This window comes from Astyanax mexicanus, chromosome 15 (assembly GCF_023375975.1).
Source record: "Astyanax mexicanus isolate ESR-SI-001 chromosome 15, AstMex3_surface, whole genome shotgun sequence".
NCBI classification, from domain to species: Eukaryota; Metazoa; Chordata; class Actinopteri; order Characiformes; family Acestrorhamphidae; genus Astyanax; species Astyanax mexicanus.
The window spans coordinates 38,348,206-38,636,563 of record NC_064422.1 but is presented as its reverse complement, the minus strand read 5'-3'; the positions used below and the strand labels follow the sequence as shown (position 1 = coordinate 38,636,563).

General features: G+C 36.7%; 9 protein-coding genes across 16 annotated transcripts; 6 read left to right on the top strand and 3 right to left on the bottom strand.

The window, feature by feature from the left end:
* Positions 1 to 34,503: 34,503 nt before the first annotated feature.
* Positions 34,504 to 48,275, bottom strand: asb3 (ankyrin repeat and SOCS box containing 3). Of its 3 annotated transcripts, none has more exons than XM_022670348.2 (10): positions 48,132 to 48,275; positions 45,723 to 45,994; positions 44,212 to 44,370; positions 41,259 to 41,371; positions 41,011 to 41,143; positions 39,818 to 39,995; positions 37,163 to 37,369; positions 35,620 to 35,889; positions 34,958 to 35,091; positions 34,504 to 34,765 (listed from the first exon to the last, which is right to left on the bottom strand). In XM_022670348.2, the coding sequence occupies exons 2-10, from the start codon at positions 45,919 to 45,921 to the stop codon at positions 34,596 to 34,598; spliced, it is 1,563 nt and encodes a 520-aa protein (XP_022526069.2). In that variant the 5' UTR covers positions 45,922 to 45,994; positions 48,132 to 48,275; the 3' UTR covers positions 34,504 to 34,595. The 3 variants fall into 3 exon arrangements, with proteins under 3 accessions (XP_022526069.2, XP_022526071.2, XP_022526070.2); XM_022670350.2 differs by having other exon boundaries at positions 48,128 to 48,235; XM_022670349.2 differs by lacking the exon at positions 48,132 to 48,275 and adding an exon at positions 47,148 to 48,063.
* A 3,547-nt stretch (positions 48,276 to 51,822) lies between these two features.
* Positions 51,823 to 116,827, top strand: myo15b (myosin XVB). Its single transcript, XM_022670899.2, has 66 exons — positions 51,823 to 52,071; positions 52,621 to 55,389; positions 56,627 to 56,691; positions 57,588 to 57,651; positions 57,845 to 57,954; positions 59,175 to 59,249; positions 59,346 to 59,439; positions 59,529 to 59,632; positions 59,736 to 59,799; positions 60,899 to 61,012; positions 61,150 to 61,311; positions 63,063 to 63,176; positions 63,284 to 63,342; positions 63,436 to 63,559; positions 64,505 to 64,600; positions 65,287 to 65,418; positions 65,724 to 65,849; positions 66,688 to 66,765; positions 66,885 to 67,033; positions 68,218 to 68,263; positions 71,657 to 71,781; positions 71,938 to 72,052; positions 72,151 to 72,326; positions 75,440 to 75,530; positions 79,716 to 79,781; positions 80,511 to 80,568; positions 80,663 to 80,787; positions 82,365 to 82,460; positions 83,307 to 83,542; positions 84,822 to 84,991; positions 86,107 to 86,179; positions 88,176 to 88,349; positions 89,046 to 89,164; positions 89,848 to 89,918; positions 90,036 to 90,114; positions 90,270 to 90,302; positions 91,745 to 91,846; positions 91,949 to 92,067; positions 94,212 to 94,448; positions 94,551 to 94,629; positions 95,667 to 95,768; positions 97,323 to 97,488; positions 97,647 to 97,737; positions 98,358 to 98,589; positions 99,405 to 99,520; positions 100,269 to 100,328; positions 100,564 to 100,639; positions 100,737 to 100,855; positions 101,140 to 101,258; positions 101,407 to 101,548; positions 102,579 to 102,690; positions 102,939 to 103,257; positions 104,354 to 104,417; positions 104,526 to 104,598; positions 104,708 to 104,784; positions 107,026 to 107,102; positions 107,200 to 107,330; positions 109,141 to 109,235; positions 109,392 to 109,469; positions 109,603 to 109,699; positions 111,905 to 112,053; positions 113,514 to 113,635; positions 113,765 to 113,892; positions 115,295 to 115,428; positions 115,522 to 115,659; positions 116,295 to 116,827. The coding sequence occupies exons 2-66, from the start codon at positions 52,693 to 52,695 to the stop codon at positions 116,379 to 116,381; spliced, it is 9,921 nt and encodes a 3,306-aa protein (XP_022526620.2). The 5' UTR covers positions 51,823 to 52,071; positions 52,621 to 52,692; the 3' UTR covers positions 116,382 to 116,827.
* Positions 116,828 to 118,584: 1,757 nt separating this feature from the next.
* On the top strand, positions 118,585 to 157,181 carry tmem94 (transmembrane protein 94). Of its 2 annotated transcripts, XM_022670351.2 has the most exons (32): positions 118,585 to 118,709; positions 122,358 to 122,679; positions 127,762 to 127,881; positions 127,989 to 128,116; positions 129,202 to 129,338; positions 129,765 to 129,973; positions 130,098 to 130,249; positions 130,578 to 130,680; positions 130,771 to 130,857; positions 132,149 to 132,265; positions 133,489 to 133,545; positions 135,515 to 135,619; positions 136,775 to 136,948; positions 138,152 to 138,370; positions 138,569 to 138,878; positions 139,933 to 140,106; positions 140,200 to 140,302; positions 140,396 to 140,604; positions 141,642 to 141,823; positions 142,302 to 142,437; positions 142,527 to 142,639; positions 143,406 to 143,505; positions 144,199 to 144,307; positions 144,406 to 144,595; positions 145,240 to 145,317; positions 147,712 to 147,797; positions 148,186 to 148,267; positions 148,458 to 148,594; positions 148,693 to 148,793; positions 150,531 to 150,624; positions 150,848 to 151,018; positions 152,304 to 157,181. In XM_022670351.2, the coding sequence occupies exons 2-32, from the start codon at positions 122,656 to 122,658 to the stop codon at positions 152,374 to 152,376; spliced, it is 4,080 nt and encodes a 1,359-aa protein (XP_022526072.2). In that variant the 5' UTR covers positions 118,585 to 118,709; positions 122,358 to 122,655; the 3' UTR covers positions 152,377 to 157,181. The 2 variants fall into 2 exon arrangements, with proteins under 2 accessions (XP_022526072.2, XP_022526073.2); XM_022670352.2 differs by lacking the exon at positions 133,489 to 133,545.
* A 2,110-nt stretch (positions 157,182 to 159,291) lies between these two features.
* Positions 159,292 to 173,604, top strand: tdrkh (tudor and KH domain containing). 3 transcript variants are annotated; one of them, XM_007250115.4, is made up of 16 exons: positions 159,292 to 159,455; positions 161,003 to 161,098; positions 161,655 to 161,812; positions 163,096 to 163,187; positions 164,022 to 164,214; positions 164,319 to 164,458; positions 164,884 to 165,196; positions 166,326 to 166,492; positions 166,607 to 166,782; positions 166,872 to 166,936; positions 167,047 to 167,198; positions 167,875 to 167,985; positions 168,522 to 168,576; positions 170,059 to 171,135; positions 172,348 to 172,436; positions 173,095 to 173,604. In XM_007250115.4, the coding sequence occupies exons 2-15, from the start codon at positions 161,031 to 161,033 to the stop codon at positions 172,401 to 172,403; spliced, it is 2,823 nt and encodes a 940-aa protein (XP_007250177.3). In that variant the 5' UTR covers positions 159,292 to 159,455; positions 161,003 to 161,030; the 3' UTR covers positions 172,404 to 172,436; positions 173,095 to 173,604. The 3 variants fall into 3 exon arrangements, with proteins under 3 accessions (XP_007250177.3, XP_007250178.3, XP_022526075.2); XM_007250116.4 differs by lacking the exon at positions 161,003 to 161,098; XM_022670354.2 differs by lacking the exon at positions 170,059 to 171,135 and having other exon boundaries at positions 159,295 to 159,455.
* A 1,319-nt stretch (positions 173,605 to 174,923) lies between these two features.
* mbtd1 (mbt domain containing 1) lies at positions 174,924 to 193,655 on the top strand. Of its 3 annotated transcripts, none has more exons than XM_007250112.4 (17): positions 174,924 to 175,088; positions 177,869 to 178,067; positions 179,087 to 179,220; positions 179,338 to 179,452; positions 180,328 to 180,410; positions 180,541 to 180,658; positions 181,736 to 181,870; positions 181,985 to 182,073; positions 183,480 to 183,714; positions 184,482 to 184,537; positions 184,660 to 184,764; positions 184,875 to 185,022; positions 185,145 to 185,227; positions 186,181 to 186,415; positions 187,572 to 187,643; positions 188,053 to 188,220; positions 190,005 to 193,655. In XM_007250112.4, the coding sequence occupies exons 1-17, from the start codon at positions 175,068 to 175,070 to the stop codon at positions 190,121 to 190,123; spliced, it is 2,115 nt and encodes a 704-aa protein (XP_007250174.2). In that variant the 5' UTR covers positions 174,924 to 175,067; the 3' UTR covers positions 190,124 to 193,655. The 3 variants fall into 3 exon arrangements, with proteins under 3 accessions (XP_007250174.2, XP_007250175.1, XP_015461511.2); XM_015606025.3 differs by lacking the exon at positions 174,924 to 175,088 and adding an exon at positions 176,479 to 176,690; XM_007250113.4 differs by lacking the exon at positions 188,053 to 188,220 and having other exon boundaries at positions 174,925 to 175,088.
* A 1,279-nt stretch (positions 193,656 to 194,934) lies between these two features.
* On the bottom strand, positions 194,935 to 241,636 carry slc9a3r1a (SLC9A3 regulator 1a). Its single transcript, XM_007250120.4, has 6 exons — positions 240,905 to 241,636; positions 215,092 to 215,262; positions 210,649 to 210,802; positions 203,298 to 203,344; positions 198,375 to 198,497; positions 194,935 to 196,482 (listed from the first exon to the last, which is right to left on the bottom strand). The coding sequence occupies exons 1-6, from the start codon at positions 241,379 to 241,381 to the stop codon at positions 196,321 to 196,323; spliced, it is 1,134 nt and encodes a 377-aa protein (XP_007250182.3). The 5' UTR covers positions 241,382 to 241,636; the 3' UTR covers positions 194,935 to 196,320.
* Positions 241,637 to 244,836: 3,200 nt separating this feature from the next.
* narf (nuclear prelamin A recognition factor) lies at positions 244,837 to 256,902 on the bottom strand. Its single transcript, XM_007250121.4, has 12 exons — positions 256,484 to 256,902; positions 255,080 to 255,150; positions 254,854 to 254,919; positions 254,246 to 254,383; positions 253,609 to 253,741; positions 253,207 to 253,341; positions 251,010 to 251,128; positions 249,714 to 249,843; positions 248,309 to 248,381; positions 247,483 to 247,620; positions 246,681 to 246,838; positions 244,837 to 245,595 (listed from the first exon to the last, which is right to left on the bottom strand). The coding sequence occupies exons 2-12, from the start codon at positions 255,134 to 255,136 to the stop codon at positions 245,345 to 245,347; spliced, it is 1,398 nt and encodes a 465-aa protein (XP_007250183.3). The 5' UTR covers positions 255,137 to 255,150; positions 256,484 to 256,902; the 3' UTR covers positions 244,837 to 245,344.
* Positions 256,903 to 258,009: 1,107 nt separating this feature from the next.
* LOC103021303 (cytochrome b-245 chaperone 1 homolog) lies at positions 258,010 to 266,244 on the top strand. Its single transcript, XM_049465015.1, has 8 exons — positions 258,010 to 258,152; positions 258,938 to 259,025; positions 259,961 to 260,002; positions 260,104 to 260,177; positions 260,269 to 260,365; positions 260,500 to 260,644; positions 264,135 to 265,694; positions 265,762 to 266,244. Exons 2-7 carry the CDS (start codon positions 258,938 to 258,940, stop codon positions 264,319 to 264,321), a joined length of 633 nt encoding a protein of 210 aa, XP_049320972.1. The 5' UTR covers positions 258,010 to 258,152; the 3' UTR covers positions 264,322 to 265,694; positions 265,762 to 266,244.
* A 988-nt stretch (positions 266,245 to 267,232) lies between these two features.
* dnajb12b (DnaJ heat shock protein family (Hsp40) member B12b) lies at positions 267,233 to 287,669 on the top strand. The gene is made up of 9 exons (XM_007250123.4): positions 267,233 to 267,452; positions 268,882 to 269,047; positions 270,288 to 270,433; positions 270,902 to 271,075; positions 271,366 to 271,442; positions 274,908 to 275,017; positions 279,396 to 279,568; positions 281,860 to 282,004; positions 286,263 to 287,669. The coding sequence occupies exons 1-8, from the start codon at positions 267,320 to 267,322 to the stop codon at positions 281,982 to 281,984; spliced, it is 1,104 nt and encodes a 367-aa protein (XP_007250185.3). The 5' UTR covers positions 267,233 to 267,319; the 3' UTR covers positions 281,985 to 282,004; positions 286,263 to 287,669.
* Positions 287,670 to 288,358: the final 689 nt, after the last annotated feature.

The following is a 288,358-nucleotide window of genomic DNA, read 5'->3' as shown; positions in this document are numbered from 1 at the left end:
TCTCTATTAATTGTTTCAGTGTTTTTTTGTTTTAATTGCCACAACAATAGATCGCTTAAAAAGTGCAGTTCTTCTGATCATGTCCTTTTATCACATTCTGTTCCTAAGAGAAAAATCAACTGCAAATCAAACCACAAATTAAAAGTTACAACAGTAAATAGTAACAAAACAGGCAGTAGTCTGATTAAATAATAAAAATAATAATGGTCAAGTAAATATTGGAATGATCCCTAATATCTCCCCAGCTAACACAGAACATTATAAGAATATTAAGAAACATTTTGAAAAGGTTCCTTAAACACTTTATTGTGCTTTGTTTGTGTGATTGCTTTGCTTTTTAAATTTCATGAGTGATGGCTCAAAAAAGAAGAACAAAAATACAGTACCAGTCAAAAGTTTGGACACACCTTCTCATTTAACGTTTTTATTTTTTCCCTACATTGTAAATTAATACTGTTGTCCAGACTATGAAGGAACACAAAAGGAATAATGTAGTAACTTAAAAGTGTTAAACAAACCAATTAATGCTTAATGTGAAGCATTTAGGTGCTCTTATCTCAGAAGCTGCTAATTTCTGGTTTCTGAGGCTGGTAACTCAGATTAACTTATCCTGTGCAACAAAGGGAACTCTTGTTCTTCCTTTACTGCAGCGGTCCTGATGAGAGCCAGTTTCATCATAACATTTTTACAACTGTATGTGAGGATACTTTTAAAGTCTTTTTTCTTTACTTAGTTGAGTAGTTCTTGCCATAATATGGAATATTCACTATTCACTGTATACCTGTAACTCTACCTCTTCACAACTTTACAACTGATGCTCTCAAACACATTAAGAGACCAGAAATTCAAGTAATTAACTCTTGAGGAGTTCAGCACAGCTGTTAACTGAAAGCTCACATTCCAGGTGACTCTACCTCATAAAGCTGACTGAGAAAATCCAGCCAAGATATGCAAAGCTGTCTCTGTCTAAGCAAGAGGTGCTACTTGAAAAAAGTAAAATATAAAAAATATTCTGGTTTGTTCAGATTTTTTGTTCACTAAATAATTCCTTTTTTTCCCCTCATAGTTTGGAATTACTGTAGTAGTAATGGGCAGTACACTATAGGCTTCTGTAGCCTGGCAGCATCTGTGATGTATATAATCACACACTGATGCTGCCAGGCTATAGTGTTCTGCCTTTTGTGCTCAGCTTGAATGCAGCAAACAGACAGCATCTCTCTGCAATGAACACCAGACACTGACAGATCTTGTTTATACTGTATATCTCTTAGCGCGCTCTTCATTTCCCTAAAAAAATACAAAAAAAATGTATAGGAGACAGTCAAACATGCCAGATGTTATTTTGAGGCTATCGTAGGTTACTCAAATATCTTTTAATTTAAGATGCAAAAATTAGCAGAATTTAGATATTCAACAATACTGTGATCAAAAGTTTACTTAGTAAAGTCCACATAAAATAAACTGGTCCTTTATTATTTGCTAGTATATGTTTTGTCATTAATAAGACCATGCCTTATGATTCATGACTCATTCATTACTGTAGTATAAAACCTACAATAGCAGATTAGCCACAATGCTCGTTTTCTGCTATTAACTGTTATTCTGAGCTAAATTAATCCTGGCTCAATGCAAGCTTTGGGTGGGTTCTGAGTGATTCTGAAATATTGAAAATGTGTTTTAAAAAATCCTATAATTGTTACTGAAATATTTCCATTTGTGATACATATGAATATCAAATTATTGTCCAGCAATTATTATCCAATATGGGGATAACTCAACAGTTCAGAAGGGTGATCGCCATGGGAAAGAAGCTATTTTTGTGTCGAGTTGTTTTTGTTTGCAGGGATCTGTAGTTCCTGCCAGAGGGGAGAAGGTTAAAGAGAGTGTATGCATAATATTCTTCTTTTTTTCTGCCCATAACTACAAGAAAAAAATGATGAGACTCATTAAGTTAAAATAGTAAAAAAAAGTGTTTAAATTCAGTTTTGGGTTAAGAAAAAAAAATCATTTCTGTTAATCAGCTGAATTTGTGTAGATTTTACTTTATATACAGTAAAACAGCGCTTCTTTTTACATTATCCTCAGGCCTTTGGAACTGGGCAGGCATTGATTTGTATTGGTTATGCTCCAGAGATGGATTCCTTGTAGCCCAACAGTGAGTTTTTATTGTTTTTTAGTGAGAAGCCACTGGGGCATAGTGCCCACACACACTTGATTGAACAGGCATTTGACCAGGTCATTTAGAGTGGCCGGTGGGCTGAGAGACAGATCGAAGGTAGAGCCAAGCTGCGAACAAAGGAAGGCTAATGATTGCTAAGAACACAGCGGCCCTGCTAAAAAAAAAAAAAAAAAAAACGCAAATGGCTAATCATCCCTTCGCACACATTAATGCTCTTAAAATACACGGCGTGATGGATGCTTCAGTCGTCAGGCGTGCGGAGCTTTAGCGCACCTCCTCGGCAGCAGAGCCTGGCTGATGAGCTCTATCACATAAACCTTCCACGCATATCTGACAGCTCAAACAGAGGAGAAGAGTGCACCTTTGCTTTCCACTCTTATTCTGAGGTGCTGTTGCCTGGCAACTGCCTCCTAATATCCTGCGGTGAGGTTCCCACGCCAGCCTCTCCCAGCACCCATAATCAAAGGCACATATTTGTTCAGTCAAATCCCAGCTCGGGTCCGATGACCACACCAGTGATGCTCCCAGTTGGTCACCGAGAGCGTCCCGGTCAGGGCCGGCGGAGAGACGCGCTAGTTTTTTCAAAGATCACCGCTTTAAACTGTCTTCACTCTTTCAGCTTTATATAAATCTATCCCTTGCCCATCCAGCCGTTCTGTAAAGATCAGTGATGACACACTATGACTCGATAGGTCACGGCATTCACTTTCACATTTGCATATTTTCAGGGGAGCTATGAAGACATCAAATGTCAGATAAATGTCAAAATGCAATAAAATATTCAGCCTTTAAATCATTCATTTGAAGATGAATGAGGAGCTGCAGCACTGCTGGCTCAACTCCTGTAGAGTAATAGCATTACTTATAAAGCATTCATGACTGTTTCTAACAATTGCAACACACACTCAAAAAAAAAAAAAAAAAAATTATATATATATATATATATATATCATATATAAAAATAAAAACAGACAAGCGTATTATTGGAAAAAACACAATACCCAAAGCTGTATAAGCTCTGAGACATGTCTATTACTGTATATACACAGTATAATACCATATAATATATATAATGTCTAACGTAATATCTTTATATATCTTTTGGATTATAATCAATTCTTACCCACTGAGCAAAAACATCATTTTAAATGTACATAACGCACATTCCAAGGTTGTCCAAAGAGAACGTCAATTGAGACGTCCATTATTACATCGAAAAAAATCATTCCAGATTCTCTGTGGACATCTTTTAAATGTTTGACACAGACATCAAAATGGCATCTTTTTAAAACTAAAAATCTTTCAAATATTCACTATAGATGTCTCAGAGTTCTTTGTTTTACAGGGTTCAAAATGAGTAGACACGTCCAACAGATGTCATTTTTACATACGTGTTGAACATTGCAAGGTTGTCCACAGATAACCTATAACGAATGTCAACGTCAACATCCAGTTTTGGAACAGTCCAGGATTTGAAATTATAATTCTGATGATTGTGGATGATTCACATCGTTAGAATGAGAAAATGAGAAATGAGAATGAGAAATGGCTGAAATAACAAAAAAGATGCAGTTTTCAGACCTCAAAAAATGCGAAGAAAACAAGTTCAAATTCATAAAGATTTAAGAGTTCAAAAATCAATATTTGGTGGAATAACCCTGGTTTTTAATCACAGTTCTCTTCCACCAGTCTTACACACTGCTTTTGGACAACTGTATGCCACTCCTGGTGCAAAAAGTAAAGCAGTTCAGCTTGGTTTGATGGCTTTGATTGCTTTGCTATATCACATTATTTCATGTCTAACAAAAAATCTTTTGGATTCATGATCAAATTCTTAATTGTAATTAAATCATTGCATAGAAAAATGATTGAATAGAAAAAAAAACAAGCTTTTAAAGACTATTTGCTGTGTGTGAGTTTGTTTGTTTTTGGTTATAGAGATCATACACACAAAGTCAATAGCTGAAAGCCAAAGATTTTCTAAACTATCACTGTTTTAAGTTTATCACACACACACTACCTTAGATCTTCCCATCCTGTAGTGTTCATTGCTACCTGTGGTGTGATTTCCATGCCGGTGTGTGTGCACTCGGTAGGGGACCAGCTCTACTGTAGAGCAGAGCAAAGCATTTTGGTCCTTTCTATCACATCACCCCCCAGAGAGGAATTCAGAGGCTTCTCTGTAGGAAGCTTGAATAGACATTTATAACTGATGATAAAAGGCATCCTTGGTGGTAATGCTATTGTCTTCTGCTAGCTTAATTCCTTTATTCTGGCCTTACCTATTGCCTCCATAACACGGAAGAAGAACAACAAAGTATAAGGTTCAAACAGTTTCACTCAGAAACTAGACTCAGCGCCTGCCAACATGCACTAATGCCAAGCATACACTACACAGCACTCAAGGCTGACAAGCATACATTAGCGGTTATCGCAATATTTCAGGCTTTTTATGTCATTCAGCCTGAATGCCTCAGGAAAAAGTGTATGATGTATAGCTGTATAATGCTAATGCAGCTTTCTTTCTTTTGTAAAACCTTCATTTGCAGCATTATTGCAATTTTGCAGCAATATTATACACTCTAAAAAACAGAGGTACGATATGAGTACTTTTTTTTTGTACTCAAAGGTACACTCTTCATAATTGTACATAAAGGTATAATATTGGTCTTTACAGGGTCAGATTTGTTCCCTCTGAATTACAAAGTAGTTTCTAACAGCAATAAGTACAGATTTGTACCATTTAACCAGCCAAAGGGTACATTCAGTATTCTGTATCACTGTACTAATAAACAATATATATTTTAATTGCACATTTTTTTATTTGAAAGGCAGACAATTTTGGATTATTAAGTTTTTGAGCCATATTTAGTTGATGATAATGTTTATAATCTTTATAATCTTTACTGGCACAAAAACCATGGGTACAAAAAAGGACTTTCACTGAAAGGTACTTTTTTGTACCTCAATATAAGGTACAGCCCCAGAGACAAGATTTGTACCCTTTTAAGTACAAATCAGTACTTACTTTTCTTAGTGTGTATATTATAAACATCAAAATGTTTTTGTTTTTGGTACCACTTTATTTTAAGGAACACAAATTTGGTGCTTATTCATGTCTTATTATTTGCTTAATAAAGCCTTAATTTGACATTTGTAAATTATTTATTAGGCTTTCAGTTTCAGGCTTTCAATTAGGGGTGTCACGATTTCGATATTTAATCGAAATCGATTGAAATTATGTCATGGTCTCGAGCATCGAAGTCAAAAAGAGGATCGACGACCCCTCGCGCAAATAGCGCAGCACACTGTAGCCGACGCCGCTGCTCAAAGAGTACAAGAGTACCACTTTCTCCAGAGAATGTGGACATTCTCATCTTCTTAAAGAAAAACTTGAAAATATAAAAATAACAGTTGTTTTGTCTAGCCTCAAATATGTTAATAGTTTCGGTACCTTAAGGAGCATCTTTCTCTCAGATGAAGTTAATAATATATCTTTATTAAAGAAAAAAACTTTTCATTCTCAGGGAGGAAGCTGTCTGAAAGGGATGTTCGGGTGCTAACCCAGATTGTATCCAAAAAAAAAAAAAACATGGCTGCCCAAATCACGGCAGAATTCAATGTGCTCCTCAACTCTCCTGTTTCCACCAGGACTGTCCGTCACCACAAAAAATTATTGTGGTCTAAAACCAGGTGTTTCACTTTCTTTGTCCAACCCCTGTACCAAAATACTATAAAACAAATGCTGGACTACCATTTCAGAAACATATTTTAAATTTGAACCTTTGAACATGTTACAATGTCTGACTTATGCACATAAAACTCAATATTTTTTTGGCTGGTTATGACTGCTGCACCTGCGCACATCTCCACTCATGATGATGGCTTCCCCAGCAGTTCAGACTGCATTCCTTGTAACTATGATAATAACCAATATGATATGCAATGAGAAGAAATTCTAACACAAATGGCAAAAGAAACAAACTAGTGAAAGCTGTAGAAAGTAGGAATAGGATGCATAGCAGCCGCACAAGAGGCTAAGGTCTTCTTGCCAATGCTAAATATCACATTTGAGTCACACTCCAGTGGTGACATGTTGACTAATTCACAACTTGACTTGTACTTAAACTTAAATGACTCACATAAAGACTTATGACTCACAAAACTCCAGAAAAACTGACTGAATACGAGTTACAGAAAATCTTGCTGTAAATAAATAAAATATTGTTAATGTTTTGGTGTGGTCATGTACAAAGTTGGAAACAGTGTTTTAGCTTTAGTCTTAGCCTTTTGAATAAATGTATAGTCTTTAGATTATTAGACTAAACTAGTTGTAGTCTAGATTTAATAGAAAAAAACATTTTAGTCTAGTTTTAGTCTAACGAATTTTAGTCATATAAAAATGATGTATTTTGTATGTTTTAATGTTTTTCTATTTTAGATTTATGTTGTTATTTTAAGATTACTTACTGCTTATGTTTATTAAAATAACAGCCTTTAAGTTTTGTAGCATTTAAATTATGCTAACATTAAAATGTTTTAAAGCAAGTAACCTGTAAAAGTGGTGCAACAAATAAAGTTAAGTTTCTAAAATGATACACTTCTACTGCAGTAAATATTTATACTAACATTACCGGCTTTCAGTAGACTAGACTTACATTACTTACAACACATGTATTTAAAACTTGTCCGGTCTAGGAACAGCATAACATATCGGACTAGCTAACTAGCTAACAAAGCTGCGTTACCTACGTTACCTGCCTTCAGAAATCTGAACAAGCTTACCTTTCTATATGTCTTGGTGACGAGACACATGCCACATATTTCGAGTTTAGTTTTCCATGGTAGGGCAGCTGAACTTATCCTATATATGATGTTTGAATCTGTGTGAATCTGTGTGCGCCGAATTCAGCACCACAGCCAGAAAAAGCACCGCGCACACCGCCTTCTTGGCTTTAACCTTACTTAAAAAACGAAAATACCTGAGACATTGTTCTAAGCTACGCTGACTCGTAAAAAATAATGAAAAATAATCATCATGTTATCTGCAGCCTCTCCTGAGAGGGGGTGCTTTTCCTGGTGGGGTTCTGAATTCAGCACAACACCGGTCATAAGGACACTGTGTGGAGCAGCCGTGTTCCGATCACAGCTCAATAATATAATATATTACAAATTATTTCACCATTCGTCAGTCTTGGACATTTTTGTTTAGTTTTTTTGTTGATAAAAAGTGTAAAACATTTGGGCATAGTTTTTGTTTTAAAGTATTCATTTATATTTAGTTTTTGTCATGGAAAATAGGTCATCAACAAAGATTTTTCTTCATAGTTTTTGTTTACGAAAATCACACTGGTTGGAAAAATATAGGATTAAGGGCTTTGCATTGTGGGTACTGTAGTAAACTTATCTTTACTACCTTGGCACCTACAGTCGGTGCTGTTATTCATGTAGAGCTGAATTAGTCCCTGCATATGCACTCCACCTATTACTATCAATGTCAACAGGAGGGTGAAGACTAGCACATGCCTCATTTCCAACTGCAGCTGATGCGGCATCACTGGGCATCACCAGCTAACAGATGCCTGTGCCAACTAACGTCACATTAGGAGTGATGTTGGGAAAGAGCGCCATCTACCCATCCAGAGAGAGCACGATCAATTGTAAGCAGCTTGATCTGGGATTCAAACAGACAGATCATAAAAGCGCCTTAGTGCCTCCTAGTAATACGTTTTTGAAGGGAAACTAAGTAAACACGCTCAGTGGAGAAAGTATTAACTGAACTCTTTAACAGTAATAACTATTTGAGAAAAGTCTATTTTTACACAAGGTTACTTCAGTTACAGGTTTTGAATGTCAGTTTTGATTATTTTTGTATTAATTGCACATGGTAGCCTTTTATAGACCTTTATAATGTACAGTTCCAGTCAAAGTTTGGACACATCCCTTCTCATTTAATGTTCTTTTCTTTCTTTTCATTATTTTCTACATTGTAGAAGTGTTAAACAAGCCAAAATATGTTTTAGACTCTAGATTCTTCAAAGTTGCACCTTTTTACATTCTTGGCATTATTCTCTCCTGCAATGGTTTCCATGCAATGGTTCTCCAACTGTCTTAAAGGAGTTCTAGAGGTGCTGAGCTCTTGTTATTAAACTGCTTTTCCTCTACTCTTCGCTCCACCTCGTCCTAAACCACCTGGGCTTGGGTTTTAGCTTCATATCAGGTGTTTGTGAAGGTCAAACTCTGTTTTTATTTTTTGTCTACTATCTAAATGCTCCTTCATAGTTTAAATCTTTAATACTAATGTACAATGTAATAAATAATACAAATAAATAACACATATTAATGAGAATGTGTCCAAACATTAATTGGTACTGAACTGTACATAATATAACATATATTGTACCATATCTGCCATAAACACATAGTATCTGCAAACAGCTTCATAGGAAGAACCAAAAGTAAAGAACCTACAGAATGTGTTCATTTTAATGACAGCTACACTTTTATAAAAAGCTGCGTTAACTTAAAACTGGGTACACTGGGTACAATCTCAGCCCCTTTCAGAGCTTTCCATGGGCATGATAGTAGGCACTTCAACTGCAGCTATGATTTAGTGAGGAGCTGCATAAAGCCTGCTTCTATGGCCTGTTAACCCGATCTTCAGCGCGCAATTTAACTGAAGATTTGCTTATTCCATAATCAAGCTGCCCTTGTGTGTCACCTTTCATCTCCTGTCTTTCACTTTAATGTGCCATGTCAGTCCAGCGACACCATATTTCATGCAAATTTCCCTCGATTTTTTTTGCCCTATTCTCTTCAATGTGCTGGAATGTAATTATAACTCTGGCCTGATCACTGACAGGCGTTCAGGAAGATGAGTGAAAGCGCGGCCGGGAGAGTGCAGAATGGGCAGAAGCATCAAATCTTGGCACAGAGAAAAGCCATAATTTAATGGAGGGAGACGGCTGATTGTGTGTGGCCCCACTGAACGACAGGTGAGGTGATTTTAATGAGTGCTGATTACAGGGCCGGCGTTCCTCTCCTCACGTCTCCTCACCTGCCCTGCTGAGCCTGTCTTTCTGAAGCACATGGCCTCTGGCATACGCTCTGTAGTAGCCTTTATTACCACCCTGAAACAAGCTCTAAGCATGGACACATCCTATATTTGGCACAGAGGAGGTTTTTTTCCCCGTGTAAGGGATTAGATTGCAGCTTCAGGCGTCTTTTTTATCCTTTTTTTTTTAATATCCATGCCCTTGGAAGCTCCTGGCTACTCATGAGAGAGGGCATAAGTGACCACGTTACCCACAATACAAAGCATCAAAGATGGGCAAAAAGGGTCATAGTTCAAAACACCCCACTCCGCTCCTCCGGGATGAAAGCCGCTGCTTCAAAGCCATTTGTATGGAGGGGCTGAGCTTATTTCTGGAGGGGGAAAAAGGAAAGGAATGGAAAGCAACAGCGTCGCCATGGCAACTAGCCCAAGACGATGACATTTGGAAATGGTGATGAAACATTGAACAAGGAATTCAGCAAATACAATTATCAAGATAGTGCGGATCACAATAGAGGCGGACGGAGGCATTTTTTCCCGTTGTAAAATAGAAGCATTGGCACAGTCACGACGCATTTCACACGGCTCGGCTTAACGCTCCTTCAAAGAGAGAGTCCCGCTTTCACCAGAGCCCTGCTCTAAAAGTGCGTAAGGCATGAGGCAAGTGAAGTTGATTTTCTGCCTTTGCCTTTTAGAGGACCTTGAGAAGGCAGCAGTCACACTTTAGCGGAGGGTTCCCTCCTGAGGCCGCTCTCAATCAGGCAGAGCTCAGCGCAGTCCCCTGGAACAGCACTGTGAATTACCATGCAGCTTCCTACAGGAACAGCAGCAACAGAACTCCACAGGCTCCACACTAACCACAGACAAAAGGGACGCGAGATTACTCGCACAATGCGCTCTCACGTCACATCGCATCCTCTGTGAATCCCTAAAGTGTTTAGAAATAGTGTCCATGAATAAAAATAAAAAAAAGGCTCAATTCACCAAAGGAAAGATAGAATTTTCCATAAGTCTAACCATGCATTCAAACTAGCACTAGTGAGAGAACAACAAGTGGCCAGTCATTTCCTATAAGAGGACACAAATTGTAGCTGTGATTTACCAAAAAGCGACACAGTGACACTATGGCGAGCAACAAATCGAGTTCAGACTTTCTTTCAACTTAACTTTACGAATTGTGAATGAATTATGGTGTGGTGAAGCAGCATTCTAAACCGATCGGATCCATAAAAAAATTCTGACCAATCATAAGTATTTTTTTACACTTCCAGTATCAAATAAGTCAGCTTAAGTCAACTTAAGCGTTTATCACATTTTAAGCACCTTCACTTCAGTCCTATCAAAGTGTGCTTTCTTAGAATATACTGATGGAATATAAGGAAAGTAATGTAATAAGTAGAACCAATCATACAACCCTACCCACAGCAAAGGGAGCAGATAGCTTCCACACCTGCAGCAGACCACCTGCACTAAAATGTCCATAGATATGGTAATGCCACATCTCCAGCTTCTACTTTCAGAACTTTGATTCCTACCACAATTATTTTTTCTTCTAACAGTGTGGTTCATTCTGAATACAGAAAAAAGCCTCAGAACTACTTGCCATCAGCAGCCAGAGTCTGAGAAAGAGAGAGAGATAGAGAGTACAACTGGCCTTGCTCTCTCTGGGTGGGTAGATGGCGCTCTCTAATATTAATGTAATATTAATTAGAACAGGCTTCTGTTCGCTGATGTTTTAGAGCTGGGTTTCTTCGCTTTCCTCTAAGTGTACTGGCGACCCAGTGATGCTGCATCAGCAGCAGCTGAAAAAGCGGTGGAGTCTAGCTGTACACAAGTGTTGGGGGCATTACTAGTGGGGTAACTGGTCTTCAAGATTAGGGAGATAATGGGATAAAATCATTGTTAGCATTGTTTCCGGTTAGCCATTATATGATATTTTGCTCATCCAGACACCATACAAAATGTCCACAGTCAGAAGTTGGGCAGTACTGTGTGCACTACTGATTTATTAAGACACAAATAGACAGAAGATCCAATAAAGTGACCAATAAACTGTATAATAAACTGTTTAATACTGCTGCTTTTACTAATGTTGACGTGTAGTGCAGCCATCTTGGATTCTGAACTTGGTGTTGTTAAGGCTCTCCCTACTTTTGGAAGTTGGTTTGATCAGACACTAGCTCGTCAAGTTACAAAACTGAAAATAGAGCCCCATTCCTGTCAAACCAAAAAAATATATATTTGGATGATTTGTCACTAAGCCTCTAATGTCCCCACAGCACACATTACTATGAACTGTTCCCTAAATATCTCTAAAAGTTTAATGGGAACTAGTTTATACAGTCTGATGCAACACAAATAGAGCATTCCTGCAATAAAAGTCAGAGTTGGCGTAGTGTAAAACGAGTTAAAGTTATGTAGAAAAGAATCTTATCCCCACTGTGGATAGTGTGGGGGTGGAATTGTGAATCTGAGTGTTGGTTTTTCTCCTAAAAAGGCCCAGGGAATCTTTTTTTTTTTTTTTTAAAGATACAGGACATCATGGACTCCATCAAATACCAGGAGACTTTAGATCAAAGCCTGGCTGTCTCTGCCAGCAGGGTAAGATAGGGTCATGGTTGGACAATGATCCAAAGCATGGCTCTAAATTCAAACAAAAAATGGTTCACTGACCACAGAATCCATTTTTTTCTCTGCTTTTCTTTGCGATGGCCACCCCAGTTTCTCGGCTTAAAGCCCTTTGAAAATGTGAGTAAAGTGAAAAGATGATTCCACATGAGAAGCTAAAGAAGGATCAGGATTTACACACAAGTCTGTGTATGAAGAAATGGTCTCACCTGTGTTTGCATGTACTATAAAAGAAGATTTTTATTTTATGTTATGCTGATAGAAGGGCTGTGTGTTACCAAGCCATTATACCATTGTGATGTGATACATATCAACATATAGGGGTTACGATTCAATATATCACAATATATAATAATATTGTAAGCAGGGCAATACATTGCAATTTAGAAAAAATATATTTATAAAATCTGAATTAAATATAAGTATACATTTTATAAAACACTGCTATATAGTTGGTGGGGTTTAAACACCAAACACTAAATGAACCACTGTCTGACATCAATCTTTATATATAAACTAATAATAAAAATACAATAATGCGTTTCTAAAAACTAATACAGTATTGCAAAACAAAATATCACAACACTTCAATATAATCAATATTTTTAACACCCCTAATTGATAGAAGAATGCTGGGTGCATTTTTTTTTTTATTATTCAAAAAATATCCATACCCTAATAATAAAAGCAGTCTATTGATTCAGTTTTATTTGTTTTGCTATTTACAGTGAAGCTTTAAGGGTATTTTTTGTATATTTTTTTATGTTTGAAGTGTACATAAATGCACTAAATATTCTGCACTGTACTTTTGCTGTTACATTCATTATTTTGCTACATTATTATTTGTTAATCCAAGTTTAGTTTTTGTTCTGAATAAAATTAGTTTGAAACTGTGATACTCGAATAAATAAATTAAATTATTAAAATCTTAAGATTTATTAAGTTGCAGTAGTATTTTTTTTTTATTGTTTTGTCATATTGCCAAGAATATTGCCCTAACATATCTGGTAAACTTTTAATGTAATTCTTTATAATTATTCTTTTTTTATTAAGAGTGCCAGTAATCCTAAAGGGCATTGGAGGTTTGACTGGTGCACTGCACCTGAACGCATCTATTCTGATCTAACAACACATTTCACAATAGCATGTACTTTAATTGGATTCCAGACAGTATGAACTTGAGATATATCATGTTTTATCTTCTCAACTTCACCTCATTTATTAATATACATCCATTCCTGCATTTCAGGCCTGCAACACATTCCACAAAAAAATGTGTTTCGGGTGTTATTTTGTCCTATAGTTCCTGCAAACACACCTTAAGGTGTGCAATAGCATGGGGTCATCATTATCTCATTTCTGTCTTAAAGTTTTCCCACACAGTTTCTATTCCACACAGTCCATATCCATGCCTTTATAATGTATGTAGCATGTGGTTTTCTCCCTAGAAAAGACCTGATCATGAAAGCAGCATACAGCATGTTGCTCTAAGGTTTCAGTGTACTTTTCTGCATTAATTAAGTGTACTGACAAAACCTCATATCATGACAGACTCTGGCTTTTGGACTTTCTGCTGATCAGAACAATCTGGATGATAATTTTCGTCATTGGTCTGGCGACCACAACGTCTAATTCTTTCATGAAAGATCTTAAAAACTATTTAATCTGACCACAATACATGTTTCCTCTGTGTGAAATGATCTATCCCAGATGACTCAGAGACCAGAGAAGTTGACGTCCGTTCTGGACATGGTTAACATAGGCTCTCTGTTTTGCACCCCCAAACCACCCCTGAGGTAATACTTCATTATCAATTTAAATACTTTATTTATATAAAATTTACAAGCTTACTATGTTCGTGAGGAAAATATTCAGCTTCATCTTTATGTCAATACCAATACTCTTAACAAAGCTGCCTTTACAAAGCATTGTATTTTTACATTACTTTTAACCCCTTGTTAATTGCACTTATGTTAAATATTATATAACATTATATAATATTATTATATAATGCTATTATATTATATAATATTATATAACACAATAGCTTATATTAGTTTATAATGTATAATGTGTATTGCTGTACAAGTAAAGTGACAGATGTCCATCGTAGGAATATACAGTATTAATAATGACAGATATATGATAATTTAACCCAATTATGTAATATATTACCAGCACAGCTTATGATGCATTATAATCACAATTAATAATGCATAATAAACATGGCTATAATGTGTTATACATATTTATAAGTATGCATAACCATGTTTAAAATGTCTTATGAATGCATTATAATAAGGTTCATACTGTCTGCAATCAAATAAAATTAGAAGAAAACATGGTAACACTTTCTATGAATTCCATGTCTATTAGACTCAACAAACATACTCATAATATGTTATTAAGCATTTATTATGCAATACACCATAAACACTGGTATAAATATGTATGAAAATGTATAAAATATTATAGCTATGTTTATTTTGCATTATGAATTGTGACCATAATGCATCAGCTGTGTTTATGAGATGCTATATGTCAATACCAATAAACTCAACAAAAGATGCCTTAACAAAGCATATTATATTTACAGTACTTTTAATCCCTCATGAATTATACATGAGCTATAACTTATATTAGTTTATAATATATTATAACATGACATTGTATAATAGTAACTGACAGTAAACTGACAGGTGTCCATCATGGGAATATACAGTATTAATAATGACAGATTTATGACAATTTAACCCAGATATGGAATATATTACAAGAACAGTTTAAGATGCATTATACTATGTTATGCATTGTAATAAATATGTATAATGATGTTTATAATGCCTTATGAGTAAATTTATAGAATTTAATAGACATGACATCCATAGAAAGTGTTGCCGAAAACATTTTTAATTTATTGTTATTTATTTTCTATACTCTCCAAAACCTTTCCCTGATTTTGGGTCGTATTTTCATATTGCAGCTCTGCCATGGCTTTAGCACAATGTGCCCAAAGGCCATGAAGAGGCCCATTAACTCGATTGCTTTATTGCTGTGTAGTAAATAATATGAAGAACACTCAAGTAGCAAATACTCAAACATTATGTCACAATAATTAGGCAGGTCAGTGTTGTGCATTTAATCATCTGGAATTAAGATAACAGCAGGTAAATTGACCGAAACCCAAATGCTTATTAAAACTGCACTCAACTAAACTCATTAAAATATGGAAAAAAAAAGTGCACTCAGAGACTTTACTGTTCCAGTGATTAATTTTGAAATATGATCTGAAATTTAATCTGGCCTGCCTTTTGCAGAAGCATATGAATGATCTAAAATATGCTGAGATTTTGAGATATATGAGATATACCCTTATATAACACTATATGAACTAAATGTATGTATCAGTCCTGACGCTGTCAGTATGCATGCTCTGGACTCCGGTTCCTGTTCGCCCAGCTACTGATTGCTCACCTGATCTTTTGAGTATAAATACCTCTCAGTTTCAGCTAGTATTTGCTAAGTAATGAATCTAGGTTTCCTTAGCTCTTCTACAACGCGACACAGTCAAAGAGCAGTAAATTGACGTGAGCGAAGCTGTTGGAGCGTCCGACGGAAAGACTAGCTTGTTAGAATTTTTTGTATTTTATGGCCTAGTTTGACATGCTGCTCCGCGACGTGCTCCTGCTGTTCGCTGGACCAGAGAAACAGAGGAATAATCTAATAATCATCTATTAATCTACTTCATCCATGAGATATTCTGTTTATAGACACTGAAACATAAGAAAAGAAAGAAACTAAGAAACTCTAGACTATTGCACAGTCTAGAGCACTGCCCTTATGATTGGGAGATCGCTGGTTCGAATCCCAGTCATGCAGCTTGCCATCAGCTGCCAGAGTCCTGAGAGAGCACAATTGGCCTTGCTCTCTCTCTGGGTGGGTACAGCAGATGGCGCTCTTTCCCCTCATCACTCCTAGGGTGATGTCAATCAGCACAAGGCTGGGTCTGTGAGCTGATGTATCGGAACCGAGTCACTGCGCTTTCCTCCGAGCGTTAGCACTCTCTGGAGTACAAAAAGCATGTAATGTCCATTTGGGTAACCCAGGATTTTTTTTTTTTTTTTTTTTTAGCACAAAAGCGATACCATCACGCAAGGGATTTTCATTAATCACAGCCAATACAATACTCTAATACAGTCTAAGCTTTAATTTACAAAAGGGAAATGAATGGAAATTCAAGGTGAAGCTCAGTGTTTGTTCTCCAGCAGAGCCCTGGATAGAAATTCTCTAATAACATTGTGATGCTGTATGTAAATGTATCCCCACCGTGTAAAAAAACGAGGCAGTTCTGAGAGGCCGGCATGCTTAGCATTATGTACTGTAAATCTTGATGGATTTATAATTCTTAATTTATTCTTAAAAGATAATACTAGTAATTGTACTATTAATCGTAACAACATTGCAAAGTAAATTAATGTAAAGTATCTTGACTATTGGAAAACGTATGTTGGGTCTCCTGCATTACATGCGGACGTGATTTCTGCCAGAGTCTGTTCTCTGTTCGCATGGACAATTCTAGCCAGATCCCGCCGGTCCCAATCATTACTACTCACCACTGCACTGTCCACTGTGGATGGTAATTTAACTTTCTATGACGTGTTCCCGGTACACACCTGACATATGTGGATCAAGAAATGCACAAAGCGACGTGGACAGTGTTTAGCCTCACTCACAAGATAGCACCTCACAACTTATACATGTATAGTTGCTCCCAAACCACCCCAATCAATTTAAATACTTTTATTTACATTAAATTTACTACCTTACATATGAAGCTCTTGAAAAAAAAGTAAGAGACTAATGATAGTGTTTATCCTTCATTGAACCAAACTGAAAAGCTCTGGAATATAATCAAGAGTAAGATGGATGATCACAAGCCATCAAACCAAACTGAACTTCTTGAATTTTTGCACCAGGAGTAAAGGCATAAAGTTATCCAAAAGCAGTGTGTAGGACTGGTGGAGGAGAACATGATGCCAAGATGTATGAAAACTGTGATTAAAAAACAGGGTTATTCCACCAAATATTGATTTCTGACCTCTTTATAATTATAAACTTTTTCATATTCAGACTTTTGGCATGTCAGTAGGAAAATCCTCAGCTTTATCTTTCTATATGCTAAGTTTTAGAATTTTAGTAACTAATTCTCTTTCCTGCTGTGGTTGACAACATCTGGGCAGCTTTGCTGTTTCTCGCACCTCTCACTTTGTGAGCATGCATGAATACATTACAGAATAAATCTCAATAATTTAAACCAATTCGAATTAAAATATTGCTTTTAATTAGTTTACAAACCACCAGAATAAGTATAGAGATAATTTCATGTCTTTGGGAACATGGCAAAAACAATATTTGGGACCTAGCCCTCATTGGGCCCTGTGTTACAACCTGTGCAAGGTTTGTCGCAATGATCATTGCTATCTAACCCCCACCCCACCAACAGTCTATTTTCTCATACCCTGCACCAGAGTTGTTTAAATAGCAACGGCGGTTTTAAATATATCTACATCGATGGATATGAAGGTCTGGAAGTGAGGTGTGTTTAAAGGAAATTCTGGCCTATTGCTATCTTGGCAACAGAAAACACAGGTGCGCCACTGACTGAAATTAGCCTAGACAACAGTTAATTGTCAGAAATTCACTGTAATCTTGGCAACACGGACACGAAGCAGTGAACAATGAACAAAATACAAAAAAAAAACATTGCAGTTTCCGAAACTGACCTGCACATCACCTTCACAGCAAGAACGCTCAGCTTAATTTCCTTTGCTTACATTATTGCAGTATATTACAATATACTGAATCCTAACCCTGTATTGTAATATATACTGTATTGCTAAGTTCTTGCCAAAACACAGTTTTATATTGTATGGTAGCGATTCTCAACTGGTGGATCGGGACCTGCAGATACAATCTGGGCGGGTCACGGACAGCTTGCAAAAAATAAATACATAAAAAAAACGTCTTAAATAAATAATGCTCATCTGATTTTGTACTCATCCTTTATATTGGGAAAAAAGAGACAGAGTTTCTTACTAGACGAGGAGACGGACGCAAGGGCAGGTAGGGCGAAATGAATCATTTAATAAATAAATATAAATAAACAAAGAAACGAGAAACAAGTAAACACTTAAACATAAAACAGGGAGATATATATAAGGAACTGGGGAATTAACTAAATAACTGAAAATAGATAAACATATAACCAAAAACCAAAACAAACGAGAGAAACTAAAGAACAAACTAAACCAACTTGAGATAATAATGAGAAACAAACTAAACAGGGCAGGGAAATATATACAAGAAATAAACTAAGAAATAAACAAGGATATAAACTAAATATATAAACAAGGCAAAAACAGAGAAAAACACAGAGCAAGGAACTAGGGAATGAGGAAAATAAACAAGAGTAACGAGGAGCGACAAAACAACAGAAGTTAGTGCAAAGACCGACGAGGGACAAGTGACAGAAGAGGGCTATTTATAGTAACATGAAACACACTAGAAGTGGAAACACCTGGGGAAGGGGTGGAGCTACAAATGAGACACGTGGTGGAAAAGTACTGAGACAGGGGACACAGAGGAGCAGGAGTCACATGGGAACAACACACAAGCACGAGAACAGACAAAACAGGGTGAGGACATGACAGAACTACTATTGTATAGTAAATTATAGAAAAGTATACTATAGTATAGTATAGTATAGTGTAGTATAATATAGTAAAAAGTGTGAGGCCTGTTGCTGGTTGAAAGGAATCTAAACCTAAATTATGCTTTAAGCTAGTCCAAACTAAAACTATTAAGTAAGTATTAATTAGGTATTAATCAATGCTTAATAAGCATTTAGCCATTTAGCCATTTAGCATTTAGAGTTAATTAAACTTAGATGAACCAGTGAGCAGAATGTGAGAAGCTTTTCTTACTCCCACTGAGGTTTTAATGTTTTTTTCCCTTTTCTGGCTACGTTTACTTCACTTAATCTGATGTTTAACTAAAACAACAGTACTTTCACTATTTATTTTATATGTACAATTAATAATTAATAAATACTACTACATTATTGTATATGCTCTATTACTTGTTCCCTTCTGTAGTGTGACTATAAAAACTACCCCTCCTTTACATTTAATCCCTATTGGAACCTTAATAGCTGGTGGTGTGGGTTATCTTGTGATGGACGGCAACAAGAGCAGTGATTAAATATGGTCAATTACACTGTGAAATGCAGTGACAGGGGGGGATTGATGGTCTGTCAAAACACTGATCTTGCGGATATAACACATACATGTGAAAGGATAGGATCATCCGCCTGGCAGGTTATGTATTATATGTCTCATACTATAAATACTACCTTTAGGTACACCATGCTGTACTAAAAGTGCTCCTGAATCCTGTATCTGAGGTTCAGGTTCCATAGCTCTTCAATATGGAGTAGAGAGTAGTTCAAAATAATAGATGTTATAATTATTAAATTTGGGCTATACATTCAAAAAGAATTATATTAGAAACCCTGCATTAATACTGTATTTGGCCTTAAGACTACATTTCAGATTGTAGTCAATGTTAACAGGATTGAGTCACAGTATTTCAGTAGAATGGTTATCTGAGTTACTGTAGCATTTCTGTCAGCTCTAACCAATGACTGTTAAAAAGCATTAACAGAGCAATGACTCTCAACAGTGAAGAAGAAAGGACAGGTCTAGTGCCTCTGCTGGCTGGTTGCAGTATGTATATTTCTGCTCATCTCCATATGTTTCAATGGCTGAACAGCCCTAACCATTATCTCAGTTTTATTTCCAGTGTCAGCTAATTTCATCAGATAGTGATAGTACTTGTATTTATTTCTGGTTCCCAGAAATCAAATTGAAAACATTATTCTGATATGTCTTAAGAAGAAAGGGTTACACTATAGAATGAAGTGATTGTCAGCCTTGGCAGTAACTGATTATTTGCACTACATTTTAGTTCATTACATGGAGAAGCTAAAAAGTTGTAGCCAAGATATCAGACAACCACAGACATTCTGTACAATGTTCTTTGTAGTATTAGCATAAAATGGCTAACATAATACAAATGTATAACGTAAAAGGGGGAAGTCTATGAAAACTATTTCAGACGTCTACTTAATGATGAAACTCTTGCATCCGGACTGAAAAAAAAAAAAAAAACAGGAGGACCTGTGAGTTTTTTTGGCTTTCTAGGTCACATGACATCAGATTCAGTAGTTCCTCCATTTCCACTCGCTGTTGTGTTTACGTGGATCTCCGTGGAAACGAGTCCGGATAGAGCTTCAGATCCACTATCCACAGATTTATACTAGCGATTTCAATTACTTACTAAGATAATTGCATTAACTAAAATAATAGCCTGTGATTTATCACAATTAAAACTGTGCCTAAAAATATTATTGCTGGTAAATCTACATAATCTAATTAGTTGTTAGCCATTAAGCTAATATTAGTGGAGTTTGATGTGTTGGAGGATGTAATATTTATACTTAGGTTCACCCAGTGCTCTCATTAAATTTATATTTAAGTTTAGATGCATGCTAACTCTCTTGCAGCAGTTCGGGGTTGGAACTGGACGATGGTAGCTTCGTTATATCTCAGCAACAAACACAGCAAGAAGAGCTGAGCTGTGCTTTTATAATTTAATGGAAATATAAATCCTTTTGTAATAAAATTCTGCAATTTTAGTGTTTAAATATTACACTTACTGGAGAGAAACTGGGTATCCAGTAGAAAAACCTGCTTTGCTTCTGGTCCTGCGCTGCGTTGTAAACTCAATGAAGGCAGTCTGAGACAGTAAGCTTGGTCTTTGAGAAGGGAGTACGTATATTAAAGGAGTAGGCTGGTCTAAATCTGCCTCCTGTCTGTACTGACTTGTCTGAAAGGGAATGAAAACACAGCATCAATGTCCATATTTATAGTCATTGCCTTCAATCAAGAAACCTGAATATTCACGGTTAACTTCTCTCATTGATAAGCTAGTTTCAGTACTAGGCAGAAACGAAAGCTCTAGCAATAATTCAACCAGGAGACTCCAATGCTCTGTCACCTAATTTCCTGACTAATCACCAGCTTCCACTTGGCTTAAAAAAGCCCCTCCTTCCTTGCTTCTGCCTCCAGGGTTGTTCTATTTGTTGCCCAGGAAGTAGGCTTCACCCCTGCCATCCATGTAGGCAGGATCTGTGTCAGTCCAGATGTGACAACATCTGTGCTAGCGGCAGGGTCTTCGCCAAAGACTATAGAATATAAGGTTCCTTTATAGGCAGATAGAACTGGTGATTGGTTGGGTTGGGAAATGAAGTGATGCAGCATTTGAGTCTCCTGGTAGAGCTTTAAAAATTGCTTTAATCCTAAAACACTAACGTGAAAATTAGTAACACCATCAATAACGTTGGGTATACACTGTAAATTTTGGAACCCTTCTTTAATTTTACAACATACAACATCACATAAAATAAAAAAAAGGTACCATACATGACCCTATAAAAAAGCAGAAAAATATTGGAAAATCAGGTAATCCTTAACAGGTAATGTCCTAACAAAAAAAAATAATGCTGCTGGAAACTTGGTGTTACATATGAGAAGGGTGGACGTAAGTGCAGATATATAATATTTCAACTTAATTAATAAACAAGATAAATGAAAAAACAGAAAACAAACACGGGTAGGGCAAAAAACTAAGAACTAAGAAAACTAAGAACAAAACTAAGCTTAACTAAAAAAACAAGAAACAGAAAAACTAGAATAACACTAAGAATACAAAATTAACAAACTTGGCACACTTACTTAACAAAACAGACCTGGACTGAAGAAACAGATTCAAGGAACACAAACTACAAAAGTGGTACACGCAAATACGGATGAAACAGATACAAAAGACTCAACACTGCACATTCAAACAGAGGGGCTTAAATACACGAGGAGAGTGAGAAACACCTGGGCTTGGATGACGAGGGGGCAGGGTTACAGACAAGACACAGGTGACAACACTAATGGCTAGGGTGGGGCTAGGGCGGAGAAAGGGACAAAAACACAACAGTAGCACATGGCTGGGAAACACATGACAGGTAAACAGAGCAGGAGCACAAGGGACCAAATGAGGGAGAAACACAAGACAGATATGGGCTAAGGTTTGACACTTGGTCTTTGGTCCACCTATTCCTGAGACATGTGAGCGTCTGATTTAAATACATCAACACTAACATTAGGTAAATTACACCCATAAAATATGTTACTCTCTAACTATTAATGTCGGATGAAAATCACCCGAATGCATGCCTCTTCAAAAAAACATAGATGGGATGAGGGAATCAACCATAACATTAATGACATCAAGAAGCCCTGAAGCTACAAACCCAAAATCAACACAATGAAAATCACATTAAAATTTGTGTGGGTTAAAAACACTCAGCGTTAGCGTTGTAGGGTTAATTTATGTAGATGGTAACAACTTGTTAAATCCTTAGGTTAACCTAGATTAACTTACATTAAACTATTTATTTTTGTCTTCTTGTCTCTGGAGTCTTACTAGTAGAGCTGCCTCTTTTTTGTTTATTGCACCATTCTAAGTACAATTTGTGCATGAAAAACCCAGGAGATCTGCAGTTCTAGACAAACTCGAACTTGTCCATCTGGCACCAACATTCATGCCACGCTTGAAATCACTGAGGTCACATTTTCCCCTCATTCTGATGGTTGATGTGAACATTACCTGCCTGAAGCTACTGTCCTGCATCTGCATGATTTTATGCAGAGCACTTCTGCCAAATCATGTTTTTTTTTGGTTGTTTGGTTCAGGCAAGACAGGGTTAAATGTCATCTTTAGTCTGACATGATTTTCACCTGATGTGCTGCCAGGACACGCCAGAAGAATTAATTCTGCGGTAGAATTTACACATCAGACGGACTGACACTGGGATATTTGTCACTGTCTCAGCTCAACCACACAGGTAAACAACAGCGGGACGGTAATTATTCCATTCCTGTTTCAGGTTGATTCATATAGATGATCAATAATCACATTAAAGCATACGGTGGCTGTATGACTTCTACAGTACCAGTGGCAGCTCAGTGCGACACAAATATATAAATAGATAAATAAGTCTTTTATAAAAGATATCTAAGAAAGTCTTCCCTGCTAGACGTGGTGGCACTTCTCTTCAGAAATCAGTTACCTGCTCTTCCTCTGTTTTAACTATTTTTCTCTTTTTGACCATTAAAGAGAAATATTTCTATTTATCCTCTTTTTCATGGAAAGGAAGTGAATCAGTGTATTCCTATGGGAGGAATATTTCAATTGATGTTTTTTGTAAACCCTCCAAATGACGTATATGAAAGGAAGCACAGAGGAGTGTGAGTGGGCACTCTGCCTGCGGCTTTCTGGGAACTTCTGCACCATTCTTGAGAAAATACTAGCAGCATCTCGTTAAAATATGAGTAGCAGTTGGCAAATTGACAATTGGCATTTTGCATGACACTCCTATTGTGCACACTATTGTGTGAAGACTAGTGCTGTAAATGGATAAAAAAATAAATCTGATTAATCACAACAATAGTCTACAATTGATCACAATTTATCACACTTTTTCTTCTTCTTAAGATGTTATTAGGTGATATTTAAATGTAAATAAAAATATCAATGTTAGATTGGCAAAATTAAGTTACATTTAAAACGTCTCAGGCTCTTCTGCTGCATTCCAAAAGCTGCAGAAACTCCAACAGCAGCAGCTCCAGGGCGTGTCCTCAGTGATTTCCTGAGTGCCCATTGGTCAGTTTCACACAAAACACACATAAAAATTGTGTCCCTAGTGTCTCAGGCCTCAGCAGATAATATTAATAAGTTTCATATGAAATTAAACACCCTACTTGGTTGTCTAGAGGCTTAAAAAATAATATAACTAGTTAAAAGAATAAAAAAATTTAGGGCCAAAAGGCAAAGTATTTTAATAATGATCCTGAAGCCCCTTAAACATTAACACTTAAGGAAGCAACACTAAGAAAAATGAAAGAAACCACGACTCAACAGGAAAACCCCTCCTCCTCTATTGCAATGTATGAATAAATATATAAATATACAATATCCCACCGACAGGGATGCCTATAGCATAAACATGTGACGCCTATGGAAGGCACTGAAGCACCTGATTGGAAACAGGCAGGATGCAAACACTGATGCGCATTATGTTGATCGAAATGGTGAGGCATGCTAAATTTCTCTGGAGAATAATTTTGCTCCCTTCACTGCTCAAAAAAGGACATCAACTCCCAAAGGAACATTCCTCCTCAAGATGTTATTTTTGTTCCAATCTCAAAGGCTTGCAGTTAAAGTTTATGAGGGATTGAAAATGGATAATTAGCATTTAAATGATCTGACACTTCTCTTTTTTTCTCCACTGCGGCTGTCACTGTAACCTTCTCTTTGATGCTCTTTCATCAGATAGCACTAGCCTGGGTTTGAAGCCGGGTGAGTGAGGGAGAGAGTTAGGTCTTGTAATGCTGGGGGAGGGGGAGACGGGGGGCATCGGGTCATCTTTATGGACTTAGCAGGGATGGCATGCAGTAGTGGGGGAATAAACTTGATAGGGAACTGAAGCTGTTCAAACACTGGGTTCAAATATGAGGTTAAAGCAGCTATTGAGCCTGGGGAGAAACAGTGGCAGAGTAACATTTCATCAGGGTCAATGTCGGAGTTGAACCAAGCTGGGCAGAAACTCTCAAATGTAAACACAGAGAAAAATGTGTTCATGCGATCATTTAGGTTTGTGGATGGTGGAGTGGGTAGATAGTGTGTTCTCCATAAATCCAGTCGAAACTAATTCTATTTTTTTTGCCTTCCTCTGAGTTTTTGGCTGCCAACCTTTCTAGTATGATTCCAATGGATGTTCAACCCTCAGGTCTTCCTGTTACCCACCACAGTTTATGCCACCTACCTCAGACTAGTTGCTCAATCTCCATTACCAATTATATCAAAGTTTATATGAACTCTATCTAGAAATTTTCCAACTGCTTCCACAGCAGGTGTAGCTCTTTATCTGAATACATTAGACATATCTGGATGTATAATGACTTTTTACCATTCATTTATAAGTTGTCTGACCAGAGGATAGGTCCCCCTCTTACATTAGCCTTGAAAGTACATGTGAGCCTTCCCATGGTTCCTTCCTCCTCCAGGGAGATTTTCTTAGCCTCCCTGGTTCACTGGAGGTTTTGGGTTGTATGTTCAAATGTTTTGTCCTACAACCACATTCCTATTTCTATAAGCACTGTATTAATAAATTTGACTTAATAAAAAAAACACCTGGATGTGCAAACAAGGTGTATTTTTAGAAATATGCACACTATTAACTGAAAACTATAAAGTTTATATATTAAGTGGCGGCACGGTGTCTTAGTAGTTAGCATGTTCACCTCCCAGCGCTGGGGTCTTTGGTTCAAGCCCCTATCTGGGTGGAGTTTCCATGTTCTCCCCATGTCTGCATGGGTTTCCTTTCATACTCCAAAAACACGCAGATCAGGTAAATTGGATATTCTAAATTAGCCAGAAAATTAGATACTCTGGTGTGTAAATGTGAGTGACCCAGATATGGATTGGCACTGTCTATTGGGTCAACTCCTCAGTGCCCGATGCAGTCCTCCAGGTGGACGGTCGTTCCGGTTGAGAGTGCGCTGTGTGCGATTGGCTGCTGCTTCTCACTGATATGTGTTGATTGTGTGTAAAATGTAATAGTAAGCGTCCTTGTGTGGCTATGTAACTGGAATTGTAAGTATTTCCAAAGCAAATTAAATGTTTTACTACTATGAATATAGTCATACCATCTCCAAACATTTCCACAGTAAAGTGAAATTATCTAGTTTTAAAGCAATACATCTTATTTCTTGCTCTGATAAGAATTTTTAGTCTTACTAAGCATTGTAAGACTATTTTACATATTTTAGAAATAATTATCTTATTCAGTCTTACTTAGAATTTTAACCTTATTTTATTTCATTTGAACTCAAATTAAACACAAAAAGTCACCAGTCAAGTTATTCTGATACTTGTGTAGAAATTTAAGATAGAAAATAAAATATTTTTGCTTGATTTGAGTCTCACTTCACTCATTTTGAGGCTATGTCATTGCTTATTTTAAGAATACTTTATAAGAAAATTTTGCTTATCCCATTTTTTTTTTTAATCTATTTTTTGCCAATGGATTTTTTTGCAGTATACGGTATTTCCGGGGAAGGGATTTGTCTAAGATGCACAAGTCCTGTGTGTAGCTTCACATTCTGGGTTATTCTGGGTTTAAACTGAGAAATTAACAAATACAAAGATCAGTTTGTTTTTACAGACTAAGTAAACACTGCACACTTGTTTAAATCACAAAACTGATGGTAAAAACTGATTGAGTGTCTGAGTGCAGCCTTAGTTAGCTAGATAATGTAAGCTAACATAACACCAAAGCCATGTTTCCAGCTAAATGAGACTCAGATCACATAGTAAGGACACACAGTCGGGTGAAAGATTTTGGAAGTGTTTAGAGACTCACCTTGTAGACTAAACCTATGTAGAGGTTTAGTGGCTTTGTCTTTTCTTCTCTTCTTATTCTTCTGCTTCTTTCTCCCTATTTCCAGATCACTGTTACAAATTAAGACAATACCAATGGACTGACTGACAATCCTGAACCTCAACATCACTGAATGTGTTTGAGATTACATTAATGTTGAAAAGCAGACATATATTTACCCTACTGCCTCTTTCATCTTTTCCCTACAGTATTACAACCTCCTACACTGTCGCCATGTTGGATATGGTGAAAGATTTTGGGGGTGTTTTGAAGCTCACCTTGCACCTTGCAGACTCCTATGTTCAGGTTAAGTGGCTTTGCCTTCTCTTCTTATTCTTCTGCTTAGTTCTCTACATTTCCAGATCGCTGTTAAAAATTAAGACTATCTTCAGTTTTGTCACTCACTAACAATTCATGACATCTTTTCACACTGCTTTATGTAATCAAATTGTACACATGTAAATTTACTTTTGCACATTCTGCATTTAATACATGACACGTTCACTCCATACCCCTTGTAATCTAGTTAATATAACATAAGTACTAAATAAATTTGGAATCACTTAGCTGAGCTGAATAGCCGAGATTTGTAAATGCTATGATAATTCCACTATTTATTTACTGTCTGTCAAGTTGGGCACAGACAAGCAAATCTATAATACAGCCACTTGAAATCTTATATAAACACTCTTACAGCTTTAGATCAGAAACCTAATCGTTTTCACAGTTGTCAATTTTTTTTTGTATGTTTGTTTTGTTTTTTGTTTGTTTGTTTGTTTGTTTGTTTTTCTCAATCTTTTCTTTTTTCTGTGTTTCTCTTATAATTTCCTTGGAGGGAAAGTACTTTTTTACTTTTCCTGCACAGTTATTGTGTTTGTTTGTTTGTTTATTTGATGTCACATTCTATCTGTGCAAATAATTAAAAAAAAAAAAAATAAAATAAAAAAAAGTACAAACTCTTCAGATGGGACAATTTGGTTAAACATGACAAACTATGTCTCGTTTTTAAAATACTACACCACACTGCCCACTATTCCACTTAGGATTTTTATTACACAAAGAACAAGTGTTCAGGTTACTAGAGGTACCATTAGAGGAGACTGCAAAATTCCCATTCGAAAAAGTACTTTTAGTCAGTCAGCGTTCTCTGTAGCAGCCTCTAAAGAATGGAATTTTTTACCAGTCCATATTAGAGTGATTAATACGTATCATGCTTTTACTAATCAGCTCAAATTGTGGCTTATTAATAATCAAATATGTGAACATTAGAGCATGAACCGCCGCCTACTGAATACTGAACATTGTTCTATATTGTAAGGGATGTTGTGTCGTATTGCTTGTATTGTGTATGATGGATTTTCATTTTTGTGTTATTTGTACGTAATTTATTGTTTTTATTTTAGGTTGCCATAGTAAGAGCTGGCCAGGGACTACAGCTTTTTACGGCTAACTCTAGCTTATTTACAGTTGTTTTTTTTACAGTTGATTAATGAGCATTGTCCCTGGCAACTAAATAAAAAAGAAGATACAAACACAGTTTATTTGTTTAAGATCAACCCTTTTTCCATTTTTTTGAGTTAAAGTTGAGCTATAGCGTCTGAGTGATTTGAGTTGTTGGGATTTAGGGTCTTGCTTTTGTTTGTGCAGTGCAACCTTTCCCTTTTCCTGGCACCATCATTTACATAGAGGGTGTGCCTTTCCTCCATTGCTCACAATCAGGGTGTAATTATTTCCCCTTTCCTCCTGTGTTCTGCCATCTTCTACACTGTGGTATATCAGTTAATGTTGAATTAAAGCTCAATTACAAGGAGACACAAATGGGACAGCAGCGATATTAGGTGGGCTGTGCTAATGTTAAGCTTGTTTCTGTATGTCTTATTCTATGGTTCAATGGCATTGCTTAAATAACCTACTGTAGTATCTTTATTTTTTAGGAATGAATGATATAGATTTTTTTCAGGATGGATTCCAAAGAAATATCTTTGCAATTGTCAAACTTCCTACAGTGTTTTATATGTTTAAATGTGATTTAAATTTAAAACCACACTGTACTGTTTAAGATCTCTCTTTGTCTGCCATGTGTTCTTCAATTTCCTTTGGTTTCCTACTGAGACGACTAAAGCCAACACAAAAAAGGAGGCTCACATAAACACAAAAAGGCTGGACCAAAAAAATACCTTTCATGGCTAGTCTGTAATTGCAGCCACTGCTCTCCCCCCACCTCTCTGCAGCAATCTCCTCCATCTCCTCTCTTGTCTGGCTCTGTGCTGCACTGATTAACACAACGTCCGGGTGATTGACTGCAGTCATTATTTAAAGGGACGGCTACCTCACCGGGGTGTTACAGATTTCTCTCAATCAGCAACTTCTTCACACATTCAGCAACTAGACCGCACCTGGAACCCCCATGTGAGGCGAGCATCAACCCAAACCAATTATTCCTCCTAATCTTCTCCTGTAAGTAATGAAGAACATGGGCACTCAGCTAAGTTGGTAGCACTTCAACACAATATTCAGTCCCTGAAGCTCTGCTTGAGAACGTTTTTTTTTTTTTTTGCCCCTCGCTGCCACTGCATCCACACCACACTGCACGCTCCACAAAGCAACCGCTCCATTAAAAGGGGTCATTTCCTCGGGTTACTTCAACTGCAATCTGCACACACAAATAAGCACACAATGACCTGTTCAGAGATACCACAGAGCAAAGTCAATGATTCAGGAAACTTGAAACATGTGACACGACATAACAGTAACTTACTAAAAGTATATAAGCAAAGCACTCAATGTGAGCCAACAAATCAAAAAGAAAAAAGTCTATACTTCTATTTCCCTGCACTCCCACTCTATGGTGCAGTGCAAATGTCAGGGGACACGTTTGAGTTCTTTAATTTACAGTAAAAGCACAATAAAGGTTAATATTAGATATATAATATAATTCAAAAGGGGAAAAGATATCAAAATATTAAAGGATACATGAACTAAGCTGCTGAAGGTGTGGATTTCTTTAATGGGGAGAATCAGGCGTCCTTTTACTTCACTGTCTTTTTTTAAAGTATCCCAACCTCCCACACTGTCGACATGTTTGTTATGGTCAAAAACATTCTCTAAACTACTACTCTGTTAAGTAATTTCTAATGAACCACAGGCCCATCATCAGGGGGAGGTAGTAGCCCTTAGCATGTTGGTAACAGCCCTTTAAATCATTTAATAGAATAGGAGAACAAAAAAAATCAAGAGTTCAATCATGTTCAAACTACACACATTATATAAACATCAACAGAAACACACAACTTAAAAAACAGTAATAATTCAAGGCAAATAAAACATCATTAGTTTGAGACAATGTAGCTGTGGGCATCTGATTCACACAATTAGCTACCAGAGATGGAGAAGTCACTGTAGTTTAAGAATGATGACACTTTCTCAGAAAAACAAACAAACCAAAAAACATTTGTTAATAAAGTTAATGCCTTCTTGTGATAAATAGGTGGTATGTGAGGTGGGAAAAGTTGAGAAAATTTGTGGCAAAATAGAACCCATAAAGAGTGAAAAATCGTCCTGAGCTCAGCTGATGTATGGAAGCACTAGCTTAGACTGAGACTGAGACAGAATTTGGCCAAATGTTGCTCATAATCAGCAACTAGAAAGCTGGCATGGAGTGATTCCTATATTATACTTGCCAAAATGGTGGTGTTGGTACAAGCAGTGTTGGCCAACTGCCATACCATACCCTCAGCAGCCAAGGTGTTGGTACATGTGGCATGTGAGTGTTGTATTATAATTGGTAGCCGGGGTGTGGGTACATGCAGCTCGGTCCGATTGTCATATTATACTCTGCAACCAGGGTGTTTGTACATGTGGCTTGGGCTGATTGTCATATAATACTTGACAACCAGTGTTTTATGTACATGTGGTTACATGTGGTTACATGTGGCTCACGCCAATTCCCATTATTATACACAGAAACCAGGGTGTTAGTACGTAAAGCTTGGGCCGATTTCTATATTATACTTGGCAACCGGGATGTTGGTACATTAGGGCTGCAACTAATGATTATTTTGGTAGTCGACTAATCTGGCGATTCATTTTCCGATTAGTCGATTAGTCAACTATTAATTCGCCATGCCCTCCAACTCCAACTGCTTGTTCTGGTTATGGTTTCTGTTTCTAGTTTTTAAATTTTTTTTTAAAGCTTCAAAAAAGATAGAAACTGCTAAACATGGGATTTTAATACGCGGGAAATGTCCAAACTATTGCCCTTAGAAAACGTGTGGAAAGTGTTGATATTTAGTGGAAAAATATGTAAAATGTTGTGTTTGGACACGTTTGGAGACGTAGGCCGAGCTGATTGTGAACTGTACTTTGTGTGGTGCCACAAATTAACGATTAGTCGACACTGAATATTTGGAGTCGACATTTTTTATAATTGACATTGTCGATTATATCGATTAATCATTGCAGTCCTATGGTACATGCAGCACTTGGACCGGATATGAGCTGGCACCAGAATTGGGCCTAGATTGAAACACAGAGGTAGAAACGGCCCAATGCGAGCGCTGATATTTGAAACTGAGAAAACCATGCTTTGTATAAATAAGCCTTAAGACCTAACTCTCCGAAGAGCAAGAGACGCTGTAATAAAGGTAACAGTCTTTATTACATCTGCCTTTAATCTGTCAACACATCCAGGCACTGGGGTAAATAAGTAAACCTGTGAGGGATTTGGAGTTCTCTGAAATGTTGGCAAACAGTTCGCCTCTTCAGGCAAATCATTTAGCGGATGTTTCCCATCAGCGGGTCGCCAGGCAACGGTGTCCTAGTGATCCAAATCCACGGTGAGAACGGGATAATGAGCTGATAAGGGCATCGGGTGCAGAGGCCACATTTCACAATGAAACCAATCCCAGCTACACACTGTAGAGAAGAAAACACCTACACAAAGATGCTGGAGAGCAAAGGGAACAGAACCGAGTCATAACCTTCACATTCACATTTTTTACAGTCTTTACCCATATAGAGATTGTGGAGGCACAAGGAAGAATTCTAGGTGCCAATATGGCTTCAAAACTACATTAAATAGTCCCAGCTGTGTTGTAAATCAGCGTGAGCTGGCTGAGTTAATTCAGCAGGCAGGGATGAGGAAGGTGCACATGCGCTTTTTGTTACTGCGAGCATTTTTTTATGGAACAAAGCATCAAGGAAACAGTGGAAACTGGCTGCTTACCACACTGTGTGAGGATACTGCCTGGGAGCCTGACTCTCTGTACCTCAAAGATTCTTCTAGCATGCAGGGTTCAGTGTCCTGCTGCATTCCCCTGGAATCAATGTACTTCACAGCGTGAGGGGGTGTAGAGCATTACACAAAGCAGGCGGCGGAGTCAAATATAGTGAACTGCCTCTGAGGCCTGGTGTCAGAGTGGCTTTTCAGAAAACTCTGGCACTACATTCTAACGACGGATACGTTTTACATTATGCATCTTTTTAGACATCAATTATGTAGACTACATAACCTATTCTAGGCATCCCTTCTATGAATCAGGGTCACATTTCAGGCAGAAGCCCCTGCCGCAGAGATAGAGCCAGTGACTGTAGAAGAACATGGACAGTGCAACATCTGTCAAAAGTGAAGCCACCACTAGTCTAGTGCTTTATCTGTCGGGCTGCAGTGCGAAATACTTCGCCATTACTACATGTTTTACAAGGACAAAATGGAAAATATTGCTCTTAAGTTTCTTCTTTAAGCTGTTTCCATCTCTATTATCTAATTTTAACAGTTAGTGCTATTAGTCATGTGCTAATATTGGTACATTTTATTTTCCCCCAGATATTAGTTTTAAAAAACCTTATTCTGCTACATTGTAAAAAGGTGGTGTCATAAAGTCATTAAAACTCTGTATGAAGTAATTTCTTATTAGTTGTTAGCCAGCCAGCTAACATAAGTGTAGTTAAGACATGCTGGATTCAGTAAGTGGTTTGGACAGTGGTTTGGACATATTTTCCAACTTTTAATCTCAATTGTGTGTTCTGACTCTATAGCAGCAGTTTAAGGATTTAACTGGATGGGAGTAGCTGAGATCCAGGATTGTATAACTCAAATGTAATGTAAACTGTTTCACAACAAGATACATTAACAGCACTTTTACTATTGAAACATTTCAATTACAGAAAAAACTTGGTATTCATTGGAAAATCCATTTTGTTTCTGGGTTTAAGATGTTTGTCTGAAAAAAGGAGGTGGGTCTGCCAAATGATGTAGATGTGAAGGAATGCTTATTTCTACCTTTGGTCTCAACTGCACAGACTTTTTGCAACTTTAGCAATATGGCTGATGATTTGGCTTCATTTCTATAGAATGGAAAGAAATGAAAGCACAGAGGCAATGTTTTTTTATAGTCATAGGCTAGATCTATGTGTATTTTGGGGTCTTATCAATGAATATTAAGCATCCTATGAAGGGATTAAGTCTAGTCCTGGAGACTGAAAAAATGCAGTCCAGGACTAGACTTAATCCTTGTCTAGGAAACAGACCTTAATGGTCCTACACTAAATTTTCTTTTCTAATGGAAATCTCAATTCAAAATGCTGAGTAATTCCAAGGCTAAGATTAATCCCTGCCTGGGAAAATTCCCCAATAATATATGTTTTCATATGACTATCAACTACTAGTGCTATAAACTGGGGAATTTCAGAGGGCAACATATTTCCGTTACCTTTACAATGACCTCTAAAGCAAGGTAACTTTCATTTAATACAAAGTCTGTGAGTTAGAGACACTGAAAGAGAGAGAGAGAATGAGAAACAGAGAAAAAGAGAAAGAGAGAGACAGACAGAGAGACCTTCAACTGCATCTCAAAAGCCTGATTGCAAATCAGTGCCTTAACTGTTGGACCAAAGCTTACCTGCACTACAAGGGGACTTTAATGCCCGTGATTGCTGATGCCTTGCATTCAGGGGATCTCCCACAGAGAGGCGGCCTGATTGTCCTCCGTGTTCCTCAGCCTTCACTTTACTCAGAATTCAGAAAAGCAGGATGTGGGAGTTGACATGGCTCCCATGTTCAGAGTGCTCTAAACTGCCTCTCGCTGCAAAATCAAGGCTGAGGCATGTTCTCCCCCTGCTGTTGGCTGCGGGAATTTTTCTTGGATCTACCTTCAATGAATTTCCCTTCTCTTCTCAAAAGAAATACAGACTGTGCTCTGCCTTTGAAACAGCTGAGCACTGATCAAACAAGGATCCCAATTGATTCCAATTACATTTATCAATGTACCAGTGCACATCTTGCCACTTCACATATGTTGTAGGGGGAGAAGAAAAAAAAACAAGAGCCGTGATTGAGGACATCATTTTAGCATAAAGAGTGAGCATATGTCCCTCAAGCACGCCATATGCATTAAACATACATCACGGTGCATGTTGAGCTTAAAATATGCAAAGGCACAGAGCTTGGATGTATGAATTAGTCAAAGAAAACTGCGCTTTTGAGCAGATGTGAAACTGGATGTTGATCAAATGCTTTAAATTCTGTGCAACAGCCAGCCCGTGGACAAGGGGCTACGGGGCTACAGACGTAACATAACAGCAGCCTTGTGGCACGAAATAAATGATGCTGCTAGCTTTTAGCAGCACGTACTGCACTTCCACGGAAAAATACTGTAAAAGAAGGAGAAGGAACAAAAAGATGACAAAGAACAGATACGTCCCTGGCCGAATGGTCGTGCCTCAGTCCATAATTAGCATTGGAACAGAGTATGCGTCTTGTGCTTGTGTGACCTTGGAGGCAGATAGAGAGGGGAGCTGCTGAGAAGAGGAGAGGAGATAACGAGGCAGACCAAAGACATGAAGCAGAGGTGAATTTCAACTCCAGCTCTGTCTGAGGGCCAGCTGTGTGAAAGGGGGGGTGAACTCTATAAAAAAGATAGATAGAAAGAAAGAAGTGATATATAAAATGAAGGAACTCATCCTTTTCCCCCTCATCTCACCACATCTTCTGACTTCAGCGTATCCAATGAAGTGAGAACCACAGTCCAATTTCACAAGATGGCTATTAAAGTTTTATTAAAGCTATGTACAAAATACTGCAGTGGAACCAGCGAGATAACTTAATTAGCACAAACTGTCAGTCAGGCGGCCGTGTAGGTGTAGGCACTGGAGATATCGCTGAACTGGAGGTAGTCCTGCAGCAGCGTCGGAACAGGCAGCTGCTGAACAAAGGAGGATTTAGACAGAGCATCGCTGCCCACTGCAGCTCGCACTGCCAGTCTACACAGATGAGTCAGAGCAGGAACACTCTCTGGAACATAGAGAAAAGCCATTACTCTACCATGGCAACAGAACCATATAATGTATGGAGCTCTTTTACTGCATATACGTGTGTGAGAACCCCTTATTTAAGTGCAAAGGTAACATGATCTTATGAAGAAAGGACAAGGAAGATTGAGTGTTTTGAGTTTTGAGGTTTTTCGTTTGTTAAAACAGTGTTTACCGAAATGCTTCTGTGGGGTCCAAGTTCCCTCGGCTCGACGGCGAGCGAGAATCTGAAGCATCGTGGAGGGCAGAGTCTTCCAATTAATAAACTCCAGCAAGAAATTAAGCACCCTGGTCTCTGCCTCTTCAAGCCTGCATACAATTAAAACACCACAGGGGAAAACACTACACATGAGGAGGAGGGGTAGAACAAAATTGCCTCTTAATTTATTTCACTGTAAAAGCAAACAGCACTTCTCCTGCGCCCCCTCAAACTTATATAACACGATGTAAATAAGATCAGTGAGGATTAACATAAATCTAAGATGTGAAAAAATACTCAAAATCATGTAGAGATGGGTAATATGACGATATTTCATTGTAGTATGATGAATTTTCTTACTGTATCAACAACACACATATAAAGAACATCATCAGTGCAAAAAAAAAAAACACTGACATTTGTACAACAGCTGTACATTATCTTACAGTGAGCAGCATAATAAATGCAGTCTCATTATATGAATTGTGGTATATTTTGAAAAATAAAAGTCACTGTACTTTATGGGAAAGCATTTGAACAGATTTTGTGAAATATTGTGTGAAAATATTGTGATAAAATAGTTTTTCTCTATATTGCCCAGCCCTAAGGTCATGCTCGAACTCCCTCCCGTTTCTTACATTTTATGCTGAAGAAGCAGAGTAGGGTCCAGGCCTGCTTTGAGCAGCAACGGGAGCCAAAAGGGGGCACTCTGCATTTCTTTCAGTGCTGTCTGGACCAGCTCTTTCAGATGGTCCTCCTTAGGGAGGCCGGCATGCTCCAGGATCATTGGCAGATGTTCAGGTACATTTCCCTGAAGTGCAAATACATATGTGGGCATCATGACGTGCGCCCCAGCAGCGAGCAGCATCTGAGTGATCTCTCGACTCTGGTGGCGTTCACTGTCAGAACTAAGAAACAGAGAAAATAAGACATAACGAGATGAGAAAACCTTGGTGTAAGACTGATACTGTGTTCCATTTAAGTCAGAAGTCAGATGTTGACATTGTACATTGTAATTTCAGCATAGTGATAAGCTTCACAAGTACTAACATACTTGGATTTCCAATACTTTTTCAACTGCAATTCATGAATGATCATATAGTAGACTCTATGTATCTTTAGGTAAAACCATTAATATTTATTTATCTAATTATTTGTTTGTTTTATGCCTTATAACTGTCATTTTTAAGCATAATTATGTTTATTATCTGCTGTTTTTACTGACCTAACATTGTTAGCATTATCCCAGGTTAGCAATGTTAGCAATACCAAAGTCTTCATTGGCAACTCAGCTCACTCGGTTGCCACCGGGCAGTTATATTCCCACATACAAGACCAGCCTCCTATCTTTTTGAGTGTGGAAAGACCAAAATACTTTAAATGAAGGTCTAATTACAATTTCAGCAACATATTTCATATTACTGATCAAATTTGAAAAAAAAAAAAGTTTGGCTACATAAAGCACAAAAACAGAACTTTTTTTTCTCTCTCTGAATAGTATGGCTACTGTGCTTGTGCAAATATCCTCAACAAGGCAGGGGTGGGCTTCCCCCACATGTCCAAAACTTTGTCCTTTAAATGTAGAAAGTGCTGATATTTAGTGAGGAAATGTGTAATCTGTTGTGTTTGGGCACTTTTGGAGACACATGATAAGTTGAGTGTCCGCTGTACTTTGTTTAGTGCTGGAAATTAACTCTCTGAGGTTTTATTTAAAACAGGTGGAAGCACAGATCCACCAATTACAGATGAGAGGCAGACGCTGAAGACACAATTCCACCAGTAAGACAAGGCGGGAGGCAGAAGATGAATTCTCTGTGCTGCATCACTGCAAAGATATTAACACAAGCATAGGGATACATCAAATTTGACATGCTGGCGAGTTAGTTGACCGCAGAGGGTTAACGATTAGTCGACAATGAACATTAGTAGTTGACAAAATTTTATAATCAACACTGTTGATTATACTGCAGCCCTAACAGACAGAAGAGCTAATTAAATGTACAATACTACTACTTTCACTACTTTTGGGCTTTCTTAGTAGGAAATCCAACCAATAGGAGCATTCCAGTTAAAATTGCCTACTTGGAACTAGGAAATTCTGAAATACTAGCTCAAATGGAACGTAGCATGAATAACATCACAAAGAAATGATAAAAAAAATATTGTGTACTGTGTCCATACTTCCAAGAGTTGCACCACAGTGTCATTTCTAGAGGACAGCAGTAGTCAAACTGCCTGCAGTTCTGGGCGTCCGGGCTGTAGCCTGCTCTGAGCAGCGGCCGAAGACTGTCCGCTTGACCACTGAGCACTGCCAGATAGACAGGGCTGACCTTTTCTTTACCCTGATCGCATTCTCTGCTCGTCACAGGGATCAATTTCTCCAGGATTCTGTAGGAAGTAAGAAATAACAGCGAATAAAGGAATAAAGAGGATGAAGATAAAAACAACAATAAGAAAAACAATTAACATCCTTTTTTCCCCTACAAAGACTCCAGTAGGATTCTTGGACTCATCACTGCAGTTGTATTGCAGGCTTTCAAGTCCCTTCAGCTACATACAAATACAAGTGTAAGAGTCTTTTAGCAAAGATCTGAGTTTGCCAGGAGACCACAGAATAACTCTTGGCCAGGGGAAGACATGTCCCACTGCTCAGTGCCCCTGACTACAACACTTCACATTTTATCCATTAAAAATGCAGGGCCTGTGGCCCAAGTGCTCTTTTGCCTTGGATAGTTCTTGAACATGTACATTGTCTTATCAAATAAAATATCCAACCAACTGATATTTTAATATTTTTCAATAATTGTCAGGGTTCCTGCTTTTTTTACTCTGATTAAAACATTTAAAAAATGTTTTAATTAGATAAAATAAGAATCATTTATTAGTCCTGCCTTGGGAAAAGTTACATAGAAATAGAAATAGAAAGATCAAACTACGTATAACGATATAAAAATTGCTGAATATTCTTAGATCTCCTTATAACTGCACATGAAAAACATGTATTGCACATTGGTATGGTATGTTTAAATAAATTAAAAATATTAATATATTATAGTATGTGTAGAGCTATTAGGATTAGCCTTTTCTTATTTGCCTTGTTACAATCTGTGTATCAGTGTTTATTATGTTTTTTATGTTTTCAACTGACAGTTTTATTTTTATTCTGTATGTTATTCATTTTATTGTACAGTACCTTTTTTTTTTTTCTTCAAAATTTGCATTTCAAAACGTATCAGGTCTTCAGCTCAACTATGTGTGTATGTACAGTACAGAGCTGTTTTACACAATAAAAATGATTCATTATAGATAACCTTTGACCCGTTCACATGAGATGCTGAGCCTAATTGGCTGGCACAGAATTTATAGCATAAAGTAAAATTTTGTCTGAATTCACCAACAATAATGTAATGGCTAAGTAGGCCTTCTTATTCTTTTGATAAATTCTATCTACACTTGCAGAAGTGCACAGTAAATTTAGTTTTGACTCATAGCCATTTTGTTCCTCTTGCACTGAAAGCTGGCAATAAAATTTCACTGACGGACTGCAGGATTGTCGTGTTTAATATTTTATTTGAAGTCTTTAACTCCATCTAAAGCAATCCTTAGATGCACAGCAGCATTTGGCATTTTAAGAAGTAACCAGACATCTATATTATTTTACAAAAGGCTGATGGTCCAAAGCTTATTGGTTTTAGTTACGTGCCCTTCTTCAATTCTTTATTCTGCCTTTTTAAATCAACTGCAAATCTAATGCTGCCATGTTTGCATGCAATTAATGCGTCCAAGACAATTCACATAAAGGAAAATAATACGAACAATTTAGAAACAAAAAATAATAATATAAATTAAACTTAACTTACATTACGCTCTTACAAGTAGTGTTTAGAGAGATCAGCACAAAAGCTTATGTGACAGTAATTGGCAGCTTGTTTCATGAATTTAGGACATATTTTCTATCCTGTCAAGCAGACTGAGTTTTTACAATATAGATTTACAGTCACTAACAGTGCTGAAAAAAAATTGGATAACACTGATGAGAATAAAACTTTTTTAAAAAAGTTCTGAGTCGGTTGGATGAAAGGGAAAATTTGTACTGCTGGAGTTTGAGCAGAATGTGGTATCCTGTTGAGCATGTCGTCAATTTCTTGACTGACAGACAGACACAAGTTCATTCCTTACAAGGAGTAACTTGTTTGGAAGATGTTTCCGAAACACAGCAGCAGCTTTCAATGACTGTCAGCAATTCCAAAAACAAACCTACAGATCGAAACAAAAAATGGCCGTCCATGCTAAAAACTGGAGTGGATGTGGGAGATCAGACATAATTTACGGCATCTGTGTTTAATGAAGAGGATAAAATACTCCTAAATAAGTAAATACCAGGAATTATGGATTTATTGGTGTCAGTTCCACAGAATTTAATCACCAATATTCTTCACTGCAGGTTTACTCTATTTATTAGATTAGTGCCACAGCGTGAAGTAATGAAGTCAAATTAGGGAAATTAGAGCACCTATTTCTCAATAAAATATGCATATTTCAAGCCATGTATTGACAATGTACTGCAATCAAAACCGATACAATATATTGCAATAATCAATATTTTATCCCACCTCTTACCTTGAGGTTTTTCGGCATTGTGAGCCTTTAATCTCACTTATTCAGGGATGCAACATCTTTCACCTCTTCCTGTCAATAAGTTCATTATAAATAAAAGCAAAACCCCTTAATCTTAAATCAGTATTTCTATTCAGAGAAGCTTTATAAAAATGAGCCCCAGTAAAAGTGGTCACAGACTTGTTTCTGCTGCATGCAATTCACTTCACTTTATCTTACCTGGGGTGGCAAAACTGGGCTGCAGCATGAATAGGAAGCTGCCACTGATCTTCGTTGCAGTAGATGTTTGGATCAGCCTTATGAGACAGAAGTAGATCCACACAGGATAAATGTCCCTCTTGGGCAGCAATAAGGAGAGGGGTGGCCAGATCCTTCGCCTGGCAATTTACATTTGCTCCTACAGCAAATAAAGGTGAGTATCAGTCAAGCTTAAAAACATAGTGAGGTGAAGGGAAAAGCTCTTCCTAAGCCTCTCTACTGCTTCTGCAATTAACTCAGCTATACAGTAGAGGTGTGCGATATGGCCCTAATACAAGAACACAGTATTTCAGAGCACAACTGGGCAATATGAAAATAATTTATTGTATTGTGATATATTTTTAATATGATTTTTGATACACATTTGAATATATTTTGGATTTTATCAGGGCTGTCCACACTAGCCAACTGCAGATTTCATTACAGACAGTGTAATTAGTCCCGTTTAGTTAGATGAAGTGCAGCACATTTTAAATAAAAAAAAAATTGCCGTTTAAATAAATGGTAGTATTTAGTAGTATTTCATTACCATTTAAGAATCTGCCAATACTAATGCATTCTATCTGCACGTCTTTTAACAGATCACCCAACCATTTTTCAAAGTATTTTTACAAAATCAGTATTCTTGACAATTTAGTAAAAACATAAATAAAGAAAGAAAGAAAGAAAGAAAGAAAATATATATATATATATATTTTTAATAATGAAACAAAAATTATGTAATAAAATAGTGTAAAAAAAATGCAGTATATTTATTGCATGCAAAGCATAAAAATATATAAAAATACCCATAAAGCTTCACAGTAAATATCAATATAACTTAAAAATATACTGGTTTCAATAAAGAATATCACTATTATCAGTTTCTAAAATGATGTTATTTTACAGTAAGTACTTAGATTTGGCACACTCCTATTATACAGCAACATACATAGTAGAAAAACTTGACATCAAGCCATGTAGTACTTGAATTTGTAAAAGCAGCATTGTACATTAAAGCAGAGAAAGGAGATCTAAACGCATTGACACACCCTAATAAGCTCTCTCCATGCGCTAAGGGAACATGCTGTCACTTCATATTGACCAGAGTAAGCACTGTGAGAAAATGTATGTAGACCTGCATGTTAAGTTAATGATTAAAAAGGGAACCTCACCAGCATTTGCGAGGACCTGTAGACACTCATGACGTCCATACTGTGCAGCAACAAACAGCGGCGTGATCCCATAGTCATCCACAGCCTCTAGCGAACACACGCCCACCAGGAACTTCACAATCTCTGTGTGACCCTGGGAAAGTGTCAGGAATGACTTTCATTCAGCTTCTGCTTTCTAGGTCTAATAATTCAGTTGTTTACTATGTGACAAAAGACTTTAACAGTTCTAGGAGGTCTTCGGTCAGCACCTTGTAAACTGCCTGGTGGAGACACGACCAGTCAGAGGTGGAATGAGTTCCATTGACCTCAGCTCCTTTACTGACCAGCAGCTTCACCACTTCCATATGGCCACCATCCACAGCTTGCAACAAAGCAGAAAATATATAATATACAGGATATATATAGAAACATGAAATGATACATGACTAAGATGATAATTGTGCATCCTTTATTGGAAAAACAGCCACAATAGTTTTACAATCTACGGACATGATCTTAACAATGTTTTCTGGCCTTAATACTCCCCATTAACATTATTAAGTCAATAATTTTGTTTAAAAAAACTGCTGTTTAATTGTATTTTAATTATTTAGGATCTTATATTCCCTTTCCAGTACCAATAATTGGGTGATTCTCACGAAAAACAGATTTAAAAGAGTTCACACTTGAAAAATTTCAAAAGGCATTTGAATATAAAATTTCTTTTTGTTATGCAAGATTAGGGTCTGAACTTCTTAGAAATAATTTCTTTTTTATTTTATTAATTTTTTCTGTATATTTTGCACCATTTTAGTCAGTCAGAGCACACACATTCTCAGTACCGCAACATGATAACACAGAAAAGATATGGTTTAAAAGTTACACATTTGTTACTTTTTAAATAGATATTATTAACAGTTGTGCTCATATGTGTATATAACCCAGAAAATATTATATTTATAAGTTTCCCATTTTTTTTTATTTTATGATTTGTCTCATTACCGCAACAGATTTCATGATTCATGTCCTGTCTTTTCAGGATATTTAACTGAAAAATTACATGTATAATTACTTATTTAGTACAGATGACCTATGAAGAAATACAATTTATCCAAATACCATTATGAGAGTCAATGTTTCGGTAATGAGAGTCATTACAAGGATTCCTACTTAATTAACAATAACACTTTACACAACAAACACAGAGTGTGAATGCTGTGAATAAATAACAAATGTACTTCTTGAGTTTTGTATGTAGTAATATTGAACAAAATGTGGCATTTGCTGTTAAAAATTATTCTCAGTAAGACTCAAGCTGTGAAAATATCCTATTTTGAACTGTGTATTTTAATAAAACAAATTTCAACATACCTCATTAGACATAAATTCCCTAAAACTTTAAACATCACTGTATAACTAAATTGAAATGGAATGTTTAAATACAAAATAAGTAATTCAACATCTCATAAAACAACTTTTTTATTAAGTATTAATTTCATGACAGATATAAACATCAACGTACAACTGAATTGAAATTAAATATTTAAGTATGAAACAAGCAATTCAACATCTCATCAAACATCTTTGTATGAAGCATTAATCTCATGAAAAATGAAAACATCAATGTGCAACTAAATTAAAATTAAACAAGCAATTCAATATACATCCAATTTGTAATACAATACGCCTCAGGTGCGCTGTTTGTGTTTAGCCCAAATATCAGGCAAAACACAGAAATGCCTAGCAGAGGAGGTGACCGGCAGAGTGACCTTTTCCCCAGAAAACTTTATAGATGGAACATAGAAGCGGTTTTCCCCGGCACAGTTCATGGTGTCCACCTCATATTGGTCATCTGCAATCTGTATTTTAGACAAAGAATTTTAAGAGTGCGCCATCGACTTGCCTCTCCAGCACTCTTTTGAAACTGGGTCTATACAAGCCTGACACTGCAGTTTCCATTGAAAGTAGTGACTTGAAATAAATTTTACCTGTGTAACTACACCGGGGAACAGATTATTGTCATATAATATATAAATTTCAACAACTTTTATTGTTATAAACTGTTAATAAAGGTTGTTTCATGAAATTTATATATATATATATATATATATATATATATTTTTTTTTTTTTTATCTTATTCGGAAGTTACATGGGTGTCACTGCCCTGCTACATAAATCTGTTTAGTATCTGAAATTGCATCATGTATTGTTTTATATATTGTTTTTTATAAGTAAATAAAGGCTTTTTTATGAAACATATATATATATATATATATATATATATATATATATATATATATATATATATAAATATATATAAAAGTTCATGTCACTTAAAACATTAATTTCTCATTACTGCAACAGTGAATCTCTCTACCGCAACAGGCCTAAAATTTTCATTTTTTTAAACATTAAAAACTAGCTGTTTCAGTAATGAGAAACAAAAAGTTGTGTATGCTCGCTGACAACCAAGTTTTTAACATTTATCTGGATAGGTATAAAATTAGGTGCTTACCTGGTAGCCATCTTGGGTGTCGTAGTAAAAGGTGTCCCCCCTTTCAAAATGGCTGTTTTTTTTCTGTTCCTTGTGGTCTTAAATGGTGCTTGAAAATTGTTGCGGAGGCTGAGAACATTGGTTCTGACCAAAGTTATTTTTCTAAATATTTTCTTTTCTTTTACCAATGAATTCCAAGTAATACATTTTATTGACTGTAACAATTTACTTTATAAGATACATTTAAGTTTTTTGTTATTTATTTATTTTAAATATTAAAATTGTATAATTGAAGAGCCGAGATTCAGCAATGGACGCGTTGCGGTACTGAGAATTTCACACTAAATTATAAAAAATACATCATTTAAAATATCACAATGTCTTCTTTTAATCACTTCCAATATAGCCTATGATGAGATGTTTATAAACCAGTGTTTCCCAAATTGATAGCATTTACCTGTTCATCACACTCCTTAATGCCACCTCATTAGTCTGATTTCGTGAGAATCACCCAATTACCCAAGAGCTACGTATTATTACCATTTTCTACCTTTTAAAGGGTGTAACTGCAATATAAAGATATCATTTTCCCAGTAAATCAATGGAATAAAACTTTTATTTTTTCAAAATGACAATAAGATCCTTTATCACAATAATTTGTGGGACAATATTTCATCCACAAAAAACAGTTATTGTGACAGGCCTAGTTAAAAATTTCTGATCTTACCTGCAAAAAGAGGGCAGGAGAGGTCGTTGGACATCTTATTAATATCTGCACCTCGCTTTAGTAGTCGGTTGACTACTTGGACGTGTCCATTTTTTGCAGCGAAATAGAGAGGTGTTTCAGAGTTGTGTGTCAAGGAGTTGACATAGTTTTCACAGCTGGCTATTAAGAGAGAAAAAACAAATGTCAAAAATAGTTTATATATATATTTTTTTTCCAATCATTATATGAGCCACCTACACATTATACCTACTAGAGCTGCAACTGAATTGGAAGGTAAAAAGTGGAATCAGTTTGGTCTATACATGTATTGTCTTTAGCATAGTCATCGCAATGTGAGCATGTGCAACAGTCACAGGATCCAATAAAAGGGATGCACCAAATACTTGTCATTCAAAAATATTTGGTCAAAAATCGAAAATATGTTTAAGTTATTTCATATACACTACCGTTCAAAAGTTTGGGGTCACACTGAAACGTCCTTATTTTTTAAGGAAAAGCACTGTACTTTTCAATGAAGATAACTTTAAACTAGTCCTAACTTTAAACAAAACACCAGTGTCAACATCTACAGTGAAGAGGCAGCTGCGGGATTTTGGGCTTCAGGGCAGAGTGGCAAAGAAAAAGCCATATCTGAGACTGGCTAATAAAAAAAAAGATTAAGATGGGCAAAAGAACACAGACATTGGACAGAGGAAGACTGGAAAAAAGTGTTGTGGACGGATGAATCCAAGTTTGAGGTGTTTGGATCACAAAGAAAAACGTTTGTGAGACGCAGAACAAATGAAAAGATGCTGGAAGAATGCCTGACGCCATCTGTTAAGCATGGTGGAGGTAATGTGATGGTCTGGGGTTGCTTTGGTGCTGGTAAGGTGGGAGATTTGTACAGGGTAAAAGGGATTCTGAATAAGGAAGGCTATCACTCCATTTTGCAACGCCATGCCATACCCAGTGGACAGCGCCTGATTGTCCTACAACAGGACAATGACCCTAAACACACCTCCAAATTGTGCAAGAACTATTTACAGCAGAAGCAGGCAGCTGGTATTCTATTGGTAATGTGGCCATTTATTTACTAATTTTATGAAACTTGCAAAAACAATGTTCGGTGTGTGTATTTCTTCAATTTTGGAATATTAAGGAATGAGGAAATTTCACGACTGGACTTATCAAACCACAGTACCACGCTAAATTTAACAGAGTTCCTGAGAGCAATCCATTCTTTCACTTTTTGTAGAAGCTGTCTGCAGGCCTAGGTGATTGGTCTTTTACACCTGTGGCCATGGAAGTGATTGGATCCTGAGTTCAATGATTTGGATTGGTGAGCAGGCAATATAGTGTATATATGAAAAAAGAAAATCAGTGCCTCTTTAGTTAGTATGGGAAAACTCATCATTACACCCCTGCAGTGTTACTGCTGAAGTAAAACTGACAGGAACAGGTTTAATGACATTGTGAATAACCATTCTATTTAGTCAAGATAGAAACTAATAATACAGGTTGGTGTGTCTCACCAGCAGCAGTGAGGAGAAGGCGAACACACTGCGAAGATCCTGCAGCTGCAGCTTCGTGTAAAGCGTTCCAACCCCGGTTATCCTTTACATCCACAGAGTAACCTCTCCTCAGGAGCCTCTGGATCTGCCTGCAGTCTCCATGTCTGGCCGCAACGGCTATTGTGGAGCAGGTATCCTCATAACGCTCAGTAAAATCCATTTATAACGTTAGTTAAGCATTGATTTAAGACAATAAAAGACACAAAAATGTGCCTTAAACACACAGTAGTGTCCTAGAAAGGAAGAGAGATAAGAGGACAACATAAGTTACTTATTCCTTTAGATCTAAGTTACGGCATTTAAGGTTACGATATGAGAGTTAATGGTCATAATACGCTAAGTATGTGACGCTAAGTAAATATGACTAGTATGAAGTTTGACAGCTGACTATAACTATACAGATAGGTAGCTAGTTAATTGAGTTGGAAGTTAAGTTAAGCACGATAGCCAGTTAGCTCGCTACCCTACGTAGCTTAGCTAGGTCAGCAAGGTAGCAAAATATGTTTTTAGTTAATAGTCATAAAATACACTAAATATGAACTAGGGTTAAATATGCCTAGTATGAAGCAAGTTTGACAGCTAGATAATCTATACAGCTAGCTAGCTAATTGAGTTGGAAGCTAAGGTTATGTAGCATTAGCTAGCTAGAAAGGTGGCAAAAACATTTTGTTATAAAATTGAGTCATAATATGCTAAATATGGGGAAATATGTCTAGAATATAGCAGGCTTGACAGTTAGAGTTAGAAGTTGTGGATATGGATATGGAGTTAAGTCATAATATGCTAGCGTTTTATATGTATGAAAATATATGACTAGCAAGTTTGACAGCTAATTACACAGCTAGCTAGCGAGCTAATTGAGTTGGAAGCTAAGGTACGGTAGAGCTAGCTAGCTAACGTAGGTTACGTAGCATTAGCTAGCTAGAAAGGTAGCAAACAAATGTGTTATAAAATTGAGTGAGCTGAGGTAAGCTCGCTAGCTAGTTAGCTAGGTTAGCTAATTTGCTATCTAGTTAGCAAGATAGCAAAATATGGAGTTAACAGTCATAATATGGTAAATATGAACTAAATATTACTATAGTATGAAGCAGGTTTGACCGCTAACTACACAGCTAGCAAGCTAGCTAATTAAAGCTGAGGTAAACTCAATAGTAAGTTAGCTAACAGTTACATAGTTAGGTAACATTAGCTAGCTAACTCACAATTCAATCTTTTTGTCACATCACAAAGTAGAGATGTACATATGAGTGAGAAACTTTGGTGCAGGTTCCCACTAGTATGCAGAGAACAGTATTTACAACAGAGTAGAATAATAAAATAAAATAGAAATATACAGTTAACTTTATACAATATAGTTACACAATAACATTACACATAATAACTTACACTATAGACATATAGACAAAAGGCATTGCACGGGCATACGTTGAATATGACTGAATGTATAAATGTGCAGATATCCAAAGTATAAAGGTGCAGGTAAAGTTACACATTGAGTTGTGTAACTAGAAAGGTAGTTAGCAAAACATAACGTTAACAGTCATAATATGCTAAATATTAACTTTACTGAATATGACTAGTATGAAGCAAGTTTGAAACCTCACGCTAACTACTAACTTAGCTAGCTAATAGAGTTGGAAGCTGAGGTAAATTAACTAGCTAGCTAGCTTACCTAGCCTACGTAGCTTAGGTAGCTTATTATATAATGTCAGGAGTTATAAAATACGTTTAACATAAACTAAATATGACTAGAATAAAGTACGTTTGACAGCTAGCTACGCAGCTAGCTTGGCCAGCTAGCGTTAACTATCCTAGCGTTAGCTATAAAGTGACAACTAGCCAGCTTTAGCTGAGGTTAGCTCACTAGAAAAATATGCGTTTTAAACATCACAATATTCTAATAACTTAGATATTTAGCAAAAATTACTAGTATGAACCAAGTGTTCCAGCTAACATTAGCTTGCTTAGCCAGCTAATGGCTGAGTTCTGAGTTCCCCTTGACAGCTTGCTTGCTAACTACTAAAGCTAGCTAGAAAACACAGAACACTAATATACGCCGCCTAGGTAACCGAACTAAACACAGTACCGGTTAGCTAACTAGCTAGATATACTAGCTAGCTGGCTAAATATTAACATACATAGCTTGTTAGCTAGTTAACCTAGCCTATGTATTTCTAGCTGCCCACAAACTGTATTACCTAGCTAACGCTAGCTAGCTAGCTTGTTTACTAATTCAGCTGCCTGTCAGCATACACAGCGCTGATATTTACTGAATAAAAGAGCCCCAGGAAGGTTAAAGTATGAGCTGAACTGGGACCAGCTGTATCTGCACCTCTATAAAGCCTCATTCACAGTAAAGCACGTACTCACAACTGCTCTGTGATCAGAACTGCAGCCACAGGTTAAACCAAAACAGTAAAACCCGCCGTCAAAACAAGCGTCTTCTTCTGCTATCGGGATGAGTCGAGCACATCGCCACCTAGGTACACAGCGATCCCATCTGCGTGGATTACCCCAAAATACTAAAATCTGAATCAGTTTCTCTGATTTTGCTATTTTATATGTAAAATGAACATTGCTGTTTTATTCTATAAACTACGGACAACTTTTCTCCCAAATTACAAATAAAAATATGGTCATTTAGAGCATTTATTTGCAGAAAATGAGAAATGGCTCAAATAATGCAAAAAAAAAAAAAGTTCATATTCATAAAGTTTTAAGAGTTCAGAAATCAATATTTGGTGGAATAACCCTGTTTTTATAATCACAGTTTTCATGCATCTTGGCATGTTCTCCTCCACTAGTCTTACACATTACTTTTGGATAACTTTATGCCTTTACTCCTGGGGTCAAAATTCAAGCAGTTCAGCTTGGTTCGATGGCTTGTGATCATCCATCTTCCTCTTGATTATATTCCAGATATATATTTATATTAATCGACACGTTATTAAAAAAACATTTCGTCAGATAAAACAAGCAGATTAGTGGTGATCAAACCAAAAGACACAGCCCACATGGGGAGTAAAAATACACATAATACATGCATAATATCTCTGGTAGTACTTATACTTATACTTAATAGCTTATTCATAGCTTATATGGCACTAGCTTACGTCTATAGTATAAATATACTGTATGTAAAAAAAATAAAACATTATCTGTCAATGGCTTTTATTACTACTGAAACGTTACATATTTAAGTCAAATAAAGCAAGGTTTTTGCCTAATGGAAAGAAATCTCTGTCAAAAAATCAAGTTTAAGACCATCTTTTGCTGGTAGCTGGTTTTAAATTGTCAAAGGTGGTCTTTGTTGGCCACGGTTTACATAATTAAAATACTTTTAACATTTCCATAATAAGCTTGGTGATGCTAGTGATACTGGTCATGATGGTCAACCAGCTTATAATATGGACAAAATCAGTAATAAATAACTTGTAAAATGTAACCTTGTCATGTTAAACCAACAATACAATACAAAAAAATGTATAAAGAAATTTCCCAAGATCCCATTTTGCCCAAGTTCATTTTGTCTGGTATTTAAAAATAGTCTCATATAAATTAAAAGTTCCGTAAAGAACAGGGACAGTTTCAGGACCCCCTTTGGGGACCTCAAACTTCAGGTTAAGAATTCTTGTACTCTGTATTATTCTTATTTATCACAAAGCATTAAAAGTTCTACAGTACCTTTCTTCACTGAGGACATTTGATGCATGGTCATCATGACTCTTTTATATCTATTTTTTTATAACGTTTTAAGGCCTAATGCATTCTGCCTCCACTTCCTTTCTGCTCTGAAATTACAGAGCCTGCACAGTAGTTATCCTGGGGTTGGCTAGCAGAACTGTTTTAAAGAGAAAAACATGTAATAAGTTTTCCTTTTTGCTGTATTATGAACCATTATCTGTGACTGTAATAGAGTGCCTGAGTCTGTGAGCAAATAGCATAAAATATCTTATTTAGTAAAATATGACAGTGTAGAATGGTCTGTGGAGAAAATAAATAGGAACATATAATAATCCAGCCTGTATGCAGTGAACCGTGCAAGTTGTGTGACCTTCATGACATGCAAGAAACTGACCTTTAAGAGTAATACAAATTGTATTGTGGGACTGTAAAATTGTAGGCCATGAATTATGACTGGGAAACGTATAATGGAGTTAAGCTGTTGAATGCCCTGGGTTGCAATTACCGTGGTTTAGCAGTGTTAGCACAATGGGTTGCGTTTATTTTGCAGTATTGGTGAAGCAGGAGATTGCCAGGGAGGTTTAGCTCTAGAAAATGTCCATGTATAAAGAAGTGGCTCTGGGTAGGATCAGATATCATACATGCACAGCCAAGAGTTTGATAATCTATTATTAAAAGTCACTTTGTTCTATCACTGACGTAACTCAATCACTGAAACTGCTGAAATCTGACTCCAAAAAAGCTTTTTTTTAATTAAAAACAAAAACAGAGAAATAAGAACCAACCTAAATCAGAAATACTAATATTACAATGGTGCAGTTATGAAATATCTCTTAATGCTGTTGTTTAAACAAATGCACTCCACTAGTGACGTTTTAAGTCAGTTGCGTAACTAGACAATAGCCTATACATTATTGATTAAGAGTCTTCTGGGTAGAGGCCAGTTATTATGACAAAGTTTCAGGTTTAATATTCAGCAAAAGGTACTTTTAGTCATTATTCAGATGTAATTTGTATATATTGAAAGGCCTTTACAGAGGAGTGAAAACGTATTTGCCCCTTTACAGATTTTTTTTGTCATACTTACATTTTTCAGATGATCAAACAAACTTTAATATCAGACACATATAACCAGCGTAAATATAAAAAGCACCTTTTAACTGATGATTTTATTTATAAAGAGAAAGATCTATCCAAACCAATAAATTAACCCCCCATAATTTAACACGTTTTGGAAAGCTGAGTTTCTGTTTAAACTTTGTAACCTTTTCTCAGTCTGAAAAAGGTTACAAATTAATTTCTACTACTTTGCGACACCACCAGACCACAATCAGAGCCATTTTTTCACAAATTGAGAAAACATGGAATACTTTAAATTATTCCAAAAGGGCATGGACAACTCATCCAGGAGGTCACAAAACCCAGAACATTTAAATAAATACATTTGAAATCATTACCTATTAAATTAACAGATTAAACTGAAAAAAAAGAGACAGTGGACTTACAATCAGCTTAATTTTGTAATTCCTTCATAGAGAGGATATACAAATAGAAAGCCAATTAAAGTGTCATTTTAATTTTTTTTTGTGTTGTTGATTTTACTTTTTTATTAAATGTGTTTGCATTTGTTCTTTTTATAATTTATAAAATTTTATAAAATTTAAATCATATATTTCATAGTCGTCTAATTTTTTTGCAGTTAAAAAAACGTGTTATTTACCTCAAAATATGGCACTCACCCTTTTGACATCACTGTGGGGACAAGCACTTCTGTGGTGCTTGGAATACTATATAATTGATTATAAAACAAATATTGGTGAATGTATAGCTTGCGAAGGTTGAATTGTTAAAATACCTTCCTAAAATAACTTGTTTAATTCTAAAATGTAAAATTCTTTTTTCAAGTTTAATATATCTGTACAGGTTAATGAAACAAATTTCACTTGGGTGATGAGCACAACTGTGGTGTCTAGAATTCTATGTAACTGTAATAAAAAAAACTATTGCTAAATTGAGGGCTCAAGATTGTTTAATTGTTAAAATAACATTTTGTTTTATTTTAAAATATGTTTTTCAAGTGTAACATATCTATACAGTGTAGGGACCCAAAAATGCAATTGAAATGTAAGTAATTTTAATCTTTATCTGTAAAGAGAAAAGTCACGATTGTGGCCCAAAATTAAGTAGTTTATATATATATATATATATATATATATATATATATATATATATTTTTTTTTTTTTTTTTTTTTTTTTTTTATCTCCACAGATGCACTAATGGAATTTTGTCTCGGTGTGCCTCTCCCTCCTCCTGTCTCCCTCTCTCATGTGTCACCAGCTTTTGTCACTCCTTCAGCGCTGCCTCTCACCTTTCCAGAGTCTGTTCACCAGCTGCCGATATGAATGGCTGTATAACTGTATGGGCTGCCTTGCAAACATGAATTATTCACAGGACCCCTTCAGAGTGTGTGCTTGTGCACATGCATCTGTTTTGGAAAGCCCACATAGGTGTTTGTGTACTAAAGCGAGGTCAATCCTTGAAGTGTGTCAGCGATACCAGCAGCTCGGGAGAGGCAGAAAGGCTCGGCAGACCCCCACCATGCCTCCGGTGCACCTAAGAAGACAAGTAAGTCATTGATTTGAGGATTAGGACCCAATGTGTATGTATATATGTAGACCAGTTGTATAAAGAAAAATAAAAAACTATATTTATGACTATGTTTCAGATCAGCAAAGATTAAGACAATATACCATACAGATATAAAACATTGGCATGTAAATTATGTCCTTATTTTTGTTTTAACCTTGAGTATTAAAGTTAAAGTATGTTTTTTTTTCCAGGTATGTTACTGGATTAAGAACCATTCGCTGATAAATTAGGTTAAGTTAGGTGTTTTTCCCAAGCAGTATTGCATGCAAGATCATGAGCTAAATGACTGAAACCCAGTCCTAATGGTGACTAGGTCAGGCACACCTTTCACTTTAGCTGACAGACATGACACACGATCTTATCCACCTCCTAGAATGGTTCTGTTTACTGCTTCACTTCACTATCTCGACAAAAATAATCTGAAAGAAAGTTTACAGCTAGTTTACAACAAACGATAGCGATGATATACTGATAATACCCCCCATTAACAATTCTGATGTCTCACAAATGTGTATAAATCTGCAGGTGACACAGGAAATGTCCTGACATCTGGAAAACCAAAGACGAGGACAAATCATGCAAGTTTAATTCTACGTAATGGCTCCTGCCAAATCACCAAGAAAGGCAAGAGGGGGTAAACAGAAAGTGGAGAAAAACAAGAAGGAAAATGAAGAACCCGTTCAAATTAAAAGAGGACGAAAGACAGGATCTAGAATTTCCGAAGATGCTACTGAGGATGACACAGGAAAAAGAAAGGATGGAAAGAAAGAGATGGATGCTAAAGAGCAAGCCAAAAATGCAGATATAGTCAGTAAAAGGAAGGCCAAAAAAGACGAGAACAAAAATGAAAGGATAGAGCAAGATGAAGATTCACAAAATGAAGAAGAACTTCCAAAAAGAACCAAAAGAGGGAGGCAACAAAATGGCAAAGCAGTACCTTCTGAGCAGACAAGAAACAGAGTTCCAGACAAAGCTGGCAAAGATAAGGTTGACAATAAGGTAGACAAATCAACAAAATCTAATTCAAAAACTCCTCCAGCCAAAACAACCAAGAAAACGCCTGCAAAGCATGCTAAAAGACGAGGAGCAAAGATAGCGGACTCAGAGGAGGAGGAGGAGGAATCTGACCCTGAGAAAGAAGAGAAGTCTGAACAACAGAGTGAGGAGGATAGTGATGAAGAGAAAGAAAAGGAGGAGGAGGAGGAGTCAAAGAAGGACGTAGAGGAGACTGTTGCTGCTGAGACAGAAGCAAGTAAAGCGAGCAGTGAGGAAGAAGCATCCGACACAGAGATCAAACCCGTGGAAGAGGTGAACGAAGAAGAAAAAGAGGAAGATGTAAAAGAATCTTCAGAAAGTGAAGTTGAAGAGAAGGACAAGCCAATCAGTAGTGGGGAAGCGGAGGAGGAGGAGGAGGAGGAGGAGGAATCACAAGAGGTGATCAGCGATACTGAAGCGGATTCTGCCGAAGAAGACAAGAAGACAGAACCTGCTCTTCCATCCAAGAAGAAAAAAGTTCTCGACCTTACTTCACACATCCAGAGCCATTCCAAAACAATGCTGAAATCTAAGATACTACGCAAGAAGCAGCTTCCTCCGGCAGAAAGCAGCCCTAACAATGAAGACCCTAAGCCTTCAGAAACCCCAGAAGTCCCAATAAAAAGAATGACTCTCAATAAAGGTGATGCAGTAAAGGGGAAGTCTAAGATTCTAAAACTGGCAGGCAAAACAAAGGTAATGAATAAAAAGAAAGATGAAATGATCCAGAAGGAAGAAGAAGAAAAATTAGTGGCTCCAATCAAAGGTCTTAAAGATTCCAAAGTTTCCAAAGGTTTGCTCAACAAACAGTCACGGGTGTTATTTACGATGAAAAAGAAAGGCAAGAACGATGGAGATAAGACCAAGGTGTCCAAAGAAGAAGAGAAAGCAGAAGAAACTAATGAAAAAGAAGAAGAAGAAGAAGAAGTAGAAGAAAAAAAAGAAGAAGCAAGTGTACAAAAACAAAAGCCAAACCTTCAGTCGGAGAACGTAAAACTAGCCTTGGGCAAGGTAAAGATTCAGAAAAAGAAGAAAGACAATGAAGAGCCAACAACAGCTGAAGCAACAGCAGAAACAGCTGAGACTGAAGAAGCCATGTCATCAAAAGCAACAGAGCGTCTTCTAGCACGAAAGAGAGGAATGAATACCTTGCGCCGTGTTTCTGGCTGGATACAAAAGAAGATGCCTACAGGTGTTGGCGTTCGACGAAAGCTTTCAGCAGTCACACAAGCAATAGGTATTTCTAAATGGCTGCCAGCTCTTGTTCTGAAAAAGACGAGTTCCAGAGCGAGGTCTAAGAGTCTGCTTCGCCACAGGATGGCCATGAAGATGGCTGGCAGTGTTGCGAAGTCTAGTAAGGGAGCACCAGAAGACGTTAAAACAGAGCAGAGATCAGATACTCAGCATGATCCTGATGACCCTTGTTCATCTCCACACGATTCAGAAGAAAAGGCCAACCCAGGTGATGCCAAATATGCCATTGTCTTCCCCAGAATGAACAAAGTCAGTAAGGCCAAAGACACTGTTGTTGCTCCTGCTAGCACCAGCACTAGCACTGGCACAGGTGGTGATGTCTCTCCAGAGCGTAAACCACCAAAACCTGGTGCTCGCCTGGTGCTCCCAGTGAAGCCAGACTTTAGTCTGCTCAAGTCTGTGAAAAAGACTAGTGCTGCCAGCCAACCAGAAAGAAATGACAGCTCTGAAGAACAAGTGTTAGAGGGTAGAAAAGAGGCCAAAGCCGACAAGAAAGCCCCCATGTTTGACAGCAAAGATGGTGCCAGTGCCCTGCTAGCAGCTAAGGGAAAGCTTGGGGGTCCACAGATCAATCTTACTAAACTAACCATGTCTAAACATCAGCTGGGAGGTGGTGGAGGCATTCTGCAAAGCAGGGATGTGGAACAGAATGGTAGGAATCAGGCAATTCCATCTGCAGATGCTGGACCACAAATAGAAGGCCTGGGGCCATCTCTTTATGAAGAGGAAGCAGATAGAGAAGTAGAAGAACTGATGGGTGATGGTCTTTTCCCTTCAAATATGGAGCTCCACTGGGCCCAGTATCAGCAAATGTCAGGCGATCCTCAGGACTGGCTTAGAAATGAAAATCTGCTGCCACATCAAACCGTAGAGAAGCTTACGAAGTGGACCGTGTACCAAGATGATGACCATGCTTATACTGTGCCCAACCACAATGGCAGGGGTCCATGGGAGTCGGAGGATCCAACTCAGAATATGTTGGAGGACAGACTCATCAGCACTCAGGTATAAAACATGCAGTTTAGTCTTCCAGCTAGGGGTGGGCGATATGGCCCTATATCACCATATATCACGATATTTTAGGGTATCTTTGTAATTGCAATATTCTTGGCGACAAAACTGTCTGTTTAAAGGGCAGCTTTGAACATTTAGTAGAAACAAAAAAAACTTTCGTCAATTTTATAAGTAACAGTAACTTTCTAAGACTTTGTATGATTTTGTATGAAATGGTAACAATGTCACATAAATAAATAATATGATGCTATGTAAAATAGGAATAATGCAACAAATATAACACAATATTTCTACTCAAGCATTACATAAAAAGCTTTCATGTTTGATTAGGAACATTACTGAAAATTATAATTGTAATTGTAATAGAAAATATAAAAAAATATTAAATTTAATCTGCTAATGTCAAAATATAATTAATAAAATCATAAAGTGGCTCTTTCATTTTAAAATCAGTATTTTCCTGAATACAAATTAAACAGTTCATGCCCTCCAAACTTTTAGTTTCAGGTTATGTTTAGTTTCAGGTTCTAGTTTTTACATCTGTTTTCAAACATTCAGAATTTGGGTTGATTCCTGTTACTGATCTGTAATTATGAGTTCTCCAAGTGTCCTGTAGGTGATTTTAAAGCGTGAATAAGTAGATTTTTCTGCAGAAAAATGGGTTTTGTGTCACTGTGTACAGGACAAGGCATGTTAAGAGGTGAAAGTACAGAAAATATGCATACAGTACATTTAAAGAGAAAATAAAAAATACCTTTTAAGCTTTACAGTAAATATAAAATATAAAAAACTAATGTAAAATAGACTGCTGTCAAGACGAAATATTGTTTAAAAAATGATGCAAATAATATTGTGAAGGGATGCAATCTCAGATATAAATTGTAGTTGATTAAAATGGTAATTGATTAAGATAATTCTTGGTTTATCTTAACGTTTGTTAATTGGTTTAGTGTTCGAATCTGTGATGTTATCACAGTGGCTTATGTTGCATTCATGGAAGTTAGAGTGTTCCTCTGAGTACAGCATGCTGATACAGTGCACTGCTGATACTGTACTCTGCTCAGCAGTATGTGTGTGTGTGTGTGTTTGTGTGTTTGTGTGTGTGTATACTGTACCTGCTGTGTTAGTTGGGTTTTGATTGGTTGGTGCTGCAGGGTCACTGATGACTGTGAGCTGTTATTATCCTGGTGTCTCACAGAAATCTACTGCTCAATACTCTCTACCCCAGGTGCTCATGCCAGGAAGCAGCCAGGCTGTGGAGGTGGATGAAGTGGAGGACTTGTCACAACTGGAGTGAGTTACAGTATCTACTGTGTCACCTGAATTATCCTCTCTCACCCACAGGGAGGTTCTACTATAGCCAGGTTTACATCTGTATAAATAGATCACCAAACATGTATTTTTGTACATTTTGGACTGTTAGTAAGGTTTTTAACAAATCTACACTGAAAGACTGAGACTAACTTAATTCATTGGAGAAAACTGATTGCCTTAACATTAATGTTTTAGTGAACTGAAGTTAATTAAATTTAAAAAATTGAAAATTAATTCAAATTTCCGTATCTAAATTAAATTAAATTGTAAGTTAATTGAATTGTAGTTTTTTTTTTTTTGGTATATCAGTTGCTTTGCACAATTCTACCTCAAATGTTATTACCAGGTGAATAAAAGTGCTAGTTTTTAGTCTTCTTTTTTTATTTATTTAACAAATACCGGTAAATCTAAAATCTAATACATAAAGTTAGCAGCTCAGATTGGGTTTACAGCATACAGCAACATCAAGTTAATCATAATATACAAGCTATAATTTACCTAAGGTACCATGGGGGAGGGGGGGAGTGACTACACACTGATGGCTGACTGAATTATTAAGTTGATTTAACTCAAATATGCCATTTAAAAGTAGTTAAGTAATGTTCAGACAAATTGTGTTGGGTTTACAGTGTAAGGAATTTAGATTATATTATTAGATTATATTATTATATTATTTTTAGATTCTCTAAAAATATTCATACATTTATAAACATTTACAATTTATAAACATTTTTAGTAGTATTTAGTTATGCAATAAAACTGATTTAATTATATATACAATCCTGTCTAACAGTGTATAATAATGATGCTTATAAAAATTAATTATTTATGCACTGCTCTCTATGCTAAAGCTAAATTTGTGTGTTTTCGTGCAGAGAAGTGTGTGAGAGCTCAGTGCTGCTGAATCTGAAGAAGCGATTTCACCGGGATTCCATTTATGTAAGTGTTCGATTTCCTAAACAATAAGCAATATGACCTCTCGCAGGTGTAGTCTTTCCATGTTCAACCAATTCAATAGCCTCAATTTTTCCAAAACACAGTCTGTTCTACAGCGCTAAACAATGCTGAACCTTATTTGTTTACCTGTCTTGTATTTTTACTTTGCTCCTTTTTGTTTTACTGATTTCTACAGACGTATATTGGCGATATGCTGCTGTCAGTCAACCCCTTTCAGCCTGTGAATATCTTCACAGAGGAAATAAGACATCAGTATCAGGGCAAGGAGAAGCACAATAACCCACCGTAAGTAGTCAGAGCATGTTCCTTTGTTATCCACTTTACTGAGACTATTATATACTGACATGTCAAAAGTCATGGGAATACGGGAACTTGTAATGTCTTCCATGACTTTTTTAATGCACTATGGAAGCTAAAGAGAGCTGCACTGACCTGTGGAATATGTGTGTGGGGACTCCAGATTTATTTGTCTGTTAGCACAGATTGTTAAATGTGGCCTCAGATAATTTACTTTGCCCTGCCATGAGCATGCTCAGCAATGTTTAGCCTCATTCTCTTCATCACTTATCACTTATATAGCACTCACAAGATCTTATACAGGTGTAGGTGTTACCAAGTCACACACTGGAGTAGCACTTCATTACACTTAGGCCCAATCCCATTTCACCCCTTAGCCCTACCACTTACCCCTACCCCTTGTTTTCAAGTGTAACCCTTCCTATTGGAACAGAGATACAAGGGGAAGGGGTGAAATTCTGCCCCTAAGAATTGGGACAACCTTTCAAGCACCCGATACGTCATCAGGAATGCTAAAGTTCAGTAACCTAGCTGCTGCTGCTTAACTAGTTAACTTTAGGGCATTGTATGTCTTCAGAAACAATTAATCATTATTGTCCATTAATTAATTTCTTAATTTCTCTGTGAAGGGTAACTGAAATTAGCTTTGATTAGTTTCTATTTTATTTTATTTTATTTTATTTTTACGCCTTAAATGCTACAGCCCCTGCCATTTGTTGCACCATTTAAGGTGGAACGGAAAAGTTAGCTAGCTAGCTAGCTACTAAGACAAACTACTAGCAATCTTTTTATGCTTGTTATGAAGAATTCGGCCATAAAACATTCAAACAACACATTAAACTATGGTAATAAAGTGCTAATCGTCACTTTTAACAAGGAAAATATTTATATTTCTGGATTTCTTACCAGTGATTCTCATACCCCTTGGTTTGAAGTGTGCATCTGAAAAATCTCTGTATGAAGGGCTAACAAGCTCTATCCCTTCCCCTAACCTACCCCTCCAGCCTAACGAAAATCGGGACACCCCTACCCCTCGGCGTGCATACGCAAAACAGAAGGGTAGGGTTAAGGGGTAAGGCAAGTGGTAAAATCGGATTGGGCCTATCCATGCTATCACGTTTGGCATGTCAGTATAATGGATGTAGAATGCCTATAATCTCATATACCTCTGATGCTGTTGGTTGACTTTTGTTGAATGATCTCTTCAGCCATGTTTATGCCATTGCGGATGCTGCATTTTCCCTGTCCCAAAACACTACACAAGAGCAATGCATAGTCATAAGGTGAGATATTCTGTTTTTAAATCTGTTATTTACATCTAAAATTAAATTATGTTTTATTGCGCTTTTATTAAGTTTAAATATACTCTCTATAAACAGTGGTCAGAGTGGCTCTGGGAAAACTGAAGCAGCCAAACTTATTGTCCATTACCTGAGCTCCATGTATCAGGGTAGAAACGACAATCTCCGTCAGGTATTCTACATAATCAGTCAAAACACACATTTCTACATGATTTTCATTTTTTAAATTGGAAACTAATCTTGATTATTTTGTTTTTATAGCCTATGGATGTTCTGCCTATATTAGAGAGCTTTGGAAATGCCAAGACTATACTCAACAACAACTCTAGCCGTTTCGGCAAATACCTACACATTCACATACGGCAGTAAATGTGATCTTTTATTATAACAATTATGACAATTATGACAATTAAAATAATAGAAGAGCTGATTGATTTATATCTTGTAACTCTTTTTTTTTTTTTTTAGTGGAACTGTTGTCGGGACTTCTTTGTCAAAGTATCTCCTTGAGAAATCACGTGTTGTTTTCCAGGCATGTATGGACTACTTTTGATGTTAAATTCATATTTTAACCCTTGTGTGGTGTTCATATTTTTGTTACTCGTTTACTTTGTTACTTGTATTTAATTCAGCAAAATTAAGCAATTTTACATGCTTTACACATGCTTGCTTCACCTAAATTGCAAGCAATATAAACAGCTTACATGGTTAATATTTGCCCTTTACCTTTCTTATGTTACATTTCTTTTAAAAAGTGCTACTCTTTTTTTATTAGTTTTTTAATAAAATGTAAAATAAAATTATTAAGAATTAAACTCAAGATATGAGTAGAAAATTTGGCCAATGCCAATGAGTTTGAGTTAGAAAAAATATTTTTTTTGTATAATTTGATGAAAAATGAAAACGGGTCCCACAGACCCAAACACCACACAAGGGTTAAACGAATGGATTATATTTTGTATGGATTTTCAGTGTGAACTATTTAACACACTCTTAACACAATATTTAGCTTAAGTTTTCACATTGAACGTGGTGTATGCTTGCAGGCTGGGCATAAAAGTGGGATGTAGGTTATCTGTAATTGGCCGCTGAGTCCAAAAAACTAATTTTATTTGACCCTGCACATCTGTTGAGCCAGAAATTCTGTCTGCATTGCGTATCCCATTGAAAACAATATGTTTGAAAGAGCTGCTTTAACAAACTCAGCAGCCGGAGTCCGAGAGAGAGAGCACAGTTGGCCATACTCACGGGCATCTGTTGGCTGAGATATCACAGTTGTGGATCTGGCTTTTTCCTCCAACTGCTTTGGCTGCCTAGTGATGCTGTAATGATGGCAGTTTAAAAAAAGACAGTGACTGAATTAGTACGTGTATCAGAGGAGGCATGTATTATCCTCGCCCTCCTAGTGTCAGAAGCATTGCTACTAATGGAGAGTCTTAGTAAGGTGGTGGGTTAACTGGCTCAGCTAAATTGGGAAGAAAATTAGGTTAAAAATATATATATTTATATATTTAACACACTTGCTTTAGGAGTCAAATCATTATCATATCTAATGTATTAAATAATGTAAAGTAATGCTATTTTGAGATGAATTTGCATCTCAACATTACAAGTTTCTTTTTCTTGTTTAGGCCAGTGAAGAAAGAAACTATCATGTGTTTTATGAGCTCCTGGCTGGGATGAATCAGTGGGACCAGCAGACTCTATATCTGCAAGGAGCCGAGACTTACTACTATCTCAACCAGGTTTGAAAGTGGATTTAAAAAATGACGAGTGTAAAACATGATACTCTACAAAATATGTCTGCATACTTGTGTCCTAAAACATACCGCACATTGTAGTCTAATAATTTGTAATAACGTTTTTTAAATGTACAATAAAGGGCGGCGCCTGTGAGCTGCAAGGAAAGCATGACAAGCAAGACTTCCTGCTTCTTGTGCACTGCTTGGAGACCATTGGCTTACATGCGGATCAGATAGCCACCATATGGGCCATCCTGTCATCTATTCTACAGCTGGGCAACATCTGCTTCAGCTCATATGAGGTCTGTTCAGTCAAGTGCATTTGATTTTAGTGCGTGAATGCTCTCGTATATTTTCCACTTTCTGATATAATGTAAATCTGCCAGTTTTGATCCTGATAAAGGTGCAAATATAAATGCTTCAAATTGATTTGGTATTTAATATTTTCACATTGACCTTTATTAAAAATACCAAGGTTTTCCCATCTTTTGGTATCTGTAACCCTAGTTTTAAAATGCAAGGTTTTAGCATGATAACAGTAATATAATGATAACATATGCCAATGCTTATATAGTGCACAATAACACTGGCCTCATAATTAATAATTTCCAGAGAATCAAACTATATTATATTACATAGAGTAAGAGTGTTGTCACACATGCCCTTTTAAATCCAGTTAAATCAGACTTTAATTCATTTCACTCTTGGAGTGGTTGATTTGAGCATATCTGAATACAGTAATGGCACTTGGATGCCATCCAAAATCTCAAATGCACTCTGTTTGTTTGGTGTGAGAATGTGATCTGGCCTTAGTCCAACCCAGCTATCAAGTGTACACTGCAAGTTTGAGCTAAACAGCTCTTCTAGCCAGGTGTAAGCATGAAAATTAGGCCAGAGCTCTGATGATGTATGGCAGCATCTGCTGAGAATTGGCATTGGCCATGCAGGATTAGCTTGAATGTGGTTTATACCCTGCAACCAGATAGTTGGTACATGCGACATGGGTTGATTACCATATTATACTCAGTAACTGGGGTGTTGGGACATGCAGCACATGACAATTGGCATATTAAACTTAGCAAATGGGGCTGTTGGCACATACAGCACTTCCCCTGGATGTAAGACGAGCAGTTGGTTCACAATCGTGGCAAGATTGGAACCGGAGTCGGACTGGAAGTTGCCAGATTGATTTTTGCTATCTGGGTTAAGTGTCAAACTAGTATATTATATATTATGTTATATCCCTTTACTGCAGAAGCGCCCTATATAATGCAGTGTTATTTCTCAGTGCTTTCATATAACGTTTTAAAATTTTGTAATTTGTTTGTCAAGACCCTAATGAATCAGGAAACGTAGAGAATGATTGGCTATTCATCACCAACATCCATACACACACTATAAACTCCAAATATAACAGGCACTTTTTTTTTTTTTTACATTTTCCTCTGCATTTGATGTTCTAAAATATAACCTAAATAATGAAAATTCCCTCTTGCAAGTGAATTACTGTTTTGTCCCAAGTGTCTACTTCAGTTTAAGCCCTGAATGGTCATTGTGCTATATGTAAAACTTAAGATATCCAGTGTGATAGCATAGTAGTGCAAATCGCATGAAAATTAGCAAAAAAATCGATCAGCAGTAAAGGGATATTACTACAACTATGAAACAATACCATCCATGCTGTTGTTCATGTTAAACTGCACAGATATATGCACTAGTCCAGAACACATGATCTTCTTCCTGTATTTACTGTAATGCTCCGCCCCAGACTGGTCTGACCAATCAGAAGAGAGAACATTCTATCGTGGTTTGTTGTGATAAATTTTGATATGCTTGTATTTTTCCCTATTTAAAACCAAATGGAAACAAATGGAAAACCATTGCAAGCTTACAAACTCGTTAATTAATTAGTTAATTAATTCAGACTACAGCAAATTAACTGTAGCTAAGACACAGTGATCTAAATCAGTGATCAGTACTAGCATTCATGTTCACCTTAAAGTTAGTATATAACATGTTTGTGTGTTTTAATTTGCATTTTTAATGTTTCCAGAGTGAGTCTTTTGAGGTGGCAAGGATTTTTAGTGAGGCTGAAGCTCGCAGAGTGGGTAACCTGTTACAGGTGTCAGCCGAAGCCCTGCAGACTGTTATTACACACAGAGTCACTGTGAGTAAGCTTCACATCCTCACCTCAAAACATTCTTAAACATTCACTTTAAGTAGAAGAAATGACACAAAATTGATTCTCAATATCTTACTTTCTTCTTATTTTAGGAAACTACTTACGACAGGATCTACTGCCCTCTTTCTGTGGAAAGTGCCATTGAATCCAGGTAGAGCACTAATATTGCATTAATATTGACTTACAAACCACTGTTCTTTCATTTTAACACCATTTATAATATGAATAATCTTTCGTGGCTTAGGGATGCCATTGCCAAGGCCCTTTACTCTGTGCTCTTTGATTGGCTGCTTGAACAAATCAATGAGTGGTTGATCCCCACAGAGATGGACAGCACTGTAGGCATCGTGGACATTTATGGGTTTGAGGTTGGGCATTATGTTTTTGTGTGATGAAGTGAATATTCCTGCTCCTGAAGATTCTCTATGATTCTGTTAGAATTTGGGGAAGGTTGGGATGCACCAAATATAATGAAAAACAAATGTTTTATAGTGAACAATGACTAGTTTATTTTAAACGTATTATATTAGTACTGTGCTGGTTAATATGCCAGTATTCTGAACTTCATAACTACATAACATTATACCCTTATAATATTCAATAGACGTGTACCATAGTTAATTAGCAAAGTTGTATCTGCATGTCATGTGAGTAATCCAGCTCAGAACAACAATTTTTAAGCTTTTTTTATAGAAATGAGAGCCAAAGAAACGACTGAATCACTCAAAATGAGTGATGATAAGTCAATTTAGAGGCTGTTCTGAGGCTGTTCATAGTCTCAAAGTGTCTAAACACAACAGATTAAATCATCTGATATATTTTGAATAATAATGCAAAGTTTTATAAATGTATTTTAAGTCGTATTGTGCTTTAAAGGTATGTCAGCTGGGTTAAAATAAATGTTAAATATGTAAAAGTTATATTTTTTCTTTGAAAGGCAAGACAAAACAAAAGCTATTTAATTGATAGAATGGTGATAAAAGTGGCAAAATCTCTGCCAAAAAAAAACTTATTTAGACTTAAATATTATAGTTCAGTTTTGGTTGCTACCAAAAATTATTTTGGTGCATCTCAACTATAAATGTATCATCTATAAAGATTTAATATAAATCATACAGTGGTACACATGGTCCAGCTGAAACTACATTATTATTTAGAGAGAGTGTTGTCCAGGAGCAGAGCTGTGCATGTGCATGTGACTTATCTCAAGCATATTTCACTGAATCATCATTCTCCTCAATAAAGATAAAGATTCTCCTGAGATAAGCTACATGTTTAAATGACATTTCATTCCATTTGATCTTTTATTACAGGACCTGGGTGTGAACAGTTTCGAGCAGCTGTGCATTAATTTTGCAAATGAGCAACTCCAGCAATTTGTGAATAAAGCAGTAGTGACACAGGAACAGGTCAGCATGTGTGCAGTGCTTGTTTTCTTACTGTCTGTCTAATACACGGGTCACCAGCTTCCATGGTGGATAGGAGTGGAGATGCCACAAGTCATGGGACATTAGTTAGTATTGTGTTCCATGACTTTTCCAATGTGCAATGGAGGATAAAAAAATGCTGCTCTGACCTGTGGGATATGCATGTGGAAATTCCTACATTAAATGTGGATATGATTTGTCAATGATTGTCAATACTGCATATCGTTGCTGTCCAATGAAAAACGTGTATCTCCATTTTTGTAGATTTTTAGTTTACTACATAATTTGAACAGTCAAACTGTTCCTTACACTGTGCCAAATTTTCTTGATGAACAGACCAATAGAAATATTCCAAAATTACCTGAAATAAACTCTTATTACATTGACTTCCATTAAAAGCTTTTTTTCTTTGCATTGCATGAGGTCTGAAAGCTCTCTCTTGTTATTTCAGCCATTTCTCATTTTTTTCTGCAAATAAATGCTCTTAATGACAATATTTTGGTTTGAAATTTGGGAGAAATGTTGTCTGTAGTTTATAGAAAAAACAGCAATGTTCATTTTACTCAAACATAAACCTATAAATAGCAAAATCAGAGAAACTAATTCAGAAGCTGAAGTGATCTCTTTATTTTTTACAGAGCTGTGTATATATACGTTTTGTGTTTCAGGAGGAATATAACTCAGAGCAGATTCAGTGGTATCCTGTGACCCTGCAGAGCTTCCACCCCTGTCTGGAACTCATTTCTGCTCGTCCATACGGCATCCTCCGCATCCTCGATGACCAAACCTGCCTCCCACAGGTACTCACACAGTTCAGACTTCATCCCCATCACTTTTTCATGAAGCTCGAAGGTGCATCCTGTTAGAGCTTGTTAGATCATTCCTGGAAGTCAGGTTTGTCACAGCGACTGTCCTAGATATTTAAACATACACACACACACACACACTGCTTAAACTAAAGGAACAACTCTGACTTAAACAAAAGTCTTATACTGATGTGAGACACGTTCAAATTCGTATTGAGTTGCTCTGGATATGTGACTTGTCTTTTTGTATGCCTTGCTCTTTTTCATCTCCCGTTTCCCCTTTTTTCTCTCTTTCTCAGGCTACAGATCACACATTCCTGCAGAAATGTCATTATCATCATGCCAGCAACCCGTACTACGCCAAGCCCAAGATTCCTCTGCCTGTCTTTACTGTGTATCACTATGCAGGAGCTGTAACCTATCAGGCAAGTGACTAAGCCTCAGTGCAAAACTGAATATCTCAGTCTACATAAATCCATTTGTTTGTTTAGTTTATCATTGGTTTACATATCTATCAGGCTGAGCAATGGAAATGATTAAATATAATTGGGATCAATGAAGTATATATCTATCTGAGCAGAATTTTGGGACACCTGCTTATTTAGTGTTTCTGAATGTGTTTGTATCAGTGTTAGAATCCCTCTGAGATCAATAAAGTATCTATCTGTCTGTCTGTCTGTCTGTCTGTCGGTCTGTCTGTCAATCTATCTATCTATCTATCTGATACCTGTTCATTCATTGTTCCTTAAGCTACTATAAAAGACTTTATACTGTTCTGAAGTTCTGGAGTCCAAGAGAGCACAATTGGACATGCTTTCACTGGGAGGATAAATTGCACTCTAGAAGTACATAGAACAGTGATAAGATGATTAAATGATTATAAAAAAAGAGTTTATCCTTTCTCTACAAAATTTCGGAGCATTCCTCTGAGGATTTGATTGCATTATGAGGTGAAACCATTAGAGAGGTCAGGAATTTGGATGATCACCAACCCACCTCTTCCACAGCTTCCAACTCATCCCAAAAGTACTAGATGGAGCACCATCTTTCCAGAACATACAGTTCTACTGCTCCACAGCTCAGTGAGAACGGGATCTAGCTTACACCTGTCATTAGGCATGGTTTCAATATATTCATGTTTATCTGCTCTAAATAGTCTTATTTTATTAGTAATACTTCTCTGCAAGGACTTAGGGTGAGGATTTTCTAGGATTTTATTGATGTAGAAAAAACACAGAGAAAATTTTACATTTCTCCTTATAGGTTCACAACTTTCTCAACAAAAACCATGACCTGTTTCGAGCAGAGGTATTAGAGCTCTTCGCCCGCAGCAGATCACAGGTAAAATCAATTCAGCTGTCCCTGTTTCTCAACTCTTCATACTAAATAAGGTCTATATCTGTATTGTTTGAATAGAATTGTGACATTAGATCTAAGTCAGTGTTGTTTCTGGTGTGCAGATGGTGTCAGGTGTGTTCCGTAAGGTGCAGGAACGCTACCTGCAGCAGAGAGAGCTGGGCTTCAGAGGGAAAAGCCACCGACACCAAGCCTCTACTGTAGCAGCACACTTTCAGCAATCACTCACCGAGCTCATCACACGGCTGGAGAGGTCTGCACAGAATTAGCTTTCTTACAGTTTATTATTTAGAGTGGGGTCACTATTACAATTATGTTGTTTTTTTCTGCCCTAAGACTTAAAAAAGACTGTTTAGGATATAAATATTCATCATAAATATAAGATTTAAATTAAGGATAAGGGTTAAGTAGCTTGTTATTGTTTAAATAGCTCAAATACATTGTTAACATTATTTAAATAAATCATTAAAATATTATGAGAAAAAAAAAAAAATATATATATATATATATATATGTGTGTGTGTGTGTTGTTTAAATGTACTTTTTTCTTGTTAGCTCCTTAGAAAACTGCGTTCTATGCCCTGCCTTGGTTTATGCCTCTTTTTATTTCCAAATAATGGAGATAAAATGACTGATATATGTTTACTCCTTGGAAATATACCACTCAAAAGTTTAGACAAACCTTCTCATTCAGTGTTTTTTCTTTATTTCTTAATTTAATGTATTTTCTACATTGTAGATTAACATTAAAGACATGAAAGCAATTAAGGTACATGCAGTTCAGTCCTTAAATATACTGCAAATGTGCTACTACTAGAAGAATTTAAAGTATAAAACATATTCTGGTTTGTTTAACACTTTTTTAGTAATTTTATTTAATTTTTTTACCATTTTCTCCCCAATTTACATGGCCAATTACGCAACCCCCCCAACCCCCCATGACTCCCCCATCACTAGTAAAGCCCCAACACACCAGGAGGGTGAAGACTAACACATGCCTCCTCCGATACATGCGAAGCCAGACACCACTTCTTTTCGAGCTGCTGCTGATGCAGCATTGCTGAGCAGCCAGCGCGCTTAGAGGAAAGCGCAGCGACTCAGTTCTGATACATCAGCTCACAGACGCCCTGTGCTGCAGACATCACCATAGGAGTGATGTGGGGAGAGAGCGCCATCTTGTTTTATACATCTAGTGTTAAATAGGAGAGCTAGTAGGGTTTGTTGGCTGGATGTATATAATTTCTGGGATTTAGATATGGAGCTATTTTTACATTCTGTTTTGGTTATGCAGTTTTCATTTTAAATTAAAATTGCTCCAGATTCAATGTAAGTCAGTTCCAGTTACCGAACACTCATCACTCAGCCATGCCAAGGTTAAGGTATTTGTCCGTTCTGCGGCACTTAAATGAAAGTAATCTGTCCTTTTTTTTCTTTCAGGTGTAAGACTACATTTATCCGATGTTTTAAGCCAAACTATGTCAAGGTAAGCTTTGAATACAGAGGAATGTTGTCACTTTTCTAAAAGAGAAGATTCATTTTGAACAAGTTCTCTTGGTCTATTCGTAATATTCATGATTTATGTTGATATAGTGTAAAGCAGAGCTAGCACTTCAAATGGTGTAATCAAACAAAAATCAAAAGATTTTTGTATGGTAGCAAAAATATGCTGTGTCATTATGGTATGCAGTGCATTTATGTAGTTATGTAGTGCTTTTTACTACACTGTTAACCTAGAAGTTGTTTGAAATCGAAAGATTTAAGTCTATTTTACATAAAATTGGATATTTCTAAACAATACTCAACTATTTTGAGTTAGTTGAACATTTATGGGCACATATACTGTACTATTCAAACTGAGATATTTGAGTTGAACCAAACTGAACTGAAACTGAGTTTAGTCTGTTGCCATTAACAGCTTATTTTCCATTGGCTTCTGTCACAATTTATTTGCATACTGGGTGTGTCCAACAGTTTCTGACTAACACTCACCATCAGTGTGTAGTGATTCCCCCTGGGCTACCTTACAAATAAATCAACTTCCCCTTTAGTTGTAATAAACTGATGTTATAATTTATGCTAACTCAAGTTTTCATTCTCCATTATTTAAAAAACTGAGCAAACCGGCTGCCTTAAAAAAAAAATTAATTAAACTCAACTTATCCGGTCTTACAGTATAACAAAAATTTAAAAAGTTAAATCAACTTCCCCTTTAGTTGTAATTACTTGATGTTTCCTCCTGGAAAAGCCCCTTGGTCAGATTGTTTGGCAAAACATTCTCCAACAAGAAACTCCAACATGTTTCTTATTGAAAATGACCGAAACAGCAATGAAACAACAGATTATAAGTTTAAATGAATGACTTAATAGATAACCATCAAAATGACCAAATTACCAATTGTTTGTAAAGATGTAAAGATCAATATGGGGCCAAAAGTTGTATTGTTATTTCCATTGCATTGTATTGCATTTTATTGCATTGAGGCCCAATTTCATGCTGCACACCATCAGCAGCATCAGAGTCTGAGAGAAAGCATAATTGGCAATGCTTCTCTGGGTGGGTAGATGGTGTTCTCTCCGCATCTCTTAGCTGATGTATCAGACCCAGTGATGCTGCATCAGCAGCAGTTGGAAAAGAGGTGGAGCCTATCTATCTATCTATCTATCTATCTATCTATCTATCTATCTATCTATCTATCTATCTATCTATCTATTTGCTGCCATTTTCACCCAGTTTTCATGGCACTGATTTTCTGTTTTCCTCATTTGATACATTCTTAAAATCACTTCCAATGCTGGCTGAAGTTCTCGCTGTATATGAAGGATGAAACGTTTTATAACATGCAGAAAAATGCAGCCCACTCAGAATGCAGCCTTGAATGCAGCCTTGAAATGCAGCTGTTTGGCTTTTGCCCACTAACTTTAATTCAGAATTTGCTATGTGAGATTTAAACACGATTAAGCCAATCACGTGTATGTGTATGTGACTTGTGTTGATGCATGTTAATAAAGAGGCAATCCACTTGTGTTTTAATTAGAGCTGTCAACTTACTGTGTTAATTTCAGTTATTTGAAGCACAAACAAATAAAGCTTTATAAAATGAAATGAAAGCTTTGACCTGGTGCTACAGTTCCAGTCACCATAATGCAGGCAAACAAAGCAGATCTGCTTTGCCCATTCCAGTGTTCTGACCTTCATAACTGAAGAGCAGAAAAACGTATGGACATCATACATATATCATATCAAACAGCAAAACCTACCATATCTACCATAAACAGCAAATTGTGATTAATTCAGCTTGGAAATCAGTTAACAGTGCCAGTTAGCTGTTAGCCATTATGGCCAATCCGCCATTTTGGGCTTCATAATAAATGCCCCCAGGCCAGATCGTATAAATGAAAAGATGTACGCTTAAAACTATTTTTTTACTATTTTATTTTATATGGCCAAATATCTATTTAAGCATTTTAAGCAGAGCTGGTATTATTGTTATATTATTATGTTATTATTACTTAGAAAAATATTTCAGCTTTTAATGTAAAAAGGAATGTAGTTACTCCTTAAGACATATTTAAGTAGTCTAGAATCTCCTAAAGATAACGTTTGGCTGCTTAAACATTATTATTGGGTTTTAATAGATATACAGTATTTACAGCATCTGTTACTGACTGTTGTTTATTAGAGGGAGCTCTTAATTATTCATTCATTGAATAAATGGCATTCTTAGCTAAAAATGATGAATGTGATTAATTTTAATAATTAAATCACAAAGCATATAATTCATTAGATTAATTTTAATCACTGGACAGCACTAGTTTTCAATGCTACTTCATAAACTAAGTAATGTTTCCCTATATAGCACAATACTACACTAAAAAATAAATCTGAGCGTTAGTAAATGTAACGTAATTAAATCTGTGATATTAACAACAAAAAATATGTTTCTACCTTTACATGAATATATCTAGTTTTTAATTACTCCACATTTGTTCAAAATACAAGACATTGTTTTTTTTTTCTTAATATAATTTATTTATGTAATCCCAACAAATCTTTTTAGGTACACAACAAACCTGCACAACAAACAAAAGTCTTGTTATATTTACTAGGGTTTTAGTCACTACCTGTGGTACCATATATTTGCATATTGGGTGTGGCCTCTCCCTTACTTACCATCTTTGTGTTGTCTGTTTCTCAAAGCTACCTTATCCTGGGCGTGCAGTAATTATAATATACATGTTGATTGGCAGGTCTCAGTGTTGTAGAGCTGTAAGAGCACTTTAACTTTATTCTCTGTTTCTAGCGATCACAGTATGCTGACTTTGAGCTACAGAGTTCACTCTTTACTGAGTTTACTCCTGTATTGCTCCAGTATTATACTGTCAGTATTGGCAGAAAAATAATAATATACTAAATATGTTGAGAATACCCATGGTTAACTTAAAATGATAAGTTATGTGAATATTACTAAAGTTTTATTAACTAGAAAGTGTGTGTTAAAATAAAGATGAATTGTTAGTTTATTTGACTTAACAGATCATAAAAAAGACAAATTAAACACTTAAGTTGATTTAACTCAGCTTTTTAGGAAGTTGGCAATACTTACATTTCTCATGTAGTGTCAATGGACTCTTTTAAGTTGACACTACCTGAAAAAGTATGTTAGCCCTACTTGAGAAAATTAAGTAGACTTAATTAAGTAGACTTAATTTTTGACTACTCTTGCTTTATCTACCTAATTATCTGATGCAAACAGTTGACATGATTTTTTTTCGGGATAATAGGGATCCAGTGACTTCCCCTAACCTTGATGTGACTTGCATAGCCTTCACTGTGTATGTTGTTTTAAGTTTTCTTTCCCATCTACTGTTGTTTTAGCTCCCTGGATTATTTGACGTGGACTACATCACTACACAGCTGAGACATGGAGGAATCCTGGAGACTATTCATATCAGAAAGGAGGGATTTCCTATCCGCATCCCTTTCAAGTACTTCGTAGAAAGGTGCTAAGTTCAATGCATAATGAGGAGCTAATTAAAACACGAAAGTTGAATATGAAAATGTTCTTTTAATTTTCTGTACAGTTCTCTACAGTTATTTATACTTCTGTAATGGAGTTCCTCACACTGTTGTAACTGAGTTTCTCACTCTGGTGTTAGATATGGGGTGTTGTTAGCACAGAAGCCTGCACACCTCTCTGATAAAGAGCTCGTTGTTTCCCTGCTGGAAGTCATTGGCACTGAAGATGGTCAGTTCCAATTAGGAAGGACTAAGGTACGGAATAATGAAAGGTTTCTGCTGTGATCGCTCATCTGTTCAACACCGTGTGACCCTCATATTCTGCACTGTAATGAAAACTCTCTCTCTCTCAGGTGTTTATGAAGGAGTCTCTGTACCAGCGGGTGGAGGAGAAGTGGAGCAGCACCCAGACCTGGGCAGCCATCACCATCCAGAGGAACATCCGCGGGTTTATCTGCAGACGCAACTTTCGCTTCTTCAAACAGAAAGCTATCGTCATCCAGTCCCACATCAGGGGGCACCAGGCCAGGTATGAGGGAACAGGTGGGTGGGGGCGGTGCTGTAGAAATTGGTTGAAGCATATAAGCTTCAAACAATATGCTGTAAGCATATGTCATTTTTTTTACTTTTAGGGTTTTCTTTTATAGTAATAAAACTTTTAACGTTTAAAAACTGTGGTACCACTTTAAAATAAGGCTACCTTTATAATGGGTTTATAAATGGTTTACAATTACTTTATTAATGGTTAATAATTAGTTATAACACACACGTAGAAAGGGCAATAATGACCTGTTGTTTGCCAAATAGTGAACCCACAGCCATCTAAACTGTTGCCCTTTCTACGTATGTGTTATAACTGATCATTATTGTAAACCATTTATAAACCCTTTATAAAGGTAGTCTTATTTTAAAGTGGTACCAAAACTGTTAAGGCAAAATGATTCCTTGTCCTAGTTGTGACTGTTGTCTGCTCATGAAGTATTACATATTAATCAAAATTTCAGACCAAATCAAATTATATTAAATAAATCTATATATAATTGACTGAGATTGGTAACAATTGTAAGTTGCTAATCAAAGCTACTGTGAGTGTTTAAATATTTGTTTCTATTTAGGTGTGACTCTCAGAGTATGTCTTCAGTAACTGTAGTTAGAAATCATAAATATACCAAGTTCCACTGACCACCAAAATATATTTTGACTCCAGACTTTTTTTACCTATATATTACAATATGAAATATTAAACTGAATGTAGGACTATTTTAAAGGACTATTTTACAGCATTTCCCAAAAACAGACATTGACATACATATACTATGTATAATATGCGCAATACATTAATTACAGCAGAGATAGTATAGTATATAACATTTTACACACTAATGTTTATACGTGCATTCTTAAAGTACATGACTCTGGTCATGTGAACAGTTACATCAAAAATAAAAATAAACAATATACTGCATGCCATTGTGAATCTATTTTACATGCTTAATTCTTAAGAAACAAATAAAAAAAATAGACTATGGTTGCTGTTTGAATCCCGGTCATGCAGCTTGCCATCAGCTACCAGAGCCCTGAAAGAGCACAACTGGCCTTGCTCTCTCTGGGTGGATAGATGGCGCTCTTTCCCCTCATTACTCCTAAGGTGATGAGGATCAGGATGAGTTGTTGTTTTATATACTGTAAAAAATATTGCACTTTCTGGAGAAAATAAGTTTATATGATAGCATTGCACATTCTGGGGAAGGGGGAATTGTGTGTTACAACTTTATCATTATCTGGCATAGAAAATAAATATTTAGTTCACATTTTATGTTTTTGTTTGCCATCAATCTGACTGTAGATGGAAAAAAAACTGTTAAAAAAATGTGTTTTGTGAGTGATAATACTATCTGCTTTGCATGGGATGGGAAAAAGAATTACATATATTTATAAAAAAATTAATTTAAATCATAGATTTAATCTGCATTATATAGTCCAATAAATAGATTGCATAATTTATTGGTGCAGTCAAATTACAATTTTCTGGACACAGTTGTAAAAAGTACAAATTAATGAAAACAAACATTGCACAGCAAATTTACCAATTTCAGGGTTATTTTGAAACTAAATGGCAATTTGACCACACTGGCATAATTGCTCTGTAGGATTTAATGTGTTATTTGAGTATTGTACTCCACTAGATAATACAGTACAATATATTATTGGTGCCCAAAAATATGAGCCAGTTTTCCAGAGAGACATTAAGCCTAGTTCTAGACGGTACATAACATTTTGAATAGCATTTTCAACTGAAAGAAAAGTATAGTGTGAAACATGGCTCAATGTATGTCTTAGAAATCAACTTTCTCTGTATGCGTTTATTTTCCAAGTCTGGTAGCTTTATGTCTGCTATCTTTGTGCTCCTAATGAAGATGTTTTTAGCATCTCTCTGTAAAGAGCCTTGAGCCTTTTTCTCAAATTTCATCAAACTCAAAGAGCTCTACGTTTAGTTTGACTTTTTTCCCGGCTGAGTCATACTGCAGAGCTGTGGTCCGCAACCAGCGGACCTCGGTCCAGATACGGACCCATATGCCATCCCATCCGGACCCGAAATAAATATTTTTAAAATTATTTTATTAAAATATTATTTTAATTTTGACGGTAGAATTAATTTTAAACCGGAGCGTTTATTTTTTCCCTATCTGACTCAAGTGCTTTTACCAGCACTGCACTGAGCAAGGATTGGAAGCTACAAACCAATCGCGTGCAAGTCATACTAACCACGTGGTTCAACTAGCGAATCAAATCGCCAGCTTGAACTCAGAGCGAGTTGTATGAGCAAACCGAAGCCGAGGTTTGTAGCGAGGCACAGACATCCACGCAGTGTGATATAAGGAAGAGAAGGTGAAAGGCGAGCGAAAAGCGATTAAAGCGAGAAACGCAGGGAGATGATACAGATGACAGGACGTGAATTACAGTCAGAAGAGGTGCAAACACTATGGCGCTTTCAAAAAAGAGAAAAGTAGACGCCGAAAACCGAGCGTTCAACACGGAATGGACTGATGCACACATGTTCATTCTTCCACCCGTGAGCACGAAACCGAAGAACCAAATGTTGACAGGGCAAGCCAAAGCTCAATTCTCACACTGAGCAGGGGAAATTGGGGGAAGGCAGATGTAAGAGAAATCTGTAAGAGAAATAGTTCAGGTGTTTTGAGAGTTGTTTTGTTGAGGAGAAATATTGAGATTGTTCAATCAAAAGGAAACTGAAGCTGCTATTTTTCCTTAAGCACTTTTTGTTTTTGAATACATAATTTAGTTTTTTTTTTTACTGCAGCCACACAATGTTATCCTGTGTTTCAGTGCTAATAAACTTCTTTCAAATGATTTTAACCTGTATAATTATTTTATAACACAATTTATTCAGATATCGTCATACTGCAAATAGACGATGTTGTGGACTTTTGCTTGAGGAAATTTATTTGAACTGGACCTCCTCACAGTTTTCTTGAATACCCCTGCTGTAGAGTCTACAGTCTAGGAATGTACAAACGTGGGTGATAAAAAAGCGCGACAGTGTAAAATGTGGAGAAATAAAAGTGAAAATAATACGTAGAGATGAATAAAAGGAGTTCTGTTGCCCTCTCTCGTCTGCAGGAAGTATTTTAAAAGACTGAAGAACTCCTTCACCCAGTTCTGGGCGACCATGATGATTACCAGGAATACTGTCAAGAGACGGCACTGGAGGGTAGGATCATGACAGACTATCTCTTCCTTTCCTTCACTCTCTTTCTCTCCCCTGTCACATAATCCATATGTCACAGAGATGATTCTTATTGGATGTTGTCTCACACTCACAGACCTCTGTATTACCTGGTATTACTCATTGCCAGGCAACCAGCGCCGGTTTATTGCTCAGATAATGTTATAAATTCCAACCTCACCCTTCCGTCACTCCTGATCTGAGCTTGGTTTTTATAGCTCACAGTCGGTTCCTGGAGGCGTCCACTGCTTCCAGATCAAGCGCAGATAGTCTGTAGCTGTAGTTACGTGTAGGGTCGAAGTATGAACTTACATCACTGGAAAAAGATTTTAAAAATGTCACAGTGTAGACATAGTCGTAATTAGTTCTTTTTTTAACATTTTACAACAATGTATACTTTTGTCTCCAAAAATTCTGCCCTAAAGAGGAGTTGTTGGAATTGACAAAAAAATGTTATATGTGTAAATGTAATGAAGATGAATAAAGTGATAATAAACTTATATTAAATATTAAAGCGAAAGTATTAGTTTATTGTGGAAAACTGTACAATTCAAAAGAGCTCCAGTACCCTTATATAAGATGATATTCAGTTGGGAGGCGTGGCGGCTTACAGGTTCCGTATAGGATCCTGCACCACATTTGTCCACAAATGTTGCAGCTGGGAATGTAGATCCTGTTCTACACTCATAGGTAGCTGAAGCTGGCGTCCCATCTGGTTTCAAAAATGATTGATTAACAATAAATCTGATGACCGGGCATAATAAGGAAGTGTTGTAATGTAGTAAATAAATTCATAGAAAACCCTGTGTTGTGTAAGTGAGCATTTCCTGCTAAAAAAAAATCCAGTTGGAAGCTCTGCCGTGAGATGCAATACATGTGGCTACAAGATCATATCACTATCAGGCTCATATCACTGTGCTGTGCCTGTATCACTACTAGGGGTGACTGACTGTCATATGCGATGGCTTCCCAGAACATCAAACCAGAACGTTATTGGACCCTCAAAAAAACTTAAATTTGTCCATTTTTTGTGAATATATTTTTATTTTTATAGACGAAAACATTGAGGCACTATAATAAGGTATTCAACGAGGTGTAAATAAAATACAGATATTAATTAAATAAAATACAAATGCAATATGACAATATGACAATTAAGTAAGCAGAATAGTTAGTATAAAAATAATATAGTATAGTATATTACATTAATATAGTAATAGTGGCTTACTAATGGACAGCCTAAATGGCGATGATGTTAAAAGAAAAAATCCTTTGAGTGCATCAGTGGCATGTCTATCAGTCAGCAATCTTTCACCAAGCTACACTACCCAAAATTAGCCTCTTAGAGTTTTTTTATAGCATTTTTACCACATCTTGTGGCAAGACCCAGTGTCTAATCAGATCACCCCTGTAATCATTTACATATCTGCCAGAGACATATCTCTATGCACAGTTTTGCAGCATTCAGTAGCACATTTTTATCAATTAATTTACATATTAAGTCTTATAATATTAAGTTCAGTGTGATACACTATCATTATAATCCACAATTTAATTACTTTAAGTTGCAGGCTTTATATACAAATCAATTACACACACCCTGTAATTTTAACATGTTTTTTTTTTTTTTGTTTAATAAAATGTCTTAAATCAGTATTCTGGTGAATGCAGACAAATTGCCTCACTTAAAGTGAATGCACATAAAACGCACTGTGTATTATTTGTAATATTAAATACCTCTTGGGGGCCCTTTTTCTTTCCTCCTATATTCTGGAAACTGCATAATTAAACACAATACTCTCTAAAGCTGTTCCTCCGCTCAGCAAGTCCAAATGATTACAGCTGAGGTAAATCCTGCTTGCCCATCTGCCCTTTCATCTTTGATCTCTCTCTCTCTCTCTCTCTCTCTCTCTCTCTCTCACTTTGTCACACTCTCCCTCACTCTAAGCACACACCTTGTAGCACACCTGTCCTCCTCTGTGGACTTCAAACTCTCACTTTTAATGAGGAATTACACATCTTTGCCTGCATCTGTCAGGAGCTCCTTTCTGTGGACTTCTACTCTTCCATTGAATTGCTTTAGGTATGTTCACTTTCATTACTTTGACAGCTTATATATATTTTATATATTAATAACCAGCTGTTTAACAAAAAAAATAGTATAAAAAATTGAAATAGCAATAAAGAGAGTGTGTGGCAAAATACTGAAACTATGAATAGCCATTCTTTTAACCTGTACACCCACCTTTACACTTTTTTTAAGTGCTGACTTATTTGGATCACTTCCCTATTTCTTGTCATTGTTTAATTTGGTGTAAGTTGGACTATGTCCTTCTCCGTCTTCTAATGCTGTTAAACTGGAATATATGCAAAGGACAATAGATATTTTGCATTGGTCTTTTCTTTATATTGAGTTTTTTATAGAGATTTTTCTCAGAGAAGTAAGTTCAGCTATTTTTTTTTTTTCGTGGATAAAAAGTTTATATTTTTAAAGCCTGCTTTAAAAAAAGGCTGAAGGCTCTCAAAGGCTGATATGTGCAGGAAAGGCACTTGATGAGAATTTAACACTCCAGTGCCTCTGAATTTGCTCTGTAAGTATAATATTATTGAATGGAAGAGGATCATAGAAAAAAGTATGGCATATTGTTCCTTACTATTCACAAACAATGGTGGACAAAGTACACAAACCATAGACAGGAACTTGAGTTAAAGTGAATATGCTGTACATATGGTAAAAACACTCTTGAGCTCCACTTGAGTATAAGAAGAGAATTGTTTGCTCTTAAAAGAAGAGAAAAGCATTGAAAGGTAAAGATTCGTGATTTATTATGCCTCTATTGCCTCTATTATCATTTTTTGTAACAAAGATGCTGGTTTAGACAGCTCATCTTAGGTGGAAAGATCTTGCTAAACCATTTTTAAAACAGAAAATATAGTATAACTACACACTAAGAAAAGTAAGTACAGATTTGTACCTAAAAGGGTACAAAGCTTGTCGCTGGGGCTGTACCTTATATTGAGGTACAAAAAAGTACCTTTCAGTGAAAGTTCTTTTTTGTACCCATGGTTTTCGTGCCAGTAAAGATTATAAAAATGATAAACATTATCATCAACTAAATATGGCTCAAAAAACTTGATGACCCAAAATTGTCTGCCTTTCAAATAAAAAATATGCAATTAAAATATATATTGTTTATTAGTACAGTGATACAGAATACTGAATGTACCCTTTGGCTGCAAGTTAAATGGTACAAATCTGTACTTTTTGCTGTTAGAAATTACTTTGTACTTCAGAGGGAACAAATCTGACCCTGTATAGACCAATATTGTACCTTTGAGAGTACAATTATGAAGAGTGTACCTTTGAGTACAAAAAAGTACTCATATCGTACCTCTGTTTTTTAGAGTGTAGTAAACTGTGGTCAGCAGTGTTTTTTTCTGTTTATCATCATTTTACAAGTTTATACTATACAGTATTCTTAAATTACAATTTCTTGGCATTTATTAAAATATCATTTAGAAAACACAGTTTTTACCATGAACAATCTGGCCATTAATCCACTCAGGTGCAAAACATGATGAAAATACTGTTCAGTACCACAAAAAGCTTACGTCATCATCATCAAAAACAATCTATAGGGAAATACTGTGATTAAAGCATTGTTAAAACACTGTACAGTAGTATTTTGCTTTTGTAATCTGATGTTTTTACAGTGTGTAGTAAAAAGTAAGATATTTCAGTTATTTATCAGATATTTCAGTTAAACTAAAAACCAAGTAAAGCTAACATTTACTTTTTGTTTCTGTCCAACCATAGTAAACAAAACAAGCAATCAAAAAACAGTAGTTCCAGTCAGTAATAATGTAAGATAGGAGTGGTTTAATGAGGTTTGCCGTATGTGTAGGGTGGGGCGAGGTGGGAGTGGGAGGGTTACTGGGATATAAAAGAAGCTCTGCTGCTAAGAATAGTCCTGTTCAGTCTTTACTGTACAGTGAGGCTCACAGGTAGAAGGACAGGTTGTTACACAAGCTTTACAGCAGCAGAGCATAAACCTCAATAGATTCCAGATGAATTCACGAGTATAAAAGCATATTGTCCTCATAACAAAGGCTGTGATTGTGTGATTGTTAATTGCGGAGTATAATACAGGCGTTGCTTTGATGTTACAGGAACACGAGGAGAGAACCAGAGTGAAACACACGGCCAAACACACACGTTCTACCTATTCAGGGATGGTATGATTTCACTCTCTCACTCTTTTCTTATCTCTAACCTTAGTTTTGAAGTTCTTAGTTTGACTGCTTAAATGGCTAACATACATACAGCTCTGGAAAAAAAATAAGAGACCACTTGAAAATTATGAGTTTCTTTGAGACTGGTGCAGGAGATCATGCCAAGATGCATAAAAACTGTGATGAAAAAACTAAACTTTATAAACTTGTAAATGTTTTCTGATATTTGATAGTTGATATTTCCGTCATTTCTTATTTTCTGCAAATAAATGCTCTAAATGACAATATTTTTATTTGGAATTTGGAAGAAATTTTGTCTGTAGTTTATATAATAAAACAACATGGTTAATTTTACTCAAACATAAACCTATAAATAGCAAAATCAGAGAAACTGATTCAGAAACTGAAGTGGTCGCTTATGTTTTTTTGTGTTAAATAACAAGAAAACATTGGAAAATCAGCTCTTTCATTGTTTTTACTGAGATCAAGGGTATTAAAAGATAATTAATTCTGCATTTTTAAAATAATTGTCTCTAATGTCCAGAAAAGGCTTTATTCTTTATACTTTTTTGAAACACTGCTGTGAGAATTTAATTGCATTATTTGTCGAAAGCATTAGTGATGTTAAGTAATTAGTAATATTAATAACTAAATATATAAGCCTACAGGTTCAGGGTGAAAGTTAATGCTGTGAGGTAATGGTGGTTTGTCATTGGTCTATCTCTGTTTTAGGATGTGGGAATGTTGGAGATTCCGGCTGAACTTTCAGCCAGGTTACGGAGTGCAGCAGGTAACATGGAGTTATTTTTAATGTGATTTTAAACATTGATCTTTAAATGTTTCTATATTTATTAATGTATGATATAATCTATGGTCCCAAACAGGTCGTCCACAGGGCTCAGGGGTCACAGAAGTTGCCCCACCACAGGTCAAAGCAGAGCACAAGCTCTCCTTACCCCACAATATTGACAGCTACCCGTTCTCACGATATGCCAACACAGTTCTAAAGGTACGGTATTCTGATCTGTTGCCCTCATCTGCGTGCTGTCTGTGTTTTATTGAGTGATTTTGATGAAGGCATTACAGTTTTCAGGACATATATCTTGCCCTGATGTTTTTGAGATGTCAACTGCATCAAAACTCTCGACAGTTTGAGTTGAATTGATTGAGTTATTTAGGCTTGTTTTGCTCAAACACAGTTTCCCCATAGCAACAGATAATTGTGGAGTCATTTCCTGTTGTAATAAATGAGGTGGAAAGGTTTTGGCACCCTTCAAATAAAGCGATGATACAAATGCAATCTTAGCACCAAGCAATCAGCATGGGGTACCGCCACAAGCACTTGGCAACACCTGAGCAACCACCTAAGACACCAAAAGCTACCAGCTGCAATACCTTAGCAATTGTCTAGCAGAACTATATATATTTAACTTCATGTCAACTGCTTGAAATACCTTTTAAATAAGAATCACTTTGCCAGGCCATAGCAACCACTTGGCAACACAATAGCAACCACCTGGCCTTGCGTTCCCAAACATTTAGCAATACCACAGGAATTCCATAGCAGAACTATAGAAAACATCTGGCCATCACTTCTAGCAACACCATAGCAACCACCTAGCAATACCAAATCAACCATTTGGCTACCACTTAGCAACATAAATGTATTTGGATGATATTTAAACCTTTTACATAATATTAAAACATTTATTTTTAAATATAATAACAATTTAAGCTGATGTCCATAAGTTTTGGGATTTGGGGGATTTAGGGCCCTCTCTGGTGAGAATGGGTAGTTGCACCGAGCATGCGGATAAATCATTTTAAACTGGGCGGGTGTTATGCGGTCTCCTTTCAGAATGGATGAATCCGATTCCAGGTTATTTTCAGTCAGAGAGAGAGAGAGAGAGAGAGAGAGAAAGAGACAGAGAGAGAGAGAGAGAGAGAGAGAGTGCGCTCAGTCAGAAACTTCACTTTGACTACACACTTTGGTTTTACTATGAGTGAATGAGCTACTGAGGTCTGAGTTTCCTCTTCTGAAGTCTCCAATGCTCCACCAGCCGCTCACGTTCAGTAAAACTGAGCTGGATCCTCTTTTAGAAGCTGTACGTGTAATGTAAGTACGAAAGACGCATGACGTGGCCAGAAATTCTCCCGCGAAACGCGACCAACACCCCAGTTTATAGAATTAATATATTAGGCCATTAAACACAATATTTTATCCCTTCTTCACTCAGAAATGCTTCTGCTTTCTGCTTCCAGCTTAGAAAAAAAAATAATACAGACTGCCGCTTTACTTATAATATTAAAAAATAGAAGACATTGTGAAGGGTCACATATTTTCTTTCCTAGCATGTAGCTTTCTGCAGTCATGGACTAATTGGAATAATTATATGTGTAGTTTTACATATTTTTTCTTTAGGAAGCTTTCTTTCTACAGTTTTAAATTAATAAAGTCCTAAATGATCCTCAAGGAACTTATACTTTTAACAGTGTAGCACATCTTCTGAAGGTGTTCAGATGTGGATTTATATTTTTTTAATCAGATTGTAAATATCTGTTAATTTTAATTATACTCTGTTACAGGATGGATGGTGCCAGGCTCAAAGTCAGTCCCTCCAGAGACCACTCACATCTCTGGAGCCAGAGGATGCTCGCACAGCTCTGGAGATATTCAAACTGGTAAATGGAAAAAAGAATATGGCCTTCTTACACTACATGCTGAGACCAGTTATCATTTCAGATGCATTTTATCTAGTTTTGTCAATTCTGACACATGGTTAATCTGGAAATTTTTATGCATGTTACGACCGACTTGTGTAAATCACTTTTTGTTCAGCCTAGTGATATATTAGTGGTTTTATTTAATGAAAATGTCGAATTTACTGTCACTACTGCTTGAAAGGTAGTTTAAAAGGTAGATTGCTTTTTATTTACGTATATTGAAATATGGAAAAAATCTCATAACTAACTGTCACTACACCTCCACTGCCTTCTTGCTTTCTCTCCTTCACACACACACACACACACACAGACAAATGTTGTTGCTTCTATTATTGCTGCTTCTGTAAAACATACATGTGCCATGTTTCCTTTGCTACTTCCCATCCCATTTATCTGTTGTTTTTAACACTAGAATTTTACATTTTGAGCTGAATTTCTCCATTAAAGCTTCTACCACTATGATATCATATTATAATATTAATATAATATAAGATCTGTGTAAGTATGCAGTTCATTACTGCATTTGTACAGTTGTGTTCATCTTACACTGATTCTTTTATTTTACATTCAATTATCCATTACTCTATTAGTAAATCAGTATCAGTGTTAAGGAGGGGAAATGAGATAATTGACAGTAATCACAGCTGATTATGTGATTAACTCATTAATCAATTGCTTTTTATCGACCGATAGCCTCAATTTTAACATTGGGGACTTTAATTTAATTTCATAATTTCTTATTTCCTAATCTAACTCAGCTTTTTCAGTTTAATTCACTGGATCATGTCCACTCCTGTCTTTCAGATCCTGCGTTTCTGTGGAGACTCAGAGCTGACTGGCTGGCAGGAGCAGATGTTGGGGAGCTACATTGTGGAGAAGGGCCAGACGAGACCTTCACTCAGGGATGAGATTCTGGCCCAGCTAGTTTACCACACCTGGGGCCGGGAGGGCGAGGAGGGCTCCCTGAGGGGCTGGCTGCTCCTGGCCTGCTGCCTCAGTGCCTTCACCCCTTCCCCTACCCTGGACAAACCGCTGCTGAAGTACGTCCTCAGAGATAGGAGGGAAACGGGGTATTGTAAGATGTGGTGAAAAGTAATGCTGCTGATTCATAGTTTAAGTGTGCTGAGCTATGACTTTAAGTTTTGGGATATCTTATGCAATACACCAGCAATACAGACCGAGAGCAGCTTCCTTTAAAGCTGCCTGTGGGGACTTCATGACACATGCAGAGTGCAGCGTTGAATAAGTATTTGAAAAGCAGCGCTTTAATATTAATAGACTGCTTATGTCAGTATTTACAACAAGTCTCAGTCTGACTTAAGATGGGAAGGATATTGTATAAAAAGGGTATTATGGGGTTGTTAAAGGGGCACATACTTGTTATAAAGTACTATCAGCATGTATTACAGCTTATAAGACTTACATTATCTCATATATGTGAGATATATAAAGAGATGTACAACATATTACGAGAACCAGACTTGAGGAGAAGTTGAATTGTTCTTTAAGCTCCACAATTAAGTAGAACTACTAAAGTAAAAATATGTAGTGAAATAACTGTACAAACAAGTAATACTTAAGTACAGTAGTAAAGTAAAAATAATACTCCATTAGATACAGATACAGCATTTTAGTACTAAAGTACAGTAGTGACATAGTTGACAATAATACTCCAGTAGATACAGATGCAGCATTTTTGGTACTTAAGTACAGTAGTGAAGTAGTTAAGAATAATACTCCATTAGATACAGATACAGCATTTTAGTACTTAAGTACAGTAGTGAAGTAAAAATAATACTCGAGTAGATACAGATACAGCATTTTAGTACTTAAGTACAGTAGTGAAGTAGTTAAGAATAATACTCCAGTAGATACAGATACAGCATTTTAGTACTTAAGCATTGTAGTAAAGTAAAAATGATACTCCAGTGAATACAGATACAGTATTTTAGTACTTAAGTCCAGTAGTGAAGTAAAAATAATACTCTTGTAGATACAGATACAACATTTTAGTACTTAAGTATAGTAATATTCCAGTAGATACAGATACCCTAATAGAAAACGCCAAAATGACTTTGAGTTTTTTTTTACACTGACTTTTCATGTAATGTTTTCCTATTCCCTGATATGTTTCATTTAGGAGATACAAGAGACTTTTTAACAGTGATGAAATGAGTGGTGATTAAAATAACAACTCAGAAAGTCAACTAACATAATATAGAAATTAAGGCACGTTGCAGCAGCCCAGTTTAATTCTCTGCTGATTATATCAGTATTATTCATGATTGTGTTATCTGACGTGGCTCCTGTATTTGTCAGGTATGTGTCAGACCAGGGTCCAGGAGAATACCGATCTCTGTGTCAGCATAAGCTGCTCACGTCTCTCCAGCTGCCCACGCCTGCCTGCAGACATCAACCACCCACTCAGCTAGAGTGGACTGCCAATCAGAGGAAAGGGAAGATGGTTGTGGATGTCAACACCTTTAATGGTTAGAACAGGCTGAGTTGATTTTGGAAAGTGAATCACGTAAAGCAGGGCTGTCCAAAGTCCGGCTTTAATAATAAATATTATTAAAGCCAGTGTTTATTAGTTTTCTGGGTACAATGTTTTGAATAATTTATGAATAATAGTTTTAGAATAGTTTTCGAAAGGGAGATTGGCCTTAATGCATTTTAATATGGTCCAATCTGGCCCCTGTTTAAAAAGTTCGGACACCTCTGATGTAAAGTAATGGCGCAAGGGAGACACTGAATATGTATTTACTGATTTTTTTGCTTTGTTTTTTATATGTAATGTTATTTATTTTCTTTTTATATAAATATACAGCTCTGGAAAAAAAATAAGAGACCACTTCAGTTTCTGAATCAGTTTCTCTGATTTTGCTATTTATAGGTATATATTTGAGTAAAATGAACATTGTTGTTTTATTCTATAAACTACAGACAACATTTGTCCCAAATTCCAAATAAAAATATTGTCATTTACAGCTTTTATTTGCAGAAAATGAGAAATGGCTGACATAACAAAAAGATGCAGAGCTTTCAGACCTCAAATAATGCAAAGAAAACAAGTTCATATACATAAAGTTTTCAGGTTTTTAATCACAGTTTTCATGCATTTTGGCATGTTCTCCTCCACCAGTCTTACACGCTGCTTTTGGATAACTTTATGCCACTCCATGCAGTTCAGCTTGGTTTGATGGCTTGTGTTCATCCATCTTTCTCTTGATAATATTCCAGAGGTCGTAAAGTGGTCTCTTATTTTTTCCAGAGCTTATATATATATATATATATATATATATATATATATATATATATATATATATATATATATATATATATATATATAAACTGTATAAACATATATGTTTTAGTATATATTTTTACTAACCCCAGAAACATATAGCAGTGACTTCAAAAGCAGATAATGGATTTCAAAATAAGACAATAAACAAGTATTAGTTAATAGAATTAGAGTATTGTATCATACTTTACCCTTTGTCCTCTACAATGCTATCTAAGACCTTTTATTTCTTAAGAGTTCACATTATGAACAGATAATTATTTTAATATTATCACTGATATCTGATTTTTTTTTTTTCAGAGGAGATGCTGACAGCAGAGGTGGAGTCCTGGACCACAGGAGAACAGCTGGCCTCCTGGCTACTGAGCTTTAGGTAAGTAAAGCTATAATTGTGTAACACATTACTTCTTCTAATTGTCTGAATGATTTAAGAATGATTTTTAATAACCTATTGTGATTTTACATTTAAATTAATCTAAATCAAACATTCAAACTATTTAAAAACATTTTTTAAACTAGTCCTGTCCCCAGCTGACTTTTCGATCTGTCTCTCTGTAATATCCTCTTTTATCCTCTCACTCTGAAGTCTGAGCTGTTTGCGATCTGCTGGCTAGACGGCTTTTTCTTCCTTTATGAAAGCAATCCACTCCTCCCTCACTGTCTTAAGAATGCCATTTATTTCCTATGTTTAGAGAAAATCAATCCTACCTTTAATGCCCAGACACAAAGCCATAAACAATGCCAATCCCCCCTCCAAATGAATTTATGTCTTTCTGTTCTTCCTCTGTCTTCTGTGGTATTTTTATGGGTTTTTTTTTACTGTAATTTACTTTAGTTTTACTTTGTTTGTGTATTCGATGGGATGACTAATATTTCTATTTATTACAAATACTAAAAAAAACTCAAATAATATAAGGTGGTAGAAACTGTATTAGTTAAAAAAATGACCCAGATGCAGTCAGTCAGCAATCAGTAGACAGTCAGGGAGAGGCTCGGCTAACAGTGCTAACAAACTATAAATTAAGACTGTCCCCGATTTAATTTCAGTACGTACAAGATTAAAAATGTCTCTCAATCCACTTAAAACACACCCAGATATTTATTTGTTTGTTGGTTTCAGTTAAAATGGGTTTATTACTGATGATAATGTACTGTCGTTCCAATTTTAGCTTAACTGTTTGAGTAAGATCTATTATTCTGTTGTATTAAGCCACTTTGAATGTAACTGTTCAATAGAGTTTAAATACTCTGCATGCAGTTCTGGAGTACAACTATTTTTGTTCACAATATTAAACACAATAGCAAAACAAATGCACTCTTTTCTTGTCCTGTGCACAAGCGTGAATGCCCAAAATTCTGTTTGTCAGCTTAAGCCACTTACTGTGTGTTTGTTTCACCATGCTAAGCTAGAGCTGAAAGCAAATAAATTAAGATTTTTGCATTTATTTACCAGGAAAACTTTCATAATTCCAGAAAATCCAGTATTTATTAGCAAAATTAGCTTCAAATTGTAAAGTAATTAAGTAAGTGAAAGTCTGTGAAATTCTATGATTTGGTTTATTATAAAATATTACAAATAATGTACAAAGCAAAAGGTAATTTACTGCCTGTTTTTGTGCAAAGGTATTTCTCAATGCAGAAGTCTAAATATGAATTGCGAGATGTTAGTAAATTTCTTCTCCATAAAGCTAGAAAAGAGAATAAAAGAAGATGTATATCTTTTGTTAGAGTTAAATTTTCAAATGATGCTAATATGGATTTACGAATGTGCAGTTCATTTTCTATTTAAAAAAAATGGTATGTAGGGCAATTTTTGAAGGTTACAAGTGTTAATTGTTTTTTTTTCTTTTTCTTTTTTTCTTTTTCTTTATTGTTATTATATATATATATATATATATATATATATATATATATATATATATATATATATATATATATTATGTATGAATTCTGAAGGGTAGATTCATTTGTTATGTTGGACAGGTATAATTTTAAGCATAATGCTTATGCCTGTGCCTTTTCAGTCACTATTTTGCTGTCAATGTTTGTTGTGTTTTTGTATTATGTGGTTACAAACAGGCTGAATAAAAATTATCATCATCATCATCATCATCATCATCATCAAAGTCTTGATTTTAAGTACATCTGGGTGAAATCTGCCTATTTACTCTTTCTGCCCCAATAAAATACGTAAATATGTTTAATCCTGTATAACACCAGAGACGTTATTGATAAGAATACCTTAGAACAGTGAATGACTCTTTGAATACAGCGTTTCTACTTCCTGGAGCAGTGATACTGAGCTGGCTTTAAGAATGATTTAGATAAAAGGTAAAACATCATGCTGATAAGTTGTGTGTGATGCTTAGGGGTGTTCCTGAGGCCCTTCAGGGCTGGTCTGTGTCTCTGCTGGCTGGAGAAGGCTGGACTGACCTGAACGGCTCTGATTATGTGATGGATCTGTTGGCTGGAGTGGAGGCTGATTTTGCTATGGGTCAATCATCTGACCACCCTGATTATCTCTTCAGTGACTTTGGGGACAGGTATGTTGAGTACACATAATAAAAAGAGTTAATTATGTACATACTTAAATTTAATATATCTTTATTATGTAATGGCCATGTTATTCTTGATTAATAATGTTGTATTGTATATTGTATGTACAGTACAGGCCAAAAGTTTGCACACACCTTCATGACTATTTACATTGTAGATTCTCACTGAAGGCATCAAAACTATGAATGAACACATGTGGAGTTTTATGTACTTAACAAAAAAAGGTGAAATAACTAAAAAAAATGTATTCTGTTCTCTTCAAAATAGCCACCCTTTGCTCTGATTACTACTTTGCACACACTTGGCATCATTTTCTCAATGAGCTTCAAGAGGTGGCCACCTGAAATGGTTTTCCAACAGTCTTGAAGGAGTTCCCAGAGGTGTCTAGCACTTGTTGTTCCTTTGCCTTCTTCACTCTGTGCTCCAGCTCACCCCAAACCTCAAATCTGGATTGGGTTCAGGTCCGGTGACTGTGGAGGACAGCTCATTTTTTGTTAAGTACATAAAACTCCACATGTGTTCATTCATAGTTTTGATGCCTTCAGTGAGAATCAACAATGTAAACAGTCATGAAAATAAAGAAAGCGCATTGAATGAGAAGGTGTGTCCAAACTTTTGGCCTGTACTGTATGTACTTTTTTCAAAATGTTCAGTTTTCACATTTTTCTATTGCATTAATTCAGCAGGATGTCACCAGATATTGATGACTTCATCCCTCCTGCTCCACCCATGCAAGCACCTGGCCTCCCTCCTGTAGACAGAGCAGAGTGGGAAAGCTTTGGTGCACCTAGAAGATCTCAGGGTTGGTACAAGTATTAATAACGTTGTTAAATAAAATTGTGTCTATAAAGTTAATACAAAAATAATCAAATCCCAGAATTTTTTTTGTGATGCTCATATACTGTACAGGAGGGGTCAGCAATAAGCGGCCCAAGCATGAAACATCTGGCCTGTGAGGTTGTTTAAACTATAATGAACAATAATGAAAAAAAGAATAATAATAAAATGCTTTTCTAGCGAGCTTTTGTTTACATTCCTCCCATGTCTCTCTGTTGCGCTCGGAGTGACTTTAGTTTTCACTTGTTCTCGTTTTTCCGCCTGTTATTGGGCTCCCAATCTCCTTATAAGGGCGTTCAATCCTGCATGAGGAGCGGTGTGTTTATATATTCTTTTTTCCTTTCTTCTTGGGTTTACCTGCTTTGAGATCAACTGTTCTGCAATTGGGTTCAACAACCCTCTGGGCTGGAGAGCTACTAGTCTCTAGCACTGCATCCCGTTACACTTAGTTTTCCAAACTAATTTTTGTTTGTGGCCCGCATCGTAAAAGCTTGTTAGATATCTTGCCCTGACACTTTTTTTTACTGTTTATTCCATATGTGTCCCTTATTTTTTATGTTTTTAATATTAGAAATAGAAAGAAAGAAAGCAAAACATTGAATAAGAATGTGTGTCCAAACTTTTAATGCTACTCTGTGTTCTCGTTAGGATCCCGAGGTCCTCAGATGGACTCCTATGTGGATGACCTGTTCGACCCTGTGCTAGATCAGGGCCCTCCGGTCAGTGCAGTTCAGTTCATTTGTGCAGCTCACAGTTAGTGTTGTTTTATTCCATCTTTGTAAGCAGTTTGTTTCTATAGTTGACATTACATTGACTGTGTTTCTCTATGGCTTTAGGACTTTGAACGCATGGCCATGCTGAACCGCAGAATGAGAGGAGGAGGAGGGATGCAGCCCAGCATGTTTACTGGAGCAGGTAGACTTACTAAAAGTCTTCCTATCTTAGCCATTAAAATACATTTATACATGTTCATATATTAACATCTTTTGTCTCAGTGCTGTAAAATATATGGAACATAAATCAGGGATACATTTATGACTCTCAGTAAATCTGCACTTTGTTTTACAAAGGTGTTCCAATGACAGTTCCTGGTTATTCTATGGGTGAGTGGATTGAACACCACACACATACTAGATTGGGTGTTGGGTGCAGTTTCCCACTGGTGTGCAGAGAACAATATTTACAACACAGAATAATAAAATAAAATAGAAATATACAGATAACTTTACAACATACACATTATGCACAATACACACAATAAATTACACTATGACATATTGAAATATGGCATTGCACGGAAATACTGAATAAAGACTGAATATATGTTATATATATGTGCAGATATCTAAAGTATGTGTGTGAAAGTAAGGAAATAGTCCAATAGGTAACAGGGTATCCATTACAGTACTCAAATATAAAATGTACAAAAAAATAGTATATAAAGTATTAAAAATATATATAAATAACAGTAACACACAAATAAACCTTCTGTCAGATACAGTAAAAATGGTAAAATTGCACATTGCCCTTGTATACAACAAAATAAAATATTGCAAAGGTTGAAATATTAAAATATTGCACAGTCCAATTTTTGTATAAAATAGAATAAAAAGTAGATTACTTTAGATTAGATTATATTAGATTAGATTATATTAGATTAAAATAGATTAAAAAAACACTCTCATAACATGCTATATCAATATATGGGTTCTATTTCTGGTATTATGAAGGCATTTGATTTGCTGACATATTAAAATATTGCACAGTCCCATGTTGTAAAAAACAGATAAAAATAGATTACATTAGATTACATTAATATTGATTAAAAACTTTGCTTGATTTCTTTGCCATCAGCTGCCGGCGCTCAGAGGGAGCACAATTGGCCCTCCGGGTGGGTAGATGGCGCTCTCTCCCCACATCACTCCTAGGGTGATGTCCACTACACAGGGCGTCTGTAAGCTGATGTATCAGAACCAAGCCGCTGCGCTGCAGCTCGAAAAAAGCGGTGGCTGACTTCACATGTATCGGAGGAAGCATGTGCTAGTCATCACCCTCCTGGTGTGATGGGGCATTACTAGTGATAGGGGGAGTCCTAATGAGTGGGTTGGGTAATTGGCCGTGTAAATTGGGGAGAAAATTGGAAAAATTTAAAATAAAATTATAAAAAATAAAAAAAAATAAAAACTTTGCTCGATTTGTACAGGGAATCCATCATGTAAGACATTACCACACACAGTGGACAGTGCAGTCCATTGTGTACAGTATAGTGAGTGGTAGTGATTGTGACCGGCAGTATCTGGCTAGAATTGTCCATACGAAATGATAAGCGACTCTGGCAGAAGTCATATCATATTAATTTAATGCAGGATCATTTAATACACATATCCCACAGATCAGTGTAGTGCATTTTAGCTTCCATTAACCATGACAAAAGTCATGAGACATGATACTAGTTCCTGTCCCATGACTTCTGGCATGTCAGTGTACTCACCAATTAAAAAACAACAACAATTCCAATAACAAAAATGTAATTTGTATTCATCAGGAATGCCAGCCATGAATCCAGCCATGGCAGGCTATGGTGCAATGATGCCAAACATGATGCCCATGGCTTCTTCGATGCCCATGATGCAGCCCATGATGCCAGGTAGTCTTTTTTTAACCATATTTCACAAGTGTTCTTGTAGCATAGTGACCCACAGCTTTCCCCAAGCTCATTTTTCCCCACCACCATTTCTTTTTTCTCTAGGTATGATGATGCCAGGTGCCATGCCCCAAACTCCTGTGCTTGCCACCCCACCAGCTGTCACCCCCCAGCAGCTGGCTGAACAACAGCAAACCTTCATTAACCAGCAAGCTTTGCTCATGGTGAGAATACTGAGGACAGGATGCACTTTACTGCAGCAGCCATTCAACATATGGAAACGTTCACATTTGTGTCACTAGCCTTTACGGATACAGTATATTACACTTAAAAATCATATCAGGGTTACAAGCTACTTCAATTTAGCAATGTTTTGTTTTTAGCATTCAAGCACCACATAATTACTCATCCCCAAAGTGATCTGTGAAATATGAGTGCCATATATTGGATATGTTAAGGTAAATTGTTTTTCTACTATTTAACTGTAATACTCATGAAAAGAAAATAATGTCATAAACATGATATATGGGATAAAATTATGACATTTTATACAAATATATATAAAAAAAAGTTGTGGCCTCCATGAGTCACTGTCTCTTTGGTGTTACCACACAGCAAAAAAATGTCTCATTTTATTAAATTAAAACAACACGGATGGCAGTAGTTTACTTCTATTTATCTATTATCTTAATATCTGTAAGATTAAACACATTCTGAGTTCACTGTTTCTCTTTTCCTTTACATCATGCTTTGATATGAAGCTATTAATTTATATCACAGGTGATACCTAGATTATTCTTTAAGGATTAAGAAAATAAAATATAACTGGATTAAAGATCACATTTTCTATCATATATATGTTATGATTGACAGGAGGAGGCATTTTTCACAAGAAATGTCTCTAATAATACTGTGACTATAAAAATAAACTTTCTTTGATAACCACTATATTTAAATAAATCCACGAAACATATCCACATGTAAACATATTGAAGATGTCATTAATGCGTTTCATACAGCCAATATCTTACGTAAGTTAAAATGTTATTGTCACGTGGTCCCTGTCTGTTCTCGTGTTTCTGTGTTTATTTACCTTTTTCTGTGCCTGTCTCTTTCCTGTCTGGCCCTGACAAGATACTCGGCCGTAATGACAGAGACTGCGGATACAGAGTCTATTAAGTCTGGTTTGGCTAACCAGGGTCGGCTTTTAGGTCAGCACCAGCAAACGCTCGCTGGTGTGACCCAAGCTGTTGACGAGCTAGCACGCCACCAGGTTAACCAACAGCAGCAGCTAGCCGAGATTATAAGTCATCTCCGGGGTTTATCCACCCAGAACCCTAGCCCAGTGGTTAGTCCTGTAGCCAGCCCTAACGAAACCACTACTCCCTTTTTCGCTGTGTGTAAACCCGAAGTCTATGACGGTAACACTGAGAAGTGTAATGGGTTTCTGCTCCAGTGCTCCGTGTTTTTTAGCAACTCACCTCCTGCTTCTGATAAAGCTAAAATCGGGTTTATAATTTCTCGGTTGTCTGGCAAGGCTTTGGACTGGGCTACAGCTATTTGGGAGAACATTTCTGAATCCAGCTACGACACTTTTTTGTCTATTTTTCGCAGCGTTTTTGATCATACACGCTATGGGCAATCTAGTGGAGAGCTTCTGATTACCTTGAAGCAAGGTAAACTATCTGTGGCAGCCTTTGCTCTGGAGTTCCGTACGTTAGCCGCTAGCAGCGGTTGGAACGATCCTGCTCTCATCTCCATGTTTCGACACGGACTTAACCCCGAGATTCAAAGAGAACTTGCATGCAAGGACGACTCACTCACCCTGGATCAGCTGATCGCTCTGTCAGGGTGCGTGAAGGAGGGACGAGGAGAGCGGATGCAAATGCGAGTGTATTTATTATACAGATAACAAAAGACAAAAATAAACAAATAAACGGAAACTAAACTGAAAACAAGAAACATGAGACACAGAGACGCAACCACAACAGGCTAACAAAGCACAAGAACCGACACGAGGGAAAGGGAGCACGGACTATAAATAGTGTAACACACACGGGAAACAGAGAACACCTGGGGCTAAGGGGCGGAGTTACAAATGATACACAGGTGAGGGCAAGAAACACTGAGGAGCACGGATCACGTGGGAGACACACTCACAGGCACAAGCAGAGACAGGCACAGAAAAAGGTAAATAAACACAGAAACACGAGAACAGACAGGGACCACGTGACAGTTATAAAAAAAAAAAGAAATGCAATTTAGGACATGTTGCTGTTCCAAAAGTGGACAATTCTGTGGAATGACCCGTAATCTGTTTTTTAAAGATTTGCGTATATAAACAGAATGTGCACTTTGTTTCCTGCAGGCCCAGCAGATGACAATGCAGGCTATGACACTGTCCCAGCAGCAGCAGATGGAGCAGCTGCAGAAACAGCGCCAGCAGCCCCAGCCTCAGCAGCAGCAGCCTCAGCAGCAGCAGCCACAGCAGCGGCCTGAGCCGACACGTCTGCAGCCTCCTCCCCCTCCTGCAGCAAAACCATCTTTAAACCGTCCCCCAACACAACAAGATACTAGGCCACCTATGCAGCCAGTCAGTCCCGAGGTAATGCAAGCATATGATCCTGTGTGCAAATAATAATTTTTTGCACATGCATGTTTGTTAAGCAGCCTTTGATTTGAATGCTTTACCACCTCGTTTGTACAGCCTGTAGGCCAAGGTGATCCATCCAACTATAGTCAGCCAGAATCCTTCAATGAGAAAAGGGCCTTTTTCCAGAGCATTGGTGAGACATTTTTTTATTAATTTTCTTCATCAAAGAAATAATTTTTGGGTTTTCTTGTTTGTTTAGGGCAGGGGTGTCCAAACTTTTTTGTTGGGGGCCAGAAGGAGAAATATATTTGAAGTCACGGGCCACAGACTTCAAATAATGAAATAGACCACTTTAAATAATACATTTTCCTGATTAGTTTCATCCATTTTACTTGACTTACTATCTTTATCTTTGACAGTGTTGTGTAAACTAAGATTTTTCAAATTGATGTTTTATTTTATGATGTCTCTTAATATTAAACTCCTTAATTACGTCAACTTTTAGACTCTTTGGCCTGTTTTTCTGCTCTGCAACTGCGCACCCTCTCCGCTTTTAGACTCTTTTGCCCCGTTTTTCTGCTCTGCAACTGCGCACCCTCTCAGCTTTTAGACTCTTTGGCCCGTTTTTCTGCGCTATAACTGCGCACCCTCTCCGCTTTTAGACTCTTTGGCCCGTTTTTCTGCTCTATAACTGCGCACTCTCTCCGCCTTTAAAGTCTGTGGCCCGTTTCTGACACCTAGCGTTCAAACCTTGAATCTCACACAATAAAAACCTGCTTAACAGCGGGCCAACTTTCATTCTATTACTAAAATACCTCGCGGGCCGCTCCAAAAAAGGAAATGGCCCACGGGCCGTAGTTTGGACACCCCTGGTTTTATTATTTACAATTATACAATAATTATACAGTAAATTCTTTGAAATATAGACTTTTATAAAAATGTGTGAGATAACACATACTAAATTAATTACACTAACGGCATATCCAAAATTATATTAATAAATAGGGAGTGTATTGAAGTGTTGATTTAGCCTAAAGGCAATTAAATCCTTACACTGGACAGCAGAGAGTTATTTTAACAGTTCATGTTAACATAAACAGACCTGAGAGATCAATCAAAATAATTATATTTGTATTAATTTAATGACATTAAGTACATTGTTGTTATTTTTATGTCATGGTTTTGTTTAATGCTATAAAAGGTATGGAAATATGATTTTTTTAAACACAGGAAATCCGGAAGCTCGGCCGAAACCTGCTCCAAAAGTTGCTAAGCCACTGATCTACGCGCCCCCACCGCAGACACAGCCCACCTCCCCTGTGAAACCAGAAGGTTAGGATCCAACTATTTAACTATTTAACCACAGCATTGGATTTGCCAGTGCTGAGTGTAAATTACTGTGCTTAGAATATGATTGTAAAGCACCAGCATCCTTTGGTGTCTAAAAAAAGGCGCTATACAATCATCATACATGAACCAGCTAGCAACCACCTGGGATACTTTTGCAACTATGTAGCAAAAGTCTGTTCAAAGTTGGAATAATTTAATCTACAAATCTATTCTGTATTTTCTTCAGGAAACTATTATCAACCAACTTTTATTTTCAATAGGGAATACATTAAGAGTGACCTCTTTTAAATGCAGCCGTTTAGAGTTAAGCCATTTACAGTTTAAAAGGGATTGAAACATTTAATAAGAAATAATAAGGAACAAAATAGTAAAAAATACAAATACAAATCGACATTTAAAAAAAATTAAAAAAACTAGGAAATTCTAAAAAAAAAAAAACATAAAAGAATTTACACATGAAAAGTAAATAATTTATAAAGTATAAAATGAAGAAAGAAAATAGTAGTAAATGTAAAATAAAATTATAAGAATGATAAGAAATTGTAAAATTAATTATAATGAACTAAAAACATAGGAATCAGAATTAAAATATAAGTAAAAAATAAAAAAGATAAACAAATTTAAAAACACATTTAAAACAATCACAGGCTTTCTGATGGTGCCTAGAAACAAAAAAAATAATATGATTCTTCTTTTAGTCTTGGCTGTACACGCAAATATGCAATAATACATTAAAATTGTGTTATACTGTCAGTTAATTACCCAAAATAAAGTTGTTTTGCTCTTATCTCTCCAAACAACTGTTTATCCAAACAAGACTGGGAAATTTTCTTTGCTGTTCTCAGTCATTAGAGGACCAGAGTTCACATGCATGTTGGCTAGAGAGTAAAAACTGTCCTTTAAAAAGCTGGCATCACTCATTATATCTACAGTCTTTATGTGCACAGCTCTATCATGCTGCTTTTGTTGGCTCCCAATTATTTCTCCAGACATTTGAACAATTTTAGCTAACTGCTTCTTTACTATGTGCCAACAGTTTTCTCAGTTCCTTTCATTTCCTTGAATACATATAACTATTGGTTAAGTTTTCTTCACTAATCTCAGCAATAGTTTAAAAGCCTTAAAATCAACTAGTGTTCCTGTATACTTGAAGCAGTCGATGGTTTATGTTAAATGCAAAAACATAATGAAGCAGATGAATCACTGTTAATAAAATGTGCCTTGTTTTTTCACATTAATTAACACCTTAATACTGTATACAAATGAAAGCACTTCAGTTTCTGAATCAGTTTCTCTGATTTTGCTATTTATATATATTATTAATATATTAATATTAATTTTAATGATCGTGACTGGCAGCTTCTGGCTAGAAGCAACTCTGACAGCAGTCACATCCACATTCAGTGAAGGAGACCTCATATACATATCCCACAGGTCACAAATCTCTAGCAATTCTTTAGCTAGTATGGGACAGGACAAAAGTCATGGGACACAATACTAGACTTTTCAAACTGTCTTCTCTATTATCTTCTATAGCAAAGCCACTTCCTGAACCACCTAGAAGATCAGAGTCACCCAAACCCGGGAGGGTGTCTCCTCAAGCTTCTCCCACCAAACCAGAGCCCAGTAGCAACATCAGAGAAATTATCAAACAGTACCAGAGCCGACCAACTCCTCAGCCCAAGGCCTTTGAGCCTGTCAGGTATGGGCAGTCATTAACCATCCCATTCCCTGCTATACTGTGTAGTTAATTACCCAGGACAAGGTTGTATTGCTCTTATCTCTTGGCAAAGCTCCCAGATTGGAACGAGGTTACTCAGTGTTGGGTTATGTTAATGATGTGGACTTTGAACTTTTCAGGGTTCCTTCCAAACAGTTCAGGAAAAAGAATGACCCTAAAGAGGAAGCGCTGGCCCTCCTGAGAGGTAAAGGACCGGTCCCTCAGCAGAAGGTAACATGCCCAGCCTAAACCTCATGCTTAGTAGTCTTAGTAGCAACATACAGTACAAAGTATCGAGATTAAAGCAGCAGTCCTTAAGATTTGGTATAATTAAAAACATTGAAAGTTGTATTCCTGAGGTGGAAGGGGGCAAAATATTCCAATTAATGGCATTAGTGGCATGACCATCCCTGCAACAACATGTAATATATATAACATTCATTGGAATACCTGCCCCCTTACAATACTACTTTCATATATATATATATATATATATATATATATTCATTCTAAAAACAAAGTGGTCTGGTAGGTTTGTTGGCTGTATTTGCCCCCAAAACTTATGGACTGACGCTTTAAATCAAATTAAATCAGATTTATTGTCACATCACAAGAGTACAGGTATACAGGTGAGTGAAAAACTTGGGTTTAAGTTCCCACTAATATGCAGAGAACAATATTTACAACATAGAGTAGGAAGTTATCCAATATAATGTTATCTAGACTCTTATGCACTGTTTAAAAGATACATTTTTCATTTGTTCAAAAAGGAATAGTTGCCCAAATAGTCGCTGTCCCAAATAGTCACTGTCCCAAATAGACAGGTGTTCTTTTGTCCTCATTTGAAACAGAAACAGTGGGTCTCTCCTCCAGAACCCAAAAAACAGTTTCCTCCTGCTCCCCCACCCCCTGAAAAACCTGCTCCTCGCTCCATCTCCAACAATATGAGACAGAAGCAGCTCTCTCTAGCTGACCTCTTCGGCTCCCAGCGCTCTCAGGCTCCACCCCCACCTCCTCCAGACTCTGCCCCACCTCTGCCCGATGACATCCCTGAACCGCCCCCAATGGCTGCACCTGGACTCGGTGAGTTACACTGCATGTATTTTGCTGTTTTGTGAACTGGTGGAAGTGCAAAAGAAGTTTTGAACTTTTTTTTATAAATGGTATGCAGCTTAATGTGTTTCATATAAATCAAACCTAAGAATTTAACCATGATTTTAAACATGCTTAACCATGCCTTATGTGTAGATAACATGTGACCTTTTTTTGCAATAAAATGAGTTATATACATTTTGAGAAGGTTTGGGGACTTTGAAGGTCATATTAGGCAATTCTCCTCTCTCAGACTCCGGCTGCTGATGGCAAGCAGCATGATCCAGGATCCTCAGATTCACTTGACCACCCGGAGCCACACATATATTCTGTTACTATTTTGAAAGTTTTTCAGTATAGCATTACTTCATGAATCATAAAAATGGTTAATGTAATGCCTGAGTGGAATTTGTGTTTAAATGTCCGGACAAACGGGGTTAAAACTGGAATCACAGAAAACACCATTGGCCCTCCCTCTTTCTTCGACCACTATAATGCAAGCATAACAGAAGTAATGCAATAGGTCAACCATCGAATTTAACCATGTCACTCCCTTGCTGCATACCCTTTACCGGCTTCCACTAACAGTCTGCATCTGGAATAAAAGCCTGATGCCTGATGCTGACCTATAAAACAAATTTCCTCCCTACTCATCATGTAAAAAAGAGGAGTTTTAGTTACTAAGCGGCATTGGAAATTACTAAAATTTAGAGAAAATGTAATAAACTGATTTAAAAATACATTCATCATAAGATAACTAAAAGCCAGAACAATAATGAATAAATAAAGCTATTTTTTTATTTTAGATGATGTGAAGAGAATGGCCGACGAGGAGAGTGTTCGCTCTCAGCTACACAAGTTTTCTGCCAGTGTTTACTTCTCCTACTCTCAGATGCCTGGCAAACTTTTCCTGCGCAAAGAGGTAAGTGGAGCAACTCCTCATAGGATGGATGGCAGCGCAAAAAAACCTAAAAAAAAAAAATGGCTCTTCTTTATAAGAATTACACTTTCAATTATGGATATTTGGCAAAATGAAACTATATTTCTACGAGTGGTGTCAATCTCTTAAAAATATATTGCGTTATATGTATTTTAAAAGGGAAACAAAATGTATTGTGCAGTGTGGTTTGCCTGGCAAACAGTCTTGAGTGTTTTTTAGTTTGTTAGAATATTTCCTGGTAGTTTTGGTGCTTTTAAAAAAAAAATAATCTTTTAAGGGCAGAGTTGCAGGAATACACAGGCTCGATACAGGAACTGCAACTGCGTATGCATGTGTGTGTGTGAGTGTGTGCGTATATGTGTTGGGGGAAGGGGTGGTAAGAGTAAGTTTTGAAATTCAATCCATATTTCAGGTCAAATGAAAATTAATCTAGATACTTTTTTTTAATGAATGGTAGCAACACAGTGTTTACATTGCTAAATAAACCCCTCAACAGGCTTTATTAAAGATTCCAGATTAATTGCTTGCATTAACCTGGTAAAAAACTAAAATATACTTCATTTAAATTGATTTTTCTTCATGCATGAAGGCACTTAAAATAAAACAATTTACAAAAGTAAAGAAAGAATTGATGGAACTGATTTAGAAGCATTTAGAAATTGTCGATATGGATGTTTGTTGAAGGGGCTTGTTTGATTTTTGAATTTGAATTATATTTTCTTCTGTTCAGTTGTTCTACCCCAGAGAGAAATTCAACCATCCTTACGTCCTTAATTTACTGTGTGAGCAGGTGAGTAATGGCAGCAATTGCATCAGTTGCTTGAATCTTTATATTTTAATAGTGTGTGACAATATAATTAAAATTGAAATACAGTGTATTCATAGCAGTGCTCTACTTGTGGCATTTGGGCATATTGAGGTATATTTATCAAAGATCAACTCCAGCAGGGAAAGTATATTAACACTTTTTTTTCTCAGGATTCCTCTGAAGGGAAATGTTCTAATTAGCTTTTTATGAACTGTAGATTATGAGAGACACCTACTCAGATTCCTGCGTGAGAATTTCACGCGAAGAGCGGCGCAAAATGAAGGATCTGCTGGGTAGGAATTTTATTAAGCTGCTGTTGAGGCGCATTTTTTGCTATAATCGTCTGAGCCTTATTCTCTAGTTGATTGCTTTTTTTCTGGTCGTCAACAGCGAGCTTTCACATTGGAACGAGCATCAGCGCTGTGCCGGATGATGCTATGAAGAAGAGGGTTGTCATGGCAGCGAGAGACAATTGGGAAAATTATTTCACACGTCTCTACCCTGTGAAAGTAAATAACTCCCCTTCCACAAATGGGTGCAAGTCATATGTGCACATGCAGACTTATGCACACACGCACGCACACACAAAAATTATAGGTTTGCTTCCATGTAATATCCTTTGTGCCATATGGAATCCATATAGTGTGGCATATATAATAGCGTACTGAATATAGTGTATATTACAATACGTTCTATTCAGATTTTGAAATATGTCAGCAGCACAGTGAAATGTATTCTGAAATGCCTTTACAAGAACGTGTGGCCATGCATATATGTATGTCTGCTGTCTCAGGGAGGAAACGGAGGTGATGCTCAGCTTCTTGGTGTTTCTCATCGAGGCATCAGACTGCTGAAAGTGGCCCAAGCATCAGGCATCAACCCGAGACACCTAAAACTGCTGCGTAGCTACAGGTAGGACTGCATAATTCACACACTAAGTGCTTCATTGCTTTAAAAATAGCTCCACTTTTTCCATTTTTTCAAACACTGTTTCATACTGTTTGCATATTCTGATGGCTTGCATTGTCCCAAGCTGTGCCGTCTCTCATTGTTTGTGCAGTTATGCAGAGCTGTTGTCTGTGGAGCAGCAGGGTGTTGGGACAGTTCTATTCTGTCTGAAAAGTGAGGAGCTGAAGATACACTCTCCCCAAGCTCCTCAGATCAGCGCAGTAGTGAGCCTCTTCCTCACCACACTCACTAAGGTGCTTATATTTTAAAACCATTTATTGTATTTGTGTCATAGCACAGCATAGCTCACTGCTCACAGGACCTTGAAGACGTTCAAATCAGTGCTTTTTGGTTTAATGTACTGAAGCATTCAGGTCCATAGACTGATTTTATTTGTATAAATCCCTTTTATTATTGTGCAAAAAAGACAGAACATTTTGCAGGGAATCACTGTGTCCATTGTATGTATATATTACAGTATAAGTTTCAGTTTTACAGGAGAATTAAACAAACAAAAAAAATCAATCAATCAACCTTTATTTCCACTCAGTAATACATTGAGGGTAACCCTCATTTTAAATGCAGCCGAACATTTACAAAGTTAAAGGGACTAAAAACAAGTTTAAATTATAAAAACAAGCAAACAGTGTACAGTAAGATTTGATTAAGAAGAAATAAAATAATTTAGAATAAAATGATATGCAGACAGGCTAAAATGTAAAGCAATAAAACAAAGAGATTAATAATTAGAATAATAAAATATAAACACAAAAAAAGAAAATAAAGGACTAAAATAACACCACAATTATAAAAAAGGTAAATGATATAACTAAAATAAAGTTAAAAAAAAAATAATAATAATAATAGTGAAATAAAAAGGAAAAAAAGGCCTATCGTAAAACAAGCCATGAAATAAATAAAAGGATGAAATGAATAAAATAAATAAAAAGGCTAAAAGGCATGGATGATGTTTTCGTGTACTTTGGTACGCAGACACATCACAATATGCAGATTATATGTGATGTCCAATCATCTAAGTCTTATTGCTATCAGAGGCACACTGCTGCTGCTGCAGCTCAGCCAATCAGCTCTCCCTCCTGCCCTCCCTCTAAACCCATACATCACCCAGTTCCCCCTTCAAATTATCCCTTCCATTTTTAGCCTTTTTTAAATTTAAGCTGAGCGTGGAGTCAGCTAAAATCAGGGGGTTTAGTGCCGCTTTAAAGCAGAACGTTTTAGAGTGAATGACATTGTGGTTTATGTTTTCTTAACCGTTTTCCTCAGGGCTCAGAATATGTGGTTGCGCTGAAGAGCTACGTGACAGATGACAAGAGCCTGCTCAGTCTCCAGAGAGGCGACGTCATCAAACTGCTGCACATGGATGGGCTTCAGGAAGGTGCGCTGCTATTGTTCGCTGTTCTTCAGAAGACAAAAAAATGCTGTTGATCTCTTTTTGATCTCTTTTAATACCCCCGGCAACTTTATATCAGGCTAATTGATAAAGATACTGGAATATCAAAACAGTCATTAAAGCCTTTGTTGACAAATAGCACATGAATGGATTATTGCACCTGATTGTATTTTGGTGAATTATACTGAATTGCATAAGTCATGCTGCGTTTAATTGGAGCGTTTTCTCTGCAGGGTGGAGGTTCGGCTCTGCAGGGGGTCGCTCTGGTCTCTTCCCGCTCGACGTCACTCAGCCTTCTGCACCACCAGACTATCACAGCACCAACATGGAGCGCCAGCTTGAGAGGAGAAAAAGCATGAGGGCCTCTGGAAGCTCCTCAGTGCCCTCCAGTGGTCGTTCAGCTGAGCCCAGTAGGCCTGTGGGCTCGGCATCCAGTGAGCCCACTGTGGAGCGAGGCGTGGAAGAGGGGTCGATCCAGGGCTCGGAGTTAGACCTCCAGCAGTACCACATGACTGAGTTTGCCATGAAGTTCTTCCGAGAAGCCATTCTGAGGTTAATACCTTCAAATGCTTCTTCATGCACCCTCTGAGTGATGAGTTTTTAATGCATGTTCAAATGTCTGTGCATTAATAATTCCAGTACTTTAACTGTGAATACTGATCTAACAAAAAAAAACAAAAGTTTGTCAGTATTATTATATAACACATCTTTTTTTGTGTGTTTGCAGCATAATTACGAACAATTTTAATTGCATACAACCACTGTGTAACACAATAATAATGCACACAAATTATATTACAAATATTACTAATTTAAAGTAATTTATTTAATTTTATAATTTTATCGTTTTTTGATGTGGTTGATGTGGGCTTTTGCTATGCCAACAGTGCTGCCTGATTAAATTACTGGTGCATCTAAAAAATCTATATATATTTATATATATATATATATATATATTTAAGTGTTTATTTCTTTTATTGTTGATGATTATGGCTTACAGCCAATGTAAACCCAAAAATCAGTGTCTCAGAACATTAGAATCTTATATAAGAACAACTGCTACTTTTAGCAGTGTGGGCAGTGTGCCAAGTCCTGCTGGAAAATGAAATCTGTATCTCTATAAAAGTTAAAGTCAGCAGAGGGAAGCATGAAGTGCTGTAAGATTTTGTATGAAAATACTGCACTGACTTTAGACTTGATAATAAAACACAGTGGATCAACACCAGCAGATGACATGTCTCTCCAAACCATCACTGATTGGTGGAAACTTCACACTAGACCTCAAGCAGTTTGGACTGTGTGTCTCTCCACTCTCCACTCTTCCTCCAGACTCTGCTCCCTTGATTTACAAGTGAAATATAACATTTACTGATGATCAGTGATGGTTTGGAGAGACATGACATCTGCTGGTGTTGATCCACTGTGTTTTATCAAGTCCAAAGTTAGTGCAGTGTTCCTGGTGGACATATCAAGTTATTAAGCTCAACATGTGTAGTTCTGTGTGTCTGGAGTCTTTTAAATATGATAAATAGTCAAAAGAATGAAAAATTAGGAAAATTCAAGACTTCTTTTGTAAGTGTTCAGGGCCAAAAGGCACAGTGTTCTGATTCTGACCCGCATGCATTCTCTGTGTGCCCTGCTTCTCTAGGGCCAATGAGAGAGGTCAGCCCAGTGATGTAAAGAGCCTTGAGGAGATGGTCCAGCATACTGCAGTATGTTAAACTTTCATAAACATATTCCTGTGAAAAACTATATAAAATTATAATGGTGTTTAGGTCCTTGGGTTATTTTGTTTACTGTGATTCGATTCTGCCTCTCAGGAGCCCATCAAGGAGTCTCTCATCCTCTATTCAGACAATGAACTCAATGTTCTGGGGGCCCAGTGCTTCAAAAGTGAGTGAATATGTTTACGTAAACGTATTCATTTATATAGGTTTTGAAAATAGCCTACATCTCCCTTACTACTTTCTGTGTGTGTATATGTGTGTGTGTTTCTCTGCAGATGTAATGCAGTTTATGAATGATCGACCCATGAAGAAGGACCAGACGGAGGAAATGTGTGTGAACTCCATTCTACAGGTGATGCCTAATCACAAACACTAAGGGTCCTTACACCTTGCACAACGTGCGGAGTGATGCTCATTGCATCTTACACCCCGCCAATAGTCTTTAGGCATAGTTTTTATGCCTTGTGCCTGCACTGTGTAAATAACATCAGTGCTTGTGTATATATCTACGCTGATGGGCGTGGTGGTCTGGAAGTGAGGTGTGTGTTCAAGTAAATTTCTTGCATATTGCTATTTTGGCAATAGACACACGGCTGTGCCGCTGACTGAATAGAACCAAGACAACAGTAAACCCTCAAACGTTCATTGCTACCTTGGTAACAACGGTGTGCCCCATGTGCTCAATGCATCCACACATGTACTCTTTACACACACACAGAAGAATGCATAGCAGCAAACCCAACATTACATCAATAATAAACAGAATACTAAATAAAATAGCATTGCGTCACCGGTTCGAAATCTGTTCATGTAGCTTGCCAACGGTGCCGGAGCCCTAAGGGAGCACAACTGGCCTTGCTCTCTCTGGGTAGATAGATGGCACTCTCTCTCCCCTTATCACTCCAAAGGCGATGTTGATCAGCACAAGGCTGCGTCTGTGAGCTGATGTATCAGAACCAAGTCGCTGCGCTTTCCTCCGAGTAGCTGTGATGCTACTTGGCAATGCTGCATCAGCAGCAGCTTTTAAAAAGTCTGAGTATTACATCACATGTGTCGGAGGAGGCATGTGCTAGTCTTCACCCCCCTGGCGTTGGGGCATCACTAGTGATAGGGGGGAGACCTAATGAGTGGGTTGGGTAATTTGTTGTGTAAATTGGGAGAAAATGTCAGAAAAATAAGAAATAAAATTATTTTAAAAAATATAACATTGCCTTTCCTGTAAATGACACGAATGATATGTTAATATATCCACTGTCTCCTAAATTTGTGCAGTTGTGTATTATAGTTATATAATCTTAGTTCATGTTATTTGTCATATGTCTAAAGCACACTGTGTAATGACTATAAAGGTGTCTTATCTTACCCTATCTTATGTTATCTAAATGTGTGGTGAGGATAAGGTGCAGAGATCTGTAACATGCCATCACGTACAGTATATGTCATATATGATCACAGCAGTTGCTGAGGTAGAGAATATAGAGTAGTTAGTGCTATATAGAATTAGCAGCAAATATCGCAGATAGGGATAGAGACATATATTCTTGTACAAATTGGACATGAACTATAATTCTGATACCCAAGATGCATGGTGTGACCAGCTGTCTAGGTTTTTCCTGCCTATATTCTGAGAAAATGAAATTTGTAAAAGTACTAATTACTGTTACTTGTTACTTATTATTATTATTATTATTATTATTATTATTATTATTACCTGTTACTTGTCATAATCTTAAAGTAGACACTTCAAAGATTAAGAAAAACCCCAAGATGTTTTTATTTAATGCACAAGATTTTAGTGTAATATGGAAACATACAGGCAAATTTACACTTTTTGCAATTTTTTAATATTTTTGTCCCAAAATTAAGTCAAAATGTGTAAAAAACTTAAAAATAGCCATTCCGTTAAATTCCTTGGCCCAGAATTGTATGGAAAAGTGTGCTCATTTGTCTGTATATGTTGTTAACTCAAGGAGCTATGCCATTTTCTTCATATTTTTTTTCCGGTTCGGAATTAGCATAGATGCATTAAAGGGTTAAAAATAAATGTCATGGGACATTATTTCATCCTGTTACCTGTCAGAATCTTAAAATAGACACTTCAAAGATTAAGAAAAAACAGGTGGCGAAAAAAAATCCACTATGTGCTCGTGGACCCCTGTTTCCATCTAGACTATAATAATCAGTCCTTGTTGAACAATAATTAGTTTGTATTTCACAGAGCAGAAGACCTGAGAACCAGACAAATCCTTCTATATTCAACACAAGCTCTTATTTACTGGTCCGTGTGCCTCGTCCACAGTGACCACAAACCTAGCTCATGGCCCTTGGGCAATGTTTAATACTAACCAGATCCAAAAACCATTAACCAACCGTTAACCATTTTACACCAGGAGCACCAACTTTCATAAGCCTCATTGGCTAACTTATACACACAACCCATCGCCACTTATGAAAGCAGTGAATCTACCTTATAAACACACTTGTTTTTAGACTGGCCAGAATAAATTAAATAGAATTGAACTGCAAGAGCACAATATTGAGAATATTAAGAAACTGAACTGTTTTTCTCTGTTTGTGAAATATTCTCATGCAGCTTGGAAAAGAGAAGGAGTTCCTCAGAGATGAGATATACTGCCAGACCATCAAACAGACAACAAACAATCCAGTCAGGTGAGTAAAGTGTGTTTATGGTAACTTTTAATAACAGCTTTCTGACTTTTGTAGATGTGTGAATCAGGGTAAACACTGTTGTGCTGGGTCTGTGCAGAGAGAGCTGTACACGAGGCTGGCGCCTGATGAACCTGCTCACAGGCTTCTTCCCATCTTCCAACACTTTACTGCCCTACCTTATGCATCATCTACAGAGGTGCGGTCAGGATCCTAACCACCCCTACCAAGGTACAGCACTTCTTCTCACCACACAACCTCACACAAGAGTTTTTTTGTCCTATTTATTATTGCATATCTGGTTTAAGCTGGATTTATCAAGTAATCTAGCTGTAGTTTCCACATTCAAGGTTATTAAAATGACACAGCTTTATATAATAGCAAGTTTTTTGCTATCAAACATGCCTTGCCATATTCATACTCAAGGCTAACAAAAGGAGCTGTATTATTTAAACGAGTTATGACTCATCATCAAGAAAAATTGTTGCACACAGAAGGCATTGACTGACATGAACGAAATTTTGTGGGTAATGCGAGTGCGTCGTGCTGCTCACTAGCCTTGAACCTCAAAGTTTCTGTATCAAAAATAAGAGGTGTTGAATTTAAAACGTTTCTTTGTTTTTTTATCTTTACTGTGATCATATTAAAATACAAAACAAAAGATGAATTCCTAAGTAAATAAAGTAAAATTACTGTTACATGGCGAGTTGAATGACTGTGATGCTCCTGGTTTAAAGCCTCTGCTGTTATCTTTGCATCATCATGCTTTTATACCAATCAGATTGCATCACAATCTGACATTTTCTGTTAAATAGTATAACAAAAGTATTAAATACACATCTTCAATATACAAGTCTAACCAAAACAAAGAAATGGCTCTTACAGGTAGGTTTGAAACTGTGAGACGTGCCAATTATTTAAGTTTCTTGCTCAGCCATGAATTTGATATAAGCAAAGATGGGTCTTATCACTGTACCTGAGTGACTATACAAAGTCATCCAGTAGTGCTTGTTTTCTGTTCTGACTGTTCTTGTACTGCTATTTTAGTAGCATCTTTTGCAAGCAAAGTATGCCTAGTTTGTTGTTGGGGGCAGTGAATAGAAGAGGTCACAAACCACAGAGAGGGAAAACCAACAAATTGTTCTTTTGTGTGTGTGTGTGTGTGTGTGTGTGTGTGTAACCTCTGCACACAAGGCCATGCAGCAGAATTAAAAATAGAATACGCTGTTTTCATAAATTACCTGCTCGCGCACCTTCACAGTGTGAACACGGAGGTCAGATTTCTAAGATCGCTATACTGCACCCTTAAAATAGCAATCTGCCAAAGTCAGAGCACACCTGGCTCTTAAAGGGAATGTCAATTGACACACTGATTCGTTTATTTTACATTACGCCTAAACCACACCCATGATTAATTTATTCTGGGTGCACCTACTTTTGTGAAGATGATTGTGTATACATTCAGTTGTTGTTTCTAAATGGCTAGAATCACATATCATACATCAGTTGCATTAGTGTGTGTGTATGGAAAAAAAATCTTTGATTTTACCAAATTGAAAACCTCTGGAATATAATCAAGAGGAAGATGGATGATCACAAGCCATCAAACCAAGCTGAACTGCTTGAATTTCTGCACCAGGAGTAAAGCCATAACGTTATCCAAAAGCAGTGTGTAAGACTGGTGGAGGAGAACATGCCAAGATAAATGAAAACTGTGATTATAAAAACAGGGTTATTCCACCAAATATTGATTTCTGAACTCTTAAAGCGGTATGAATATGAACTTGTTTTCTTTGAATTATTTGAGGTCTGAAAGCTCTGCGTCTTTTTTTGTTATTTCATCCATTTCTCATTTTCTGCAAATAAATGCTCTAAATGACAAAATTTTTATTTGGAATTTGGGAGAAATGTTGTTGTAGTTTATAGAATAAAACAACAATGTTCATTTTACTCACACATACCTATAAATAGCAAAATCAGAGAAACTGATTCAGAAACTGAAGTGGTCTCTTAATGTTTGACTTGTGTTTGGTGATTTTAGAGCTGTCTCATGTGTGTGAAGATAATCTAAAACGCTCACTGGCCTACGGAGGACGCAGACATATTCCTTCCCACACAGAGATACAAGTACTTTTGGTAAGTTCGAATGTTTTTGAACTTAAACTAAAGAACAAATATGAATTAATAAAGTATTTATTTAACTACAGTATTTAACTAAAACAGTAAGTAATGCAGAACAAAATTCTTTTGTAAAAGTAAGCATATTAATTATTTCTCTCTTTTTCTGTTCAGGCTGGGCGTAACAGTCGTCGTCTACCTATTGTGCTCCCAGGTGGAGTGGACTTCCCATGTAAAGTCCGCAGCTTCAGTGTAAGCGCACATCAGAAAAAGCTCAGAATATCTCTTTATATCTCCAGTAATCATCTATCACAGCAGAGATGATGCATGGGTGAATCCAGTTCATGTGTTTTATATGTGTGTGGGTGTGTGCATGCTTATTCAGGTGGCGCAGGAGGTGGTGTCAGACATTTGCTCAGAGATGGGTGTGATTAATCCAGCGGAGGTGCAAGAATTTTCCATCTATGCCACACAGAGAAAGAGTAAGCAGACCTTATTCCCAAATGTTCTTAGTTTTCTCTTCATCTGTTCTTCTGGATTACTTCGCATAACTGTAGAGCTGCTAATTTATTATCAATATACAGTACCAGTCTAAAGTTTGGACATACCTTCTTATTCAATGTTTAGATTTATTTCTTTATATTTAATTTATTTTCTTCATTGTAGATTGATATTAAATACATGAAAACAATTATAGGACACATATGGAATTACATAGTAAACAGTAAAAAAAAGGTTTGTTCTCCACATTAATCCCCTGATCTAAACCTGATGATCTGAGATGGTTATTTGAGCTGAAGCTTTACAGCATGAAGGAAAAGCAGCAACTATTGTTCAGCACCTCCAGGAACTCCTTCCTTCAAGATGCTGAGATTAAAATACCAAGAATGTGCAGATCTGTCATCAAAGCTAAATGTAAAGAATTATAAGAATTATAAGAAGTATAAAACATATACTGGTTTGTTTAACACTTTTTATTTAAATATTAATTCTGCATCTGTGCTCCTGTAGAGCTTTAATGTAGTCTTCAATATTAAATTTACAATGTAAAAATCATAAAAAGAAAGAAAACACATTGAATCAGAAGAGGTGTGCTCAAACTTTTGACCGGTACTGTATTTCGCAATAGAAAATGATAAGATTTTTTCCATTGTTTCAGTTCACATTGTTTAAAGCTGCTGTCACTGACTGATGTTTAATACAGGTCACATTATGTAAATTGTAAATTGCATTTTTTTCAGTTTGTAGGTACAGACATCTATCATGGTTTTGCTTTGCAATATACTGTATTTAGTGACTTTTTTATTCAGCTCAACTCAACTTTATTTATAAATATAAATATATAAATATATAAAACAACAGCCGAAGTGCTGAAGTGCTGTACATAGATAATTCTAAAACATAAAAACAAACATTAAAACAATAAGACAAAATAGAAATAAAACTGTAAAAGATAATTAGACAATAATAAAACTGTGAAAACCTACCAAAACAAGAACAAAATCTCATTTTGAGTTAAAAGCCAAAAAATATATATTTTTTTATTGTTCACATCAATATTGAATAAATATTGTATGGACTGAAGTTAGGAAATATATTGAGATATACATTTTGGCCATATTGTCCTGCTCTAGCCAGAAGTATGTAATTGGATTATCGTTTCTTTCCAATGAAAAACATGCATCTCCATTTTTATGTTTTTTTTTTTTTTTTTTTTTTTTTAGTTTACTACATAATTTGAACAGACAAACTGTCCTTCACACTGTGCCAAATTTACATATTGAAATGAATAGACTAATAGAAATACTTCAAAATGACCTGAAATAAATTTTTACATTGACTTGCATTGAAATTTAGAAGGTTTTTCTCTTTCCTGTTTTGGAGATACTTATTTTTCATTGGACAGCGATATTATGAAGTATGGCCATGTGAATTATGGAATTATGAACCAGGTCTGATAGACTGGTAGTTTGATAGATGGATCATATGACATTCCATTTCTAAAGATGGGCAGACATCTAACATTCCTCAAGCCACAGTGTCATTTTGTACTGAGAATACACCATAGAAGGCATTACCACCCACAGTGGACAGTAGAGACAGTGGGTGGTGATGATCTGGCTTGAATTGTTCAACACACACACATCAACTGCAGGTCAAGGCAGCTTTAATGTAGCTTTCATGAGACATGACAATATTAGTGCAGTGTTAGTCCCATGACTTTTGGCATTTTAGCCAAGTGGAAAGTGTTGCTGTCCTCTCAGCATCATCGGCACAGTGGGCAGTTAGCTGGCTGAAGAGATTGGAATGTGGATTAGCATTTAGCACGGTGCAGATACCACAAATATGATTGAGGTCATCAAATATGATTGAGGTCACGTCCATTTATTGTAGGATAAGTGGGTAATGTAATTATCATGACAGGCCTATTCACAGCATGCCACTTGCATGTACCGGAGTCTCATTGTTCCAGTCTACCAAGAAAAATATTGTTTTGTATTATATGAGCCCTTTTGTTACAATAATTAAATAATCATTATTTTATTGTTCTCGATGTGGGATGTGATGCTAAGTAAACCACACGCTTTCTGACGTCACTCTCTGTTCTTAATGACCATACAGCAGTCAGAAATACAGACAATCTGAAAAAAATAATCATCATGAATACCTCTGCTCCTCTTTCTTAGGTGGAGAAGTGCGTCCCATCCACCCTAATGAGTATCTGTTTGACTTCCTGCTTGACGATGGCTCAATCATCCTCTCTTTCCATCGACTCGTCTGGCAGCACCCCCTGCACTTTGACAATGACCTCTATGTGGAGTTTCATTACCAGCTGGTACTGTTTGCTGTTTTTTTAAAGAATGTGTTTTTGTAGCATTTTAGACCTTCTATCACACCTACTGTACCTTGTTTGGTCCGGTTCAGACCAAAGATCCAAAACTTGGTCCAACTATTAAAAAGGAGATGGCCGTGGCCCAGCTCCTTATTTATTTAACCCTTTATTTAACCAGGAAATTCCATTGAGATCAAAATCTCTTTTTTTCGAGGGAGATCTGGCCAAGACGGCACACCATGTCCAGTCACAGAGAATTACAACAAAGTGTTTACACAAACGCAATTAAAATAAACATAAATCAACATAAAAGAACAAAACAGAGGGAGAATAAATTTACGAGTAGCATTTGCATGTTTCCATCAGAGAACTCTTTACCAAGGTTTTAATCTCACTTAAAGCTCCACTAGGTAGGATTGAGATTTTGTGCTTGTGAGCTTCCCCTACAGTTGTAGAGTGTAGTAAATGTTTCAGGCGGATTAGTTTCTCTTTCTCATTTTCTGTCTTTCACAGACATATTCGGTCTCTTTCCAGCTTCTGCCAGAGTGTCTGTATGTTAGTTTGTAAAGATTGAACCAATAGTCCATGTAGAACTGTTAGAACTAAAGGTCGGAAAGCAGGTCGCAGTTCTCGCGAGCGTTGGTCGCGGCCGCCTCGAAAAACTTACAGAGTCTGGTTTAAGCTCAGAGGAGCTCCGGCACAGACACGAGAGCACCGCTATTCCTCCTATTACACCTCAATGCAGCGCTGCAGTGAGTTTCAAGCTGTAATTTTACTTCTTTAAAAAGATCAAAAATCAAGGAAATCCTACCTAGTGCTGCTTTAAGGAAACCAACTCATTAAGCTGTAATTTGCTTTGAAGTTTATTCCAAGACCATGGTGCAAAATATGAACAGGATTTTTTTTTGCCCATACCATGGTGCAGTTTTTTTGCAGAGTGAAAACTTTGTGCGTCTCAGCAGAGGAATACTAACCTGCACGTTCACGCTGTGAAGATACACCAGCAGCTCATTTAAGGGAACAGTAATGTTATTTTATTTGTTATTCTGTGTATTATTCTGAGTTAAAAGTCAGGTTTGCGCCCTGTAGGAATGAACTCTGACGACTGACTGTTGTCTAAATTTATTTCAGTCAGTGGAGCTCCTGTGTTTTTTATCACCACCACCACTCACTTCCAGACCACCACACCCATCAGTGTAGATTTATTCCTAAACTCTGATGATATTTTAACAATGCAGGCACAAAGTGTGAAAATAGAGTGTTGACTGGGTGTAAGATAGCAAAGAGCATCTTGGCTCATGTCAAATATATAATTTAACAAACACATAAACCTCGGTTTGAACTCTGGCCTAGACTTTCAAGTGTGAAAACACCCTAAAATATTTTTTAGTCCATCTTCACCAAACTCTAATTCTTCTCAGTGTACAGTCAGAATGGACTCTGAGCTTGTGTATGTCCTTCAGGCTCTGGCTGACTATCTGGATGGAAAGCTCCTGCCTAGCAACAGTTCCGCAGCTCAGCAGAGGGTGGCAGAGTTGGCTGCACTTCAGCACATTGCTCTGGGCTTGACTCAGCAACCCACTATGTAATATTTATTTCAAGGATTTTTACATATCAATAAGTTTCAAACTCGTTCAGTTTCTTAAACTTGTCAGTATTGTGTCTGAAAGTAATTTTGTGACCATTTTCTCTCATGATGTTTTGATCTATTTAGGCAAGGGATGAAGGAGTATGTTCCCAGTCTGAATGGACTGACTCTTAATGAACTGCACAGTGCTACACTGAGACAGCTGTCCGTCACTCCAGCTCTCAGCTCTTTGGAAGCCAAAGTTCAATTTCTCAGTGAGTAACAGACTGCAGTGAAACAGCTTGGCCTGGGATAGCCATAATATAGCATAAAATATATATATAATATATAATATAATGATAATATACTTGATTCAACACAATGGGTAATATTGAGGTCAACTCTGAAAAAAAAAAATAGACCACTTAAAATGATGAGTTTCTTTGATTATACCAAACTGAAAGCCTCTGGAATATAATCGAGAGGAAGTTGGATGATCTCAATATTTTTAAATTTTTATATTTTGCACCAGGAGTGGCATAAAGTTATCCAAAAGCAGTGTGTAAGACTGGTGGAGGAGAACATGCCAAGATGCATGAAAACTGTGATTAAAAACCAGGGTTATTCCCCCACATATTGATTTCTGAATGTGAACTTTTTTTTTATTTTTTATTTTTCATTATTTGAGGTCTGAAAGCTCTGTATTAACAATGTTAATTTTACTCAAACATACTCAAACTCAAACCTATGAATAGCAAAATCAGAGAAACTGATTCAGAAAGAAACAACCATCATATTCACATGGTGGTCATATTGTTGTGGTACTTTAAATTTAAAGGTTCATAAATGTTTATTGGCTTGCATGGAAAAATAAGTATTAAAATAGATTTTAAAAATGTATTACTAATGCTGAAATCTTCCACTTAGGGTCACCTACAGTAAGTTGTGTAAGCCTTTTTCAAGGTTCTTTAAAAGTTATTTTAAAATATTTTGAAGTATGTATATATACATTTTAAGCCTGTACAAGGGGTTTTGCATTATAAAAAAAATATCTATTTGATCAGGAGAAGACCCTAGGGGTGTACAATATAACATTTATAATAAATTAAACATTTCATGCTTTTTTGCTGCTTAAATTTTATTAAAAGAAAACATGTACTGTTCACGATATTTTTTAATATTATTTATTTTATGATTTATTTTACCTCAAATATCAATATTCATGAAGAGCATTGTTGCTGATATATTTAACTGATTATTAAAAATTGAGAGCCTTGTGATTTTTCCAATACAGATAATTAAGGCTTAAAATTTTAATAATGTCTGATATAAAGACAAAAATTATAAACTGAATAGTTTATAATGAAGTTTTTGCTTTGCTTTGTTGAAAGATATTAGGTATCTCTGGTTAAAGGCAGGTTAGTTAGCATGAGTAAAATAAGTGTATAAAAGTATGAAATCGGTGTGTAAATCTTTTTATAAAATTAATGTTTAAAATCAAGTAATAAATAGATTTGGTTAGGTGTTTTAGTTTGACTCAGTGTGGGTCTAATTTTTATTCAGTTAAAGCACTTTTAATTAATAGAAATGTAAGCAGAATTTGAATGAATTACTTTTTTTTCAATGTTGCTTTTATTTGTTATTTACGTCTGGTATTAAACTTTTTTTTTATTTCAGAGAATATAAGTTCACTGCCCCTGTTTGGCTCCAGCATATTCACGGCTCAGAAAGTCAGTCATCCCAGTTGCCCATCTCCCTGCTTGGTGGTCGTAAACTTCCAGACTATCAGCATCGTTCACCCAAATACCCAGGTACAACACTCATAATCTGATATAAAAAATGTTTTATGATTATAGAGCTGACATACAGAACCATCACTCATCACTGTGCATGTTAATCTGCAGGCGGCATCATTAACAATCCCAGTAGAGGAGGTGCAGACCCTGCGCTCTGTCCATCCCAAGAAGGAGAAAGTGCCAGCAGTGGAGATCAACGTCGGTGATCCGTCTCGACCCAAAATCATCACCATTTATCTGAAACAGGTACGACATCTGTAGAACAGGGGTGGGGAAGCTGATTTAACTGCTCAAACACACCTAGGTTACATTTACATAGCAGGTAAATGTGACTCATTAGGAGCTCTGGGTAGTCCAGAGCGCTGCCTCTATAATCAGGAAATCGCTGGTTCTCATCCCAATCATGCAGCTTGCCATCAGCTGCCAGAGCTCCGAGAGAGCACAGTTTGCCTTGCTCTCTCTGGGTGGGCAGATGGCACTCTTTCACCTCATCACTCCTAGGGTGATGTAGATCAGCACAAGGCGTCTGTGAGCTGATGTATCAAAACCAAGTCGCAGCGCTTTCCTGCGAGTGCACTGTGATACTACTCGCTAATGCTGAGAGGAGATGTGCTTCGACCATTCAAAACCTTTAAATGAACGTTGATTCAATATCATTGGGCATTATGTTGATTTATGTTAAATAAAAGTGGTTTAAAAGATTTAAATGTTTTTCCTTCATCAACAATAAAAGATGTAATACAACCAAAACCTGTATAGGAAGCCAGTACTCCAGAGTACATCTCTTGCTGCTTTTATATAATCCTAAAACTTTGGATAATATTGTGAGAAAATAAAATCAATTTCATTTGTGTTAAGATTTTGTTTTCTGCCCCCTCCAGGCAAAAGAGCTGTGCCACGTCATTGCTGTATTCATGGAAGTGCTGGCCGGCGCACCCGCACCCAGCCGGACAGGAACCCCCCAGTAACCCCACAGTAGCCCAACACCTGTGTAATCCCAGTTCTGTACTTTACCACACTGCCTTATCTAATATTCACTTACTGACAGATCAGTAGTTATTATATTATACTGATATTCGTTATAAGATTAGTGATTAGACATAAATAAAAAAACTATTTATGAAGGTAGCCGTTCAAAATCAACCAGTCTTTCTCTGCTTAGTAATCAGACCTTCCTTTATATAATAATTAAATTATTTTAGAACTGAGATGCTGAGATTGTATTGTATCAGATTTATTTTAATATATATGTGTTTGTTCTTTATTATTTGCATATTGCATATTATTTTAATTACAGAAAATCAATAATTTGTGTACAGTCAAAGAAATCTTTCAGAAATGTTAAAAAATTATTTTAAGTATGTCTCTGAAAACCATCAAGATGTATTTTCAATAAAATGATTTTCCAGCTGCAGACTGAGTGCTGTAGTGTTCAGTGTTTGACTTGGGTTCCTGTTAACTTGTGTAAACCTGTGCAAAATATTTATTATACATTTTTGTGCTTGAATTAATCGCAAAAAGGCTATAAAGCAATGACTGAGTTAACAGACATATTTTTTATATTTTATATCATTTGTGTAATAGATGAAAACGAATTTCTTCTATACTATACCAAATTGTAAGAATTAAAAAATAAACATGTTTTACCCTCAATTTTCTGTTTTCAAATTTAGCCTTAATATGGCAGACAATTAAATTGATAAGCGTTACACTGACTAGGTAAATTCATGAGCTCAATTTTAAAATAGAAAAATCAGTGTAAAATTTCAATATTCAACCCTCCATTTTTCTATTTTAAAATTGAGCTGATAAATGTTACATAGACCTTACCCACCCTGTCAATGTAAAATATCACTTTCATTACAGTAAATCAAAATGTAAATTTTGTAATTTTGGGGATTTTTTGAAGGCCATAGATCTGTAAAGTGCTGTAGATCATGTGGATCCACATGCTAGGCAGAGTCTGTGATCTATAGCTCAGTATTACACTGTTGTGAAGCAGCCCGTACACCAGTGACCCTCAACTGCACCTGAGCCCAGCTAAATACCCGCCGCCCTCATATGGACCAATCACGTGAGAGAACACCCTTCAGAACCCGCCCCTCCAAAGATCCTGCACCAATAGCGTTCCTGTAACAGCTCACCGGCAAAACAAGCCACGCCCTTTACGAATCTTCAAGAAAGCGACGAGTGCTTAGATTCAATCTGATGAACCGACTCTTTGTTTGGATCGTCTGATTCTGAGATTATGACTTTATCATACAATATACAGATAAATTTAGCAATTTGGGCAAATATATCGCACCAAACATGCAAAACTGAACATATATACTCGTAAAATTTGCAAGTAACTATAAAGCTGCTGAGCTGTTGAAATTAAATATATGTATGATAAGATGAATTCAGATTATAATACTTTATGATTTGCTGACTCTGGCTGATATACACGCCTTTTATTTGCATAGTTGCCCTGGCTACAGTAAAATACAATATACAATACAATACAAGTTATATTTTCAATGACTAACCAGGTAACAAACATTAGCACATTAAAACAATTTTGAATGAACTGATTCAGTGTGATATTGTTTAAATTCTATTCTTTTAGAATAAATCATTATTATTATTTTGAGGTGAGGATATTTCTCCTAAAAACATTTATCCAAAAAACATTCAACATTAATCGAAATACATAAAGGTGTTTAAGGTCTGATTTTTCATTATTTGCATTAAAAGATGTAACACAACCAAAAAAAAAAAAAAACCCGATTTAATTAATTATTTATTTTATTTTTTTTGGTTTGCTTTATTTGCTATTAGCGCATTTTTAGAAGATGTTGTTTAGATACAGTTGGGCTGCTTTTTTCACTATTATTATTATTATTATGATTATTATTAATAAAGCTAGTAGTAGTATCTATTTGTTCGTTCTCTTTTTCTTTAACTCCAAAATATATGGGCTATAAATTCAATAAAAAACGGTGCCAAATACAAGTTTTGTACTTTTTCTGCACTTTTTGTTTATTTTTTGGATCCATATACTCTCTATGTTATTTTATTGTGCGTAAAAAAAAATAAACAAATGAAAATTGTGAATCGGTTCAGCTAGTTCACGAAAAAGAACCGTTCAAATGAACCGATTCGCAAGAGATTCGTTCACTACTACTAGCTAACATGGCCGTCAGCAGGGAGTGAATCCAGAGGTTGTGCAGAAGGAAATCTGGCGGTAGTTTAGCGGGGACGCCGCTGCTGACAGATGACGGGAGTGTTCATAAATGATGATCTGAGTCCTTTCCGTAAGTTAACCTGCGCGTTATTTGGATTTGTGGCTTTAACCGGTTGTTATTGGTGGATAATCGTGAGGAGGCAGTGCGGCGTCAGTTCAGCCCTGTAGCTGAGCAGCAGCTAAAAGCTAATAGCTTAGCTTAGCTGGGAACGACAAAACCGCCCAGCGACAAGTGACACGATCACTGTGCGGGTTAGTTAACGTTACCTTTAAGCCAGGGGAGTGTACAGTATAAACACAGCTTTATTTACGAGCTGTTTAACTGTTTAACTGTTTAACAGCCTTTGCTGTGAGTCACCTACAGGGCTGGGAATCTCTAGGCACCTTACGATTCGATTTGGAGGTCTGTGATTCGATTATGAGACGATTATCGATGCAGCTTCATGCATCTTTTTTATTCTATAATTTACAGAATTTATTTTTCCTCATTGCACCACTACTCGTAACTTAAATTAAATGTAAGTAAATTATCTGTATAAATTCTGCTATACAGGATTTCTTTTTCCTGATTGTACGACTACTTGTTACTTAAATTAAAGTAAAGTAAATTGTCTGTAATAAATTCTGCCTTACAGGATTTCTTTTTTCTAATTGCATGACTAGTTACTAGTAGGGGTGGGCAATATTATATCCTGTACAATATATCGTGACCCAGAAATATCGTGATATTAAAAATCCATATCGTGATAATAGAGATGTTCTGTCTTAAAAGTAGTCTATTATTTACTATGCAGCTTTAAGTGTATTTATTGTATAATAGTTTTAGTTTGCAGTTTATATGCATGCACTAAATATTCTGCAATATTTTTTTGCTTTATATTATTTTATGCTATATTATTTATTTTACCACATTATGATTATACTGTTATACTATTATACTATATTCCTGAAATTAATGAATTATTTTAGTTTTCCTATATCGCCAAGTTTATCGTTATCGCAAAAATACCCTGAAATATCGTGATATTATTTTAGAGCCATATCATCCACCCCTAGTTACTAGTTGCTAAAATTAAATCAAATTAAATTATCCATAATAAATTATGCTAAACAGAATTTATTTTCCTCATTGCATGACTACTTGTTACTTAAATTAAATATAAGTAAATTACCCGTAAAAATTCTGCTATAGAGGATTTCTTTTTCCTCATTGCACGATTACTTCTTACTAAAATTAAATTAAAGTAAATTATCCATAATAAATTCTGCTATACAGGATTTCTTTTTTCTAAATGCATGACCAGTTTCTAGTTACTAAAATTTAATTAAAGTAAATTATCCATAATAAAGTCTGCTATACATGATTTCTTTTTCCTCGTTGCATGACTACTTGTTACTTAAATTAAAGTTAATTATCCGTAATAAATTCTGCTACTTAATAAGCTCTTTAACACTATTTACGTTCAACTGAAAAAAAGCATAGTCAAATTGTTATTACTAAAATATAGGATTAGGATTTGGATACTGAAATACTAAAAACTGAAATCAAGGTTTTGATAATTTGATAAGTCTTAAAAAAATTGACAGATTTCCCTTGAAGTTATATTAATAAACTTCAACTTTTACTTACATTGTTTACATGCTGCATTGTTACCCGTTACAATTATAAAAATATTAGGAATCATTCCAAACCCACATTATCACTAAAGCCAGAGCTTTCTGTAATAACTAAACAACACAGTACTGTACTTCTACTTGAGCTGTACTACTTGCAATACTTAAGTACAGAAAATGTTGAATACTTTAGTACTTGTGGTAAGTGTGGAGCTCAAAGAATTCTTCAACTTTTACTCAGGTCACTTTTTTTAAGGAGCACTTAAAGTACTTTTCAAATCTGAGTCTCTGGTATTTTATATATGTCTGCTACCTATAGTCAGAAAGTCAGCTCAGTGTAGTAGTAGTAGACATGCTGTAACTTGCAGTCTTGCTGGCTACAGTCTGTCTGAGCCACCTGGACTGTTGTCAAGTCCTGACAGGTTAATCGTGAGACTCTAAGAGATTAAACTTTCTCTGGCTGATGTTGCACAAGGCTGGTGAATCTGCAGAGACTGTATTTAATCCAAAGGATTAGAAACGGTGATTCTTTCCACAGAGAGTAGGTTATGAATACAGCATTATTAGCTGGACTTCTGTATGAGCAGGAATCGTATAATGATAGGGGCAGGGGAAATTATCAGATATTTTTTCTTATATTTATTTATAGTAAAAACTTATTTAGATAAAAACTGACCATTGTCTGTTTCTTTTGCACTCAGTGACTTTAAGAATAATATTGTGATGTCTACAGCAGACTAAACAAACATGACAAGGGACATTTCTGCTGGCTGTTTTGATTCTGTTCTTCTGTTCTTGTGATTTAATGCTGTTGTCATGTTTAGTTTTGGAATAAGACATTGGAGACCTTTGTACTATGCTGGATTGGGTTGTTTCAGCATTAGGGGTGTGCCATATCGTATCGTACACGATAGTATCGTCAATTTTTATAAATATCGTGAACAATATTATATCCTAAAATATCGTGCCATATCACCCATCCCATTTCCCATTATATATCTACTAGAGATTATATCTGTCCAGTATCATTTATTTTACTATAATCCTGTATATATAGAGATATTTGGTGTGCATTACTTTTAGCATCATGACATTCTGGATCATTGACTTCTGTTACAAGTCTGATAAAATTCTTGTATTTTTTAATACCTTACTTAGGGGTGTGCAGTATTAAATTGTACGTAATAATACAATTTTTATTTTTATTTTCTTGCAGTGTATAGTGTATTTTTTTTTTTTAAGTGTTTTGTCATATCGCCAAGAATATCGTTATCGCGAAAATACCATAAGAAATTGTGATATTATTTTAGGGCCATATCGCCCACCTCTATTCGGCATTGTTGTTTAATCTTCCAAATAGACAGAAGGTGGTTGCTAGATGAGTATAAGTGCAGTGCTTGCTTGTAAAGTACCAGCAATAATTAACATTGCTGCTTTTTTCTCAATTTTTGTCTATTTTTAGATTCCTACATTATTTCCTCATACTGTGTTAAAATTTCATGATGTATGGACCAATAGAATTTCTCCAAAAGTACCTGAAATAAACTGTTTATACAGTTTATTGACTTCCAATGAAAATGTATCTCTCTCTCGTAAGTTTGCTGTTTTGAGATACTTGTTTTTCATAGAACAGTGAGGATATTAAGTGTTTCATGGCCTGTCACGGTAATCCCCCCCCCCCCTCCTTTTTTTAAACAGTATATTGTCCCAGAAATAATTGCAATAAACAGTTATCTTATCATTTTAGAACTATTCATACCACTGATACATTAATATAATACAATATAATTGCATAATAATGCAGGTACACCTGAAATTTGGAGAGCAGTAAACTTTAATAATGAATATTTAGACATTAAAATTGGAATATAAACAACTTTACATTTTATTGGCATAGTCTTTTATGCATGTAATGGGTTCTGTTCACTAAGTAAAAATAATAGGCAATATTGTGTATCACAGTCCTTATTTGACTTAATTTTGCCTCTTTATATTGGAGATTGGCTCTGTATTTAGATTATGAGGTGTAAAGTTTGTCTAATTCACGTAAACTAATCAATTGTCATTCTGTTTTTTTTTTCTTTTCTTTTTTTTTCTTTTACAGATTAATAATATTGTCCTATAAAAGTCAGACCCAGACTGATCATCCATCAGGAACAGAAGTGGAATCAGCCTGTTTGCAGTGACTGAAACCGTGAGCAGCTCTTGCTACATGCTAACTATCGCTCAGAGTCTGGGTGCTGAGGCTCGTCTCACACTGGCAGTACTCGCAGGATTGGCGTCTGGGGGCCGGGGGACGCGCTCGCTATCCTCTGCCACCAGGGCCCGCGTCAGCACGGGAGTCTCCAGTGACAACCAGCGCTGCGCCTCCGCTCAGAGCATGGTGAGGGGCAGGTGCTGCCATGGAACTGCAAGATAAAAAGCAGGTGAGTTGCTTAGTGTTTTCTAGATGCTTAAAGATAATAAGAATTTTTTTGAGGTTTTGAGGTCAAGCTCAAAATATTTTTGCATTAATTGCACAGAGCTTTAATAGGCCATTTTCATATTTCTGTATATCTTCTGGTGCTGGTGGCTTTGGAGGACTGTTTTGCCACACACCCCCAACTGATATCTGTTGGTATGTTTATGTAGTTTTGGCTAATTAGCTGTTAGCAGGCTATATTTTTCAGCATCCCCAGGTACACAGTCAAGCTTCATTTCATGCACTGTAAAAAGTATGTGAGGTAGGGCTGCACAAGACTGGAAGAAAAAGACTTCTGCTTTATATATTGCAATATTAAAAATAGGAAATAGGAAGTAAAATATGTATTGTACAGCAAACATTACCAGCCTCTGGTATATAAATAATCGAAAATGAGGCACATTTAAATTTTCCTTTTTGTATCTATCAGGAAGATGGAATTAATTTATTTGGCACATTACGTAAATTGACATGATATTGCATTTGCGTGATGGTTGTGGCTATTGCACATATATACATTGTGAGAAAGATGCTCAAACAATTAATTGTGCAGCCATAGTTATATAAATGCCAAATAACCCTTTAATGGGAATGTTTGTACCCATCATCCCATGGATTCTTTTTATTTTTTCATGTTCTTGTAAAAAGACCCGATATTTTACCTAGGTTACTTTTCCCAGCCATTTGACTATATGGTGTTCATAGCTGAAGTCCCTTCCCCTATGGTCTCATTTACTCTGGTAGAATGGTCACAGATGGCTGGTTATGATCATTCAAATGAAATATCAAATTATAGAAACCTTAGAAGACACAGAGGGGCATATCAATGACAAAGTTATAAGTTTAGATACAATTATTCATTCATACCATATGACCTTTAATATGCTGTCTGTATACATAGATTACTTAAGTGTCCTGTCCAACACAGCACTTCTGCTTTTACATTGACTTGTTATTTTGTAGTTCTTGTTGGATTTATTAACATTAGTTTGGTAAATAAGATGCAGTATACTTATATACTTACTTACAGATGAATACTGGTGAGGAATAAATACTGTTGAATACTTTGAGGAATGAATACTGTTGAGGAATGAATACTGTTGAGGAATATATTGAGGAATTAATACTGTTAAGGAATACTGTTGAGGAATGAATACTGTTCAGGAATATATTGAGGAATGAATACTTTTGAGGAATACTGTTGAGGAATGAATACTGTTCAGGAATATATTGAGGAATGAATACTTTTGAGGAATACTGTTGAGGAATGAATACTTTTGAGGAATACTGTTGAGGAATGGATACTGTTGAGAAATACCTTGAGGAATACTGTTGACAAATGTCAGCAGTGCTGCTGAAGTTTTTAAACACCTCAGTGAGACTTTCCATTAACTAGAAAACCCCAGCAGCACTGCTGCATTTGATCCACTTGTACCAGCACAACACACACTAACACCTTATACACCACCACCATACCAATGTTGATCAGTACAGTGCTAAGAATGCCTCACCTCCCAATTAATAATAATAATAATAATAATAGATGGTCTGAAAGGAGGATAGTAAAGTATGCAGAGAAACAGGACAATAATCTGCGTGTAGAAGCAAAGAGGTGGTCATAATGTTCTGATATGGCTTCACTGGGTGTGTTGACTGCTGCTGAGGTTCTAAAGGTCTGTCGGACCTTTTGGTTGAAGCGGAGGCTCATATTTCATAACTGGGTCAAGATGTGAAAGTTTGAGTGAGAGGAGGCAGATTCTCCACAGAGCTCTGAGCTAACATTTTCTCCTGTTTATGGTTCTATCTGTTTTGTCTGTGTGCTTAAATAATTAACACTTCACATGGATTCAGAGGGATTGCCTATTTGTGTCTGAAGGTGGAAGTCGTAGAGGTTAAGTAAACTTTGCACTTTGTTGAACAGTATAGTTTCTGTTGCATATAAGCCTGCAGTATAAAAATCAATTGTGGAAATGACCTTTTATTTAGACATTTAAAGTATATTTGTATCAGTAATGTGTTCTTTTCTTCTTCTTTTTTTAATAAAAAAATGTGATGTGATTTGGCCATTGCTGCTGCAGCGTGAGCAGTTCAGGTTGTATAATTGTGTGTGTAGCTCATTGCTGTTGTGACTTTGTCCTTGAGATCCTGATACAGTTGTGTGTGTCTCAGCTCGTTACTGAAGTCCTCTGCAGGTCACTCCTCCATGCTGCTATCGATTTCTGTGCTGTGAGAGTGGATGGAGCAGAGCCCTGGTGCTACTGGCAGCTGTAGGCTCAGTGTCTGGGGCAGGAGGGTCACTGAGGATGCTTTCTATCAATCTCTCTCTTTCCAGCCCCCATCGCTGCCGCTGAAATTGAAAAGTGCTGTGTTTGCTGGAATACATGAATGCCTGCTAAATGGAGGGGTTGGGGCAGGCTTTGCTGGCCTGTCTGAGCTTTACTTTTGCCCTTTCTCCCTCTTGCAGTCCATCTGTGCCAGCCTCTTTTAACACAGTAATTATTCTTGTTTAAAAGCATCGCATCAAGATATGATACCTGAGACTTTACCAAAGATTTTTATTGGTGTATAGAGGTGTGTTTTCCTGGTTCACAAATAGAACCCTAGTCTTCCACAGATAGGATGGTGTTAATTATTTGCTGTTTCTTTACTTTCTGACTGTTGGTTAAATGTGGATTGCACTATTTGCTGGTTTGTGCTCTAGAGAGTGGTATCTGGTTAGTGATGTTCAGTGTCTTTACTTTGTTTCTTCCACACGATGCCTTAGTTTTACACATTCTTCAGTCCAGTCCTTAACTTGATTACTTTCTCTTTGGTCTCTTTACAGCCGCTGCCATAATTCTTCAGTAGTTGAAGAATTGAACCAGCCTTTTCTGTATTTACTTCTCTAATGGCCAGTATGTGTAGTCCTTGTAGTACTGTTAGAACTACATTGTTCTGTCGAGCATTGATTGCAAATGCTACACAGAAGTTTCAGGCATGAGAGGGATGCTATTCTACCCATTCTGAATAATAAAGAAGATCATACCCAGTTTCCCTTTAAAATACAAAATATTTTTTAATTTTTCAATGTTACATCAGGTATTTATCCTTGAAATATGTATGGTAAGTCATGCTTGTTCTTAATCACAATAAGAAAAAAAAAGGCTTGAATGAGCTTTTCCAATTAATTAAACTGATTTTAAGTTTGGTATCACTGTTCAGATTGGCTCTTATGGGTTAAAGGGACCTTCTAATGAAACATGGAATAAAAAAATAAAAATACCCTTTTTGTTAACAGTTTGTTATATTTAATGTTCTCATTAATATGTTAATATTTTTAGACATAAAAATAAATCTGAGCTGTAGATCCAGGCCTTTCGATAGAAATGAACTATTCCTTTTTTTAAATGTAAAAGAGGGGCTTCCACAGTCTGTCTGTGATAAGTAGCATGCAGTGCATTTGGCATGCAGTGCATTTCTCTGGCAAGCAGCACTAGAGCGGAGAGGCTGAATGCGCTGGGGTAAAGCCATGGTGGCCGGACTGACCGGCTGGATGCTGAAACAGCAGCATACATTATCCAGCAGCCCCCACTTTGTCCACCACCCTGTTCTGACCCACCCGCCCACAGACACACTGAACACACACTCTGTGCCTTACTAACAAGCCTCTGTGTGGAACACAAGGACCCGAACATGATCCCGAAAGATGGAACCTGGTTCTGGAAGGCTGGCGTGAGTAGAGTGTGTGTGTATGCTAATGGCCAATGGAATGGTTTTATATGAAGTACTGTAGTTTCTGTAGTTTCCCTTAACTCTGTGGAGTTTTGGCATTCCTGCTTCATGGTTTGGTGTGTAAATCAGTGCCCGTGGATGCTGTTAGACCCTCCCTCAGCGTGCAGTCTCTCTGGGGATTTAGCATAGTCTTCCTCTGTCTCTGGCTGTGGGAAACTGTTGGGTTTATTTATAGCTCTGCTGCTTTCCTCTGCTGCTTGGTGGCTCCAGTGTGCGATTGGCTACCACACAACTGGGAGTCAGATGGAGATAGTGCCGGAGTAGGAGGATAGTGTGGGAATAGGCTCTCCTCTTTTTGGCCTTTTCAGGAATTTCTAAATAGTGGAGTTACCAGTGGAGGACAGTGACCTGCTGGTCTAACCCTTCCAGTAAATGATCCAAACATGTATGTAGCCATGTGCCAAAGTTTGAAATGTCTTTAACTGTGTTTCAAAGTCTAGACTGCAGTCGAGATGAGCTTTTTTTTTTTCTTCTGACTAATTTATTGGGTAGGGCTATATATTGGCAACATAATACATATCACAAATAGGGGTTGCGATTTAATACCTCAATACACCTCTAAAAAAAAAAAAGAGACCACTTCAGTTTCTGAATCAGTTTCTCTGATTTTGTTATTTATAGGTTTATGTTTGAGTGAAATGAACATTGGTGTTTTATTCTATAAACTACGGACAACATTTCTCCCAAATTCCAAATAAAATATTGTAATTTTGAGCATTTATTTGCAGAAAATGAGAAATGGCTGAAGTAACTCAGAAGATCCAGAGCTTTCAGATCTCAAATAATGCAAAGAAAACAAGTTCATATTCATAAAGAAATCATCCATCTTCCTCTTGATTATATACCAGAGGTTTTCAATTTAGTAAAATCAAAGAAGTTATTTTTCCAGAGCTGTATATTGTGATACTGTAAGCAAGGTGATATATTGCAATTGTTTTAAAACAAATTTGTAGAAAACAATAAATGGTCACAATATTAAACATCCTATTATATTGTTATATTATATACATGTTAATAAAAAAATCAATCCTGTGTTTTTTAAAAACTGTATTGCACAGAAATGTGATATATCACTGTGGACCTCTACCTCACTCGACCTCACATTCTGCCTTGCTCTACTTCAGTCTTCCCAGCTCTACCATTTCTACCAAACTCTGCCTCGCTCTGCCTCCAGCCTTGGTCACTAATTAGACTGTTCTATGTATTTGTGACCAAGAGGTTACTGAGAAGAAGTCTACATTGTCTGATAGTGTGACTGTTCTCACTCTTCGTTTAGGAGGAAGGAGCAACTCCTCTGGGTCTCTCCACCTCCCAGGCTCTGGGAACCCTCCGGGACCAGCTCTCCAGCCTGCTGGAGCAGCACCAGAAGCTCGGCCAGCGCAGATCCACCATACAGGTCGGTCTTTGCCATCCTGGGATGCTTCTCATCTTTAACTATGATGCTAGTGTTAACTGTGTAGAGATGTTAATGCCGCTGAATTTTTAATGGGGAATTGTTTTTAGGAACTATGGACCAACAGTTTCCTTCACCACGGGGACCGTCACTCATGCTTCCACTGGCCCGGAGCCGCCCTCACGCTGCTCGTAGTGGTTGGCTTGCTGTGTTGTCATGGCAGCCAGCCAGAAGGAAGGTGAGTTGAGGCTGAGATTGTGGCTGTGTCTTAATTCACATAGTGAATTAACCTACTGTCTTTTAAACAGAAGGGAGTTACCTGAGTGTAAGTGAAGTGTGTTTACAGAAACACAACACTCAGCTTTCTTGGAAGAGTCCTAACGTCACACCTACACAAATTACAGGCTCTTTGTTTTTGTTGTTGGTTGATTTGTCTTGCTGTGCAATTTGAAATACCTGTTTATCCTTCATTCGCAGGTGTTTTATATCAGATGTTTTGTTAGGAATAGTCCATCTTCTCAACTCCACTAACTATATATGAGCACTTTGTAGTTCTATAATTGCAGACTGTAGTTCTGTATCTGTTTTACTGCATACTTTATTATTGTCCTCCTTTCACCCTGTTCTTCAATGATAAGGACCCACAGGAGAGAAAACCACCACAGAGCAGCAGCTATTTGGGTGGTGGTGGTGTATAAGGTATTGGTGTGTGTTGTGCTGGTATGAGTGAATCAGATGCAGCTGTGCTGCTGGAGTTATTAAACATTGTTTACTCACTCAGAGTAAATCAGAAACAGAAGCTTTGAATCTGTTGCTGCACAGTTTGTGTTGGTCATTCTCTAGTCCTTTATCAGTGACCATGGGTGTTTAAAAACTCCAGCAGCACTGCTGTATCTGATCGAATCATACAAGAGCAACACATACTTACACATCACCACCATGCCAGAATTACTGCAGTAATGAGAATAATGACTCACCAGCCAAAAATCAGCTGCTCTGTGATGGTGTATTCTGTGGGTCCTGACCATTAAAGAACAAAGTGAAAGGAAGATAATAAAGTATGTAGTGAAAAAGATAGAGGAAAAAAAAACTTTTAGTTTTTGAACGTAACACCCAACTTCTGTTTACACCAGAAAAAAACAGTGACTATATAGCTAGCAATGGGTGAAATGTATAGTAGCTAAATGGTCAGGTTGATCTGGTTTGAAATGTTGCGTGTATTAGTAACAAACAATATTAAACTGACAAACTGCAGTATCAAGAAACATATATTTGCTTTTGCTTGATTTATTTTACACAACTCTCTTGTTCTCATTTGTTCAGTCAAGGCATAGAGCTGGTGAATGCAGGTGCACTCTTCCTGCTGCTGCTGCTCAACCTCCTCCTGATTGGGCGCCAGCAGAAACTGAAGAGGAGTGAAATGGTGCGGCGACTGAAGTCCATAATTACAGAGCTGAACGGTAAGGGAGAGTCATTTAGATTTGGCACTTCCACTATAAGATAAGTTTGTTGAATTTGAGGACAGCAGCGCGTTTCTGTGATTCTGAGCTATTATGATAAACTGGTCTGTTTTTTTTTTTTTTTTTCATTTTGTTCTACTTCACTGTAGTAACATTTCTCTTTAGTGTTAGTCCAGGCATGTTCAATATGTAGATATGAAACTATCAGATATCGGCTCCAACCTGGAATTCCCATATCCATGCATTCTTGCCTCAGTGACCATAATAGTTAAATTGTGTAAACTACTACTTTCCAGTCTGAAAATTAAGAAATTTAGTCAACAATTATTTTATAATCTACGTTATCCATTATGTCAACTAATCGTTGCAGCCCTGCTGATCAAGAATCGATTCTTTTGACCTTAAATCTTTCTTTATCCTCATCAGCACATTTGGAAGGCTGTAGAGGCCAGCCAATCAGATGGGCTCCCTCTCGATACCCTGACCTGTACATGCCTTCCTCTCCATCCTGGTCTCTGCACTGGACTTACCGTGACGAGCAGCTGGTTAATCTACCCGTCAGCCTGCTGGTGGAGGGGGATATCATCGCTCTGAGGCCGGGCCAGGAGGCGTTTGTGTCTCTCAGGGGCATTAAAGTTAGTTTATGCCTATTATACTGTTCTTTCAGAGTTTCACTCTACAGGCAAAATGATCTTTAGGATTTCCTGTGGTTCAGGACTCTCACTGTGTGTTGAACACTCTTAACATCCCTGTGTCCAGGATGATGAACATATTGTGCTGGAGCCCGGAGACCTGTTTCCACCCTTCTCACCTCCCCCTTCCCCTCGAGGAAATGACAGGAGGGGACCTCACAGCCCCCAGCAGTTCCGCCTGTTCAGGGTGGTCCGTACCCCTATACTTGAGAATGTCAGGTAGTGTATAACAATATGTAGCAATGCTTTTTTTTTTCTCTCTCTCTCTTTTCTCTTTTCTCCACGTAGCTGTAGTAAGCCATTCATTTTAATTTTAAGCTTGTATGCTACTTTACTATCTCTCTCAGTGTCTGGGATTAAAATAGTATTAAGATGAGAATAATATAGTTTATCATCAACAAAACAGTTATTTATTGTGACAGACCTAAGCTGTAGTGTTGTGCAGTTTATACCGGCACTTTTTTTTTTTTTTTTTTTGTATGAAACCAGTTTTGTACAGTGGCTCATTGCGATATGATAACATGATGCAACCTTTTTTGTCCAATAGGAACAGTCTTGACCTCGCCCTATCTCGACCAATCACAGCACTCGATAATGAACGGTTCACGGTGCAGTCAATCATTGCTAAATTCGCTTGCCCAGCAGTGCTGGTACGTCAGAGCAACGCACATGCAGCTTGTTAATTGTTTATAAATGTCCGTGCATTAAAAAATGTCATTATGGATTACATTTTTTTCTAGGTGGCCTTTTTAACTGTGAATACAATTCGCTACTTTTTTCTCGTTCCCAACCTCACTCCACCCCTGTTCAACTTCTTCCAGTTGCAGGTAAGATCTTTTCAGGGTGTCTTTTTTTTTTTTTTTTTTTTTTTTGGGCTGACACTTAAGATAAAGCATTCAGAGGAGCATAACTGTTAACAGAAAGCTTAATTATACCTCTATTTTTAATAGTCTCTCTCTCAGGCTCGTTACATTTCCGTTAGATAACAGATTTAGATGTGCATATTGAAAAGCAAAGAATGCTTTGCAAAGAGCACATTTTGTGCTTGTACCATACATATGATATAAAGAAACAAAACCCTACTAAACATAACATATATTAAAGAATTCAGTTTAAGAATTGAATTAGTCATTTTGTTCTAGTATTCTGTTACCTTCCTGTGAATTAAAAATACAATTGGTTGAAACCAAGACTTAAAAATATACAAATAAATGAATGTACTAAATTGTTAGCTTAGAAAATGACATGAAACAGAAGCATTGTGGTAGCAGAATTTAACCTCTTGAGACCCTGCGTCCTCATTTGGGGACATTACATTTCTGCTTCTCTGCACCGTGATACTTGTTTTAAAACATTAACCCTATGGCCTCAAATGGAGACACTGCCTGTACCATCTAGTGGTAAAATGACATTACACTTAATTGATTAAAAATGAGAGGGGAAGAATCCAAGTCAAAAGTTTCTACTGTCAGTTCAGACAGAAACATGGACCAGGTGAACATTCTCATCCAATTTTAATGTTTGACACTAGTTTAGAAACTTCTCTAGCTTTATATGGCATGCATTTCTGCTACACATTTCTGCTACTGTCCCCATATGAGGACATTGTTTTCGCAAAGACAGCTGTAAAATGACAAAATTTAGTGTTTTATACTTGTTAGGTCCTACTAATCCCAAATCGCTAAGAGAAATTAAAATGGTTTATTATATTATTTAATTGTTAAGGTTTATTATAATGTAATTTTTTTTTATGGCAGAAAAATGATTTACTTGTTTTTTTTGACAGTTTTAGGTTGCAACAGGTTATTCTTGATGAGAACACAAAGAATTAGTATTAGTCCTGTGGAAGAGAGGTTGGAGTATTTAAATACTACTAAATATAAAACAGATGTTCGACGCAAAAACAAAGATAAATGTAAAGATTGTATTATCTTGTGCTTAAATGCTTCTGTGCTTGCGTCACAAAATGATAACACATGTTGATTAAATTATTTTGAATGTTATTGGCTGATCGGGAGTAATAATTGTCCAGTTTGAACTTTGTTGTGGTAGTTTGCCTGAGATGTAGGTCTTGTCCTGACAGTTGTTGTGTTTCTCGTCCTTCCTCGTTTCGTCCAGCTGATGGGTGTGCTGCCCATCCTACCTCTACTGTTCCCAGTCATGTGGGTCCTGGTCATCGCTTATGGAGAGGCACGTGTGTTGGCCGAATCCTGCCGTAACTCTCCAACAGGCTTGGTGAGCTTTTTTAATACAGTAATTCTCCTGCGTCGTTTGATTGATTGATTGATTGATATAAACAACTTCAAAAAAATATCTTCTATATACATTTAGCAAAAACACGTAATAAAACATTTATTACAAAGCCCACATTGCTCATGTTCTCAGTATGTTTTCAGTATTTTCATACTCCTGCTAATCAATAATAACTTAACACGTTTGCATTTCATGTTGCTTCTTTCTGTGCTGAGTGTGAGCGTCTATGTTGAGCTTTAAGGAAGCGCTAGGCAGGCGAAGTTAGGGGTGCTGAAAAAAATAGATTCTTTAAAGAATCGTGTACTGTGTACTGCATTGTGTGTCCACATGGCCACCGTATAAGAAAGCCATCTAGGCCACCGTACCACAAGCTAGTTAGTTAGCCATATCCATTAATCTGAAAGGAGTCTGCTAGCATGGAGCAAGAGAAGAAGCAGCAGCGTGAATCTGAGGTACTTCAAAAATATGACCGTCACCCTGAGCTAAGAGAAGCTGAAAATCGTCCAAAAGCAGCAACAGACCAGCGAACTCTGGAGCAATGCAAAAAAACTTCCCGCTGTGATGATTTCCCACTCCATCGCTGCTATATTGCAAAGCATTAACCACCATACAGCTCAGTCGAAGGCAGGAGTTTAAGTTAATATGGTTATTGGTTAATACGCTGGATCCAAGTATGTTTTACCTACACATTTTTTTAAGAGATAAAGCATTGCTACATCTCTGCAGTGAAACAAAGGATAAAGTGGAAGAATTAATTCTCTGATTAATGCCGATAAACTAGCGTTTACTAGTGACTCCTGGACCCAGTCGTATGTTTAATATTTAAGGTTCTGTTTGTTTAATATTTAAGGTTAAGTTGATGTAGCCACGATGCAGTATGGTTAAAAAGACTGTGACGTCTGTGTTTTTTTTTTTTTTTTGCAAAAAGATTTTATACAGTAAGGAAACTAAAATTATTGTTTTAAATAAATGTTCTATTTGTTTAAATTGTCTTTTCATCTTCTCAATCACATAATTGAAATAAAATGTATAGATCATTTGAATCGAAAAATTTTTACAGAATAGAAAATCGTTTCTGAATCTAATCGTGACCCCGGTATCGAATCAAATCGCCAGACACTGAGAGATTCGCTCCCCTAGGTGTAGTGTAGTGTGTTCCTAGGAAGCAGATAAGGGGTTTTAATCCACCTCTTCTCTCATCCCAGCTGGCTAAGTTCTCTGAGGACACACTAAGCAGCTACACGGAAGTGGTGTCCTCCAAGGTACATCATCTGTATTCATCTTTTTCCCTCTGTCCCCTCGTTTTTCACTAGCTGTACATGACCCCTCTCTCCTACTCTGGATTGCAACACCACCATTTATTCATTATGCATATTTCTTTTACTTAGACATCGCTTTGCTGAGATGAACTGCTGCTTGGTTTTACACACTGGCACTTTTGATCTCTTATCTCTTTATTTTTTAAGCTGTGTAGTTTGCTCTTTATTTTATCTTGCTTGATTTATGCAGCAGAATTAAGGTTTAGAATTCCTATCAGGTTTTTTGGCATTAACGCTTATTTAATTTTTAGTTATGGCTTCCTATTTTTTGTATTGGCTTCTCTTGTTTTGCACCAGCCATGCACTACCCCAGCTTCCAGCCTGTACCTGCCTGCTTTCCTTGTTTGTTTACAGCCTGCATGATAGTGCACTGCTCTTGCTATTAGCCTGTGCTTCCTGGAATGAACAGTTATAACAGTATTTCACCTAATGAAAGTGCTACATGTTCATGTTAAGCTAAGCTCTGTCCAAAAAAGAAAGCAAACTTGCCATATTTTTCAGATTATAAGGCGTACTATCAATGAACATCTATTTTCATACATAAAGCGCACCGGATTATTAAGCACAGCACTAGTAAGGATGCCTAAAGTTAACAGCTAGGGAAGCGCCTAAGTAAACAAAACTGTAATTCGTAAAAAACAAAAAAAAAATTCTCTCCTGAAAACTGTTTATTTGGGTGAATAAAAACCTTCCATTTATTTACAGTAATCTTGGATTTCCAATACTTTGTCTAAGGGTGAGTTTTTAGTGAAGTTTGTCCAGCACTAAGGCTGGGTGTAGCAGCATTAGCGTTTGCAGCTAACCTCAGCGCTAGTGGAAAGTAAATGCTGCCCGATAACGCTAGACTGAGGAACCCTAAGTGTTTCATTAACCCAGGGGGCTATCAGTTAGCGGTTCGTCCCATGTAACTTGTTTTAACACGGTAAACACACAGACTAAAGTCTGATATACTCTTCTCTTCTGAACAGCGAAAGAGTTAGCGCTGTGGTTAGCGGCTAATGCTAATGTTATGCTGCTGCACCCAGCCTTAGTGCTGGAGAAACTTCACTGTAAACTCGCCTTGTAACGCTGTACTTCAGCAGAGTGGCTTTACTGCTCCTTAATACCTAACTAGTAGAATTCATACATAAGGTGCACTGGATTATAAGGTGCACTGTTGATTTTTTGGAAATGTAAGAATTTTAGGTGCGCCTTATATTGCAAAAAATACAGTACTTTGATTTAAGATGCCCTAATATCAGCCCAAATGCTTGATGATATGGCTGAGGTTATTAATATCATTTAAAATACTAATATCAGCCTAATATCGCAAGTCTCTTTTGTTTCACTAAAACTTCTCAAAAAAATATCACCAGTATCAACTTTTTCGGCATGTTTTTCAGTATTGGTTTTGTGTTGAACTGGAGGTAATTGTCTTAAAGGAGAAATCCAATATGAAATAGATTTTAGTGTAGTAAAACATAACAAGGGTACAAACTTTCGTCCAGTAACCCACCTCCATTCTCCCCCAGCATTGTAAAATCTGCATCAGTAAGCCTTGCGTTTTCATTGAACCGATCACCTTTTCAATGGTGGTACTGTTTTTGGAGCACTTTTGGTAGGCATTGATCTCATTCAAATATCTTAAATATGAAACCTTATAATAAAGCCCTTTATTAGGGTCACTATATATTTACATTGGGTATGCATGAATTTCACAAGTTGGTGGAGATTCTGACCCATGTTGACATTATGGCTTTACACAGAATTAGAAATTGCATATAACTTAACCATCTGCCCTGAGACATCACCTCCTGAACAGCAGAGATTCGGGTTCTACCCTGTAGGTTTTACAGAGCATCCAGAAAACTTATGGAAGAGAAGACACAGCTCTGCTTGACTGTGCATGTGTGGTGTGTCCATCTGTCTATAGGAGATGCTGCGCTGTGTGTGGAGGCACCTGGTTAGTGTCCTGAAGGGCGAGTCTCAAACGCTGTGCCACACCTCCAGTCTATTGCAAAACCTGGGCTCAGTGACTGTGAGTGCCACACACACACACACACACACACACACACATATATTCCAGTAGAAATGCAGTACATGTCAAAAGTTTGGACACACTTTCTCTTTTTCAATGCATTTTCTTTATTTTCATGACTATTTACATTGTAGATTCTCACTGAAGGCATCAAAACTATGAATGAACCCATGTGAAGTTTTATGTACTTAACAAAATAAGGTGAAAGAACTTAAAAAAAAGGAATATTCTAGTTTCTTCAAAATAGCCACCCTTTGCTCTGATTACTGCTTTGCACACTCTTGGCATTATTCTCTCAGTGAGCTTCAAGAGGTGGTCACCTGAAATGGTTTTCCAACAGTCTTGAAGGAAGGAGTTCCCAGAGGTGTTTATTAGCACTTATTGCCCCTTTGCCTTCTTCACTCTGTGCTCCAGCTCACCCCAAACCATCTGGATTGGGTTCAGGTCCGGTGACTGTGGAGGTTCAGATCATTTTTTGTTAAGTACATAAAACTCCACATGTGTTCATTCATAGTTTTGATGCCTTCAGTGAGAATCTACAATGTAAATAGTCATGAAAATAAAGAAAACGCATTGAATGAGAAAGTGTGTCCAAACTTTTGGCCTGTACTGTAGACAAAATGGAAATAGACAAATCACAGATCGCCATCTACCCACCCGGAAAGAGAGCAAGGTCAATTGTGCTCTCTCGTGGCTATGGCAGCTGATGGCAAGCTGCATGACCGGGATTTGAACCAACAATTTCCCAATCATAGTCATCATGATGGTAGATCCACTTCCACTTCTTAAAATTTATTAATTTATATCAATTTGCGTGCCCACTTCACTAGAGTTACATACTTCTGTTTCTGCAGGTTTTATTATTTTTTTTATACATCTTTAATGCTGCAGCTGCAATCTGTAGCTGTGTTTGGCCAAGTCATTAGAAACACTGCATGGCTGCTACACAAGCCTTACATTTTTGTTCCTTAATTTTATTTCAAAATTTCTCCCAGATTTTTCTGTTTATTGGAGGTCACTTTACCCTCTTCTTGCTATCTTTTCTCTTCTATTTGATGTAAAAGTTGCGTTCACACAAGATGTAACCTGTTGTAAAACAGGGCATAACACACATTACTCCAGGTCTTTCTGACAGCCTTTCTGTTGCCACCACAGGTATTGTGCTGTGTGGATAAGCAGGGAGTGCTGTCTTGGCCCAATCCCAGCCCAGAGACTGTGCTTTTCTTCAGTGGGCGTGTCGAGCCACCCCACGACAGCCAGGACGACCTGAGAGATGACCTGTCCATCAACTCTTTCTGTCGTCTGGAAGGAGAGGAGGATCGAGATGAGGTGAGACCGAAAAGAAGCGTGTAGCCACAGTCAGTCACTGCAGAAGAATTACAGCTATACTAGAACTTTTTTCCAGTATATATTTATAAGAAAAACCTTTTTTCTTTACTTAGAGTAAATTCATAAAGTAGGAACATTGCTGGCTTATGTCAACACAGATACAGGTGGAGGTGGTTATGTTGGCAGGTGTAGTATACAAAGTGAGTGAGCAAATATATGAAAGGCGTCAGGTAAGGGGATGGTTGTTTTTCTGGAAAATTAGTCAGAATCTGAACATATAAAAATGTAATTAATAAAATAAGAAAATTAGAAGTTGCTATTTGTACGTTCATGTAATGGAGAATAAATGTATTGCTCTTAAATTCTGAATGGTGTATACTGATACTGTTGGCTACGTTCACATTACCAGGCTGAAGTGAATCTGGTTTGGTTCAGTTTTTTAATGGCTGTGTGAACGTGCCAAATCCGTTTTTTTTTTTTTTTTAATCAGATTTGAGTCACTTTTATATGTGGTCTTAAATCAAATACGTATCCGATCCATAGACATGCGACATGAATGTCTTCTTGCTTTTACGCATGCACTGCGTGCTTCTCTCTCGTACCCACACTGCAAAAAAAACAGCAAAAGCAAACCGCCTGGCCTTTTTTCACCTCCTGGACCTGAGCATGAACTTCAGACCAGCTGTTTAATGTTTCTCCACTCCAGCAAAAGATGCTCCACATATGAGCTGCTAACAAACACATCCATTTCCCTTTATAAAGCTACGAGTCATCTCTCAAATATGAGTTTTTTTGTTGTTTGTGAAGAAGGCAATGTTTAAACAGGTATCAATGTGCACATGTGAGGCGTTTTACGGATAGATTTATTCACATTACACACAGATCAGTATACTGATCACACTTACATTTGTGAATGTGAATCATCAAAATAGCCAAATCCGATCTGAGTGTAATGTAAACGTAGCCACTATATACAAATAACCAGCAATGACCGGAAGTTTTTGATTTGACCTATGTTTCTAACCTATGTTTCATTATTTATTGATTGAACTGTAGAAGAACAAAGTGTTTAAATTCAAAATAAATTCAACGTTTGTAAACCTCTACTATGTATGACCACATTTTATTTTGAATACTAATTCAAATAGATATATTTGAGTCCAGTTTAATATTGATGCATTTCATTTTTTTAATCCTCTGTAGGCTCAGGAAGGTGAGGCTCTCCTAAGTGTGTCTGCCTTTGAAGCCTCACATCATCTAACCAATGAGCCTGAACCTTGTGAGGTGCTAAATGATGCTATACGGTCCAGCGACATGCATCGTACACGCCGGGGTCCTCAGAACACACGTTCCAAACACCCGTCCGGCTCCAACGTGAGCTTCAGCCATGATACAGAGGGAGGAGAGGAGGAGAGTGGTCAGGTACCGCATTGTACATATTGCGTATACACCGTCCACTACACACTATTAAGCTTAACATTTATGACCAGCAGTGTTTCTGAGGTGTTTAAAAACTCCTGCAGCACTGCCGTGTCTGATCCACTTATGCTCAGTGAAGCTGAAATAAGTACAGTGAACAAAATGTTGAATTCACGATGTACATTTTGTGTGTGTTTCCAGTTGTGTGGTATTGATGATCTGTGTGAGGCGGACGATTTTGTTTGTGACTATCACCTGGAGATGCTGAGCCTGTCCCAGGACCAGCAGAACCCTGTCAGCATCCAGTTTGACGACTCGGGCTGGCAGGGCCACTTGTCCTCTCTGAAGCCGCTGGGCCTCAACATCATGCTGAACCTATGCAACGCTACAGTCACCCAGCAGCTGTGCCGCTTCTCAGACCACCTGTCCAACCTGGCCCTGCAGGAAACCCATGGTGCTGTGCTTCCTGTGCATGTGCCCTGGGGCCTCTGTGAACTCTCCAGGCTTATTGGTAAGCTCAAGTACCCTGTGCAAATACCAGAGATGCACTGAAATGTAAACTTATGGCTGAAAGCCTATTACTATTTTCATAAAAGGTTCCACTTTTTAAATATAGTTTATAGCCTAAATGTATTTTTGTCGTAAAATTTTAATATCCCAGCAGAAAAACTAAGCATGACACACTTCAGTAGTGCCAATTCAAACATAAATATACAGCTCTGGAAAAAAAAATAAGAGACCACTTAAAATGATGAATTTCTTTGATTTTACCAAATTGAAACCTCTGGAATAAAATCAAGAGGAAGATGGATGATCACAAGCCATCAAACCAAGCAGAACTGCTTGGATTTTTCCACCAGGAGTGGCATAAAGTTATCCAAAAGCAGTGTATAAGACTGGTGGGGGAGAACATGTCAAGCTGCATGAAAACTATGATTAAAAACCAGAGTTATTCCAAAAAAATTGATTTCTGCACTCTTAAAAATTTATGAATATTCATTTTATTAAGGCTTTCTTTGCATTATTTGAGGTCTGAAAGCTCTGCAATTTATCTTTTATCTTATTTCAGCCATTTCTCATTTTCTGCAAATAAATGCTCTAAATGACTATTTTTATTTGGAATTTGGGAGAAATGTTGTCTAGTTCATAGAATAAAACAACATGTTCATTTTACTCAAAAATATACCTATAAATAGCAAAATCAAAGAAACTGTTTCAGAAACTGAAGTGGTCTCTTTATTTTTTTCCAGAGATGTAATCTATCTTGTGAACTCAACAGCAACAACGGCGTGTTTTATTGGCAAATGAAATCGCAAATTCTGTCAAAAGGCTCTGGTAAAAAAATAAATAAATAAAATCAAGCAGTAATATTAATTTAATATTTATAAAATGTACATATCAAAGGTGAAAAAACTTAAATGTTGACTGCGTAATGTTTTCGATCGCCAAACATTCTGTGCATTCCTTGCAAATGCATGTACTCATTTGTTTAGACACATTTGTTCGCTACATACAAAGATGTCCCACCTGACACACTGCCCTCATGCCCTGGTGCCCTTGTTAAGGTTTTACTTCAGGAGCGAGAGAGCTGTTCAAGCAGGAGAATCACCTGGCCCTGTATCAGCTCCCATGTGGAGAGAAGGCCAGAGAGTCTGCACCACGCCGCCTGCACCACTTCATCAAACGCCAGCCAACCATCAGCCACCTGATCAGCCTGCTGGTCCGAGACAGCACCACCAGTGAGCACCCCTCAGCCCGTCTCTGCCTGTTTCCTGTTTATGCTTGGTGCTCTTTGCTGTCAATGACCTTTTCATCTCTTCATCTCTTCTCAGACAACGTGCAGATGCTCTCCCACGGCTCGGCTGACCTCATCCTGGAGGCCTGCACTGACTTTTGGGATGGCACAGATATCTACCCGCTCTCTGGCTCTGACAGGTCAGAAACACAGACGAACACACTCAGCCAGGTAGTGGAATGTTTTTGACTTTGTTGTCAGATAATGATGAGTTTTGCCTGCCCTCTCCACAGGAAGAAGATCCTGGATTTCTATCAGCGTGCCTGTCTGGCAGGCTACTGCTCTGCCTTTGCCTATAAGCCCATGCAGGTTGCTCTGTCCAACCAGCTGAATGGGAAGTGTGTGGAGCTGGCTCCAGGCCCCACTCTCTTCTCCGGGGTGGATCTGCCTAGCACTACACCCATCAAACACAATAGCCGGCGCAATAGCTGGAGTTCAGATGGTGAGAGATGAAAATATTTCAGTTTTGTGCCTTTGCAAACTGTCTATTCTCAAAGCATTACAGTTGCTAATATTAGAAATGCATTAAATCTGCCACTTTTCCATAATTAGTAATAATTAGTTAAATTGCCCAATTACAAAAATATTTACTGAACCACTATACATTTACCTCAGCAATATTATTCTAGTCATGAATTTATGGAGCATTGCTCATTTAGACACACACATTTTAGGGAGCAGTCTACCACAGTAGTGCTGTTCTAATCAAAAATGTACTTCAGGAGTGCTACTCTAATAACATGTGAGTGAAATTCACACACAGAAAGGCAGCAAGACTTAACAAACAAATGCTGAGACATAGTTATCTCAGCAAACCTATCCTTTGGTATTCTAGCCATGTACAGCTCATATCCTTTAGCTAGAAAACTACCTTTGTTTGTGAAAAGGTATTAAACTGGTACCAAGCCATATACGCGATGCAGAATGTTTTATTTAATATCATTTTTGTGAGTAGAACATGAAAATGAACTTAAACCTGCCGTTTGTAGCCTCTCCCTGTCTGCTCCCCCCATTGCTCCAGCCTTGTACATAGCACCGCTCTGATACACAGGGCCTGCAATTGCTGCTTTAAATAATCCTTTAGATTATACTAATAAAACATTATAGAAAACGCTCTAGTATGACTTAAAATCAATGTTTGGTTGTCAGGTATTCAGTGTAGACCCAACTAATATGCTTTGATTACCCATTTTGGAAGGATTGCATGATTTGATTGAGAACACTACGGGATTAGAGGTAAAATAGATACAAAAGAAAGATGTGTGTGTGTGATGAATCTCTTTTTAAACTATTTTACTTTATTTTAGTTATATTACTTTCATTATGAATTAATTTGCTGATTTCTTATTGAACCAATTACCACATTAGCATCTAAACTTTATAGTTATAGTTTAAAAACAACTCTAATCTTTTATGAAATGGCTGAATTAAAACTATTTATCATCTCTGTTGTCTGTTGCATGTCTACATATATTCCAGAGGGCATTGGAGAGGTTCTGGAAAAGGAAGACTGCGTTCAGGCCCTGAGTGGGCAGATCTTCATGGGCATGGTGTCGTCACAGTTCCAGGCCCGCTTGGACACAGTGCGGCTCATTGAGAACTTAGTGGGAGCATGCATACGCTTTGTCTACTTCTCCAGAGAGGACGAGCTACGTAGTAAGGTAGCTGTAGCTGTGGTACAATGACTTGCTGTTTCAGTGCAATGCTTTGTGGACTAGGGTTAAAGCAGTACAATAACGTTTGCAAGAAAATCACAGTTGTATGGTAACACGGTATAAGGCTGCTTATTATATTTTTTAATACGTTTACAAAATTAAATAAGGGTATTTTTTTATTTGAACAAAAGCATTACTATGGTTAAAACTAGAATCTTGTGTAAAATGTCTCCTTTTTGAAAATGTGAGATGTAGCTCTTTTAGATTATTTTTGCTAATATATCACTTTTATTATGAACGAATCTGTTGATTTCTTTGTGATCTATTGGACTGATTAGCTTTTAAACATTTATAGTTCAAAGATAACTATGAATGTATATACCATGGTATGATAAACATTGCTATATTCCAATCCTAATGTAGACTGGGGAATATTCACTAAATAAAACATAATCATTTGTGTGTGTGTGTGTGTGTGTTTTAGGTATTTGCAGAGAAGATGGGTTTGGAAACAGGCTGGAACTGTCATATCTCTCTAACCCCTAATGGTGATGGCCATGGTGATGGAGCTCCGTCCAGTCCCAGCCAGGCAGGCTCTGTACATGATGATCTGCTGCAGGGTAAGTTGTGTGTCGACACAGTTATACAATCTTCTTTGAATCCTGTATCGTTATCAACTGAGAGTAAGTTAATCTGTCTGTCTGCACAGATTCTCGGGATGATGCTGAGGGCCCGTTACTTCCTGAAGATGGCCAGTCGGATCTTGCCAGCTTTCAGCCCACAGACAGTGATGTGCCCAGCTTTCTGGAGGACTGTAACAGAGTAAGTAGTCTGTTCTTCTATTTTATATTTTCTGTTTAAAGTGGCAGTCTGGCATATTATTTTGTTTCTAAACTGTGTTTCAATATTATCAGTGTGCTGGAACAACCATCCCTGCTAAGCCTGATAATATATTCATTCTAAAAACTGTAGTGTCGGGTCGCTTTTCACAGGAGTTCTTTTGGCCATGTCACACGTCTTTACGTACTTTCGTCACACGTACAACCTCTAAAAGAGGATCCGGCTCAGTTTTACTGAACTCCAGCGGCTGGTGGAGCAATGGAGACTTCAGAAGGGGAAACTAAGAGCTCAGTGTCTCATTCACTCATAGTAAAACCAAAGAATAAAGGAGTAAAGTTTCTGCTGAACGCACTCTCTCTCTGTCTTTGTGACTGAACATAACCTGGAATCGGATTCATCCGCTCTGAAAGGAGCCTGCATCACACCCGCCCAGTTTAAAATGATTCTTCCGCATGCTTAGTGCAATTACCCATTCTCACCAGAGAGGGCCCTAAATCCCCTAAATGCCTAAACTTACAGACATCAGCTTTTAACTCTACTTATTTTACTTTATGTTGTAAATATTGTTCTCTGCCTACTAGTGGGAATTTGCATCTGGAAGTTTTTCACTCACCTTTACACCTGTACTCTGTGATGTGACAATAAATCAGATTTGATTTGATTTGACTTGATTTCTGGCTGTGTTTACCATAATAATTAAATTCCATTGGAGAGTGAGCCAAACTGTTGTATTTCTGTGTGTTTGTAGGCCAAGCTGCCTCGCGGTATTCACCAGGTTCGCCCTCACCTGAAGAACATTGATAATGTGCCTCTGCTGGTGCCCCTTTTCACAGACTGCACACCTGAAAGTGAGTCTCTCTGGTTTGTCGATTAATTATAGAAATATGAATCTCCTGCCATAGACAACAGATCCTTTTTTTTCTAACTACTTGTTACTTTTATTTATATCTGTACCTATTGTTCTCCCCAATTGTCTCCCCAGTTCATTTAAACTCTCACTATTACTAGCAAGGCTTCCTGTTGAGGGCATAACTAGTGATAGGACGAGGCCTAATTAAGTGGTTGGGCATTTGGCCTTGCAAATTGGGGAGAAAATGGGATAAAATATAAAATATAAAAACATTTTTTTTTAAAAAGCACTCAGAATGGTCCGGCAGTCTAAAGCGCTGCCACTAAAATCGGGAGATTGCTGGGTCAAATCCCGATTGTGTAATTTACCATCAGCTGCCGGAGCCCTGAGAGAGCAGAATTGACCTTGCTCTCTTTGGGTGGGTAGATAGCACTCTTTCCTCTCATCACTCCTAGAATGATGTTGATCAGCACAAGGCTGCGTCTGTGAGCTGATGTATCAGAACCGAGTCGCTGTGATGCTTCAGCAGCAGTTCAAAAAGAGGTGTATCGGAGGAGGCATGTGCTAGTAATCACCCTCCTTGTGTTGTGGCATCACTGGATCCCTGCATCACTAGACAGTTGGTCTAGCTAAATTGGGAGAAAATGGGGGGGGGAAAAAATTAATAAACGTTTGTGTGTTTGCATTGCAGCTATGTGTGAGATGATGAAAATTATGCAGGAGAACAGGGAGGTGACCTGCTGTTTGGGGAGCTCAGCTAACTTCCGCAATAGCTGTCTGTTCCTGCAGAGTGACCTCAGGTAGGACAAATGACAAAGACCTCTGCTGCTCTATACTTGTGAATGATGTGTGGTATGCTGAAGTAGACTATGTTAACTGTATTTGTGTTTGGATGTAGCATCTCTCTGGACCCCCTGTATCCATCACGCTGCTCGTGGGAGACGTTCGGGTATGCTGCTGGCTGTGGGATTGGTGAGGAACGAGAAGAGCTAACCCCACTGAACCTCAGCGCTCGCCTCAACAGCCTGGGCTGCTCTGTGTCTTTCCACCATGGCGAGAGCGTCAGCATCGTCAAACTCATAGAGCAGGTATTGATCGCAGTGATGCTCTTACACTTAACTGGAAATACATTCACAGATTGTACCTTTCAGAGGAAATCCATGATCAAACTTCCAGGATTCCTGGATCACTATACAACAGGGTTTGTACGGTCATAAAAAACCTAGAAATATCATGGAATTTGAAAATAGCAATTTCCAGGCCTGGATGAGTTTTGGAAAAATAAAATTACTCAAAGTTTTGGAAAAATTACGGAAATTTGGTCTACAAATCTTTGTGTTTCAGTTTATCGATGGAGAAAATCTATTTTGAGTTAATTCAGTAATTTAACCCTACATAATGGAGCTCTCAGGATCTGACACACATTTTATTATTAAATATTGTGTGTCAACATTTTATCTGATTCATTTAGACCTACTATAATCAATTTAAATTTTATAGTTTTAGTTTTTTTTTTTTTATTGTCCATGTCTACACTGATGTTTTAAAAATTGTATAGTCATGAAAATTTGACTTATAAATGCATGGAGAAGTCATGAAAAAATCATGGAAATGTATTGGTTATGTATGAATCCTGATACACTGCTGCTGTCATTGAATTATTAAATTAAATCAACATAATCAGCTTAAATTTTAAATCAGGGTTGTTTGATCTCTCATGTTTTGTTTGTAGGCCAGACACACCACTTCTGGGATTCGCAAGTGCTTCCTTTTCCTGCTGCAGTGCCAGCTCACCTTGGTCATCATTCAGGTGAGAACAACAGCATATCTGACCCTGATTAAGTATTCTGAATTAAATATGGTTTGCTGTGGAGCTGCAACAGTTACAGTCAACATAATTGACAATATTGATTATAAAATGTGTGAAATAATTGTTAATAATTCATAACTGCAGTGCATGACACAAAGTACTGAGGGGAGAAATGCAAGAAATGTGAGGGGGAGTAAGACATGCTCACTCATTTAGTTCGAACATTTAGCCTGGTCACCAAAAATAACAGACACAGATGTATCCTAACTAAATGTCAAAATAGTTCACATTTAAAATGTCAATTAAAATGGGCAATTAAAGGGCAATAAAAGGGCACACCTCCAAATTCCCAGTGTTCCTAGTGTTTTGAAACAAGAGAGAAAGCTAGAAAAATTAGTCGTACCTATATGTAGCAGAAATTGAGGGCATGGCAGAATTAATTGTTGACTAAATGACTAATCTGAAAAATATTCGACAGATTCAATTCAATTCAATTTTATTTATTTAGCGCTTTTTACAACAAAGGTTGTCACAAAGCCGCTTTACAGGAAAAACAGGTTTTATGGTGACACAGCGGCAAGGAAAAACTCCCTTTAAGAGGAAGAAACCTTGGAAGGAACCAAAACTCAGTTCGAGGAACCCATCCTACTCGGGTTGACCCGCTCAGTACAAACAAACAACAAACAAATAACAGAACAAAAAGAGTACAGAGAATTAATGTGAACTATGGCTAATATAACAGGTACTAATTTATGAATATAAGAATGTGATGGGCACAAACTATAGAGCTATGGCTAATACAGAAACAGATACTGAGTGTGTTAATGGTAATCAGTGCAGGGTTGCAGAGCCGGAGAACAACACAGCAGGCAGTGGAGAGCCAGGCTGGGAACATCAGGAACAGGGCATCTCCATACATGTAAAAGAGATAGATAGAGAAAACAGAAAGGAAAGGAAGAGAAAAAAAAGCAGGAGTTAGAAGGGTTGTGAAATAATTCTGATGAGGCTGATTCCTGAAAGCTGGAACCACAGACGGACACATCCAGGAAGACCGGCCGGCCAGGCGTCTCAGCACATGTGAGAAAGATAGAGAGAGAGAACAGAGAGGGGAGGGAAGAAAAAGGGGTTAGAATGGTTTTATAAAACTCTGCTGTAGTGGGATGGGCACTGGTAGCAGCAGCTCAGGACATGGGGAGAGAAAGAGAAAGCAGATGATTAGGACAGGGTTTATATTTGCTGGATAAGCTGTAAGAGGAAGAAAATTGTAATGAGGCATTACTCAAAAGCTTGAGCAAATAGAAATGTTTTGAGTCTAGATTTAAAGATTGGGAGTGTGTCTGAGTCCCGTATATTAATAGGGAGGCTATTCCAAAGTTGGGGAGCTTTATAAAAGAACGCTCTTCCTCCTGCATAGTTTTTTCTAATACGCGGGTCTAATAACAGGCCAGCGTCTTGGGAGCGGAGTGAACGCGGCGGATTGTAAGGAGTAAGGAGTTCCTGTAGATAATGCGGGGCCAGACCATTGAGGGATTTATACGTCAGGAGAAGTATTTTATAATCTATACGAAAACAGGTAGCCAGTGTAGGGATGAAAGAATAGGTGTAATGTGATCGAACTTTCTGAACTAACCTGGCCGGTATGACTGGTTAGAGCCAGTCAGTCCCGGCGTAGCAGATACGTAGACTACCAAAATAATTATTAGTTGCAGCCCCAGTGGTGTTATTTTTTTTTTTTTTTTTTTTTTTTTTTTTTTTTTTTTTTTTACACTGGCTATTTTAAACTGACATTAGATTGTATGAAAAAGCTGCATTGAAGTCTGTACTAATAATATTGGATAACAATTACATTGTAATATTTATTGTTCTGCAGTACTTAAAAACAAAGGAATTTTTAATTAAAAAAGTGTGTGTCTTTGTCTCTGTGTGTGTGTGTCTTTGAGTGTGTGTCTTTGAGTGTGTGTCTTTGAGTGTGTGTCTTTGAGTGTGTGTCTTTGAGTGTGTGTCTTTGAGTGTGTGTCTTTGAGTGTGTGTCTTTGAGTGTGTGTCTTTGAGTGTGTGTGTGTGTCTTGGTGTGTGTGTCTTTGAGTGTGTGTCTTTGAGTGTGTGTGTGTGTGTGTGTGTGTGTCTTGGTGTGTGTGTGTGTGTGTGTGTTCCTTTGTGTGTGAGTGTGTCTTGGTGTGTGTGTGTGTTCCCTTGTGTGTGCGTGTGTCTTGGTGTGTGTGTGTGTGTGTTCCTTTGTGTGTGAGTGTGTCTTGGTGTGTGTGTGTGTTCCCTTGTGTGTGAGTGTGTCTTGGTGTGTGTGTGTGTCTTGGTGGTGTTTGTTTTTCATAATTTTATCACTTAACACATTTTCACCACTTAATAACGTTTAATGTTCTTTTATTTCTCTGATAGTTTTTGGCCTGTCTTACCCAGCTCCCCCCTCCAATGAACATAACCGACATTCTGTGGCTTTCCTGTTTCTGTTACCCACTGCTGAGGTAGAGAGAAAATAAAGTATTACACACTCACTCACACTCAATCACACTCTTAGATGTTATAATACTGGATAACATTTCGCAATGGGGGTACATTAATTCACAGTACTTAATTAACATTTCATTCATAATCATTACTATTTTTAACTAATATATTTATTCAATATTATTTACAGTAATACAGTACTATAAAAATATAGAAATCTGTAATCATAATGTCTAGAGTTTTTATTAATAATTCATTCATAAATAATAATTAATCATATGTAATTAGTTATTATTAATTGGTTAAGACATTTCTTAGTCATTTGACAGTGTTTGTTAGTGTTATTTATGATCCTTGTTTTAAATTATCATGTCTCATAAATATGTTTTCAAATGTTTCCTGTAGTGTGTCCTTATTGGGGAAGGCTCCAGACAGCACTGTGATGACAGTTGCCACTGGAAAGAATCTGGATGCCATACCTCGAAAGGTTAGTTGGTTACGGCTCATGACAAAGGGCATGACCACAGTATCAAATTTCACATTCTGTTCTCTCTCAATATCTGTAGGCACAGAGTTTTGAAGGTGTGAACAGGAATGACCTTGCAATGCAGATGCAAATCCAGATCTACAATAGGAATGTAAAAATATGTATCTCATCTTCTGTTCTCTTCCTGCAGACTCAGCAGTACTTCCTGGGCTGTTTCTTGCTCAAGTTTGGTCTGACTGTGTGTGCCTACCTGCTGGGTTTCGGCTTCTCTCTGCAGGAAGTGTGTGCGACAGCTGCAAACCACACCTGTGACTTCATCATTTCTGGGTATAGGCTCTATACACGTAATAGGCCTTTTTATATACTTACTAATACTATACTGTATAATTAAGTGCTATATAATTAACCACCTGTGTGTACTCCAGTTACAGCTCACCTGAAGATGCTCCACAGTGGTTTGGGGAGTTATCTAATGGCCTGCTACTCATCCAAAAAGTCATGGCAGGCTTCCTAGCTTTGCATACTGGTAAGATCTGCTTAGAAATTAGGTATTCAGTGTGTTGTTTGAAATGTGCATTTTAAACATGTTTAAATATGTGTAAACCTTTCTGATCAGATTAGATATAAGAAAACCAACTGACATAAGGAAAGAAACAGTCTAAAGAAAATGAAATCAAAATGTTCAAATATAAAACCTGAAAGACGACCACTGAAAACTATAAAAAGCCTTGGATAATCAAAAATGCCCAACAGCAAATCAAGCCTTCATATTTTAAAGGAATATTCTGGCTCCATTTTACTGTATTTTTCACACTGTAGGGCGCATCAGATTATAAGGCACACTATCAATAAATGTCTATTTTTATATATAAGGCACACTGGATTGTAAGGCACATTATGCGACACTAGTAAGGAACAGGGGTGTCACCATGTTTTCCTTCTAATTCAGCTTAGCTAACTAAGCTAAGTAAACAAAAACATTTTTTTTAAGTACAACAGTCACTGGATGTTAATCTAGTCAGATTTCTCTCCTGAAAACTGTTTATTTGGGTGATTAAATCACTTCTGTTTATTTTCAGATATTTTGTAGATAAGGTAAACCAGGGCAATATTAGCTAACGGTTTGTCCCACGTAGCTTGTTTTAACATAGAAAACACGCAGACTACAGTCCGATATACGGATAATGCTAATGCTGCTCCAGCAGTGCTAGCCGGTGTTAGCAGCAGACTACAGGCCGATAATTCTCACCTCTGAACGGTGAAGAGCCTCGTGCTTAGTGGAGTTAGCAGCTAATGCTAATACTGCTCCCATTTCGAGTCCCTGTACTGGAGAACTAAACTGAAACTCCTGTATAACGCTGCACTTCAGTGGAGTGGCTTTATTTCTCCTTACAACCTGACTGTTAAAATTTATACATAAGGCACACCTGATTTTAAGGCACACTGACGATTTGGGGGGAAAATAAGAAATTTTGAATGTCCCTTATAGTGTGAAAAATATGGTAAGCAAAACTGTAAACTTAAATGTGAACTAACTGTGAACTAATCAACTAAACTAAAGAATGAGAAGCTGGTGAAGGTCATACTAAAACCATCAACAAATAAAAAAAGAAGTCCATTTGAGTACCGGTATTTGCTGAAGTTGCTAATGTTGTGAGATCAGTAGACTAAGCACGAGGGGTGTGACGAGATCTCGTGGCACAAGATCTAACGAGATTAAAACGAACGATATTTCTCGTCAAGCTTAAACCTGTCTCGCGAGAAGAAAAAACAGTTTAGTGTGGACTTTTAAGAGGGATCTGGCAACACAGTAGCTATACAGCGAGTGTGGTCGCTGAGCAGAGAGCAGAGAGCTGGCTGCATTTTGCCTAAATTTCCTTCGGGATGAATAAAGTGTCTGTCTGTCTGTCTGTCTAACTATCTAACTAACTAACTATGGTTATACATAGTTAAATTACAAGAGATTTAGGAGAAAAAACACCAACCATAGGCTTAATATGACTGGTTGTAGTTTGCACTTATTGTTTGCACTATATAAGACCTAGAAAAGTTTTATTTTTATTTTTATTTCATTTTTGACATTTTCTTTAAAATTAAAAAAAAAAAACAGTATTGTTTCTCGTCTCGTCTCGTGATATTGGTGTCTCGTCACAAGCCTACTAAGCACCAGTGCAGACCATATTATCATAGAAAATATGTTTGCGATCTTCTTAGATGGTAAGAAGTAGAGAATAATTCTATTGCTTTGCTTTCTCCCCCCCAGTGATGATATCTCTCAGCTATGTGCATCGTTCTCAGCCACTGTGGAGGAAGAACCCCTTCAGCAACATATGGTGGTGTCTCACAGTGCCTGTTGTGTAAGTGATTGTTTCCCCATTATATTGCCTGAAAAAACAATCTTCTGTGTTTTTTTTTAAATGAATGATCAAACAAAAGACAACTACCGTCTTAAATACAATGTCACTTCAGTCAATGAAACATCATTTTGAATCAGCTGAATAAAATGTAAAACATCGTGCATATGAATATCCAAATCTATCCAAGTCTTTTTATTCTCTCTCTCTCTCTTGTTTCTCTCAGGCTGTTGGGTCAGGTGGTGCAGGCTACAATAGATTATCAGTTATGGCAGGACAGGAGTGGTGGGCTGGTGTTTACATTAAAAGATGTGCCCATGCTGGTCTGGCTGATGATGTCGCTGTCCGTTGTTGCAGTGGTGCTGATCAATGAGGCTGTTAAGCTACATGAGATCAGGTAAGTAATATAATACAGGAAATTGCAAATCCTGCACCTAACAGCTGGGGTTATGCATAGGGCTTAGCCAGGATCTACTACTCACTCAACTAACAACAATAGCCAAAATCACCACAATCTGATACTGACTCGACAAGGATCCAGAAGCACAGCCTAACACTATGTTCATGGTCCATTGCCTCAACTGCCAAGTATCCAGACCTACCGAAAAATAACCAATGAACAAACAGAATTCCTCCTTAATCTATGCTCACCTCCTTTAACTATGGCAACAACACACTAACCACGGTACCCTACCTAAGCACAATCACACAGTCAAAGATTACAGTCAAAAAACTGAGTTACAAGTGTAAGTGTTTAAAATCCACACGCTAAGAAATGTGACAATCGTTCAGACAATATGTCATCCTCAGCTACTAACAGTGCTCTGTAGGAGACCCTGCCAGTCTGTTCTGATGAGGGTAAAGTTGTACAAAATCGCTGCTCAGCTTTAGTTACATTTAGGGCATTATATCTACTCAAAAGAGGCCTGTCTAACGATTTAAGCAATGTTTAAGGTGGCCTGTGACAGTTAGCTAACTGGCCAGCTATCCAAGCTCCTTGAAGGAGCAATTAAGTTTGGCCGCTGGCCAGATATTTTCCTAGCCATTACGTGGCGGGCCACAAAAAAAAATCTGTTTTGGAAAATGAAGTGTAATTGGGATGGAGTGCAACAGACTAGTAGCTCTCCAGCCCAGATGGTTGTTGAACCCAACTGCATGTCATTTAATAAATAAATCAATAAATTGATCCCGGTAATAAATAAACATGCCGCTCCTCGCGCAGGATTGAACCCGTGTCGTCAGGATTGCGTCCAATACACTATCGCTGCCCCAGCTAGTGAATTGGGACACGGCCGGGGAAAAAAGGCACAAATAATGAAGTTCCTCAAAGAACTTTAATAGTTAGCTAGCTAGCTAATTTTCCTAGTCCACCTTAAGCAGTGCTTAAATGGTTAGATGGTCCCCTTTTTAAATATAATGCATTTAACAGTATACTAGTAATGTTTGTGTTTGTTAGTATATGGGCCAATAATACATTGAAACTACATTAAATTAAGTTAATGCAATGGATCTCATACCGTGTAACCCTCTGTCATACCTACCCCTCTATCCCAACAAAAATTGTGACTCCTACCCCTAAGTGTGAAGGCACAAAACAAGGGGTAGGCCATAAGGTTGTCAATAAATGGTACTAATTGAATGTATTAATTCTTCTATTCATTATCATCACACTGTTGTTTCAGGGTACGTGTGCGCTACCAGAAACGTCAGAAGCTCCAGTTTGAGACTAAGCTGGGAATGAACTCTCCTTTCTGAGCTGCTAAAGCTGCTAGAACACAGGACTGTCGTGATTTATAAGCTCACGGTTTCCATTGATGACCAGCAGTGGAGTGAGGGAGTCGCTCTCCTCCACAGTCTTCAGAAGAGTGCTCAGTGCCTGACTCAAACACTGACCCCCCACCTCTCCCCTCCCCTCTTCAAATCCACCAAAACATGGAGGAAAGCATCTGTCCTTTCTTCATGATATTATTCTAGAGCTTTCAGTTTAAGTTCAGATTATCTTTATTTTGCCTCCTGTTTTAGCTGCATTTTAACAGTCACAACTGTAACGAAGAAAGGTTTTTTTTGTGTGGAAATGGTGAGGGTTTTACAGTTTATAAGAGTTTTAAACTCTGCTGAAAACTGTAAAATAATTAGGAAGGATAGTCCCCAGACCCCTGTGGTCATAAACCCTTCTTCTAGTTTCTTTATCTGTTAATTACCTTTGTGGTAGGTCGGACTGAACCCTGAATATTGATAATCTTGTATATAGAACAGTCTTTCAGCTTGTTTTGCTTTCACATGCTGGATTGTTTCTGGGTTAATGTTGCTCAACACTGAAAATCTGTTGAACACCCGGTCGGTCAGGTGGTTACTTCTGGTTGGTTTCTCCCTAATTGTCTATCTTGCATCACTAAACACTGAGGAGCCTTTTTCATCTTACATCTAGTAGATGAGACTGAATGTGAAGATCTCTTTGTATGTTCTTTGAAATACCTCAAAGCCAGTGTTTTTGCAGGGGGGGACATTTTTTGCACTTACTGAAAGTCAAGATGTTCTGTTAAAGATGTCCTGATGAGAGAAGCATTTGAGAATTAATTTATTGGAGTTGAAAGAACCCTCAGAACAACAAAGTCAGTCACATGTTATGGTCTGATAGCATAGGGATCTGTAGGTACTGGAGGTATGTGTTTGTTCCAGCAGCATGTGGTGTGATTTGAGTGCGTTTACATGCATGTTCATAATCCGGTTACTGCAGTTGTCTTCTTATTCAGGTAGTCATGTGAAGAGCATACTCTAATTTCTTAGATGGGAGTAGTATCTGAAAGTCATATTAGGAAATTTGATAAAGAGAGCTGGATTTTAAGAGTGCAGGGATACTCTTAAACCCTATCCGGACAGGATTAGTTTCTCAGGGGGACGTATGTGAAAAACATTTCACACTTCTACTCAGTGATAAAACTCTTGCATCCAGACTGCAGTTGAAAAAACAGGAGGACCAGTGTTTGTTTTTTTTTTTTGTTCTCGGTCACATGACATCACGTTCAGTAGCTCCTCCATTTCCACTCGCTGTTGTGTTTACGTAGATCTATGTGGAAACCCGCCCCCAGAGTGTAATTACGGTGCGTGGCAGTGGACAAATAGCTATTTTATTAAACACGAGGTGACAAAACTCAGAGATGTGCGTTCAGACAGTACTAAAACTACCGGAGGAACAGTATCTAATTCAGCCTGTAATTTTCTTAGAGGATGTCTGAGAGAAAAACACATACATGATTGTACCGGACAGGAATAAATTCACAGAAGACCCCCATAAAAGAGAAAATTACCCCAGGACCCTCTGAAAAACTAATCCCATGTGAAAAGGGCTTTAACCTGAGTACCGTATTCTCAGATGTCTGCACATGAGTGAAAACAGGATGTGTTTCCAGAAATAAGTAAGCAGCGTTTAACACAGCACCCCAAGATGGAGCTAAAACACAGAAGGATTTAATAACTTAACTTATTGGATAGTAAATCATACGTTCACAGAAAATTCAGTGTATGGCTGCCTTTATTCTGTGATTTTATTGGCTGGTTATAAAGCAAAAATTTGATTACTGCCCGACTCATTATCTGATTACCAGCACTCAAGTTCATTTTGTTCTGCAGTAATTATTAAATGCATGTAAACGCACTCACTTGTGTGTTCTCTGGTCTTGGGGCAACACTAAAGGGAACCTGATGATGAGATGCTGTAGAGCATAGATGGATGATGTACCAAGTTGACGGCCTAAATACTAAACTAGTTATCAGCTAGACAGTTGCTTTTCATTATAACATTTTCATATTACATTATAACATTAACATTTCATTATTTCTTCTTCTTCTTACACAGGGAGAAATGGTCAGATCTCTGTTCGTAAGCTCAGCTGTGAAAGTAGAAGTGTACGAGTAATAATTAGAAGACAGGAAACTGGTTTATTTTTATATTCTGTAAACAGGTGCCGTTTAATACAACTAAAGAGGGCTTGTTCCAATAGAAGAACACTTGATCGTCATCTGGCTCCACCCTGAACCTTTTTAACATGGTCTAAATTTGACTTATGCTGTTTACATATGTGAATGTCAGCCAGAACGGACTGAATATTTTGCATACACACACACATGCATGCATGAACTGATAAGACAGTAATGCTTGCCTGCATTTGCATCACACAGCTGGGGCTGGATCACTTAATATCTGCAATTCTGAACTGTAAAAAACAGATTAGCTTTAAACAAATTTTGTTAAGTTTAGATTATGTGTATGATACATAGTCCCCTTTTTCCAGAGAGAGTCTTTAGTCTTAACTGGGTAAAGGGGCAGTTGGAGCGCATTGCTATTCTACCTCTTGTTGATGGCCTCAATTTAATTCAGTCACTGTTTTAATCTTAATATTATACAAGGGGCTTCTGCTGATTTGTTTGATTATGATCTTTCTGCTCTTCCTGCAAGCATTTCCCCTTTCCAAGAACACTGCAATGTCTGTTCTGAGTGGTCTACGATTAGAGAGGATTACTGGTTTGAATCCTGGGTTGCTGCTTGCATCAGCAACCGGAGTCCGAGAGAGCACAGTTGGTCGTGCTCTCTCTTTCCCCACATAACTCTTAGTGTGATGTTCAGCACAGGCGTCTGGGGATCTGGCGCTTTTCTTCAAGCGCACTGTGATGCTGCAGCAGAGTCTGACTTTACATGTATCAGAGGAGGCATGTGCTGGTCTTCGCTGTCTTAGAGTAGGAAGCATCACTAGTGATAAGCGGAGTTCATATGAAGGGGGATTGTGTTATTTGCCATGCAAACTGGGAAGAAATCGGGTAAAGTTAGAAAGGATGCAGGTTTTCATTCTAAAAATGCAGCAGTGTGTCTTTTTGCACTTGTTAAAAGCTGTTGGTCAGTCTTTAAACATTCAACAAACTGATCAAATGAGCTTCTGCTTGTCTGAAATGAAGACCTGCAGCCATACCAGCCATTGCAGATATGATTAGAGGCTTGAGAACACTCTAGAAAGAAGAGACGGTGCTTCATGTGGTCGTTATCTATGCCATTATTGTGAAAACCTTGTTTAACCTTTTGAAATAAAAGCTATTTACAGATTAATTTATCGTTCTACAAACATAGATATTTATCTCTGTTAAAAACATGCTTTTTTATGGATCCAAATTTAGTTATTTTGTGTTTTGTTGCTTAAAGGACCATTTAATGAAGCACCTTTATGTTTTTAAGAGTGTCCTTTACTTTAATACATAAAGCCCATCGAATAATTACTGTTTCTCTCAGTCTAATCCATTTATCCTTTTCTAATGGATTTCTAATCAAATCATTGTTCTTCTCTTTGGATCCTTATTGGAAAGGGGTACTTTAAATTTCTGAGGGATGATTTTAGTTCTCTTTTCATGACCTATAAGCAACTTTTACTGTAGATACTGTAGTATTGTAAGTACTTATTCCTGTTGGTTATACCTGATTCAATCATACCAGTCTTAACCCGTCTTCAAACTAGTCTTTGCATTTGATTATTTATTTATTTCACGCCATCTTTTGGATCTCTATGAATCATATATATTTAAACGGGACTTCACACAAATGCAGTGTGAATGTGTTCTGCCTGAGGAGAATGTGTTTGCCATATATGTGCAAAATATCATAGCTTTACATTGTTGCATAGTTGTGCATATTTCTATATTCCATGCGTTGATTACTTATCAGCCTGTAGTTTCACTAATCTGATTTTTCAAAGGAACTGCTTACAGTGTGTACATACATACATACACACACACACACACACACACAGAATGTTCTGAGGCCCTGATGCCACAGTGCTTTTTTAGCATTGTGCTACATGTTCACCTCAGGGCAGTTTAGGGCATATGTTGCACATGCACCCACTCATGAATCCGGCGTGGCACGGTGGGGCAGGGAAACCCAGTGGGCATTGACAATAGTGTAGTGAGAAGTTTTAGACTGGTGCTTTAGTGCTGGAATAATAAGGCGTAATGCAAAAGGTGACATATCTTAAGTAAAAAGAGGGGAGGAGTTTGTTGAAAAAGCACTGATGTTCTGTATGTACATACATATGTACTATATAATCACCTTAAAACATATAACTATTGTTTTGTTTTTACTATCCCTGTTCATTTTGAGATTTTATTGAATATATATTTTATTTTTCGCTGAGATTTCTGCATGATAATGACATTACGAATGCAATGACGTTGCAACCTTACAGTTTTTGTCCTCTTTTTAAGTTTGGTAACTCCATCTTGCATGAACTGCAGGGGTTGCTGGTGCTTCCAACGTTTATATCAGCCTCACCCTGCCGTAACAGCCAGGCTCAGCTTCTCTACTCTACACATGTGTGTGCAAATAAATGATCAGAACAAAACCTGTACTGGTTTACGCCAACTATTATGAGTAATTTTGCTATTTATGAATGTTCACCAAATGTATAAATGTTGTACATTTTGTATTTTTTTAAGATGTCTTTAAATTGTTTTTTTGTTGTTTTTTTTCCAAAATGATTTGTGAGCCAGTTTGTAAATAAATATGAAAATTTAAAACATTTATGAATGGTGTGTATTAATTCAAATAACTAGACTTGGGGTCCACCATTAAACAGCTGCTTTTATTGTGTGGTCCTCTCTGATCTTCAGAGTTTATTTTAAGGAAAAATAGTTTTTTGTCAGTCCATGTGTTTCTTATATGGCTGCAAAAATGGCACATTTTTGAATTTGAATTTAATCCAAATCTTCAGACCAGTGGACTCCAGTCTATGGTATGTTCTCAATAGCATCACATTTTATTTTAATGCATATTTGCTGCAAGTGTATAGAAAGATAAGATTGTTGATATTGCCATAACATTCTGCACATTTGCAAACAATGTGGCAGTTTTACATACAAGCTGTCCTAAATGTGAATAATATCTTTAATTTGATTAAAACTAAGTAAAAACTCATACTTTATTATTTTAAGTTTAAAATGATTCCTCAGGATAACAGGAATCTTTTAGTCCTATGTTTTTTTTATTATTATTATTATTATAAAGCGCATTCGGTTTTATAAATTAAGCCATACAAAGAACTGGACAGCATGGAAATAATCCTTTGTAGCAGATTTAAAATGTAAAATTAGGAGATTTTTTTATGTCTCTCAGTGCAGAGGATGATAATAATACTGACCTGATGTGTTGTCCCCCTGCAGGGGGCGCTTCCGGGCTATTGCCAGTATCTCGGGTTGTGATTGGCTGTCGTGGTGGCAGGTTCGAATCATTTTCCAGAACCGAGTCAACGATTCGTCGAATCACAAAGACAGCTTGCTGATTATTAGATAAGAATTAATTAGAAATGTATGATGTTCCTAATATGTTACATTGTTTTCTTTATTTCCAACTTTACATTTACAATAACTAAATTCCACATAGTGAGAAGTGAAAGAGGCCAATATTATAATAGTGAAATAGTATAATTTAATTTAATATAATAATTAATTGTATAAAAGAATAGTCTATTTAAATTAAATCTATCTAAGACAAACGTCTATTAAAGTGTATGTTGTAAAAATTTAAACGTGGATTTATTTCTGGATTTTTATTTGAGAGAAGTAAAAATTGGCAAAACCTCTGTGCCTTTATTTGTTTGTTTTTTTTGGAACATTGTATTATTTGGTATTTTGAAAAATGACATAAATGCACACATAATAAATTGTATATGTTTGATGACTACGTTTTTATTACATACTTTGTACACTTTAACAGAGATTGAACATTCTAGCAAACTAATACTGCACTCTTTAAAAGAAAAAGGTATGAAAATGTTAAAACACATATTTTAAACCGTGTGTGTTTTTAACCGTCTATGGCATAAATTATATTTTTGGGGAGGTAAAAAAAAATACTTTCTCTATTGTGAGATTTCTACACGTAATTAATTGGAAAAAGAAGTCGGTTCAGTGAGTGAGTTGCTCAGTTGCCAACGTATTAATGCTATTACGGGTCTCCTCACTGAATGTTGTAACTGCAGTAATTCAGTCACATTATAAATATTTTTCTTTTTTTTCTTTCTTCTCTCTCCTCTCATCGCTTTCTTTCTCTTATAATGTTCTCTATTGTATGTGTGTGTTGAATGTTTTTCAAGAGGCTGTGCCTCTTGCCAGGCTGCCATTGTAAATAAGAAGTTGTTCTTAATGATTTGCCTGGTAAAATAATAAAAAAAATATATAAAAAGTATTAATTTAAAACAAGTAAATTTGACATAATGAGAAGAGAAAGAGGCCATTATTCTAATAATGAACCATTATAGTTAAATGTATTATAATATAATGATTAATAGTATAAAAGAATAATAGTCTATTTGAATTTAATCGGTCTGAGACTAAAGTCTAGTATAGTATATGTTATATAAAAAAAAAAAAACATTGGATTTGGAAAATGTCTAAAAATATTGTGTTGATTTTACTGTATAGACATGTATAAGCAAATGCTGTGATTTATAATAAATAATATACAATTATTTCTGATTATTTCCGGATTTTTATTTGGGAGAATTGTTGAGAATTATTGTGTAAAACCATAAAGGTTTAACATATGTTAACATATGAGTCAGTTGTTCACATATGAGTCAGTTCAAACGACTCGACACAAAATGAACAGTGAAGAGGAGTCGGTTCAGTGAGTGAATCGCTCAGTTGGACACCGCCAGTGCACTGATAGATAGCGGGTAACAGACACGCTGGTCTGATTCGCTGCTGGTTGGATGGTGAACCGTGTTGGTGGTGTTTGCTGAAGATCGGAGGGGAGGACTCGCCCAGCAGCGTCTTTCTTCAGCCGGGTTTAGGAGGTGAGGTGCTGGGGGAGTGTGTGAGCGAGTCTGGAGCTTTAAAATTTTTAAGCGAGTTACAGGCTTTAAATGAGTGTGGATGCAGCTGCAGCTGTTGCTGGACTATACTGTGACCTTCCTGAGGCGAGAACACACATACACACACCCTCTGTGCTGTGGTTCTGGTTCTGGTTCTGGTCGCCCTGAAGCCCAGTAGTAGTTGGCTAGGCTAGCTCTGGACTGCCTAGATTATGAGAAGCCAGTAGCTAAAAGCTAGCTAAGCTAACAAGCTATCCTGATTTTATATCATGTCAACACCGTTAACGTTAGCTAGACGTTTATTTTGTGTAGTTGTAACGTTTTTAAAGACATACCTATTAGGTACAGAGGATGTGTTGATGTGTTGTTTTATAGAAAGCAGCTAACCCAACTCTTTGCAGTTTATATGGGACATTGTATTTAGCTAAGGTTTGCTAAAGCTAACCCTGCAGGGAATGAACCTCTGGGTTATGAAGATTTACCCTTTTAAATTGAGCTTTAATCTAACATAGCTATTATTGCTGAGCTGGGAGAGGGCAAATTATAAAAGAATTGTGGTATCCAATCTACTAAGTAACTTTATTTCAGTAATTCAGTTCAAAAATGTATGTGAAATGTATTAAATAGATGTATTATTCAGACCTGCTGGAAAATGAAATCTGCATCTCCATAATAGTTGTCAGCAGAGGGAAGCATGAAGTGCTGTAAGATTTTCCGGGAAAACAAACTGCACTGACTTTAGACTTGATAATAAAACACAGTGGATCAACACCAGCAGATGACATGTCTCTCCAAACCATCACTGATCATCAGTAAATTTTACGTTTCATTTGGAAATTAATGGAGCAGAGTCTGGAGGAAGAGTGGAGAGACACACAGTCCAAGCTGCTTGAGGTCTAATGTGAAGTTTCCACCAATCAGTGAATGTGTGGAGGAGCCATATCATCTGCTGGTGTTGGTCCACTATGTCAGCCAATCTTGTTTACCAGTGACCTCTTGGAATACAGAGTGAACGTCTTCTAGAAAGACTTGGTTATGATCAAATGTGTATTTTACATTAGAACCAGAGCTTCTGATGTCTATGAAAGTTTATTCACATTTGGTTATTCAAATTTGAAGGAATATTTAGTATTTTAGTTTCTCTTTACCTCTATACCTTTTTTAAATATGATTTTTAAAAAGTTGTAAGCAGATATCTTTTGAAATGTTTAGAAGCATAAATCATCTGATGCCTGGTTCATATTATAATCACTGTGAGCCTTTCTGAATTGAACAGAGCCTATACATATAATCACATATTATTTCACATTCTAATAATTGAATTATTCATTCAAATATTAACTTGATAGCATATATGAGGTTTCTGTCCTTTATTGCAGCATGTTACACAGCTGTCTCATTCTGTAACACTATGTTAGTATCTTATACCTATTTATTCAGTTTATATTGACAATAGTGACTTTTGCTCCATGTACCCTATGAATTTATGTCTTTTTAATGTTTTTACATTTGCATTCATGCTGCTTAAGGAAGCGAGATCAGGTTAAGAGAGTCAAGATGAACAGTGGTGGTGTTTCTAAGTCCCATGTGATTCTCAGCTACAGTCCTACAGCCCTCCTCTCACAGTGAGAACCATTCTGCATGGTGTGAATTTTTAAGTGTGTAAAGTGTGTGAGAGCTCCATAACCCCATATTATCTTTATTATACCATGGGGAGTGGGACAGCAAAGCCCATTAAAGCACTTTGCTGTGTGCTTCTTATTTTAAGTAGCTAAACATGAATCACAAAGTCTCTCTTGTATAGTGAATGTTCTGTGTGTGCACTTTAAGAGAAGGCTGATGTTTGAGCTTGTGCGGAGTTAAAGTATGCGTTTTAAGTACTTGTATCCGCATGAATAGAAGTTTCTTTGTTTGTTCTGTGGTTGTTTTTGATGTTATAGGGTGTTTTTATAGCATATATTTCATTTATTTTATTAACTTTGAAAGACACAGCTGCCATTTAGGCTGAAATTGTACAGCGTAAATGGCAGTTATTAAACAAATTAAAGTGTTTTCATGCTTTGGTTCATGCTGCATGGCACAGTTTAGCAAGCCAGTGCTGCACATTTCTTGGCATAGACTGAAAAGAATGTTTCACAATACACAGACTATTAATACTGTCTGCAATCTTCTTCTTTCCAGGTGGGGTCAGGCCCTCGGCTCAGCGCAGCTGATGTCAGCAGTACGGGATGGTCCGTGGAAAGGCCTGAGCTCAGCAAAGAAGGTGGCCCTGGCTGCAGGCCTTTCTGTGGGAGCCACAGTGGGCTACATAGTTTACAGGCACATTAGGAGCTGCAGTGGTAAGAGACCACAATAACTGCTTTTACATGAATACAGTCACTTGACTAAGGCCAAGTCCCATTTCTCGTTTGGTCCCACTACTACTTGTTTTTAAGTGTCACCCTTCCCCCTGGAACTTTGTATTTTACAGCACACCATGTTATAAGGCGCAACATCAATAAACATCTATTTTGTGGTCCGTTTTCATACACAAGGTGCCCCGGATTATAAGGTGCATATTTAAAACTGTTTAGCAGCAATAGCCGCGGTTAGCAACGCTTAGCACTAGTAAATGCAGTCTGATAGCATTACACTGAGAAACCCTGAGTAACCCAGGGTACTATCACCTAGCAGTTTGTCCCACGTAGCTTGTTTTAACAAGGTAAACGTAGGCTACAGTCATATATTTGCACCTCTGAACAATGAAAGAGCTAGCGCTGCAGTTAGCTGCAAATTCTAATACTGCTCCAGCCTCAGTGCTGGAGAAACTTTACTGAAACTGTACTTCAGCCAAGTGGCGTTACTGCTCCTTACAACCTGACTGGTAGAACTGAAACCTACGGAGCCCCAAATTATAAGGCGCATTGTCAATTTGGTAATTGGTAAAATTTAAGAATTTTAATAGTGCAAAAAATATGGTATGTTAGAAAGGGAAGTGGTTAAAATCACCCGTCTAAGAAATGGTACAACTGATATGTTGCTATGATACATACATAAACAAATAAAAAACAACACTGCTTCATAAGCTGCTATTAGCAATGCTTTGCAGGAAGTGCATCAAGTCTCTTATGATAGTAAAAGAGCGGTATAAATTCAAGGAATTTTAGGCGCCTCATGTGACGGTTGTTTAGGTGGAATGAGATGTTTAGTTAGCTGCAGAGATGTACTACTAGAGTTTTTTAATTTTTATGCTTGTTATGAAGAAAAGGGCTACATGATACGTTGAAACTACACTGAACTAAGATAAAACAATAGTTTTTTTTTTATTTCATTTTTAACGAAGAAAATTCAATACTTGTAGTTTTCTTTGGTTGCTTGCTCCTCTATCTTGCAGGTGATTTTTTTCTTTTCCCCCATCTTAACAAGAACTATTACCCCTATGCCTGAACATGCAAAACAGTGGGTTAGGCTAAATAATAGGGCCTATGGGCAAAATGGAAAAATGGCCTAGGCTAAAGGCCATTTCTGGCAAAGTGTATTGTGTATCTAAGTGTATTGTGTGAATACCCAAATTAACCTTAATGTTGACTTTTGATAATACTGTTAATAATATATTTAGATGTTTTTTTTTCTCTCTCTGTAGCAGAGTGCCACAAAACAGAGGAGTCCAGGCTTTCAGTGCCCCTTGATGTATACAGATCTATTTCAAGACACCAGAGCACATTTCTGGATCTGGTGAGTGTCAGTTTTCTTCATCTTGGTGACTGGCTGCTTTTCATCCATGTGACTAGGCGTTCTTACCAGATTGCAGATTCTTGGTCCCCCAAGAATAGTGTTAGAGAATTTTTTTTTTTCTCTTTATCAGTCCTTGATTTGCTAATCAGTTGGCCCCTGAACTCTGCAGTGGTTTCCAGCCCTGACTGTGGAGATTTTGATGGACTCCTGGTCTAAACCCTGTTTAACACCAAATGATGTCTTGGAACCATTCTATGACCCTTGATGTTTTACACCAGATACTACCTACACAAAGCAATAGGCTTTTTTATGTATAAAACCAGGCAAATAGTTTTATTATTATTATTATTATTATTATTATTATTATTATTTAAATAGGCTATATACTTTTTTGGTTTCAGTTTACCAGATAGTTAATTTTTTGTAGTTGCTTTTTTTACAGTTCACTTTGTGTATCATAAAGCAGTAGTTCTGCTTGCACAGTGTCAGGCTATGCTGCTGCTGCTGCTACAGTTTAAAATAAAGCAGTTTGGTTATATGCTTTTTTTTTTTGCATATTGACCTATAGATTTTACTTTTAGCAAGAGTACTGTTTTTTTTTTCCACATAGAACATGCTAGAATGCTGTGCGTGTCGTATCACAATTAGCTTCAACATGTGTTTTTGCACATTTTTTAAAAATCCGCTTTAGATAGTGTGAAAAGCTGTATTGATTTGATATTTGAGTGTATGGCACGTGAGACAGCAGGGCACGACACATCACGGCACATGATTGGCATGGTTGCTGTGGTTAGTGTCAAATAAGCTTAATACACCACCTTCTTTTTTACCTAGGTGAATCAGCAGTCTGGTGCTCAGGTAAATGTACTGTCTGATTTGGAGAAGCCGAGCTCCGTCTGCTTCCTGCTCCAGGGCACAGCTGAGCAGATCCTCCTGGCGAAGTGTACTCTGGAAAAACTTGCTACCGACTGTGAGGTGATCAGTGATGTGATCGAGGTGCCACAGACGGCGTTTGGGAGGATCATAGGTATTTCATTGGTTGTTGGTTGTAAATTTTTATTACTGAGATTTTTTTTATGAATAATTACAGGTACATGTTTAGCAAATGATTCTATCATTGTGGTGTAACAGGTCGTGGTGGTGAAACCCTGAAATTAATTAGTCGAACATCTGGAGCTCGGGTAAATTGTCAACGGGATCGTGGCCAAAGCATGGAAGAGAAGGGCAAGGTCACAATTTCGGGAACGCGTCAAGAAGTACGCCGTGCCAAAGTGAGTTGAGTTTTTATTCATTTGAAAATGTAAAAACATGGACAATATCTAAAAAGAACTACAATCTCATATCAGTGAGAGTTTGTTTGAATTTAGCAATCAGAATATTTAAAAGACCAAGATGTTGATCACCACACCATCCCCAAAATATAATCATTTCAGAGAACACTGTTCCACAGCTCAACTATAGAGGTTTTATCTGCTTTAGAAAAATGTGTATTCTACATTTCTGCATTTGTGCATTTGTGTCAGGCATCAATAGGTACAACTTTATAATAGCTAAAAGAATTAATTAAAAGGGGTTTCACAAACTTTGGACTTTTGAGTGTGCACTGGTACACTGTATTTTGGTTTAATTAACTGTTCAATATGTGCAAATCTCATTGAATTAGATTGGGGGATTGATACTGTTTTTGTTAATTTAGGATTTGATCATGGAGAAGGTGCAGGAGAACGAGACGGTACGAAAGCGGATAAGCCAGTCTTCAGCTCTACGCCAGAAAAGGAAACCCCCAGAACTGGAGCTCATCCACAAGCTTCAGGGCCCAGACACAGACCTTACTCAGACCATCAACAGCGAGGACCTGCTGTCCCCAGCTACTGACTCCAGATTTCTTCAGACCAGTGTCTCCAATGGGTTTCCCAGCAGTGGTGACCAAACTGCTGAAAACTCCTTTAAATCAGATGAGGAGGAGATTCTGTCACCAGCTTCACCATTAGAAGTCTCTAAGTTTGAAAGTAAGTTCATGTAATTCAGATCTCAGCATTTTTTACAATTTGTTTTCAGCAGCAGTGGCAGCTATATAGTAGTAATAGTATGCATTTAGGGAAAGCCAAAAAACGTCAGGATGGAGTTAATTTTATGCTCTGTTGAGTCTGTTCACATAAATTTTAAATGGAATCAAATGTTCAGCATAAATCATCATGCTCACAACCTCTTCAAAAACTGCTGTACAGGACTAGGATAATGATATTTAGTACCATTGTGACGTGCTGAGGTATCATAACAGTGCTCAGAGTAATGAAGTGCCTGCATGCACCTGCCTCCATCTTAATCGATGGGTCTTATGTTACATTATAAATCTTCTTTTTAACTATTAAAGCTATCAAATCATAGTTAGCTAGATAATCTACCTTAATACCTTATATCTTCTTTCCATGTCTTTCTTACATCTCCACTTTCTGAATCCACTTTCTGAAAGTTTTTAATTGCATAATTGAATCAATAGTGGCAATAAATTGTGCAGTGCCAGGGGACTTTGTGTGGTGCAGCGCTGCCAATATGATTAGGAGATGGTTCGAATCCTGTTCATGTAGCTTGCCATCAGCTACCGGAGCCCTGCTCTCTTTGGGTGGGTAGATGCTCTATCTCCCCTTATCACTTGAAAGGGTGATGTCGATCAGCACATGGCATCTGTGAGCTGATGTATCGGAAACCGAATCGCTGCACTTTCCTCCAAGCGCATTGTGATGCTACTCGATAATGCTGCATCAGCAGAAGTTGGAAAAGAGGCAATGGCTGACTTCACATGTGTCGTAGGAGGCATGTGCTAGTCTTTACCCTCCTGGTGTTGGGGCATCACTAGTGATGGGGGGGAGTCCTAATGAGTGGGTTGAGTATGTGGCCTCACAAATTGGGGAGAAAATGGGAAAACAATTAGAAATAAAATTGTAAAAAAATATATTTAAAAATTGTGCAATGGCTGCTTTTTAAAATGTGCAGAGCTGGACCTTAGGGATTTTCCTCAGCAGTGCCCCACGACAGTAACACTTTGGTTTTCAGTGAAAGTAGCACACCCAGTAAGGTAAAATGCTGGAGATTTTTATACCTGACCTGAATTTAAATAACTCTGCTATCTCTCTCCAGTTCCCAGTCCAGACCTGAGCTTCCAGCCTGGTGAACATTTAGAAGTGTACGTGTCTGCATCAGAGAACCCCCAGCACTTTTGGATCCAGATTGTAGGAGTTCGATCTCTTCAACTAGACAAACTGACGGCTGAGATGAGCCGTTTCTACAGTGCCGACACTTTACAGGTGCATATTAATTATTTATCCTTATGTAAGTGTTTGTATAAATCAGTTTTACAGTTTTAACTGAGAAAACCCAGATACTTAAACAACTGTATAATGCAACTCTATAATGCACAGGAGCACAGAGTGGAGGCCATAGTTGTTGGGGACATTGTGGCTGCTCCTTATCGGGACCACGGCACGTGGAACCGGGCACGAGTGTTAGGAATTCTAAGCTCTGGTCTGGTTGACCTGTACTACGTGGACTTTGGGGACAATGGAGAGCTGCCACGAGATCAGCTATGCAGCATGAGGTCAGAGAGTGAAGATAGACAATATAAATGTGCAGTTTTTACTCCGTTCTACTGAGACGGCAATAAAAGATTTTACTCTACTCTTTCAGGAGTGATTTCCTGAGCTTGCCCTTCCAAGCTATCGAGTGTAGTCTGGCAGGGGTGTGTCCATTAGGTGAGCTCTTGTTTTAACATTTGTGGAAACAAAAAAAGTAATTCTTTAAAGCTAAATATTAATTTTCTGTTTTAAATATTTAAACTCTTATTACTGGGCTTTTGTTGCAGGAGAGGTCTGGACAGAGGAGGCTCTGGATGATTTTGATCGAATGACGTTCTGTGCACAGTGGAAGCCTCTACTGGCCAAACTGTGCAGTTACTCTCACTCAGAGATGTCCTCCTGGCCCAATGTGAAGCTGTATGATAACCGGCAAGGAAAGGTCAGAACATTTTTTGCCATTATGATACATTAAAAAGTGGTTTAAAGTGCATTAGTGTGCCCTGAACATGCATCTAAATCTTTATAGAGACTAATTTAAAATTATACATAACGATTTTTACAATGCTGTGAGAATAGTTTAGTGTGTTTGTGGTAACTCCCTTAAGTTTATTAGTCACTTCCTGTGTTAGTTAATATCGTTAGCTCCAACTAAACAGAACTGTATGCACAGCTCTGGGAAAAAATAACAGACCCCTTAAAATGATTAGTTTCTTTGATTTTACCAAATTGAAAGTCTCTGTAATATAATCAAGAGCTGAACTGCTTAAATGTTTGCACCAGGAATAAAGGCATAAAGTTATCCAAAAGCAGTGTGTAAGACTGGTGGAGGAGAACATACCTGGATGCATGGAAACTTGTAAATAAAAAAAACTTATCCCACCATTTCTGAACTCTCAAAACTTTATGAATATGAATTTGTTTTCTTTGCATTATTTGAGGTCTGAAAGCTCTGCATCTTTTTTGTTATTTTAGCCATTTCTCATTTTCTGCAAATAAATGCTCTAAAAATGTTTTTATTTTAAATTTGTTTAATTTAAGGATGTAGTGCGCTGTAGATATTGTAATCTAGCTGATTGATATAAAAATGTTTTCCTGTCTCGTTTCCTGTGCTTTAGATTGTAGACCTGGGTGAGGAGTTGATCAGGTTGGGCCATGCAGTGAGCCATCAAGATGAGGGCAGTGAGCTGAGAGATGGAGATGAGCCCAGATCTCTGCAGAAGATGTTGGTAAGACGGTATACTTATACTCTTCATCAGACAAAAATAGGACAATATATCTCTTAAAACTCCACAACAGCAATTGACTCCCTCACTTCTCAGACATTTACAGAGGGAACGCTACACAGTCGTAGACATTTTTGGGATGTGTTGCTGTCATCAAATTTTAAATGTTGTTCATGAATTGGTCTATTAGATTTGCAAATTAATTTTAATAACATTTATTTTGTACAGTTCAGCTCAACTCATTTTTAATTGGGGTTGTAAATTCTGAAGCTTTGTGGATCTCTATACTTAAAAAAAAGGATAACTTATACAAAACTAGTAAATACATTTGTTAACATGTTATTTTGCTCAACATTGATTTTCTGATTATTTTTATAGAATGTATAGTCTATATAGTCTAGTCTGTATAGTCTTAATAGACATTGTTTGGTTTGGAACAAATTACAGGGATGCTTTGTTCTATTACTGTGCCAGCAATCCTCTCAAAGTGGTGCTTCTTTAAAGAGTGAAACTAACACTGGTCTATTTGATGTTTTAAGGATGACATGACCGGGGCAACATCAGAATTAAGTATGTCCTGCATCAGCTTGTCAGGTAGGTTTAAGTTGACCACTTTAGAACTCTGTATCTAAATCTGTTTATATACATGCAAACTTGCATTGGTGTGAAATTCTGCATTTTAAATAATGATTATCGCATTCATGTGAAACATGTAGATTTGATGTTTTTGATTTTGGGAAGTTTGGATACCTTGTATATTGTAATTTACAACCTCCAAGTTAAAAACAATCAACTGGAATGCCACTTATTAATTTTATTAATTAATTTTAAGCATTTACTACTGCAACAAAATAAACATATATATGTTTTATTTAGTTTAACTGTTTTAAACATTCAGTAGAAAGCAAAATAAATCTATTAACTTTTTTACTATTTATCTGTGTAAACAACAGCAACTTCTGAACTTGTATAAAATAATAGTAATTCAACAAAATAAATAATGTAGCATAAAATAATTTTAGTGTTGCAAAAAAAACTAATCTTCACAATTCTAAAATGTAAAATGTTTAGTGCATGCATGTGAAAATCCCCTTAAACCTCCACAGTGAATAATAAACTGTTTTCAAAACAGAATAGTTATAATCGCATAATTGCATTTTTTTTTAAATCACGGTATATATTGATTTTGTTCATTTATGGTGGATGGATGTGCCGAAACTGCATAATCCGTTGCTATCATTTCTAACAAAATATAACAATGTTAACCTAGGAAAACTGTTTTGGTTTAAAATAAGGTTACATTTTCCACATTTTTAACTAGAATGCAATCTACTTGGGTGGATTCAGCATTAGAGTAGATATATATATATATATATATTTGCTGTTAACTGTGCATTTATGTACACATGATAGCTGCCTTGTGTACCCTTTGTCTGTTTGGACCATTCCTCAGAAATGAACATAACACTATAGGATGCTGCCACTGTGATCTGAGGATCACTGGTTTGAATCCCAGATCATGATGCTTGCCAGCAGCAGTGTTTGCTAAAAGCTGAGAGAGCCCAGTGTGATGCAGGCAGGCACAGGTGTCTATTAGCTGATGTATTAAAACTAAGGATCTGGCACTTACCTCTGAGTGTGCTGGCTACCCAGTGAAGCTGCATAAGCCCTGTAGAGTTAGTGGAATTAGTCCTAAAAAGTGGGTGGGGTAATTAACCTTCAAACTTGGGGAGAAAATAAAATAAAATTATACATTCTTATTTTTGTTTTAAATAAAAATAACATGTACTAAATTCTCCTTGCTTCTATAGCAAGTGTAGACCTCTAGTGGAAGCCTCCAGTTACACATGTAGCACATATATCAGCATGTCAATTGTTACTTTCATGATACAGCCTGTTGTCTATGTAAACACATGGCCAAATATCTCTAGCCTAAGTCTCAGAAAACACCATAATTATCATGTTATAATCCAACCAGTGTAACAAATGGTTCTTTATAGGAATTAGGGAATACAATTACTAGATTACCTGTACTTGTTGTATTAAATACCAACCATTTAGATTACTTGTGTTAAGGTTCTACACCTACATGGGTGAGACAGCATCAGACGTGGTCTTCTGCAGCCAGCCTGAGCTCTGTGGAAGTAGAGCGAGCCGATGTGGACCAGATTCCCTCAGTTCCTGACAGATTTGTGCCGTCTACCTCCTCCCTTATCCAGTCCACTCCATCTCAGAGCCTGGGTGAGCTGGTCAGCCAAGTCATAGGGCTGTCCAGCTCTGCTTTGAGTCCAGTGGACCCTGATCCGCCAGGCACTGGCACTAAGCCTGTTCAGAATCCATTAATCTACTCAGACATCTCATCAGCATCAGCATCCACATCCACAGCTTCCTCTTCATCCCCTGTAAATGCAGTAGCATCAGCACTAGGTTCTGTCACCCTCTGTGATGATGTGTTTCTTGAGACATGTGACCACAGACGTGTAACGGCTTCTTCTTCAGAGCCGATGGGCCTGGAGTCTTCTCTGAGCACTTGCAGTGAGAGTGTGTGTTACAGCACTGATGGCGGCAGCAGCAGCAGCACTAGTAACTCTAGTGATGGAGTACGAGGTGTTTGGTACTACCTCATGTCCTCTAAGGGTTCTTCTATGGACTCCTCACTCAACACTACCATGCCTGCATCGTCCATCACCAGTTCGTCATCCTCCTATCCATCCTTCTCGTCCTCCTCTGCGACCGACTGCGAAGACACGACCTCTGTGACCTCCCCCTCTGTAGTCTGTCTCAGCTCGGACTTCTCAGAGACTACCGACGATGCTGAGATGCTGTTGGCAGATGCACCTGAAGCGACTGAATCTGACCAATCGCTTCAGAAGAAGTATGATTGCAGTGTTGTCTGTCTGTCTGACTCCAGTATTTGCAGCAGTACTGGAAGTGATGTACTGTTTGTTGGCTCACACAAGTCAACATCTAAGGCTTTCGCTGAAGGTAACAGTAAGGATTCTCAGGCAGTTGATAAAAAAAATGAACTGGGCCATGCTGAAAACGCGAGTGAAGGGACGAAGGAGATTTGTGAACAAGCTGGAGTGGAAGAAAGGAGAAGAACAGAAGATGAAAGCAAATTGGGGAAAAAAAGTGGAGATCAACCCATAAAAGGTGCTGCTGCTTAAGTACTGTAGCAGTTTCTGTTAATACGGCTGTGCACTGGAGCACTGTGGGGGAGTAAATGAGTAGCACAAGTTAGCATATTGTGGCTGGTGTGAGAGGTGGTTAAGATGGTTAAAGGTGGTGGTGTTCACTCCTCACAAAAGCATGACAAAACTGAAGCTCTTAAATCTCACATTTACATTTACAGTATTTAAGGCCTATATAGAATGTATTCCTATATCTGTGTCCTATATATTAGTGCTGCAACAGTTAGTCAATTGGTTCACATGCGCTAGATGGACAAATATTGGAATACTGTTCCTAAACATTCAATTCAGATGTTTCATATAGTGCCACAGTCCAAAGGCGTAGGAGTGGGTTTGAAATTGAGGGGGACACGTTTGCTAAAATAAATCACAGCTGTGACAGGTGTATAAAATCCTACACCTAGCCATGCAGTCTGCCTTTACAATTGCATACTAACTACTAATACTAAGATGTATGTTATATGCTAATATTAATAGTGCAGGTTGTTACACAAAATACTAAATAAAATGTAAATAACTAATTAAAAATATGTTCTAGCATATTATGTGCTAAGACATAAAACATTACTAAACTATGCAAACATGCATCACTGCAGGTTCTTCATGTGTGAGACTTGTAGGTCCTCCCTTTTCTTTTTTCATTGTATTGTGTATTATTAATATGAGATAATAGTGTCCATATATTTTCCATATTTGAGTACACTCCATTGTGAAACATGCTGTTCACCTGGTAAAGTGTTTTTCCTCCTAAATACCTGTTGCTGTAAATGGTGTTAATATTAACAAGTGAAATTTCAGCTCCACATGCAGACAAAACAGACTTTGTCAAGTTACAGAGTGGGGTGTTTGAGTGCTAAGGAGCTAAGTGCAGAAATGTATCCAACACTCTGCTAATCAATAACTGCAGAGCTCCACACCTGCTTTTAGAGCTGGTGTGCAAAAGGGGACCGACTCCACACTAATGCCTCTGGATTTAGAATGGTATGTTATAAAAACTTGTGTAGGTCCCCCAGTACATTTGCCTGTACAGTATAGTGTGTGTGTTGACACTGGGGAGGCATGCAGGTGCATATGGTGTGTTAATTTTTTTTAAATCACTTCACCGTAATGTTTAGTGAGTATGCGTGGTCTTCTGTTGGTCCAGCTTTGAGGGTTTTTTTTCTTTCTTTCACAGAAGTTGCTTCAATATCTGGAAGTGTGGACGATGTCCTCGAAGAAGAATTTGCCTGATAAGAGACCAAAGACATGTATGCCTTCATTTTGGTAAGTAAAGTTTGGTCTTGTGTCTAACAAAACATATCAGGTTTTGTTCAGACTTTCAGCCCAAATCTGATTTTTGGCATGTCTAGATTGTATCCTGATTGACTTTGATAGTATGAACAGCCAGAAACCACATAAAAATTTGATTTTTTTTAAACCATTTAAAGATGGCTGAAATGGTACTCTAATTTAATTTCATTACTTTCTCCTACATCATCCTTTTTTCCTTTTCTCGTTGTTTCTGTTTTTTATGTTTTTGTGTGTGTGTCCATACACACATAGATGTATGTTTATTTAAAAAATACAGGTATTTTGTATTTCTTTTGTGACTGGATGTATTGTCTGGTATTTTTCAATGCAATCTAATAAATTACACATTTAAAGCCAAATCTGTGTGGTTTTAGGAACCTCATTTTTAAATTAATTTTATTTATTTATTTATTTATTTATTTATTTATACTTATTTGTGTAATAATTATCTCATTTATTTGTTAAATCAAATTCACCTACCTCTACTCCTATAGAACACTATTCACCTAAGGGGGGGGGGGCATTATTCACAGTGTACACTCAAACATTTTCCTTATAATGAACTGCTCAGCTAAACACAGTGTCAAATTAGTGTGAATTAATATGAGCTTTTTATTTTCTTTCCCTCCAGAGACCACCTGTGACCATGATGCTGACACGAAGTTAATGTTTCCCACTATGCAGCTGGGAGTCTCTGACTGTGCTATATGTTGTTGTTTGTTTGTTTGTTTGCTTTTTTGTCTGTTATAATGCACACAGGGGTGCTGATTTCTCATCATGAAGTTTACCTCCTCCCTAATCTAAAATGTCTGTAGTGGTAGATCTCCAGGAGCAGGGATGAGCACCCCTGCTATAAGAGTTAATATTTGCCCAGCCCGTCTTTGTTTTGCATCGAGCTGCTTGAGAACAGTTAACTGATGTCCAGATGAGGAGCAGAGCTCAGGGAATGTGGAATGTGTACTCGACAGGAAGAAACCTCAGTATTTCCATAGTTTGCACTTAGATTTTGGGTTTTTGTTTGGTACTGTCTGAACTTTTACTGTAACACTGTTATTTATGTTGTGCATTTCACAGTTTGTTTGTGTTCATTAAGAGATGTACCGCAAATAAAATTAAATAAAGATTATTATTCTATTCAGTATTTTTAAGTTTCATTGTTAGTTTGTCTTGTGTATACCTCTTTCTTCCTTTTGAAGACCATAACTTAACTGAGATTTTAGGGTGGATGGATGGATTGATGCTCATACAAGAATGCATAATCATATCTTATACAGAGACTATAAACCCTGGCATAATTAGGAGTAATGAATGTAACAGCTAAAATGTAAGGCATTTAAATTTCAACCAATTGTAGGCAAACAATAAAATGAAAGGTCTCTTCTGAGAAATTTATTTTCCTATTTTTTGGTTTCACATTTATGTAGCTACACAGTTGGCCGAGTTAATGCATGCAGCAATTATCAGCCAATAATTGCTATTTTAAAATAATCAGCTGGGGGTGCACAATGATATTCCATAATATTGTGCATCCTTAAACTGTTTTGAAGGTCAATTAATTATTTATATTAATTAAATACATAAATTATTTATAATTATCATAATATATTATTTTCAGTATAGATTGATATATAACTAGATAGATAGATTAATGTATAGATATATAACTAGTCAGATGGATATATAGCTGATGGTTGGATGGATGGATGGATATATATAGCCAATCAGGGTTTCACATACATTCAAGGGTGCTCAAAATGAATGGGTTCTAATGGAGCAAATCAGAGAATTATAGAATAAATGGATAAGTCGATATGGATGGATGAGCCATACAGCACCCAGTGCCCCTCCCAAACTACCCCTTCCATTTTTTAGCATTATTCAAATTTGAGCTCAGGGTGGAGTCAGCAAAAAAATCAGGGTTTCACATACATTCATGGGCACTCGAAATAAATGGGTTCTTATGGAGCAAATAAGAACATTTTAGAATGGATGGATGGATATAGAGTTAGATGGATGGATGGATGGATGGATGGATGGATGGACATATAGCCAATCAGGGTTTCACCTACATTCGAGGGCACTCGAAATGAATAAGATTCTTACGGAGAAAATGAGAAAATTACAGAATGAATGGATGGATGGATATTTAGCTAGACAGATGGATATATAGTTGGATAGATGAATGACATATAGTCATTTAGCCAATCAGCCCTCCCTCCTGCCATGCCTCTAAACCCATACATCACCCAGTGCCCCCCTCCCCCCCACACACACGATTTTTAGCTAAATTCAGGGGGTTTAGAGCCTCTTTAAAGGTTATGAGGGGTTAAGATGAGCCGAGTCTGGACTCGGTTCAGTTCGGCTTCTTTCGGATCACTCGGCCTAGTTTTGTATTATCCGTCGGTGACGACATCGCTTCCGCACCAATAGTAAACAGGCACGGGGGCGCATGCGCAGTGGTTCAATAACAATTGTTGATGATCAGCTGGAGTTGAATGTTGTATTTTGTGTTATTTTCTCGGAGCTCCGGGGAAACAGCGCGCAGCGGGCCGGGCGCGGGGCGGAGGGCCGGTGTGAGGGGGGTCTGAGCTGGATGACGGGCTGATGGAGGACGCGGGGGATCTGGTGAGAGGCTGGAGTGGGGGGGTGGTCTGTGTTCTTCCTTGTTTCGGTTGTGGAGCTGCAGCTGCAGCGGGTTAGCCTGCTCAGCGCAGCCGCTCGCTCTTTGTTATGGTTGTCAGTTTTACAGCTAAGCTAACGCTAGCCTCCTCACTGAACCTGCAGGCTGAGCGCTGTAAAATCAGCCCTTGGGGTTTAATAATACTCAGGCGGGTCTGTGATGGGTTTTACCGCTCTCTACTGATCTTTATTCAGCCTTCTGTAATACCCCAGGCCCTTTACACTGCTCGCTAAGCTGCAGCTAGCATTAGCACCAATGCTAACTGGCTAAACCACAGAATGTGTAGAGCGGAGAGTGTGTACTCCAGAGCGTGTTCCGCGTTTCACACAGAGTACAGAGAGCGCTCAGAATGAATGGGTTCTTATGGAGCAAATGAGAAAATTACAGAATAGATGGATATATGGCTAGAAAGATGATAGATAAATAGATGGATAGATAAATAGATGTATAGATGGATAGATGATATCGAGATGAATTGATAAATGAATAGATGATAGATAGTTAAATAAATAGATATATAGATGGATATATAGGTAGATGAATAGATAAATGATACATAGATTAATTGATGGATAGATAGATAATTAGATATAGATGGATGGATGGATGGATGAATAGATAGATAGATAGATAGATAGATAGATAGATAATAGATGGATGAATATAAAGCTAGATTGATGAATAGATTGATGGATGGATATATAGATGGATGATTGATTGATGGATGGATAAATAGATGGATGATAGATTGATGGATGGATAAATAGATGGATGATAGATTGGTGGAAGGATGGATGGATGGATGAATAGATAGATGGTTGAATGGATATATAGCTAGATAAATGAATGAATAGATTGATGGATGGATATATAGGATAAATAGATGATGATAGATAGATTGATGGATAGATGGATTGGTTAGCTAGATAGATGGATAAATAAAAGGATGGATGAATGATGGATAGATAGATAGATAGATAGATAGATAGATAGATAGATAGATAGATAGATAGATAGATAGATAGATAGATAGATAGAATAAGATAAACACTGTCAAACCATGCTTACTCCAATCATAGTTTTTTTTTTAGATATATGTTCTTCAATGTTGTTACGTGATCTTGTATTTATTGGATGACACTATATAGATTTAATCTGACACTTCTGTTCTTCTGCACTCCTGTAATGTGGCAAAATACGTATTTGCTGTAGGAAATTTATATATGTGTAGCTAGGTTTTCTTTGCTTTTTGAGCAAAATACTTAATTCTACTTTCCGAAATTAAAATAAATATTCCACAAGTAGATATGATATTTTTATTTTGTGTTTTTAGTCGTTTTGCTCCATTCACCCCATTCATTCAGCTCTCATTCGCGTGTTCCCTCTAGCGGTTAGCCGTAGTTTTCTGAGATAACTGGGGTTATATAAAGTGGGCAGGCTCGCTGTATACGAGCTCTGGCTCTACTCCAGTAATGTTCTCAGAAAAACAGAGCTACGGCTGACCTGTTGGACAAATTACAGATTTGCTGTGCTGCGGATTATTACAGGTTCACAAATAAATCTTCATATTTCAGCTAATTTAAGGGATTTAAGCAGCGCTGTGGTTCATATTCTATCTGTAGAGAAGTGCTGTAAAGGGAAGTAGCAACAGCTTGTTGCTAATCCGTATATCCAGACCCTGAGAGCCAGCAAAAACACTGAATACACATTAGCTAATGTTTTGGTTGTATTAAAATGCATATTTTAATGTTGATGGGGCACAATCGGTTAATGTTGAAATTCTGACATTGAATCAACGTTTATTTAAAGGTTTGAATGGTTTGGGCTCTGAAACTACACTCACAATAATGCTTATAGGAGAAAAATTCTCCCCTTTAATACTACTACTACTACTTTATCTGATTTTGCTATTTATAGCTATGTATGTGTTTGAGTAAAATGAACATTGTTGTTTTGTTATCTAAATTATAGACAACATTTCTCCCAAAGTCCAAATAAAAACATAGTCATTTAGAACATTTATTTGCTGAAAATGAGAAATACCTCAATTTATTAAATTGCTACTTCAGTTTAATTATTTTTAACAAAACTTTAAATCTTTTTATTTAAAGTTTAGATGTTTATTTTAATAGCATTGCTGTTTTTTGTCACTATATAGTTCTTTTTTGTCTTAAATGTATTTTTTTCTTTTCTTGTTTTAATGTGTTTATCGCTTAGCAAATCTTTTATTTAAATCTTACTTTTTAATGTTTTTATTGTTTTTGTATATGACGATAAAATGTTTATTTTAATTTTTCTTCTATTTATCATCTGCTGTAAATGCTCAGCAGCATTAAAAATAAGGGTCAACCTCAATGTACCTATGATAGAATAAAAATGAAAAATTGATTGGTTAGTTAATTGATCAATGGAGAGAATTATTTATGTCTCAGTATTATTTTTCTACCTTGATAATTCAGGGTCTCTGTAGAAAAGGAAAAATTGACAATTTTAGATGCTTCAAATATTTTCTGTGCATATTCAAGCTTAGTCGTATTTAAAAAAAGACATAGTGTCTTATTTGCTGATGCTTAAAGTTGGTTTTGTGGTTATTTGGGAACAATTCTTTATAATGCTCAGGTTTTTAGTATTTTTTTGGCCTTTTATGTTAAACGTTTTTATGTTCTGGGTTTTGTTTGTTATTAATGTGTATAACTAACCCCATTATTAATATGTCTGTGTGCAGACGGAGCGCAGTTCGCGCCCGGAGCGTAAGAGGAGAGACTCGTTCGGGATGTTTGATGGCTACGAGAGCAGCGAGGAGTCGAGCAGCAGCTCCAGCTCGGAGGACAGTGAGGATGAAGTGCGCAGCATCCCCGCCAGCCTGCCCATTATCAAGAACAATGGACAGGTGTACACCTACCCAGATGGAAAGGCTGGGATGGGTCAGTGTTTTGTTTATTTACTACATACTGCAATACTTCATTTCACCTCATGCCTCAGAGCAGGATATCAGATTCCAGACCTGCAGGACCGGAGTCGAGTTATTGTACATTTCACAGATGCACACAATGGCTTCGGCAGCCACCTGATTCAGAATTAATGAGTGTGTGTGTGTGTGTATAAAATTTACAGCGGCTGGTGATGCATTAGAGGTTTTATTTAGTGATATAACACAGCATCAATGTGGAATATGGAGCTAGACTACTGTTAATTTCCTCCATTAAAGCTCCATGATGAATGTGTGTGTTTTAAATAAACATATTAGTATGTATTTTATAGTTCCCATCATATCAGCAGCTGGTTTGGTAAGTCAGATCTTAATGTTGTGTAGTCAGATGAGCTGCCGATGGAATTGAACAGATCCACTTGGGTGCTGGCTCAGGGCTACCAGAATAAATATGTAACTAAATAATGTTCTTCAGATAAGCTTAAAGTATATGAACTACTTTTTTACAATCAAAAACTATTGTAAAAGCTTTATTGTGTTAATGTTTATTTGTTTTTTAGGCACAATTGCTGAGATATGTTTTTGAGTAATCTGCTTAGGTGCCTAAAAAAAATGATCATATGAAAATATTTAGTTTTATTGAACTGTTGTTTTATTTTATAGTAATTGCAGTTTTTTTGGTCAATATAACACTTGTATGTTTAGCTTGGTATTCTTAGTTTTGTGATTTTTTTTTCTGCTTGAACACACCACCAAACCTTATACTGGTAATTACATGCTGTGCTGAGCATTACAGTGCATATTGTGCTTTAAACAGTGAATTTTCCTCTATGATTCATGTGTTCTTGCTTCTGTTTTGATTAAACACGCTGACTCTGGCTCTGCTGAATAGGGGCTGGACACCCCTGCTTAAGGGATTGACATGCACTAATTGCACTGGGTTGTTCATAAGGGCGTTCATGTACAGTATATGTGGTAATCACTGTTTTTATCTCTTTTCTTTCTCTCTTAAAGCAACGTGTGAGATGTGTGGGATGGTTGGAGTACGAGATGCTTTCTACTCAAAAACCAAGAGGTTCTGTAGTGTGTCCTGCTCCAGAAGCTACTCCTCCAATTCTAAAAAAGCCAGCATACTGGCAAGACTTCAGGTGACCTCTCTATTCATGCCTTCTGTTTGTTTATACAACAAGCATTTTGACATCCAAGTGAGTCCTTCTGCTGTTCAGCATGATCTGATGATGTGTTCGTTCTGTTTCTAATTTTAGGGTAAACCTCCAACGAAAAAGGCAAAAGTCTTACAGAAACAGCCTTTAATGGCAAAGTTGGCAGCTTATGCACAGTATCAAGCAAATCAGCAGAGCCAGTCTAAATCAAAATCAGGTAACACTGCTGTTCTACCAGACAGAAGAAGATTTTTTTACTTTTTCTGATGGTGTAATATAATGTCAATATAATGTAATAATATTAATCATATAAAGATTATTATTTGACTACACTTTGTAGTGTTATGCAGCTGCACCTTATTGTTTTGCTAGAAGCTTTCATTTATAAAAAATGACCTAGTTATCTACAATCGAATAAGAATATGTATTGAGTTGGATTCAGATCATTCACATGCCCAACGTTTTACCCATGTGATTAATCTGGAATCTTTTAACGTTTTCATTTTTACTTTTGTGCAATTTAATCATGTGACCACAACTGTAGAGAACCTGGTGATGCATTAAAGGTTTTATTTAATATTATAACACAGCATCACTTACCATCAAGTTCAGATTACTTTTTATTTATGACGGGATTTATGCATTTTCTCCCACATACACACACAAAGCTGATGGCACGTTTCCTCTGTGTGGAGTTGAGTGTGGAATATGGAGCAAAACTAGTGTTTATTTAATCTATTAAAACTTTATGTTAAGCTCTCCTAGTAAAATATGCAACAGAACAACTGTAAGATATAATAATAAAGTTAAAAAGGCTCGAATCTGCCAGACATCTACCGTTCTCCTTCCCAAAATACCAGAAAACCCCAGCATGTGAATAATACAATTTTTAAGTGATTGATGCCACTAATATTAATAAAATGAAAATTGAAAGAATCCTCACTATTACATAGTTGTGGGTGGCATTCTTTGAACACTTAACACTTTTGCTGGTTGCAGTGGCAAATTTTTGAGCAGAGAAGCTTCTGATTGGCTTCATTCTCCCTTAGCCCCCTAAACCTAGTCTTTATATATATTTTTTCTATTTCACAGTGGTTCCTGTTGAGGGCTTTGACTGGGGCCGATACATTTGTAGCAATAACCTGACCGGAGCACCAGTATCCTGTTTTAAACACGTAAGTTCTGACCCAAAACCGCAAGCCCTCTGTTTGAGTCACCAGTACCTTTTTATCATCCTTTTTTACATCATTGATCTTTTTAAAAATGATTTTCTCAGCATGTTGTTGTGTAATGTTTGTTCTGCAGGTACCCATGGGTTGTTTCTGGGGTGACGTCACTGAGGGTGTGAGGGTAGAGGTCCTCAATTCTGACACACACCTCTCTACCAAAGTTTACTGGATAGCAGGGATTGTTAAATTGGCAGGTGAAGTCACATTCTGACCTTAATCACTGCTTAGGTCACTGCTGCAGTATCCTAATGTAGAGCCAGTTAGTACAGAGGAAGAACTAGACCTGCCCTGTGTTATAATAGCAGTCAGATTACAGTCTTTTATTATATTAAAACATTTTGCTGCTCAATCCAAATCTACTAGATCATGATCATGGCTGCGTCTCAATTGCATTCTACATACTAATACTATAATGTGTACACTGTGAACTAATCTTAATAGTACAGGTTGGGCAGGTTGTTCCACCACAACAGAAAGTGATAGTGTTGCTATGCCAACGTACCTCACTGCAAGTTCTCCAGCCGCTGCCAGTGAAAGTTTTTCTTATATTGTTCCAGATGTGAGAAGTTTTTTTCCATTTTGCATTGTGTTGTCAATCAATCAATCAATCAACCCTCATTTTCAGTGCATTTGCACATTTTACAACTTAAAGAAAATTAAAAAGTAGTTAAATAATTTTACACTAAAAAAGGAACTTAAAAAGCAAATATCAAATGGCAAAAACATTATAAAAACACACTAATTTAAGATAAAATAATTATAAAAATGAAAAGTGGGTAGGATAAAATTTTAAAGCAATCAAGTAAAGAGATAAATATTTAGAATAATAAAAAATAACAGAGCGCTGAAAACAAAGTAGTTAAACATAACAATACGATTCTACAAAACACAAAAAGGTTAATCAGAAAATATAATAAATTATAGGGCTAAATAAGAAAAAAAAGAGGAAAATAAATAAAATACAAGGACTGTACAGAAACTGCACTATAAAACTAACCGTATCCGTACATCATTAGGATGCTCCCTATATATGTCCATTTTCACCAATCTTGTGTTCAAAGGGTGCATTATTAAGGTACAGTCATTGATCTACAATGACTCATCTACAGTCATTGACTTCTGATAATATCTTGTGTAAATCCTTGTATATTTTTAATATTGCAATATATATATATAGCAGAAAAAAACAACAGAAAAAACTACTGCCATGACAGTTTGTTCCAAAATCATGCAGCTCTAGTAAGAACGTTTTGTTTTTCATAATCTTCCAGGTTTTAAAGCGCTTCTACGATATGAGGGATTTGATAATGACTCGAGCCATGACTTCTGGTGTAATATGTGTGTACCAGAAATCCATCCTGTGGGATGGTGTGCCTCAAACGGAAAACCTCTGGTACCTCCAAAATGTAAGCATTCAATAGAGCTGCTGTATATCCTGTGTGTGTATTTTGTTTGAAAGCTAAGATAAATTGTCCAGCCTGGATGTGATGCATTTCTTTTTTTCTTTTTTTTTTTTGCAGCAATCCAACATAAGTGCTCTAACTGGAAAGCATTTCTTGTGAAGCGACTCACTGGAGCCAAAACTCTCCCACCTGATTTTGCTACAAGGGTAAGCAAGCTCATCATCTGTCAGTATAACAGACTTAGAGTACAACAGCTTTTCTGTAGGTTTTCTAATCTGGTTTGTGGACCCAAAAATGTGGTTAGATTAAAGCCCAATCCCATTTCACCTTCTGCCCCTACCACTTTGTTGGTGACAATTGCATTGTCTTAGGTAAATATGGTTCTAATTCCACCTTAAATGGCGCAGCAGCAGTTACTGTGGCTGCTGAATTTAAGGTGGACTGGGAATTTTGAACATCTACTATCATAACAGACAGGCAGTGTCACCTAGAGTGTACTGCTAGTAGCTGCTAAGACAGCGTGTTCTTTGTTTTATTTATTTATTTTGACAGCGTATCAAGTTTTTGAAGGGTTGTACCATTTTTTAGGGGAAGTATTTTAACCACTTCCCCTTGTATCTCAGTTTCAAAGAGAAAAGTGACGCTTCAAAAGAAGGGTAGAGATACAAATGAAAATTAGGACTGGATCAATATTAGAGGTCTACCTCATAACAGTTTCTGGAAAGTTAGTTTTTAGAGTATTGACCCCACAACCCTGTCATCGATAAGTGTTCAAACCACTCAGCCACCACTACTCCAATAAAACTTCTACTCCAAAAAAAGTTATCGACCAACAGGGTTGTGGGTAGGGGGTTGCCATATCATATCGATAAAAATTATTCTCCATATTGTGATATCACAGGATTTTTTTAAAGCAGTCTGTTTTGTATCTATTTAGCTTTTTTCCTGTTTTGTTTGTTGGCATGCACTAAATATGCTGTATTACTTTATTTTTGTTAATTATTTATTTTTCTACATGCAATATTAGTCTTTGTAAGTTACTTTTTTGTTTGTTGGTTTGTCTGAATGTATAAAATGCTCATTCTTTATACTAAATAAATCTTTAATGTTCATTTTGTTGTATATTTTTAAAATCACTTCTTAAAGTTCAATGTTTGTTCATTTCTCCAAGAATATCATCCCAAAAGAATCCCAAAAAATACCCTGAAATATCATTATATTATCCTAGGGCCATATAGCCCAGCCCTAGTTGTGGGATTTATACCCAGGTTTGATGGCCTGCCACTGTTGGGGCCCTTGAACAAAGCCCTTAATGTAGCGTGTGGGTTCAATTCCTGGCCTGGGTGACTGAATGCTGTGCTACACCAATAGAAGTCCTTGTGCAAGACTCCTCCCAACTCTGTAATAGGAATAACCTTGTAAGTCGCTTTGGATAAGAGCATCAGCTAAATGCCATAACTGTAAATGTAAATGTGTGTTACACACTTGTTCATGTGTGTTCACTGTACACAAGTACTGTTTGATATGGTCATCTTGCCTTTTTTTTGTTTTGTTTAAAGAAGAGGATTTACCAACTCTGTTAATAATCTATGCTGTGCTGATTGACTGACAGGTGCAGGAGGGCACGCAGTACCCGTTTAAGAAGCTAATGCGAGTGGAGGTGGTGGATAAGACCCATCTGTGCCGGACGCGCGTGGCCCTGGTGGAGCAGGTCATTGGAGGTCGTCTGCGGCTGGTGTACGAGGAAAGCCAGGACGGCACAGATGACTTCTGGTGTCACATGTTTAGTCCACTGATCCATTCCATTGGCTGGTCGAGGAGTATTGGGCACCGCTTCAAAAGATCTGGTCAGTGAATTGTGTCCTTAATCTAACCTGTTTCAATGGCTGAGCTTAATGTTTCATTTACTGCCATCACTCTCTAGATACACTCACATGCCAGATATCATGGGACAGGAACTAGTATTATGTCCTGTGACTTTTGCCAAAGAACGAATGAAACGAGTGAATGCTGCATAGACCTGCAGGATATGTGTGTGGGGGCTCCTGCATTGAATTTGGGGTGACTTGTCTGTTTACATGGACACTACTTGCCAGACACCACCATTCACAATCATTACCACCAACTGCACTGTCCCTTGAGGGGGGTATTGCCTTTCATGACGTACAGTACCAGTCAAAAGTTTGGACACACCTTCTGATTCAATGTTTTACTTCTTTTCTTATTTCATTTATTTTCTACATTGTAGATATTTAATATTTAATACATAAAAACAATTAAGGGACTTGTGAGGACAATGAGATTAAAATACCAAGTGTGCATATCTGTCCTCAAATATAAATGTGCTACTTAGTAGAATCTAAAGTGTACAACATATTCTGTTTTTTTTTAATACTTTTGCATGTCTTGTATAGCTTTAATGTCTTTGAATATTAAAATTACAATGTAAAAAAAAAAAAAATCTTAAAAAGGTTTTTCCAAACTTTTTTTTACTTTTGGTACTGTATAGTGACATTCCATGACTTTTGCCATGTCAGTGTACTGTATATTGAAAGGGTTATTGCTGATGATCTTTATGAATAGTTATGCATTTAAATTTATACCTTGTTTGTAGATGTGACAAAGAAAATCGATGGTCTGATGGATGCTCCTGCCCAGTTATTTCTGAAGGTAATATGGTTTCATTTTAGTGTGACATTTTTTTGTCTTATTAATAAGCAGTAAACACTTGTTTTATGGCTGGTTACTAACATATTTTTTTTTTTTTATCTCACTTTTTGTACAATGTGTAGGTGAAGGATGTGGACCAGAGTGGGGATTGGTTTAAAGATGGTATGAAGCTGGAGGCAATAGACCCTCTCAATCTTTCAGCCATATGCGTTGCTACTGTAAGAAAGGTAATTAAAGTTCATTATAAAGTAATGCACGTATAAATTATCAAAACATGATAAAATATGAGCTCTCCTTTAACAATTAATGAATTAAATTCTTCATTTTACTTTCTTAGGTGTTGGCAGACGGGTACCTCATGATTGGGATTGATGGCTCGGAGGCGGCAGATGGATCTGATTGGTTCTGCTATCACTCCACTTCTCCCTCCATCTTTCCTGCAGGCTTCTGTGAAATCAACAGCATTGAGCTAACGCCCCCGAGAGGTAGTTAAGTTATTTATTTATAAATATTATATAAATATAAATAATATATAAATATAAACACTCTTCTCTGCTACAAATCGACTAATTGACTGAATCATTGTATATCCTGTTCTGATCCACAGGGTACACCAAACTGCCATTCAAGTGGTTTGACTATCTCAGAGAAATGGGTTCAATAGCAGCCCCCGTCAAGCTCTTCAACAAAGTAAGTTATATAAGCTATAAGGAATATGCTAAACAAGTGTGTAATCACCTGATATTACATACAGTATGGGCCAAACGTTTTAGAACACCTTATTTTTTAGTAGTCCAGTAGCAGACAAGCTGCTTTTTGTTTTTTCCTCTTAGCAATGGGTTTATTACTGCAGTTCACCTGTCAGACCTCTACTTTGTCTCCTCACTGCTGAAATTGAGACTTAGTCCAGTGTTAAAATGAACTAAAGGCTAAAGCTGTTGCCATGTAGGTCAGCCTGACGTCTTCCTGTACCCAGTTTTCTCCAGTTTCCAAGATTATTTTGAAGGTGTAGGAAACAGCACTTACTGCTCTTTAATTTCATCTGTAATTATTAATAGTTACAGAGTTCTCTGTGTTTTTTTTATCTGTGTCATTTTCTAGTTATTATGATGAAAGTGTGAAAGTGCTGTGTGTAAGTGTGTAAATGCTGCAGTAGAGAGACCTGCAGTAACACAGTCTGTTCCAGCACTGCTTTACTACAGACAAATGCTTTGTAATTTGACAATTTTTAAAATCTATTTCCAAAACAAATATATTTCCATTGCTATTCAACAGCTGTAAGCTTTTAACATATGAATTGTTTTGTTTTTTATAATTTTTTTTGTAAATATATTTTTCAGTTTTTTTAAATACTAAAATTAATTTAATTTAAATAAAGTTTTTATTTATTTGTTTTGTTTAAACATTTTAACACTACATTTTTTTTTTTTACCATTTCCGATTTTTGACAACCTGAAGAGCTTAAATGGCACAATAAATTGAAAAAAATGGAGGTGTTCTAAAACCTTTGATCAGAAGTATAGTTTCAGTATCTTTAATTTCTGTGTTATATATTTTTTATATCTAGCTTTAGATGATTTTAGATAAGGTGTCTGGTTTCAGACAGCATGTCTTTAACTAGTTACCTTTGTGTTCCTCCTCAGGAGGTCCCGAATCATGGCTTCCGTGAAGGGATGAAGCTGGAGGCAGTAGACTTGATGGAGCCACGCTTGGTGTGTGTAGCCACTGTGACCAGGATCATTCACAGACTCCTGCGCATCCACTTTGATGGATGGGAGGATGAATATGACCAGTGGGTGGACTGTGAGTCTCCAGACCTTTACCCAGTGGGCTGGTGTCAGCTCACTGGATACCAGCTACAGCCGCCTGCTGCACAGAGTGAGTGAATGTTCCACAGCAGCACTGTAGTGTGGTGTTTAATTACATAAAGAGGAAACATACATTTTTGTGTAATCTTTCTTGAATTAGTAAAATTACTAATTACTAAATTTTAAGTTCATGTTATCCTCTTAAGGATCCTTGGCCCACCTGCTGGCAAGAAATCTGTCAATTTTTGTATTTGTCTGACAATCTACATAGCCAATATGGGCAAACAAGATACTTTAAATCCTTAAATCCTCACAAAAATACCATGTACGGGACATTTTTCTGGGAAAAAACAGTAGTTACACTAAGAATATTAATATATTTCATACAGCCATATTTTGCCAATTGGAGCAAAATTGTACTTCAATTGAGTGGGCTGCCTTTAAGGATTATCCTAAAAGGGTATTTCAGCCTAAAATCACATTGTTTTCATATTTTTGTTCAGAAAGTGTCATCAGCATTTTTTGAGAATCCCTCTGAAACACAACCAGTTTAGCATTAATGTAATTATTCTTTAGTCGTTATAGTCGTTAAGAATGGTCCTAATCAAAGACACATTTTTTATTTCTAAAGATGATTTTTTTGTGGTCTATGAGCTCAACAATTAGTAGACAGAGTTGACTGATTGATGCATTAATTGATTAAATACATAAATTGCACCATATGTCTTTTTTTTTTTTTGTTGTTTGGAGAATGATGTGTCCCAGAATAATTGATCATTAATGATCATTAATATTACTGCAATTTTAGCAATTATAAGTTCATAAAATTACTTTTAAAAAGAAATTAACTGTTAATTATTAAAAAAATATTCATAGTGAAATAACAAGTATAAAGATGTGAATTAAAAATAATAGTAACTGTAATGCTGTTACAGATCAGTTCCAACCATTTTAACAATTTAAATAAAGGCTTTAATGAAATGTTTAATGTTCTATATACCGTAACTTGTTCTGACACAATATCTAGAATAACAGCTTCATAATTTGTTTATTTTATGTTACATCAGGATTTTAACCTTCAAATATTTACATCTTTATTACAATATAAAAAAAATGAATTAGCCTCTTAAGTAATTTAACTGATTCAGTTTTGAACGTTGTATAAATATGCAGAACTGAATCTGAGCTCTCGTGGGTTAATTCTGTTTTGTTATTTCCCTTTTCAGCGACAAGAGAAACGCCTCCTAATGTGACGAAGCAGAAAAAGAAAGCTTCACAGTACAAAGGACAGAAGAAAAGTAAGGCGTCTTATTTTATTATCTTTCTGCTTGTTTTTCTTTCCATTCTCCTGACGCAGCCTGCAGCCCTGTGGGCTTCTTTAGGGTGGTCTCTTGGCCTTGGGTCTGATTTGGTTGTGTATTGAACACTGATTGATTACAGAGGTCACGAATGAAGCGTGGTGTGATAAATAAATGACGGTTATCAGGGTGGTGGTCCGTTCACGAGTGAAGGACTCTAGGAAAGAGTTTAGGAGGATGGATATTAGAGCACTTTTGATCATTTGGTGCAGAAGCTAGTCTCTGTAGCTCTGGGAAAAGATAATCTTCTCACAAAGAGGGTGATTTCAGGGTGATTCTAAAGGAGTGGAACACTGTAGCTTGGGTGATTCAGTTAACTTGGGTAACCTGGGTCTGGCTTGGTGTTTAGAGAGGAAGATTCCAGTTGGGAGGAGGCCGGTCGTGTTTGATGTGCCTCTGAGGAGGAGCAGTTTCTCAGACGATGAAGAGCAGACCCCACCCCATTACCTGTCCAACCCGTCTGGGTCCAGGCGACCTCCTACCTCAGGTGTGGGGCGTGAATGCTCTATCAAATCAGGTAAATGAATCCTTAATCTCTCAGGGTCAGGGTGCTGTGGTGTTCTTCACATTCTGTGGGAGGCGTGTCGGAGTAGACAACACAAAGTAGCAACGGGGGTTGTGAAGACTTGTCATGAAGACATGAGCAAGGTAGAGATTTATAGATATTTATAGGATGTTAGATTGAGATTAGAATGGGATCAGGCATGTTTCACCTCCCATAATTGTTGTTTTCACAACAACCCATTTGGTTGTTAACTTCTCTGGTTGGTTATTGTTTATATAAAGCAGAATGTGCATGTTGTTTAAAAATCAAAAGGACAGTGAGTCAGGCATAATGGTCATGGCCCAGTTTTTTTTTTTATGGTCAATTTAAGACATTTTAAGCAATGTAGACGTTTTTCAGATTTGTTATTTTATGTTTGCATGATTTATAGAAACTTGTTTATATTTATTTTAAAGAGTTTCATATTTTGATTTATTACTTGTATTCTCCATTGTTTATACATAAGGATCATATGCTCATATTCTCTGTCACTATTCTTTTTATGAAAATAGTGTTTCTTACATTTTCCTTATTTTTAAGACTATAATGCACACTTAAATCCTTTAATTCTCCTAAAAATCTACAGTGTGCCTCATGTATAAATTCTACCAGTCAGGTATTAAGGAGCAGTAAAGCCACTCCACTGAAGTACAGCGAAATATAAGCATTAGCTGCTGTTAAAATAAGCTATGTTGGATGAACCACTAGCTGATAGAGCCCTGGGTTACCAGAACACTCAGGGTTCCATAGTGTAGCATTATTTATGCTAATGCTGCTGCACCCAGCCTTAGTGCTGGAGAAACTTCACTGAAAACTCACCCTTAGACAAAATGTTTAAGGTTACTAAGGCAACTGTAAATAAACAGAAGCGCTTCACTTTTCAGGAGAGAAATCTTTGTAGATTAACATCCAGTGCTCGTTTGACTTTGAAAGAAAATGTTTTTCATGGCTGCAGAAAAGAGGATACAGGTACAGGAATGGCCTGCCTACATCTTTGTAATGTTGCGAAGTCTTCTCACAACATTAAAAATTGAGAAATGCTGAACGATTACACCTGTTTTTTGTTTGAGTTGGAGCTGTGTTGGAGCTTTATTTTCCCACATTTCTAGCTTTATAAAGCTTTATAAATGTGCAGTTGGTCAACCAGTAAGTGCTGTTCTTTTAATGCGTATTATATCTTATTTGGTATAAAACACACCCTTTATCAAAATAAAACCTATAAAAACCAGAACTCTTATTTATTTGCACCTTCCTGGTAGTGAGGTCAGAGTTTGTATTGGTATCAGTACTCTGCAGACAATTGACAGCCTGGTATAGATACTGAAAGGAAAAAGGTAGTGTCCATGCATCCCTACTGCACACTAGGGGTGTAAAAATATTGAAATATTGCATAGTTTGGTTGTAACACTGTGTATCAATTTTTATTAATGAATTTACATGTTTATTGGCAGACAGTGGTTAATTTTTGTTTTGTTGTGTTTCAACCCCTCCCACTAGATAACAGCATTGGTAGTGTTGTAGTGTTGGATCCCACTATTCTGATTGGATAAAAAGTTATATAAAACTTCTATTACTCAAGATTTTTTAAATATGATAGTTTTTTTTTTTTTTTTTTTTAAATGTGTTTCATTTACACAATATATATATAGCTGGATATATTGAATTGTAAGCCCCGCATCGTGTTCTTGTCATTACACAGCTCTTGTGTTTGAGTGAGATGATGGTTGGAGTGAACTATATTGCTGGGTGTGTTTCAGAGGCCTCGCTGCAGCTAAAGGAGGAGACTCCGGAGGTGGACGAGTTCACCTTCTCGCAGGGCATCTCGGACCAAGAGAGCAACGGCTCGGGCAGTTACTACATCAAACAAGAGCCGTGAGCCCCAGCCCTGGCGGAGCCTTACCTCACTGCCAACAGCACTGGAAGAGCCCATTCAGAGCGATGCACACGGGACCTGGGAGAACAGGGTCACTTCTTTTTCCTCTTCCACACCAGGTCTTTTTTTTCTTTTTCAGGTGAGAAAAGCTGACGAAGAGACAATTCGGTAAGAGTGAGCCGTGCGAGGTTTTGATGGGGATTTTCTTTTGGATTTATGAGGATATTTGTGATTTTTCCTGACTTTGAACAATTTGCCAGATGGACTTTTTCCTCAGTGTTCATTGTACTTGAAGTTTTTATTATATATATATTTTTTCCTTGTAACATTTTGAGTAACATTTTCAAGACCGCGGGTCTCATGCGCTGATTTATTTTATTTTTTTTCTTCCTTTTCCTTTTCAAAAACCCCTTTTGTTCGGATGGGTGTGCATTTCTGTAAGAGCAGTAAAAATCTATATTGATCTATAGTGATGATGATAAAGTATATCCTTCTATCTATGATATATTAACTGAATAGTAGAATAGTGGAGCGCGGGTTAATATTACATATTGGTCGTACACTTTCCTGGTAAGAAGAGGTATAGCCTAATGGAAAACACTGTCACATGTTGCACTACAGGGATGTAAAATTAAATGTACTATATCAGCCTGTGAAAACATTGAAGTTACAGCTTTATTGTATTAAGTGGCAAACAGGTGTACAAGATATGGAGTGGCTGAAAATACAAAATTAAGGCAGGGGATATATTGCTCTAGTTAACGTATAGATATGCAAGATCCTTTATTTGATATGAAGCCAATGCTGAAAATCTGTTAATCCCTTTGGAGCCATTTTTATAGAGCTGGTTTAAGTATTTCATGAGCCGCAGAATTCAGAATCAAACGTGTACTTAAATGTCATTATTACCAACAAAAACACTATCTCTTGCCATTATGTCTGATAAAGTAGCACAGCAGAGGAACTTTAAACGAAACTCCTGATCATGCTGTATATTTGTATAATGTGAGATTTGAGCTGATCATTACGATGCCAGTTTACCAGCTTCTCTCTTTTTCTCTCTCTCTCTCTCTCTCTGCGTGTGTACCGAACCAATGAGCGATTAAGCCTATCCTCTATCCTGAGAGCGAGCATCAGGCCGATGTATTTTAATCACATTTAATCACATTCTTTCAGAATAAAGGTTTTTGTACTACCTCTTAAAGCGAGTTTTAAATATACGTAGGTTAATTAAGGGTTCATGTGTAATCAGAGTTGGTTTTGTTGGTTCTTAATTACACCTTACTGCAATAGGTCGGTCGTTTTCACACACCATCGGAAGGACTATAATTCACCATATGCAAAACAAGAGTTTATAACTTCACATGCACTTGGGCAAACCATATTACACTTTACAAGTTACCAAACATTTATATTTGTAACATATAGCACGTTATTGACAGAGTCCTTAAAGTGGAGAAAAAGATATGCAATAATACAGTAATTTTATGTTTTATGATGTCTTATTCTTAAAAAAAAAAGATAAACAAAAAGACACAAACACACACACTCACAAATATATGCTTACATTCTATAGACCTAAATCAGATGTTCTTACAATATATTGCAAAACTGTGACAATTTTATAGAAGCTAGACTTGAGCGTTCCCTGTTATTGAACATGTTTTATTGTATAAAACCTGACTGTCGTATAGAAAACAAGCGATATTGTTTGCATAGTGATTTTATCGTAATAGAACTATAATCTCTATCTAGTACCAGTAAGGCTGTTGGTGAATTCTCAGGAAATCTTGCATTTCATTGGCTTTCTTTTTATTATTGCTTGTTATATTATTGAATCAAGGTTTCTTCATATTGACGATTAATGTGAATTATTATTATTATTATTAATATTTTCTTTTTCTTTTTTTTCTTTTTTTACATTTATTATTCACTTACAGTACCTCACTGAGTAATGCAGAACTCAGAAGCTAATCAATCAGTAAATTCCTGCAGGGTTTGCTGTTTTTCCTGCTCCATTACGCACGATTCCTCACGATTCAGCTCCTGAAGCTCTTGAATCTTGTGAATCTTAACCTGAAAAACTCCAAACTTTACAGTAATTATGTTCATTATGACAGACCTTGAGTAACATTTGTTTTATATAGATATTCTGATCTAGACCCATTTATCCCCGTTTCTTAATCTCCTCCTTAAAATGTAGATTTTAAATCCTTATAATAAATAGTAGGTTTATTCTTATAATTTGTTAAAAAATTTGGTTTTGGTGTTTATATTCTTTATTGGCATTTAGTTGATTTCCACATGCGCAGTTTTAAAAATTCCAACCGATTTTTTAGTTGTAATTATTGTTATTATTTTGTGTTTAAAACTTTTTTTATAGCCACACGTGACGACATTTGAAGCGATACCATTCTGAGCTACAATGTTTTGTATTGTTTTGTCGTTATTTTGGTTAATAGTGCTTCTGATTTGATTTTGATTTAGACGTTTGTGAAGATCTTTCCTTTTCCTTCCATCAGACTGTTCACTCTCATGGTCTGGTGTTCTAAACCAGTCTCAGTTTTCTATCTAGGCTATTCCTCCCAATCACAGCATCAGGAATTAAGGTCAACACTGGTTTTGATGTCAGCTCACTTTGGTATTCTTTTTTTTTTTTTTTCCTTCTTCTTACGACCAAAATCACCTAATCGTTTGCGTATATATATATATATATATGTATATATAAAGACGTGACTGTTTCGAGGCATGAGATTTTTGCTGCTACCCTCAAACGAATCTTAACACACCCTAAACGCACAACTTCACCTTTAAAGCTAAATCTTCTTCGTCAGTAAATTTGATGCCTTATCCTCTTTTTTCAGTATTAAGACGAAAAAAAAAAATAAGGAGCTAAATTAAGGGATTAAAAATCTACAGTAGGTCGATAATCATCAGTGCATGCCGCAGTGTGAGAATCCGCTGAAGGTCCTGCCGGTCCTGCTCTGGTCTTGAATACTAACACGGGTTTTTTGTGATATTTTCCCTGTCCTTAGTAATTAATTACATCATGGTGCTATATATATATTTGATAACTCATTCATTTGATCTGTGAGAGGAAATCAAGTCAGTAATTTTAGGTGAAAAAACCTGAATATAAAAGTAAAATATATTAAAAATGAAAAATTTGTATTTTGGATACCAGTAGCTGAATGATTTGTAATAATAATGATAATAAAAACTGAACTAACATTGAACCCTCATGGTACACAGAGGTGAGGGGGGTTTGGGTTTGTATCTTTTTTGATAGAGTCTGTAAATGTTCTTTCCTCTTGTTTCCTATGATCATTTGTGCCGTGATATAGGGGGTTTGATAGCGTATAATGTATATAATTATTAAAATGTGTGTTGGGGGGAAGCTCTTGTTGGTTGAGAATGTTAATTTGTTTACAAGCATTGCAAACTGTTTCCGCATGGCTGTGAAAAAACGTACCTGTTGATTTTGGAAGACAAAACAAACATTTTACACTGAATTAAAGATGCTTTAAAAACAAAACTCCTGATATAAAGTTTTTTTTTTGCCTGGGTTTCTGCTGTGCTCTCTGGATACTGTTTATCAAACACTTTTATAAACCTGTGTGAATTCCATTAATAATAATAATTATTTATTTTATTTTGGACTGTCTATGTTGATGCATTAAAACACACATTTAGTTTGGTTACCAGTTTTGGCCCTAATTTCCTCACAATATTGATACTATATAGAGCCTAGTGACATATTGGTGCTTTTATTTAGTGATGTAAACACAACATCGATACTGCTAAATTCCGAAGTCAGATTACATTTTATTTATGCTAAAATATGGATTAAATCTCAATACATCTCACTCTCTTACTCCTCTTTGCTTTCTGTATTTCTCTCTCTCTCTCTCTCTTGTGCACATTTGCTGTTTTCTCTCCTATCTCTTTAATCCCCAATTTATCTGTCAAAGGTAGTGTTTAACAATCTGATTTAAAATTTAATATTGATTGACACAAGTAAAATAATCTGCGTTTGCTGTTGATGAGATTTTTAAATCTCATCTTTTTGAATAATCTGTGTTACAAAGTAAAAAAAATCTAATATATTTGAATATGAACATTTTGTTGAATATTATTAAAAGTTTCAATGATGAGAATGAAATTTTTTATTAAAAATCACAGAATACTGTGATTTTATTTTTTGTTTTTTAAGGAGCTACTAAACCCTAAACCATATTTTTTTTCCCATTAACAGCTGAAATGTGTTCCTTTGAAGTAATGAAACATCCTAATGAAACATGTCCTAACCTTTAAAAAACACTTTTATTTTGGTAATTAATTTCTGCCTCTGCAGCACACTCTCCAGTTCAACTATACTATAGAATGATGTGTCCATGTACTTTACGTGAACATTATGCAGTTTAATTAATCAATAATCCCGCCCCATCGCTGACATCCAATCATCTAGGTCTTACCGCTATCAGAGGCACACTGCTGCAGGTTTTTCCTCCTACCCCATCCCTAAACCCATACATCATCCAGTGCCCCTCCCAAACTACCCCTCCCTTTTTTTTTTTAGCCTTTTTTAAATAGTCAGAAATCAGGGGGTTTAGTGCCCCTTTAAACGACAGCACTAATTTTATTATGTTCTACGTATTTTACAGTTTTAAATGAATATATAATAATATAATGGGAGTGGCTCTCTGTAAAGGCCCTTCCTAAAAAGAAGTGCACTTGTTGAATCAGGGAAACATCACCTGCTGTTTGTCATGTGCCAGATCAATCACTCAATCAACCACCAACAACCAACAAAATACGCCAAAATTGATTTATTCATCTTTATATATTCATCATTAATAACAGCTAAACTATCACAGAGCTAAGGAGACGTGTACAGTGATACAACAGTGGTCATTTGTTCAGGAATGTTCTTTAAAAAAAAAAAAGAAAAATAATTCTGCAGTCAACAGCTAAACATGATTTTTTTTAAAATCAACAAATTGCAAACGTGACAAATCTGAAGGAAACAACGGCATTGTGCTTCAAAGTACAAATAAATCAAAGCTAAATAATTGCGAGTTTTACGAGCAAATATTTAAAATATTAAATAAACTTTGGGTGACTGTATAACAGTGGTTTGATTTTCAGATCAGGACTAATGTACATAAACAAATCTAATTATAAAATTCTATAAAAAAAAAAAAGACAGACTTCTACACATTTTTTATAAAGGAATGTTTTACAAACAAGCTGACAGCACGGTCCATGTTAGAGATTTAGGATTTCCCCGATATAGAAAAAATAGCAAATCTAAAAAACAGTGGCTCAGCTTTACAGATCTTTAAAAAGAGAAAGTAGCCTTTATTTATAATTGTATTAAGAATATCTGCTCTTATTTTAACTATTTTTCTTTTCATCAGACATCATTATAAGAAAGCATTAGCCCCCGAAAATGCTAATTCTACACAATTACAGTTGTTCTGAAAGCTACAGTTATATATTCAACCATCAAAATAAATGTTCAAAAGCAGACAGACATGATATCATGATATCAATATCCCACAGGGGCAATTACATGCCTTTATGAACAAAATTCAGGAAACTAATATGGTTTATGACGCATTTCCCATTTATTTAATAGTATTAAACTCTATACTGTACATAATATGGTAACATTACATCTAAAGAAAAAAGAAGAATTAATTAAGATGATTGATATGTGAAAAGTTGTGAACTAAGAAAATACGTGTATGAACACACACTCCAACACACTGATATAGTTCTCCATATAAAATCATCAAAGCAAAGTAACACTGGCTTGAAATGTTCATACGAGTTCTGAGTGTGTGTGACACAGAGAGAGATGGCTAAAACAAACAAAAAAACAAAAGAAGGAAGGAAGAGATGGAAGAAAGAACAAAGAAACAAAACAAAAATATCCTGTCACCATAACAAGACAGTGATTTCATCTCCTTTTACAGTGAGAGCAGGAGCAGAATTTCAGTATTTCCCTTTTTCTACCTCTTTTATTTTTTCAGTAGCCCTTTAAAAAAAACACAGCTGATCACAGAATCTGAGGAACTTGGTTCATGAGCTTGACAGGGAGGATTGTGAACTTTATAAATAAATGAAATAAAGGATAAAAATAAAATAATGAATGATAATTAGCGAGAGAAACAGGGCTTTAAGGGCTGTGATTTTTAGAGATTACTGAACAGCTCGCTCCTCTTGCTCCAGTCCATAGCCGGCGCTTTCTTGTTGGAGCGTTTCTGGTGAGCGCGCTCCTTGGCCTGCTGCAGCGACAAACCCAGATCCAGATTCGCTCCTGCATCCCCGCCCACACTCCTCTCCATCGGCTTCTCCTGGAAAAACACAGTGGCATCATGTCATTATAGACATTTACAGTTTTTTTATATATACAGTCAGAAGAACTCTACACTGTATACACTCCAAACTTTTGACTACAGTTGTCTGAAACGAAAAGAGACTCAACATTTGTACAGCTCTGGAAAAAAAAAAAAATAGGAGATCACCTTCAGTTTCTGAATCAGTTTCTCTGATTTTGGTATTTATAGGTAAATGTTTGAGTAAAATGAACATTGTTGTTTTATTCTATAAACTACGGACAACATTTTTCCAGAATTCCAAATTAAAATATTGTCATTTAAAGCATTTTAGCGCTCAAATAATGCAACGAAAACAAGTTCATATTCATAAAGTTTTAAGAGTTCAGAAATCAAAATTTGGTGGGGGTATCAGAAATAGGTGGATTTGTCCCTCCAAAAAATGATACAGCAAAAAAAAGCACATTTTATTTTGAAAATGTGCCGAAAGCCGTACTCCCACCATAAAAACACCCTCTCTCGGTGCGCATTTCTAAATAAAGTTAGCTAAAGCATTTATTAAGAAAACGGTGTGCACACACTGAAAAGAGGGGGTGCTATTCGTGGCGGGGGTGCAGATTTAGGCACTACTGTGGTGCCAAATTCACCACCCCATCCAGGAAAAGCACCCTCTCTCAGGAAATATATATATATATATATATATATATATATATATATATATATATTGTGATTAACTGTAATTCTAAGCCTTTGCAAACACAAGGTAATTGCCAAATCCCTAGTGTTTTTTATTTAAAGTTCAGACAATGCAAAAATATAAAAATAAAAAACTGTACAAAAACCTAAATAAAATGAGATTAAATGTAATGCGGGCTATCTGTCAAAAACTTTTGACTGGTACTGTATGCTAGGAGTAGTGATGCCAATCAAAACTAAATGTAATCACTTTAATTACAACAATAATCAGTGATTTTAACATGATTAATCATGAGTAAAATGCTAGTGTGTTGTTTCCAGATTCATTGTGTTCATTTACGTGTTAATGTTAACAGCGCCAGTCTAGATAGATAAATAGACAGATAGATAAATCTTTGTCAATGTCACTTTTACAAGAACAATGAAATCACAGTGCATTTAACTCAAAAGGTGTGCAAGAAAGGTATAAAGGTATTTCTATATTTACTAACTTAAAAAAAATGACTAGAGAATACACAATTGCACTGGTTTTAAATAATTGCACCGATTGCTGGGTAAGGTGTAACAGTAATGTGCCAAATTATGCAGGTAGATGAACATTTAACCAATGAACAATAAACAAAATTACACATGACCTGAATGTTGATTTTAGCAGTGATTATTGTGAGTTTAAGTTTAAAAACTGTTTTTAAGGCGGTTTGTCCTGGTTTTCATAGCCCTGTATCTCCTGCCTGATGGTAATAGTTGGATGGGACAATGTCCAGGATGTGATTAACCCTGTGCGATGTCTATGGCATTTTGGCGGCATTGGGAGTTGTAAATTTGATCTATAGCGGGGAAGGTACAGTCAATTGCTTTTCTCTCAAGTGATGTGCAGCTTCCGTACCACACACCCAGTCCGTACGTGAGTATGCTCTCTATAGGGCTGTGATAGGAGGAAGGCACGGAGTAAATCTTTTGGGGAGATGGTTCTTTCTGATGATTCTCAGAAAATACAGTCTCTGCTGGGCCTTCTTTAGCAGCTCTCTGGTGTTTGCACTCCAGGTCAGGTCATATTCCAGCTCAACCTGAAAATCCATTTTCTCTATAGTCTATAGATATTACCATCTTACAGTCAGAAACCACTAGAGGGAGCAGATCAGTAACACAAAAACCTTTATGTGTCTGTGTGTGAGTGTGTGTGTGTGTGTGTGTGTGTGTGTGTTGAGACAGACCTCTGGGGGTGGACTGCTGGCAGCAGTAGCAGCAGGGATGGATGCAGTGGAGGAAGTGCTGGATGTAGAGGGACTGGCTGATATTTTGGGTTTGGCTTCCTGAGCTGGCTCCTCCTCTTTCACCTGCGCAACAATAAGTCAGAGTTACAAATGCCTGAAACTGACATCATCACAGCACTGGGCCTGCACGATGTTCCAACAGCAGATAACGCCTTTTTAATGTACCAAAAACAAGATTACACGATAATCCACACTGATAGAGGCACTGCCAAGTCTCAGCTCACTGATGGTATCTTGTGTACAAAGTACTGAAGTGGTGTGTGGCGAGAGCTCTCTATCTGTCTCGTCAGATGTTCGATTAAAAGCTTTTCATCTGTGTTCACTAGAGAGGAATCCTGAGATCAGCTGATCCAGACTGCAGTTCTGCAGTTCAGCCTTTGAAAATAATACAGTAAATAAAAAATAACAGTTTATTTTTTCATTTTAGACAGACCTCATCAAAGCAGCATACATATATAACACTGCCTGTTTCAGCAAACACCAGCAACCAACCGTATTCAAGTAACACACAACCCCACCCTGATATTTTAACCACAGCCTAGTGGTTTCCGCCACACACTTCAACAATTGTGACCTGAACTAGGCCAGGGTACAACAAAACAGCTATTTTAACAGGAAAAAGCTGTTTAAAAGCAAAAGCTAAGCTTTGGTGACAAATAATAGTTCTGTTAAACTTTTTTCACAATTAAACTGTTTTTTTTTTAAATATTATTTTCCGAACGCTTGCAGATCTTACAATAATTTCATAGTATTTTAAACACAGCTGTGACCATACATCATACAGTATCCAACAAAAGTGAGTACAACTTTCATCTATCTTTCTGCACATATTTTAGAATATATTTTTATGATACAATACTCTATAGGAATGAAACTTGGGCATTACCAGGTGTACAGCTTTGTTGGCAACCATGCTCTTGCTCAGTTTCATGATCTTAGTAATATACATCATAGCCTAGGCAAAGATTGTGGGGAACAACCATTCTATATTCTTTGCTATGAGGTGCCATGTTGAATATCCAGTGGGTGGCTGCCAGTATGAGAGAATTGTATCCAAAACACCAAATATAACAGCCCTGCTCTCCATTCATACCTGAAACCTAGTAAGCCTTAATGAGCCACATGACAGTAAATCTGCACAGTTATACAAGCTGTACAATGACTACTCTAAGTTATATCCACATTTAATTTCTATAATGTAATCCCATGAAAAGGTGATTTAAATATTTACAGAAATGTCAGGGGTGTGCTCACTTTTTTGGATACTGTATATCAAATATACACCTGCTGTATAAATTAAAAGGGATCATGAAACTGACTGTGATCAGTCCGCATTAACTCTGACAGAAACTCTCTCAGATTAGACTTTTTTTTTTAAAGTGCGAGCCCTTTTTTAGGGTTCAAAATAATATTTGAAGGAAACCTTTGATTCTGAAAGATCTGCTCATAAGATGTTCCAACAAAAACATTTATGATACCAAGTGTAAAATCTGCACTTGTTCCCATATAAAGAGCAATGAACTTTTAATTAATATAAATATTCAGACATTGCAAAACAAGGCAGCTTAAACACATATTTCAGATCAGCCAAAATATAAATAATAATAAATAAATATATAAAAAAAATTGATTTAAACAATTGCAGTGTATCACGATACACTAGATCTTAACCCCTGTATTGTGATATATATTGCAGCATCAACACATCCCTGAAGTGCACTCTAAAGTGTGAAGCTACCAAAACCTTTTGCTCAGAACTCACATATTCGTGATTTATAGTGCAGATAGAAAATGACCCAAACATGACCTATACAGCAAAAGCACCCCAACAGCTTTTAACACAAAAAAGAAAAAGAAACAACAGAGTAGGTCACCTGACCTCCACCCAGTTGAGCAGCTTTTCACTCACTGAACACAAAACTGAGAGCAGGAAAACCCACAAACAAGCAGAAACTGAAGGTGGCTAAAGTAAAAAGGCTGGCAGTACATCTAAGCATTTACTGAGGTCCATTGTTTCCAGACATTAGTTAGACAATGAATGGAAAAGATTTGCAGCCAAGTATTAAAAATAACTAAACTAAATTCCTGCAATATGTTGATTAATCCATTTAATTAAAGATGAAACTTGATGGATTCTTATCGACCAAATTATAAAGGTTACGTAATGCTAATCTTTAACAGTGTCAGTGTAGCAGGATTAATATTGTGTCACTACTTTTTTGTCATTTATATCTACAGCTCTGGAAAAAACTAAGAGACCACTTAAAAATTATGAGCTTCTTTGATTTTACCAAATTGAAAACCTCTGGAATGTAATCAAGAGGAAGATGCATGATGACAGGCCATTAAACCAAACTGAACTGCTTGAATTTTTGCACCAGGAGTAAAGGCATAAAGTTATCCAAAAGCAGTGTGTAAGACTGGTGGAGGAGAACATGATGCCAAGATGCATAAAAACTGTGATTAAAAACCAGGGTTATTCCACCAAATATTGATTTCTGAACTCTTAAAACTTTATGAATATGAACTTGTTTTCTTTGCATTAATTAAGGTCTAAAAGCTCTTCAGATTTTTTGCTTCATATTTTATTTCATCCATTTCTCATTTTCTGCAAATAAATGCTCTAAATGACAGTATTTTTATTTGGAATTTGGGAGAAATGCTGTCTGTAGTTTATAGAATAAAACAACAATGTTCATTTTAATCAAACATATACCTATAAATAGCAAAATCAGAGAAACTGATTCAGAAACCGAAGTGGTGAAGTGGTATATAGCAGTTATATATTAAATTTATTGTTGCAGCTGGAAATTCATCCCTTTTTCCCCTCATTTCGTCAAAACATCCACTTAATACACTGACTACTAGAGTGCACTAAGGTGTACTACTAGACACAGCCGTACCAAAAGTCATGGGATAGGGACATGGCAAAAGTAATTGGACATGATACGAGTTACTGTCCAATGACTTTTGGCATATCAGTGCAATCTCAATACTAGTATTTTTTTTTCACACTGAGCAGCTGTACTGTAGTGTGGCAGTGGTTGTTTCACACACAAATTTTCCAGTTACAAAAACCAGACCCATCTCCCACACCCAGTGTGTGTTGTCTTATCTGCTTAAGAATCCTCCATTAACTCAGAGAATCTGCTTTTTATCTAGCACAGTTTCTTATACTGTACTTTTATCACTCCTTCCTTTTCGGTTCTTTAGTGTAATCTGGCCTCTGTTGATAAGGAGCAAAGTGTGAGAGAAAGCAGAAACTCTTGGGGGGTCTGTGATACACAGCTGCTCTCTTCTTACTTTAACCCAGTCTGCCTAGTCATTCCTGTAGAGTTAGTTTTATTATAATCAACAATATACTGTACTTTTTAAAAGCATATAAACCTACCTAACTTGTGTAAAAAGAGGTATAATATGTCCTAGGGCTGGGAGGTATAATATATACAGCTCTGGAAAAAATAAGAGAGCACAAATGCGAAAATGATGAGTTTCTTTGATTTTACCAAATTGAAAACCTCTGGAATATAATCATGAGGAAGATGGATGATCACAAGTCATCAAACCAAACTGAACTGCTTGATTTTTTACACCAGCAGTAAAGGCATAAGGTTATCCAAAAGCAGTGTGTAAGACTGATGGAGGAGAACACGCAAACTTTGATTAAAAACCAGAGTTATTGCACCAAATATTAATTTCTGAACTCTTAAAACTTTATGAATATGAACTTGTTTTCTTTGCATTATTTGAGGTCTGAAAGCTCTGCATCTTTTTTGTTATTTCAGCCATTTCTCATTTTCTGCAAATAAATGATCTAAATGACAATATTTTCATTCGGAATTTGGAAGAAATGTTGTCCACTATGTTCATTTTACTCAAACATAAACCTATTAATAGCTAAATTAGAGAAACTGATTCTAAAACTAAAGTTGTCTCTTATTTTTGTCCAGAGCTGTATATTTGATTAATCAAATTACTTTTGAATGCGTTTATAAAAATGGGATAATCGAAATTATACATATTTACATATAGAACCTGGCAGAGGGAATATCATTAGATATTTCATTTGTGTTTATCAGAAACCTTTTAAGACATCCTTTATGTGGCAGTGATTTTAATATTTTTTACACCTTTTCTTAACTGAAATACAAGGAGGTTATTTTTGCACTGTGTTTAATATAAATCCTGCATTTAAGGTTGAATAGGACTGCTTACTATTCATTAAAATGTAAAGTAATCGGTAGCTTATTTTAAGTTTAAAAGCAAAACAAGTTATGTAAGAACATTCATACATAAAAATAATAAAGTAATGAAGATTTCTTTTTACAAAATTGCCTTTAATATTGGTATTATAGTGAAAAACAGGCACAGACTCATTTTTAATATGGTCCTTTCTTTTTTTTTTACTAAGTATCTACAGTCTCTGAACCTACAAACTTAATTTTAAAAGGAATGGCAAAGCAATTAGTTCTCGGTTAAGGTTTAAAACTTTCTCAAAAGGCACAAAAAGACTCTAATGAATGGTTTCTGGGATAAGGATTAAGCTGAGTGCTGATCTGAGCCTCAGTGGGAAATTCACCATTAGTAGTGTAATTGAATCTGGGACTTGGCTCAGTCAGAGTGCAGGGAACTGCCCTCAGAACAGTGTTTCTCAGCCCCAGTCCAGCAGTTCCACTGAACTGCACATTCTTCTGATTTGTGTTTTCCCAGACTTAAAACATCTGACTCCATCTGAAGCTGGAACCATAAATGCATCATAAATGCATGGAACCATAACTGCTCTACGTGTTTCAACTCCTCTGCCTGGCTTAGGGGTAATATTATCAATTAGAAATATAAAACAGGACCAATAAAAAAGATTACCTTTTCTTCTGCAATCTCCTTGCTGGCTGCAGGTTCAGGTAGAGGGCCTAAGAACATAAAGAAGAACAATATACATATGATACATCTTCTAACAAATGCAAGAAAAACTAACAAACAAACAAAAATGATGGTAAATTAAAATCAACACTATACCATGTACAATATGTGACTTGTGATTTAACATTTACATGAAGTGCAATAATTCCAGTATTTTATTTCTGTAAAAAATGAATATAATTGTAGTTTACGATATTTTGATATTTTAATTAAATTATTATGTAACTGTGTACAACATACACCTCAATATTTTTTTAAGATTTCCTATTTGTGGATAGTGGTATGATTTTATCACATGTATATTCTTAAATAGGGGTGTGCCATATCGTATCGTACACAAAAATATCGCCAACATTTTTTTTATATCGCGAACAATATTATATCCTGAAATACTGTCCCACATCACCCACCCCTAATTATCATATCAGGGTACTGCTTTGTTTCAGTTTTTAGCAAAAGAAAAATGTACACTGTTCTCATTTCCCATTATATATCTACTAGAGAGACAGATTATATCTAGTATGTCTAGTATCATTAATTGTACTTTAATCCTGGATATATGGCGATATTTGGAGTGTATTATTATTAGTATTATGACATTCTGGATCATTGATTTCTGTTACAAATCTGATAAAATTCTTGTTTTTTTTAATACCCCAGTTAGTGGTGTGCCATATCATATCATACGCAATGATAGAGTTTAATTTTCATTTTGTTGCAGTAGTGTATTCTTGAAATATTTTTTTTTAATTTGGGTTTTGAAATGAAAAAAAAAAAAAATATATATATATATATATATATATATATATATATATTATTCATTTTATTACTGCCCTAAACAAATAAAAAAATCCAAATTAAAAATTTAATTGCCTTTGACTAATGAGGATATTAAAGGCTTAAAATTAGACATGTCACCATAACTACATTATCGACTTGTTGACCAATATATCATCACTGTCCAGAGGAACACAAGTATCCCCAAAATAGAAACTTTACAGAAGAAGAAAATAATCTTTTTAACTTTTGATAGAGGTCAATGTAAAATGATTTGAATCCAAGTCATTTTGGAGCATTTGTATTGTTCCATTCATCATGAAATCTCTTTGCTCACAAATAATGCTTTGTGGGCAATGGATAAGAAGAAGTTCATTAACGAACAGAAATGAATAAAGATTAAAAAAAGGAATCAAGTCTCCACTAAATACTGTCAGCTTGCTTCACATTTACATTTTAACTGGAAACATATAGGCTGTTATGATGCCCTCACTTCAGCGCTTCAGCATTGTGCTGCCACTTTAATTCAGTGTTAGGAACATGTGACTGTAGTCGATACTGAAGTAGGGACTGCTTCTGAATAAATAAGTGACTTCTCCCAGGTTAAACATTCAGCATCTGTATGACAATGCAAAAGCTGACAACTATTAACTGAAAGGTCAATAAGCAAAGTCCAAAGTTATGGAGGCTCCATATTAACAGCTCATGTAAGCTCATCTTTGAGAAAGACAGAAAAAGAACACTGCTATATATTACAATGAAAAACAAATATTTATTGGCTCAACTATACTCAGTTAAGTCATCATTTTGCTGTTGTAAATATGTTGTAAATATATAAAATTTAAATGAACTCAGTCAAAGTTAGATGATAACTTGAATCAGTTAAGTTCATTTCAACTCAACTGAGTTTTGTTCACACAATAGTTTAATTAACTCAACAGTTTTTTTTTTCAAGTATGGTGGGCTTAAGGAATATAGTTTATTGAAAACTAAGTTTTATTTTATATACAGTGGCTTGCAAAAGTCGTCATACCCCTTGACATTTTCCTAATTTTGTAACCTTACAACCACACATGTGGAATGAAAATGATACCTGTTTTTTAATATTTTTATAAAAAACAAAATCTAAAAAGTGTGATGTGTAAAAAAGTATTCAGCCCTCCTTGCCAATACTTAGTAGATCCACCATTTGCTGCAATTACAACTGTAAGTGCTTTGGGGTTTTGTTCTACCAGCTTTGCACATCTAGAGACTGAGGTTTTTGCCCCATTCTTCTTTATAAAGCAGCTCAAGCTCAGCCAGGTTGGATGGAGAGCGTCTGTGAACAGCAAGAGAAGCTTAATGTGATTTAAGACTGGGTCAATCTAATACATGGATATTTAGTTTTTTCTAAATCATTCCACTGTAGCTCTGGATGTACATTTAGGGTCATTGTCTTGCTGGAAGGTGAATCTCCTTCCCAACCATGTATCAATTTGTTTTACTTCACACTTATGCAATATCTTTTGTTGTTCTATCACTTAAAATCTCAATAAAATACATTTAAGTTTGAAGTTGTAAGGTGACAAAATGTGGAAAGGTTTACGGGGTATGAATACTTTTGAAAGCCACTGTATATATATATATATATATACGTATATATATATATATATATACACTGCTCAAAAAAATAAAGGGAACACTCAAATAACACAATAAAACTCCAAGTAAATCAAACTTCTGTGAAATTTAATTGTCCACTTAGGAAGCAACACTGATTGACAATCAATTTCACCTGCTGTTGTGCAAATGGAATAGACAACAGGTGGAAATTATTGGCAATTAGCAAGACACACTCAATAAAGGAGTGGTTCTGCAGGTGGGGACCACAGACCACTTCTCAGAACCTATGCTGTCTGGCTGATGTTTTGGTCAGTTTTGAATGTCGGTGGTGCTTTCACACTCGTGGTAGCATGAGACGGACTCTACAACCCCCACAAGTGGCTCAGGTAGTGCAGCTCATCCAGGATGGCACATCAATGCGAGCTGTGGCAAGAAGGTTTGCTGTGTCTGTCAGCGTAGTGTCCAGAGGCTGGAGGCGCTACCAGGAGACAGGCCAGTACACCAGGAGATGTGGAGGAGGCCGTAGGAGGGCAACAACCCAGCAGCAGGACCGCTACCTCCGCCTTTGTGCAAGAAGGAACAGGAGGAGCACTGCCAGACAGAGTCTGGCAGAGTCTGGAGACGCCGTGGAGAGCGGTCTGCTGCCTGCAACATCCTTCAGCATGACCGGTTTGGCAGTGGGTCAGTAATGGTGTGGGGTGGCATTTCTTTGGAGGGCCGTATAGCCCTCCATGTGCTCACCAGAGGTAGCCTGACTGCCATTAGGTACCGAGATGAGATCCTCAGACCCCTTGTGAGACCATATGCTGGTGCGGTTGGCCCTGGGTTCCTCCTAATGCAGGACAATGCCAGACCTCATGTGGCTGGAGTGTGTCAGCAGTTCCTGCAAGATGAAGGCATTGAAGCTATGGACTAGCCCGCCCGTTCCCCAGACCTGAATCCGATTGAGCACATCTGGGACATCATGTCTCGCTCCATCCACCAACGTCACGTTGCACCACAGACTGTCCAGGAGTTGGCGGATGCTTTAGTCCAGGTCTGGGAGGAGATCCCTCAGGAGACCATCCGCCACCTCATCAGGAGCATGCCCAGGCGTTGTAGGGAGGTCATACAGGCACGTGGAGGCCACACACAATACTGAGCCTCATTTTGACTTGTTTTAAGGACATTACATTAAAGGTGGATCAGCCTGTAGTGTGTTTTTTCACTTTAATTTTGTGTGTGGCTCCAAATCCAGGCCTCCATTGGTTAATAAATTTGATTTCCATTGATGATTTTTGTGTGATTTTGTTGTCAGCACATTCAACTTTGTACAGAACAAAGTATTCAATGAGAATATTTCATTCATTTAGATCTAGGATGTGTTATTTGAGTGTTCCCTTTATTTTTTTGAGCAGTGTATATATATATACAGTTGTGGTCAAAAGTTTACATACACTTGTAAAAAAACATAATGTTATGGCTGTCTTGAGTTTTCAATAAGTTCTACAACTCTTATTTTTCTGTGATAGAGTGATCGGAACACATACATGTTTGTCACAAAAAACAGTCATAAAATTTGGTTCTTTCATAAATTTATTATGGGTCTGCTGAAAATGTCACCAAATCTGCTGGGTCAAAAATATACATACAGCAACATTAGTATTTGGTTACATGTCCCTTGGCCATTTTCACGGCAACTAGGCGCTTTTGGTAGCCATCCACAAGCTCCTGGCAAGCTTCAGGTCGAATGTTTGACCACTCTTCTTGACAGAATTGGTGCAGTTCAGCTAAATGTGATGGTTTTCTTGCATGAACCCATTTCTTTAGCACTGTCCACATGTTCTCAATGGGGTTTAAGTCAGGACTTTGGGAAGGCCATTCTAAAACCTTAATTCTAGCCTGGTTTAGCCATTCCTTTACCACTTTTGATGTGTGTTTTGGGTCATTGTCTTGTTGGAACACCCAACTGCGCCCAAGACCCAACCTTCGGGCTGATGTTTTTAAGTTTTCCTGCAGAATTTGGAGGTAATCCTCCTTCTTCATTATCCCATTTACTTTCTGCAAAGAACCAGTTCCACTGGCAGCAAAACATCCCCAGAGCATAATACTACCATCACCATGCTTGACAGTAGGCATGGTGTTCCTGGGATTAAAGGCCTCACCTTTTCTCCTCCAAACATATTGCTGGGTGTTGTGGCCAAACAGCTCAATTTTTGTTTCGTCTGACCAGAGAACTTTCCTCCAGAAGGTTTTATCTTTGTCCATGTGATCAGCAGCAAACTTCAGCCGAGTCTTAAGGTGCCTTTTCTGGAGCAAGGGCTTCTTTCTTGCACGGCAGCCTCTCAGTCCATGGCGATGTAAAACACGCTTGACTGTGGAGACTGACACCTGTGTTCCATCAGCTTCCAAATCCTTGCAGACCTGCTTCTTGGTGATTCTTGGTTGACTCTTGACCATCCTGACCAATCTCCTCTCGGCAGCATGTGATAGCTTGCGTTTTCTTCCTGATCGTGGCAGTGACACAACTGTTCCATGCACTTTATACTTGCGTATAATTGTCTGCACAGTTGCTCTTGGGACCTGTAGCTGCTTTGAAATGGCTCCAAGTGACTTCCCTGACTTGTTCAAGTCAATAATTCGCTTTTTCAGATCCACACTGAGTTCCTTTGACTTTCCCATTGTAGCTTTTGTAGCTGAGTCTAATCACTGGGTCAAATGAGCCCTATTTAAATGGGCTCATGAGAAGTCAACAGCTGTAGTCAATCAGAATCACTTACAAGAAGTGAAGAGGCCATGACATGAAGCTAATTTGATTGACACAACTCGCTACATCACCAAAATTGACAAATTTTGTTGCTGTATGTATATTTTTGACCCAGCAGATTTGGTGACATTTTCAGCAGACCCATAATAAATTTATGAAAGAACCAAATTTTATGACTGTTTTTTGTGACAAACATGTATGTGTTCCGATCACTCTATCACAGAAAAATAAGAGTTGTAGAACTTATTGAAAACTCAAGACAGCCATAACATTATGTTTTTTTACAAGTGTATGTAAACTTTTGACCACAACTGTATGTATATATATTCTACAAGTTCTAGTTTCTAAACCCATTCTCCATTTTTCAGCTCCACTAAGCATATACGACACTTTGGAGTTCTATAATTACAGTCCGCAGTCCTCTGTCTATTTGTTTCTCTGCATACTTTATATAAGACCCACCAAGACCAGCATAGAGCAGCTATGTTCCTCACCATGTTCTTCGTGTATAATAGAGTGACCAGTAAGTGGACACAGTGTTTAAAAACTCCAGCAGCACTGCTGTATCTGATCCACTCGTACCTTCAGCACAACATACACTAACATACTATCCACCATCCTGTCTGTGTCACTGCAGTGCCGAGAATAAATGACCTACCACCCATATTTGTGGTCTGTGGTGGTCTATCGTGTGGTGTCCTGACCGAATAAAGAACTGGGTGAAAGGAGGATAGTAAAATATAAAGTGAAACAGTGAGACAGGATATAAAAAATGAAGATTCAGTTTAGAAAAAAATTAGTTGGTCATAATGTTTTGCTTGATCAGTGTATCACAGTAGAAACTAAAAATGGATAGACCATTCATAACCATTAATAACCTCCAGGCAGCTTGTGTGGATGTCGACTGTGGGGGTCACGTTAAGGGTCCAAAACCGGCTCCATGCTGTTGCTATGGTCATGGTTGCCAGGACTGTTACCTTCTGGAAGAACTCTGTTGACTTTGACTAATACTCATATGTCACGATAGGGTCTGTGAAGGCTGGGAGTTAATGTTTAAACAGTTGCTGATCATACAACCTCTGTGTGTGAGTCCACTGTCAGAGTGTGGGCATTTAAAGTTATGAACAAAACTACCCCTGGCATGATAACTGTTTTAGTTTGGATTTGTCGTCCCTAATCGGTACTGGTTCAATACATTGAATTCGGTACCGATACCCAAACAATACTCTCACAAAACGCATTCATAAGAAACTACCATACTTTTGGATCTTGTTGGATCAAAAACATTGGGCATGATTATTTGTGGCGCTTTATTAAGAACAAAAACAACAGCATTACTGCTTAAACTACAAATATTTTCCCTAAGCATATTGCTGGATGCATTTCATTTTTTAAGACTTTTTTTTTAATATCAGCAAAAAAATTGGGAAAATTAAATAATATTTATTTTAGTGGTGTCAATCACTTAATTTTTTTTTATTATTGTGAGGGGACAGTAATAATAGTGTAGTGTAGTTTAGGTCTGGAAGACTAGATTATTAGACTATTTTTACTGTATTTTAATATCTCAGAGAGATATAAAGAGAGAGACAGCACAAGTGTGAAATGCAAAGTATCGGAAATAGGTACCATTTTTTTAAAACTTTTTAATACTCTGTAGAACCAAGACATTTTGGTCTGTACCTTTTTGGAATTGAATTTCAATTCCCAGCCCTTATTTGTTATCACTTCTAAACAATAGAAACCACTAAATGTTGGATTTAAATGCTCAGAAGACATTTAAATCTGTTCTAAAATGTTCTGATATTTACTAAAAAAACATGTAATGTGATGTCTTGTCACTTTTGGCAACTTGGCTAAGTGAATGAGCAGCCATTGCCCCCACCCCCAGAGTGTTTCCTCCCCCCAAAACTTTGTGTTGTGCATTAGAGTTACAAATGATCAATGAGTTCACACTTATATTTAGTGTCGACAAATGTTTGACAATAATTTGTCAATAATTGACATTGTAAAAATAATCATTGCAGCCCTAATCTATATATTGTATGATAAGTTTATAATAATAGAGAATCTACATTTAAATTAGATAGTGAAAATGCTCTAAAACTCACTTGAATTGTATCCATAATATCAGTACAGTGTTTGATCAGCTTTACAGTTCTTGCTTACCTGTGAGGTGCTCCTCAGTGGGGAGAACCTGGCAGCTGTTGAAGTATGCTTCTGTGTCTGGGTCGACCACCAGCAGCCGAAGCTCATCTCCTCCTGTCTTAATGGCTCCCACCACATCAGAGTGCTGCATGCCATGCACAGACACGCCATTCACCTGCCGAACAACACAGAGAGACAACTGGGTCAGTGAGGGCTGCTGGGAAAATCAAAAATCGTAAGGTATCTCTAAACCTGGAGGAAACTCTAGTCTATACAATAAATATATTATATATTGTTGGAATATTAAAGCCTCTCTCAGGGCTCTGGCAGATGATGGAAAGCTGCATGACTGGGATTCGAACCAGCGATCTCCCGACCATAGTGGCAGTGCTTTGGACTGCTGGACCACTCTGTGCCTGTAAGGTCATCTTCTAAGCCACAGGAAGCAACACACAGATAACAACATGACATCACACACTGTGTGACTGAACATGCGATTTGAGGCTACCAACAGTTGTTACAGGATTTAATCAAATTTGTTCTTTTGTTTTCTCGGAAATTCAATCGAATGCAGAAACCAATTAATACCAATATGTAATCTTTATATAAAGGAACCCACTAAAATGCTTATAATAAATACTGTATCTATTGATACTGGGTTTCTTAGCAAGAGCCTGGTGATACATATCACAACACACAGGGATACAATGTAATATACTGCAATAATTTTGTAATATTTTAAGCATTAACATTAGTCGACTATAAAAAATTGTTGATGCAGAATTTCATTGCCAGTTCATCGTTAATGTGTGATGGAGTGAGAAAAACAGCACATGCACATGAGAGAAAATTATTTTAAGGAGATACTGTACTCTGTACACTCCATTAAAATTAAGTTATATGTTACAGTAACTACAGACTTAATACTATAACAATAAAAATAAAAGACTATAGTAAAAATAAATTATTTTCTTAGACAATTATTTCAGGAAGGTATCTCCTTCGAAAAAAGTAAGAAAAAAGTAAAAAGCACATACAAGTATCCTAGAAAATCCTATCTCCTGAAAATAACATCCAACCTGTATAAATGTTTCCTATAATAAACTTTGTCATTTTCAGTTTAATAAAGTGACACTACCAAAATGTGACACTACCAGTACGTGACACTATCAAAATGTACTGCAAAATTAGTATTGGTGTCTAAATGTTTAGCTCTCCTCACCAGTAGGAAGTACAAATGAAGGGCATGACAAAAGATAATCGTGACTAATCGACTAATCGAACAAATAATCATCAGATTACTCGACTAATAAAATAGTCAACAGTTGCAGCCCTAATATCGAGCAGTTAGGAGTTTGATATTGGTAATAACTATATTTTCATATATCAATATTTTTTATAATGCAAACCATATCACAATACTTTGATTTATCAATATAATGTTCTGTTAATTGATTGTACTAACAGCAGCCATTTTTACTGCAGAAACAAATTACTTGTAAGGCATTAACATAGAGACACCTGAGGAAACACTGGGGGTCAGTTTCAGAGCGTCTGAAGCTGAGGAATGTGTGTAGGAGATCCCGGGCAGGAGTGGGCTTTATGGAATGCTTATCCCAGCCTCCCATTCCCCAGGCAATTAAAGAACAGCAGGCAAACAACAGCCCCCTTATGTGTCTCCTAGTCAACACAGGAGCCACCCTCCCCCCCACCCCCCTCCTCTCCATAGCATCCACTCATTCAAAACCCATTAATGCACATAAACATTAATGCAAATACATTCACACACACACTGACACAGAGGAAAAGTATGTTCTGAAAGGTGAGACTGTTCTAGTAAATATCTATACGGTTCAGTTTCATTTCCTAGACTAGAAAAACCCTCCAGGCTTTATTTGTGACGTTTAAATGCCTCAAGACACTGAAACCAAAAGAAAAGGCGAGCCTTGCTGGAATAAGAAGTGAAAACGTGGTGATTCTAAGAGAGTGAAAGCACGTCTCGCCTTTAGCGGCTGCCAGCATTCAAATTACTGCTCAGCTTCAATGCTACTCCGTCCTGGAGCGTCCGAGAAGTGTCTTTAAAATGGAAATCCCGACCGTGAGAGGGTGTAGAGCAGCCTGACACTAAAGGGCACAACAGGAATTCATCAAAGTGCTCAACAAATAAACTATTCAAGGTCTTCGGCTGAACAGGCCGCACCATTATTCATCCCAACATGAAGCCTCCTCCAGATTAGAGAAGGTAACGGCTGTGGCCAGCGGTGGATGAGTGAGCCAGGGCTGCACAGCAGAGGCGGAGCGTACTCATCCACGGCAGGACAGTACCAGACGGCTGTAGGCTCTTTAAAGCTCTGTGAACCTGAACGCTGGCGCAGTGCCCTTAAAAAAGTAAGAAAGAGCTCAGCAGGGTTTGACTACATCTCCCCTGGATACAGGAGGAGCAGTATGCCATGTCTCCTAGTTCTTAGTCCAGGTTTGTGAGCCTGAAAAACTTTAAAACCATACATCATACGCCATGCATCAGTTTTGGACCTATTCATACTAAATTTCCAACTGTAATATCAGTTTTAGAATTGAACTCTGCCTATAACAACATACATCCCCACAAATATACTGTACATTGGGGTGGGATGATATATATTGCAATATCTAATTATTATAGCAATATCTATCTAATATCTATTGCAATATGTTGTCCCACCCCTAATGTGTGTATGTATTGTTTGTTTTTGTCTATTGTATCGATCGTATCATTTCTTTTTGATTTGTGGCATCAAATATTGATATTTTTGATGAACCACAGGCGCTCTAAACTTCCTAAGATTCCTAAGATATCTGAAATACTGCTACCTTACTCCCCATAGTGGCACGAATCTAATTAATTATCAAATTCTGTGAACTGGACACCGTTAAATCCATATTTCAATCAGAATTCCTGGTATTTAATTATTTAGAATTAATTATTCCTCTTTAGTAACACAGACTGTAAAATATCGTAGATAATTGTATATTGATATATTGAGAATTATAGAATACATATACATACATAGACATGCCAAAAGTCATGATAGGAAAAAAAGGACAGCAGCTTGGTGATTCACACACCTATATAAGTTGGTGTGAGGTGTTATCTTGTGAGTGAACCTGAACACTGCACTGGCCAGTGTGCTCATGTCAAAAAGACGTCTGACAGATGTGTGTCAGATAGATCATAGGACATTGCATTTCCAAAGTAGTGCAGGAATTTAACATTCCTGGAGTCACAGTGTCACACATGCTTGGAATATGGTATAGATCTGTCTTTATTATGGAAAACAACATACAGTACAGGCCAAAGGTTTGGACACACCTTCTCATTCAATGCGTTTTCTTTATTTTCATGACTATTTACATTGTAGATTCTCACTGAAGGCATCAAAACTATGAATGAACACATGTGGAGTTTTATGTACTTAACAAAAAATGAGCTGAACCTCCACAGTCACCGGACCTGAACCCAATCCAGATGGGTGAGCTGGACCACACAGTGAAGAAGGCAAAGGGGCAACAAGTGCTAATAAACACCTCTGGGAACTCCTTCTGCTTCAAGACTGTTGGAAAACCATTTCAGGTGACCACCTCTTAAAGCTTATTGAGAGAATGATGCCAAGAGTGTGCAAAGCAGTAATCAGAGCAAAGGGTGGCTATTTTAAAGAAATTAGAATATTAAAAAAAAATCTACTTTTTTTTGTTAAGTACATAAAACTCCACACAAGTTCATTCATAGTTTTGATGCCTTCAGTGAGAATCTACAATGTAAATAGTAATGAAAATAAATAAAACACATTGAAAAAGAGAAGGTGTGTCCACACCTTTGGCTTGTACTGTATATATAAATATATAAATAAAACTATTAAAAAAAAATAGCTAATGTGGCATTTTCACAGCTTGGTATGCACTGGCCCCGTCTCTCTCTTTATGCCTTACTGAACTCTGTAGCTCCATCCAGGACACAATAAGTGGATTAGGTAAGACCCTGTTTCACCATGCACGCTGTGGGAAGGTTGGAAAACAAAAGCAGCGCTCCCTGACCCTCCAAGGGGCGTGCTTTAATCCCTGTTTTCCCAGAGAGCCAGTAATTGCACTGACCACTCCTGCTCTGATGTATAATGGGATTATCTCATGAACACTGTTTTAATACTTCAGCAGGATGGCTATACTGTAAGCTGAGCTTTAACTGTTTAATGTGCCGTGAATGCAGAGGTATGATGGAGCTGAAAATTGCTGCTTCTCATGTTCCAGCTTAAAAACGACCAATGAAACTAATAGTTGGTGTAACTTTACGAACTTCAGATTTCCACATTAAGAACTAATTTTCACAGAATTGTAATTATCTGAAGCCAAACCGTGACCGTACAGGTGAACAGGTGTATAGGTGAACAGGTTATAGGCTAAAAGGGCTTCGTAGCTGTAGATGAACTGTACCTGCACTACTTTATCTTGAGGTCGAAGTCCAGCTTTCTCGGCCGGGGAGTCCTCGTCCACTGCCCTGATATACTGGCCAGGTTTGGACTTATCACTGTGGAGGTTGAAGCCATAGCCTGTGGCTCCTTTCTTCATGTGGCAGAGGCGGGGGCGAAGCTCGTTCTTCGATTCCTGTGACAAAGAAGAAAAATGTGTAAGAGAGGAAAAAATGTGTTTAATTATTAGTAAAAAAAATGATAATAAAGACAATGATAAACCAGGTTTATGGTATTATAGGGTGCCAAAGAAAAACCAAACAGGAATTAAGCGTGAAAATATTCCTGGTCATGATAAGAAGAATAAAGAACTTCATATTTGAGTTTCAGAAAAAAAAGAGAAAAATACAATACGAGAAAAAACGATACAATTCTGATATCTAATTCTACAGACGACAAAATCAAAATACAGTTCACAAATAATACACTGTTTATCATTAAAACCATATTTTATGCTCAATACTTTAAACATGTTTTCATTTACAAATTAAGCGCAAATCATTTAAAATATGGGTGCAAATCCACTACATATCTACAGTATATTACTCAAAAGCCAGTACACTGCAACTCTCTACATTAAAAAACTAATAAAACAGCAATTATAGAAAGAAAATGATTACTTATACCATTTCAGAGATCGCTAATTCAGCCAGTCACCTTCTGTCCGTCTACACAACTCAAAAGTGAACTGATGAGAACTGATGATACCTTGTCATTCCTACTTCTACTTCCTTTTTTATTGCACTGCATGATGATATATGGGCACAGTTTTACTTAACCAAACAGAACGTACTGCAAACATTGATGAACCTATGAACTTTATTCTCTCATGCAGACAAATGATATTTCTTTATGTCTTTTCAATGTTATGGATGATAATAGGTTAATACAAACTTAGTTATAAGGTAAGTATTAGTATTTATTTTATTGTAAAATGGAGCTAACAGATGGGGAGCAGTCTAATCACAGGGATGCAATTGTGCTCTTTACTTTAGGGCTTCACCACATTATGAAACAAATCTACAAAGTGGAGTGTAGGAGTAGGTAGGAGTGTGTAATAGAGTGGAGGACAGTGAGTGATGATTAAACACAGTGTTCAAAAACTCCAGCAGCACTGCTGCAGAGTCTGATCCACTCACTGTACCACCAGCACAACACACACTAACACCTCCTACATCACCACCATGCTAATCAGTGCTAATCACTGCAGTGCTGAGAATAATGACCCACCACTAGGGGTGGGCGATATGGCTCTAAAATAATATAATATATATTTCATGGATTTTTTTTAACGATAACGATACTCTTGGCGACATGACAAAACATTTAACTAAAAATAATAATTTTAAGAATACACTACTGCAACAAAATTAAAACTACACTTTATTATTGCATACATATTTTACACCTCTAACAGAGATATTTAAAAAAAATAGAATTTTCTTTAAAAAAAAAAGAATTTTATCAGATTTGTAACAGAAACAGTCAATGATTCAGAATTTCATGATACTAATAATGCACTCCAAATATCTCTATATATCCAGGATTAAAGTAAAATAAATGATTCTAAGAGACATATGTATCTAGTAGATATATAATTGGAATTGAGAACAGCATTAATTTTTATTTTGCTAAAACAGCAAAGTAGTATCCTGATGTGATAATTAGGGGTGGGTGATAGGAGTGGGCAATATTATATCGTATATAGGGTTGCAGCGGTAACCGGTTTCACGGTATACCATGGTATTAAAATGCACGGTTATCATACCGTGTGTGTTTGCTTATTACCAGTAAAAGGCAAGCCAGCGGAGAAACTAAAATCAGCAGTGTGGGACTATTTCTGAGACCCGCCGAACACACCCGAGGATGGTTATCCGATTTGTAATCAATGTGGCCGTAAAGTCACAGCTAAAGGTGAACATACACTACCGTTCAAAAGTTTGGGGTCACTCAAACAATTTTGTGTTTTCCATGAAAAGTCACACTTATTCACCACCATACGTTGTGAAATAAATAGAAAGTAGAGTCAAGACATTGACAAGGTTAGAAATAATGATTTGTATTTGAAATAACATTGTTTTTACATCAAACTTTGCTTTCATCAAAGAATCCTCAATTTGCAGCAATTACAGCATTGCACACCTTTGGCAATCTAGCTGTTAATTTGTTGAGGTAAGCTGGAGAAATTGCACCCCACGCTTCTAGAAGCAGCTCCCACAAGTTGGATTGGTTGAATGGGCACTTCTGGCGTAGCATACGGTCAAGCTGCTCCCACAACAGCTCAATGGGGTTCAGATCTGGTGACTGCGCTGGCCACTCCATTACCAATAGAATACCAGCTGCCTGCTTCTGCTGTAAATAGTTCTTGCACAATTTGGAGGTGTGTTTAGGGTCATTGTCCTGTTGTAGGACGAAATTGGCTCCGATCAGGCGCTGTCCACTGGGTATGGCATGGCGTTGCAAAATGGAGTGATAGCCTTCCTTATTCAGAATCCCTTTTACCCTGTACAAATCTCCCACCTTACCAGCACCAAAGCAACCCCAGACCATCACATTACCTCCACCATGCTTAACAGATGGCGTCAGGCATTCTTCCAGCATCTTTTCATTTGTTCTGCGTCTCACAAACGTTCTTCTTTGTGATCCAAACACCTCAAACTTGGATTCATCCGTCCACAACACTTTTTTCCAGTCTTCCAATGTCTGTGTTCTTTTGCCCATCTTAATCTTTTTCTTTTATTAGCCAGTCTCAGATATGGCTTTTTCTTTGCCACTCTGCCCTGAAGCCCAAAATCCTGCAGCCGCCTCTTCACTGTAGATGTTGACACTGGTGTTTTGCGGGTACTATTTAATGAAGATGCCAGTTGGGGACCTGTGAGGCGTCTGTTTCTCAAACTAGAGACTCTAATGTACTTATCTTCTTGCTTAGTTGTGCAACGCGGCCTCCCACTTCTTTTTCTACTCTGGTTAGAGCCTGTTTGTGCTGTCCTCTGAAGGGAGTAGTACACACCGTTGTAGGAAATCTTCAATTTCTTAGCAATTTCTCGCATGGAATAGCCTTCATTTCTAAGAACAAGAATAGACTGTCGAGTTTCAGATGAAAGTTCTCTTTTTCTGGCCATTTTGAGCGTTTAATTGACCCCACAAATGTGATGCTCCAGAAACTCAATCTGCTCAAAGGAAGGTCAGTTTTGTAGCTTCTGTAATGAGCTAGACTGTTTTCAGGTGTGTGAACATGATTGCACAAGGGTTTTCTAAACATCAATTAGCCTTCTGAGCCAATGAGCAAACACATTGTACCATTAGAACACTGGAGTGATAGTTGCTGGAAATGGGCCTCTATACACCTATGTAGATATTGCACCAAAACCAGACATTTGCAGCTAGAATAGTCATTTACCACATTAGCAATGTACAGAGTGTATTTGTTTAAAGTTAGGACTAGTTTAAAGTTATCTTCATTGAAAAGTACAGTGCTTTTCCTTCAAAAATAAGGACGTTTCAATGTGACCCCAAACTTTTGAACGGTAGTGTACGTCAAACCTGTTCTCCCATCTCCGAGAACACCACCCCGCTGTGCAGCGCAAAGTATGTGTTTAGTTTATAATTTTACTCTGAACCTAAATAAAACCTCTTTGTAGTCGTGCACAACCAATGCGGTAAGCGCCCGCAAAAGCGCTGAGTTATCTGAAATTTGGGCATGCAGGTACAGGCGTGAAGTGCGTGCTACGATGGATTCACGTGTCCGTGTAAAGGTCCTGGCCGGACTGGATGTGAAAGACGCCATTCATTTACATGCGTTCATTTTCAAATTCTGACGTGCCTGTTTTTCATATGTTAAAACCAGACTCGCTGTGAAAGCCTTAAAATAGAAATCTCTATTGTGAGGATCATGTCAGAAATAAATCCCCTCTTTCTGCAGTATCTGGTTATTTACCAACTTTGCAGTAAAACGGACGTTTACAACAGTTGTTGATCAGACACTGACCCAGGCTCAGTTTATCAGATATTAAATAATTTAAACTTAAATAATTGTACTGAATATTTTAAATACAGAATCTTTACTTCTTAGAGGACATGTAATGTGTGTAACATGTGTGTTTGTGTGTATATATATATATATATTGTGGCGTGGAAGAGGAAGGAAGACCCGTGAGACTCATGCTGAATGCTCAACAGCTCCTTTATTGAACCGGCTTGCCACTCACTTACAGCCTTTAACAAGACTAGGAGAGCTAAAACCAAACCCCACAGAGCTCAAATAGCCAAAGGCCACCAACCCAGCTGTGTGTCTCCCAGATGGCAGATCCAGAGTGGTGCCCACCCTCTCTGCATAACCCCTCCCAAGGGAGATGCCCCACCCCTGTCATCCTCGCACACAGGAGAACAGAAACATGCCTGCAGGCAGCCACACACACAACCCAGAGCCGCCACAATATATATATATATATATATATATATATATATATATATATATATATATATATATATATATATATATAATATATATATATATATATATATTTTTTTTTATATACACTCTTAATGCCCTTAATAGTGGAAAAAACTAATTTCCTTCACCTGATGGTGTACAGCTTATTTTTTTTAAGGAGACATTAAATTATAATTGTTCCAGGTTTCTACAATAAATAGTTAATTGAACAAAAAACCTTTGTTGTCATTTCTTTAAGGGTCAGTTTAATAATATATGTAACAAACTGTGATACCGTGATAACCGTGATACCGCGGTATTTTCTGAGACGGTTATCATACCGTGAAAATCTCATACCGTTGCAACCCTAATCGTATACAATATATCGTGACACAGAAATATCATGATATTAAAAATCCATATTGTGATAATAGGGCTGTTCTGTCTTAAAATTAGTCTATTATTTACTGTGAAGCTTTAGGTGTATTTATTGTATAATTGTTTTAGTTTGCAGTTTATATGCATGCACTAAACATTCTGCAATATTATTTACTGCTTTATATTATTTTATGATATATTATTTATTTTACCACATTATGATTATACTGTTATACTATTTTACTATATTCCTAAAATTAATGAATTATTTTAGTTTTCCTATATCGCCAAGTATATTGTTATCGCAAAAATACCCTGAAATATCGTGATATTACCACCCCTAGTGGGCGATATGGCATGATATTTCAGGGTATAATATTGTTCACAATGTTCAAAAATGTTGGCGATATTATTGTGTATGATACAATATGGCACACCCCTTCTCACCACCCAAATAATAGCTGCCCTGTGCTGGTCCTGTGGGGTCCTGACCATTAAGCAGAGTGGATTAAATAAAATAAAATAATTGGTTCAATTAGCCTAACATAACAAATGCCAATATTGTGATGAATATGCTGAAATAACAGATATGTTGCAGGGTTAGCATTGTATGCAGCACATTTGTTCTGAGGTGTCTACCCTTATCAGGACAGGCCAGGACATCTAGTCTTTACAGGGTACTTTACAGGTGAAAAGGATGGTAGACTTGGACAGTGAAAACAGGGTTAGCATTAGCGTCAGTGTAATTGCTTAACCAAGATTACCAACCTAGCTCTCCTTAGCGGGGCACACACACATACACACACTCTAAAATGGCTAAAGCAACTGTTTTCAATGTGAAACATCACAGACAAGTAACGGTCCACTTCTGCAGTGGCTTTAATAAAACAGAAAGCACTGCCCAAACACCACAGAACTGTAACTAGCTGCTGTAGAAAACTCAAGGCCCCTTTTAAAGGTGAAGATGTAGAAGAAGTGAGAGGCCACTTTCTGCACCACTGTTTACCACAGCCTAATCCAACAGAGGCCATATGTTGAGCTAAGAGCTTAATCCCATCGCCACAGAGCATTAGGTTACTGCTGGTCGAGGGGGAGCTGGGTGTGCTGATAGTGGCTAGGCTAACACCAGCTCTTCTCTGAACATACCATACCATGTATCCTAGTAACGGCGTGTGTGATTTCCTGTAACTGTGATATCTAAAAACTATGTCGGGTTAATGTGGTTGTTTTGGGAAATGCCTCAGTGCATCTTATAAGTGGTTTGATATTCTTGGTTGCACAACGCGTGCAATTGCGGAACTGGGTTGAGTCTAAACTGGGTGCTTTTGCTGATGTCTACAAACATATCATCACTGTGACACATTTAATTTTACCTCAATACCCATTTACAGGAGTAAACTAGTAAAGAGCCACTAAACCCTAAACAATTTTTAATTAGCTTTAGGTTAAATATGTAGCTTAAATACCCGTTAACTGTGCTATAGTCAAGGATGATATTTCTGTGTACTTTAATACAGCCAATCAGCTGTCCCTCCTGCCCTACCTCTAAACCCATACATCACCCAGTGCCCCTCCCAAACTACCCCTCCTATTTTTTAGCCATTTTGTATTTGAGGGTGGAGTCAGCAAAAATCAGGGAGTTTGGTTACCCTTTACAACTTAAGTTTAAGGCCATTTAAGACCATTTTATTGGATATGCTCATCATAAAATATTAACGTAACATAAAAATCAATCACCAGATTTAAATTACACAAAGATTTAACAAATGACAGAAATGGACACAAGATTTTGTGTGACAGTGATGATATGTTTATCAACTAAAAGTTTGAATAAAAGCATGAAAGCTTAATCTTCAACTGTATTCACTTATTCAAATGTTCATGGACATGCCAAAAGTCCTAACATGGTCATAATGTGTTACCTCAGATTATAGCATGGGAAAGCCCACACCTGTATAAGTTTTGAGGTATTATCATATGAGTGAAGACATAAATAGCTGGAGTTTAAGTGATGCATGACAGTGGGTGCCAGATGGGAATACTTTATAGACGAACATAGCATTATCACAGTATATATCATAATACTGGAAATACATCATAAAAAGCATTACTATCCACAGTGAACAGTGCAGTGAGTGGTAATATCGTGACTTCTGGTTTCTGGCTAGAATTGTCCATGTCAATATACAAGAGGCTCTGGAGCTGAGATCACATCCACATTCAATGCAGGAGACCCCACATGCATATCCCACAAGTCAGTGCAGAAGTCTTTAGCTTCCATGCGACATGGCAGAAGTCATGGGACACAATACTATTCCCTGATCAATGCCTCTTCCTCTTATCTGTATTATAAATATGGTATCAATTGGACATTTAGAATCAGTACTTTAAACGCAATATCTATAAATGTATTAATACGTTACAAAATGACTAATAATTAATTGCTGTGACTACACAGGAAATTCATATCTTTGTCTTTCAAATATACATTATATATATATATAAACATTTTTTTTACTAAAAAACAACTTATTCACAATCATTTAAACAGTAGAAAACTATTTATATCATTGCTAATCTGGGTCTTTTTAACTATGTAACCTTGGAAGAGCTATAACTCTTTCTGATGTTGGTTTTATATCGTTAAGCTTGTGAAAAAAATACATGTGCTCACCAGTCCATAAGGGAAGGTTCAATGTACATTTGCTTTACCACAGTAGTGAAAAGTGAATTACTCTTGCTGACTGTGGAGACAGCCCAGTAGCAAAAAAAAAAAAAAAAACTCTCACAACATGCTGCTTTTAATGATGTAATTAACACTATAAAGCTGGAACATACTGCCGAAAGTTCATATCCCAATATATTACTTCATTGCTGTATATATAATATGGGCAATATAAAAGCCTCAGAAAAATTGCAGATGTTACAAAAATACATGTAATATACTTTGAAAATATCTTAATTCTTTTGATTTCAGGATTTTAGAGAAAGGCAGCAAAACTATTGAGTTCAATAGAACTATTGAGTCCATAATAAACTACACTAATGGTCCACACCACATGTAGCCAATGATAAGATACACTGTAATCTAAGACAAAGTCCAGCACCCTTATCACTCCTGCTTAACTGTGATGTGCTTTTAAAGAGGGGTATTATCAAACATGTGAATCATTCATATACTGCCCTGACAACATAACAGTTCTCTGTATTGAATACACAAATTGCGTATTGATTACACATTTAGTTGTGCAGTGTTGTGGAAATTCAATATATTCCACTGCATTATATTCCATAGGTTCTTTTCCGACAGTGCAATAGATGTATAGTAGTGTACTGATGACATTTTAATAAAAAAAAATAAGAGGCCACTTAAAATGATGAGTTTCTTTGATTTTACCAAATTGAAAAACTCTGGAATATAATCAAGAGGAAGATGGATGATCACAAGCCATTAAATCAAGCTAAACTGCTTGAATTTCTGCACCAGGAGTAAAGGCATAGGGTTATCCAAAAGCAGTGTGTAAGACTGGTGGAGGAGAACATGCCAAGATGCACGAAAACTGTGAATAAAAACAGTTTATATAGGGTTATTCCACCAAATATTAAACTTTTTGAATATGAAGTTTATTATTTGAGGTCTGTATCTTTTTTTTTATTTTAGCTATTTCTCATTTTCAAATAAATGCTCTAAATGACAATATTTTTTTTTAAAACAATTGTGACCTCTGTTATTTTGAGCTTGGCATTATAGTTTATGCCAGACATGCTGGTGCAAGTATTTCTACAACTGCTGTCTCCTGGGTTTTTAAGCACAACAGTCTCCAGGGTTTACTCAGAATTATGCAATAATAGAAAAACATCCAATAAGCAACAGACCTGTGAATGGAAACACCTTGCTGAAGAAAGAGGAGAATAGATCATGTTCAGAGTACTTCTCCATACAATTGTGATGAACTGAAAAGCATCAAAAAATTCAAGGGTATTGTGGGCGGGGCTTTTCTGTCAGAGATTCATCAGACACCTGGGGTTCACACCCTATAATAAGTATGCTGTATGCGTGAACAGATTATGTTGGGTCCTTAAAAAAACGCATTTCACTCTGCTCACATCTGTGCTTAGTGTTGGCCACTGATGAGATCACCCAGGATGCATGTTCTTGCCAGCAGTGATAGCATAGTTACTTTTAAAAAGTAATCTGAATACGGATTACCCTTTAAAAAGTTGAAGTTAAAAACTCGATTTTAAAAGTAACTAAGTTAGAAAACAAATTACTTAATTAGTTACATTCAGCAGCTGCCGAGAACTGTGTGAGGTGGAGAGAGGGTGTGTAAGATGTGTGTGAGTGTGTGTGTGTGTGTGTGTATGAGGTGGAGAAAGAGGGGGGCTCACTGTGGGTGTGTTTTTGTGTATGTGTGTGTGTGAGGTGGAGAGAGAGGGGGACTCGCTTTGTGTGAGTGTGTGTGTGAAGTGGAGAGAGTGTGTGGAACTCGCTGTGTATGAGTGTGTGTTTGTCTGTGCGTGTGTGTGTGTGATGTGGATAGAGAGAGGGCCTCGCTGTGTGTGGGTGTGTGTGTGAGGTAGAGAGAGAGGGGTGCTTGATGTGTGTGGGTGTGTATATGAGGCGGAGAGAGGGGTGCTCGCTGTGTGTGAGTGTGTATGTGAGGCGGAGAGAGGGGTGCTCACTGTGTGTGAGTGTGTATGTGAGGTGGAGAGAAGGGTGCTCGCTGTGTGTCAGTGTGTATGTGAGGTGGAGGGGGGGGCTAGCTGTGTGTGTGTGTGTGTGTGTGTGTGTATGTGTATGTGAGGTGGAGAGAGGGGTGCTCGCTGTGTGTGAGTGTGTATGTGATGTGGAAAGAGAGGGGTTTGCTGTGTGTGTGTGTGTGTGTGTGTGTGTGTGTGTGTGTGTGAGGTGGGGAGATAGGGGGGCTCGCTGTGTGTGGGTGTGTGTGTGAGGTAGAGAGAGGGGGGGCTAGCTGTGTGTGTGTGTGTATGTGAGGTGGAGAGAGGGGTGCTCGCTGTGTACATGTGTGTATGTGTGTGTATGTGAGGTGGAGAGAGGGCCTCGCTGTGTGTGGGTGTGTGTGTGAGGTGGAAAGAGAGGGGTGCTCGCTGTGTGTGAGTGTGTATGTGAGGTGGAGAGAGGGGTGCTCGCTGTGTATGAGTGTGTATGTGAGGTGGAGAGGGGGGTGCTCGCTGTGAGTGTGTATTTGAGGTGGAGAGAGGGGTGCTCGCTGTGTGTGGGTGTGTATGTGTGGTAGAGAGAGAGAGGGGTGCTCGCTGTGTGTGAGTGTGTGTGTTCAGCCCGAGTGCTAGTTTTAGCCTGTTAGCTTGTTAGCTCACTAACTTGTTATTTTGTCGTGGTTACGGCCGACAGCAACCATTGTATTTTTTTGGTGACTGTAAACCTCTTTCTCATTCATATTTTTATCCCAGCCGGATGCTACGATAACTTGCTAAATGACATCTAAATGTAGTATGGGTATCAGAAAACAATGATATATTAAAGTATCACAATATTTTTTTTTAATACTGTATCAATGGTCAAAAACAAAAGATTGATTTTTAATTGTTAGTTATAATGTAAAAATGGCTATCGGACAATGTATTGCAATATATTATGAATAGTTTGAATTGTAACCCCCCCTGCATTGTGATGCATATTGTATTGACAGTTCTTGCCAATACACAGCCCTAGTCAGTAATCAGTATTTTTTAGTGAGGTCTACAGTCATTGGATCCGGATCCAATAAGACACCTCTGGAATGTGGTAAAACAGGAGATTTACAGCATTAAAGCGCACCTGAAAATATGCAGGAATTCTGTTGTGCAATCATGGTAACTTGGACCAGAATATTAAAGGAATGTTTCAACAAATTGAGGCTAGTTTGAGAGCAAAACTGAGCCCAGCCCTGTATTTGTTTTACAGGGTTCCTATTTAAGGGCTTGGAATGTACAGTAAGGATTTGCATGAAAACAACAAAATAAGTATATTTATCATCCTCATTGTTGCAACAATGGCCTTCTATTATAGCTATTTCTGTCCTCATTGTATCTAAAAACGTCCAATCAGGAGTAGAGGAGAGAGGAGCAGTCCTGCTCTAATTATTGTGCTCTATTCACTTGCAACCAGTGCACCAACAAGTCTGACCAGTACAGCTTCTGCGACAAAAGACTTTTTATCAATGCAAGCCAGAAATGATGTAGCTGAGGGGTTCAAAAGAACTACTGTTAAAAAGCTTTTACTGAACTGAAGCTATCAGAACTTAAAGAATGTCTGTGTTTTAGGGTGTTTTCACACCTAAAAGTCCAGACCAGAGTCTGCAGTGAGGTTCATGTGTTATATTGTATATACAGTATTTGATCTGGTTAGTTTCGGTTTGACACTGCAGTTTATTGAGCAGACTAAAGAGTCTCTCTATACGTGGTATTAATGAATTGGTTTGTAGAATGTTAGTAATGTTAGAGTTCAGTGGGTTGCGTTGCCAGGTGTTATGACAAATTCCAGCTCTCTGCCAGAATCAGACTCTCCTTCGCATTTATTCTGTTTATAAATAAGGGTTAATCTACTGTTACAGCAAATAAATGAATTCCCAATCTAAGCGTTTGTGTTCATACTGCAGCGTGACATGCTTTTGGCACAACACCAATTTTTTTTTGCTCTGGTTTGTTTAAAGATTGATTTAGCTTCCTGTACTTGGTCTAAAAGTCCAAATCATCTAGAAAAGTGATTTTTCACTGCAGACGAATCAGACTATTGTTCAGCAGAACCAGAGCAAGATCTCCTCTTTTGGTCGGACCAAACTTTTCTTCTTTGGTGCCCCTTTTCAGAGCTGCTACTTTGGTTAGGACCAAAAACTGAGAAGTGTGAAAATCCCAACCAAACAAGGCAGACGTGAAAGCTGCCTTAGTACATACTTAGCTGTTTTGCTATATAGTATCTATATAGTTCACTTCATAGTACGCTGGTATGGTGGTGGTGGTGTTTTATAAGGTGTTAGTGTGTGTTGTGCTGGTACAGTGAGTGGATCCACTGTGTATTGGTTGAGTCTAAATAATCAGGGTTATTCTGTGTCCCTGCTTCTCTTAAACTTAATCAGAAGGCGCAGACAGTAAGTACAGTGGGTGGTAATGATCGGGACTGGCAGTATCTGGCTAGAACTGTCCATGCAAACAGACAAAACATGTACATTCACTGCAGGGGACCATCCCACAGGTCAGTGCAGCATTTTTTAGCTTCCTTGGGATATGGCAAAAGTAGTGGGCTATGATGCTTTATAGCAAAACGAGGACTAGAGGAAGAGTGGAGGACAGTGAGTGATGATTAAACACAGTGTATAAAAACTCCAGCAGCACTGCTGTACCTGATCCACTCACTGTACCAGCACAACACACACACTAACACCTTATAAAACACCACCACCACTGTTTAGTTGATATTAAACACCAACATGCATTTTATCCAGTTTAACTAATGAATGAAAAACTATTCTGTTATGTCATCATTGAAAGTCGCCAGGGATACCAATCACATAAGTCCCCCCTTAAGTACTACAATAGTATCAGATACTAAGGCTGCAGCTAATGATTATTTTGGTAGTCGACTAATCTGATGATTATGTTTTTCGATTAGTGGATTAGTCAGCAATTATTTCTGCCATGTCCTCCATCTCTAAAAAAGCGTAAAAAAAACAGATGAACATATGATTCAAAAGCCATTTAAAAGTTCAGGTGTTGTTTAAACATGAAAAGTACTGATATTTAGTGAGTAAATATATATTCTGTTGTGTTTGGGCCCCAGCACTTTGTGTATTGCAGTACTGTTACAAATTAACGATTAGTCGCCAATGAAATTTGTAGTCGACAAATTCAAATAATCAACATTGTCGATTATATCGACTAATCGCAGCAACCCTATCGGATACACAGGCTTGGTTTTGTCTTCACAATGACAAAAAAGACTATAAATGTGTACCAACATTCAAACAAGACAATAATTTACTCAAGGCACATCATACTCAAGGCATAGTCTTTTATAATCTAAGCCTTGGCTTTATCTATAATCAGGAAATTGCAGGTTTGATCCCTGGTAATGCCACAGCTGTCTGTAGCAATGAGTCTAATTGGCCTGACTGTCTGGGTGGGTAGGATGGCTCTTCCAGTTAATGTGTGACTCCTAGCTAGTGAGTAAGAACTGAAGAAAAAAAATTAAGGAAAAAAACTGGTGACACAAAGCTTAGTCTGTTTTTCCATTTAACAGGAATAAACTTTTTCAACCCAAGAGCTAACAGCTCACCTGCGGATAACAGCACTCTATCAGCACCCATTATAATGAGCAACATCCCAAAGGTTAATGACTTTACAGCTTACTTTTATTACTCCTGATCCTGGGTATAGTTTGCTTAAGAGGAGAGTTAAGTAAGGGGCCTGAGGATGGGGGGAGTAAAAGAAGCCAATTTTCACGCATCACTGTCACTATTTTCATCTAAAAGCAACAAAACACTTCAGCGTGTCTAGCACTTTGATGGTGTTAGCAACTGATACAAGCAGGATTATTGATTTTGACATGAGGAGAAGCTGGAGTTTCTTTATAGGCTCCATGCTGAGGCCTTGAACCTACCACGTGAACATACAAAGATAATGATCAACCTAAAACGGCATGAGACTGCAGATTTTTACAACATGCCTCAGCAATTGAGCATAACATTATGACCACCTCCTTTTTCAACCCCTATTTAAAACAATTCAGCTCCACTGAGCATATATAAGCACTTTGTAGTACCATAATTAATTACAGACAGTAGTTTTCTATCTATTTATCTATTATCATACTCCTTTCACCCTGTTTTTCAATGGTCAGGACACCACAGGATAGAAAACCACCACAGAGCAGCTATTATTATTATTATTATTATTTGGGTGTTATTCTCAGCACTGCAGTGATTAGCACTGATCAGCATGGTGGTGATGTAGGAGGTGTTAGCGTGTGCTGTGATGGTGGTACAGTGAGTGGATCATCAGACACAGCAGTTCTGCTGGAGTTTTTAAACACTGGGTTTTAAACACTCACTGTTCTCCACTACTCACTCTATTACACACTCCTACCTATAGCTGCTCCACTCTGTAGTTCAAGGATGGGCAATACATTTTTTTCTAAGAGGCCTCATAATACACTAAGGCAAACCAACAGATTCACCTCAAAGTATAAATGTGGTAATAATGATTTTGATAAACTTTTACAGGGTAGACGTTACAACTAGGCAACCAAAATATGAAGCAGATGTAGTGAATAACACCAATATTACACCAATATATAATAAACACTAACATAAAAAATTATGGAAAAAATGTGTTTGCAGTAAAAAACAACATTAACCCCTTAACATGCCTAGTCCCGTATACGGGCTACAGGTGTAGGTGATATAAAACTTTTTTTTTTGCAGTAAAATAAGTTATTTACACTCTGAAAATTAGAGGGCTTTGAAATCTCCTATACAGGACACTTGGAGAAGCTGCCTGTTTTCTCTCTTCTCCACTTAATGATTCAAAATCAGTAACAGGAGTCAACCCACATTCTACAGGTTTGAAAATAGACATAAAAACTAGACAAAAATAACGAAGCTAAAGGTTTAAAGGCCATAAACTGTTTGATTTGTATTCAGGAAAATATTGATTTTAAAATTAAGTTTAGGAAAAAGACAATTTTATGATTTTATTTATTATATTTTGACATTAGCAGATTTACTTAAATATTTGTGTATATTTTCTATTACAATTACAATTATGCTTTTCAGAAATGTTTCTTATCAAACATGAAAGCTTTTGTAATGTAATGCTTGAATAGAAATGCTCAAGATTTTGTATCAATTTACTTAATACAAAGTATTATTGCTATTTGGTTTGTAGTCTAATTGGCTATTTGTCTTTTTTTCAGTACCTTTTTCTGGTTCAGTGAGAGAACTCTAGTCTGTTTGGGGCTTGAAGTTTTGTTCAGTTTCTAAGGTGGATATGTAAAGAGCCAGGTATAGAAAGGCAAAGAGCTGGACGTGGCCCCAAAGCCGTTAAATGCCCAGGTCTGCTGTAGATAAAATAAAGTCAGAGATAGAAGCTCTGAATCTGTTGCTGCACAGTTTGTGTTGGTCATCCTCTAGTCTTACAGGACATTACTCACAGGATGCTGTTGGTGGACTACTATAATAATAATAGCTGCTCTGTGGTAGTGTCTTCTGTGGGGTTCTGAGTATTAAAAAACAGGGTAAAGGGAGGAGGATAAAAATAAAATATACAGAGAAACAGATACAGAACTACAGTTTGTAATCATTTTGCTCAGTGGTATTGTGTCACCTCTTCTTTCTGTCTCAAAACAAAGCCTTCATCATCAGGAAAACAACAGCCTTGCAACACAGGAAGTGGTTTATTCAAATGTGCGCTCACCTCTCTCCCTGCACTGCATCTACACGCAGTCTTTCACCATCAGCAGCTGTTACAAACTCGCACAGCCCACATCTGCCCTGCTGTTTGATTTAGAAATTTACATGCGACTCTGGACATGAAGTGAGCATTAGGTACTTATATCTAGTCTTGTCTAGTCATAGGCGCCGCCATGAGCAGCACTGTGTACACACGTCAGAGCCAGAAGGCATTTGCATGTTCAAGTCGATTATCAAGGTCAATTTATTTAGAAATGAATGCAAATTCTACATTAATCGAGAACAAATTAACTGGAACTGTGAAGAGGAAACACGATTAGGCCATATTTCACAAAGTGCAGTGAAACTGCTTTTCAGCACAAACACTGCACACTAAGCATAATAAGTAGGTTCACAACTAGAGGTGGGCTTATAAAACACATCACTGCTTAAACACATGAACCCAACGTTTATTACACAGTTATTAACCTTACCCTTATACAAAAAACTACTGTGAATAGTTTTGTAACAGTTTAATTTATTATGGTTTATGGAATTCCACTGGGCTCTACTTTATATATATATTTTTATAACTAGCAGCAATGTAGTTATGAGAGGGAAAAAAATGGGCTACAAGGTCTTAAACATTAAAAAAACTGACAAAAAAGAGAGTAATTTGTCATTGTTAACTGGATGAAGGACAGGGCATTTAAAATAAACATCAGTGTACTCAGAATGGAATCATTTTTTATTTATTTATTTAAAATTTTCCCCATTATCTCCCAATTTAGCTAGCCAATTGTCCAGTAGCATTTAGATGCTACTCTTTAGCTGTATATCCCCCAACACAAGTAATACCACAACACAAGGTGGGTAAAGACTAGCACACATCTCCGACAACACATGTGAAGTCAGCCACCACCTCTTTTTGAACTGCTGCTGATGCAGCATTACTGAGTAGCATTGCAGCGCGCTCAGAGAAAAGCGCAGCGACTCAGTTCAGCTCACAGACGCCACATGGTGATCAACATCACCCTAGAAGTGATGAGGGAAAAGAGCACCATCTACCCACCCAGAGAGAGCAAGGTGAATTGTGCTCTCTCAGGAATCTGGCACCTGATGGCTAGCTGCATGGCCGGGATTCGAACCAGTGATCTCCCGATCATAGTGCCAGTGCTTTAGACCGCGGGACCATTCGGTGCCCTAACTATGGAATAATAACTGAAGTGTATTAAGATAAATATTGTGTACCATTTACTCAGGGATGCATAGCCCCTCCCCTCGCAAACAACTTTACTTTAATAGGATGAAGAAAGATACAGTCAGATGCCTCGATTTGATCACTGACAGTAGTTAAAAATAATAGGCAAAAATAAAAGTGTAATCTCGATGTGTACTGGTATGTTCATAAAGTAATCGTAACACCCTGCTTATAGTATCTCAATATTTCACAATATATTCATTCACAACACCTAATGTCTCATAATACGTATCTTCACTTCAGTTTCTGAATCAGTTTCTCTGATTTTGTTATTTATAGGTAATATGTTTGAGTAAAATAAACATTGTTGTTTTATTCTATAAACTACAGACAACATTTCTCCCAAATTCCAAATAAAAATATTGTCATTTAGATCATTTATTTGCAGAAAATGAGAAATGGCTGAAATATTCAGAAATTCAGAGTTCAGAAATCAATATTTGGTAGAATATCCCTGTTTTTTAATCACAGTTTTCATGCATTTTGGCATGTTTGCTTCCACCAGTCTTACACACTGCCTTTGGATAACTTCATGCCTTTACTCCTGGTGCAAAAATTCAAGCAGTTCAGTTTGGTTTGATGGCTTGTGATCATCCATCTTCCTCTTGATTTTATTTTTAATAGAGGTTTTACATTTGGTAAAAAAAAAAAAAAAGAAACTCATCATTTTTTTTTTCAGAGCTGTACATAAATAATTAAATAAATAGTTGGAATGGGCAGGACTACAGTACACTGTATCTCTCCGCTTGTCAGCAAATGCATGTGTACAGCTATTCATAAGAGAAAGTGCAATTTGTTTTCACAACAGTGGTGTAAAAGTAAATTACACTTCCCAAATTAAAGGAATGCCCAGAAATAACCATACCCATTTTAACAGCACTGCTTTCACAATCACATTCACATGACACTGAAGATATCATGACACACCCTGTGTTTTATAATTCCAAAATAGCCACCCTGAGTTCATGTTAAGAGACAGTATACTGTATGACATAAGTTAGGTCATAAGACAACTGCGGGAGAAACTCTCTGAATTTTTTTCTATTCTATACCTGTAAACCATGAAGAATCATCTGAGAAATGCCGGTGAGGCTAAAATAAGCCTCAGCTATACTGAGCAGACTGTACCAGTCTGTGACTCATACTGTTGCAACATGGGGGAGTTTCCAGCACGTTATAATCAACGCTTTCCTAGTCTCAGTTATGGCCCACTCGAAAGTGAAATAACTACTTAAAAATATCTACAAATAAATGTTTTCTTTAGTATACAGTTTATATAAAATACACTTTGTGAACTTGCACTTAAAAAAATGGACCATTACTGATACTAGGCCTGTAACGATAATTCGTTTTTATTGGCCGATTTATTGTCTTAGAAATAACTGGGATATACAATATACTTGTCATTTCGCATGATATAATGATAGCAAAATAATGTGATGACACCTTTTCAAAGTGTAGTTAAATTTTAATTAATAAGAATTCGCAAGCTGTAAACTTTTTTCTTCACCTATTCCAGTTCACTGTATGTATAGAGATGCTGTTATTGATGACTTAGTCATTGCACAACTGACTAAAAAATATTTGTTAATACGTAAACTTTCTGCAAAATATTTAAGTAATATACATGAAAAAACAAAATAGACCACTTAAAAATTATGAGTTTCTTCAATTTTACCAAATTGAAAACAATCAAGAGGTAGATGGATGATCAGAAGCCATTAAACAAAGCTGAACTGCTTGAATTTTTGCACCAGGAGTAAAGGCATAAAGTTATCCAAAAGCAGTGTGTAAGACTGGTGGAGGAGAACATGCCAAGATAAATCTGTTATTAAAAACCAGGGTTATTTCACCAAATATTGATTTCTGAACTCTTAATACTTTATGAATATGAACTTGTTTTCTTTGCATTATTTGAGGTCTGAATGTTCTGTATATTTTTTGTTATTTCAGCCATTTCTCATTTTCTGCAAATAAATGCACTAAATTATGATATTTTTATTTGAAATTTGGGAGAAATGCTGTCTGTAGTTTATATAATAAAACAACAATGTTAATTTTACTCAAACATAAACTTATAAATAGCAAAATCAGAGAAACTGATTCAGAAACTGAAGTAGTCTCTTAATTTTTTCTGAGCTGTATATTGTGCAACAAGTCAATAACTTAATTATGTAATTATTGTGACAGGCTTAACTGATAAATGAAATAAACCCATAGTTATACTGTATTATTACAGGCTTATTACTGTCATGTTTGTTCTGTAAATCCATATAAGCTGTCCAGGAAAATGTCTGAAAAACAATAAAGCCTCTGTGTGTGTAATCCCATTCCAAAACTCATCTCAGTTTGAAAATAACACCCCTCTGGGTCTGGCTATGAACAAAGGGTGCTTAGTCTGAGCCAACTGGACAGCCACTCTGAGGATGCCCCATTCACTGGCACTGTTGCTGAATGATTAGAGAGAGGAAGCATGAAATGCATGAGTCTTATGGAGACTCTTCCACAACAGAGGAGTCATTCATAGATGACACCGGGCTTCAAAAACACTTTGATAATTGCTGGGATGTACTGTGATCATAATCCACACTTACCCAAATACCTCTGAGCAAATCTTATTCTGATCTGCTTCGGTTTATCTCCATTTTACTAATAGAAATAATCAACAGATGGCAGGGCTGTGTATTGGCAAGAGCTTGGCGATACATAAGATACATTTCGCAGTAAAGGTTATATGTTTAAATAATAAAAAAAAAAATCAGATTAATTACAACAATATTCTATGATTACTTTTTCTTCTTCTTAAGGCCTAAGGATTTAATTGTGTATATTTAAAGTAATGTATTTTAGTGGTGTAAATTACTTTTAAAATAATTGTAATAATCACAGTAGTATAGTCTGTGATCAATTGAGAATAAACGTATCATGATAAACTATTGTTAAAACTGGTACTTTCCTGCATACTTCGAAGTAAACAGTAAAATTGTGTTAGGGATTCTTTATTTTCATATTTTAATCATATGAATCAAATCCAGCAGCTTTAAACTACTAGTATTTACAAATGCCTCTTTCTCTGAAGAAGACCTACAGGTTTCTGACATGATGGGCATGTCCTGTGTGATTTCCTGAGTGTCCATTGGTCAGTTTCCCACAAAAGACCAACAAAATAGATGAGAGACAAAAGATGAACACAGCACCACCAGTTAAGACTCGTCGACATGTTACTGTAGCTAGCACTAATTTGAATAGATACGACAATATATTGCACTTGTATAAGTCACATTTAAGAAAACATCTTGTAGTATAAAAACAAACTAACATATAAAATATAAATAAAGGAAAATCTGCTTTTTTTGTCCAGTCTTTACATGTTATCTTTACATGTAAACTAATAACTAAAAATCAAGGCCATGTTTTTAAAAATCACTACAGTATTGCAAAAATAAATGTTGTGATATGTCAATATATTGATATTTTCTTACACTCATAACAGATGGATGAAGTAGAAGAATATATATTGTGTCTCTATTACATACCAATACCAGAAGAACATGCAGTAGATGCTGCAGTTAACACTGCATACATGTATTACAACTATAAATAAACTTTGATAAATTTTTGATTTTTGCACCGTTTGTTAATCAGTCACAAACTATGATGAAATACAATAAAATGCAGTCAGTAAAATGCAGTGTTGAAATGAAATTTCAGAATATCTACACTAAAGGCTCTATGACTACAGTTTTGTGGTCAATCATTGAGTTCTCTCACAGCCAGAACAACAGCACCTAACCCGACCTGTAAAAAAGTAACCAATGCTGCTCATTAAAAAGTGCACAGCTGGCACTGACTAATGCTGTGCTGACACTATAGTTTTAATTCCATGTCTTAATGCACTGTATTTCAATAAAGTTATCTAAAGAGCTGACAAAGCAAATAAGAACAAATCATGCTGTGAAGTTTTTAATCACGTAGGATATTTAATATAATTACTTTTGGGCATTATAAACAAAACAGGAAATTCTACTACTATTAATGTATTTTTGCAGTGATTCACAATAGTTTAAAGCATAAGCATTAAACTTCATGTTTCCCACTCTAACAGGGAGAATGGATTTGACTTGCTAATGTTCAAATCTGTTAAACCTGACATGTAATGAAGCAGAACTAAGGGTGTACCAATTTTTATAACTGTTGTACTCTGTCGTTACTTCCCACTGTTTTAAACGAGCAAAAATAAACTTTTTTCTTTTTTTTTTTAGATTTTATACATATAATGTGTTTTCATACTATGATACTTTTCCTACAATTTAATTTATACAATCATGTATATGTATCTGATATATGTATCAGTAAAGAGATGGCGGCACACAGAGCTGAAGCTAGCGTTATGGGATGTAAACAGAGGTTTTTAATAAGCTTCTTGTGCACTGTTTAAGTTATTAATGCCTCGTTTTAAATGTCAGGGCTCTCCGAATTCAAGCAAAGAGGTGTGGAGCTACTTTGAGCTGGATAACGGTGGGGAAATTGTCACCCATTTGGAAGGGGTTTTGGACAAACTGTTAAAATTTCTGGATCTTGGAACGCTGTGGGAGAACGGAAGTATGCTATTCTTTTAATGTTTCTCCCAACTCCAGCTGGGAAACACACATTTCTTCAATCAGGTTAACCCCAACCACTGTAACAAAACGTTTAAAAGGCAAATGCCACTATTTGAATGAAAGCATTATGTCTGGCTGCTTGAGTAACAAGTCCAGCCTTCTCATGATGCCGCCTTATTAAGACTTTAAATTAAGAACAGCTTTGTTTCAGTCCTCAAATCAAGTCTCAAATCTAAAGGAATTTTAATCCAGTCCTTCAGGGATGTGAGGGCTTAAACTGAAAGCATTGCTGGGTTTGGACATCAGTGGGAAAAATCGCTCACATTCCCTGCCAAAAAGCCCCTGGCATTATCCACACATTGCACAATTGTGCAAATCATTTGACCTTTTGCTACATAATACCGCTGCGGGAGAAGATTGTGCACTTATCAAATAGAAGAATCTTTATGGGACGGCCCAAAGGTGAAATATCATCACTTTGCACTTTATCGGTGCAATCTCTGATAAGCTCTTGGGTGATTCTCACGAAAAACAGATTTAAAAGGGTTCACACTTGAAAAATTTCAAAAGGCATTTAAATATAAAATTTCTTTTTGTTATGCAAGACTAGGGTCTGAACTTTTTAGAAATACTTTTTTTTTTTAATTTTATAATTTTTTTCTGTATATTTTGCACCATTTTAGTCAGTCAGAGCACACACATTCTCAGTACCGCAACATGATAACACAGAACAGATATGGTTTAAAAGTTACACATTTGTTACTTTTTAAATAGATATTATTAACAGTTGTGCTCATATGTGTATATAACCCAGAAAATATTATATTTATAAGTTTCCCATTTTTTTTTATTTTATGATTTGTCTCATTACCGCAACAGATTTCATGATTCATGTCCTGTCTTTTCAGGATATTTAACTGAAAAATTACATGTATAATTTCTTATTTAGTACAGATGACCTATGAAGAAATACAATTTATCCAAATACCATTATAAACTAGAATTTGTTTTATAACAGTAAAATAATTAGTAAATAAATATGTGTTGCGGTAAAGAGAATGGTGTTTCGGTAAAGAGAGTCAATGTTTCGGTAAAGAGAGTCATTACAAGGATTCCTACTTAATTAACAATAACACTTTACACAACAAACACAGAGTGTGAATGCTGTGAATAAATAACAAACTCTAATGATGTACTTCTTGAGTTTTGTATGGAGCAGTAATATTGAACAAAATGTGGTATTTGCTGTTGAAAATTATTCTCAGTAAGACTCAAGCTGTGAAAATATCCTATTTTGAACTGTGTATTTTAATAAAACAAATTTCAACATACCTCATTAGACATAAATTCCTTAAAACTTTAAACATCACTGTATAACTAAATTGAAATGGAATGTTTAAATACAAAATAAGTAATTCAACATCTCATAAAACAACTTTTTTATTAAGTATTAATTTCATGACAGATATAAACATCAATGTACAACTAAATTGAAATTAAATATTTAAGTATGAAACAAGCAATTCAACATCTCATTAAACATCTTTGTATTAAGCATTAATCTCATGAAAAATGTAAACATCAATGTGCAACTAAATTAAAATTAAAGATAAAATTAAAGAAAGTTGTTTAATGAAATGTATATATGTGTGTATATATATAAATTTCATATATATAATATATACATTTCATGAAACAACTTTTATTGTTATAAACTGTTAATAAAGGTTGTTTCATAAAATGTGTGTATATATATATATATATATATATACATATAAACAGTTTATAACAATAAAAGTTTATAAAAATAAATTTCATGAAACAACCTTTATTAACAGTTTATAACAATAAAAGTTGTTTCATGAAATGTATATATTATATATATGAAAATTATATATATATATATATATATATATATATATATATATATATATATATATATATATATATATATATATATATATATATTATTATTATTATTTTTATATATTATTTTTATATCTTATGCGGAAGTTATATGGGTGTCACTGCCCTGCTACATAAATCTGTTTTTTATCTGAAATTGCATCATGTATTGTTTTATATATTGTTTATTATAAGTAAATAAAGGCTTTTTTATGAAAAAAAAAAAATATATATATATATATATATATAAGTTCATGTCACTTAAAACATTAATTTCTCTTTACCGCAACAGTGAATCTCTCTACCGCAACAGGCCTTAAATTGTTGCGGTGTATGAGAAGGCTGTTGCGGAGTATGAGGGACCTTAACCTTCTTTGATCTCTGTGGGGCCACCATGATGCCTGGCTAAACTTTTGCTAGCTTTTTGTATTTAGACTTTAAAAACCTTAAAAATTCCCAAAACACAATAACATTTTCATTTTTTTAAACATTAAAAACTAGCTGTTTCGGTAATGAGAAACAAAAAGTTGTGTATGCTCGCTGACAACCAAGTTTTTAACATTTATCTGGAGAGGTATAAAATTAGGTGCTTACCTGGTAGCCATCTTGGGTGTCATACTAAAAGGTGTCCCCCCTCTCAAAATGGCTGTTTTTTTTCTGTTCCTTGTGGTCTTAAATGGTGCTTGAAAATTGTTGCGGAGGCTGAGAACATTGGTTCTGACCAAAGTTATTTTTCTAAATATTTTCTTTTCTTTTACCAATGAATTCCAAGTAATACATTTTATTGACTGTAACAATTTACTTTATGAGATACATTTAAGTTTTTTATTATTTATTTATTTTAAATATTAAAATTGTGTAATTGAAGAGCCGAGATTCAGCAATGGACGCGTTGCGGTACTGAGAATTTCACACTAAATTATAAAAAATACATAATTTAAAATATCACAATGTCTACTTTTAATCACTTCCAATATAGCCTTTGATGAGATGTTTATAAACCAGTGTTTCCCAAATTGATAGCATTTACCTGTTCATCACACTCCTTAATGCCACCTCATTAGTCTGATTTCGTGAGAATCACCCTCTTTGGCCAGTACTTGGTCATTTGTTACTGTAGGATTCCTTAGAAAAGAGAAGCAATGGGTGGATTTTGGGAGACATAAGATTCTATACTATGTTAACTATATCAACCTTGTAACAAAACTAAAAGAAACCAACTTCAGACACAATTTATATTCGTAAAACATGTAAATGTATTAATAGTCTAATGTGTGAATTTTGTACTTTTATGTTTAAAATCTATTGAAAAGTGACAGGATTTAACAATTGAAAAATTTCATTAAATTTAAGAAATACAAAGACCACTGATACACTAAACGCTTGTAAAATCTGAATATTTTTTTTTTATTTTTAGAGATTAAAATATTATAATATCTTTTCATGGAACAACCCTAAAGATATGACACTTTGATATAATATAAGTAGTTTGCAACACAGTTTGCTGAAGCAATCTTAGTTCAAGGAACCATGTCCTGTGGTCTAACGAGACCAAGATTAACTTGTTTGGCTCAGATGGTGTCCAGCATGTGTTGCAGTGCCCTGGTGAGGAGTACCAAGACAACTGTCCCTTGCTTACAGTCAAGCATGGTGGTGGTAGCATCATGGTCTATGGTCGCATAAGTGCTTCCGGCACTGGGGAGCTAAATACCAACATGGACTGTGACGTTTTGGAGCAGAGCATAACAACTTCCTTTCAGAAAAAGCTAAAGGTAAAGGTGACCTGACCTGACCAGCTGACTCTCTTGTGTGCCATAGGTCAAATGTGTCATATATTGACAGTAAGGTGACATCATGTCAAAAAAATAATGCACTGGAACAACTTATTAAAGCAGGACCACAACTTATTAAAAGCATGGGAACGACATCCTTATGCATAGAAACAAGATAATTAAATTGTCTGAATAACTTATATGGCCAGGACTTAATTATCTTGTTCCCGCCCCTTAATAAGTTATCCCCACGAGTTAATTATCTAGTTCCCATGCCTTAATAAGTCGTCCCCACTACATAATTATCTTGTGTCTATGCTTTAATATGTCATACGCACAACTTAACCATCTCTTGTTGCTACAACTTAAATTATTTTGTCCCCACGACTTAATGAGTCATCCCCAGTGACTTATTTTTTTGTTCCAAGAACTTAATTATCTCGACCCCATGGCTTCATTATGTTGTCCCCATGAATTAATTACTTTACCCCCTTACTTAATTATCTCGTTCACACGCTTTAATTAGTCACCTCCACCACTTAATGACCTTGTTTCCACAACTTAATTATCTCGTTCCCATGACTTAATTATCTCGTCCCAATGGCCTAATTATTTTGTGCCCACCACTAAATTACCTCACTCCCTCACTTAATTATCTCGAACTCAGGCCGTAATAAGTCGCCCTCACAGCTTAATTATCTTGTCCCCATGACATAGTTACTTTTTTCGCATGACTTAATAAGTCATCCCCACTACTTAATTATCTTGTTCCCTAGATTACTTATCTAGTACCTCACTCCCTCACTTAACTATCTCCTCTCTATGACAAGATTATTTTTACCCCATGTCTTAACAAGTCATCCCCACTCATTAATTATCTTGTTCTTACGCCTTAGTAAGTCGCCCCTAAGCTTTAATTATCTCCTCCCCACGCTTTAATAACTCGTGGCCACGCATTATTACTATTTTTTGTGGGTTAAATGACAAGATCAAGATGTTTTCTTTATATTAAGCGTATCCTACCTTAGAGCTGACGCTCAGCCTGTCGAAGGCGGCAGCAGCGGCGGAGGAGTCTCCGTTAGTGCCGGGCTGTGGGCTCTCCTCTCTCGGCGTGCCGTTCTCCAGCTCCCTGCGGGGCTCCGGCTCGGCGGCGGCAGCCGCGCCGGAGGGAATCCCGTCGGTGACGAACTCCTTCTGGCACTTGAGGCTGAGTTTAGTGAGCAGGTCCTGGGTCGCGGAGTCCACCACGATCAGCTCCAGCTTACCGGTCACCGCTCGTATGCGGGACACCACCTGTTGGTGGCTCTCTCCCTCCACGCTCTCCCCGTCCACGAACACCAGCCTGTCCCCGGCCAGGAGACCCGAGACCTCGGCCGGAGAGCCGGCCTCCACCAGCCGTATGTACTGACCCGGCTTGCCCTTCTCTCCGTGCAGGTGGAAACCGTATCCATCGCTGCCCTTCTCCAACACACACTGCCTGGGCCTGAGCTCTCCGGACATCCCGCCTCACTTCCAGCAGCAGCAGCAGCAGCAGCAGCAAGACTACTGAACCCACACAGATTTACACACCAAAATACACAACTTAATCCACACCTTACAGCTTATTACCAGCGCATACAGCCAGGGAATTAACTAATTTTACTTAAACTACTTTTAATTAGCTTAAAAACTGTAACTGTTAGCTATCCCCCTGAATCTCCCTCAGCTCTCAACACGCCCAGGTCCCGTCCCCAAACTCTACCAACCAAGTATCGAGAGCACTCAACACTCACATCAGCTTAAAAGTGCCAAGACGTCACCCTGACTGACACCTGTGTGAACCAATCAGCGACCGAGATTTGAAGACGCTCCTCTTTCTTCAGCCAATAGGTGGTGACCTCCTACACTGTAGATCCCGCCCACTAGACTATACAGTAGGTTTAAGCACTGAAGATCTGAAACTCTTTTAATGTAGTTTAATCATTAATGCAAAAATCTGCATTAATGCATTATTAAATGAATATACATCACTGATATCTAATATAAATTATATCTGATATACATAAAGCAAGCTTTTATTTACTGATCACTTAATATTTTATTAGACTGTAATTAGAGCTGTATAGTAAAAAAGATGTACTTCACTACTGTACTAAATTGCTGTATCTATGCTATTGTACTGGAGTATTATTTTTACTTCACTACTGTATTTAGTTACTAAAATGCTGTATCTACTGGAGTATTATTTTTACTCCTTTACTGTACTTAAGTGCTAAAATGCTAAAATGCTGTTTTTGTATCTACTGAGGTATTATTTTTACTTCACTACTGTACTTAAGTACTAAAATGCTGTATATGTACTCGACTGGAGTATTATTTCTACTTCACTATTGTACTTAAGTACTAAAATGCTGTATCTGTACTCAACTGGAGTATTATTTTTTACTTCACTATTGTACTTAAGTACTAAAATGCTGTATCTGTATCTACTGGAGTATTATTTTTATTTCACTACTGTACTTAAGATTTTTTTTTACTTGCTGTATCTGTAGTCTACTTGAGTATTACCAAGTCAAATTTCCTGTATGTGTAACATACTTGGCAAAATAAATATTCTGATTCTGATCTTAATTAGTGAATTACATATTAAATTTAATCTGGCCATGTATGGCAATTTGGTCAATAAAAACAGCATAATACACTTAGACTATTCTAATGGGTACTTCTGGATGTTCATCCAAAGTGTGATTATACATAAATCTGTCATTTAGAACAAGTTCTTTGGTAGTGCTTTGTGGTTAAACCAAATTTAGGCATTGGAGAGCGACAGATTAAATCTACCGTATTAAAACTACAATAAGTGATTAACATGGTGCACATGTGTAGACAGAGTGCCTAACATTCTTCATACATGTGTAATCTATTTAACTCTTATGTAACAAGGGCTTGCCTCTTTCTTTTAGTGCATTACAACTGACTTTTGTTCAAGATACTGATAATAAGATAAGATCTAAAATGATCTAAATGGTGTAATAAAAGTCACGCCCATGGCATTCTCCCCACCCACACTTTGTGTCTCTAACTGCTGTGTGATTTCAGTCTGTGCAGATATGAGGGGAACTGCAGAGATAAAGGCATGAGCTGATGATAGGACACGCACAAAACCTTGCTGATGTGCCAGGAAGGGGCAACACACCCATACGCAACTGCACCATCCTATCACAAAAGAGCATATCATATAACAAGAGACACTCTATGCACCTTTCTCTAAACCCTTATTCTCTGTAATTATAAAAGAAATATGGGCAGCAATAAGATTAATTCACTAGAGTAAAGAACGCTTTGTTGGGGATTATTGATATATGAATTCTGGGCTGACATGAAGAGGCAATACTTTAAATATACAGTATATAATTAAACACTTATAACTAAGAATATGACCAAGAATTAACTAAATTAAATTAAACTCCAATTAGTGAGAAATGTAACACTAATCAGTGGACTTGTACAATTGTAGTAACATAACTGGCTGACAGTATTCTGCCATGTCCCATAGAAGCTTAAGAAAACTGCATTAACTGTGTTTGCATGGACAATTCTAGCCCGACGCCACCGGTCACAATCATTAACCACCCACTGCTTCATTTACTGTAAGTTATTTCTATGATTCTGTGGATCGGAAAATGTTAAACACCCCAAACAGCTTTGGGACAAGTACTGTCCCATTTATCAGGCTTTGCTGAAGTATCCCTTCATGATTGATTTACACACACAACTGCACTCCACTTGTCAGATCACTAATTCTTGAAACTCAGACTTAGCCCAATGATAAGCTGAGCTAAAGGCACTGCTTCCATGTGGGTCAGCCAGACGTGACTCTTCCTGTACCAGTTTTCTCCAGTTTCCAATAGTTTTTTTGAAGGTGTAGGAAACAGGATTCACCGCTCTCTGGCTTCTTCTGTAATTTCTCTAAAGAAAAGTCTTCTACTTTTAATAGTTACAGAGTTCTCTGTGTTTCTGTGTCTTTTTCTAGTTATTAAGTGTGAATGTGCTGTGTGTAAGAGTGTAAATGCTGCACCACCATCTGTTCCAGCACTGCTTTACTACAGAAAAAAAAACTTAGTAAATTGATATACTTTTAAATACATTTTCAAAGCCCAGTTTATTTCCATTGCTACTTACCAACTGTAAGCTGTTAACCAAAAAAATGTCTGTTTAAAATCACCCCATATTTGTAAATATATGATTTCTTTTAGGATTTCTTTACAATATACATTTTGCAAATATACTTATATTTTTATTTTCTACAATACAATTCTACAAGAGTACTTTTGTGTTTTTTAGTTAATTTCCTTAAAGGCCCTCACAGTTTACTGCAAGTTTTGTATACTGGATTTTGTACCATTTCCAGTTATTGACTGGACTAACTTGACTTATATTTAATATAGTTAAAAAATATACATTTATTAGTTTGATTAGCTTCTAAACAGATCAGCTACAGTCTGCTACCTCCAACAGCAAGATCCATCATGTACATTTAGTGTATGAACATTTCCACCTTGTGGCTCCTAGCAGAACTGCCAGTCACTCTGCGTTTTTTGTACTCTGATCAATAATGGCCTTCCATACACACTCATTTTAGAGAGAATGATTTTTGGTAGTTGACTGTTAAGCTACATTTAATCATTATTTTTAAATTTCGTTTCGCTTCAAAGCTAATGAGAATAAAATTATTCTGCATTTATTATAAAAAATTATGCTGGTCTTGGAGCCCCTACCCAGCACATTTAAGAAGATTGTCTGCTTTATTAACACACACTCACTGAACTCTAAACTATAAACGGCTATTAATGAACTAATCTGATCTGAGTTGAATCAAGTGTGTTGAAAGAAGGGAAACAAGCCATAAAGTTGCAGGAAATTATGGGAAATTAGGACCATGAAGGCATGAAGAAAAAAAGTCATCAACACAATGCTTTGGTCACTGATTGGTTATTTTTATTATAATGTGGCACCAATAATTAGGTTTTAGCACTCTTTGTTTTTGTCATTTTAGGGTAAAGCCCAGATAAACACAGACAGTCCGTGCAGACAAGATATAAACTCGTAATTAATTTAAATCAATGGTCATAATATTTTTGTAAGTAGACAATGCCCTATGTTATTGCTAAGCTCCTCTTATGAGTTTATAATCCATTTATGACATCTTTTATATAAGCAATGAAAGAAGACTTACAAGCACATAAACTGCATAACTTAAAAAAAAAAAAAAAACTCCTTGGATTGGTTGCTTTCAGGTCATGTGATATGTCTCTTGGACGGACTCTGTGCAGTCGTCTGGCTGTGGCCAGAATGATCACAGTACAGCTCCAGCCTCAGTCTTAGTCTTTGTTTGGAAACTTTTCTTTGTCACTAATGAAACTCTGCTGCATCTCTCTTCAGATATACATGAAATAAATGGTCCCTTTAAAGCCCCCCGGTTCCTCACCACTGTATATCAGGGATCAGTGTTTGTGCGGGGGGCTGTGTGGGTTTGCTGTATTTGGTGTGGAGGATCTGCTGGGCGTGAGGAGAGTCCTGGCCCTCTAGCCAGTCCTGGTAAAGGCGCTGGACCTCAGGGTTGGCCTCAGGGAGTCGGACGGGCAGACTACTGTAGGCCTCCTCCATCTGCTGGATCAGGGCACGGTCAGGCTTGCCTCCCTCTCCCTCAGCCTGGCCACGGCCACTCACACAGCCTGTGGGACATCAGCAAAGACAGACAATAAGTGGTGATATATAATCACGCAGAAATGATCAAGACCAGTTTTTATGATTCAGAGAATGGAAGTCATTTCTTGAGGGTGGGCCTTTTGAGTGTTTTAGCATATTTGTTTATCTCCCCAAAGTGGTTAATGTAGTACAGTGCTACACAGCAAATGGAAATTTTGAGTGGCTGCATTTCGTAATGCAAAAAAACTTGTCTTAACAATGGCATGTTCATAGGCGACGAATGGAAATCAAAAAGATATTATTGCAGGTAATTCTGGAGCATTTCTATTGGTCTATTCATAATGACATTTTCTCATATTGTAAAAAACTGCCTGTGTTCTTTACACATACAACACATGAACATATTGTACTGACTTTAATGTGAACCTAATGTATTTGCTGAACACATTCATAGCAGTTCAATTATTAGTACAATAACATAGTTTAAGAATATTTCAAACCACACCTCTACCTTTATACACGCATTTGTATGGACTGTTCTGTATTTACTGTCTATCAATCATACTTCTTGTCTAGACACATTTTCACATGTTTTTTGTGTTGATCTTGCACTGAAGTTCCATATCTATCATACCACTGGGGATAGTCGAAAAGTGTTTTTGTACATTGGTACTTTTCAATCCTCTATTAGTGTAAGGACAAACAAAAGTCCAATAAAACTGAGTTGAGTAGTTTGACAAACATCAAATATACCATTAATTATATAGTGTTTCACGGTTAGGTAGATGTCAGGATATTTGAATGTCCACCTTATGTGGACAGATGCTTACAGACATTTGGCAGCAGTTTCCCCAATTAAGATTAAGCCTAGTATAAGAGTACTCAGCAATTTCAATGGAGATTTCCTATTAAAAACCTATCTAAGCTATCACATTAAACAATGATTTACCAGGAGACACAACATTAACTAAAACATTAACTAAACAGCAGACTAAAATCCTGACTGAGAAAAAGAAATGAGTAAAATATTAAAAAACAATTTCAAACATTTCTTTTAAAGAAGAGTATATCCCATTATTTCATCATTTCTTTATGGAATATATAGTTATACCTCCTGGACAGGACAGAACTTCCACTAGCTGGTACGGCACTCTGCCTTTCCGCATGCGATGCACCAGTGTCTGAATGTTCCGGAAGCCATAGACTGCAGCAAACTGGAGCAGAGTCTCTCCGTCACGCTCTAGCACCACCTCTTGGAAATCTCGGTTTCTAGAAGGAACAGAGGAAGTGAAAATATATAACTGACCAGGTCATTCATGTCAGTCAAGTCAGTCACGTCTGTGTTGGTGGAGTTTAGGCTCAGAGGCCATGTGCTTTGGGCAATCATGAAGGAACTGTCTGAAGAAAAAAATAAGAGACCACTTCAGTTTCTGAATCAGTTTCTCTGATTTTGCTATTTATAGGTTTATGTTTAAGTAAAATGAACATTGCTGTTTTATTCTATAAACTACAGACAACATTTCTCCCAAATTCCAAACAAAAATATTGTCATTTAGAGCATTTTTTTTTTCAGAAAATGAGAAATGGCTGAAATAACAAAAAAGATGCAGATCTTTAGACCTTACATAATGCAAAGAAAACAAGTTTTAAGAGTTCGGAAATGGCATTTTCTCCTCCACCAGTCTTACACACTGCTTTTGGATAACTTTATGCCTTTACTCCTGGTGCAAAAGTTCAAGCAGTTCATCTTGGTTTGATGGTTTGTGATCATCTATCTTCCTCTTGATTATATTCCAGAGGTTTTTCAATTTCAATTTCAATTTTTAAATAGTCTCTTATTTTTCCAGAGCTGTATATAAACTGTGTGACAGTGAAACAAATATAATCAGTTATCCTACATTAGTTTAACTCACCTAAGAGTCTTGTATACAATTTCTTCAACTTCCAGCCCAAAAAGCTCTTTGGCTGCATGTTTGAAAATATGCTCCAGGAAGCCTTCAGAGCCTCGACCATCATGTCTCATCAAGCTTGGATCATTGATCTCGCCAAACCTGTTGGACAAAAATAAAATATTGCATAATCTTGAAAATAATCTTTGTAGCAAAGACTCAAACAAAAGCTAGTTTTGCAAAACAGACATAGTTAATATATGTTATGACCTCATAAAGCCTTCCTAAGAGCCCAAAGACTGCCTCGTCCAAGATCATAAAAATATTTCTACTACGGAACAAGACCAAAGATCATCTCTAATTGACCAAAAAGTGCCAGTGCAAGTCAATGACAGGATTTCTCACACTGTTTTCTCCCCCCGTCATCTGCTTAGCACATGATCCACTTTCATATTGGCTGCACATACAACAAAGTGCAATTGGATCTTTGGTTGAATGATTTAAAGACGAGAATGTTCCAGTATTTGTCTCTCATTTTTCGATTTTATGATTTGTGCAGTGTCAAAACTGACCACATTAAAGTGATAAATTATAATAATTATACTTGTTCTTTTAAAACCACTGCTGCAACTAATATCACCGCATATTAAAGCAATACCGTATACTTGTAAATGGCAAATAAACTAAAGTAAATCAAAGACATTTATATGAACAAATCAATTTAAACAAAGTCGACAAACTGGCATATTTATGGTAATGTACTCTCATTGGTAGTCTTTCTTAAGGTCATGTTCATATACTGTATGTCCATAATTATGATAACAAGCCTAAATACTGATAATCAACTTACACGTGATCTAGAGGAACAGGATTGATGCTCTCCATTGAAACATTACTCTGCTCCATCATGTGCAGAATTTCCACTGAAACAACACAAAAAAAATTCCATGTAAAAAAAAAAGAAAAAAGGTAAGATTTTAACCAAACAAACGTCTTTATTACACCCTGGCTGACACTCTTTAACAATGATCATTGTTTGATGCTGTTAAGACAGTCTTGTGGTCTGTAGAGACTTCTAAAAACAAATGTCTCATTCTGGTATATATCCGATAGAATCTCATTGTTTCTGTTTCGCCCGTTTCTATAAGCAGAAAAAAGTGTGCTATCAGCACCTCTAGTGTGTGTATATACTGTGATTTTAAATGTATTTGCTGAAATTCTTATATCTGATTAATAGTTGATATAATAAGATATGGACAAAAATTTCATTTGTGATAGTGATGCTGGAAATTGTGATGATGTGAAACATAATAAATTAATTTAAGCTTCTTTTTCACCGCTTGGTTTGACTGCATTCATTTTCCAGGGAAAATAAGCAGTTTTGTGTACATGTTCACTGTGGACCTCAATATATACCTCAATCTACCTCGCACTGTCTTCATGGTTATTTAAAAAAAAAATCCACATTGTATATTAATACTAATATATTAATACCATGCAAACTATTGGGAAAAATGTATGGAATGTACACATGTGACTAGCCCTATTTGAGTTATGCTCTAATCCATATTATGGCAAGAACTACTTGCCATAGTCTTTGGTAAAGAAACAAATACGTCTAAAATATAAGTATCCTTGAGTGCAGTCGCATAGAAAATAAAAAAAAATATGATGAAACTGGCACTCATTAGGCCAAGAGTTAACTCTGATGCAAACAATAAGTTAATCAGAGTTACCAGCCTCAGAGTATTTTGGTTTGTTTAACACTTTTAAGTTACAACATGATTCTTTATGTGTTCCTTCATAGTCTGGATGACTCCAGCATTCATTTACATTGTAGAGGAAAAATTTATATATATATATAAAAACACTGAATGAAAAGGTGTGTCCCAACTTTTGACTGGCACTGTATTAGACTTCCTAGTAAGACTACAGAAAGCAAACCTGGGCTATTCAGTATGTTTCATATTAAGCCAAAATAATAGGATTTTAAGGGATTTCTAAAGATAAACCTAAGCCGTTATTGTTTTTTTGGAACAACTTTAAATTCATAATATATGTTTTCGAAGGCACTTAAAAAAGGCTATTTCACAGGTGAAAGACAAGAAGAAAAAAAAGACAACAAATGCTCTGGTGACTCAGTTTCAGTTGAAATAATAGCCGTCTTTAAGGACACTGTGGGGAAAAGTTCAGAGCTCATATTGCACAGAGAGGAGCAACACAAGAGCACTGGGTTAAGTGTCTCAGGCTCATACCTGAGGTCAGCACGCAGTCCACGTCTCTGCTGTCCAGCAGGCTGTTATAGAACTCCTCCCTCACCGCTTCCAGCTTCTTATCAAAGCAGGGAGCCACTACCACATGGTACACCTGCTCTGGGGTCAGCTTCTGTCAAAGACAAAAGACATACACACTCAATATTCTCTCTTCTTCAGGGGACCACTGCAGTCACACCATAGCTACTGCAGGTATAATCTGAGGTAAATGTTGATAAGCACACTGTCTATTGGTAATCTCCCGAAGAGTGATTAAGAGAGACCAATTAGGGGGGTGTACTATATCATATAATATACGCAACAATATCATCAAATAATTGGATAAAAAAAGTCTGTATCATCATACAGCAATAGCCTTAAAAGGAGTTTGTTTTGTATATATTTAGTTCTTTACTGTAATTACTTTTAATTGTTTGTACGCATTTTGTTACAATATTACTATTTTATGCAAAATCAGAGTCTTGATCAGTCTAAATTTTGTTTCTTAAATAATAATAATACATAACTTAAATAATAATAATATTTACTCTGTTGTAATTTGTACTGTTTTGACACATCGCAATTTCGAAATATTGTCACAAAAATCCCCTAAAATATTGTGATATTATTTTAAAGCCATATCACCCACCCCACAGGACCAATACACATTCACTGGGAGGGACTCAAACAAGAAGAATAAAATAAATATTATAATTTAAAATCTATTGCTCTTTAAAACGTATAATTGATTCATGTTTAAAAATATGCAATGGCAAAATTTAACAAATCATATAATTTATCACAATAATTTGTAACAATAAACAATTGTTTAAAAATAGTTATAGTAAGAGGCCTAAAGGGGGGGGGGGGTGCGTAATAATTCACAAAAACACATTTTCAGTTAAACAGTTGTGAATTGACAAACTTGGTTTTAGATAAATGTCAAAATTTATTTTCAAATAACTCTGTTATAATGTTTAAGCCACTACCTATAAGATCAGTAAAAAACACAATGCTTTTAAAGGTGGTAACTCCAATCATGCCATTCACTAAAATAAAACAAGGTATTTCAATTTAACATATGATGTCTCACATTCTTAATACACAGTTTATCAGATAAAAATCTAAACCATAAGTATTTTTAAAAAATGTACAAAAAGAAAAGGTTTTCCACACAAAGCCACTGTAAGAATCTGCACAGTCTCAGTCTTATGCTGAATAATTTAAACCACAGGGAAGATTCGTTCTGCTGTCTTCACTTTCACACGCAAAGCTTAGAGTGACTCTAAAGAGGCTGACCTGCTGCCTGGCAAAGTAGTCTTTCACGAGAGAGCCCATGACCTGCTGAGGTGATCGTGCTGTACAGATGTGTGGAGTGACCAGACTTCCAAGCACATGCTCTGCATAGCGGATCCATCCTAAGTGGACACACAAACATATACACTTAACAACCTGGATTGTTTATTGGCAAGTACCTTGAATTACAATACACAGTACAAGAGTTAGGATTTTTTAAATTTGTCCTACATAAACCTTTAGGAAAAAAAAGATCTAACTGTTTTCTTTACATATCAACTATTAAAAACAATTGAAAATTAGTATATTTAAAACATAATTATGTGACACTCAATATTTTTAAATATTATATTATACTTATTTTTTAACTACTCACTTTAGCTTACAAATAATCAGAAACCAACCAGAAATAACCAGAAATCTACCATCCTACACTGATTCTAGAGACCCCTGATAGTCATCATGGCTTGGATCAGTTATGTTAGATTATACCACAGTTAGTTCCGACCCCGCAGTGTGATTGGCTGAGAGGTGTTCTATTTGTGACATTATCAGCCGGTAATGCACTGTAACCGAAGCTCTCCATGTATTACTTCGCCACATACAGGTAACCTAGCAACGATGCAGCGCTTACAAGCCAAACAGCACAGCTACAAACAGAGCAGCAATGGAACTACTTTAACTCCCGGAGTGTTTATAACCAAACAGATCGTATTTTCTCATCCTCTTTAACTCAAAATCTTTCAATAAACAGCGATAATGGAACTGTGGTATAATAGCATTAATACCCTCGAGGTTCACGCTATAACATGTAATATTGGCACTGCTATGCTGCGGTTGTAGGCATGAGGCCACAGGCACACCCAAATATTCACCTCTTCAGTGCAGTGTTTATTAGTAACTTTAGTCTAGCACTCCATTATAAACTGAAGAAACACAGGTCTTATATCACCTGCATCTTGACTGGCTCATTACATCTGGTGTAAAGTAGAAATCACAATTTGTTTGATTTGACACTGTAAAACCAAGTTCACATACCAAAAATGCTCAACTATCTGCAATGTTTAATAAACTGAATACTTAAACAAAACTAAATTATGGGCTTTTTGTTTTTAGATGGATTCAATGTTTAGTTCAGAATAATTTGCACAAGGTACTAAAGGCTGAAAGAAGTGGGAGAATAGTAATATCTGTAGGAAAGGGTGTGGGGGTCTTCACACCAGCCCACTATCTCACTAGAGCAGGATGCTTTGGCTATCTCAGTCTAGTCACACCCCTTAAGCACAGTGTGTACCCATTCACTCACACACACATATACTCCAACACCTGCTCAGTTCAGACCACTCTCACATCACAGTCATATTTTCAGAGACTGAAAAAAAAATCTGAACAAACTGCTTCACAATGTTTTTCACTTCTACAACCACAAGTTCTCAGTAGTCCAGATGTCCTCCATCACATCCCACAAACATGACAAGCTAGTTTACAGTTCCTCTCAAACTAGGGCTGTAGGACACTGGAGAAAACATTTAATTTAATTCTGTTTTTTATTCAATATTATATAGTGCAATATGTATTATTTATAATATTATTATTCATATCACATTTTAGGCAAGTATAATATGTTTTTCATAGATATGTCATGCAAAAGAAGAACAGTGTTAATTTTCCAAAAAGTTTTCATTTTAATTTAACATTTAATTAAATCTTTTAAGGCTTTTATGGCTTTTTATATAGATATATGGTTCTATGATGTACTGTATGACTGGTACAATTTCATATGTTATTCTGCAATGTGTCCTACATGAATTAATTACAGCAGTCAACATTTTACTAGCCAAAAGCTAACACGATAATAGATTTCAGTATCAAGCACAGGGTCCTGTAATCTATCCAGTTTTCATTAAATGTACATCTTGCTTATGTCTACAGTAGCTATTGTCTTAATTTGGTCTGCTGTAAATTAGTAAAATAGTAAAATAAAAGTATGATAACAAACCCACCATTGTATTTAATGTCTTTGCATTTTAAGACTTTCGGGAGACGGTTTTAAGCCATTAAAAGACATATTAAAGCCTTTTTCACAAGCTAAAAGAAATGTAAAGACTTTTTAAGAACTTTTTAAGGACACATACACATCTTGACACACTCTGAACTTTTTAATCCAACATATATTTATAATATATTAAGCTCTGCTTACCTGGACAAGAAGAGGTGAACATTGGCATAGCATGAGTGTCGTGATGTCTGCGGCGATATCTCTGTACAAACTCCTTCTGGCTCTCCAGAATACTGAAACTAGCAGCCAGTGTAGTGTCAAACACATGTTTAACTCCTGAAAACAAAGACAAAACATCTGTAAAACATCTGTAAGCGTGTTTCCTTCCTTATGTAGAAGTGAAAACAAAGTACTGGGTTAATCACTGATTAAAAACGCAACACAACACACAGGTGAAGCTTGCATGCACTGCATTTCCTGCCAAAATACTACTACACAAATATAAATCAAAGCTGAGAGGTGAAAAAGGGGGAAGAGAAAGAAGCGTGTGTGACATGGCTGGCATGAATAGGATGTGTTAGCTGAGCTTGTTATTAGACTCACCCACACTCTTCAGAAAGCCACAGAGTTTTTGAGCAGCTTCTGGGATATCCAGGTGAAATTTGACAGCGAAAAACGGCAAGGACTGAGGACACACAGACACCACCAGCATTTTGTGCTTGGACACATCACACTTCTGCAACACAAATAAGCAAACAAAAGATTGTAAGAGACACATTCACACTATGCGAAACACATGGCCTGTCATAAAGCTGATTTTTCAAATCTTTTCCACCCAAATAATAATAAAAAAAAAATCACAAGGGGTCTAGCAGTCTAAAGCACTGTCAGTATGATCTGGAGATTGTACGTTCGAATCCTAGTCATGCAGCTTGCCATCAACTGTCGGTTCCCTGAGAGTGCACAATTGGCCTTGCTCTCTCTTGTTGGATAGACGGTGCTCTTTCCCCCTAATCACTCATAGGGTGCTATCAGCATAAGGTGTCTGTAAACTGATGTTCAATAAAATTAAAATGTATTTATATAGAGCTGTTTACAACATAAGTAGTCACAAAGCAGTAAAACAAGTCAAAATCTGTGTGAGTAAACCAGGAGGTGGTGGGGACATAACTTTTGTTCAGGTCAAACAGATTCATAAACAGACATTATTCAAACTCTTGATCCAAGGCTTTTACTTTACCTTATTAAGGGCTAGGACACGATTGATTCCCTGAAGGCTCTGCTGAGAGATTCTCCGGCTCTCTTCTTCAGACACACAGCCATCACACGACAGGCATGCGCTCAGCAGCACTGCCTGAGACGGAGTGTGTCCGCTCACCTAGAGAAAAAACAGAGAAAGGGCAATCCCCTCGGTCAGACATATTAATATTAAATAATAATGCAGTATCACACAGTGGAGGAAGTGTTCTATTAGTTCATTAGATCAGGGCTTCGTAACATTTGTGCAACCCCTTTTTAAGGTACTTTTTTTTTGTATGGTTATCAACAAATAACAGAATATTTAGATGCGTTGAGACATTGTGTATGTTTTTCAGATCTGTAAAGTTAAAAAAATCAGATTTGCAGATAGATTCTGGGGTTCTAAAAAGCTTCTAAAAGCCTCTAAATTTGTAAGCATCCACAACTTGAATCTAAAACAAGTTAAACCAAAGAGTCGAGTAGTCTGATTCAGTGAAATGAAGACTCTGGATAATGTCTGGATCTGATTTTCTGATCCTGACAAAATGTGACCCCAGGTTAAGAACCTCTGCATCAGATAAAAAAAAAAAATAATAAATAAAAACCTACCTCTCCATTGGCAATGCCACTCTCCTGCAGTGAGCTTAGAGCATCATCACTCTGTTTCTTATTGCACTGTAAAATAAAAGGAAAGCTAGATATAATTGCAAATTAAAATTGCAAAAACATGTTTTTTGCAACTACATACATCAGTGGTTATTAAAACAAATGTGTTACAATAAGTACAACATGTATGAGCAAAATAAAAAACTGGATGCATTTTTCAAAACATTACCTGTTTAGTGCAATTCTCACACTTCTCTTTCTTCCTTGCAATGTTTACTTCAGACATTATAAAAGTAGTTCCTGCAAAACACAAATCAACAGCAGAAACAATTACCGGTAGCAGTCAAACCTTTGGCACTAGAAATGTAAAGCATATCCCATCCAGTGCAGACCAGACCAGGGCCAGAACTCAAATGAGCTTAGAACAGATTTGTTGAGTAATAAGAAATCCCGAACATCCAATCAGAATCCCAGCCTGTAAACTAACCCTGTAATTACAGATTACTGCAAGGAGAAAGTGGTACCCTCAAACCCACTGCCATCACTTTAAACTAAGATAAAGAAAATCTTAGCAGACAGCAGGTGGTAATTGAGGGTTCCCACGACAAACCTGAACATGATTACTGTTTTGAGAGTGCAACAGTTCTTTGGAAATAAAGACAGCATGATGGGGGGGATAATGGATCTTTTCATTATGGCTCCACAGAGGACATTAGTGAAATAACTGACTAGACCTATTTTACAGGACAGAATCAGTTGATTCAATCAGTGATGTCTTTGTCCATATTACAGAAAATCAAACCCATATTACTTTTGAGGAGATAATGTTTTCCATATGAATTATTTGCAATGCTAACAATCACTGACTGTGAAAACTTCAAAGTAGACCTCAAGCAGCTTGGGCTGTGTGCCTCTCCACTCTTCCTCTAGACTTTGCTCCCTTTTTTTCTAAATGAAATGCAAGATTTACCATTTTGAGAGAGTCATGTCATCTGCTGGTGTTGATCCACTGTGTTTTATTATCAAGTCCAAAGTCAGTGCAGTGTTTTCCCTGAAAATCTTGCATCACTTCATGCTTCCCTCTGCTAACAACTTTTATGGCGATGAGGATTTCATTTACCAGCAGGACTTGGCACACTGTCCTCACTGCCAAAAGTACCGATTGGATTGATTTTTTGGGTTTTCATTGGCTGTAAGTCATAATCATCAACAATAAAAGAAATAAACGCCTAAAAAAATAATATATCTTTTATATAACCAAATTGAAAACATAATCAAGAGGAAGATGGATGATCACAAGCCATCAACCCAAGCTGAACTGCTTACATTTTTGCACCACGAGTTATCTAAAAGCAGTGTGTAAGAGTGGTGAAGGAGAACATGGCAAGAGACATGGAAGCTGTGATTAAATAACAGGGTTAATCCACCAAATATAGCTTTCTTAACTCTTTAATTTTAAAAAATATGAACTTGTTTTCTTTGCATCATTTTTATTATTTTGTTATTTTTGTTGCTTTTTTATAGAACCGAAAATCGCACTGATGTTCATAGATATGTGAATCGATATACCGTTAGGTACGCTATGCTAGTTAGCTAGTTTAGTTGCTGCTATTGTGTTTAATAGTGTTGTTACCTATGAGGGACAATCCTGAAGTAAAGGATGAAGGTTATTTGGTTTATTTGCAGGCTGTCAGGATCTCAGGACTAAGTGCAGACAGTCTGCTGGCCGGGTTTAAAAGTCCAGTCCAGTGTTTAGCTCGATTATTAGCCCGGCAGAAACACAGCTTTCTCCACTGGAAACCGAAACACAGTAAACACGGATTCGCTAGCCTTCGGTTTTCACTCGGTTTTTCCTCCTAAAGTCCAAACGGTCATCAAAAAACAGGGCAGATCCGCTCACATCGCCCACAGCCCACAGCAACAGGTCTGTCCCCACCGCCGCAGCCCATTTTTAGCTCAAAAACACTGAAGAAACGCTGAACACGAACTCCCCGATTACTCAACACAGCGTCAGCCGCCTTCATTGTCCTTCAGCTGAACTGCGGCGCATGCGCACAACAGAAAACAAAACCGTCAACGGTCCTACCGTGCGCTTACGTCATACTGTGTTGTTTTTTTTGTTTAAACTGCTTCATCATATATTCATAAAAATTGTTAATCTATTAAAAATAATAAATTCTGAGTTATTAAATATGTGTAACTAGTTAAATCAAACATTTTCTACACCTTAAGACTAAGCTTTTGCCTATTTATAATGGGTATTATTTAAATATAGCTATTGCAAACGATAAAATTATGAGTGTCTTTGGTTTTACAAAATTGAAATCCTCTGGAATATAATCAAGAGGAAGATGGATGATCACAAGCCATCAAACCAAACTGAACTGCTTTATACATGCACATTACTTATTTTTTTAACTATAGTATGTTAAACGGTTCTCAAAAGTTGCTAAATTTGGTGACAAAATGAATACATTAGCAGCACTGGCTCTCTAACAGTAAACGGTTATTGTGTTTGAACAATCATATGATCAGTGTTACAAAGGAACAATGCAGTAAATCCCTTTACCATTTTCCCTTAATTAATTAAATGGTCTGAGAGATAATTTATGCAACACAATTAAGTAATTCCCTTTATGCTTATGGTAAAAAAAAAACAAAAAACTTAATGCTGGATGCTGGAGTTATGGCCAGAGCACTGAGTTTAAAAGTCTTTTACCAGGAGTTTGAAATATACATGTTATATTGTCTGCAATAAGACATTTGATATTGCTCTGTATTGATAAAATGAGAAATAAAATCTATATAAAAATGTTATATAATTTAAAAACTATAATTTTGCTCAGTTGCTACATAAAAACCTATTCATTTTGCATTCTCTTCAGAGCGCCCTCTAGTGGCAGAAAAATACTGAACACATACTGAAGTAGGTATTCTCCTCTGAAGGAGCTCTTTGGTTGTTATTTTTATGAGCTGGAGGAAGGAAAACGCTGCTTTAAAATGATTATATGTTCATAAAAAATATGATCATCAAAATATTGAGTTATTACAGATGTTTAATATGCACAATATTAAATACCAGCACTCTGAGGTAAAACTATTTTTTTCTAGCAGCTCTTAGAGGCGGGGCTTAGTGACGCCATTGGCCAATCAGAATGCAGCGTGCTTAGGAGGAAGTTGGAAAAACCCGTGTGTGAGGGGAAATGTATGGACCTGAACTGGACTGTCTTTAGCAGTTTAAACTCTAAAAAGAAGTAGATATTGATATTTAGAGGTGTAGGTGATTTAGAGAAGTGTTAAAGGTGAGTTTACTCTTTCTGTCTGTTTAGTTTTTACTGCAGGTCAGCCTCAGACCAGCCATACTGCTGTGCTGACCTGAGAGGTTCTCCATGTGTGGGTGGTGGCTGGTGTTGTGTTAAACTGTCCGATAACGGGTCATATATTAGTTTATCTATGTATTAATGTGGTTTAACCCCTTAACAAGCCAGGATTTTGGCTTTAGAAAGCTTTCATGTTTGATAAGGAACATTACTGAAAAGCATAATTGGAATTGCAATAGAACATATATAAAAATATATATTTAAGTAAATTTGCTAATGTCAAAATATAATGAATAAAATCATAAAATTGGAATGCAAATTAAACACTTAATGTCCTCTTAATCTTTAGTTTCGAGTTATGTTCATCTAGTTTTTACGTCTATTTTCAAACCTGCAGAATTTGGGCTGATTCCTGTTACTGATCTGAAATTATTAGGTAGAGTAGAGAGTGAACAGGCAGCTTCTCCAAGTGTCCAGTAGGAGATTTTAAAGCCCTCAAATATTCAGAATGTAAAATTATTTTACTGCAGAAGAAAGGGTTTTTTTGTATCACCTACACCTGTAGCCTGTATATACAGGACAAGGCATTTTAAGAGGTTAAACCTGTGTATTTGCCTTATAATATCACTTCTCTGCAATACATAAAATTAAATTCACTTAAATTATAAATTATTTAGTCTTGATAATTATCCACTTTGATGGTCCTAGAGGTACTGTATGTTTATAATAATAATTCTGTTTATCTACTGTTATCTGTGTTTCTCTAGATGGTGTATATGGTGGTTGAGGAGCACACTGCAGATGTTCTCCGTCTTAAGAGATCACCTGGAATCAGATCCTGGTCTCTACTCGTCGGTATGAGTTTACTAAAACCATTGTTAAGGAGAATCTTATCTAAGTGTATTTGGCTTCACTTGGCTTACAAGGAACTTACTTCACTGTTTCACTGCCTTTGAAATGACACTTCCTCTTTCCTTTCTTTCTCAATTTCTTCTTGTTGTAAATGTTCTTTATTGAATGAACTAATTGGAACCTAAACCAGTTAAATTGATAAACATGTAATTTAGCTACACAGCACACATTGACAGTTAACTAATACTATCATTAATTTAAATTACATAAAAAGAAGAAATACTTTGTGACATAATACAGGAAGATGACAAAATTCTGCACCTAACAGTTAGGGTTATACTAGTGCATCTTCAAAAATTTGAATATTATTGAAAAGTTCAAAATGTGAAACTCACACTGAGTGATCTATTTTAAGCGTTTATTTCTTTTATTGTTGATGATTATGGCTTACAGCCAATGAAACCCAAAAACAGTCTCTCAGAAAATGAGAATATTATAAACCATTTGGTACTTTTGGCAGTGTGGGCAGTGTGCCAAGTCCTGCTGGAAAATGAAATCTGCATTTCCATAAAAGTTGTCAGCAGAGGGAAGCATAAAGTGCTGTAAGATTTTCTGGGAAAACACTGCACTGACTTTGGACTTGATATAACGGAGTGGACTAACACCAGCAGATGACATGATTGTGAAAACTTCACACTAGACCTCAAGCAGTTGGGACTGTGTGTCTCTCCACTCTTCCTCCAGACTCTCGTCCCTTGATTTCCAAATGAAATGCAAAATTGTCTGATGGTCAGTGATGGTTTGGAGAGCCATGAGTTCTTTCATATTTTTTTCCAGACATCTTTTTTAGAAATACATTTATGCAAATCTTTTAATGTCGATCGTTAACTCGATGTTAAATCAGTTAATAATCTGATGTTTTCTTTCTCCTGTTGCAGGCATTGCCTCAGTAGGCCTGGCAGCAGCATATTACAGTTCAGGTGAATATGGCAACCTAAAAAAGCAATCATAGTATATAAAACATTAGATTATGTCAGGTAATTATTTTTATTAATGTGTTTTTTCTGTTTGTACATTGCAGACAGTGTATTATGGAAGCTGTTCTATGTAACGGGCTGCTTGTTCGTCGCATTACAAAACATGGAGGAGTGGGAGGTATGGAAACATCTCTTACTTGTCTCTCACATGCACATGTAATATTCTTAATAGGGCTAAAAATTATAAATGTTATTTCTTTATCTTACAGGAAGCAGTGTTTGACAAATCTAAGGGGAACATAGAGCTGAAAACCTTCAGTCTGTATGCACTGATTCTCACCCTGTGGAAAAAAGGGCATGAAAAGGGTGTGTAAAGCAGTGTAGTGTAATGCAAATACTGTATAATAATCTGTCTAATACCTCTTTTTTATCCTTTTAACTGAGATTATTGTCAAATTGTTGAACACAGAAAATCATAGCTGTGGTTGTTTTTACATTAGTGTTGCTGGATCTGCGGCATTTGAGAGACATCAGTGTTCAGGAGGAGAAGGTGCGCTACCTAGGGAAGGGTTATGTGCTGGTGCTGCGGATGGCCACTGGATTTTCCCATCCTCTCACACAGAGTGCTACTCTGGGGGGACGCAGGTAAGCCCTAAAACAAACATATTGTCTGTGCAATCAGTGTCCGCTAATTGAAAGTAATTGAGACTGGTTTGATGTGAAATGCACTGGAGAAACTTACCAAGTCAGAATCGTTTGTTGTGGAACTAGTCTAAAGCATTTCATGTTTTTTATGGCCATGAATGGGTTGAATTTGGAGGTACCGTAATACTGAAGTGTAATGGCTGTTAAGTGTCTTTCTAATTCTAATTTCATAAATTAACTACATCCTAAAGCCTATGCTGCAGCCGTTGTAGACTGCATTTCTCTGTGGCTGTGTCATATAAGGCTGTTCCACAGTTTAGGGCTTTTCATATGCATCCAAGAAATGCAGGGTACATCAGAGTGGATTTTTCATTTTAGAGTTCATTTTAAAATATTCATTTTTATAAGAATAATTAATTTCTGTAAAAATATAACCACAATAAAAGCACCAACTAGTTTTTAAAAAATTACATCTTATATACGCTGACATACCAAAAAGAAGGGTTCCTTCTTAAAAAGTCTTAAAATCTTAGATTTGAGGTTACACTTAAAAGTGGCCATATCTCCATTCAAGGTTACTTTTTAACATTTTAAAATTATTTTCGGAGAAGCGTAGTCTAATCAGAAGTTAGTTCTGTGTTCTCTGTGTTACTGAGGGCTACCTATGTTATGTGTACGTATGATATGTGTTGCAGGCAGGAAACGGCCCTGTTTGCCCTCTACCTGCTCGCTAATACGTTCGTTGATCTACTGCCTCAGTCACCAGAGTAATTTGTTCATTTGGCTGCTTGCAATGAAAAAAAAAAGTATGTTTTCAGTGAGTTTGATAACAGTGATTTTTGCAGTTTGTTGCAAGTGGTCCCCAGTAATTAGGGTTCAAGCACCGAAGGTGCGTAGAACCCTATTGTTTTTGCTAAGATTTTTCTTCTTCTTCTTCTTCTTCTTCTTATTATTATTATTATTCTTTTTCTCCTGTAAAAACAGTTGTGCAGCCTAAACCGTAAGTCATAGAGAAATGAAACTTGGTAGGTAGATGTAGGATCAGTGCATCTCGGTGGACAACAAAAATGGCACCGATTGGTCAAGTGGTGGCGCTATAAACAAGGAAATTCATTTTTCACAATTTTCTCAATAACTCAAAAACCATAAGACCTACATTCAAAATTCTTTTTTTGATGGATTCCTTGGGTCAATACCAACAACTTTCCAATTTGGACCATGCACTTCCGTCTATATAGATTTTGTGCTAATTTGCATAATATGCAAAACCTACTTTTGCAAACTAGTCCTAGGAATTTTGACCAATCCTGGCATGTTTGGTATCAAAACACTCGTGAGAGCATGCGCTTCAATATTCATTAAGAAAAAGTTGAAATATGTAAACAATATGGCCGCCATATGCAAATTAGTCCTTCCGGATATATGCCCCATTCACTTCAAGAGGTAAATTTGGAGCACTGTTTCTCAGCAACCGTGCAACCTAGCAAGTTGAAACTTTGCATGCAGAATCTATCATACAGCCTCTAAAGGATGTTCAAAGGGCAACTTAATCAATCAACATGGCTGAACACCATCAGCCAATCAGCATTCAGCAGACATTTTGGCAGGCTGAATGTTGCCCAGTCTGGATGATATTTGGCAGTTATGTTCAGGTGGAGACACTGTAGTGACCTGCAAAGTGCTGAAACAATCCGCCCACTGGGGGGCGCTGTTCCAAAAAAACGAGTATATGTCAATCATGCTGTACTATTTTGACATCTAATTGTTTTTGCCATATTTAGTACAGTGGCTCTGACAAATTTCTCAATACAACTATGTTTAAAAAGTGCTTTGTTCATTCATAATTGCTAATTGTTTGAAAATAGCTATATTGAAACTACTCTCTGGATATTTGGCCTATCACCTCCATTTCAGTCTTGCTGCACACTGTAGAGTCTCTAGGTAAATGTTCATTAAAAACATTTGTGAAAATTTCACATACAATACTCTCCAGGCATCAAGCAATCTGTGCATCCTTGGAATTTCTAACCTAAATTGCTGTAACTCTGCAGTATTTGCTGTAATCTCACAATGTTAAAGACCTCTGTACAATATCACTCTGATGAAGCGCCATTTAATACAGAACTAGATTAAGAATAACTTGACATTACATGTCATATCAGAACATTCACTCCTTTGTGCCTCTTCTCAACATTAATAACAGGTGAAAGACTTTTGATCATTTTAAATGTGACAGAATGTCTCCAATTGTGTTAGACCTTCTTACACATCACCATCCTATGCTCTAGTAGGCACCATTGTGCTAGTTGGTGCTTGATGAAGCGCCATTTAATTCAGAACTAGATTTATAATAACTTCGTAATTACATGTCATATCAGAACATTCACTCCTTTGTGTTAATTTAAACTTGTTTGGTCAAACATTTCAGCTTGTTCTGCAAAGGTTCAAAGGTCAATCTGAATACCACTTTGTGAACATTCTGGTTGAAGCCACCTGATCAATACCAATAACATGTAGACACCTTTTGACTAGTTCTAACTCACTTAATGAATATCCTACAAAGTTCACAAGATTTACATGTGAATTTAAGCACTGATCAGGTTGAAAGGCCTCTGCTCAACATTAATAACAGGTGAAAAACTTGATAATTTCTAAATGTGACAGGGCATCTCCAATCATATTAGACCTTCTTACACATCACCATTCAATGCTCCAGTAGGCACCATTGTGCAAGTTGGTGCTTGAACCCGATGATTGCCGCTTGCGGCTATATTTGATATTAAGTTTGCTGCAAACTATGTAAGAATACCGTCCAGTTAGAGATACAAGCTGAGATTGGTGCTCAAAAGGTAACTCAGGTCTAAAATTTCACTGTGAATGGTCTTAAAAACTCTTACATTTAACTCACTGACACCTACAAGAACATTGAAAAGTCAAAGGATAACAGTATTGATGAAATTAATGAAATTATTGGCATTCGAGAAAATCATTATAGTGGGTAATAACCAGATGGATGTTTCTAAAGTGCAGGTATTTATCATTCCTTGATCCTCAGTCACTGGATCTCAAACAATTCTATAGGCCCCACATGCATGTGCACAGGTCACAGTGCAGCATTCCTTTATCTTCTATACTAGAGAAGCTGGTTCCTGTCCCATGACTTTTGGCATGCCTGTGTAGAGTTACTTTTTTTTTGTTTTTTGTTTTTTTTACAGCAAACGGCTTAAAATTTTAGCATTCCTGTTTAGTGTCCATTACCAAGAATACACAATTTTCCATCAAAACACTGTAAATAAACCACAGAATATTGCAAAATGTTTCATGTATCAGATCAGTCCTCCTTTAAGATAATTTCCATGCAAGAATATTATCAACACAAACAGTCAAAAGTTCGTATGATCCTCGTATGATCAAGCAATGATGGGAATCTAAGGACATGCACAATTATTTTTTAGTTAGTGTAATTAATGCTTGTGTTTTTTTATGTCAGTGACATAGACGCCCTCGCTGCCCTTCTGAAGCGCTTCCTGGGACTTGACGCGCTGCATCAACGTCTGTCTCAGGAAGAGGAAGATGAGTATGGGAATGAAGACGATGATGACTTTGAGCAGCTGGGTATGGAAGGGGACGATGAAAGCAGTGATGCACAGGATGAAAGTGAGCCGATGTCTCAGTGACCATCGCTCCTTGGACACTGAAAATTTCAAGGACACTGCACTTAGACTCTAATTAACCACTCAAATCTTCCATTTGTGGGAACAACCCACTACCTGAAAGCATTTCCTGTCCTCTCAGTGCCTGAATATTACACTGTAATTCGTCTTAACAGGGCCTTTTTACATACCTCAGTAAAGATGCATTACCCAGACAATAGGTCCTGCCATATGTAGCTAGCGTGGTTAAGATGATATACTATTAGAACTGCAGTTACTGCCAAAATGTAAATGTATAATAATATTAGAAATGTTGAGTTTAAATTTCTGTTGCTTAAAACAAAACTTAACCCTTTTCTGTATCTATGTTTTTACACTCAGGGTGTTACAGTAGTGATGCAGCACTGTATTTGATTAAGCCTAATCGTAAACTATATTTTACTTTCAACTGAAAATCTCATTTCAAAATGCTGTATAGTCCAAGACTAGTCTTAATCACTGTCTGGGAAACTACCCCTAAGAAATCTAGTATTTAAAAAAAGAAATTAATAGGTTGTTCCCCGACTGGGATTAAGCCTAGTCCTGAACCATAAAGAAGTGTGAATAGAGAATTTCCAATAAAAGGGATAAATCATCCAAGACTATGCTTAATCCCTGTTTTAGGAAACCGATAGGGATTATGGTAAGCATAGTCCTTGACTTCAGTTATAGACAATATTTCCCTTTCGTTGGAAATCTCCATTCAAAATGCTGCATAGTACAAGACTAGGTTTAATCATTGTCTGGGAAACTGACCCTAGAAGATCTAAAATTTAAACTTAACCATTATGGGTTGGACAGGGATTAAGCCTGGTCCTGGACTATAAAGCACTGTGAATGGAAATTATCCATTATAAAAGATATGTGAGGTCTAGGTCTAGACTTAATCCTTGCCTGAGAAAAACTAAAGAGGATTAAGCCTAGTCCTAGAATACAGTCATTGATTATATTTTCATTACAATGGAAAATCTTCATAGCCTTAGTCTAAGTAAAAATCGCTGTTTGTGAAACCAACACTTTAACAGTTTCATGACCTCAGTGATGATTTTCTTACTAAAATAATTACTCTAAAAATGTGTTACAATAACAATAAGTGTAACCTAAATATTCATGTATTTGGCATGGTATATTTATTGTATATTACCTTACAAAGAAGTTAAAGTCTTTGCTGAATGAGCTTGGGGTATAGCGGGACATAACATAATGCTTTTGGCTAAATAATTTCAGTGTATTTACCCCACACATCAGCTACAAATTAAAATATTAACTTGATTTTCAGCACCTAATCCAGCACAGTCCAGTAAAAAGCAGAGTCTGTGCCAAAGTTACAACATCCCTCATCGGAGGTAAGTCCAGAGGTGTCCAATCTTATTAGCAAAGGACCAGCGTGGCTCTTTATTATAAGACTGGACATCCCTGGAATAGTTGTAATAGCTGTTAAACAGACTGGTACGATGATGCAAACAAAAATGATTCAATATGGCTGTATGTTGTTTGAACCAAACAAGATTTCCAACATTTAAGTAAATATAAATAACACAGGCTCATTTGTTTTTTATAATCATTCCAGAGAATGTGCATTTGCACATATATGTCAGCAGTGGGTGCTAAACACATTCATCAGAAGGCATGTCCACAGATATTTGGACATATAGTGGATGCATATCAGGGAGATTGTGTGTTAGATTGGATGTATTATAATTGCATGGCATGGTCTGTATTGTACTGTTTATACATGGAAAGTGTATAGGAAGTGTTTTATTGTACACTGTTTTTCTATTTTGTAATTTTTTTAGCACAGACATTGTTGCTATTGATTGATGTCAGCCTTTTCTTGTATCAATAGACAGTAATCATTTATGTGTTCGTGAAAACAAACCCAAAAATAAATTTTGTACATTTAAAAGGTCTAGTCTCCAAAGTTTGTATATAAGTTGGGATGAGTGTATTGATATTATCAGTCGTTCTGATGTGTTCAATAAATTGATTCTCTTTCTTTTTATGAAGCTGAATGTGGTAAAAAATAAATAAATAAATAAATAAATAAAGCCTAAATGGTGAGTATACTGTATGTTGGTCAGCAGACCATTGACTGTTTGCCAAATGCAACCTTTGGACGAGCCAGATAATTTTCATTAGTAATTTGAGGAAACATTTTTTATTGTTTATTAAATTTAATTAAATGTTATTTACCAGTTTGTTTATATGATTTATAGTTACATTAATAATTGTCATACATTTATTGTAAATTATTTTTTTGGTTGTTCTGCATATATTTATAACTAATTGTTCAACATACGTTTATTTTAAATCTAACTTTTTTGTTCTACATACATTTATAACTAATCATCATACAATTATTGAACATTTATCTGTTTTTATTTGGTTCTGCATAAATTTCTGAATTATTGTCATTCATTTATTGTCAAATTTGCTACTTTAAAAAACGAGCTGTATGAATCTGTAACTAAGTGTCATACATTTATCGTAAATTTGGCAGTTTTAAAAAAACGTGCTTCATAAATCTGAAAATGATTGTCATATATTTGTTGTACATTTAAGAATGAAAAAACGTGCTTCATAAATCTGTTACTAATTGTCATATATTTATTCTACATTTAGTTATTTTTTAAAAATCGTGCTTCATTAAATCTGTAAAAGGATTGTCATATATTTATTTTAAAATTAGCTTTTTTGTTCTTCATACATGTATAACTAATTGTCATGCATTGATTATAAATTGATATTTTAATTATTTTTATTTTAGATGTATCCACCGTATGGTAATGTATGCGTTGTGTTTAAATAAATAAAAATATAAAATCCTCTGTAAATATAAATCTGATCTGATTGGTTGAGCTGAGAGTCTAGTTGGCACGTCATCAGCGCGCGCCGGTGGGGTGTGTGATTATGCGGTGTGTGTTTATTGGTGTAGCTGTAGCCGCTGTATCTGTATCTGTAGGGTTTACTGTTACACTCGGCGATGGAGGGGAATAAGGACGAGGCGGAGCGCTGTATAGAGATCGCAGTGAAAGCGATCAGAAATAACCAGGCGGAGAAAGCGCGGCGGTTTCTGGATAAAGCGCAGAGACTCTTCCCAACCGACCGAGCGAGCGGTAAGCCCCCCCGGGCCCTGTCAGCCCCCCACAGATAACCGGCTCATTAATCCTGAACACCTCCAGCAGGGCCTGAGCCCTGTCTGATACCTGCGGGGTTAATATCACCACTTTACACCTGTGTTACCTGTGTTTACTGTGTTAACAGAGGCAATTTTTTGAAGGTACACCCTGATATATGTGTTTAGTAAACACGGTGCTCTCTCTGATATGGTGTAAATAACGTTACGTGTAAACAGGTGATTCTGCAAATACATCCACATTTAACTTACAATGGCAAAAGTCAATTTTTCTTATTTTTCTAACATTTTAAACGTTATTTTACTGTCTCATAATTATTTTACTATTTCGTAATTTTCACTTACTTTCTCAGTTTTTCATAATTATCAATTACTACTTCATAATTGTGACGTACTATTTCATAATAATCAGTTTCCCCTATTTTCTCATAATTATGATTTACTATTTCATAATTATCGCTCACTTTCTTAGTTTCTCATTATTATAATCTACTATGTCCCAGAGGTGGAAAAAGTACTGAAAAATTGTAATTAAGTAAAAGTACCTATACTATTTCTTCATCACTTATGCTCATAGTTCCTCCTAATTATGACTTATTATTTCATAATTATTACTTACTCCTAAATATTTCTAATTATTCCTAAATCTTTACTCCTGTTTTCTGATTATGACTTACTCTTTCATAATTATCACTTACTCTACAATTGGTAATTAATAATATTAAAATGTTCTAAAATACTGCCTTTAGTTTTAATTGGATATAAGCCATAATCAACAATAAAATAAATAAACACTTAAAATAGATCACTCTGTGTGTAATACATCTATATAGTACATGTATATACGTCGATATATATATATATATATATATATATATATATATATATATATATATATATATATATATATATTTATTTATTTTTTTTTTTATTATTATTATTATTTTTTTTTTTTTTTTTTTAACCAAATTACTGAAGTGAAGTATCTTTTCAATGATGTTCTATTTTTTGAGGTGCACTTGTATATTGTACCTAAGGCATATGGGAGCTGAACTTTGCCAGGATGTCCACATTGGACAGTGGAATAGCTGTTGTTTATAGTACTGAGATCTGCCCCTACAACCTTTTGTCCGAAGGCCTAAGAGAAATTATTATTTTATAAGCTTGTGTTTATAATAAAAGTAATGTCTTCAATTTGATTAGTTTCTTTACATTAGCTCTACCTTTCAGTAGTGTTTAAATGAAGCTTAAATGATTGTATGTTTGAATATGTTCAAAAAGACAAAGGTTTTCATGGGATGTCGTACATTTTCAAATATAACTGTGTGTTAACAATGCTAGTCTTGATTAAAGATAGCTTTGGGCATTTCAACCTACCTGATAGTCTTGTTAAATGTGTCTGTCTGCAGTGCTTTTGAAGTCACTTGAGCAGAACGAACATGCCTCCTCTCAGAACGGCTCTACAGCTGGAACAGAAGCTCCAGAGGACGGGTCTGAACATCACAGGGCTCCAGAGGACAGAAGCTCAGACTCAGCCAAACCTTACACTACAGATCAGGTGGATGCTGTGAAAAGGTGTGAAAATCTGTTTATTACAGTTTTTCAGGGCTGTTAGGGTGTAAAATGTATTTCAGAAAAGATAATCAGGATTCCGGGAAGAGGGTGTGTCTCAAAGAATTGCATTATGTTTAAAAAATAAAATTAATCATGATTTATTTGAACTAGTATTTTCCAACCTGTTTTTATGTTTTAGATTTAAACAGGCTGGTTTCTTAGCGCCATTGTAAATGGTTGCCCTGTATGATGCCTTGTTCAAAAAGAGCTCTTTGCTGAAACACGCCTGAGATGAATAAACAAGGCTAAACTGAGGCTGAAAAGATGAAGATGTGCAAATTATGTGGTTCTTGTGAAATCAGAGAAAATGTTCATTAAAATGTTTAGTTTTTGCCACTTGGTTTCCAAATATGTGGGCTGTGTGGCCTGTGGAGTGAACAGTCTGTGCTAAACTTTAACAACATTTACATGTGTTTAAATTTAATTGGGATTTACAGAAAGTAATATATTTTTTATCTGAAACCTTGTTTACATTTACATTTGCAAAGCGCCTTTCTAGACTACCCAAGGATGATTTACAATCAAGTTCTACACGTTCATTTACACTCAGCACCCAACCCTCAGACACACTCAAATACCAGCAAAAAGCCTCAGCCAATTGCGCACAGCATACTATCAACCGGAAACAACTGTCCACCTGGTAGATTGCATCGGGCACTAAAGGCATTGACCCAGAAAACCCCACTGCCATACTTATAAACGTGCATACACCCGAGAGAAGTTTAGTGTATCCAATTTGACTGATTTCCATATATTTGGACTGTGGGGGGAATCTCCACCCTGATATGCACTTGAACCCAGGACCCCAGAACTAGAAGGCAAACCACTAAAATGAAAAGGTTATTATAAGGCTAAATTTTTTTTTTCTCCACAGCTTTTGAATCTTTTTTTCACCACTACTTTGTTCACTGATGCAAAATGTATATAGGCCAAATTATTTTTTGTTTTGGTCAAAGAAAAGGCAATTATGAAAAATTCATAAACATGGGCTTTATCAGTGCTTTACGACAGTGTAAATGCAGTCATAAAATTGTAGATGCATGCAACTCCATTATTGTCTTAACCTACCCCTGTTTTAATGTTTAAACATTTTTCCTTTACTCTAATGTGTGATATGGATAGTATCAATACTGCTGTGAAGCCCTATACCATATTAGCCTTTATACATGTTCTCCCTTATTCTACTTCTTTATTTCTGCAGAATAAAACAGTGTAAAAACTATTATGAGATTCTTGGAGTGCAGAAAGACGCGTCGGATGATGACCTTAAAAAAGCGTACAGGAAGCTAGCACTGAAGTTCCATCCTGATAAAAACCATGCACCAGGAGCTACAGAAGCTTTTAAAGGTAAGTAGGAAGTGTTTTTTAATTTACTTTATTTATGTTTCTGCAGAATTGCCTGTCTCTCCATTAATCAAAAGTGTTTACTAGGGTGGGAATAACAGAGCATCTCATGATACTATATTATCATGATACGTTGTCTATTCTTGCCACAATAGGTTTACCCTGTTCATTTGATTAGTGGCACCACGTGTGGAGTAATAAAGCAGTAACTTTACCAAGTCAAACTGGCCATCAAGTCTTAGGCAGTTTCGAGTGTCAATGTTTTAATTCAAATATTGATATTTGTTACCATGCATTAATAATGTTTCGCAAACAAAAATTCTATGGTATATCCCAATATAATTTTTTAATTCTGTCTTTAATATCAGATTTCCTGCAAGACACAAATGTGTTCTTTAGGCTATAATGGCTGAAGTTGACACTTTGTTCTTGCCTGCTTTGGTTGTGTGTTAAGATTATTGTTCTGTTCAGCCATAGGGAACGCATATGCGGTGTTGTCTAACCCAGAGAAGAAGCGTCAATATGATCAGTATGGCGAGGTGAAGAGCAGAGCCGGCAGGCACAGCCATACGAATGCAGACTTCCAGCCTGACATCACTCCAGAGGATCTCTTTAACATGTTCTTCGGAGGAGGATTTCCCTCTAGTAAGTTTTTTTTTTTTTTTATTATTTTATTTTATTTTTTATATAAACCTCCAGTTTTCTCCCTTTTAAAACTATAGATGCACTAAAATGGAAAATGTGGACTGATATTTTCATGTATTTATCTGCTTTGTTTGGTTACTACATCATGCAGTTGAAAATACATCATAATAATATAATTGCTATTTATTGTTAAAGCTGATCTATTATACAGTTCCACTCTTGTGAGCGTAATACAGTGTGAAGGTGTAGTTTTGTATGCGTAAGAATGAATGAAACATCTTTTCTTGCAGGTAGTGCTGCACACATGTACAGCAATGGGCGAACGCGCTTTAGCCAGCAGCACCAGGAGAGAAGAGAGCAGAGAGGAGTAAGTAAAGCATCCCTAAAACAGCTTGGTGTGTAGCACAGGGACAGTGCATTTTAATATTATAAGTATACACCGACTGGCCTCTTCCTCCCAACCACCTTCTTGTTTTAACCCATTTGGGTCCTATCTTACATGCTGTACAAGACGTAGTGTGAGGTGCATTGCTATCTTACACCCCACCAACAGTCCTTTTTTCACGCCTTGCATTGTTAAAAAGCAAAGGAGCTTACAAATATATCTATGCCGATAGATGTGATGGTCTGGAAATGAGGAGTGTTCAGGTCAATTTCTGGTGCGCCACTGACTGGACTGACTGGACTCTCAGCACATACACAAACCCAACTTTTACATTTTATATATTTTATTTTACAAAATAAAATAACATTGCTGTTCCTGTAAATGACATGCTCACGCACCTTCACAGCGCAACCAAGCAGATCAGCTTCTTGTGCTGAGAAGCGCAGAAGCGCTGCACTGTTAAAATAGCAATGCGATAAAGTCAAAACGCAACTGGCCCTTAAAAGGAAATGGCAAGTGACATGCTGATTGGTTTATTTTACATTGTGCACAAAACATATCCAAGATTAATTAAAATAATTTTGTATGTTTCGAGCCCCGCAACGCATACTTTTCCCATCGTTATGAGAGCAAAAACAAACTGACATGTCCTAAAGCAAGCAGTGACGAGTGTTAGTGATTCCCAATCACTCAACACAGAACAATTGGATGCAGCTTCATCATTCCAGAGAACACAGGTCCAGTGCTTCACATCTCAAAGCTGGGGGGCTTTAGACCCTTCTTGTTCACAGCTGGCATTAGACACAGTGATAATAGTTTTATGTTTGTTTAGTAGCTTCACAGAGTTGTATTTTATGGGCAGTTTTTCCTCTGTGCTTGTGCATTTGCACGTCTGTGTCAGCAATGGGTTCAGTTTAAAGAAGCTGACTGCAGAAGAGATGTTTGGATATAATGTATAGCTAGTCTATCTACTGTTGATACTTTTTACCACATAAACCTGTATGACACTTAAGCAATAACAATTTTTAAGTTTCAAAAAGCAGAACCCAAATCTGGTTAATATAAACAGTTTCTAGTCTGTCCATATCACTTAATCTGACATTTTGTGTCTGAAAGGGTTAATATGAGGTAACCCTTCCTCCAGTAGTAGATTATTTAGATTAACTAATGGACACTAAAACAAAACTTCTCAGATTTACTGAGTTACTTCTAAACATGCTGTTCTAGGCTTACAGGCTTTTTCTATGAACGCTTTGAACTCAGACTCTTTTAAACCTGCTTTTCACTGATTCTTAGAACTGAACCTCAGTTTTAAACACTTGCTGTGTTTTTGTTTGCGGTATGTAGGGCATTGTGGGATTTTTTCATGTTGTGTAAAAGTGTTTCTTTCATAATGAGCTGGAGGACCTTTAGCATGTGTAGAACATAAGAGGGCAGCAGTCAGCTGCTAAAATGTGATCCACTGAATTAGGAGTCGAGTATATAAGATTCAGTAGAGTCAGATTCACTCAGATTAACAAGTACAGCACCAGTCAAAAGTTTGGACACATCTTCTCATTCATTGTTCTTCTTTATTTTTTATTTAATTTATTTTGTGCATTATAGATTAATTTTAAAGACATGAAAACTGTTAAGGGGCACATATGGGACTATGTAGTAAACTGTATTAAAAGAGTTTGTCCTTCACAATCCCCTGATCTAAACCTGATGAACTGAGATGGTGATTTAAAGTGATTTAATTGGGATGAGCTGGAGCTTCACAGCCTGAAGGAAAAACAGCACCTCCAGGAACTCCTTCAAGATGCTGAGAAAACTATTCCAGGTGACTCTGTGTCATGAAGACACTGAGATTAAAATAAGAAGCATGTGCAGATCAGAAGAACCTAAAGTATAAAACAATTGTTGTTGTAGAGCTTATATTACAATGTAAAAAATCATAAAAAGAAAGAAAACACATTGAATGACTGGTACTGTAAAGGCTTAGGGCTCACAGAGTTTTTAAACCTGTTTTTTGTTGTTTTTTATAACATGCATGAAGACCTTTAGCAGGTGTTGGACATTAGATGGCAGCAGTCAGCTTCTGTAAGATAATTCATTAAATCAGGAGTCAAATATATGTTCTGATATAGAGTCCTATTCACTCTCAGTAACACATACACTGGTCCTTTTATATCAATTTATTAGTTCAATTAATTAATTAAAAACTTTTTAACCTGTCCAATATTATTGATGATGTGGATTAGCACTGTATATTGGCAAGAACCTGGTGATATGATATAAATCATGATACATGGCTTAGGTTGTGATATGTTTTGATGCTATAATTACTATATTGTGTGAGTAAAAGAAATACTTACTTTTAATGAAATCATAACAGTGGGATCTGAAAACAGCAGTAAGGGTTTAAACACAGTGCTAAATACACCACCCTCTTAAATGAATCTTTACATGTGAACTAATAACGCAATAATTTGTTTAAGAATCGGTACCATGTTGCAGAACATATTGATATACACATTAGGGAAGTAAGAAAATATGGATATACAGAAGTATCAATATGAATATGTAATATATGTCTATTTGTCATTTGTTGTTGAACTTGTATTGCTAGTCCTTTTTTAGGAATATCCATTGGAATTTTAAAATGAACCTTAACTATCTTTTAAAATCGAAGATGATATATTGTTTCATAAAGAATTGTGATCGATAGATAGATACTTTATTGTTCTCGAATGAAATTTAGCAAAAAATGAAATATTTTTGTAGGTTTAAAAATATTTAATGTCACTGATAGATTTGATTATATAATTATATAATAGCACCATATAATAGCAGCTATACACTTTTTAATGGAACTGACATGTAAAAAAATGTGTGTGTATGTGTATGTATATATAGGTAAATGTTTGAGTAAAATGAACATTGTTGTTTTATTCTATAAACTACAGATAACATTTCATCCAAATTCCAAATAAAACATTGTCATTTAGAGCATTTATTGCAGAAATTAAGAAATGACTGCAATAACAAAGATGCAGTGTTTTCAGACATCAAATAATGCAAAGAAAACAAGTTAATATTCATAAAGTTTTAAAAGTTTAAGAAATTAATATTTGGTGGATGCATCTTGGCATGTTCTCCTCCACCAGTTTTTCAAACTGCTTTTTTCCATTTTTTACAATAATAGAAATACATATAAAAAACAGTCCATATTTATTGTGACAGACCTGCTAAGAGATAAGAGATTAGTTTGTGGTTCTTTGGTTGGGGTCTTCAGTGCAGGATTAGGTTTGTGGTGTTGGTGGAATTGTGGTGAAGATCTGGGTCAGCATGGTGTGTAGATTAGGGTTGTGCTCTGAGTCATGCAGTTGGTCAGGTTTGGTATAAGAGATATTATTATGAATGTAGTCCCACAATTTAAGTCTCTGTGTGTGTGTTCTTTTACAGGGTGGCTTGGCTCTCTTGGTCCAGCTTATGCCCATCTTCATACTCGTTATTGTGTCAGCTCTCAGCCAGATGATCATAACCCACCCTCCCTACAGCCTTTCCTTCACACCGTAAGTTAATACACGGCACACTACACATTTATACACAAATACACACAGAGCTTAAAATGTAATTTACTTCTTAAATCATTTTTTTTCTACATACTGTTCTGCAGTATATTTTGCAGTATAAAAAATATATAGGGGTTTTCCCCAGATTTCACAAAAAAAGTGAATGATCCGACATTAGGGATAGCAATCACAGGGCAATCACCAATACTGCTACATGATTCTGCAATATTTGGTATATCACAAGACAGTTTTCTACAATAATTCATGTGTTCTTGAAGATGATAAAATACTCCTAACTAAAATACTCCATTATAGCTATTACAGATTTCACAGAATTTGACATCCAATATTCTTCACTGCAGGTTTACCCTATTCAAAACTTATAACTATATTATCATATATAGTACAATGTTTCAGAGCCATAGTATACATAATTCATCACTCATATATTCTGAACCGTATTTTCTTAAGTATATATTTACAAGGTTTTTATGGTAAAAAAAAAACAGGAAAAGATGTGGAATTAAAAAAATAGCAATCTCCAGGCCTGGATAAGTTTTGGACAAATACAAATAACCAGAAAGGTTTGGAAAAGTCATGGAAATATGGTCTCAGAGTTAATTCAGTAATTTAAGCCTTTCACAATGGAGCTCTCAGGATCTGACACACATTTTACCATTATTAAAGATGGCATGTCAACATTTTATCTGATAAATATATACTATATTATATACATTTTAATTATATATTTTTTTTATTTTATTTTTCATGTCTGCACTGATGTTTTTAAAATCGTATGGTCATGAAAATTTGCCTTGAAGGCATGGAAAACTCATGAAAAAAATCATGGAAATGTGTTGGTTAAAACTCGTTTTGAATTTGACGTTCAATCTTCTTTACTGCAGGTTTAGACTTTTTAAAGACTTATAACAATATTATCATGTATGATACAATGTTTCACACCCCTATTGTACATAATTCATCACATCAATTTCCAGGCCTGGATACGTTTTGGACAAATAACCAGAAAGTTTTGGAAAAGTCATGGAAATTTGGTCTACAAATCTTTGTGTTTTAGTTTATGGATGGAGAAAATCTATTTTGAGCTAACAAATACGTCATCTCAGAAGTTAGATCAGTAATTTAAGCCTACACAATGGAGCTCTCAGGATCTGACACACTTTTTATAATTACAAATTGTGTGTCATTCATTTTAGGCCTACTATAATCAATTTTGAGTGTAGTTTTAGTTGATTTTTGGTTTTATTGTCCATGTCTGCACTAAGGCATGAAAAAATCATGTACATTTATTAGTTAAAAAGTGTTTGAACCCTGTATTTAGCTTGTTTAAGCGTTTCTTCACATCATAAAATGAACTAACAGAGCAGTTCTCGGGACCTCAGTTTACAGATCTTTCTCAGTACCAGCTTATCCCTGTATTATTATTCCCTATATAATCAGAACCAAACATATTTCACAACTCTTAAATCTACTTGTAAGTCACTCAGCTGATTTGACTCTATTTTAGTAAGGCTCCTTTAATGGCTGAGTAATGAAACAAAAAAGACAGAAAGACAGAAAGAAGGAAACCTGAGTGTGGAAGGGTGTGAAATCATCTCTAACTGCTCCAGTGGGGATTGTGGAGCAGGATTGAGGCATTAGCTTGAGACTTATTGATCACGCCTGTTCACTCCAGGGAGCTGTGGTGCGGCTGTGTGGACGTGAAGCCCGTGTAGATGTGTGGTGCTATCAGTCAGTGCAGGGTTAGTGTGCTGACGCCTTCCCTGACGAGTGTGCTGATCAATAGCTAATCACATTCAGCAAGTGACCAGAGCGTTCCAGCTCCAGCAGAGCTGATCAGTCCTGCTGCTCACATACAGCATCCAGCCCTCTAATCTGTAGGATGTGCAGTACTACACAAAGCGTATTGATGACCAGCAGGCTGATGATATAGGCCATTTAGCAAATATATTCTCACACTCTCGCTGATAAAAATGTGGGTAAATGTGGGACTAATTGGTGCGCAAGTTGATCACTGTTTCGAAATTGAATCCTGGTCATGCAGCTTGCCCTCAGCTGCTGGTGCCCCAGGAGAGCACAATTAGACTTGCTCTCTCTGGGTGGGTAAATTGCGCTCTTAAACCTCATCACTTCTAGGGTGATGTTCATCAGTACAAGGCGTCTGTGAGCTGATGTTTCAGAACCAAGCGCACTGTGATGCTACTCGGCAATGCTACTGATCAGCAGCAGTTAGAAAAGAGACAAAGGCTGACTTCACATGTATCAGAGAAGGCATGTTCTAGACCGTACCCTCTTTATGTTGTCCATATGTTGTGGGGGGGGGGGGGGGATATAGAGCTGAGTAGCAGCTGAATGGGTGGGACAGTTGGCCTAGCTAAATTGTGAGAAAATGGGAAAATATTAAAATAAAAGTTTTTTTTATAATGAATAGGACTGATTCACACACTGTGTGCCCTTATGAATGTGAAATCTGCTATGTGTAGTCATATATATCTGTTACAAATATGTGTATGTGTGTGTGAACACAAATCCACATATACCCTTCTTCCAGGCCAATTTTGTCTCTTACAATTTACAATATCAATAAAAAAATAAAACAATATCAGTCAAATCAATCAACTTCACTATATTGCCAAAAGTATTTGCTTGCCTGCATTCTCACTCGCATGAGTTTGAGTGATATCCCGTTCTTAATCCTTAAGAGACTACTGTAATGTCTACCAACTCTTTGCAGCTTCAGCTCTACTAAAAAAAAGGCTTTCCACAAGGTTTAGGAGTGAGTTTATGGGAATTTTCCCCATTGTTCCAGAAGTCTAACTCTAATTCAAATTCTAATTCAAAAGTGTTTAAATCTCTGTAATCAAAGCATAATATGTCTACTTTAAGCTTTAATGTCTTCAATAATACATTTACAATGTAAAAATACCAAACTTTTGACTGGTGCTGTTTAAAAAAAGTGCATTGTCCTCATAAAGAACTTGTAATTTGAACTCTGTGTCCTTGGGACATCTTGTCACATGGTCTTAAGGAGCCATGAGGAGTTTCTGACCCCTGAACTTTCCCCTTAGTCTTTGACTAATCGTTTCAGGAGTGGACTTCAGGTAAAGAGTTGCACCGTGATTGCTCAGTCAGACTTTCTCCACCACTCCTCTCCCTGCAGAGCGTGATATTGATAGTGAAAGAAAGAGACCTTGCTCAGAATGGTCAGTGCTGGGTCATGGTATCACTCTGGGGACATGACTTTTGCACTCTTCGCTTAGAACCTGACTGCCTGTCACATGCATCTTGTGCTGAATGAGAAGACTTGCAGAGGCTTACAGAGTTCTCTCTTGCTTGTAGATTTAAGCAGAAGTGCATGAAGAGGCACTATTTTCACTTGTCTGTTCACAATCCTAACCAGATGAAGCCGGTCACAGTCATTACTACTAGGGAAGCAATGGTACGGGTTGCCCACAGTTCGGTTTGTATCATGGTTTTTGAGCCACTGCAAAGGTTCGGTTTTGATATGTCAATATTAACTTTGCACTAACATGCGTTAAGTTATTTGTTCTTTATATTTCAAATCAACAAGGTGCTACTACTCACACGTGCAGAGACAATATTAACTGATAAAGTCAGTTAGATGAAACATAAACAATATATACTGCAAGTATTGTCTCTGTATTGCACACATTCATGGGTCAGTTTCCCAAAAAAAAAATTATATGCCATATTTTCCTTTAAATGGAAAATCTCCTTTTAAAATGCTGTGTATAGTGTACAGTGGTCCAAGACTAGGCTTAATCCTGTCTGGCAAATTGTCCCTATGTTTTCATTATATCATTATAACAAAATATATTGTGATAGGCAGTGACTATTAAATATGAATCATTATATTGATTATTTGGATGAGAAAAACATAGAATTGTAGTTTAGATGTTTGTTTTTTTTATTGTAATTTTTTGTTCTCGTTTTCTTCCCAATTTATATGGCCAATTACCCAACCCACTCATTAGAACCCTATCACTAGTGATGCCACAACACCAGGAGGGTGAAAACTAGCACATGCCTCCTCCGAAATCAGCTACCGCCTCTTTTTTGAACTGCTGCTGATGTAGCATTGCTGAGTAGCATCACAGAACGCTTAAAGGAAAGCGCAGCAACTCGGTTCTGATACATCAGCTCACAGACGCCTTGTTCTGCGGACATCATCTTTTGGAGGGATGTGGGGAGAGAGAGCGCCATCTACCCATCCAGAGACAGCATTTAGCCCGCTGGACCACTCGGAGCTCCGTAGTTTAGATGTTAACCAAAAGTTTAATAAAGCCACATTCTTTACGAAGCAGCCTTACTCATGTGTTTGGTCTTTTATGTGCAGGTCAGCGGGTCACACGCAGAAGCGGTTCACGGAGACGCTGCGTGTGCCGTACTATGTGAACGAGCACTTCGGTCAGGAGTACAGTGGCATGAGTCTCAGGAAGGTGGAGCGTAACGTGGAGGACGACTACATCTCCAACCTCCGGAACAACTGCTGGAGAGAGAAACAACACAGTATGTTTTATTTACTCAACATCACCTACACCAACTCACTCCTCTGTACATCTGCAGGTTCATGCTTAGCAGTTCCATTTTTATTGATTAATCTTAATTTCCAATATGAGTTTTCTATCAGGGTTTCCATGCAGAACTTTGATCTCTTACTTGCATAATGTCCTAATCTGATGATGGATGCTGATCCTGGTCATTAGGGATCAAAAGGGCCTCTTTCAAAACCTACTGCCAATGGACCAGAAAGCACAGTGTGATTTTACTCAGAAAATCACTCAGCATTTTCTTTTTTTTTACCTACCTTTTTTTTATTTGATTACTAAACTATTCTAATATTAAATTAAATATGTACAGCATTAATAATACAAATACTAATAATTATGCATAACTATGTTCATTAAAACTAGGGATGCACAGAATATAAGGCAGCCAAAATGATTTGGCCAAAAAAGGTCTAAAAAGACCAAATTATTATTATTATATCAAACAGTGGCATTTTTTATTCAATCAGAACCAAACTTCTCTGTAAAAGCTCTCTTCATGGAAGTCTAGTATTATTTATAGTTATCATTATATTAACATCTAGTATGGTATACTAACGCTGAATTACACTACATGTCCAGATGTTTGTATACATTCAGCTATTTTAACTCTCTATTTCTGGCTCATAAATGCTGACACAGAAGCGCACACACAGTTTGTCTAGTCCCTGCAGACAGTCCTGTTAGCACCATGCCTGGTCTAGAAGCATATAACTACCTCATTATTGAGCTGTGGAGTAGTGGAATTGTGTTCTCTGGAATAATGCTGTGTCTATTTGGGGGGGGTCGAGGATGAGATTTGGGGGGGGTCGAGGATGAGATTTGGGGGGGTCGAGGATGAGATTTGGGGGGGTCGAGGATGAGATTTGGAACAGTCGAGGACGAGATTTGTTTGGGGGAGTTGAGGATGAGATTTGTTTGAGGGAGTCGAGGATGAGATTTGGGGGGGGGTCGAGGATGAGATTTGGGGGGGTCGAGGATGAGATTTGGGGGAGTCGAGGATGATATTTGGGACAGTCGAGGATGAGTTAAGGAGGACTTGGGGCATTGAGATAGACTTGGGTTGGGATTGGGTTTTGATCTTCCAACATCCTGACTTCACTATAGCTGTTTTCTCTGAATATAAGCAAACTCATAGCAATGCTTCATGATCTAGTACAAAGTCTCCTCTTTAGAGAAAGTTACTTTTTAAATACAATTTATTTCAGAAGAACCAATGAGCAGGGATATTTTTTTCATATAGTGTATGTTAAATCAGTTGCACTATTGTTGGAATTGAACAAATCCAACAACAAATCCAAAATCTTATTCTGAGGAGAATTTTGAATTAAGCCAGGTTGGCTCACTATTTTCTTCATAATTAGAAAATTATGCAACTTTTTAGTGTCTTTATAATTAGCTGCATCTGTTGTTTTTTTTTTTTTATTCAAGCAAATCTCTTTTATTGCTAAAATAATTGGTGCTTAGGTGCCTTAAACATCTGCATGGTACTGTATATTAATGCAGTTGTTTAGTGGTGGTGCAGTCTGTTGTGGTATGTCAGTAAAATTCAAGTTAATTGAAAGTAAACCCTAAACATCTGAAATTGTTCTGATACTGTGGTTTTCCTTTAATTAAATCTCCCTTTTTATTGTCAGTAAAGACATGAATAAGGCTTCTGAATAAGCTGTAGCCCTCTCTAGCAGAGCAAGAAACCACAAAACATGTCCTACAGTTGAGTTGCTTGGGTTCTTGGTGATTTCCAGAAGGCATGTCATTATATAGGTGATTCATTACAGCTGGTTCGAGCTGGTTACACCTAGTGACTCTTAATTCACTTCCTTTTGGTTCACAGTTTTGCGTCACGTTTTTCATCAGCAGATTAATCATCAAAAATCTTGCTTTTTACACAGTCACAGTCACAGTAAATGCCTAGTGTCTGTTTTCCTCTGAACTATTGCTTAAACTTCATAAAGTACGGAAATCTGCTGTGAACAGAAGCACTTATCGAGTGTGTTCTATCTGTATTGATGAGCACAATGTATATTTGCTCAGTAGCCGAGTAAACATTTGATAAACTCTTAGTTGAACCCAATGTGAAAGTGATTTGAAGAATCTTGTGTTTGAATCTTATTTTGAGCTGAGTTTGATTTTGTGGTGTTATTGTATTTGAATTGTGGCTGTATTTGCTGTAATATAAATTGAACTGTTTTTTTTTTTCCTGGATTGAATTTCACTGTGTCTGTCTCTCTCTCTGTCTGTCTGTACTCACAGAGGAAGGTTTACTGTACCGGGCGCGGTACTTTGGGGACAGTGAGCTGTATAACAGAGCTCAAAGGATGGGAACTCCCAGCTGCTCTAGACTGTCCGAGGTGCAGGCCTCGCTCCACGGATACTGATGCCATCAATACAAGAACAGGTGGGTTTGATATGCGTAAGGAAGGGGGTGGGGGTGCAGACAAGGTAGCCTATTTTCACAAAAAAAGCTCTAGCTGAACATTCATTGTAGAATGACTGAGTGTGTTTGCAGTTTTTTTTTTTTTTGTATTCATATATTTTTTTTAAATGTATAACAGTACAAATTACTAAGTTAAATCATTTTTTACATTTATTATCAAAAGCCCCTTTCCCATTATTATGCTCCACCCACCCGGTTTACCTTCCTCAGTCCTACACAAAGTACCCCACCTCAACCCAGCATTCAATGGCTTTTTATTTTAATAAGAAAAAATATAATAATAAAATAAATGAATAAATAATAAACAAATAAGGATAATAGATAATAAACAAGGATAATAAACAAATTTAATGTTGTCTACATAGGGTAAAATTAGTGCCCAAATAGCTAGGATTTTTTTTTTTTTTTTTTTTTTTTTGACCCCTAAGGGATTTTTTTTCCCAACTGAATTAATTGCTTTAAATCTCTAAGCCACGCAGAAGCTTTTGGAGAGTGTTTTGATTTCCAGTGTAATAAAATTCTCCTGCGAGCAAGAAGGGTTGTAAAGGCATTGATTGTTCTGTGACTTTTATCAGATACACCAAATATGGCAGCTAGTGGGTTAGGCTGAAGATCTATATTAGGAGATTCTGATAAAAAAAAAAAAAATTGAAAGCCAATAGGTGGCTAGAGCAGGGCAAGACCAGAACATATGGGTCAGGTCTTGCATTAGACGAATGCCCTCAGTGAAGTACTTTAAATTGTATTAAGCCTAACTCTGCACAAGCGATGCTGCTGTTAACTCTTTGCAAAGCACAGTTCAATAGTCCTTCTTCAATTCCTATACCTAATTTTTCATCCAATCAATCTTAATTTTACTTAAGATCACATTTTTAAAGAAGTATTTAATGTCAGTTAGTCTTGAAATTAGCCCTTTTTTATTAGGGGAGGTTTTTAATGTGTCATCCAATACTAAGTTTTGAAGTAGGTTAGTAAGTTAAGATCCTTTAGTTTGTTTTTTAACAGTAATTTTGGCCAAATTTACACAGCAGGTAAATTTTATATTTTTTGTCATAAGTGACACAGATTGTAAGTTATTTTTGTAGTAATGTGAATAGCAAAAAAACTTAATTAATTAACAGAAAAAATATATATTATATTTAATTCCATTTTGTGCCAGCTCAGTATTAAAATTGAATTTTGATACATATCAGATTTGCAGCCGCACAAGTCAATCTGAACAGCCAGATTGGAAGTCATGTGACTTTTTATATCAAGAAGAAAAGAAAATGGACGAAAGCAGCGAATTAGGGTTTCATTGGCAGGTTAGTGAGACCCTTAAATATTTAAATAATATTAGTAGGCTTGTGTTGCCTAAACTCAGTGTTTCGGATAAAACGGCCGAACACGGCTGCAACATCAAAAGAAAATAAAGAACTTAAAGGACACAAATCCAATCAAATTTGTATCTGTGGCTGAATATTGTGCCATTTTTCCAGCAAGCTTGAGTAAATTCTCTATGATGAGCCCAGCTGTCATCCTGAACTCATTCATAGCTTCTAAATTGAAACCGAAACTTCATGTGAAGCATTGCTGTACTGCGTATGCACACCGTTTATACAGAGCAAACTGTTCAGGCAAATGTCAGATATGTGTCACATTAAAAAAAATGTGTAAAAGGACAAAACTAAACATCATTTGGTGAAAAAAATAAAATCTGATTTTGAGCCACTTTTACCTGGTGTGTGAGTATAGATTTTTGAGATGTACCTTAATGGTGGCATTTTACACCCCATTCACTCCACAAGATAAAACAATTTCCAGTTGTCTTAGTGAAATGTCTGTGGCATGCCAGAATTTGGCCAGAATACCACAGGGAGATCAAGGACCAGTAGCACCCTATTCACACTGTCTAAGCAGCCCTCTTGAAAACCACCCTTTTTTTTTTAAATGATAATGAGCCATTGTTCACCCCACCCGCCTCCTTCACCCCCACCCGACTTGCTTTTATTACACCTCCACTCAAGCTATACACCTATATATACTTTAATACTAGATGTGTTTAATTTGGTACCTGTTTACACTACCTGCATTTTATTTGGACCCTGATGTCCTATTTTCAGCTGTAACACCCCTAAAGATCAATTTTATATAGTTTATTAGCGCTGCTTTCTATTTGTGTTTCATTATATCACTGGTACACACAGTACTGTTCTAATTCTCTCTGTGCTCATGCTCTCATGGGGTTTGGATGTACAAAACACTGTTTAATGTGTTATCAACCCATTTCCCTAGCAGTGCTAACCTGGGACATTTCTCACAATAATAACCTGGGGCCTATTTTACTTAGATTTGACCGCATTACTTTACGTTAAGTTCTCATTTCTCTCTTCTAAACAGGCCACAAGAAAGTGACAGGGTTGTATTATTTAAGTTTGTGTGTTTATAGGCACTCATAATATCCAAATATGAATTAATAAGCACTAAAACGTATGTATTTCGTAATCTGTGCCCTCTAAATAGGGCATAGACTAGAGCTGCACAGTATATTATTTCCGCATTACCACATACAATAAATTAAACTGTATATATCAGCTTGATACTGCTTCATACAACAAGAACATTTGCACAAATATTGTTTACCATGAAACAGCTACCAGACACAGAGTATATCTTGCAAATATAGTCTATTTTACTCAAATTATTGTTGCACAGAGATCACTGTTAACCTCATATCATGTTGGATTTTTTACTTCTGAATAAATCTTCCTAGATTTGTTTTAAAATGGCAAAAAACTAAATACAAATAGTCCTAAAATAGGCAGTCTTATTTTAAATAGAATTTATATTCAGGCTATATAATTAAAGCAGTTGCTAAATGTAATAAAAACCTAAAAGAATATTACTCCAAGGGTGCGTGTACAAAGTACAATACGTATTGCAAAACGTAAATGTATTGCAATGTAATTTTCCCCCCAAAATCATGCGGCCCTACTAGACAGTATGTCACTTATTCACCCGGGCTAAGACTTAAAAAAATTCCATCTACAAAAACTTTATCTCTGCAAAAGTACCTTTCATACCAACCTCAATCAAATTACATTAACCAAATAGATGCAGCCATAAAGGAGCAGGTGAGGACAATGTTTATTCAGCACTTAGACACTAACAAAGGCCCTCAGTGAGCAGAAGAAGAACAAACAGAGAGCTAGCAGCACTGAGTTAGTGTAGAGAGTCCTTCAGCAGTGTCTGTTTGCTCTCCCCTCTATCTTGTCTCCTCTTTCACTGTCTCTTTTAAATGGTGTTTTCAGTCGCCTGCCAAGCCTTACCCAGTTACTACATGATCCACACCTGTCCCACTTCGGTGCAAGCCAAATCCCCAGCCATAGCATGCCACACACTCGTGCTCACTATATGTGAGACTGTGGCTGTGATCCAAATTGATGCTACTTCCTCAGTAGTATTGCACTATATAGGGAGAGACTGTTTTTAGTTCATTAAATAGTGGTATCCATAACCATACATTTTATCTGTTATTGCAAATTAACTCTTTATATTGTCCCAGGATATATTTGTCTTATTGTGACTCTGTCCTTTGTCTGGAGTTAATTACTTGAATTTCATGGCTCTTAATGTGTTTGAGGGCATCATTTGTGAAGTTTTGAAGAGGTAGAGTTGGTATACAGTGAATAGTTCAATTTGAGTAATGTTCTACTACATATTCTATAAAATACGGACAACATTTATCCCAAATACAAATAATCATTTAGAGCATTATTTGCAGAAAATGAGAAATGGCTGAAATAACAAAAAAATATAAAGAGCTTTCAGACCTCAAATAATGCAAAGTTCTTGTTCATAAAATTTTAAGAGTTTAAAACCAAGTGCCAAGTGTTGCCAATAAAATAGGACTAATATAAAGCAGATACACATGAACCTTTTGGAACCCTTTGAGCTCTGAGGCAGTGAAACCATGATATGCCAAAAGTCATACATAAAGTCATATACATATATAGTCAGTATATAAATTGGTCAAGTGGTCACACCTGTATAAGTTGTGAGGTATTATCTTGTGAGTGAGTTGGTCCAAGTCGGTGTAGCATTCTTTTGCTTTTTAATGAAACATGGCAATAGTAATTCCTGTCCTGCTTATTTTTAGCATGTCATTGTACACAAAATAAAATGCAACTAGGGACTGTTAATCTCATTTTAACCCTGTTCATTGTTCTTCTTTTTATAGGTCTAAAAAAAATCTTCCCACTCATGTCAAAAAGAACGGTGGTACACTGGTAACAGAAAATCAACAATCAACCAAAGGAAATAGACTTCAAACTGACTGCTGGTTTGTGTGCGTACGTAAATGTATGTGTGAGTGTGTGAGTGTGTGAGTGTGTGAGTGTGTGAGTGTGTGAGTGTGTGAGTGTGTGAGTGTGTGAGTGTGTGAGTGTGTGAGTGTGTGAGTGTGTGTGAGTGTGTGTGTGTGTGTGAGTGTTAGTTGAAGAGGATCCATTACTGTCCGGCATTAATAGTCATATTACACTGTACGGCTCAGGGTCTTCCCCTGGCTGTCTGATCCATAGTTAAACCTGGGCTACGTCTCAAGCAATGGATTTTCACTGTTTATTTTACAACCCAGATGACTGAAGGAAACTTCAGCCAGAGCGTTCATTCTACATGTGTATTTTGTTGCTATCCAATCCAAGTTTCTTGAGGAACCTTTTGAGGTTCTTCAGGTTGAACCTGTGGAGGAACCCCATAACCAAAAGAGGCAGTGGTTACATATGTGTCACAGACCCTTTAAAATATTTAAAATTACGTTTTTTACAGCACTGTGTCCGTCATTTTAACTCATGAATTCCCTAAGTAACATATACTGAATGTCCTGAGAGCATTAAAACAGGACAGTGTGTAAATGTGTGTTTTTTCATCTGACCTTATTAACAGAATGTAGGAGTGCTGGGTTAGTGCTGGAGGTAAACCTAGCTTCTTTTAAAAGTGTATTTTTAGTTTCTACAGCTCTATTCCATAAATAAAAAAAAATCAAATTTATTATTGAAGGGTTTAGTGGTTCCTATAACTAGTTCTAACCTGATTTCTAGAACAATTCATTATTATTAACTTGTTGTTTCCATTTATGTTATATTGGGATTTAAACCCTAAAATATTTACAGTTGTCTGCCCACAATAAGGAACTTTTTTGTCTGATTCAATGTTTAATGGGACTGAGCTCTTATGGGTTTAGTTGCTTTGATGCTTTGATAAACCTTCAGAAAAAGGTTTATCAAAGCACCGTATGGGGTTCCTCCACAAGAAACCTCTACTTTTAACAGGGTAGATCATGATCTAGTCGAATTTTATTAATTTATAATTGTACATTTGAGATGTATCTAAGCAGGGAGATTTTATTGATTAGGTTATTTATGTATAGTTAATAAGCTTAAACTGTTGAAGATTTGCACTCCATAATCTTATCTTGGACACTAGAGTTTAAAGTGGCTGCTGTATTTATTTAAAGATCTGGACTTTTTTGAAGTACCGAGTTTTATATTTTTCAACTATCATGAAGTCTTTCATTGCTGACAAAGGCAATTGTGCAATGATTGTTCTGCACATTGAAAGAACAATAAAAATCCTACGTGCCACTCTTCACTGCTCAGGCGAGTGTGTTCTGTGTGTTTTTACAGAGGAGGTACGATGTGTGTCTGTGTTTGTGTGTAGAGAGTTTGGGGGTGTGTATTTCAGGAAGGGCAGAAGCATATGTGTGTGTGTGTGTGTGTGTGTGTGTGTGTGTGTGTGTGTGTGTGTGTGTGTGTGTGTGTGTGTGTGTGCGCGAGTGAGTCATGTTGGCTGTCGGATTTTGGCAGCCGTTTACATTCCCAGTGAAAGCTAAACATGCTGAGGCTCACGTTCATCCTCGGCCTTCAGTTCAAACAGCTCGTGTGTGCTGATAGTCACAGCTCGCTCTAACTGGTCTCTGCTGGATCTGCGTTTTGGGTGAACATACAGTACTGAACCTTTTTTTTCCCCATTTTTCCTTCAACTTTTTCAGCTTTTTCTAACTCAAATTGTTGTAAAAGCACAAAAAATTTGTTTAATACTTTTTTTTGCTTTGTGTTTCAAAAACAAAACCTAAATGTCTTAGAAACCTAAAAAAAAGATTCACACTTTTTTTTTTTTTTTTAAAGCCTGTTCAGTAAAACATTTGTATTGTGAATATAACAAGATGGCAGTAATATTTAGTAAAATTTAGCTTATTTTAGATTCTTCTCTTCTTCTTACTCCTACTTATTCCTGGACTGGACTATATGTTAATAATATTACATAGCACAATATTTA

Coding starts and splice junctions, on each gene's coding strand:
- asb3 (XM_022670348.2), bottom strand. CDS start 45,921: ATGGATTTTACTGAGCGTTATGAGGATACCTGCTCCACAATAGCCGTT. Junction 44,371..45,722: donor CCTTCTCCTCACTGCTGCTG/GTGAGACACACC, acceptor CTCTCTTAATAG/CCAGCTGTGAAAACTATGTC. Junction 41,144..41,258: donor TCCACCAGGCAGTTTACAAG/GTGCTGACCGAA, acceptor ACACTTTCCCAG/GGTCACACAGAGATTGTGAA.
- myo15b (XM_022670899.2), top strand. CDS start 52,693: ATGGCTCCTGCCAAATCACCAAGAAAGGCAAGAGGGGGTAAACAGAAA. Junction 63,343..63,435: donor GAAAGTGCCATTGAATCCAG/GTAGAGCACTAA, acceptor TTCGTGGCTTAG/GGATGCCATTGCCAAGGCCC. Junction 83,543..84,821: donor CTGGACAAACCGCTGCTGAA/GTACGTCCTCAG, acceptor TGTATTTGTCAG/GTATGTGTCAGACCAGGGTC.
- tmem94 (XM_022670351.2), top strand. CDS start 122,656: ATGGAACTGCAAGATAAAAAGCAG. Junction 130,681..130,770: donor TCGCTTGCCCAGCAGTGCTG/GTACGTCAGAGC, acceptor ATTTTTTTCTAG/GTGGCCTTTTTAACTGTGAA. Junction 136,949..138,151: donor GAGAGGAGGATCGAGATGAG/GTGAGACCGAAA, acceptor AATCCTCTGTAG/GCTCAGGAAGGTGAGGCTCT.
- tdrkh (XM_007250115.4), top strand. CDS start 161,031: ATGAACAGTGGTGGTGTTTCTAAGTCCCATGTGATTCTCAGCTACAGT. Junction 161,099..161,654: donor CCTACAGCCCTCCTCTCACA/GTGAGAACCATT, acceptor TCTTCTTTCCAG/GTGGGGTCAGGCCCTCGGCT. Junction 167,986..168,521: donor GATCTCTGCAGAAGATGTTG/GTAAGACGGTAT, acceptor TGATGTTTTAAG/GATGACATGACCGGGGCAAC.
- mbtd1 (XM_007250112.4), top strand. CDS start 175,068: ATGGAGGACGCGGGGGATCTG. Junction 183,715..184,481: donor GCACCGCTTCAAAAGATCTG/GTCAGTGAATTG, acceptor CCTTGTTTGTAG/ATGTGACAAAGAAAATCGAT. Junction 185,228..186,180: donor CCGTCAAGCTCTTCAACAAA/GTAAGTTATATA, acceptor GTTCCTCCTCAG/GAGGTCCCGAATCATGGCTT.
- slc9a3r1a (XM_007250120.4), bottom strand. CDS start 241,381: ATGTCCGGAGAGCTCAGGCCCAGGCAGTGTGTGTTGGAGAAGGGCAGC. Junction 210,803..215,091: donor CTCAAGATAAAGTAGTGCAG/GTACAGTTCATC, acceptor GTTGTTCGGCAG/GTGAATGGCGTGTCTGTGCA. Junction 196,483..198,374: donor CCAGCAGTCCACCCCCAGAG/GTCTGTCTCAAC, acceptor GTGTTTTTCCAG/GAGAAGCCGATGGAGAGGAG.
- narf (XM_007250121.4), bottom strand. CDS start 255,136: ATGTCTGAAGTAAACATTGCAAGGAAGAAAGAGAAGTGTGAGAATTGC. Junction 248,382..249,713: donor GGACTGCGTGCTGACCTCAG/GTATGAGCCTGA, acceptor GTGTTGTTTCAG/TGGAAATTCTGCACATGATG. Junction 246,839..247,482: donor ATTGTATACAAGACTCTTAG/GTGAGTTAAACT, acceptor TGTTCCTTCTAG/AAACCGAGATTTCCAAGAGG.
- LOC103021303 (XM_049465015.1), top strand. CDS start 258,938: ATGGTGTATATGGTGGTTGAGGAGCACACTGCAGATGTTCTCCGTCTT. Junction 260,003..260,103: donor AGCAGCATATTACAGTTCAG/GTGAATATGGCA, acceptor TGTACATTGCAG/ACAGTGTATTATGGAAGCTG. Junction 260,645..264,134: donor GCTACTCTGGGGGGACGCAG/GTAAGCCCTAAA, acceptor TTTTTATGTCAG/TGACATAGACGCCCTCGCTG.
- dnajb12b (XM_007250123.4), top strand. CDS start 267,320: ATGGAGGGGAATAAGGACGAGGCGGAGCGCTGTATAGAGATCGCAGTG. Junction 269,048..270,287: donor CAGGTGGATGCTGTGAAAAG/GTGTGAAAATCT, acceptor TTATTTCTGCAG/AATAAAACAGTGTAAAAACT. Junction 270,434..270,901: donor AGCTACAGAAGCTTTTAAAG/GTAAGTAGGAAG, acceptor TGTTCTGTTCAG/CCATAGGGAACGCATATGCG.